Below are 237,924 nucleotides of genomic sequence, written 5' to 3'. Positions count from 1 at the left end.
TATTTCATTTTGCTATGAAGTATCTACCTATCTATATTATGCTACTAATGATTTTATTCGTGATATTTCATCGTAAATGTATGAAGTACATTTCATCGTAAAAGTTAGTCATATTGTAGAGATCTACCAACCAACCCTTTTCGCACATTTTCATCAAGGGCTTATTGGAATCGGTGATGTGTTGAGTCTTTAAGTGACCAGTGGACTGATGATTATTTATTTGAAGGTACCGCGAAAATGTTATAAGGAAAAAATACAAGTGACGAGTGATAAATATAAAAGTTAATTTTCATCGTTCATAAGAACTTTTGGAATAGATATTTTGAAACTTTTGTTTGTACTTTACCTCATGCTTGACTGGTAAAGATTCTGTAAGAAATTAGGCCGCAAATGAGTCTTTCTTTGTGCAACAAAGTTTAAATAAAATATTAGTCCAATAGGTTAATATGTTTACTCTACAATTCTTACTCGTAAATACAATTAAAGGTCACGGGCTAAGTGCGTGTCATCCAAAAAAAAATACAAAAGTGATTGTTGCCATTTTTAAATGTCAGAGACAGATCTAACGGTTCAAGAACATTATTGATACACACGAGCGTTTAGAGCTTGCAATTCGGAGCAGTAATAAATACAGTCGGGCGCATTACGGGGACTCTACATTTGCGTACCGCGAACTAGAACGCAATTCATGGTGATTTACGAGCGATCTGTATGTACAGTCGACTGCATGAATGTCATCATCATCATCATCAACAGCCCTTTACAGTCCACTGCTGGACTATGAGCCTCCTCCACTATAGTGGAGGGTTTTGCCATAATCCCCACGCTTGGCAGGCGGGTTGGAGATCGCAGTTTAAAAGATTGATGTTTTTCAGAGAGCGCTGCTGCCCGTTCTCTGTTTGATGTGTGGACCCTAAGTCGCCTCTTACGACACCCGCGGGAAGAGTAGGGGTTGGTGACAAATGTATTCTACTCTGCCGTCACCACACGCCACGAATGTCACTGTTGTTTAAATCCAAGGTGAAGCGCACTATGAAATAGATTTGTGAAGTTTTCATTTGGTAAGAAGTGTAAAATGAAAGCAATTTGAGAAAATTTGCAACATCTTTAGAGGGTGTTAATACATGTCTGTCTATGCTATGTTCTAAAGTTATGCAAATACATAAATAAATATTTGATAATTAAGCGAATTAGTAAGAAGTTGAACAATAAATAAAGCAAGTGACTAAGTTTATTGAATCTATCTATTCAATACCCAATACAGTAATACAGATACAGATGTTGGATCATAACGCTAAAATCAAAAGAAATAAAAAAAGCCGTCAATCTCAAAGCGAAGCTAAGAATCCGAGGAGATTATAAAACTTATCCCAGAGGCACGTAGCACACGTGCGAAACTTCAAAAGTCTTAAGCTCGCTGTTAAACAAAGGCTTAAAAGAAGGCAGCACACATTTTGTTGACTGTACCTCCTCTTTATGTGACAAGCAAATACCCTGCAAAAGTACGATCTGTTAGTAAATAGCCCCGACAGAGCTATTTGCGGGGTACGTGTCATTTGTTTGCTTTGATTGTTTTTTATAGAATGGTTGGAAGGGTACAATATATGAAATAAGTTTACACAAACACTTGTGTATATTTTCCTGGGAAGGAAAAAATTTAGAATCTGACCTACTTTCTACCTATTTCTATGCTCCTCAGGCCTTAATATAGAAATTATAGGGCTGAATCTAACATTTGCAAAATTTATCGACGCTCAAATGCATATGTCATGCGCTCTAAATATGAAGAGTCGTAATTTAGTGATTTATAGCACTGGTATTACACTACTTCACGATCTTCCAGGAACGGTTTGTGAAGGCCTTTGTTGATTTGGCCTTAATGATCATATTGCCATGGACTTCAATACCTACTTTTAATACTCTTCGTATCTACATGAACCTACATTGACATTTTTAACATTTGTTGCGAAAGGTGTTGTAAAAACTGTATAAAAAATAAACTTATTATAGATGAGGTATGTACCTACATAAATAAGTAACTTTCAAAGTAAAAAGGGATTAGAGAAGAAATTATGTTGGAAATTCTTGAAAGTCATAAGTATTTGAAAATAACTACCTAAATATAAATCCCTCTTCTTTCTCTAGCAAGTTAGTTCGTGGAAACTTTGCAATCAAAGTTTTTGGAGTACAACGAAACTTTTTGCAACAAAAAATAATTCCGGATAGTTTACGAACTTGAGTAGCTGGAAGCGATTCGGAGACTCAGAGTGAACCCTCAAGTTATATTTAGTATAGCAAGGGAAACATTGCAATATTTAAAGGTTTTCAAACCCTCTAAAGGCAGTCTTGGATGTTAAAAGATTACTTGAAAAGCTATCTATGTATTATTTAACGAATAGAAAAGTAAGTGAAGCTGAGTGAAACTGCCAGATTGAGATTGAGTATCGCATTTTCCTTCAGTCTCATAACACACTTTATCACAAAAGCCAGGATATTGTGTAGTTCTGGCTTCATCTATTTTTTGAAGATGCGTTCCATAAAAAATATGAATAGCCGACTTACCCAGAGATTCCGTTGAATCTTATGTTGATTCCCCTTTTGCATAGCTGAAGCATAAGGTTGAGGAAAGACCCGTTTTTGTGACGAAAATGAGACGAAGGAAAACGGTGCGATTTTGTCTGCTCAATTTTTTAAGTTCCTTTCGAGGAAATACTTAGCAGACATATTATTTTGAACTTTATGTGTGTAGAAATAAAGGCGCCATACGTGATGAGTATTGAACCAGTAATACTCGTATAAGTATGTGATGCATTGTGAGCAAAATGACGATTTGTAAGAACTATTTATTAGTCTAAACAAATAAAGAAAATTTTGACTTTGACTTTGATGAAGGCAAAATATGTTTTATACTTATTTCAAGAAGTTTATGGTTCAAGCCAAGAAACGGTTCGGTTTCCTTTATATTATTTTAACATATAAAACTTGGCTACGAATAATGGCAGCCATAAAATCTGTATTGCCGTAAATTCAGTTTATTTTTAGAAGTATGCCGTTGACACTACTTTAATTTCCTCCGAAAATTGTTCACACATAGTGTTAGTTATGATTTATATGTGCTATGCATGTTTATGATTATGATAAATAATTATTAGAATGTTGAAAATCATAATTATCTGGTCCATTTATGTATTAATAATATTCTAAGTTACAGATAACTTAAGTAGGTAAATGTTAAGTCCTGCTCGTAGCATTCGTAGTTCGTAGCACCTGCATACTACGAATTTTAAAAGAAGTTTTTTTTATTAAATCAGTTCTTCTGTCTTATGGGCTGTACCTGGTACCTATCAATTGTCGTCTCAATCCTGATGTCAGAATTTCAGCAGTCATTTATGGCATTAGACCAGTCGTTGTGGAAATGCTTAGGTTTTTCTTTCTTCAGCAGTGGACGTCATTTAGCTGAAACGAACAAACGAATGAAATGGCATCGGACCGATCGTATTGTTCAAACTTGAAATTATGTTTTTTGTGCAAGAGCCAATGCATTGCGCCTTACTTCAGCTCTAAAATAAAGTGCGTAGTCGCTGCCCGTATTAATGATAGATCGCCCGGAGTCCTGCCAGCAGGACTTAAAGTACTTCCGGTAGGACGCAAAATTAAAAGATCACAGTTTCGTAAGTATACATTGTACAAATTTCAAATTTACACGAAAAAATAGAGTGTTTCTCTCTCTTTCACCCAATAGTGCCCAAGATCGAAAAACGCGACTAACCGTTAGTCGGAGCCCGATGGCGCACGAGTATACACGGGGGCAGCGCGTTCGCGCTCGCGCGACACATTTTGACGCGCCGGGCGTGGAGTCGGCAACATTTTGGCGATAATATTATAATGAATGTGAAGTATTCCAGCCTAATCAAACATTTATAATTTATTTCTTGTTTTTGTTTTTAATTTGTAGTGTATTTGTAAGTGATAGGTGTAATTTCTAATACAAAGTGACGTACCATAGTAATTAATTTAAAGTTCCTTATTATAGTTCCTATTAGTTAAGTTGAAAGAAGATAAACAGGTTTATATATATTAAGAAAAGTAAAATACTGGTTAAACAAAATGATTCTACGACATAACTTTTTATTTAATAAACACTAACCAAGTGTTTACTACTTCTGGTGAGGATGAGTTCAAATTTGAAGGTCACCGTACTGCTGGAAGGACCAGCAAGCAAACACGTACAAATTGCGTACTGCGGGCAGGACTTGCGATAATCTTCTGGCAGGACGTTTAGAACAAAAGACCAGTCCTTCCAGAAGAGCTTCCAGCAGGACAAAGCACCGGGCGATCTATCATTAAATTTGTGCAATCAATAATTCTGGTTCCCGCATATCAGAGATTGGGTTGGATTGTGATTTATTCCTGACCTGGTAATTGATTAAGGATTCATGTTGCCGGCGCTGGCAAGTTTGGCAAATTGCTGAAGTTCCAGCATTAGCGCAGGTAATCTCGCGAACGTGGCTGAACGGTTTTAATTCAATAACTTCAAAGGGTAGAGACAGTATGAGCGTGATAATGCAATTTAACGACGCAATTTACACACACAGTTGATGCTAAAATATTTTTAATTATGCTACCTAGTGAAAAGTTAAGAAAGTACCGGTGGTTAGTCGAAAATGAAAAATCGTTCAATAGATCACGTACAGCAGACGTGTCTGTTTTCTACCCTTGGCAAGGGTTGGGAGACTTCACGTCTGGTGTACGTGATTTTATGACAATTTCCTTAAAGGCAATTCACATCGCCATACAAAATGTCAGTGCTGATCCTTTCATATTAATGTGGGAGAACGTATTGATGTGATTTCTAATTCAAATTCAAAATTTTTGGTATGTAGGCCCTTTTCAGGGCACTTATACATCCCAGATATGCTTGCTCAAGCTTTTCACATTTTACATAAGTATTTATGGCGGACAACAATGAACATATTCGTAGTATGTGTGTAAATTCCGGGCAACGGCTATTAAAATTTTAAGTTACATGATTAATTTTAATTACCTACTTACATATAAAAAAATAATAACTGCACCAGATCTAGGTTAAGACCACTTAAAAGTTTAAGGGGAAAGCATACAAAATAAAAACTCGTGTTGGCAAAACTCCATCGCCTACCCATGCGGGCAAAGCTAAACCTTGATGGAATTTGTGTTTTATTTATTTTCATGTATCACTGTGTGGGTGGGGAAATGCATATTAATAGTAGGTCGTGTATATCCGACATTACTCAAACGCAAAGTAGAAACTGTGTAGTATACGTGTGTAGCAATGCACTGGCAAAACACGGGTGCTCAATTGCTGTTGAAATAAGTTCGCAGTTGCCTCAGTAATTTGTTCAAATCCGAATGTAGGGCAACCTCGCTGGCTTAACTTAGATACGAATCAGTATGGGTTAGGGCTAAATCAGCTATTCTCAAACTTATAGATCATATAAAATAGAGAAACACGGGTCTCAACGCGATATTTAATTGAAATGGAACGCGAAAGTTTGAAATCTTATACGTAGATCACCGTAGCCCTATAACATTTTGAAGACAACAGCGAACCCTTGTAAAAAACTTGATGAGGTACGTATGTGTACATAATTATGAAAGAAATGTAGTCTCAAAAAGGAGATTATAGAAATGTGTAAAATTTATTTTTTTGTCCTGAAGCCGTAGGACTCCAATGGCGCAAGTCCATGAGGCCCTAGCAATATGGGTAATTAGTCGGGTCATATGATAAGTTAATACTTAGACTCGGCGCCGGTACGGTCCTTAATTACCGTCGAATAAATATACCGAGAGTTTTTCTGAAAATCCGAAAATTTATTTCCAAGTTTCACCACTTTGGAATTAGGTAGGTATACTTACATATTTTTTATAGGAAATATTTAGGAACATATTTATTGAAATACATCGTATGTACTGTAGTTAAGAGAGCATATGCGCCATTTTGAGAACCAATGTATGGGCTAAACTAAACAACATAAATAATGTTACCGGTAACTCCGTTGTTCGATGCGACTACGAATGAGGATTAAAGTTTGTAACTCCAAATTGCTATCAATAAGTTCTTGCTTGTCTCGGCTTAAACTTCACCATGTGGTAGTTCTATTTGATAAACTAACTAAATGACAATCTTAGTGGCGTTTTGTGAGGGCTTAGTTTGTGAATTAATTCATTAATTCAGGTGTAGTAATAATAATAAGGAGATGGTATATTTTTCTTTTAAACAAACAAAGTTACTTGATAAGTATGTAAGTAAGTAGGTCTACTTACATAATTCTTCTGTATTAAACTTACTGAGGTCTAGGGTTCCTACAGCACATACAAATGAAATAAAAAGGATAAAGGGATTTTGTAAATAGAACTCAAATCGTGTATTAATTTTACTATTATTAGACTTAAAAACAAAGTTTTGGTACAAGATTTATCTATTGCTTCGAATTCGGATGAGTTTCTTTGAAAACTGGTTCAGCTAGCAATTTGGCGAAGAGCGCAGACAATGTTTGATACTTGTCGATTGTCATTCCCAATCTACACTAATATTATAAAGAGGAAAACTTTGTTTGTTTGTTTGTTTGTTTGTTTGTTTGTTTGTTTGTTTAGTTGTAATGGATAGGCTCAAAAACTACTGGACCGATTTTAAAAATTCTTTCACCATTCGAAAGCTACATAACTCACGAGTAACATAGGCTAAATTTTATTTTAAAAAAAAATAGGGTCCCGTAAAATATTTGGGATTTTCATAAGACGTGGAAAAGCGCCATCTATCGTCATTGGTTAAAATCTTCTTGCGCCTGACAAAAATTTTTGAGGTACGTAAATATTCATGAAGGCAAAGCTGTCAAACGCCATCTATCGACATCATTAGTAAATTAGTAACTAAATATTACATGTACTATGAATAGCGCTGTTCGTAAATAATATTGAAAATTTAATAAATAAAGATATTTTATGTAACTGAACCATTCACTGTATGTACCTATTTGAATCATTCACTGTGTTTAAACGAGCAAATCAAAGTGTTAATTAGTGACTTTTTACAAACTTCCTTGCAAATTCTTACTATGTGCCGCCATCTACCGAGATGAATATTAGGGTACGGTTCAGCGGCGGACAAATGGGATGGGCGCGTGGGCGATTGTAGTTAAATAGGATAAGAATTACTGCACAGCGTGCTATGGAGAGGGCTATGCTTGGTGTTTCTTTGCGAGATCGAATCAGAAATGAGGAGATCCGTAAACGAACCAAAGTCGCTGACATAGCCCGACGGATTAGCAAGCTGAAGTGGCAATGGGCAGGGCACATAGTACGCAGAACTGATGGCCGATGGGGCAGAATGGTTCTGGAATGGAGGCTGCGTACCGGAAAACGTAGCGTGAGACTTCCACCTACAGGGTGGACCGACGACATCGTAAAGGTAGCAGGGAAGCGCTGGACGCAGGCCGCTTCCAATCGATCAACATGGAAAGCATTGGGGGAGGCCTATGTTCAGCAGTGGACGTCCTATGGCTGAAATGGTGGTGGTGGTGGTGGTACATATACTGAAAATGTATCATTAGAAATCAACTACGGGGGCTAAGGAGATAAAAGGAGGGTTGGAAGTTTATATTATGAAAGTCCTATGTGTTTAAAGTAAGAGAGTTGAAATTTTAAATGTATGCGCTATAGATGCTAAGAGCGGATTTTACGAAACTCCACCCCTAATGGAGTAAAACGAGGTCCACGCGTACGAAGTCGCGGGCGGCCGCTAGTCTGTAATAAAATAAAAGCACGATTTCTGATTCCATTCTACTCTGGGCAATTTGTAAACAGACCTTTTCTAAGGTTACTTGTGAAAATGTTGCAGTTTGTTTTAGGTTTTGCTCTTATATTTTATTTAGTAATGTTACCTACGATACAAGATTTGCAATACCCTTACAGGGTCATAAGTTGAGACTAAGTTTAAGATCACCACCTATGTACACTTATGAAGCAATAAATGATTATGATTAAATATCACAAGTATTCATCATTATTTTAGCCACAGGAACTGCTGAACAGAGGCTAATGATTTCCAGATTGTTAATTTTTAGGTAGCTATAAATAACAAGAAACGAGTTTAACATCAAAATGCAGTTACGTTCCTCTTCCATCGTCACACCATTTTTTTTCGCCAGGAAATGTATGAAATTCCATTCCACTGGCCCGGGGAACTAGTAAGTTATGTGAGGCTCTCCCTGCCAGGTGGGCAGGGCCTACTCACTAAAACCTGACGGTGTCCTTAGGCCAGTCACCTCTAGAGCCCAGGTAAAAACTAGCATTTATAATAAGTTACCTTGTTGTGATGTTAAATAACTGTGGCACAAGACACAAATCAGCCACCGTGAGCTGGTCTCCAACGCAGTAGCTCCCAGAGCTTTTCTTTAGTAGTTCTTCAAGAGTTTGCAGTCCGCGCTCACAGTGGTGTCGGGAGAACTTCAAGTACTGCTCTTCGGTATCAAATTGTGGCTTCAGTCCAAAGTTCTGAAGCGGCTGGATTCCTGACACGATAATCTGGCATAAAAACCGAAACACAGATTAGCCTAAAAACATGTCGATTTTTTAAATAATTTTTCGCCCTACCTTTCAGCTGTTGGTCATGAATTTAGAAGTTTATGTGGATCGGTTCTAAAATACCTTATTTACATATCGTGTTTTACGAATAAGGTCTTTGAAAATATTATACATCTTAAAAAGGGTATTTCATAGTTATTGCAATTACCCTACATCGTTGTATTTTATTCGTAAGCTAAAAAAAGCTATACATGTTTCAAAACCTTTATTATGTTTAAAAAATATTGCCAGTCAAAAGCAATATAAGCGAAGACAACATGCTTTATCGAATAGTATTTTCACTATCCAATACCTTTAATTATTTTTTTTAAAGACTTTATTGCACACACCTAAGAATGTTCCGTACAAAAAGGCGAGCTTAATGCCATATTAAGTCATTCTCTACCAGCTGACCTTAAGCAAAACAGAGATATTGAGTAGGCGGTGCTAAAAAGCTTCTAGATAGAAATTATCAGTTTTCTAGACGAGATGTGTCTAGCAGAGCACGGTTCATCATACCTCACATATCTCACGCATACGAGCTTTGGCGAGTGGTGATTCCGGCGTCAACTTAGGTCCTGGCCGCGTATCTTCTAAGTAATCAATAATCGCCATAGATTCCATCAAGGTTGCTCCATCTGAATGAAATAAAAAAAGGTTTTTTAGAGACAGCCGTATCCATGCCTTCGACTGAAAATGTATATGAAACTTTCAGCTTACTGGAAAGTAGGTCTAGATACTAGGGCTGGTAAAAGTAAATAAGCTGCAAACCATTAAGTAATGTGTATTCCTTTTTGCTCTATTTGCTTCTTTAGTTCTTTACCCTACTTTAGAGGTGAAAACTTCGGAAATAGCAAAGTGGTATACCTACTCTCAGAAACAATAAAGCTTATTTTTCAAACTATGTTTTTATAATAATCGTCAAAAGGTTCGAGGAAACTGCATTCAACAAAAGAGAATATGGACCTTGTTAACAACATAAGTAAGAGGGGGACGTGAAAACCCTCGATCCTATACAAACCCAACCAGACCTTACAACCACCAACATAATAATTCCTTTAATTCCTCTCCTATTTGATTTGGAGGTAAATTAACAAACAACAAAGTCCGTGTTGAAATTTAAAATTACTTAGCTTAACTGAGTGACTGATCTCATATTCGCTTTAAGGGCTCATTAAACTTCTATACTTTTGAAAAAAAAAACATTTAACCTGAAAAGTACTTACCTACTTAAAATATTCAAGTACCTACCTAGACCGAGTTAGTTTCTCTCTACAGGTAACTTTGTTTCAGTTACTTTTTAAGTTAGTTTAAATAATTAAAAAAACTCCAAAAAAGCAAAAAAAGTCCCAGATGCTCACACGATTTCGTGATAGAGTTGTTTTAATGCTTTGCAATTCGTGCGAACAGCTAATTAATAACATGTTCAATAGAATTCATTAATATCTTATTTAGGTACTTGTAACAATCTCCAAAGACCAAGCGTTATGCTGGTTTTACTTCATTATAATTAAAAGAGTGAATTTAATTGCTTTGTAGTGGGTTTGAATTTTGATTTGCGTGAGAGGTGCGGTGTGTTTGGGGCTTTGATCAGTGATCAGTGAAACGTTATCTACATTACAAGCGAATTCCATGTTTATTTCATAATTTTAATAATTTAATTTTAAATTCTACGTCGTGTGTTATAAAAATAAAATAAAAGTAAACAAAAAATCACCTGCAATGATGTCCTCGAAATTTATCACTACAAAAGCTCCTATGTTACATAGCTATTTAATAACAGAAATACCTTGAGGATGTATTAAAATAACCAATTCCTGTCGTTACGTCCGTTAATATTTCGGTTGACGACATTCAACAAAGACTCAATGACCCAAATTGTCAAGTCCGTCTTTTTCGACGTGATCTTTATTAAATGGCGACACGTTCGTTAAATAGCTATTCGTGGAGTTATTGACCCGACTATTTGGGAGTAACTATGCGTATGAGTATGATTGTTAGAGGCAATTGATTGAAATACCTACTCACAATTTAGTTTAAAATACTGTAGGTAGGTACATATAACAGAAAAGGGACAGGTCTTAGGATGAAAAATGCGTGGGCTAGTTTTAATTACACGTTGAATTTGACCCTGAAATGAGTCGTGTCTATAAAAAAAAACATACCAACCGAATTCAGAACCTCCTCCTTTTGTTGAAGTCGGTTAAAAAGCAACATAACTCACAACAGCTTTTCACTCGTAACACGTTATTCTTGTCGCTTACCTCGAGGTATTTTTCAGTTACTGTAAAATTTCTCAAAATATAACTATGTAAGTAATGATATCTTTCTTAGGCAATTTAGCCTTAGACAAAAAGGCAATACAAGCCAAATATTCTAACCTAAACCTATATTGTAGGACGCTGCACGTCTATTATAAAACACTCCTATTCATTACATGTGTCGTGTACCTACCTATAATGTAGGCAGATGATTAATCTCTTATCAATGCCTTTAACAACAATATTTGCACAAAATACAATTGACTTTGATTTTCAATTAAGGTTTGTGTGTTAAATGCGCGTTATTTTTGATAACAGCTCGGGTTTGCGATGATAAGGGTCTTTTGATAATTGAGATTTTTGAATGATTGACGGTTCATCGATGCTGTGAAAATCCTTTCGATTACTTTTACGCTTCACGGCGGCAATGTTCCAAATAATTTTATTGACATTATCTAGCTAACACTAGATTGCTTTGAAATCATGTTTTTGTCGTGAATTAGATAGCTCTATCAGTAATTTTATTATACGAAAGTTTGTGAGAATGAAAAGATGGACGATCGTTACTACTTTAGAGGCATGATTTTATCGATTATGATAAAAATGCATTTTTAACGATGTAAAAATCGTCGTTATTTGTTCCCAAAATAGTAGAGCTACGAGTAGATAATGACAAGGTAATTTACAAATACCTACGAATATTATTGAGAATTCGGTTGCAAAGTTTGGCATTCAAATGCACACTTCAAAGTGTAAAGTAAAATTGAAAATTAATTACAATGTTTCGATTGCAGAGTTGTGGGTTAACTCGTTAGAGCTCGTTAACTCTACTTTTAAAAACAAACTTTTAGCCCGGTAAATAAGCTCAAAACGTTAACTAGCATTCTGTTAGATTGTAAAGGTTGTTTTCAAATAAGTTTTGGTAGTTATAAAACCTAACGGCCGGAGTTTTACAAGCTAATTAGATGCAAAAACTGACCTTAGTCTGTTTCACTAAACAACGCTAAAAGATTAAATCGAAATCTTAGATAATCCGTCATTTAGACCAAATATCGAAATTAAAATAATCGTTTGAGTTTGATTCTAGTTTTGAGCTTCGTTCTATGATTTTTTAAAATTTTATGCAGAACAGGCCAAGTAGGTATGTGACTTTTTAATACAGACCTAAGATTGTTTCAGGACTTCACGAGTTCATCAATCAAGGCATTTGTTTCTGATTTCTATTTAAAAATGTCTATATCTTTTAATCTAGAGCTTGTATAGGCTTGTACATAAGTGACAGGTTTGGAAAATTTCCAGTCGAGTGAGGCAGCTAAAGATGTCTACTGATGTGAGAAGACGCGCGGAAAGTGCACCGGTCTCTGCGAGAGAGTCGCTGCTATATTTAGGGTGACAACAAATTTTGGGCAAAATCTTTGGGAAATTTCCTTATTTTTGCTTAAATTTTTAGAAAAGGATACCTGATATGAAAGCCACCGCTAGTCCAAGATGAGTTATTTTACCCACTATAATCTCGACTCGAATTTGCTGGCGTTGGCGTTGTTGAGTAAGTAGAGATAGTATTATATTCTTATCTTGTGCACCTTGCATTAGAAATATTGTCTGTACACAGTCTACTTTTAACGAACATAAGGTTCAATTTTCATTTATCGGCGTTTGCGAATGTAATATTATTAAATCTAGCTAATCTATTCATATAGTTGTTCATGACAGGTCGAGAGGACTTGACTGGAGTGCGCGTTGTAAACTAGAGCTGGCTACTGAGGACGCGGCGAGGGCACTTGAGCTCCACGAGAGGCGTTTGCTGCGCCTCGCTGCAATACTTAGGGTGACAACAAAATCTGTACCAAGGTATTTTTTTTTGTAAGACTGTTCTTGTTACATTGATATTGCATTAATGTAAGCCTTACAGGTGGATCTTTTTATCCCGAATAGGCTTTGTTATGTTGAGGTTCATTAACTTTATTTTTGACAAATGTAAAAAATCGTTTATTGTTTTTATAATCGTTCCTAAACTCCTTATTACAGGTATTTTGTGCACGATTACCTACTAACTTTTTAATATTTTTATTGGGATCATTCCCTTAGCTGACATTTTTATGGTAACCCTACAATACTCCCTCCATTGTTAGGCTAGGTGACATCAGCGATTATTGAACCAAATACTCGTATGCACGGTACCTATATGAAATACTAGCGGCCGCCCGCGACTTCGTACGCGTGGACCTCGTTTTACTCCATTAGGGGTGGAGTTTCGTAAAATCCGCTCTTAGCATCTATAGCGCATACATTTAAAATTTCAACTCTCTTACTTTAAACACATAGGACNACGACGGTGACGATATACTCCACTCTCCATTTAATGTAAATCAGTGCCAAATCCACGTCGAGTAAACACTAAGTTGCACGGTTCCCGTATTCACTATGCGAGCCAAACTCCTGCGACTGCCGGCCAAACAACTGTATCTAAATATTACCATAATCCAGCATTTTGTCGGAATTATTCATCGGAAAGTGCAATAGCAAAATGCAGACCCGGCTGCTGAATAAGGCTCAGATGTTTACTGACTTTGAAGTCTCAGTGTTGCCCTCATTAAATTTAATATGTTTTATCCGGAGCTCAGGTATTTTACGTCTAGCTAAAAACTGTAGCATCTTATGTAGATGGAATAAAGGATATTTTGCAGCAAAAAAGTAAAACTTTATGTGCTGGCAACTGTTCTTATAGTGGAAAACTCAAGAGGTTCCTGGAGAAATTCTTAGTAACATGGAATGTTACTTTTTCGCTTTGCTTTACCAGGCTTTGCGATTCTCAGTAAGTCTTTTAAGCAGTTGATAAAAATAGTAACTTGACATAATCTTGCAACAATATCTGATTATGGCGTCCCAAAGTTACGAGTGTGAACAGAAAATGAAATAAACTCGCATTTAATTCAATGGTTAATACATTGATAAGTTGTCTAATTAGGAACTTTCTGAGTTTGTATGAAAGCAGAGGATAATCTCCCAAAGCATTATACATTCCTAAAATACAAAGCATTATATTAAATACTAGCTTTCCGCCCGCGGCTTCGCCCGCGTGGAATTTTGTCTGTCACAGAAAAACTTTATCACGCGCGTTCTTGTTTCAAAAACCGGGATAAAAACTATCCTATGTCCTTTCCCGGGACTCAAACTATCTCTATGCCAAATTTCATCAAAATCGGTTTAGTGGTTTAGGCGTGAAAGAGGGACAGACAGACAGAGTTACTTTCGTATTTATAATATTAGTACAGATTTGAAAAGCTGAATAATAATAATGTAGGGGAGACCGAGCTGAGTTGTAACAGAGGAAAGTTGCGACATTGACGATTTTTTGGAACTTACTAACTACGAGCGGGCTCGTAGCAGTGGGCATTTTTAGTTCAAGTCTCTTGCTAACAAATGCGCACGATTGCGAGCACGCTGATAGTTAGGTTTCCTAAAATCGACAATGTCACAACTCTTCCCTATTACAAGTCACCTCGGTCTCCCCTACATAATAGTTATAATTTTACCCAGTTTTTTATAGCCGTGCGAAGTCGCAGGCAAAAGCTAGTATATTAATAAATAGAAAAACACCCAACGCCCTCGAACACGGCTGCCTACATAATTTCATTAGCGTTCTCTTGTCCAAATCATTTCCCAGCAGGCAGTGTAAAGTTAACGACACATTTCACGCGAGCGTTTGCTATACATATTAGCTATACTGAATTACGGCAGAAATTAAATGGGATTTATACTGCGCGTTTTTCGTGTGACGGCATCGAATTGTGTAAATTGGAAATTATCGGGGATTAACGGAAGAAGGTTTTCTAACAAGGATGTATTGAAGGGCTATAAAGTAAGGCTTAGTACTGTTCATTGTGAAAAAGCTAAACGTTAAAATAACGGTATCGTTATAGCCAGTGTGTGCTATCATAGTGACATTGATGTAGTAATGTCAATGTCACACTAGAAACGTCAGAATAGAGGGACGCGCACGGACGTATCCACGCGCTTATGTGCTAAGTGACTTTTCTACTACGCAGAACTTCTAAAACGCAGCGTGAGATGTCCACCCACAAGGTGGACCGACGACATCATAAAGGTAGCAGAAAGGCGCTGGACGCAGGCCGCTACCAATCGATCAACATGGAAATCATTGGGGGAGGCCTATGTTCAGCAGTGGACGTCCTATGGCTGAAATGATGATGATGATGATGATGATGATGATGATGATGATGATGATGATGATGATGATGATGATGATGATGATGATGATTTTCTTTCATCAGTAACTGGTAGACGGGCTGCTTACAAGTAACGTCCTTGACAGCTCACAAAAGTCATCAATTGACAGCTGTTAACTACCCAGTTGTTGGTTTGGTCACATTCGTATCTAATCGTAAGGTGTTCAGTGCGCTTACCATGAGTTCACTTTAGGTGTGCTCGCTAGCGACTGCTTAAAAAAATGACATTAATTGTATAACATTATTGTGCAGCGCCCCTAGTGGCTACTTTCAAGAAACAAAATCTTCATAGAGATTTTTGACGTACTCGCTAGCGAGCATACCTAACGTAAACTCATGGTAGGTACACTAGCAGATGCGTCCACCCGACCGCTCTCGGACTAGCCGTTGCATGGCGCATACATCGCCTTGCGGTCGGCCTACATTATGACCGGATGGCATGTTGGAGCAGGAAGCCCTAAGTTGAGTTTTATAGCTTAACAAGAACTATTATGTTGAAACTTTGAAGATAAGCTTTCACTGGACCCTCACTAAACATCATTTAATTAGTTCAGGTAGACGATTGGGATTTGGGAAGAATAGGTCAAAGTCAAGTAGAAGTCAAACATTTCTCTATTTCTAGGTATAGTAGAGAAGTCATCATGATCATCATCATCATCATCTCAGCCATAGGACGTCCACTGCTGCACATAAGTAGGCCTCCCCCAATGCTTTCCATGTTGCCCGGTTGGTAGCGGCCTGCGTCCAGCGCCTTCCTGCTACCTTTATGATGTCGTCGGTCCACCTTGTGGGTGGACTTCCAGAAAGAAAATCAAACTACTTGAAATGTTTTTCGCAAAATTTCAACTTGATTGCAAGCTTGATGTATCGTCGCCAGTATTTCAAAGCAGTTACGTGGAATATACGTACAAAATAAATGATTTAGGCTTTTAGGGCAATACCTATTATTTTTTCATATATTGTGTTTTATAAAGTGAGTAGATATAGATGCTAAATGAAAAAAATGTATAGTACCATTTTATCGAATGTTAGCTTCATAATTCATAATAATTAATATGCCGATCAGTCAAGACAAACATCCTTAGGCATAAAAATCAAAGTAAGCACGTGTAAGTAGTACTTTCAGCGCTAAAGTGACGGATTCTTTCTTTCCAGGAACTAATAAATCGTTTACTAAAAATAAGCCGTAAAAAATTCGCCTTCTTGCTTTATCAGTTTTCTCCCTAAAATATTCAGAAAAGTCCCGGTCCAAAAAGTATTGAATATCTAAGATCTTCCAAGAAAAACCATTAGATCTAAAAACAACACTTCAAATAGACTTATCGTTTCCTTTTTCAACCGACGAAATTTTATTCTATACAAAATCTAAGTACCTATTATACAATAATCGTAAAGAACCAGTTTATCAACAAATGATTTTTTTTTATTCCTTGCACAACATGGATTCGTTATGTGACTAAGGGTGGATTCATTCTAACAAGAGTTAATAGTAATCTTAGAATAAATATCGTCAGTTTTGACATTTTACTATACTGAAACTGTCAATTTGCCAGTTATACCTGGAGTTATTCTCGGATAAAAGTTTGGTCGAATCGGACCTAAATAGTTAATTTAGTTTGAAGTTAAATTATTCGACAGCAATAAAACTTGTTTATCTCTAAAACAAAAGCTTAATAGTTGTACAAAAGGAGTTCATAGCACCTAAACGTTTCTTTACCTCTAGTCATATACTTTACAACGCAGAGCATTAAAGTGCCCGAAAAAGGGGCGAAGAATTTCACTGTCTTGAAATTTATATCACCCCACCTGAACTCGGAAGCTCGCAGCTTCCAAAAGAAGCATCATGGAAACTTTGCAACACTATCTCGATGCAAAAGCTCTTTACTACCCTCAACTTTGTCGAAAAACTTAACACAAACTCCCTGAAGTATTTAGTGAGAAAATTAAAGACAAATTTGGGGTTGGCCTTTTTATTAAGTGGACGAGTTAATTGTCCTTGCTTAAACGTCTTTTGAAACGGGTCGCTATTCTGACAGCTACTTAAGGATCTCTTCTTGGATTCACTTTTTAATTTTAAATTCCTCTTTGTGTTCTTCAAAATAATAAGGACCATCTCAGGCTTTGCGAGAGAGAAATAGCGAATCACTTAGTATTGGCATAGTTTTATTTTTAGTTCTTGTTTTGCAATAAATGGTTGTAGAAACTGGAATCTGCGAAGATGGAATAGCGTATTTCTTAATGAATGAATTAACGATAGTTTTGTTCTGTTTTTGCTGAACTTTTGCGAATCTTAACTGTTCGTTTATTGTGCCAAGAATCTTAGGAAAAACTATATAAAACTTTTTAATTGTTTTCGTGTTCACTATCATTGTGTGCTATATTATTTTTTGGCAGTATTTCTTATAATGTAGACCAGAGAATAAACAGACATTTGTTTAAGAATCACTCTGTATAATTATATCCCTTTTAACCCATTTAGACCGATAATTATTTTTGTAAATAAAAATGGATTTTTCAGCAAAAACTTACAAAGTGAAACATAAAAATAATGAAAAAAATATTTTAAAAAAATAATCCATAAATAGGGGGCCGTGGGGAGCCCGTACCATATAGGGTACAATAGGTCTATAAGCAATCAAAATTTAGTCGTTGTTCAAAGAAGATTTCTATTTATTTTTGTATGATGTAAAATAAAAATAAAATCACATAATCCCCAGTATCACACTTGGCATACCTTGTAAGACGTTTTATGTGATAATGACCACATTTAGTTCTTTTTTCCTACCTTTTCCGAAGTAAGTGAGGATAGCTGAAGAAGATCTGGCTTCTTCTGACTTATTACGTTTAGTGCTATCCATAATCGCATTTGGCAACACGACGATGGAAATTTAGCAAATCCATTGAAGAAAACTCTGAGGGTATTATTTACATTGACACTATCTTTATCGCCTGAATCTTCATCAGTTTGATCATCATTAGCGGTCATCTGACAAGACAGCAGTAGAAAAATACAAAGATTGCTTTATTTTGCGGAAATTATTAAATTTTTCATGAGTTGTGGCAATAAAGTGAAGCATCAATAGCCTAAAACAAATAAAAATAATAAAAATTAAATTATATTTTCTCGCATGATTTGCTCATGCATAGACCTACTGTACCTTATACGGTACACCTATTTTAGACTGGAATAAACCGTATAAAAATAATCTCAATAATTTTTTTTGTAGCCATATTATCTATTGTACTCTATTTTTAAAATAAAATTGTCGGTGCACCTAGTCCCCTAGGCCTTAAGCATACTCGTACTTCTTTATAAAAATCAATTTACTAATATATAAAAGAAAACTAAAGATTTATTCTAGAAATCCCACTGAATTCGCTTTTGTGATGTGGCGTGGAAGTATAAAAATGCGTGTAATTAGAAAAAACAATTTGTAAACATCCAAAACAAATGAAGCAATTTCAAATGCCGATACAGATCTTGATGTAAAGATGGCGCCGATCGCAATGAGACTCTTTAACAACTTGCAAACTGTCACAATACCTAAAGAACCCATTAAACTTTGGTAATCCCAAACTTTTCCTATTAGGCCGTGTACACATTGCCCTTGCTCCCGGCGATTATGATCACGTGTCGAGTGACGTGATTAGATTAATTTGCCAAGTATTGATGTGCAAAAACTAAACGATCATAACTTCGGTACTTTTTTGTATTGTGTCGCTTTACAAAGTACCGTTCGTACTATGGAGTGCGTATTTGACAGTCTAGGTACCTTATTTAGCTTATATAAATTACTAAAACACATATCTTTGGGCAATAGTACCTACTGGTTATGTACATTGTTAATCGATCTTTTAGCTGTAAGATAAAGTACATAAGCCCAAAATTTTATTGATTGTTGTCTCAAATAAAGAAAGAAAGAAAACTTAAAGCTATAGGCGTTTGACATGGTTCTATAGATCCAACGGCGTCATACATTTTAAACCACGAATTTTTATTTCATACTCTGAAGTTTTCACACCTGGGAGTTTAATAATCTTCGAACAACTCTCAACACTCTGTTAAAGACACATCAAATTATCTATCAGTATTGTAACAAATGTCAGTTCCTACCAAAGCAGCTAATTGGAAATCACTTGTCACATTTATTGATAGTGTTGTCAGTTCCACCTGAGCATCGAATCCAGAACTAGACTAGACAACCTAATTCCCTGAACATTCGATACAGAAGCAACTAAGGTACTAAGGTATAGTCAAATAACTTCAAAGAAAAACTTCTATGTTCCGATGAAAACTCAACAGAATCTTTGATAAACATTAACTTAAAAGTAGGCCGGGTAAAGTTTGCAAACTTATTGATAAGTCTACAAAACCTTTTGGATAGAATTCCTTGTTACCTTAATTTCACAAAGAAACTTAGGCCACCGTAGCGTGAAAATTTGTAAAATTATATTTAGAAGAATTTTTTACGGTGCGGTGTTTTCTGTGTAGAATAAATTGTATTATTTTGAATGTGGTTTGTAAATAAAGGATGATGGGCACAAATGTATGGAAAGTGGTACCCGCTCCAATAGCCATAACCAATATATATTTCAAAAGGCCTTTAGATGTAGGAAAATGTCTGCTATGGGGCCAGTTCTAATTCACGTTTTGAAAGCAGTAATTCCACTAAGTATTATATGAAAGTATAACACAATCATCCATGTATACGAGTATGTACTATAACTACAATCTATTAATATAACTAAAATAAACATTCAAAAGGAAAGGATTGTACCTACGATGAACTACCCAAGCTATTAGCCCTTTATCCGCTTTCATCATCATCATCATGATCATTTTAGCCATAGAACGTCTAGTTGAACATAGGCCTCCTCCCCCAATGATTTCCACAATGGCCGGTTGGTAGCGGCCAAAATATTTATTTCACAACTATCCCTATCAATAATTATAGAGTTAAGGAAGGATGCTGGAGCAGTAAACACTTCATGCCTCGCACAACCTAAGTACCATACTATGGACATTGGACACATGATACTTAGGTTACATAAAAAGTATGTTTATCTTCGAACGCAACCAGATCTGAGGCTGGTGGCCATAGTAAATGTTGTTCGTCTTGGTAAGACCTTTCAAATGACACTACAAACATAACTATTGGAGCCGGGTACTATTTTGCTAAAAAGTATGTTTATCTTCGAACACAACCAGATCTGAGGCTGGTGGCCATAGTAAAAGTTGTTCGTCTTGGTAAGACCTTTCAAACGACACTAGAAGCATATCTATTGGAGCCGGGTACCATTTTGCCCATTGTCCTTTCAGACAACATGGTTTCTTTGTTGATCTTTGCAATAGCCCCGTAGGGTAACATGCAATGATTCCTTTGAATATAATTAGCAAGTAAAATTTTACGAAACTCTGTTTCTTTCGATAATGCAAATAAGTTTGTGCTCATCAGAGTTCTATAGAGTATCGATTATTTGGAATTTGCTGAGCATTGCATTAGAGGTAACAAAAAGATTTTTTATCAATATGAAAATTATAATGAAAGAGAGTACTAGATTTCTTTATGACATCATAAAATTCCTAAGATCCTACTAATATTCAAATTATAAATGCGAAAGTTTGGATGTCTGTATGTCTGGATGTTTGTTACCCTTTCACGCAAAAACTACTGAACGAATTTTGATGAAACTTTAAAGTATTATTGTTTATAACCCAGGCTAACATATTGGCTATAATTTATGACGATCTGTGACAAACAAAATTTCAGGCGGGTGAAGTCGCGGGCAAACTCATAATTTCTACGATGCTTTTGATATACTTAACATTGATTCTTTATATGTAGTTGAAATTTTACGTTTAACACTTTTACGAAAAAAACAAGTTTTTTCAATTGTTTTCGAACTTCAATACAATACAATAGCACGGTAATATTATCATACAGTATTGTAACTTCATATAAACGGAAGAAACGCGAGCTTTCCTTCGAAATTTAAATCTCGGTATGCGCTCGACATGCAAAAGTCGGGGGTGTCGCGAGTATGCCACAGTAATAAACGGACGATGTGTTTTTAAACAGTAAGCGCTCTTTTTTTTATAAATATAATTACAAGTACCTATTTATACAGGGTGTTAGGTAAATGAGTTTATATATAAGCCGACACTAGCCCATGTTAACATAAATATTAAATGGTATGGTGAAGTCAGTGATATCATCATTTTATTTTTTTTAATTTTCATACAAAATAAAATTTATAAAATCAGATTTGTACGAAAATTAAAATTATTAAAATTATGATAGCAATTTTCTGACTTCACCATACCATTTATATGCACGTGTTAACATGGGCTAGTGTCGACTTATAAACCTATTTACCTAACACCCTGTATAATAATCAAGCATTTTGTACGCCTCAGTCGAGGCGCATACATTTTACAGTCGCACAATAAGATTTGTTCCTAAATCTTAACACATTTTATATTAGTTATTTAATTTTTAGCGTTAAGAGTCGCATCTCAAACTAATTTGAAAATTATAAATAGGCAGTTCGATTTTTTCAAGTTATTTATAATTTACATTTTATATTTTTTTAATTAAATCTACTAATCACAAAACAACATGCATTTTTATCCTATTTCATTCACAAAGTATTTTGTTTGTCAACATAAAATAAAAATTTACAAACACAAAAAACATTTACAAAACTAGATAGAAATTCTAAGTAGGCAGTTGTAATGAAAATAGGGTCTGCAGGTGGGCAGCCCTATCGCATGTTGTCATACTGTGACGTTCCGCGCGGCTGTTGACATTTATTTAAAAAATATGGTCGAGTTGGAATACTGTATAGATAGTATTACCGTGACAATAGGGTGAAAATATGGTGAACCAAGGTACCTACTTACATACTACCTCATTATTTTCAATAATACCGTTTTCGATCAATCACGAAGCTTTTACAGAGATACAAGATTTTGCCTCCGCCATGTTGAGTTTTCACTAGAAAAATCGTATTTTATGTCTTGAAAATTCTATAATCCGACTGACAGGTACGGGTTAATCCGATTATGGGAATATCTGTGTGCGTTTGCACGAGTTTACGATTATAAAGCCAACAGAATTCCTTTGAATTTAAAATACCCGTTTTTATTAAAAAAAAATAATTAATAAATACTTACACGGAGTTACACGTGTACCTATTGAATAAAAAATTGTGTTATTTCCAAACAATCAGCTTTGGACAATCAAAGCTGATGACGGGACAAAATACTATTAATTTATGAGTACCGAAAAAAATATCAGAGTTATTTTTAAATAGACAGTGGATTCAATTCATTTTTTGTGAACTATTTTTGAAATTAATTAGTTTTCAATCATCATTGGGAATTATTTTCATTGAGGAAATCTTGAAACCTTAGAATGTCTTCAAAACCTAGGCTGATTTGTCTTTGATTTTTTATTTTTTTTTTAGATTTAAAAAAATTATGTATGTAATAAAAAATTCAAAGTAAGTATTAGAAGATTTCACAGTTTCTAACGAAATGAAACTATTGGAAGGTATTAGTCTTCTTTTTTTTGGACAATCCCGCGGATAGTTTTCTTTTTAATTGCCCTTTCTTAGTTGCCAGCTGTCACATCGTTAAACCACAGATTACCTCATAGTTTGTAGCCTCACTTTTAAAAGCTGTCGCGTTCTTTTCCCTTGCTTATACGAAAAATACCTTGGAGATTACCGCCTTTTCAATTCGCACCAATTAGTGAAACCACGTGGCTTATTATCATAAGATTAACACTAATTAAGGTCCTACGAGACGACCGCGGCTCAAAGTAAGTGCTTCCTTTGAAAACATTGCTACTTAATTAGAATTCACGGCGGTTCCCTTAAAATTATATTCATAAACTGTTTATTTCGTTTTCGCTTTGAGTTTGTAGTTTTAATCTAAGGCTGTACGGGATGCATTTCCTTGTTCAATGTTCAAGTGCGGTATAATTAAATTTTGAATGGAGCTCGGTGTTCTGTAATGATGAAAATTTGCGCGGTTTAAAAAAAAAATTCGCAGTTTTGAAGTGGTGCAGTTTAAAGATAGCAAAGCAAGTAGGAAAAATCGTGATAGTTCCTTAACTTGAAAAAATATTTAAAATATTAATTTGTGATAAAATATATGGATGGATTAATGTGCTGTCTTTAATGTGCGCAGGACCAACTGTTGTGGAAATCCTGGGGTGAGGCCTTTGTCCAACAGTGGACATCATTTGGCCAGAACGAAAGAACACGCTGTCTTTGTGTGAGTAAGTACCTACTTATGTAAAATTTGATCAAGTGCAAAATGGATTCTGTACCTACTTATCTTAAAGTCTGTGTTCTAATGTCGTAGCTGAAAGATGCGTTTTCCTGTCTTTCAGACCTTTTGTTGTTTTCAGCCTCTTTTTTGTCCCCAATGATTGGACTATAAGTTTGTAGCCTGATTCTTTGGCCCAGCTATTTAGTTCCTGTTTATACATTTAATAATATAAAAATGTGAAACCTTGCTACCAATATATGCAACAATAGCTGGACAAACATTTCAAACGATCATCAAACCGCCGACCGTGAAATCGAAAATACCAATCACAGTATTGAACCGTCCCAGTTTGGAATGAGTGGCGGGACTTCCCCGTTTCACTTGTCAGCGTTTGCTGTAATAATCTGATTACAGATGTAATTTCCCGTCAGTAGCCACTTCTGCCCCGCTCATTTCGGAATCGGTGTAACGCGCTGTGAATTCCCGATACAGACGGCAAATTAGGCAACATTTTTGGTGTAAAATGGATCCTATTACGTCTGCATAAGATGCCTCTGTATGAAGACAGAATCCTATAGATTTGACATCGACGTAAGGAACAAAAGATAACCTACGTACCTATCTAATTTTGCGGCAACTTTTTCATAGATGTTTCAAAAATCAAATTATTTTGTAAGTTTACATTCACACTGTGTCTCTAAATGAAGACCTTATTCAGAATAAAAGTTAAATCACTGATAACTTCAAATATGACCTTTGACCCTATGATATGATACTTTGTACTTAGGCATTAGGCTATAGGAGTTAGGCACATCTCTAACTTGCTTCTAATAAAAGTCTACACTGAAAAGACATGTCTTTAAAAATGAGCAATTTTCAGTCACTATCTGTTCCAACTCCAGCCTGTCTCATTAAACATTTTATGTATTGTCTGTTCTTTTACTCCTGTTGAAACTTGAATCTACTTATATCTTTTTCACCCTCACGTCAATGCATTGCATCGTCCACATAATCCCTTTTTTTTTTTTGTCAGGAAATGCATGAAATTGCATACCCACTGGCCCGGGGGAACCAGTGGGTTATGTAAGGCTCTCCCTGCCAAATGGGCAGGGCCTACTCACTAAAACCTGACGGTGTCCTCCCGAAGTCTTTGGGACGGTGCTGCGAGTTATTGTCCGAGCTAGATGGCCTAGACATTCTTTCGCGGCTCCGCCCCAGACTGTGGCTCGCTCTGTTTGAGCAAGCGACGACTGGCCGTCCACATAATCCCTAGCCTATGGTCATGTTACGTCACTATTGTGTTCGAAGTTCGAATATCGGTGATGTGATATTACGAATTAGGTCAGCCTGCGGTGATTTGGATTACATTGTTACAACTTTGAGGTGCGATAGGAAATTGAAGAGTGGATTAATTGGTTATTTGATGTCAACAGTATGAATTGTATGAAAATGTTGTTGGAAATGTTTAACCGGGAAAATTAAATATGATGTGAGTGGTCTACTGTGGTATCAGTCAGTCAATCAGTGCAAAATCGATTACCTACTTGACAGGTTTTTACGGTCGTTGAAATGCATTTGGGTAAGCCTGCAGAATTGTAAAAGTTGAAAGTTTTACTGCACCGGAATCCTGGTTCTGATTTCCAAATTACTAAGTAAGTAGAATAGCCTAATGACTAATAAGTATTTAAGAGCCATTTCACAAANGCCGGGTACCATTTTGCCCATTGTCCTTTGGTTAGGCTAAAAAAAGAAATTTAAGTAGAAAACTGCCCTGAGCATGAACAAAAATATTTTTCTTGATATGACCAATGATCATACCGATCACGTAATCATTGTTTTAGGAATACAATTTCTATACGACCACGAGAGTCGTTCGAGTTATGCTGTAAAAACATCTTATTTTATGAAAATAAAAAATACAATACATTCATGTTTATACATAGGTAGTAGGTACCTACCGGTAGGTACGTATTGCTAAAATTTTATATTTATATTTCTAAAAGTAGTTCTCCTGATGAAGAATTAGTCCGTATTTATAATTATTGTAGAGTGTACTTAAATATCTGTCAAAAACAAACTAAAAATCACCGCTATCTGCCTGCTAATTTCATACACGCAATTAATACGATTATTTAAGTACCTATTATCTACTTTAAGTTGTTTTTAACCCTTTCAGCGCCAGAATATTTTCTTTTTTATCTTAAGTACAAGAAAAAACATACCGGCTCTATACTAGTATACCGGGTGGCAAATAGTTGGCTAAAATAAAAGTAAACCAGCCAGGTTGCCTCGGAATGGCATACAGCCAAAGAATGTCTTTATTGCTCACAAGAATTTCCTCCAGGAATTCAATAATACGCTAGATCGAGTTAAAATATATTAATATGGATTGTTATTTGCCAACATAACCCCAATATGTATAGGCTTAACAAAGAATGTTTCGATATTGTGTTCTGGATATTCGTTACTTTAACTCTGTAGGTATTGTATGAAAATGTATTTTGTTTTATTATTATTTAAGCCCTATTTTGTCTGTCAAATCTTATCCATACATGTATTTGTACCAATACAATATTATAAAAACAGCATTTACGGCTAGTAGGTCTTTGAAACTTATCTACCTCAAAACTCGATTCAATCTCTCTAACTCCAAGTTTGTGATAATTAGGGCAAATTAAACAATTAAATCAAAGTGGCTTTGACTTGAGTGTAGATTCATACTATAGGTAATTCTTTCTCAAACAAATGATTCGCAGGTTACTTTTTGAAATACGAGTTTACAAAACGTCCACTGCTGTACAAAGACCTCCCCCAAGAATTTCCACAAAGACCGGTCCTGCGCCGCTCGCATCCAGGCACCTCCCGCGACCTTCACCAGATCGTCGGCCCACCTAGTGGGAGGCCTGTCATGCCCACATTACGTCTTCCGGCTCGTGGTCACCACTCGAGAACTTTTCTGGCTATCAGCTCTGTGAGCTATGTTTATTTATTTTCTTTATTTGGAAAACTTACAGCTTATAGTTTAATACAGTAAGATATACAAAATGAGTCTTACATAAGCCTAGAAGTTATCTAAAGTTCTAGAAAGACATTCTAGTTTTTTTTTATGCATAACAAGGCAGATATTTGCCACAATCGCACCTGATGTTAAGTTATAGAAGTTTTAACGACACTTAACTAATATATCTCGTGCACGAAACTTATAAGCTCTTCATTAGATTGATAAATCGTATACATTTCCAAGAACATACGATATAATTTAATAACAAACCTGACACATGGTGACGTCTCAAAATCGGGTGCACACCAAACTTGGCTAATGAATGACAAACTCTGATAACTTGCGACGCGCTGTAAGAGCGCTTTCACATTTAGGCGATTTAGCAGCGCGACATACGCGCGACAGACGCGCGACAGACGCGCGACAGACGCGCTGCCAAAAATGTCATACTATGTGACAGCGGATGCCTGCCTTCACATTATAAAAACGCCACTGCCGCGCTGCAGTCGCGCTACTAACGCCCTACTTCTGCTACTAATGTGAGTGTGTGCTCTAAGGGTTAACACATACGAGACAAATATTAGACGTAGAAGAACTAGCTGTTAGGTCTACCTTCAATATTAGTTTTCAAAACAAATGCGAACCACCTAAATCAGCCAGTGTTCCCAATAATAAATATGTACATGCATCGACAATAGAGATTGTGATTGTTGCACTACGTCTCTACTTAAGTTATACATTATACATATGTGTATGAAAGAGCACTGCAGCATAATATCTATACAATACAGCTACTTTTTTTTTACCTGACTGCGTTAGAAGGAGGGGTGTGTTTTTAAAACAAAATGTAAACAATACACAATTTTTCAACTAGATTCGTTAATCCAGACTGTGATTTATTCACTACGCCTCTAAATTACTGAAAAAATAGCAATTTAAAGTTATGGAAATTTCTTGAATAAATAATAGAATATTGTTTATTTATTTTAAAAGTACAGGAGTGAACCGACGATCTGGTAAAGGTCGCGGGAAGAGCCTGGATGCGGGCAGCACAGGACCGTTCATTGTGGAAAACCTTGGGGGAGGCCTTTGTCCAGCAGTGGACGTCATTTGGCTAAAACGAACGAACGAACGAACAGCATTGAACGTCATTCGGCTGAAACGAACGAGACATAAAATCTCTACCATTTTGAATTCGTTGTTGATTACCAAAGCCTCCTAGCATACGTGATCCAAACGGGACGTTTGCGATCTGCAAACGCCTTTACCCGTGTTGAGCATATACCCTTATGTCAAGCTGGCCTGCTATCTGCATAATTAAATGAATCGACATGACGTTCGTCCCGCTGTAAACGGCTATGCAAGGTTGAATTAGAAACAGAATCTTATAGATGACCCACGCTGAACTGTCCCACCAAACTCAATGACAGGGGGGCGCTACCATCGTTCAACTATATGGTTTCCAACATGGCAAAAATCGGAACCAGCGATCCGGTATTGACGGTGGCGCCCCACTGTCAATGTCATCGATAGGACAGTCCAGTATTTTGGAACTATACTAATATTTTGAGTTAAACAACAAACAAAATTGTCGATTGAATTCACTCTGCTTAGTACATACATTCGACAGGACAACAGACTGCATTTTTTTTATAATCATCATCATCTCAGCCATAGGACGTCCACTGCTAAACATAGGCCTCCCCCAATGCTTTCCATATTACCCGGTTGGTAGCGACCTGCGTCCAGCGCTTTCCTGCTACCTTTATGATGTCGTCGGTCCACTTTGTGGGTGAACGTCCCACGCTCCGTTTTCCGGTACGCGGCCTCCACTCCAGAACCTTGCTGCCCCATCGGCCGTCAGTTATGCGTACTATGTGCCCTGCCTATTGCCACTTCAGCTTGCTAATCCGTCGGGCTATGTCAGCGACTTTAGTTCGTTTACGGTTCACAGTTTTTTTGTAAACTCGATCTTATTACAACTGCATAATAGCCGCTTAATTAGCTTCAAGTGCTGTCGTCTGTTCATTGAAAAAAGTCCCGTGCATGAAAATTTTATCAATTCCTGAAGGTCTTTAAACGTGTCATGATTAATTTTATTTTTTAGAGTAATCCATCAATTAATTGTGCGATACTAATCTCAAGAACTGATAGAAACTTTTGGAGAAAACCCGAAATTGAAGCAGGCAAAGTCACGGTCAAAAGCCATAAACGAATATCTTTCGTTATTTAAATCCTCGTCATTAGATATTTCATAACTATAGCTAATCCAATTTGTCTAGCTCTGATAACAGAGGCGTATTTCAATATTATCAAGCTAGGTAACTTACCTACTTTTTAATCACTGTTACGTCTGGTACCAGTAATATTCCTAAATACATAGTCGATATTTCTATCGCTAATTTTATCTTGATTCCCTTCAATGTATCGCCAATAATTTATTCCGACTGCGAACCCGCATTTAGCACCCGATAAATTTGTCCGATGTCAAATAAAGGCACCAGATTTATACGGGCAGTGTAACTATTTGCTTGTTACACACTAGGGATGTTATGGATATACATATGTAGTTTCGGTTACGGATACGGTTACGGATATTGGAATAATATTATACCGTTTTATGTTACGTGATGGAGGACTGTTGTGGACGCCCTCTGCCCCATCTAGGGGACATAGGGCCATAAGTCAAGTAAGTCAAGACGGATATGAAATCATTTCGGACTATCCGAAAGTTTCGGATAATTTCGGTTACGGATATTAGAATTTTAAAAATGTTAAATTCAAATAGCAAGATGCTGCGCGACGCACATGGCCACTTTATGTACTATGACGTCACCTATGATAAAGGTTAAATAGGCGGGGATATTAGATGGTGCCTGGGAATGCCAGACAAGTAACAAATATGAAAAAATATTAAAATTTAGGCTTCGCCTACAGCCGAAACTATCCGAAACTTTTGAATCGGTTTCGGTTACGGTTCCGGATATCCATAACATCCCTGTTACACACCACATTTACATAATAAAGGTATGGATGATGTTAGTAATTTAGAAATAGGTTTATTCACTGTCCATGTACAAAGCTAAAAGCAGGTAGCTAATAGCTCATAAGATAGGTCCCCTTAATTGATGTTTATTCTCCGTAGTGCATAATTTTATTTCTGGTTAGAGGTTACTTAACCTTTGTTTGTCAATGGAGGGAAGTTGAACCTTAACTTCGAACTCCTCCTATGTTCTTTTGATTAATTTCGTTGCGGGTCCAATGACAGTTTAACTTTCCCCCGGGACAAACATGACTTTCACTGGTTGGGTTTTTATTGGCGGTCAAGCTGTAGATCCTGGCTACCCAGCAGTTGCAGCGATGGGAACGAGAGATAGGAATAGTCCCGTTTCCAACTACAAAAGATACCAGCAAAAGAAAAAATACTATCTGCACATTGAAATTTTTCTGTACTAAAAGTCCCCGTAGACAAAAGATTTTTATCAGCCGATAGTATTATGTATGAAAGTACTCACATTACACTGATTTGGTATCGTACGATTCCTCATACTGATTAGAAGCGGACCAAACTATCGGCCGATAAAAAGTTTGTAGTCTGCGGGAACTCTAAGTGCCAAAGCATGTGGTATAGTCACCAGACATTCTTACTTAACCAACACCAAGTTGGTACGTTAACCACAGTGCATTTTAATAATGAGTTACAGCTTAATCCTTCAACCACAGCAACGCGTGCAGATTACCATCGCCGTCGCGATCATAGGCCAATGACAGGTCGCGTGAACTGTCATGGGTCGCGCGAACTGTCATGGGTCGCGCAACCTGTCATTGGCCTATGATCGCGCTGGCGATGGCGATCTGCACTCATTCGTATGGTTGAAGCTTAACTTGGACCATAACGGGACTATTCCCACCCACCGCTGTAACTCCGGTGTAGCCAGGATCTAGGTACAGCTTGACCGCCAATAAAAACCCAACCAGTGAAGGTCAAGTTTGTTCCGGGGGAAAATTAAACTGTCATTGGACCTTAGTAGACCATTGATTGGATCAAAGTTATTGCTGTAAGAAGTACTTACTTACTCCGATGGTTCAGCGACAGAAAGTATGTCTTGGCCTCTCTATGAGATGTCGCCATTTACTTCAGTCTTGAGCGGTTTCCCACCAGTCGCCTGCTTCTAGCTCGCTGATGTGATATGGTGGACGCTCTTTAAACAGTGACTCAGTAAAAATAATAGTTATTAAAGTAAATAGATTGTTTAAGTATCTAAAATTTTAGATAAAAGCCTCCGAAAATCACCTAGAAAATCGCTCTAATTTACATAACACTAACAAACTGTCAGCCCAAATCCCTCACATAACTTACGAAGGTGAAACAGCTTCACACGAAGGGCGAGTTAGCCAGTTTTATTTATTCGCAAACAACGCTGGCGCCTACTGATACGGATTATGAAAGGTGTCGCCAAAAGCTTAATGCCTGAAATGCGAAACCTAATAAATCGTAACTAAAAACGGCTAATTAAATTTTGATAATAAAGGGTTATTTGGCAAAAGACTTACAAAGACAGGACCTACGTTTTCCCAGAGGGAACGTGGTGCCCATTTTCTTAGTTATTTATTCAACTTATCAACCGTTTACATTTTACGAATGAAATATTCAATTAAAATCTTTCTTCTCATTTATAAACTGTTGAATGTTAAAAAGTGTAAGGAGAGAGGTTTGAGCTAGGTACTTATTGCTATCATAATATCTTAGGGTGTTTTCTATTTTTGGTAAATTCCTGATTCATGCTGCTAAGATACATTAAAACATGGGAATTTACTGAATATCACTAAAGGGTGGAATGTATAGGGAATATAGGGAGATATTAATATAAAGCAAGGAATTTGGGACGCTTTGGTTAAGGGCTAGTAACCAATAACAATCATATGATTTTTCTTTGTTTTATTCCAACTAATACACCAAATATAACGTTGTTATGTCAAATAATGGTTCAACAATGTAGGCATATCTATTACATCTATCAGATAAGAAAATCACGTACATTGATTAAATCTTATCAATCATTTTACATTATGAATGTTTTATTGATACCTAATTCAAAGGTCTTCATTCAAAGATTTGCCGGTATAATACCTAATTGCCAATTTGCAAAATAACTTTTTCTCGCATTTCTTTTTACATTAGTACGAGATAAAATAAATAAAAAATACTATATGAAGAATTCATTATTTAGTGACAACACATAAATAGAACTGGAAATACTGCGAAAAAAATCACACACGCAGGCTGCACACGTTTGTTGGCTGATCCTCAACCTTCAACCACACCAACGCGTGCAGGTCACCATGGCTGGAGCGATCACAGGCCAATGACAGATCGCGCGACCCATGACAGTTCACGCGATCTGTCATTGGCCTATGATCGCGCCGTGATCACGTCGGCGATGGCGATCTGCACGCATTGGATTGGTTGAAGCCTGGAATTGCTACCTGGAATACGGTATCCTGTATTTCGACTTATTGTATGGTCACTTATTAGCTTCTCTTCCAGTGTGTTTCAGCCCTAAATCGCTCGATTATAATCCTCTATTCAGATAAACATCTCGATTGATCGATTTATATAAATTGATTTCCCTGTAGGCACTTGGTGACAGTGATTAACCAGAATGGCTTTCAAATTGTTCACTTTGTTGGCTGTTGCCGCCCTCGCTTCTCAAGGTAATTTGTTGTCACGTTGTGTTAAGACAGTGTATGCATGTGATTTCGTCAGTCAAAGCGTACCTACGGATTAGTCCTTATTACAATACGTGAGAAATGAGGAGATCCGTAAACGAACTAAAGTCGCTGACATAGCCCGACGGATTAGCAAGCTGAAGTGGCAGTGGGCAGGGCACATAGTACGCAGAACTGACGGCCGATGGGGCAGCAAGGTTCTGGAGTGGAGGTGGACTACCGGAAAACGCATCGTGGGACGTCCACCCACAAGGTGGACCGACGACATCATAAAGGTAGCAGGAAGGCGCTGGACGCAGGCCGCTACCATCCGGGCAACATGGAAAGCATTGGGGAGGCCTATGTTCAGCAGTGGACGTTCTATGGCTGAGATGATGATGATGATGATGATGACGATGACTATATGTATTATGTGAAGGTGTTAGTTAAATGCTGATCAAAATCGTGGACAAATATACTAAGTGAACCCTGAAAAACTAGAATTTTAAAAGAAAAACTAGTTATTGTGCTAACAACTGAAAAAGTACTAAGGCCTCAGCCTCGAACTTAGCGGGCAGCGGGGCGGCGGCGGCGGCGGCAGGATCTTATGCGTAAAATCAAATAGACCGGTNTAGCATCTCTCTATATTTCTATGGAACCAAGTTATCTCCAAAATAACATTCCACACCTTTTTAACATAGGTAATAATTTTAATAAAATACGAAGCACGTCATCTATCAATAGGATATATGTATATTTTAGAAGTTAATAAATTATGCATAAAATAGTTTAATTAAACTAGAAGTTTAGTTAAATCGTAGAATTTCTGAAAAACAAGTACTAAAATCGTACTGAAAAAAAAGTATTAATATGTTGTCTAATTTACTTATTAAACGTCGAATTTTATCAAAGATTTTGTACTTTATTATAGTTTTTGAAAATATTTTATAGCCTACATAGAAAAAAAAATAGGATTCTAAATCGTGAAAGAATTTTTTTTTCGGAGCTATTGCCTCCAAACAAACAAACAAACAATCAAATCTTTCCTCTTTTATTACTATAGATTTAACAACAAAGCTTCCCTCTCGAAACAAAACGCTTCTTTTTTTTCTTCACGAAATAAAACTCAAAGCGGATAAATAAATAAACAAATCTTTGAACAATTTCACAGCGCCATTTAGTCCAAAAGTAGGCAACCAATATGCTTGTGTTAAGGGTGCTAGCATAATGGATAATAATATACTTTTTTATAATTTATTTATTAAATTAAATACATGATACCTACATATTATACATAGTTACACCCAGATCCGTCAAAGAAATTAAAATTCATCATTTCAATTTCTGCTCGGCCGGCCGACTCGAAACAGCCTCTCGGCATAGTACCAAATGTATTTGGTCGCCGTACAAATCACCGCTTTTCGACACGAACGCACGTAAACGTCACGGCGGGAAAAATGACACAGGTCCTGCCTTGACGGGCGCTCGCGCCATACTAATCGATGTCGGCTTGCGCATTGTAATTTATACTGATATTCACATCAATATTTTGACAAAGTGGTTACTAATATTTAAACAATAACTGTAGAAATCAATTCTACAATAAATATCCTTTATTTTGGGATACTTTTATTGCAGTTATTGCTGTGTTTTTAAACCAAAAACCACGATCAAAATGTGACGTTAATCTTCAAATTTGCCAAATTATTTTTAGATTTTACTCAATAATGGTAATGAAATTCAAGAATCTATTTCATTAATGGACTACAAGAATATATGTCCGATGATTACTATATATTTTTAAGTTTATTATATGAGCATAAATAATAGATACAGGACTTTGAAAATGAGTCTGCGGCAATTTTTCCGTAAAATGGTTGTGGGAGATGGGGCACTGTGAATTAAGCAAAAGAATTTTAGTAAATCCGTTTCATTAATGGTCAACAGCAAGGATTGACCTATCTTTCGCAGTTATTAAATAATCTCTGGGTGTTGCTTAAGATAGTAATTCATGCTTCCAAAATCTTAGAATTTCGCACGGAAATGTAAAATGGCTCTTAATGTATGTAATAATCTAAATTTCACAATCACTAGTTGAATTTGGAATCAATCATTCGTAGGATTACCTACTTGGCAATCGTAGGTATGGTGGTAGGTAAGTAGGTATACCTACTGCCAAAGTCAAAAATGCTGTACAATACTATTGTTAGTTTTTCTTTGTATCAGTACTATCTAAATCGATAGGCTGCTGTAGATAATGGGAACTGCGAGTTTTAATCAATTATGCGTCCTCGTATAATCGGCTAATGATACTATTCCGTGACTATTTTCGTTTGCACTGGAAAATTAGGGATGTCACGTTTCGGATCAGAAGTGGTCCTAATCCGCGACGTGATGTACGTATATTCAGCTACATCCATCTCTCTCACTCATACTGAAACATTGCAGTGAGCAAAAGAGGCACATAGAGATTACGATACCGAGAAGGCCCGAGGTATTGGTTTTGAAGGGAACTTTGTAGACCTCATCCTCGGTCTAGTTTAGCGGTTAAAGATCCTTTGGATCCCGCAAGAGGCAAATGTTTGTATTAGGTCGGCTTTGTACTGGTATAAACTAGGGATGTTTATTACCCAGTATCCAGTCACCAATTAAGATTAACATGGGCCTTAAGCATCAAGTAGGTAATCAGTAGGTTCAACGAACTGAAGAAGTATCTACTTAAAACTAGGAAAGTCTGACTAATTTATGTTTGTTAGGGCAGCCAAAGGAACTGACAAAACATTATAAATCCTGAGCCAGACTACAAGATGTGGTGAATCATAAGGTAGGTTTAAGTTAAAAGAATAAGCACATAGATCGTTAAGTATTTTTAACAAATGAAAGTGTACCTAATGTGGTAACAATCCTATCCAAAAATATTTATTCAGATATTAGATAAGCAGTAAAGGTAACAAAGTGCCGTAAGGTATAATAATATAGTTTACTCTCATATGTATTTCCCCGTGTTAAATGGAACTTTCATGTTCACCGCGGTCCACACGTGATACACCGTATTTCGGGATACTGCGTGAAATTCGCGGCAAAAGTAATCGGGATGTGATTTTGCTCAAATATTTTTGTAGGCGTTTAATTTTCAGTGTCATTGTATTTATTTTTTGTGTGAGAAAATTTACAAGTAGGTATTAGGTACCGTTAATTTCTCCGGGTAAACTTTATAATTTAATAAAATAATTATGCCTTTATTAAATTTCCTATCATGATTATAATATTATTCCTATTAACTTCTTCCAGCCGGGCTAGGGTACGCACGAAGATAAAATCATATCGATGATTTAGACGACAAATGTATGGGCTTATCGTGTAAAAAACCAATAAAATGCCTTGATAAAAGTTTATCGCAGCGCGACCCGGGTATGCGGCCACATTCATGCGGCTAAATATTACATTCAATTTAAGCTCTAATACATTTGTATTGGAGCTTAAATTGAAATAGATATTATCATGATTGTTATTATTAATGTTGCATGTTTAATAGGTACATCAAAGATCATTTAATTGGGCTATTAGAAAATTGCTATGAGCAATTACAAGGAGCCGTAATCAACTCTGCTTATTGGAGTAAGCAACTGTATTAGTGCCGGTATCGATCCGTGGTTGATTGTCAATATGAACAGAGCATGCCACTGGTCCTCACCGCATACAGACGGTACCTACATCAAGTTATGTACTGCTTCTTATGCGGTTGGAATAGATGCTATATTACAACAGAAATGTTAAGTTTGATGTGCTGTCGACTGTTCATTCATCCTACCGATCTCAAATAGCAGTGAGGTACGTAGGTATTATTTACTAGCGGTAGGTGTACTACGATTGGATAAGCAGGTACTTAATTAAGTAGATATTCTTCATCATCATCATCATTTTAGCCGTAGGACGCCCACTGCTGAACATAGGCCTCCCCCAATGATCCAGTTCCACAATGGCCCGCTTCCACAATGGCCGGTTGGTGTGGTGACTTTTCCTCGTTTTAATAAGTAATTCAAAACGACACGTAATAGTTATTTAATTTTTAGCACTAAGAATTCCATCTCAAACTAATTTGGAAGGTCATGGGTTCAATTCCCGCCTTAGGCAGTTGGATTTTTTCAAGTTATTTATAAGACACGTAATAGGTAAATGGTCATCATAGTACCTACTTAAGCAGCTACCTATACAATTTTATAAATCATTATTTTGTATAACAATCTAATTAACCTATTTAATTTCAATTACGGTCTATTTTCTCCCATTAACCTACAATCTGTTTTCCTCTTCCCTAAATAAACTTATTCGTGGAAATTGTGGAAAAAATAATTAAAAACCCAACACTTCATTACCGCCAAATGGAAACTCATTTAGAGGTGCACTTCACTCCTAATAAATAAACAGTAGAAAATTATAGCTCGGAGATCACTCAGAGAAATGAATTTCATTTTATTGCGGGAACGGAGGCTTCCATTCAAATACAATTTGGCTAATGTGATTGCTACGAGGTGATTCCGTCGTATCGTTGAGTTCTGGAAGAAACACCCACTTTATGGTTGAATTTCACACAAAAAATGAGGACTTGAGTCGGGTTATGTGAGTTTATATCAGCATATACAGGGTGTTTCTTGTAAGGTGTCAAGCCGAAGGCAGGTGATAGGTGAGGATTAGACCTATCGATTTCACCCCCATGTATGTTCTACGATTTTTCGTAGTTTAGAAGTTATCGTTAATTTTGTGATTTTTTCAAATTTCATGACCTAGTGGCTTAATTTTTTTTTATCTTTTTTTTTGGGTTGACTTTTCTCAGATTTCTTTTTTTTGACAGATTCCCTATTAGTTGCAGATATTTGAAAAAAATAATCACCTTCCTATCTTTGATGCAAGATACAAAATTTTTGCTAGAAACATAAAAAATATGCTTTTAGCAGAACATTCTAAAATTTTCAACTGAAATGTATGAGAAAAAAAAAGAATTTCCATAGGTCCAAAATAATTTTAAAAACTGCGCAGTTTTCTAAACTTTCATAATAACACAAAAAAACATGTACTTAATAGGCCATTATTTTCTGTAATCGCTCTACTAAAGTAGTAAGTCGGAGATTCCGTTACATGTTTTTGACTTTCTTAGGACTAACTAATGTTTGCAATCCACTAAGTGTACGTTACGTAGAACACGTTTAGAGACAATAACTGAACAGAACATTTTTTATCCACAACGAGGAAGCTCTTGCCCTTCATCTGACCTGATGGAAAGTTGGAAACTGCTGGATGATCAGCGAGCTTCACCCGGAATCCTAAACCACAGAGGAATTGGCTGTCCTAAATAGGTAGTCTTACCACTAGACCACAGTGGTGATTGTTACTTTACGATTAAATTTGATATACCTACCTATTAGAGTGCGAAAGGAAAGAGAAAGAGTTTGTGTGTGTGTGTGTGTGTGTGTGTGTGTGTGTGTGTGTGTGTGTGTGTGTGTGTGTGTGTGTGTGTGTGTGTGTGTGTGCGCGCGCGCGTGTGTGTGTACGTGTGTGTGTGTCTGTGAGAGAGAGAGAGAGCGAGCAAAAAGGGTGTAATGATTTAATTTAAAGTAAATGTTCAAAATGTCCGTCGCTGACCTGAATGCACATTCGACAACGACGCAAAACAATTATTCGTAAATTTACAAAAGCTTCTTGCACTCTAATATGGTTTATCATCAAAATTTTCATATTCCCTTTTGTATACCACATGAAGAGCAAGAGCTTCCACGTTGTGGATAAAAAACACTTTTCAGTTATTGTCTCTAAATGTGTTCTACATAACGTAAACTTAGGGGATTGCAAATATTACTTAGTCCTAAGAAAGTAAAAAAAATAGGAGATTATGGAACCCTCGGTACACAAATAGGACTCGCACCGATGTTTTAATGGTTTCGAGTATTTTTGTGATTCGATTCATCATAAGCGTTTCTGAGAAACGGGTCCTCGTGGAAGCTTCCAGTATAAGGCAAAATGTAAATTCATAGATAAATTCATAGAATCCAAATTTTCTCGAGTTTCAGTTTCAGAGAACTTTGTTACTCGTAAGTTTATTATGTTAGGGCTCTTTAATACACAAAAGATGTTGTCTACAAAAACAGACTTGGATATTCTTGCGATGGTTCAATGTTAATGTTTAGAATCTACCTGACTGCAGAAAGGAGGGTTATGTTTTACGATTGATTATTATTACAAAAGAGAACACCTAACTGTCAACCTAACCTAACGATGCATAAGTGAAGCAGAAAATCAAACGCACAGCGTTGAATAGAGCTCTGTGATTGGTTCATATTATGTCACCCTGTGCATTCATACGCACCATACGCACTATGAGACCTCATAGTAATGTTTGTGAATACGGGCGTGAGTCTTTGGTGCATGTGATTATACATTCATTATACATTGATATACGATGATTTAAAAACAGCCTTAATATAGAGAGATGTCATACTTAGTGCCTTGCTAAAGCTTCTCTGAGTTTAATATAGACCACGATATTTAGGTTTTATTAAGCAAAGACAATTTCAATACACATTTTCCATTTCCACTACAAAATTACAACCGAAATCCTTTATATTAAAGTGTTTGCGGGTCCAATTCTAGAAACACCGAATTTCTAAATTCTCTACGTAACGTTGTACTGAAGTCAAATTCCTCTCTAAGTCAGGGCAGTTAGCGAGGTATTGTGTTCCCGTATTGCATAAAATAATTACATTAAGCAGTGAGCTCGCTACAGTAAGAGCAGGGGTGGCGAACCTTTATGTATCAACTAGCTGTATCCGCGACTTCGTACGCGTGAAAAAAGTTTGAATAATATATCCCGTTTTGTAGCATTTTTCTTTATTTCTCCGCACCTATTGGCTGTAGGGTGATGTTATATAGATAAATGGGGTATCTATCATCATCATCATTTCAGCCATAGGTCGTCCACTGCTGTTCAGCAGTGGCCTCCCCTAATGATTTCCACGTTGATCGGTTGGTAGCGGCTTGCGTCCAGCACCTTCCTGGATGATAGACCTTTATGATATCGTTGGTCCAAAATATTGTGTAACGTGCCATCATTGGCACTCGTACCATTGATTCGCCATCCCTGGTACAGACGTACTATTTCCTACGTTCCATCTAAAATTGTAATGAAGACTTGGGAAACACTCTTAATTGCGGACCTCAACCCTTAAAACAACTAGAGCAGAGTTGAAAATGGCATGTTTACAATGAGACACGGTACTAAAGCACCTATTGTACGAAACATCCTTGCATCGTACATTAATTTTCATAGATGAAGGCACTAATTCTGACTGAAATTAGAATATTTCAACTGCAATAAATTAACATCGAAAATAAAAATAAATTCATAACCAGATCGTTATATGTTAGAAGTAATGGCTACAAAGAATATATACACCCTTCTAGCCTTGTAATTCGTTCAGTGGACTACACCAGAGGTTGAGGGTTCGATCCCCGTACGATACAAATATTTGTGCATAAACTCACAAATAACTGTTAGAATAATGAATCTATTGACTCTAAATAAGGTATTTTCTATGTAATCCCATAATCGGTTACATGATTTCAATGTTTTAGAACCTTAACACAAGTTACAAATAATATGGTTACTTTATCACCAAACCCTGTTTAAGGGTTAAGACCTAAACAATAGATGAAGGAACGAACCTGTAAAAGTCAAAACCAAAATAACCAAATCCGCTGCAATTCCGTTTGTGCGAGATAATAAAATCACCCCTGACTAGGGTTGCCATCGTCTAATATCGACCCCGGAAAAAAACTACAAAAAATCTCCGACAGACTCTCTCATTATTCGTACCTACCTACTATGCCTTGATCAATGACTTGGTACTGTTATAGTAATTGAGCTCAATCAAATAAGTATTGCCAACATACACGTATTTTTTAAGTGACTTTTTATTAAAACAATGACTGACCATAGCGTAGCGATGACCATTTTTGTGAAGTCGTGATTACCTACTAGCATCAATAGATCTACTTTTGGATGCCATTTAATTGTTGTTTCTTTTCCAATTAGGTTGTGCTTAGTATCAAAAAGTGTCCGGATTGTAAAGCTTTTTATAAATCCCTGGACGCTTACCGTACGAATCCGGGGATTCCCGGACGGATGGCAGCTCTACCCAGACTAACTAAATCTGTAATTCATTGGTTCGGGGACGTCTAGATGGGCAGTCTATTATTCGCTCTCTAAATCAGTTTACGGCTAATTCCGCAGCGTTAGCCTGCGCTCGTAAAAACATTTTACGGTCTGCTTCTCCCTCTAACCCGTTTAATTCGAGCGGGACAGGTGTAATAATGTTGTCATTGGTAAATAAATTACGAGTAGAAACGAGATTGGGACTGGAATGTGACAAAGGCACTTACAAAAATTCATCACACTTATTGTTCACAGTGAGATTCAAACCTGCAGATTCTGCTGGGGTTGAAAGTAGTTTGACCACCAGGTTAGCAGGCTTTACACCGACCTTACCGCCTGCAAAATAACTTTGAACTTAAGACTTGAGACTATTTTACAAGCTTTTTATTACTTTCACATGTCTGGTGTCTGTCGTCAAATCTTGCAACTTAAAATTGACCCACTTCCCGGTTTCCTATTGAGCTGAAATTTTGCATACATGTGTAAGTCCGATGACAATGCAATATTATGGTACCATTGAGCTGGTCTGATGATGGAGTCGGGAGGTGGCCATAGGAACTCCTAAACAAAACGGCGGAAACTCATCGAGTTTGGGTTCGTTGGATTTGTCTTTTCGAGCACTTTAGTGTTAGATAACGTCCAGGGTCCTGAGATTAAGATATAACTAAAAAGTGTAAAATAAAATTATAATAAAAATAAACTTTTTTAAAAACAAGCTTTTATTCTGAATTTCGAAAGCTTGTAGCGCAAACAGAGAAAAAGAGGAATAAATTCCATGCGCGATACAAACTTTCGAAATTCAGAATAAAAGCTTGTTTTTAAAAAAGTTTATTTTTATTATAATTTTTTAGTTACTCTCAAGTCGAACCTTAATTTCGAACTCTTATGTTCTTCTGATTAATTTCGTTGCGGGTCCAATGACAGTTTAAAACTTTCCCCCGGGACAAACTTGACCTTCATTGGTTGGGTTTTTGTGGCGGTCAAGCTGTAGATCCTGGCTACATAGGAGTTGCAGTGGTGGGAACGAGAGGTGGGAATAGTCCCGTAGTTACTCTCAAGTTCACTTACGCAATATCCCACGACTTAAACACGACGTCTAACGAAAATATAATTCTTATTTTTCTTAAAACATATTCACTGTTAAACAGCGACCTGCTCAAAAATAAAAGGCATTTTCCTCGATTTCCTGTATCTTCCCGAGTGTCACCTAATACGTATCAATCGGGAGACAAACAACTCGGGAACATGTAGCGGAAGAGATAGGCCCCTTCAGGGACGGAGGGAAATGTTAAACAAAATTCAAAAATAAAACAACACGTCTTATGATGGCAGGAAGTAAATCATTGTTCTGATTCATAGAGAAGACTAGGGGCTTTAGGCACAATCTTGTTAATATCAAAAATCGAATATATCCTTATTTTTCTACCGATTTAGGCTGGTTTTAGAATCACGCTGACGCACGCTGACCGTCAGCGCTGACAGCCGAAATCTATGAAGCGTCGGCGCCGAGCGATCAGCGTCACTCAGAAACGTTCCCTTTTATTACATACATTTTGATTTGTCGGCGCCGACGATTAGCGAGCGGTCAGCGCGATTCTAAAACCAGCCTTAAAATAGATATACAGAGAAATCTGCGCTATCACTTTAGTCTTACCGTTTGTACACAAATATTATATTGCATGAATATTTCCAACTGTCACCACAACAATACAAATAACATCAACAACCCTACAAAGAAATATGGTCTCCATCTATCTCAAGCGCAATTTCTAGGCAGGAACCGCAACTCTTTTCATTGGCTACTTTAATCCGACCCTTGAAGAAAGATATTTATCATCTGTTAAATAAGAGTAATAATGCGATGACAAATGTGTTGCAGTAACGGCGCATCCAGATAAACACAGGCATCTTATATTGTTGTAATAAGGTCGACTTTGCAAGAAAAATGTGTAAGTGCAAAAGCAAACTTGGTGGGTTTGCTTGTAACAAAAGTAAGTAAAACTTATTTACTAATTTGGATAATAGATGGCGCTGTGCTTCGTTAGTTCGCGCTAACGTTTGTTTTTCCGGCCTTACATAGGTACCGTCTGCGTCTGCCATGTTCAGGCAAGAGCGTTAGTTTGCTTGATCACCTCAATAAATGAGAGTATAGCTTTTATTTTACAATATCACTTCGTTCGTAGCAGGTTGTACAGTGCCTTGCTTTGTTCTTGCTGCTGTAGTGAAGCAAACCTTCAGTTAGTTCTTAAATAATTGAAAACGATCGGGAAACAGACAGTTGTAAGGTAAATAACGATTGCACTTGTATCTTGGTAATTACTGCAAACTAAGACAAAAAGGTTTATTGTTTGTTTGGATCCCGTACAAGTCTTGAACGAAAATTTTAAGACATAAAAGAACGGAGTAAATCCGGTATCTAGTCTTTAATAAATTAAATTCAGATCCCATGTTCTGTGACCTCCATGGTGATATCCCTTTATAAAGATGAAGAAACAGCAATCATATGCAACTGTTTATTTTTAACCGACTTAAAAAAAGGGGGAGGTTCTATGTTCGGCTGTGTGTATTTTTTTTATGTTTCCACCAATTTTAACAACTTTCTATAACTACTAATCTATTTCAGTTTGAAATATACCCACAACATATTAACCACGTACTAACTCAACTCAAACGCCTATCAAAACGTTAAAACGCAAAATAATACCCAATGCCTAAACGTCACCGCGTCATACGAAAAATCACGTAAGAAGCTCACACGGCATACGTTAAGGCTCCCCTACACGCTATCGTCGCGATTTATCAGCGCACCGATAGCAACGCTAAGCCCACGATAAGGCGCCGTGACACGCAGTCCCTCGCACGACGATATGGATAAAGGTGCCTGAAACTTTTACGTTGCCTTTTTAGCATTTCAAGCGTTCAGAATAATAAAGTAAAAATATTTTTAAAGATTCGGAATAGCATCTAGGGATATAATTTTATCATCTAAAAATACTCCGAAGGTTAGGTAAATTGCTGCTTGAAATTTATTTTTGACTAAAAATATTTATTGTTAGTGAATTTTCATTTCGTTTCATCACACAGTGGAAAGCGCTTGTTTAAAAAATATAATTATTTTTTGGTAGGTGATTTTTTATAAAATACGCTGTAACTGTAAGTAATAACTGTATGTTTTGTATAAAAACAAAAAAAGCCACTTTAAAACTATTTTCCTGGGGTAGAAAAGTTCTCGAGTGGCGACCACGAGCTGGAAGACGTACCTACTCTGGGCAGATCTCCCACTAGGTGAACCGACGATCTGGTAAAGGTCGCGGGAGGTGCCTGGATGCGGGCGGCGCAGGTCCGGTCATTGTGGAAATTCTTGGGGGAGGCCTTTGTCCAGTAGTGGACGTCATTCGGCTGAAACGAACGAACACTATTTTCCAAAATCCACACTATATAATAGCGCAGTAAGCCGGTGATAAGTCGTGTGACACAGTCACAGGAGACATGCGAGGATAAAGGTGTTTACAGAAACATTCGAGAATACTGTAATTTTAAACTGCCAACAAAAAAAAGTTTGCGTAAACATTGATAATTTTAGTAGTCTAGTAGAAATCGCTTTCTAGCCCGCCCAAAATTACGACACTAGCCACAATTTTTTAAATAGGTATTTTTAATTTGGAAAATAATGTCCCTGACATTAGACTAACGGATTTTGAGATACCGAAAAACTAGGCAAGCCTCAAGTAGACAAAAAACCTTTGCTTTACCTTGGTCTTATCACACTCTGAATGAGTTAATAAACATAGCATTGATACAATGTGTATTAATCTCAACAGTCGTGAAGCAACTATGCTTCATTATTCCCCCGAAATCGACTTTATTATATCTAGGTGCTCCATTATTTCTACAAAATAACACCCCACAAAAATATTAAGGCACCTCCACACAATTGCGGAGTTATCCGCACAGATAGCGGGTAAGCCGGCGATAAGTCGACGTGACACGCAGTCGCTCGCACGTCGCGAGATATGCAAGGATAAAGGTGTTTACTAAAACGTGTTTACGTAGATTTAGTTTCGGCGAATTGCCTTTTTTGGTTTTGGAAGTGCACTTACGGAAAGTCAACCTTCGTAGTTCTTTAGCTGAAATATAGCTATTAGCTTTTAGCTGTGCTCTTACTGTCGTATTATTTACTAAGACTTATAATATTTGGTTTGGTAGAGTAACAAAGATAGTTTTGACATTAGGTACCTACATATTTTGCTATTCACTAGGTTTTTAAAATCGAACTTAGGTATAGGTTTAACGTATCTTGAAGTAGCATAAAGATATTTTTAAAATGTTTCAGCAGATAACGTCACTATTATTATGGTTGAATAAAAAGTTCAAGCTTTCTCGACCCACGAATCATCTCGACCTTCACGTGTAGGTTTTTATTTTATCTTATACTTTCTCTTACAAAAGACAAATATCGTGTTACCTAAAGACGAGATTATAATTTGCAAGATATAATGAGATGTATTAAGCTGTTCTTTTACAGAGGTTTTCTGAGAATCTTAAAAGATTTGCTATAATGTAAAAAAATCTTGCCACTTTTGTCTATTTAGTAGTACCACATCCATTCAGAAATAAGAACCCATCTAAGTACTCTAAATTATGTAAAAAACATATACCAGTGACATAGACATTAGTAATTATATCTTTATTTCAAACACGCACCTACAGTTTTATAAAAGCTCAATTACTCTTCCTTTAACAATTACAATTTGAACTGAGAGTTCATTTGATTTTAATTTGCCTTTTATCATTCAGTGGATACCAATTTATTAGAAAATTAATCTACCATTCGAATCGAAATGAAATACACGGGAATAATCAAGCTTAGTACGTTCGTTGACGCGCATAAAAATTTAATTTGTGCCGAATTCGGCTTTGCCGCTCTATTTCTGTGTTTTTAGATTTATATTTTTTTGTAAAATGACTAACTTTGCATAAAATGGAGAATTTAGATGAAGATGATGAGCCGTGTGCTTTCGGCAGAATTTAGTATGTCCTGAAAAGTGACTATGGGTTAAACTTAATACCGAACATCAGGTTTACCCAACCCGTCTCGCCAGCGTGAGGAGCGCAGACCAAATCCCCCATTTGCCCCTGGTAAATGAGAGAGGGCAAGACGCTCTCAGTCCTGTAGTGGAGTAAATGAAAGTTAGGCATAACATGGTAGGCCAATGTTTTAATATCTATCTATATTTTACCCGTATGTCAGAAAGAATATAAGAAATAAAATAATGTACCTATAATATTATCGCTAGCTAGAAATTATATTACTTGTCCCGAAATGAGCAAAGCGTGTATACTATTAGCAAACTTATATACCCTTTGTAAATAGATACCTACGTACCTATATAATATAGTACATAGAAAATATGATTTGAATTTGTACGTAATTGATGAAAACATTTTGTTATTGCGCTGAAATCGTACAATATTGTAAGCGTACAAAAGCCATGTTGAACAAAGCGGAGTTCGTACAAAGCTCGTATCAGACGGAACTACGTTTCTATTCAATTTGCGATCTTCTATCGGGGCACGCGAAATTTTTCATCGGTTTGTAATCCTGCCACAGGCTGTGGAGGACAGTAAGCTTATTTAATTTTGAGGCGATCGAAAATTTTACTGCATATTTTCGTTATTGCATGAGTATTTTATTACAAAAACTACGTTGTTAACGTTATTGTAATTTTTCGTCTCTTTCGATATTTGTGTGCTTTATTTTTCCAAGTCATTCTTAAGTTCTACAACATGTTAAAAATTACGGGTACAGATTTTTATTATTCTCAAAAACGGATACCTAATCTTACGACTAGCGTAGGCATGACAAGTCCATTGTTAATTTCATTAAATTGGTTATTATAAAAAAATATTGCTTTCAGACTACTGACTGGCTGCTTTCTCCTTGGCTGTGGCGTGCTGTCCACGCGCTGAGCCGGCCTGGATGGACAAAAGGTTTACAAGCAAATGAACACTTTTTGGTCAACTTTGAAAGAGGTAAACTGCGTACGGCCCTCTGTTGACAGAAGAGCTTTGTATGATTGTTAGACTCCAAGTTGGTTGATGTTAGACTGTCAAATAGTTAAGCCTAGTAGAGGGAGCTAAATGTATACGAGTATAGGTATGTATGTTACCGTAAAATGTTTACTCGTTTTAGCATAAACTCTTGATTCTATTTTGACAAATTCTGGTGTTAATACATAGTTTGATGAGACATTGGTAAAGAAAACCTGCAGGAGTATAGGGGGTATTTTTTTCATGGGGGTACCTTTTTACCCTATTCGCACAAGGGACAGCTTTGTATAATTATGCTTATTAATGCGTCATTCCAACCTTTGAGCGTTTTTTCGCATTGACTACCCCGTCCCTGAATGCCAGTACCATTCAGGGACTGGGTAGTCAATGCGAAAAAACGCTCAACGGTTGGAATGTGCAGGTGTCAAAATGTCCATATGGACCGGTTGTTAGTGTGGCAGAAAGTATGAACGTCAAAAAGTCCCAGTGCCAAAATGTACATTGTTACCATGGTTACAATGGTTTAGTGACAAATGGTACACATCACAAAATACAAGTACAACAAAAGGTGTGATAGATAAAATGATCAACTGATATTATTGTGCTCATGAATAAATTAATAAAATTAAATGTCAAAATGTTCAATGTTCTTGTAGTCTAGTCAATAAAGTTTTTTTGGACGTTTTTACCTTGATGCATTTAAAAACGTGTTCACGTTAGCTATTATACAATAAGACGCTTGTTCAAATAAACCCGAAGACATTTTAACTTCAGGTCATTTTAACCATTGCTCATTTCGACGTTCATACTTTTTGCCACACTAACAGCCGGTCCGTATGGACATTTTGACACCTGCACATTCCAACCTTTGAGCGTTTTTTCGCATTGACTACCCCGTCCCTGAATGACCAGTACAAGTAGATAGGAACCAGTTAAACTAAAAATGCTCATAAAATAAAAACTACTCAATCAAATCAAATAAAATGTTCATGGGACCAAATGACAGCTATTTTGCATCGATCAAAAAAATAAAAATAAACATAACAACCGAATTGAGAACCTCCTCCTTTTGTTGAAGTCGGTTAAAAAGTGTTGATTGCAGAATGACTTTGTAAATCTTCGTACCTACCAAATTACCGAACACAATTTTGTATAATATAAATAAAAAGTAAGCAAAAGTATTCATTAGCTTTATGATTATGTGGTTGGTACATTTTAAGAGTAACTTTTTACCCGGGTAATATTGTTGTAGTCATAACCCTTAAAATTTTACTATTAGAGGTGGATTGCATACTAAAAGGTATTAAAGATTTGATGAGAAGTGTAAAGAAGCCTTAAAATTTTATCTTCCTAAAATGGAATATAAAATGGAAATGATGCCGTAACTCTCACAAATTCTAATGAATCTGATTTGAGAACAAATAAATTACATTTGCGCTTAAGAGGACTTCAGTAAAAATCAATTGAGAACCAGTTCATTATGATTTCAGGTTATTGAATACAAAAAAAAGTCTTAACCTTGAAACTAATAATATCATAAGATATACTGAATTGCTAGAAAGCAAAATTACTATTTTGGACTTCCACATTTCTTTGCATAGGACCCCTAGGAGATTGCAATCAACCTATGGAGATAAGATAGGTAATTATAGGTACTAAAAGTTTTACTCGTATCTAACAGGTTTCGAATTTTACTTCCACATTTTGCGTTTGATAACGTGACCGTCTGATAATAAAAATAACTCCCAGGAGAACATGTCAAACGCCCAAGGCGAAAGACCACAAAAACAAGAAATACAAGCAGAAGTTTCCCAAGCTACAGGCCGATTGAATAAAAATGACAGCAATACAGATTTGGTTGATGGTAATCTAATCTAATTTAAAATTAATCTGCAAGATGAAAAGCCTGCCCGGGGGCCGGCCCTCGGAAATTGAGATGTTTCGGCAGTGAACGTAAATTTCATTAGGGACTATGTTACCGCTGAGAGTATTTAAAAGAAAGTATATTTTTAGGACTATTTTGTGTAGGGCCTCAGGAGTTTGTCCTTTAATGATGCTAAAGGTGATCTATTAGAGGTTAAATTACAGTTTTTAGACAAATAAACGCTGAAAATATGAGCGTTAAAATAACGTAAAGCTTAAGGCATTATTAAAATGTAATATTTCTGATACTGTAAACCGTGCGATGTGGAAGTTATTGAGGAAGGCCTATGTTCAGCAGTGGACGTCGTGTGGCTGAAATGATGATGATGATGATTTCTAATACATGTAGGTAGGTAAGTAGTTTAACTTCATATTGCCAACCAACTTACATAGTATTCATGTTAACCTCATGTTTAAAGTAAATACGATTGTAATGCCTTGGTTAAATTACAGTTTTAAGAAACAATAACGACTGAAATGGTTATTAACGACAAATAAGATGAAAACTAGACAAAATAGACTTCCTCAATCTATTAATGAAATCTCCAGAATATTATATGATTGAAAACAAAGGAAACATTTTCAATATAGGTAGCTGTTATTGGTATTGTACCTACCTACTCGTAAATTTTATTATGAATACCTGATCTAATCAAACTGCTCCAGTTCTGCATGCAGGATATTAGAACTAAGTAAACACATAGAGCCGACTGTATTACTCGAAATACAAATCTATTTTCTGTTATATTGAAATATATTTCGCAAACATGATTGTTCACTTCAATATCAGACTTGAAAGGCCGTATACAAAACAAAGCTGAAAACTAGATTCAAATTTATTTATTTATATTAACTGGCAGACAGTACTGACTGAGTTTGTTGCGGCGCTTCTTCTCAGCACTTGCCAAATGTTGGTCTCGAAGCGCTGGTAGGGTAAAAAGATTATGAGACATGTAGAGGCTTTTTAAGAGAAAAATGACGATTTGTAAGAACTATTTATTAGTCTAAACAAATAAAGAAATTTTGACTTTGACTTTGACTATGAAACCTCAATTTTAGATTCTGTCCTGATTTAGTCTAAAATATTTAAATTGAACGTTTTATGGTATAATCTGTAATACGCGCTTTTTAAACGGGACCCAAACTCACAGCCTTTTGCATGGGTTGCCCAACCGCTGGAGTCTGGAAAAATGCTTAACTGAAAAAAGTTTTATCCATCCCTCTATCATCAACGTAAGGCACTTAACTCTTTGGGTGGCACGAAACTATTTGACGTTGATTTAAGATACTTATCATACGGTACGGTACGGTTCGATATATTTGCTATTTTTCATACAAAAACTTTAAATGGCGTTCAGTCGGTGCTGTGTTGAGTGACAAAGATGGACGTGTACCTGACTGCGGGAGGCGTGAAAAGTATTAATTTATTTTAATTACTTCTTTTGTGGATTTCAATGAATTTTGTGCGTATTAATTTAAATTATATCCTTAAAAAATATAATTCGCTTTAATTTTATAAAAAAATAGATGTAACCGAGTACCAGGTACTCCTTAAGTTCTACAGCACGAGCGTGCATGTCGGGACGATGTTTGAATTTTTGGTAATGTAAGTAATGGAAACCTTTCGAATCTTTTAAAGGCGTGAACATCAGATTTACTCTAGAATAAACTCAAGAATGTCTCCGAGACACATAACCACCAAATAGTACAAATCCGCTGTAGAAAATACAGCCACCAGTGAAAATATCGAGAGGATACCAGGATTCTAGTACCAATAGATGAACCAAAATGATCCCTTTTATGAAAATATCTAACCCCATGTGTTATTGAATAATAGCCTCGACATCTGGGATTCAAAAAATATAAGTTATTACTAAAAACGAAAGCTCATGTTCAATTTTAAGATGCTACTACCCCCAAAATTCAGGTTTTGACAGGGTTCTAGGTTAGGGCCATGAGCTATTTTTGATTTTTTTTTGCAGAAATTAGTATCTAATTACGATATCATGTCTTTATGAAGAATAATAAAGCTCCTTATATCTAAAATGTCTTTTCTTAATTAGTTTAAATTGTAATTGTAATGAAATAGCTATTCATAGGTTCATGACGGATTGATATGATCGTGCGGGGGGGTTTAGGGGGGTTAAAGTCACCCCCTAAATTTTTTCTCTATTTACTAAGATCCTAAAGACACCAAAAACTAACGCGATTTTTTAGAAATACTCAAATTTTTCTCTCGTGCTGAAAGGGATATTAACAAATCTATTACAATATTCAGGGTCAAGGCATCGGGGACTTGAAAAAGCATTTCGCCAAAAAAGTTTCGGTTCAGAATTCGGCTTGAAACGAAGGGAATGTAAATATTTTTTGTGTGGACGACCATACGGTCAGCAAAAACCTTCGCAAACTCAAGAAAATATTCATAAGTATTCCATGACATTGAATAAAATTTATTTGATGCTTTTGCGACTTGATTTGTGTATCCAAAAGTTTTTATACGCTTAAACTCGGTACTACGTGATTTGAGATTTGAGATTTATATGGATATATTTCGAAGTAAAACATACGTTACCAAGTTATTCCAAGTGTTATTTTTCTAGCCTGTTTAGTATGCGAATATAAATTAAAGCATAATAGAATTGTCAAGGCATTAGGTCGTAAATTCTCTGACACAGTAAGCCGGTAATAATAACCTTGTTGATTTAACTCCGCAGTAAAATCGGATGGGGAAAACTTACCGAATATTCACATGCTGGCAATATACGGTAAGAGTGGTGATAAAGATTTATGGCTCAATAATACTTTGATTATTTCTCAGATTCAAGGAAGTTGAATTTTACGAGGCATACGGCTCTGTATTTAGGTAATAATGTCTGCTATCACCATCACTCGCTGTAAAAGTTCGATCGATATATATAAGAGATATCTACTAGAATTATTATGTTAGCCTGGTTTTTGCTGAAATGCACAAATGGAGATGTTGTTCGAATGATTGCGAATGTGAGAGTAAGAGCTACGTTTTATTGACATTAAAGATTGATTTGTTATGAATAAGGGACATTAGATGTATAAATAGGTGCTACTTATACATACAGACGTCTTTTATGCGAACTTCTTTTCACGGCTTTGCTCGCGTGAATTTTCACGAGAGTTACGAGTAAAAGAATTGAGTCGTTTTTCCGATATGTCTATTTTTAAACATAATTTGTAGTTTTTTACAATCTAGGATCAAACATTGAAGATGAATGTGTCCGACCGAACATATTATTGGAATGCACAAACAAAATTAGATTACCTAGTTACGTCACAGTTTTTGGTAGAATAAAGAAAAAAGTTGCGATGAAACGAATCGTTATGAGTTACATATTTATTTATGTGAACATATCAAGTTACTTAGTTTAATTTAGATAATCGCCCAACATATTCAATTTGCACCAACTAATCCTGCCATTGAAAGTGATTGTTGTGCAAACAGCGCATTGTGCGAGTGATAACGCGTGACGCCATTGTCTGCGTATTGCCTGCTAATGTCACTGTTATTCGATATCATAATATCGCTGGCAGTAAGTATATATTTACGCTTTGTATTGGCCTAATTCTGTTATTATTTAAAAAGTTAGTTGCGATTACGTGGAATCAAATAACAATCACGAAATTAATTAACCAAAGTTATTTTGATCATGAAGCTAAATACCTTTGGGAAATCAGGAACAGCAAAGAGAGTTTTTGTCATTTTCTAATTTATTACTTACTTTAGTTGATCTCATCATGATCATCATCATTTCAGCCATAGGACGTCCACTGTTGCACTAGACTTATTTTTCTTAAAAAAATACAATACCTACATTTATGATTGTACCTACTCGTACAACACAAATATTTGTATGCTCACTATCAATGTGTTATAGTCGCTATTTCTTATATTATTTCTCTTAATCGTAGTTGAGTTCTTTTTAATTAGGTACTTAATCAATGTATTTTTCATCTGTCTCTTTCTGCTTAGCTATTATCTGTTTTATTGCCCCATCGGCAGCGAGTCTTTGACTCTTTGACACAACTATAGATTATTTATGCAATATAATTATCTCAAAGCCCTAAAATAACTAGAAGGATGCTTCAATCTATCAATAAATCAATTTTATATTCACGGACGGACACAGTGAAAAGATTCCGTCCACTATTTACTGGAGGAACGTGATAAAGCGTTCAAATTGAATTTCGTACAAAGAGCGTTGACAGCATGAGCGATGGCGCCGTCCGATGGATCAGCCACTTGCGGGGAAATAATGCTGCGTATCATTAGGATTATTTTTATTGATTATTAGAAAATAAAATAGAATAGAATAGAAATAACTTTATTGACACAGTAATAACATTTACAATAGTAAGTAAAAGATAAAGACAATGTTATGTAATGCTGTGACAAGCTCGAAAGGGTATGTCAAGAAGCTGGTCTTCCACGGGTTTCCTAGTTGTTGGTAGGTAAAGTCCTAATACCGAATACTGAAACGCGATTTCGTAAAAGCGTCTGGTGAAAGACTAACGATTTGGCAAACTAATAAATTAACACTAGGTAGGTATACTGTATTTATGAACACTGGAATTAAATAGAAATCTTATTTTGAAAAGCCAAATTTTAGTTGATTTGTATATCATGTAAAATACTTGAGGCATACATAAAATCTATATTCTGTAGCAGTTAGTGAGACTACCATTGCAAATGATCTTGAAAAGTCGATTTAGAAAAAGTGACTTACAAACTTACCACCGTTCCTCACGTTAGGTACTTTTTCTCGGTGCCGCTGTATTACCAGTTTGCACGTTCCCTGCTTCGGAACCAATCGGCAATCTTCGATTCGTTTTGCTTGGATTCTGGAGTCGGCATGCCGAGAGCAGACTATCTAGTCGGATTTTTCATTTGTTGTTTCTTTTTATTGCAACATCTGCAGTGTCTGCATTAACTGGATTTAGATGTTTTCCTTTATTCATCAGCTATTCTTTATTGTAACTCAATTGTTTCTCTGAATAACATTATCAGATTACTAGCTGAGCCCGCGACTTCGTACGCGTGAAAATAGTTTGAATAATATTTCCCGTTTTCGCAACATTTTTCTTTACTGCTCCGCCTCTATTGGTTCTATCCAACACAAAAATAAATTTTTAAATCGGTCCAGTAGTTCCTGAGTTAAGCGCGTTTAAGTAAACAAACAAACTCTTCAGGAATTACTTGAAGGCATCCACTCATTTTTCGACGAAGACTAAAAATAATTTGCGTTAGTTTTGAGTAATTTTCTTTTAACTTGTTGATGGATAAACAATAGTAAATTGAATTTTCCTAGGCCTCATCTACCCACGCTGAAGTTGTGGAAGTCTGTTAAGCTTTTTTGTCTTGGAAATCTTCATAATGAAACTAATATTAGGGACTTCTTAGACTTCTATAATCAATCAAGAAAAGCATCCGCTATAATGATAATACAGTGTGAGTCACGTTAAAGTGTACATATGAAAATAGATGAAACTAGACCTATTTTTATCGACAAAAAAGAGGTCAATTTTTTTTTGAGATTTTTTTTAAATTTTTTATCGAATTTTTTTTCTTCCAATTACTTATTGTAAAGAAAACGTAATAACTTTTAAACTAAGCGGTATATCCTGATAAAATAAAAACAGTAATAATGCTGAATAACAGGCAATACTAAAAAAATACATAAAATACACAAAAAAGGCCAACAAATAATAAAAAATGATACTTTTTGAAAAAAATCTGCTTAAAAATTCGTGTTTTTTTGGTTATTTGATAAATTTCTCCAAAAAATGCCCCTATAACCGGTGGTTTTTATTACTTTGTATTATTCTCTATCGTATTACCTTCGTAAAACCAAAAGTCGCATGTCTCTATCCCTATCACAACGTTTGCAATTATTGTTTGAGCTATGCCTCTCCGGGCGCGCCCTTCAACGCTTCGTTAACAACGAAACTGAAAATGGCTCTAGATTTGTAATTTTGATAAAGACAAGTTAGATTTCAAATAAAAACAAAAGATTTCGAAGTAAAATAAGCATTTTAGTTAAAATTAAAATTGTCTCTACCTGTAGCGGAGAATAATGTTGTGGCAGGCCTTTGTTCAAACGATCATAGCAAATGTTGTAATAGGGATTGAGACATGCGATTTTTGGTTTTACAAAGATAATACGATAGAGAATAATACAAAGTAATAAAAACCACCTGTTATAGGGACATTTTTTTGAGAAATTTATCAAATAACCAAAAAAATACGAATATTTAAGCAGATTTTTTTCAAAAAGTCTTATTTTTTATTATTTGTTGGCATTTTCTGGGTAGTTTATGTATTTTTTCAGTATCGCCTGTTATTTAGCATTATTACTGTTTTTATTTTATCAGGATATACCGCTTAGTTTAAAAGTTATTACGTTTTCTTTACAATAAGTAATTGGAAGAAAAAAAATATGATAAAAAATTAAAAAAAAATCTCAAAAAATTTTTGACCTCTTTTTTGTCGATAAAAATAGGTCTAGTTTCATCTATTTTCATATGTACACTTTAACGTGACTCACACTGTATAATTAATATCATCCAGTCTACATGGTATCACTGATAAGGTGAAAGTTAATCTCACATTACAAACTGAAAGAAAATTCTAGAAACTGATGATATAGAATATAGATAATACATAATTCAGAGGTGACTGAAATACTGAAACATCAGTTATTTTCGTTACAGCTGAAAGCTACAGAACTAATGCCCGTTTTCACCATCAATCCCTAATTTTTAAGTGAGCCCTATGAAAACAAAATGGCTGATTATGTGTTACCATATGGGTCACTTAAAAATTTGGGATTGATGGTGAAAACGGGCATAAGCCTCTTTAATTGTTTTTATGGTATTTATTTATGGCCGAAGCCGATATAAGTAATCAAATTAAGTAACTTCTAATTTTGTTGACTATTTCATACCGTATTTATTTTTGGCAATACAATATTTATTCAGCTTCAAAATACGAGTAAAACTTCTCAGCTAATGGACAAAGCGCTTCAAGCGCTCGGCTTATCTCGGCCGCTACCACGGGCTGTAATTAGCCGCTGCTCTAGTCAATTTATTGCTGAAATTATCTTTGTTGACCCACGTGCCTTTGCTAAGGTGCTTAATTTTTACGCTCTTCGCGAGCTATTTTAGACTTCACAGGGTTTTAATTCGGTTTAAAGACTGCCTTTATAGACAAAGCTTTTAAAAAACTAATTAGTTGGAAAATTTTGTCTACGCTGTTTCGTGGGTATTGAGAATTTGAGATATTAAATTTGAAAATAATTTTGAGCATCTTTACTATCTGAACTAATATCTACCTTTGACGATATTTAAACTTTTAATTGGACCGCCTTTTCAGATTACACAAGTAAATAAATTGAAACCAATTCACTTATACCTAAAGCGTACCTTAAAACTATCAAAATTAGAAACTATTATAAACGAAAAATAATAAAGAAACTACTTAATAATTAATAATTAAGAAATCTATATATATAAAAATGAAACCCGTTTCGCGTTGTCACGGCATCACGTGTGAACGGCTGAACCGATTTCGATAATTCTTTTTTTTAAATGTTTGTGGAAGTCCAAGGATGGTTCTTACGGAAAAAAATATTAAGAAAATCTCTACGCTAAGGCGGTACGAAGTTCGCCGGGTCAGCTAGTAATTAATAATAATAAAGGACATTCATCAATCAGTGATACTTATCTGGTAAAAAAAATCTGCTAAAAAGTAAATCTTAATATTATAATTTTTTTTTTGATTTTATGTGAATATTTTTGTCTTATAAACTCACCTAACTTAGTACCGAATACTTACTGTTAAAAAATATCGCCTCAGAAAAAGACATGAAACGAATATCCCGACTTTATCTTCCAGCAAAGGCAGCTTAATGAAGCGCTAATTTGTTTTAAAATCTTTATTATACCTTCAGCTTATCGTTATCACCGGCTCCAGGTTAATAATTAGCCGGCTGCTTTTCCCAATTTATTGTTGAAATTATCTTTGTTGACCCACGCGCGGTAAGGTGGTAATTTTTTTCCCGCTCTGTCAGCGGTTTTGGAGTCTCCCCGGCTTGTGTTTATTAATTTAGTAATACCCCGCCTGGGTAAACGTAGGTATAGATGATATACTGGCTGGTTAGAAAAAGAAAAGTTTTTATTCTTCAATTTTTTTGTGGAAAATGTGAAAATGTTTTGTTTCTCGAAATAAATAGAAAGGCGAGCATACGTTGTCTGTGTCATTTCTTTCGATTTATGCATTGGTATTCTGTCGCATATTAACGTTTTTTTTACGTACGTAAATCTGTGAATTGGTGAAGCTGAGAGCATAAATTACTAGAAAAGAAAATTAACCTTATCAATGCCTTCTTATTTATAAGTTCTCATGTTAAGAATCTACTAAATAACCACTAAAACTTTTCAATGTTTAATCTAAATCCTGAATCACATTATATCTTACTTAATTCACATACCACAAATATACTTATTTACTCGTACTCGTCGTTTGTGTTTGTGTTCACAAAATATACCCGTAGTTGCTAGTGATACGTCTATGCTGAGTTTTCATTGCAGTATTTTAAAGTACACACAGCTAAAAAGCCAGCGGATGACTCGATGTAGTCCCGCATCTGCGCTTCGGGACGCCATTCGAGCACTAATGCAGCGTGCATTTTTAATTCATGTCAAGAGTCCCAAGGCGACCGCGCTACGTAAGTGCAGACGCTATATACCAGTCGCTATGGCTAACGAGTCACGTGAATAAGGACCAATTTGAAAAATACATTTAGATACTGACGACGAAAATAACAACCGGTACCTAACCTTTGATCGATTTGTAACCGATTTAAGTTACCCCAGTTACCCCATTAAAGTTTATAATTGCATTTATTTATTTATTTATTTTATTTATTTATTTATTTATTATGGCATGCGCTATCGACAGGTAAATAAGTAAAAGTAGATCACATAGCTAAAAGCCACTGTAGTCCAGTCAATAAAGCATTATAGATGGAAAACCGTGGAACACAATTTTTGACTTCGGGACTTTATTTAGGCTAGTTAGGAGGTGAACATAGCAAAAGTCCCCGCCCTTAGCCCTTGAGCCGCCGGGGAGAGGGGGGTTTAAAGGTACCACTTTTCGGTTTTTCGCTTAATCCTCGGAAACTATGCGTCCTAGTGACATGACTACTATGAACCAAAAAAAGCTTATTCAATTTGCTACAAGTGAGATAGTTGAGTTTTTCTATATTTTGTATAGTTTTCACGGCATCTGCTCTAGAAGGTCTGTAATATTGGAAATTGGATTTTTGTCTTACATGTTCCCATCAGTACAAAATCGACTAAATCAACATTGAGCTAATATTCTAGACATGCGGGAGCATGTTAAGCCCAGTTCCAGGGAGGGGACTGCACCGTGCGTATATTTAGACGATCCACTTGGAGCCACTTTTGACTCCCTCATCACTCAAAAAGTATTGTGCGTTAACACTTCAAATTTGGCTCATGTGTTGAGACTTGCAAGATAAACATCAGCTTAAAATTTCATAAATATACCTCAAACGGTTCTGTAGATATTGACGTCCAAAAATCTACATGGCTGACCTATAGACCAAATTCTAACCACTTCCAGATGACCTTGAAGGTTCAAATTTGGCATCCAGATAGGTAGTTGTGTAAATACAAAGGAACAAATAAAAAACCAGTAAATTTTAACATTTCACAGGTGATAGATAGATTTTAGTGTCCTAAATGTCGATTTTTGAACGTCAATACCTAAATAACCGTTTGAGGTATATTTATGAAATTTGAAGCTGATGTTTATCTTGCAAGTCTCAACACATAAGCTTAATTTGAAGTTTTAATGCACAGTAGTTTTTGAGTGAAGAGGACTTAAAAGTGGCTCCAAGTGGTTCGTCTTAATATACGCACGGTGCAGTCCCCTACCTGGAACTGGGCTTAATATGCTCCCGCATGTCTAAAATATTAGTTCAATGTTGATTTAGTCGATTTTCTCCAGATGGGAACATGTAAGACAAATATAAAATTTCCAATATTACAGACCTTCTAGAGCAGATGCCGCGAAAACTATACAAGATATAGAAAAACTTGACTATCTCACCTGTAGCAAATTGAATAAGCTGTTTTTGGTTCATAGTAGTTATGAGACTAGGACGCATAGTTTCCGAGGATTAAGCGAAAAACCGAAAAGTGGTACCTTTAAACACCCCTCTCCCCGCCGGCTCAAGGGCTAAGGGCGGGGACTTTTGCTATGTTCACTTCCTAACTAGTCTAAATAAAGTCCCGAGGTCAGAAATTGTGTTCCACGGATTTCTCTCTACACCGTCGTTAAAGCATTCATTGACTGGACTACTGTATGAAATCTCGCATTTGCGCTCCAGGTCGACATTCCAGCACGCAGCGTGCATTTTTAATCCATGTCAAGAGTCCCATGGCGATTGCGCCGGCTGAGTGCAGACGTCATGTCGTCAGTCGCCATTGCTTTGGACGTGTCACGCGGATAGACACAAGCCCTTTGAATGGGCTATTTTGGAATGATGGACAGCTTAATGTAACCCTTTGCATTTAGCATTAGTTAACGTTGTGGTTTAATATTTTGATGTGACTTTGTGAATTAATAAAGTGTTTTAATTAGAACATATTATATTATTATAAAGGTAATGATGTCTTATTATGGTGTCTTCAGATAGTACAATAACTAATTTTGCTGCAGGTCTTACTCTACTTTTATTTTCCGTTACATACCTACATAATTATGTGAAGCAGTTACTTACCTAGTTGTGATATTATAATAAAAAAAAATTTGATTGTGAAAATATAAAAGTTGCATCACAAAACGTATCTTAAATTCAGTCTATGTATATTTTAAGAGAAAACTGCCAACGCATTTCATTTCGCTGTCGAATAAAACTTCGTATCTTCCCCGCACAGTTGCGTATTTGCCGATCAAAAAAACATAAAACCTTTTCGGTGTTTCCATTTTTAAAAGAATATCTTTCACTCGAACCGAGGCCGTCCAATTTATACTTTTAAGAATTATTTCACAAAAGCTTTTGTTGCAGTGCGTTTTGTGTTACAACTATATTCCACTCTATAATACACATTTTTAACGTGCGCTTCACGTGAAAAATATCGTCTATAAAACGCTGAAAAGAGCGGTGTGGTGGTCGGTGAAGGGGTTAAAAATGTGGGAATAGTTATAAAATAAAAAGTCCTTGTGACTTATTTAGATTTTTTAATATAATTTCAGCCGTGTGCCAAAAGATTTTACTTCTAACGAAAATAGTTTTTAAACATGATGGAATAATAAAATTAACATTTTGAACCAAAAGACCTTACTTAGCAATCGATATCAAAATCGAATTCCCTATGACTTTAGTAATTTGAAGTATGCTTTTCAGTGCCAAAAGTTGCATAATTTTAATTACATAAAGGCATTTTCCTATAAATAAGCTTATGGGTGCGGTTTCATAACAATATCTATAGATATAGCCATCTCAACTCAAGTTGTATCGGATTACTGGTACACTCGAGTGCATTAATAGTTATAATACTCATATCTCGAGTGCGTGATGAAATTGACCCAGTTCCTTGTTTGATGGCAAATATTAGAAACATGAGCGATTGGACGGCGATCGCTGCTGGGTAGTGGAGTTGCAGCCCACTGTAAACATAAATTCATTTTTAGTTTTGGTTAATAGTGAAGTAAATTCATTTTGAGTGACAAAATAAATACTGTATGGTAAAAAATATTGGGTTATTTTTTATTTTAAATCAAGCCATTCTGGCTTCATCATCAGATTAGACCTTAGATATTATCTAAAACTAGATAATTTATCACGACAAATCTAACGAGTCTAAATTATAAAATCACTCACACATTGCAATATAAATAAAAGCTTTCTGTACTCACATGTTATTCTGTTTAATTTTTTTCGTCTAAGTAGCTGAAAATAATAATAGAACTTATGGAATGGGATGTGAAGTAGCGGCCCATTGTGCAAACGTCGCTAAACTAAAATTGCTGATGAGTGACAGAGTGAAAATACTGACTGCTAATAAAAGTTTACTTAAAAAAAAAGTGTTTGGCACTAGACTTTCCTTTTTTGTACATGTTACTACTACTCTTTACCTACTAGCTTGCCAATTAAAACACTTCAGAACACATTGACCTACTTCCCGTTGTTTGATGGCAAACATCAGAAACAAGACCGATAGGAGAGCGATGGCTGGAGGTGGAGCTGCATCGCTGTGCAAATGTCAACAGCACACTACGATGGGTTTTGAGTAACGGGTCGGACACACTGGCCGGTGAGATTCTGAATTTGAAATTTGAAAAAAGAATTAGATTTAAAAAGGGGAAGAAAACAAATTCTGTGCAAACGTTAACAGGACACTACGATGGGTTTTCAGTAACGGGTCGGACACACTGGCCGGTGAGATTCTGAATATAAATTTGAAAAAAGAATTAGATTTAAAAGTGGAAGAAAACAAATTGGTTCTGTGCATACGTTAACAAGGATGGTTTTTAAGTAACGGGTCCGTCCAACACATTGGCCGGTGAGAATTTGAAATTTGAAAAAAGAATTAGTTTCAAAAATAAGAAGAAAACAAATTCATAATGAATAAAAGTTAAAAGTCATAGTTAGTATTCTGTCTTGAGATTGGTCTAAGACAATTATTGAAATTCATTTCATGAAAACCTCACTCTATGCTTGTTTGATTCAAGTTTTGATCTTCGTCTGTAATTAAACATGAAAATTTTAGTGTTTGACAACATTTTAAAAATATTTTTAGCTTGAGCGTGATCATATTCTAATCGTGTATGAAATTTTTAGAGTATGTACATCAACTTTGGGAATTTAGCTTGAGAAATCTCATCTCCTATCAATCTTGGAACCAATTGCCCAAAAATTCCTCCGAAACAAATTCCATCTACCCTCGATTTGAGAATGTCACCGGCATAAAGAACATCTTTATCCGTGGATTCTAATATTAAAATAAAAGTCAGCGTTTGCCGCGATTGTGTCCGACCCGCAACAATGCATCACCCGCGGTCCGGGCATATCGTAGAGCGTGAGACTCCACACAAACGATGAATTATTGCGTGTCATCAATTACCGGACGGACACGATGTTCGTGGACATGGATATAGAGTGGCGCGATGAGATAAACAGCTGAGCATCTAGGGGGAAGTTTGATGCAAGGATGTGACGTAATAAACGATTAAAAATAGAAGCGCGGAAAATTAGTACGCGCGCCCGCTGAACCCAATAGCGCTAGTTGTAGTGTGATTGGACAATTCAATCATTTTATTTCACTACAGTGATGTGAACAGAAGGTAAGTGTTAATCGATTGTATTGTTTTGTAACTTGAATCTTTAATAAATCAAGGGGTAATTTTCATCAAGAAACAGAGGTAAAACCTTATCCCATCAAAAACAATACTTGTCAAAAAAACCAAGTCTCGCAACTCAGTTGTTCTACGGTAAAAAGTTGTGAGATCCATGTAATACCAAGTCCAGGCCAGGAAATCTTTAACGTTTTACATAAATTATTGACTTGGCCATCGCACTAAATAATTTAATTTACACGTGTTTTCATGCGATGGCCAAGTCAATATATTTATGTAAAACGTTAAAGATTTCCTGGCCTGGACTTGGTATTACATGGATCTCACAACTTTTTACCGTAGAACAACTGAGTTGCGAGACTTGGTTTTTTTGACAAGTATTGTTTTTGATGGGATCTCATTTCTTTTTGTATTTTGTAGACAGCAGTTATGTATCTAGAAAACTGGACCGAAATTGAAAAATTTTACTCGACTTGGCGGTTGCACTACCGTGCCCCCAAATATTTTAGTTTTTCCTTGATTCATACACCAAACACTACTTATATTCCAAATTTGAAGCTTCTAGGTCTGCTAGAAGTGCCTTAGAGTTTTGATGATCGGTGAGTCAGTGAGTGAGTCAGTGAGTCAGTCAGTGAGTCAGTGAGTGACAAAATTAAGTAACTTTGACCCGTTATAATTCTTAAACTACTGGTTCAAATTGAATGAAATTTTAAATATACCGTGTCTTTACAATGCCTGCATAGCTAATGAAAATTCAGCCTTCTAGTTTTATCCACAACGAAGTTACAGGCGGTCGAAAATGGCCTGAATTGCTTCGAGAAAAGGATGGTACGGCCGTGCCGCTTTTTTGCTCGACTTGGTGGGGGCACTGCCGTGCCCCCAGATAAGTATCTTATTGTAGACCCGGTCACGTATCGTTTGAGGGTCATCCTATGGTGACTGTTATAATCGAAATTGAGAACCCCAGAAAAGTCATGGTGCCTATCCTTTTGTAAAAGCACCAACTCATTTCTTAGTCTCCAATGTTAAAATATCATTTAACAGCCACTATAGTAAGACTACCATGGTGGCTGTTCAAATCCATTTGTGGAATAGATATTCCACAAATGGATATTCCACAAAATAATGGATTTGTTTGAAATCATCATAATTTCATCCACAGGACGTCCACTGCTGAAAATAGGCCTTCACCAATGATTTCCACATCGCCCATTGACATGCCTAGGAGTAATATTTTGAGAGAATACTTTTTTATCTCTTCCAGTTACAGATCATCTGTAATATTATCCTAAGGAACCGTTTGTATGGTCTCCCCTGGCCTGCTTATGTCGGGCCCGACACGCAAACAAATCCACACGTCAGCCTTTGTATTGGTTAAACGGCTCAGAGACGTGATAAACTTTTACATATAGCAAAACTATAGCTGGTGATCAAATAATAATCTGCAAATTATCATAAAATGGTTAATAAATAACGAATTCTGAAGATGAATAATTATGATGATTTTGACAGAAAATGGTGTTATTTTTCTTGGGTCGTGATTTAAATCTCAGACCCTAAACCATTAAAAATATCTAGGACTTTTCCATATTTCTCATGATAATTACATGGGTTTAAATTTTCACGACGATTGCTATTTAATATTATGATTGTTGTGCCATGAAATTCACATTATGTCATTCTACCTATCAGCTTTCATTTCAATTGTAGGTACGGAACGCATAAATTTATAATCCCCGCTGCCAGCCGAAAAGTAACAAATGTAATTAATTCCGTTCACTTTTTACATTGTTATGGTGCTAATTTAATACGTAACCGACGAATAGGCGTAATTAAACTTTTAATTGAAATCGTAACAAAGACTCCCTTGTTCATACGGCTTAAGTAGGTCATGAGTACTGAATATGTTAATAGCTCATTAATCTACAGTATAATACCTACTCGTATAAGGTTTGTTGTCGAGCTTAGCCTTTTTGGTTTTTTGACTCACACCACGATTTTTTCACACCAAAACTGTAGTGTGCAAGATCTCATTCTAAAAGTACTTAATATTAAGCGATTCAATCCGTGATGCAAGTTTGCCGTGTTTTTTCGCTGATACCTCGAACATGTTTTCCAGAGTAAATCCCTTCAATATCCTAACATGAAGCACCAGGAGATGTGGCTACATAGCTAGAGCACAAGCAGCAGCAGTATTGCGTTAGTGTGGCGTGCCTCGACCTGGGTGTATCAAATAGTGTGGTATACGTAAGTGCCGCATGACGAAAGTATGGCATGGTGTGAATCCAGGGTGGCGTGGTGAAAGCAGTAAGACGTGAGTGTCGCATGGCATGAGTGATAGCATGCCGTAAGTGCGAGGCATTACGATTTCATACAATTTAATTTCGCTACATTCGAGATGCTGCACTATGAACCAAAAGCCCAATCTAGCTGGACAAAAAGGGTCATCGCATATCTTTCATTCGTTTAGCAAAAACGATAGCTTAATAACCAGAGGTTACGATTCAGTCATTATTTTTAGCAACTATCCTCTGATAATTTAGTAATTTTAAGACGAACTTGAACAAGTGAGTATTTTACAGTCAAATTATTCACTTTCTTGAGGTTGATATACTTATCAGTGTCTCCTGATTAATTCTAATACAATTGTGAAATTTTTTGTTATGGATCGTGAAGTAGAAGGTACGTATTACATATTAAACCAAAAAAATGTTCCTAAAGCCTATTAATTAATTAAGATACATGTCGAAATAAAATGAAAATTCGTATTTTTTCACGTTTTTCTGTATTTGCGAGACCAGGAACTACATGGCCCCTCATGTCCCCGGGCTGGATTTTTTATATAAAGTAGCCACATATGTGAGCTTCAAAAAATAGTAGGTTGTAGACAGCACACTGAAGCACAACTTTGATTTTTTTGCAGAAAACGTAGTGGCGGTGACCAGAAGCGAGTTTTATTACGAATGGTTAAAACACACAAAAACAATACAATTTCAGGACTATTCCATTATTTCTTAGCTAGATAAGACTAAAAAGAGGTGATGGAGAGTTGTTTAAGAAACATTATAAAGAATTTAGTCAGATTAGCTCAAAATTAGGCAAAAAATGGGTTTAGTTTGGTAAAATTCGGGACGATTTTGTGACAAGGCCGATTGGTGTTGAATGGCTGAATGGTGAAAACTTCAAATTGATACACGTGTTTTGCATCCATCTACGTCATCTTCAGAAAGTCAATCTAGTAGGTACTTCAAGTCCTGGTCGCCCAAAGATTGACTTCGTCCAAACCGCGTTCAAAACAAAAAGAAGACGCAACGAGTTGACGATTTATTTAAGTCCTACAGTACCTACTGACGATTTGGTAATGGCCGCCCAAGTATTGTTATAGTTTTATTTAATTTCCATTATTTATTAACCAGCTGTGCTCGCGTCTTTGTATGCGTAAAAATAGTTTAAATAATATTTCCCGTTTTTGCAAAATTTTTCTTTACTGCTCCACCCCTATTGGCTGTAGGGTGTTATATCGACTAATGCCTTTCTTGATAAATGGGCTATCCAATACAAAAATAATTTTTCAAATCGGGCTGTAGCTTAGTTCCTGAAATTAGCGCGTTTAACCAAACAAACAAGGTCTTCAGCCTTGTAATTTTCAGTATAGAAAGCCATCTTTAAAAGTAATTAGGCTTAGGTTTAGCATTATACCTTAGTACTTTTACAGAACTAGTGCAAAGATGTTAAAATATCAAGTACCAGTATAAAAAAACAATAATTTACCTTAACTAACAAGTCCAGTTTAACTAGACCTCTATACACGTACAAAATGTTTAATAAAGAGGGTCAGCTTATGCTGGTTTTTAGTTTTATAATTTATCAAAAGCTTTCTGTTCATTTTTTTTTAACATATTATATCAAAGTAAGAGTTTTTAAAGCGTTTAGTACCTATTCCAAGCCTTAAATAATTTTGTCCAGCTAGATTGGCCTTTTGGTTCACAGTGTGCTGTAGTGATCTTCCACCGTCTTATAGTTTCTGATCCACATGGGAATGAAACTCCGAACACTGAAACCACGCGAACAAGGAATTAATTAATGTGAATTCCAGTTAATTCTAAGCATAAAACGTTACGCATATTTCTTAGAAATAACGAAATGGTGCGTACGGAACTCACGATGTGGGTATAATTGAAGAATTCTAATATTAGTACTTTCCACGTAACCTTCAGTAAATAAATAAAAATACTTACTTATATTGTAATTTACCACCTGTATTTATCATTTGACAAGCATATAAATAAATGAAATAAAATGATTAAACTTTGTAGACTCAAAAAAATTCAAAATCGCGTACGTGATGCACGCCTTCTTTCACGATTCTTTCTGTGACAGTCCTAATTTCATGCAGGCGAAGCCGCAGTCAAAAGCTAGTGGGATATGAAATACTTAACCAGATGACAGATCTTTTTGATATTGGCCTGCTAGTAAAACGGGGCATTGCCTCCGGTTCAATTTAAATTTATTTCGTCGTTAACTGGAGGGCGTGTACCTTGCGAGGCCCATCACAGTAATGTATGGGTATGTTTTGAAGTTTTTGTCGCTCATTCAAACTCACTGGAACTTAATTATTACAGCTTAACTGTAATCGATGTGGATATTTACATAATTATATGTAATTTTGAGTAAAAGTTTAGCATTATGTCATGTAGAGTTGCTAGGTGACCGATTCGGTCATTTTATTCAAACTGTTTTGGTCTTTAATGGAATATATTTTGATGTTCCTGTAGATGCTAAACCTAAATTGCAATGCGGACTGTTTTAGAGGCATTAAAATGTATAAATACTGTGAATGTCATAGTGAATGCACATTTCACAATCTTTATTTATTTATTTATTTATTTACACTTTTGCACATACAACTGTACAGTGGCGGACTTAATGCCAGGTGGCATTATCTGCCAGTCAACCACAGGTCGAGCAGAGAGACTAAGGCGGTGTAATAAATATGACGTTTAATTAATATACTTACATAGCATTAGATAAAATAAATAACATACGAATACATATTAATATAATAGACATACACCTAGATACATAAACATAATAATAATATTGGCATACACATAACACCTGTCAGAGATAAAAGAAAAAAAAAAAAAAAAAAAAAGGTTTTAGTCTTTGAAATAGTTGCGCAGAACCTTTTTGAATGTAAATTTAGAGGTTGCTTTTCGCAAACTCGCCGGAAGGCCGTTCCAGAGCCGTACTGCTGAGACTGAGAAGGAGTTAGACATGAAGCCGGTGGTGTGGCGAGGGGTGACAAGCTGAAGAGTCTGATTAGAGCGAAGATTTCTATTGTGAGTAGAATGAAGGTACTGGAACATCTCTTTTAGATAAGGTGGAGAGTCAGGATTGAAGAGAATCGAGTGAAGCATACAGAGAGAACGAATGTTTCTACGCTGTCTAATGGGAAGCCATCCAAGCTGTGAGCGAAAAGACGAGATGTGGTCAAACTTACGGAGGCCGAAAATAAATCTGATGCAGTTGTTCAGGAGGCGGTCCAACTTGTTCAAAAGTTCCTGTGAGATGTCCGTACAACATATATCACCATAATCAAGAATAGGCAGGATCAGGGACCGCACAAGCAAGGTCTTTGTGCTGGAGGGTAGAAAGTTTTTGAAGCGGTACAGTGCCCGCAGTGTGATCTTTCCGTGTTACTCGTCTACTGGTAGTAATTATTTTTAGAATTGATCAAATGTGTGTACGCCGATTGTGTTTTTTTCGGTTATTAAAGTGTTTGCTTTGACAGTAAATTTTATTATCCACTTCTAGCCTTCAATGTCAACGAAAGTTACGTCTATCATTAATAAACTAAAACCGCACGTTCTGCTAGGTATAATTGTCGTACCTGAAATACTTATAGTAAAAAGAATACATAGTGAATTTAAGTACATAATAATATTTATTATATTAAATCGTATTCAGTCGAGCGGCAACTCCAACTCCGCATACAATTTGCAGCGCAGAGCAAAATTGCCAAAATCCAACTCGTTTATTTGTCCACATAGGAATTACTTATTAATTGTGTGTGACTCGATATTTTTTTCACGCACCGGTAATCCTCCATTTTGAAATGTGCAAATATACGGCAATTACAACATTTTGTTTATTTTAAACTTCAATGTAAACATGGGGACAGTGGCCCTGTGTTTGCCACGGGTTGATTGCCTCTACCGGATTCCGTACCTATTTTCGAACATATGTAAATTTTCAACAAGCCTTTTTCGATCTGACGAACGCGTCCAATTCGCTGCTGGAATCGAACTGGAATTGGAAACACCGCTTCGAAGTAGATATGGAATGTATTTTCTTTTAGTGTTTATGAAGTAGTCAAATAATATCAACAACTATTTTGGCAGATGCAGCTTCATAAAGGGAACTCTATCTATGTAAATAGCCTATTTCGTTAGAATGGAATTCTATTTAAAGAATTGAATATTGGTTTGCATTGAAGCTAAAATTACAATGAAATTTAATTATTTTTGCTTTGCTGTAAAATTGGTTATGAAGCATAATACATTAAGCTCATTGTGGGATATTAATGAATTAAAAACTCGAGATTTAATATGAGCTTTAGGATATTGTGTCACATAATCTGTGTACCTAACAATATGAGAATACTCGAAAGCTTTGCCATCTCATCATCAGGACATTTAGTTTCCACGACAGGAGTAGAGTATGAACCTCAAAACCAAGGTGAATGAAGAATTTGGCCTACACTCTTCAAGCTGGCCAAGGATTGAGGGTGGCTAATGTTCGCAGAATTATCCATAAGTTTATGTAGGTATATAACAGCTTTCTATAAAACCCTTCTTTCTATGAATATGTGGGGATTTTATAAGTATAATATTAGTAGAGTTAGATACTCATTTTTGCTTATTAGTGATAAAATGTCAACATTAAGAGCAACTCGTAGCAATTCTCAATGAAATTTTCCGGGAATAAAACAATGTCCAATTTAGAGACACTAGTTAGTGTTGCGGCAATAAAGATGAAAAATATTTCGAGCGTTCTGTACAGGAACTACGCGGTAATGGAACAGACGGGGCTTTGTAATAAAACATCTTGGTTCTACAGTTTTAATATCTGTTTCTAAATAAATAGAGTCTGTACTATAAGTAGTTTATTGAATCTTAGACCTCTGTTCGTTCGTTCCTTCGTTAGTTCCAGCCGAAAGACGTCGACTGCTGGACAAAGGCCTCCCCCAAGGTTTTCCACAAAGACCGGTCATGCGTCGCCCGTATCCAGGCACCTCTCGCTACCTTCACCAGATCGTCGGTCCACCTAGTAAGAGGCCTGCGCACACTGCTGTCTTCCGGCTCGTGGTCACCACTCGAGAACTTTTCTGCCCTAACAACCATCAGCTCTACGAGCTAATTTCCCCGCCGACTGCCAATTGATTGTTCTTCTTCTTACATACGGTTGTTACATAAATATTATCTCTTTTGCTTATATAAGGGCCATGTATTGAGCTGTTCTGGAAATAAAATATTTCATTAATAACTTCTTCACATTAATCCATCAATAACATAGATAAAACGAAGTCCCAACAATGCAACCGTATTGAACGAACCTCAACTTCATAAAGAATTAATTAATGATATCACTATTGCATATCCAATTACAGCGGACAATTATTTGTCGGTTGCTATGTGAACATTCACAAAGCTTATTATTTGGAATATGCTCAATGAACAAATTCAATATGCATCAATTATTGAATTCCATGGAATGGTATTAATTGCGAAATATAACAATATGTCTGGAAATGTTGCGTTGGAACAATGAACGTTATTTGAATCAAAATTATGACTTTAGTCTATTGTTTGGGGTTTAAAAGTGTTTTTGAAAGATGGCGGCTGAATGATTAATTAGAGGACACAGTCATTCTTTTATTAAAACTAAGTAATAAGTACCTAAGTAGATTTTGTTGTTACTATAGCGGGTTATAACATTTTTTATGTAAAATGGTAGTGTCGTTCGTTCTTACATTGAATTGAAAATAGAAAACTTCTGTTTGGTAGCAAGGACATTTTATATTCTGACATGTAGCTTGACCCGTCTATAGCATAATATGTAGGTATAGTCTAAAATATCAACGAGAGGTCATAAAAATTGTTTACGTCATCTAAGTGTCTCACTGTAGGTATCCTAAAGTCGCCCAGTCCGTTATTTTCATAACCTTAAACGTGCTTTTTTACTAGCTAAAGGATCGATTCTAGGCTGGGACTTTTGTTAGTTCGGTTTTTAGGAGTAACTGTGTTCAAATTTAAAATTATTTATTTGTTTATAAAAGCTTACACAAAACATGGAGCCTCCTGTCCCAGGAGATAATGCCGCGCATTAACTAATATTTAGTGTAATGCGAAATTGTTCTACTTAAAAGTTACAAAATTTTGTTATACGAGTAGTACGTATTGTTTTAAAGCCATTGCAACTATTGCTGACATTACAATCATTCAAGTACTTAATATGAATATTTACATCATGTAAATTAAATCCCTAAATCCATTGTCTAAATGAAAGTTTGTTTTAAATTAATGTGCACTGTTAATCATATCACATGATCGCGGGTGGTCGACCGTTTTACGTTGTATGTAATTAATTCGAGGCTCATGAGTGCTATATTGCCAGTTCTGAAAATAAACTACAATGCTCGCCATGTGGACATAATTTCATCTGAAATAATGTGACTAAACGACGAGCTTTTACGTAATGGATCCGTGACTCTTTGTTTTTGTTGTGTGATATATCATGGAACACCCAGTAAGGTTCCGTCAGATTTGTCGCAGTTGTTGTACTTAATTGTTCTTTTTTAATTTTAAGCAGATATTATTAGAGATTTGACCTTATTTTCACTTGAAGTTTGTAAATGTAGAGTGCTCAAAAGTAAATTCAATATCAAGCCCAGATAAAGGCGTATGATTTTTTTTTATTTTTTTATCCACAACGAGGAATCTCTTGGCCAGTATCTCACCTGATGGTAAGTGACGATCAGGCCGAAGGTGGAAGCGAGCTTCACCCGGAATCCTCAACCACGGAGGAACTGGCTATCTTACCTCTAACTGCCGGAACACAATAATGCTGTTGACATTGTTGTTATGGCGACAGACTTAGGTAAGGTGATTGGTTAAATTTCAATATTTAGAACAATCACTGAGTGAGATTTTGAGAGCAGGACATTATTTTGTAATCTCAGAATACAGAACAAACCAGAAGGAGTGTTCGATAACATTTCTACGCGGCAACTTGTGTCCAAAATACTTCCCCTCCCGCGCCCCTCTACCCCCTTTAGTGTTACTAGCGCCGTGTGACACCCCCATTTTTGGGGTAAAATTATGTAATTTTTTAAAGAGATGTTAAACAAGTAAAAAATAAGTAAGTGAAATAAGTACACACGGCCACAGTGTTAACTATCCATTTCCGTTTTTGCTCTCGCTCTCATCAAATGGTGATTCCTTGCGATAGAACGAGACGACATGACTGGCCATAGGCATAGATAGTACCTACCTACCTATGAATTTAATTTTTACTCCGAAGTAAATAAGTGTAGATGATTATTTATTTCTATTAAATAGTGTAATATACTATATGTAGGTATAATATGTTATTTAAAAGTCAATTACAAAAGTCGAATATAAATTTTAGAATGCCAAGTAAAACAAAAAAGAAACTTAAGGTTCTTTATTATGTAAACATATCGACAACAAAACATTTGTTTACGGCGCAGTAGTGCTTTTAGTTTAACTTTTCTTGGAGTCAAAAACAGAATCCAAATCAAAAACATCACCAATACTTGAATTTGATTGCGAGGCAACTCTGGCTGTGTATCCTGAAAGAAAATCAGAGTAAGTATGTAAGCAATAATTAATTACTTAAAATTATTATTAAATATACAAATATTGCTGCTGCTGATCTGTTGATACCAATGCCTTACTTTTGAATAAATGGGAAAGTATGAAATTCACGATAGTAATTTATTATCTCCTCATTATTAGGGAGTAATATTATAAATTAATTCAATATATTGAAATCAAATCAAAATCAAAAATATTTATTCAGTTTAGACCACAAGTGGCACTTATAATTTAATTAATCAGGTTGTCATGTCATGGATGAAATTACACTAAAAACTAATTAAAACAAAAAGGATGGGGAAAATATTCCATTATTCTGTGGTAACGCTAACAAAATTAACGCGTGAATTTTTTATAAGTAGACAAATGTAATTCAATATAAAAAAGTAGGGTAAAATATTCCGTTGACCTGTGGCAACACTTACAAAATACAACCGTGATTTTTTTTGAAAATTATTATTTAATTAAAATGAATTGGAAATGTGCTACTTACGGATAAAACATGATCCCATGCACTTTCTTCGTAATTCCAGTAGCATTCATACATGTTGGAACGGCACAAGACGGCATAATTTAATTATAAAGTGTCAATCTGACGGATATGTAAACAATGCGCGCGCCGGCCATTGACTAATTGCTCTAAAGTCAAATTAGTGCGATTTGGAGTAATTTATATGAATACACATTTACGCCCGTTGACGGTTTCTGGTTTGTTCCGTATTCTGAGTTTGTAATAGAGACCGAAGATGATCGTCACTAAAGGTTAAGGTCGTACTGGAAAAAGTACTAAGACCCTAAAAAGGAGTGGGATAGTTAGAGCCCACAGGGAGCCCATCTAGAGGGACCTAAATGGAGCATTTTGGCCTAGACCCCACGCTGTGGCAAAGTCTGACTAAGTAAGTGTTTCCCCCATAATCGCCTCTTATGACATCCACGGGAAGAGTGGGGGCTATTCTAATTTGCCGGTTAAGTGCGTGGGACACAATAGGTACCTATATAAAAAACAACGTTAATACATGATCTAAATAAGAATACTTGTACAGCTACTTGAATAAAGTCCATCGGTTAGTCGTAAGCGACAGTAAATCAAACAGTTTCATAATAAACTGAAAGATCAAACCAGAACAGTCACTATGAAGGAAACTGACTGAATCAAGTAGAAACATCAATACGGACTTTGAAATTGTGATCAAAGCGGAGTCGTCCAATTTACTAATTTTCAATTGATATTGATGATATTTGACAAACATTTAAGATAAATAAGTTCTAGGTACCTATCTAGTATTGTTATAAATAAGTGCCAGAGTGAAATAGTCTAAATATTATAATAAAGAATTAGCTTTTTTAAATATCTATTAAATATATTAATAGTAACAAAATCTAATGTTATTAAGAGAACATAATAATTTTCCAAAGACATAGAAGAATGAGTATTGATGTTAATGTGTTGTAAGTAAAAGATCCTATCCTACTTAATCCTACTAATATCAAAAAATGCGAAAGTTTGTATGGATGTCTGAATGTTTGTTACTCTTTCACGCAAAACCTACTAAACGGATTTTCATGAAACTTTACAGTATTTTTTTAATAACCCAGAGTAACATAATATAGGCTACAATTTATGACAATATGTGACAAACTAAATTTCACGCGGGTGAAGTCGCGGCAAAAGCTAGTACATTTATAAAACATAGCAACTAGCAAACTAAATCATCCTTCAAATTTCAACGTGCACCGGCGAATAGCTCGACTTACTTGATGTATCTAGCGCATATCCATTAGTCATCTATTTTCTAAACCAGCGCTTCTACTGGGTGGCTCTCCTTGCTAATTTCCCTCGGTAATAAGGCGCGAAGAGATCGCCGCTGTCCGGATGCGTACGCGCAGTATATTAGCTGTCGTGCCGCGCTGTTGTTTTTTTGAGCGCATTTCTGCTAAAGAGTTTATCGCGGGGCTTCACATGAAGTCCATTCAAAAACATTTAGATACTTAGGTACATTTGAAACAATGTTTTGTTAATACAAGACTGTATTAAAGTAGCAACCATTTTATTAGTGTAATACATTTTAATGTTACGGTATATAACTATTACTAATATGCCGATATGTTGGGTCTCTTTGATACCCTTCACAGAATTCAGGATTTAAAAGTTCATCATAGTCATTATTTAAGAAGGTTTACTTAATATAACTCGTGAACGTAAAGAAATGATCTGAATCCGACATTGACATCCATTCATTTATGATTTATATTAAACTAGCTTTCCGCCCGCGGCTTCGCCCGCGTGGAATTTTGTCTGTCACAGAAAAACTTTATCGCGCGCGTCCCTGTTTCAAAAACCGGGATAAAAACTATCCTATGTTCTTTCCCGGGACTCAAACTATCTCTATGCCAAATTTCATCAAAATCGGTTGCGAGGTTTAAGCGGGAAAGCGTAACAGACAGACAGACAGACAGACAGACAGAGTTACTTTCGCATTTATAATATTAGTTGGGATTATGTTTTCTATAGCAACGCGGTGTGTACACACAATGTGTGGTTGCTTTACTTCAATAGGTAGGTACTAATGACTCGTGAGCAGTCACTGGGCGGGCGGCCACACCACACGCCTTGGTAGCTCCTCACTTGACTGGATATGGACTAATTTAAACTCTATAACGCTTAGCCACTTTTGTCTATCTTTGAATAAGTTAAATTGTAAAAGCATCATGTACAAGTGACTATAGACTAACAATGCTAGTGATGTGTGTCCAGTCCACTGGGCGGGCGACCAAACTAGTTGCCTCAGTCTGTCGATTCATTCCGTCGACTCATTGAAATATCACGAAGTTTAGTCATATTAATCTTTATCTATTCTTAAATAAGTTACTATTTAAAATCGTCATTGTTGTGCATGGCTTTACACCGGTCACTGGGCGGGCGGCCACACGCCTCGGCCTCTCCTCACTCGACTGACTGTGGACTCATTTGTACCGCACTCTGAAGTCACGTGCAATTTAGAATGAAATATTAATTTATTATGATCTATTTTTGTTTCGGTTTGTGTGTTCTTGGTTTTGATGAAGAGAACACGACGATTGAAAACTTTTGCCATATTATGAATTTCATAGTGTATTTTTATCAAGTTTATTGACAGATTTACTGAAGCAAAAAATAAACAACTGTAGAAACTAGAACTAGTAGCTGCGTTGGTAAATAAGTTAAGGAGTTTTATAAAGTTAAAAACTTGAAAGAACACACAATAACTTGTGTGTAGTTCGATCCAACTCACTTTTACATAGTATACAAAATTACTGAGAAAAAAACTACAAAGTACTCGTCAAAATAAGTAAACAACTACCACCCCTGTGCAGGTAGGTGCTTGTAAGTGTTCTTTAATTTCTTTAAACTACTGAAAACATTCAGACACTGGCCTTTGTTCACCTGTAGCTAAATCAGTCTCTCAATTTTAATACTGATCCGTGCACGCGAACGCTTGAACGCTTGAAAGCGTGTGTCGAAAAAGGAAGCAGTGCTGCAGCGGTCGACAGAACGAGGTCGGTGCGCCGCTCGGTAATTTGTTTACGTTTAAGACTACCAGGCTTTTAACTTTTTGAGGACAGGTTAATAGGAGAAAACTGGAAAATGACGTAGAGGAACATATGAAAAAAGTAAACTAGGTTCAGAGTACGATGGGAGAGTATAATGGTGCCGAAATTCGTTAGGACAACAACGCGGGAATCTTTACGTAAAAATAAAATACCTAAAGCAACAAACTTAAACGTAAAGGTTCGTAAGGTTAAAGGTGGCTTTTGACCGATCTTCATTACGCAATATTCGATATGTTCCCAGGGTCTTCTCTCCGTTGACAATATTATAATTATCGCCTCAACATGTAATTTTTTTAGGTATTCTGCATTCTTCACTTAAGTACTCTAATTTCGTCACCGTCGCATTCATCAGTTAACAATATTTTTTAAAGGTCCCAAAAGTAGAACAAACTGTATTACCTTGACGATCACTTCAAAATTTACAACTATAAATAAATTACTCTCAATCATGTTCTACAATCGCTATACAGCTATTAAAGATCTTCCAGCTCTTTAAAGATGCTCTTTTCTTACCTGTCCTTAATAGTGAAGCCATATAACACCCCCTGTAACCCGGAACCGGGTCGCCGGGTGACACACGACCCGCGGCGTTCAACACGTCACCTATCCGAACTCGAGGCTGCATTACGTACTTTTTAGAACAAACTCAATTTGGTACCATCCTTTTTTGGGTGTTCTTTGCTTAAATATTTACAAATGAACTGGAGTCGAGTGAATTGGTTTTTAATGGCATGATCGTCATCGTTCGTTTCAGCCAAATGACATCTACTGCTGGACAAGCTGCTGGCAACATCTTCATATTGTGTTGTAATCGTCATCGTACAATTTGTAAGTTTGTAACAGCTTAAGTCAACAACTAGTGCATGACTCTATGGGACAGTACCAGACATGACTTAATCGATGCCTTCTCGTAGCCTCTTCTAAAAGCAACCTCGACGGAAAATTTGTAAAAATATACGCAAACAATTTTTTCAATTTGCGTCACATAGATTTTACCGATCGAGAGATTAAAAGTTACATAGATTATAAGTTACTCTAATATTTATACTTAATATTAAGTTAAAATTATGTTATAAAATCATTATCAGTAACTTTTTGTTTGCCTTCTTTTACCATAGTTTACTCTTTCGCAAACTCGAGTGTTTTGTTTCAATTTTGAGTTGAAACATAAAAACAGTTGACGGCTAACAAAAACTGATTTGCTTAGATTCAGCTGACGAAAACTTGGCATCGCAATCGAAGACCAAGTTCGATGGCCAAGTTTAGCTGTTGTTGGAGTTTGTTATTGCTTTCTCTTGGCAAAGTTGCATTTACAAACGGAGTGAACTGTTTAATCATAATGTTATTTCGTAGTTTGGCTCAACTAAATATCTTTGAGATCCGAAACTAATGCAGTTCAAACAATGGAATTAGTTAACCATTAGCTAGACTTGATAACGCCTTGTTAAGCCTACATTATAATGGATGTTAAGGTATAATTAAACTGTATTTAGACCTACATTAAATCAAATCGGGTAATTGTCACTATTTTAAGAAATAATTCCAAAAACAATACTTTAGCTCTGAAAACACAATTAGTTTTCTATTACTTAACTGAAAGAATATATTCTAATTGCTTTCTATTATTAGGTAGGTAATTAATTAGTGATGTCACTGGCTTATATTGTCGTCCAAAATCTGTGGAAAAATCGTCTTTTGTCAGCTCATAAAAATGAAGTAGCAACTACAATATTGTGGCAATATGATTGTATTTTATTCGTCTGCTACAGCAATGAACTATTCGTATGTCTAGTATAATTACAACTAATAAAAAGAAACATTTTCCTAGAACAAAATGATCGTATAACTTTCCTTCGTCTAGTAATTTCGCTTTTATTGCCCTACGTAATAAACGTACGCAAAATTAACTTGTCAGTTTGAAGCACTAACTACGTTATTGTACATTCCTTCCCTCGCAAACTGCATTCAATTGTCAAATAGACTCGTTATAAATAGTACTTCGTTCGAAAAAAGCTTTTATAATACAAACTAGACAGACAAGCCCGTCGAAAACTCTACCACTTCATTTCAGGGACGTCGAAAAAACGCTGCGACTGATTCTGGTCTTTATTGTTTGGTGAATAAGCGGATTTTGTTTAAACTGGCGTTGGAAAAAGGAAAATAGTGTTGTTTGTTGTAATAGCCACCACTATTACGGGGGGTCAATAGCAGTATCCGTTGGCGATCGATAGCGGAAGCCTATGGGAAGTACGGCCGAATTTAGTTTTGACTGGAATGTTTTATTGGGCTGAGGGTATGCACGGTGCAGTGGTTTGTGGAGGGTTAAGTCCGCTATAAAAAGCGTTCGGAACTGAACATACTTTGAAGGTTTCGTTTCGCTTTCAGTCTGGGTCTGAGAAACTGAAAGGGTATTGAATTGATTTAAAGCGATATGTACCTCTGCAAAAAAAACGGTAGGTAAGTAGGTATTTCAATTACATATTTTCCTTCAGATATTTTAATGTGCGTCCGGTGTATAAAATACTAATTTAGACGGACGCGATGACTTTTAATTTTGTGTGAAAACCCTAGATCGAAAAAATTTACAACTGAACTTAGATCCAGAGATCGAGAGAGTCCAACATACTATTCAAATAAATGTTAAACTATAAATATCTGATGTATTATGTAAAACCACTCGATAGTAAAATAGTCCCAAACCCCATATCCAAATTACCGACAGCAAGATTTACGTTACGTTCACGATCCGTCGCTCACAAGAAAACTCTAGTGTGCCCGCACTTAATCACTAAATAAATCACAGCGCTGTATCACGTGACTGTAGCAATATCGGAGCAAGCGTATTTGCGGAGGGACATTCGTCGCTTTCTGTCTCCATTAGCGGGTGTTTTCTTAGAGGATCTGCTAGACTGTGGTACTCAAAGTTTAAGGAAAAGTGAGTTTCTGCGAACTTTTTTACCAGAATATTATCGCTTATCACTAGGTGTGCGTCTAATACGACCACACACATTCCACGTTTTAAACATTATTGGACTGATAAAGTACGAGTAGTATTTTTTTTCTCTCCCCGCCAACTCCCATTTTAAATACCATATTTTAGTACAAAATTTAAAATTGCCGTAATTTTGTCCAGTTGAGCTAGAATGCGCGCCGTGATGTAGTACCTACTTAGGTACACTTATCGATGATTTTAGACGTTAAATGTATGGGCAAATCGATAAAATGGCGCGAGGCGCGCATCCTATTACAACTCATAAGCTCTACCTACAGGATACTTTTATGATTATTACAATTGGGGTAACCTCTAATGTTAGAGATATGATTTTTGTTACTTAAATAAATAAATGATATCGAAATAAACAAATTAATATTTTTTTTAATTGAATAGCTTATTTGTGATATTATCTCATTCCTCCAAATGAAAAATAATTTATACCTACTCAAGAGTTTTCTTGAAATTATCTTCCTTGTGTAGAACAGTTTAAGCACCACTGGCTTAAAGGATCTCTAGACGCTACACAAACATTGGTCATGACTTCGGCGAGTCCATGTTTGGTCGTCTCCTTTAGTCGAAGTTCTGAATTGATTATCTTGGACTTAGAAGTTAATTTGACTGGGAAATGAAAAAGTAAGTAAAGCTTTTTGCGTGATCAGAAGGCAAGTTTGTTGTTCTCCATATCCTTAGTAGTAATGAGCGAATAATTAATGGGACATTCTGACAAATAGGACATAACTTTAGAGGTAGCTGTTAAAACCAAACAGAGCAAAGAATGTCACTCAGTGCTTATTCATTTGTTTATGTTATTGTGGGAATAATTAAACTTATCAATAAAAATGTATTTTCAAGTGTGTTACTTTATAGTGACATAAGATTATTTTGGGTTTAAGAGTGAAATCTCTCTTAAGAGCAGTCACAACTCACGCGAAGAAAAAAATGGCATTATTCCATTACAATGAATCAAAAAGGTCACACATGAAACACAGATTCAAAAGCTCTCATGTAATGTACCACTCCACATTCCTCATCATTCGAAAATCATTTCAGTATTTCTACTCGCATCAATTGAACGGGGAATCGTCTTGAGAGGTAAATTCCCACGTCCCCAACTCGAGCTGGGTTTCAAAGTGTGTAAGTACGCCGTTTGAATATTAAAAACCTTTGTAACTTTTTACATACGTATTAAAGACTCTTAAAAACACAGCTCTTTGGTGCTACTCATCAAAACTGGGCGTTCAAAGAGGTTTTTCGATAGCTGAAACGGCACATCCCTAATGGAAGTCCCATTTGATAATGATTTGTGCTGCTTTAATTTTAGGGTCTGTTTTAGCGTGTTAGGAGTGGGGAGATATGATTGGTATAGTAAAAACCAATGTGGGGCTAAGTGAGGGAAAATGAGGTGCGACATTTAAGAGCGAGCGGTTTGACGATACAGGCCAACGCTTGACACGAATTTTGGCACCCTCAGTCCACTTTGGCGTTATGAAACCTAATTTACTTGCGTCTTTGAGCCAGGTTTTGGCCACTGAATATGGTCATTATATTCTTAATGTTAATGCACGACATGTTTTTGTAAGTAGTGGCTTGTTATTCTCCACAAATTCTAGGCAACATGAAAGTTGTCTGAAGGTCTAGAGGTTTTTCCGGAAAATTTTCAGTTCTTTTCTTCATAAGAACATTCCTCGGATGTCACGAGTTTTGTGCTTCATTGTAGTTTATTAAATAAGTTTCTGGCAACTTTTATCATTTTAAATATGTTTTTCTGTCTTTCTATCTTCAATAGCTCCACAACAATGTCTTCAAATTCCAAGACGGTAAAAATGTACAGTCTCTCCCGCTTTAATGTCCGACGTAGCAATTTTCCATTTTATTGTAAAAATACTTTTTGTTATCCTACCCCTGTATGATAAAATATCAGCTCCATTCACTTTGTTTTTAGAACAAGCTCGCTCCTTGTGTTATCTTAGTGTGTGAATTGAAATTAATGGCGCTGTATGTAATGGAAAAATCGTAGAATCAACTCTTAAAGTTCTCTTGTAGATAGATAGGTAGATTGAACGCACTTTATTGTATACCACACAAGAAAAGAAAAGAAGAGAAATATATACAGAAAAGACTCGGCACAATTTAGGCGGACTTATGGCCATAAAGCGATCTCTTCCAGACAACCTAGAGGACAATTGTAGTCCATCTGAAAATTTAACCTAGGACTTTTTGAATATGGTGCAACTGTGAACAACGAGGCAATAAAATGACATAAAATTGGAATTTTCGGAAGAGTTTTAATTCCGATTGTCGAGTTCACCGATAAAATTATCAGTTTGTCTCGTCGAAATTAATTGCTGGGAGACTCAAGATTTATTTATCAGTATCAAGAGTGAAATGTGAAAATTTAAATTGCTTTATTCAGCTCGATATGATATCAATAATTCGTTCAATTTTTCATGTGTACCAAACACAAGGATGCATGTAGTGTCTGTTTAACATACATTTTTTAAATTATGCAAATGGGTCTATCGCCAATTTTTTTAGCATAATATGGTACTTTAATCAAAGACTCAACTTTAAAAAAGCACTGTTCATTGTAGCTTTTTAACCGAGTGCTAATAGCAAAACTGCATTGATTTTTAATTAACTTTGATATCAACTTTTCACTGATAACGTCATAGTTATAGTTTATAAAAAGTATGTCAATTGACTAGGGTTTCAAACTTTTGTCAATCTAGGACAGTGCGATTTCATTATTCGCAGTAAAATATATCTAATTGAACTTTATAATATTTTTTATACAATTTTGTTCATTTCCGCTTATTTCGTTAAAAAGTATGTCAATTGGCACAGAGTTGGCACCTGACAGATGGCGCACTTATCACTTTCGTGGGTTGGAAGTTGTCATTTTACTTGACAGTAGTCCGTTGTTTGGTTCTCGGTTGTAGCAGTGATCTTTGTAGTGTAGTGTTATAGTGAAAAGTGTTGCAATGAAAAGTGTTGTAATGAAAAGTGTTATAGTGAAAAGTTTTATACCGTGTGTGTGTTATTATGTGCAAGTGTGAATCTGCGAGAGTGTTGCAGTAGCTGAAAACAAGTAAGTGATATTTTTCATTCTTTTCTATAAATTCCATCATGTTATAGGTAGCAGGAAGGCGCTGGATGCAGGCCGTTACCAACCGTACGATGTGGAAGTCATTGGGGGAGGTTTATGTTCAGCAGTGGACGTCCTGTGGCTGATGATGATCTTGAAGACTTGAAAGAAAGTGACTAATGATTTAATATTATTAGGGTGATTATAGCACAAGTAGTTTTCGAAAATATAATATTAGTAGGATATCTGAAATGAGTTTACTAACAATGGCATTAGTTCTAATAGATATTTATTATGAAAGTTACTTGCACTATTTTTACATTCTACGTTTTATCCTTTTACCAGCCAAATCTACGAAAATAATATTCTAGACTTTAGGATTGCTCTCGCAGAGTGGCTATGAATTTCGGTAACAAGATTCTGAATTGTGTCATAACTTAGTCTAAAATAGCAAAATGAAAATGGAACCGAGCGTAAAATCATGTTAGTAGGTATGTTACATATTATTACGTTACAAACTAACTTTTGCCCGTGGTTCCGTCCGTGCTAATAAAGCCTTTTTTTTTCGGGGACAGGATAGGTTATGTGGGGCTCACCAAGTCAGAAGGACAAGGCATACCCGCTAAAACGACCCCAGTGCTCCATCATTCGCCTTAAGTGGGAAGGAACTGTGGGATTCTGGACAAAGCCTTCACTACCACAGTCCCCTTGACTAAACCTAACCTAGCTCGAGATAAAAACTACCCTACCCTTTGGTTTGACAAATTATATCCTCATGAATTATCTACCAATACTAGTGTCCGACCGAATATGGATTTTCAGCCGAAAACGGAAACGAAAACGAAGCTTCGGCTGCAGTCTCATTTTCGGCCGAAAACGAAAACGAAAACGAAAATGACCTTCAACTCTCTCAATCTGAAATAATGTAAAAACTTTGAAAACCGATAATGTTTTGACCAAAAACATAATGAAGTTTGACAGTTCATTTTGATAAGGATTGATTAAAGAAAACCGGCATTAAAACACAAAAAAATTAATCATGAATTCTTAGTAGAATATTATTTCCGGTGTATATTGAAATATTGGGAAGTGAAGAAGAAATAAAGGGTGTCCAGTGGGAATTTTCCAAATAAATTAATGATTTGTTATTATTTATTACTAATGCAAACTGGAGTTTAACAATGCGGATTTAATTTTTATAGGCAATGTCTTTTAAATTATGCCCGTTTTACTATCTTAGGCACTCTCACAGCCGGACCCTTACATTCGCAACTATGCGAGAGCAAATCGCGCTAATAATTTTCCTGCAACTTCACGGCGGATATTTTCTTACAGAACCTGAATTATTTACTTTTGACTTGAGATAACCCTACAAGAAAAAGTCGCATGGTGTGAGATCTGGTGACCGAGGCTGCTAGGGTATGTCTCTGTACTTGCTGATCACTTATTTGAAAAAAAGAAAAAATAGTCCTCAGTGTCTCCATCGAGGTACTATCCGTGTGTTGTTCTTCACACCTTCTTGCTGAAATAGAGTTACGTAGTTGACCGGGATGCAGTTGCAGTTGTGGTATCAGACATTCATCGATCATTCGACAATACATTTCAAATACTTATTGCTCAACTGCGAACGCTCTGTAGGCTCCCGACCAGTGACTCATGGCGTATTTCAAATCCGCATTACTCTATTTTGAAACAATTAAACTTAATGAAAACTCTTTGGTTTTATTGTATTCAATTTTGAACTTGGAAAATTCTCGCTGGACACCCTTTACAACGTAACCTCACTTCACAACTTCAAAAGAGTGTGACAATACCGCGTCCGTTCAAGTCTGATTGGAACCATGAGTGATATCGGAACGATAAACGTCACCATCTTATTCACGTATTTCTGATATTCGGTTTGGCCGAAGCTTCGGCTGGTTTTTGGCCGAAAACGAAAATATGGCCGAATGTCCATTTTTTGGCCGAAAATGGCCGAAAACGAAAACGAAAACGAATATTCGGTCGATCACTAACCAATACTCTATGGAACCGCATAAAAATCTGTTCAGTAGTTTTTGAGTTTATCGCAAACAGAGATAGACAGACAAACGCGAGGAGTATATTTTATTATTATGGGAATAACGTATAATGAGTACAACCAAAGTAATGAATCTTAGTTAAGTAGGTAGGTATTTAATTATCGCTAAATAAAACACTATACAAAGGCATTTCCATTATTCATAGCACATCTCGTATTTTATCAAGGTTTTACTACCATACAAGACCTAAAGAGGCTGGTATTATTCAAAGGACAAGACTGTGTTTATTTATATTACGCGGTGTGGGAAGAAATAATAATAGAAATACGAGTATAGCTACGTAATAATTTTATTGTGTACGTATTTATTATTTAAGCATTTGCTATAATGTGTAATTTATTTAACGGTTATAAATTAGAACAATAATATTAATAGCTAGATAGATAACATTACTGCCGTTTGGCAATTACATTTGTTTAGAAGGAACACAAAAAGGTTGGATGGCTTGACGAGAATACTTTGGCTGAGTTGCACCAACTAACTTTAACCGATAACGATAACCGATGCTTTTTATAAGTATGTAGTTTTAATTTATGGAGTACTAAGCTTTTGCCCGCGGCTTCACCCGCGTGAAATTTAGTTTGTCATATATCGTCATAAATTATAGTCTATGTGTTATTCTGGGTTATAAACAATAATACTGTAAAGTTTCATCAATATCCGTTCAGTATTTTTGCGTGAAAGAATAACAAACATCCGGACATCCAGACACCCAAACTTTCGCATTTATAATATTAGTAGGATAGGATTGACAGATTTTCGACGTTTGTTGAAGTTAAAGGAAGATGGTGAAATCATACCTTCAACCTTAACCGTGTTTTCAGTAGCTTTGCCTAAAATAATAACAGTTCATTCATCCATCCACCCTCACAGCACAGACTTATGATGTGCAAAATCATTCTGCTTAGTTTCATCAGAATTTGTTGTTTCACAGTTTTTTTTACATCTGAATAGAAACCTATAGAACCTATGATCCTAAAGATCTTGAGTTCAGGATGTAGGTCAGTCAATAGCTGCAGCTTAATATGATTTATGGTCAGCGAAAACTTTGACAAGTTCTCGATTTTATATGGCTTTGGCAAAATCATTTGAAAATTTGTTAATGTAATAAGAGGATTAGGTACTTACTTTATAGCTTTAGAATAAAATTCATAGTGTAGTATTCGCTTACTTTTAATAGTTACAAAAAATCGGTAGTTTTGGTTGTGCGTTGACATTTCAGTTAGAAAAAACCTTATTATTTTAAATAATTAAAGGCGGAAACGAGAGGTGGGAATTATAGTCCCGTATAGGCTTCATCTAAAGCCTATATGCAGCTATTAAGTATTATGTATGCTATTCTCAAACATCACTTGACCTGATTAGTGTAGCAAGTGATCAGTAGTACCAACACAACACTCTGTATTGTATAATGTATTCAATTAATTAGTTAATTACATGACCACATTGCATCACTTATATCTTATAAATACATTTCTATCCATCACAGCACTATAAACAGCACTATCATTTATAAACCGACTTCATCCAAATTCTTTATTATTTTTAGGCCCTTTATAGGGTTCGTAAAAGCGTGCCAAATATGGCATGCCCCACTACGACTTTGGGATAACATATCAGCTGGTGACAGAAGTAGTAGGTACACAACGTGTAATTATTTGGTTATCCTTATTTGAATCGCAAAACAGTCACTACTTATAAATTGGGTTAGAATTTGCATTGACTCCAAATTTAAAGTTGGACGGAACTGAATAGTCTAACAAACTTTCAGCCAAAAATGACGTTTCACAAAGTAACAAAAACGTGAAACGGCAAAATATTTATCCGGACTTATCTAGGTTGTAAAAATTCGATGTCTAGATGGGTGGTTTGTACGCGCTCGCCTAGGCATTAGCTGGCCCGGTGCCAGATCAAATACCAGCCCTCTGCTGGTGGAACGTGGAACGACACTTAAATTTTAGATCCCGAACTATATGGGACGAGTTTCTTTAAAATATTTCACGTTGAATTTTTGAGGTGCATTTTTGGATACGCGCGTGACTGATTGGGCACAATGCTGCAGTAATGTTTTCCAGCGAGATTTTAATTAAAACGTTTCCGAAATTACCGCATGTTATGTTCAAACAAGCTACTTTGGGACGTTGAGTTCATATAAATAAGGTATATTCCAGTCATTTAATATACGAGTTTAGATAAACAAATAAATAAGTTTCTGTAGAGTAGGTACGCCAAATATCATTCTTTTCTGAGTTATCTTATGGTGCTATCCATCAAATAACTTAATTACTTACGTTAACGTAAAATGAAATTCGTCAGCTGTAAAGCACTTTCACCTACAACCGTGCAATATTTTTAGCACAGATTTTACCAAGATCGCAATTATTTGTATTATGATCGTCAATGTTAATTTTTCTATGTAGCTTAATCACTTCTTGGTTTAGCTTTTCAGCATGTCAAATTCCTTGAACATTTTCATTACAGTGAAAATTAAAACATTTAAAAGGTTCTATCGTTATTCTCATTATATGTATCAAAATTCACATTTTTAGGCTGAGTTGCACCACCTAACTTTGACCGTAAATATGTATAACGATAACCGGTGCTTTTTGTATGAAGTTTGACAGATTTTTGACGTTTGTCAAAGTTAAAGTAAGATGGTGCAACCCAGCCCTAGGGTAGCATTATTGGATATTAAAAAAAAAATCTTAGCTCAAAGCAGTATAATATATTGACCTTTTCTGCTCTATGCTTTTTATTCTTTATTTTAGAAAGTTGGTGCGTTAATTTATTACACTTGATGAATAATATTTTCATAGTAAACCGTCTCGGCGCATCGCTTCGCAATAAAATTGGGCCCCTGTTTACATTCAACTGGCAACTATCTCCCCTACTTCCCTAGGGTGGGGGCTAGACAGATAATTTACTGGATACCGATCCGTTTTTGCTTTTAAAACGTCGCGTCTATTGCAGTTTGTTTGCGGGGTTTTTGTAAACATTCTGCAACCTTCGTGTGAGGTTGAAATGCGCTCTGATACGGAATCAGTGTATTTTTTAGACTTACGGTTATGACGTCATGAGTGGTAGAATTCTTTTCTTTTTATATCTCTTGTCAAGACTGTCAGGTTTTGCAGTTACCCAGTGTTTTTCAAATCAGAACAAGGATTTGTTTCTTTACTTGGAAAACATAGAGTTTGAATTTCATTCACATTAAAAATTGTACCATCTTTCTAATGATGTGTTATTTTTAGAAAAATTACGCTTTTGAATTATTGGCAAATGTCTCAAGATTTTGATCCATTTTGGGCGATATCTACTAATTCTACAATTAAAACTTAAATAAAAAATATCATTGAGATTAGCATTGGTAGCAGACATATCTACGAGCAGAAAAGTGAAAGTGTGATTTCCTCTAATTTCATTAAACTCCTTAATGGATCTGACACAACAAGATTAATCAAATAAAGGCTGTATAGTAGCGTGTAATTAGCGCAGAATTAAGGTTAATCCATTCGATCTAGGCAATCGATTAGGCCAGATGCTACGGCTCATTGCCGAGTGGCCGTTATAAATGAATGGCCTCTTTGACGGCGATACGTCAATGATGACAATGCCTGACACTAGGTCGTACTGTCGATGAAATTAATGAAAGTACTTATTAGATAATATGGTCATTATGTAATGTAAACCCTTATTACCTTATTATTATTACCTGCATAGGACGTTTAAGATGTTAGATGATTACGCTGCATCGACGCTGTACCTTGTCATCGAAAGTAGTTGTAATAAAGGCGATTTTCCAATAAGAAGAGAGGTAAAAGATTCGTTTCATGAGGTATAAGAAAGTATATCCATAAGACGCACGCTAACTTCAACTTCTAGAGAAACTTTTAAATACTCCTAATTATAAGTTTCTCCTAACATTTAGCCAATAGAAGATTGGAAAGCAAATGTCAAAAGTAAATTAGGTATCACAGATAAATAAATGCAAGATTTACAACACTCATAGTTTATCTCGTCTACTTGCCAATAAGGAGTCAGAATTATTATTAGTACAGCATTATCTAGTACCCTGTGGCATAGTAATCTGGAGGTCGTGGATTATTGCTTAGGTCATAAGTTGTATGAAACCTGCTGTAGGATAGTGACGTTGTAATGGTCAGTTTATTTTATCGATAAAAGTAATGCATCTTCATTTCAGTTTCATTTCATCGCATTTATCATCTAGATATAAATATTTGTCAAGACAAAGGGGAGACATAGACAGATGATTAAATGTAGCGATGCATTATTAAGTTGTTGGTTACTTACTTATTGTCTAACTAAATTAGAGCCATGAAATATACCTACTTAACTTGTCCAATTTCATAGAGACGTGCTAACTGTTTATAATGAAGTGATTGAACTTGTATTAGAAATTAAAACTGTGTGTACGTAATTATATTACTGCTATAAATAATCATGTTAATTTCGTCAATTGCCTTGAGGTGAAATTGTGTTTCAAGTTGATTCAAGATTTTTAAATAAATTCAAGATTTTCAAAATAAGTCAGACAGTCCTAGATTAATTTAGGAAATTCGTCGTTTGCAGAATACCGAGATAAATACAATTTACCAACATGTCGATAAAATTAAATAACGAAGATTATCGATGCACCTACATCACTACTGAACCGTAGTCTAGATTATTGCATGTGGTCGCAGTAATTGCGCTGCGAAATTATGATATGAATACTTTATAATTATATGACGTATTATTAAAGGGTTCCTGGTAAGAGTTATTGAAATAAGCAACTTTACCCGATAATGCCTGTGGTAATTTAGCCCGTCAGTAGTGAGAAACGTCTGTTAAAAATATGTTTTAGCGATCAATTTATGAGGAGATAGACGTAATATACACAGGTATAGTAACTTTTGGAATATTTGGTAAAATAACATTTGACACTTATCCCTAAGTGTGTGTGTAAAGAAGAATATTGTGATTTTTCTGTCTTGTAGCACGTAGTAGAAAGCAAAAATCGAATTCAAATTAGAAAACGCGTCGCCACAAGCCTTATTCTTAATCAAGAGCTTGACACTTACCTTGGGTTGCACCATTTTAGTTTAACTATAAGAAGCGTCAAAAGTCGGTCAAACTCCATAAAAACACCAGTTATAAGGTAATAGTTACGGTTAAAGATAAGGTAGTGCAACCCGTGCAACTGAGTATAGTGTATGGTAAATAAGGTCTACCTTTCAGTAAAAAGAAAGCCAGCCGATGTCGTGAATTTGTAGCTAAATAAACACAACATTATACAATAGCCGAAAGTGTGACACTTATCAAAGTGCCGCGAGTTGGCGTGTTGCCGCCGAGTGCATTGATATGGTCAGTTATTGTATCGTCAATACTGTCGTAGTGCCAAATTTCATGCAGCGTTTTATTTGGCCAAACCAAATAAAAGTTATTCGAAAGCTACCGGGAATACCCCTACCACCGACTCCTATTTCACAATCATGTGTTGCCTAAGTAATACTGAACATTGCATGATGTGTTCAGAAAGCGCTACTGAACATTTTATGTGCTCAGAAAGCGATAGGTACTGAATATTGTATGATGCGTTCAGAAATTGAGTAGGTTTCTACTGAATTTACGAAAATGACCCATGCAATTTAGGCCTTGATTCCGAGAAATTGCAGGGGAACATAATATTGTTTTATGTCACAATAGGGGACAGGGGTTCAATTCCCAATGGGGTCAATTTAGGAATAGAATTGCTTGAGCGTACAACGGCAAAATTGTATTCTGATAGCACTTTATTAGATTTATAATGTCTAAAATAGTTATGTTTTTAACTTAAACTAAAAATAAAGGCTAAGCTACCACCGAAGAGGTTTTTTACCTACCTATTTTTGTAAAAATCAGGTTAGCAACGGGACTGTACGAGTAAAAGATGTGTCGTTTTTACCGAGTCGTTCAATTATCGTATTAGGTGGAATCCCCGGTGCCTTATAATGAGAATGATATACAATTATTATCTCCCTTATATCAGAATGATTTGATATGAGTATATTTTCCGATCTGTTACCGTAATGCCGGGTCCAGACGGGTGTAACGCGTAATGTAATATTGTAATCCACCGAGTAATGTAATGGAAATAGTATGGGCAGCACTTTACATGTAATGCTTGTAGTGCCGTCCACACGTAGAATTCGTGTTACATTTACATTACACGTAATCTTACATTACACATTACACCCGCCTGGACCCAGTTAAGGCTCAGTTTTTTGATTCGTAGTTAAAATAACCAACAGTCAAATTTGATAAATGTCAAATGAGAAGTGGTTAAATATCAGAAAAAAAAAATGTTTTCGAACAATGATTAGCTTGACTGGACTTGGTGTATAGTTTCTTAAGTACCTAGTGGTTATTAATCTGTTATTGTTCTACTGTATGTTTTCCGAACAAAATAAAATAAATAAATAAACTAAGAATAAAAAAACTGGGCCTTAAGGTTCTAAATCGCGTGCTGCCGGTTAGGGAAGCGCCGAAATTTTTGTCCGCTTCTTGTCTGTTTAATTTATTGTCGAAATTCAAAATGCACGCTGGGACGCCTCCAGCCTGTGGCTTGGCGTGGCATCCGAAAGTTCTTTGTGGTCCAATTAAATTTTCATACGAGAGCTTTTCAGATTCGCCGCGATCATTACGGTGCAGTAATAGGATTCTGTCCAGCGTCAGAACGTGTGTTGCGAGGTGTGAAATAGATTTGAGACGAGACGTAACTTTGTAATTTGAGGTGTTTTTATTGAGTTCTTATGTACAATAGACAAATTAAAAATTCCAGCCCCCCTAGACAAAACGCACTTTTTGATCGAATCGAAAATCGAATCCGTCAAAACTCCATACAAAAAAGGGGCTTTTCGACCACTTTTCGACTGGTTTGCGATTATAATTTGCACTTTGTCTAGACCCACTGTAATTACAAATTAAGAACCACGGTATTAGTAAGTTTGAAGCTGTTGTCTAAGCTTAAGTAAATGTATCTTCATCGCGTCAGTAAGTTTAGCCCACAGTTTTGTGCTAAAATGTGAGTTAAACTTATTAATAGAGCGACGACAAACTTTGAAATTAAATAAATTTGATATGAGCGTTTTCTATACTTAATACAGTGTGAGTCACGTTAAAGTGTACATATGAAAATAGATGAAACTTAACCTATATTTATCGACAAAAAAGAGGTCAAAAAATGTTTGAGATTTTTTTTTAATTTTTTATAGAATTTTTTTTCTTCCAATTACTTATTGTAAAGAAAACGTAATAACTTTTAAACTAAGCGGTATATCCTGATAAAATAAAATTAGTAATAATGCTAAATAACAGGCGATACTAAAAAAATACATAAAATACACAATAAAGGCCAACAAATAATAAAAAATGATACTTTTAGAAAAAAATCTGCTTAAAAATTCGTGTTTTTTTGGTTATTTGATAAAATTCTCCAAAAAATGCCCCTATAACCGGTAGTTTTTATTACTTTGTATTATTCTCTATCGTATTACCTTCGTAAAACCAAAAATCGCATGTCTCTATCCCTATCACAACGTTTGCAATGATCGTTTGAACTAAGCCTCTCCGGGCGCGCCATTCAACGCTTCGTTAACAACAAAACTGAAAATGGCTCTAGATTTGTAATTTTGATAAAGACAAGTTAGATTTCAAATAAAAACAAAAGATTTCGAAGTAAAATAAGCATTTTAGTTAAAATTAAAATTGTCTCTACCTGTAGCGGAGAATAATGTTGTGGCAGGCCTTTGTTCAAACGATCATAGCAAATGTTGTGATAGGGATAGAGACATGCGATTTTTGGTTTTACAAAGATAATACGATAGAGAATAATAGAAAGTAATAAAAACCACCGGTTATAGGGGCATTTTTTGGAGAAATTTATCAAATAACCAAAAAAACACGAATTTTTAAGCAGATTTTTTTCAAAAAGTATCATTTTTTATTATTTGTTGGCATTTTTTGTGTATTTTATGTATTATTTTAGTATCGCTTGTTATTTAGCATTATTACTAATTTTATTTTATCAGGATATACCGCTTAGTTTAAAAGTTATTACGTTTTCTTTACAACAAGTAATTGGAAGAAAAAAAATTCTATAAAAAATTTAAAAAAAATCTCAAAAATTTTTTGACCTCTTTTTTGTCGATAAAAATAGGTCTAGTTTCATCTATTTTCATATGTACACTTTAACGTGACTCACACTGTATATCACTTCATTTCATACGTATGAGTATAAGTGCCCTGGAAATGGCTTATGTACTGAATAAACTATTTGAATTCGTCTGCGTACTTAACGCGTAGGTACGTGTACCTTACCGACATCCGTTACGGTTGCAGATTCAACTCCCGTGCCTTTGAACTTCTTAACTTTTCTTCTTTTTAGTGCTGACCTACAAAAGTCTATTAATAACTTGAAATTACAGTTTGAACATAGCTATTATTTCTCCCGGCTATCCTTCACTGAATTTAATTGCAGTCATAGTTAATTTGGTAACTCGGTTCTGTTTTGACAGTGACCGTAATTCAGTGGCCCATCTGACGCCTGCATAATAGGCAACCAATCACGGCACTAATTAGCCACGTTACTTACCAAATTATTGATTAACTAATTGCTACACTCAAACCGATTGTTAAATGAAGTGCTCGTTACGGAAGTATTGATAGCACATCTATTTGTGATTGGCTTTGGTTGAAATTTTTATAGGATGCTGTTTGAATCGTTCAACTAAAATTTATATTTGTTACAGGCTGCTCTTGTTGAGAGCAAGAGCAGAGCATCCAATCGATTAAAATGGAAAGCATTGAGGGAGGCCTATGTTCAGCAGTGCGTGGACGTCCTATGGCTGAAATGATGATGATGATGATGACAGGCTGCTCTTAATGTACTTGCTCTTATTACTGTAAAGCTGAACTACTGATGTGAACGTGACGATGATTTAAAAAAAATAAATGCTGCTTAAAATGTTGATTAGGTCACAGCGTAATTTCACTGTAAAACAAGTTAACGTTAAAATTCAAATAACATTAAATAAATGGGACAGCAACCATTTTACATTTTCTTCTAGATTGGCAAGGCACCACTTTAGCCAGCCTGAGTAGCAATTCTTGGAACCGATTAACTATGCTTTTTACTTTTATCCTCCCTTCAGTATCCAATACCTCTGAAGTACGGACGGGCTTAAAATCGAATGAGGTCAGTTGTACAGCACAACAAAGGTATTTCCTTGGCCTTATTCAAATAAGCATAAGGAACAAAGTGTTCTTTCGCCGTCTGTACCTAACACGGAATAAAACTGCCCAGAATTTAGTCGTCACGAAACAATTTTCATTAGCGCGCATTACGTGACTGCATTATTAAGGGGGTCCGCCTCCCCCTTTAAAAACTTTTCTATTATGTTCCCAAAGATTGCGTATTCACGCCGTCGCTATGCGATTTTTGAGTGACATACTGTCGAATGCTTTTAGTCGGTCGAAATTATCGTTATGAGAATCAGATAAGTACTCATTTCGATTCGTAAATATGCAAATTAAGAATGTTTGTTGAAAATTAGCTCTGTTGTCGTTGTGTTTTGCCATTTCTTATATTTTTGATGAAATTCGAAATCTTAATTTTGATTCAGAGATCAATTTTAATTACATATGAAATGGAGCTGAAACATTCTTTTTTTAATAATTCTATAGGTATATTTACTCTCAATCAATTTATTAAGCACTCTTAGGCTGGGTAGCTCCATCTTACTTTAACTTTGCTAACGTCAAAATCTGTCAAATTCCATACAAAAAAACACCGGTTATAGTTATAGTTACGGTCAAAGCTAGGTGGTGCAACCCAGCCTTAATAAACTCTGTTAAAGCTTGCTGCTAAAAATAAATAATAATTTGCGAAAACTTTGGAGCTTGACTTGTCCGCAGCCTAAATTTAAATGGACAGTTCGAATCTTAGGGCCTAATGGAACACTAAAATACTGCCCAACTTCAGCCAAAACCGGGAACGGTGGGTACTAGTGCATAAATAACAAGGAATAGAATTAGAACAGCGCTCAACAAGTTAGTGATACGCCTCTAGTCGGCGAACATAGCAACAATTAAGTCAATTTCAAAGGGCGGATTAGGAGCACATAATTACTGGTTAAGAGCTGTATACGAGTATGTATCCACCTTCTTTGTTCACAATAGAGTGTATGTCTTTAATTGTAGTATACTTACTTGTTGTCACGTAGTCTCCCAAGCTGAAAAAATGTTTGATGCTTACATCCAAATCATTTACCTTTACCAACTTAAAGCCAACCGACGTATTTATGAAATAAAACATTTTTGTTTTCATCACCAATTTTTTATTTAGAACATTTGTATTTTCATCACCAATTTTTTATTAGTACCTCTTTCTGTCAGTAATTTGTACTCTCTTCTAATTCAGAGTCTAGCCAGAATAGTTTTTTTGAGAACAGTTTTTCTTCTCTTTCTTCTGTCACTTATATTATTATTGTTTTCTTTTGTATTTTCAAAATGAAAGCTAGCTGACGTAACAGTATGTGTTAAAATTATTCGAGCACTAATAAACGTTCCATTAGATAAGCTTTCACGATTTCTAGTTAGTTTTCCCTACCGTTTATGTAACCTTTCATAGTTTAACGAGTTCTGTTATTATCTTTGATTTATATACGTTAATTACTTGGCCGGGGTTCATGTTAACAACTAATTTGGAGCATGCCAAGGTCGTTTTAGGGTTCACTGGCGCAGCTTACGTGCCGGCCGTTATTTGTGATGTGAGGTTATGACGAGATAATGTTATGTTTATTTTTTTCTTATTAACGTACCTAATTATTTTTTTACTTATGTATTATTCTTAGGCATTATACTTAATAAGTTCTTGTACATTTCGATTCTACGTACCTACCACTGTTAACACTGTTCCGTACAAACTTAGGAATAATAGAACGAAGAGATCAGAATTGATATTTTGGCCACATATCCATTTTGAAGATGTGAATCTGATTGCAATCTGTGTGCAGTCTGCTGGTAGCTGATTCGTTGAAGAAACATTATATTGAATCATTTTTTCTCTGGTAGTATGTATAATGTTGTCTAATAGTCTTCTTACCTTAGCGTAACAAAATCTTTATCGTTTCACACTATTTCAAGTAGGTACCTACTCGTACTTAAGATATTCGTCATACTTAGATAGGTACACGCTTTAGGAAGGTATGTAGGTATTATCTTCATTCTTCCACGATAAGTAGTTGGCTTGACAGTACATTACTTCCAAAATGGCTGCTAAACTTAGTATTACCGTAACTTTACGAACGTTTCTGAAACTTAATTTCAGTAATACCAGCCGTCCGTCTTCACGTCACGACTTTCCAACTATTTTTCAATTTCCCGCACATTCTTCTTATGCAGATCATGTCCGTCATACTATTATAGATTCAACGCAACGGGGTCACATAATATTATACCTACCTATTTAATTTATTTATCTTCATTCATATTATCAAATCTAATTCAAGTTTAAGGGATGTTTTTCTATCAAAAACATAGAGTATTGAGTGATTGATAAAACCCATTGAATTATACTATTGCAACTTGGTTTTGTTGTGCAAGAACTATGTATTTTCAGCTCTAACTTCATGAAGGTTTATTTCATAAGTTAGTTAGAGAGAGTTAAGAGAGCTCTTTGAGATTTTAGCTCTCTTACTTATAATGTAACAATGCATGTGAAATGAAAAAAAAAACTTAGGGTAAGTTGCACCAGCATATTTTAACCGTAATAATAACAATAACCAGTGCTTTTTGTATGGAGTTTGAAAGATTTTTGACGTTTGTCAAAGTTAAAGTAAGATGACCCACCCTTAGTCAATCCAGTTGAATCCATACGTAGCGCATTGATATTAATCTAAAGACACGTTACTTAGCCTGAAGCAATTCTAACTCAATACGAAGAATTTCTTTAGAGACTGAAATACTGCGGGATTCTAATAAATCCAAATCACAAACCCAGATACTGTCGCCGGCTATACATTCTTTCTTTGTTACCTTTCAAAGTGGCTTACGCCAGAATGGGAGGCCTAATGAAATTTTTCGACTCCTGCGTCTATCTTGAAATCCAATCGTTCTAAATTAAATCTTATTACTGTTCAAAGTTCGTACTGAAGAAACTAAAATAGACTACCAATTTAGCCCAAGATCAATTAGTTCAATTAAACTTTCGTAAATAGAGCCCATTATAAGGGTTGAGAGTTTTAACTGGCCGATAATTTATTATTTCGAAGTAAATTATTAGGACCCTTCAAATACTGATTTTCATGTTTTTCATCTAACTGAGCTGCCTTTACGTATAGGTTTTAGAGCATCTTAAGGTTAAGTAGGTACTAAGGGTACCTACCAAAATATTAATAATTGCTAATAGGACGAAATTGTAAAACAAGACGTGCTCCTCTATTTTACAGTTTAATTTAGATGAGACAAAGAGTCAAAGACTGGGTTGCACCATCTTACTTAACTTTAACGATCGTTAAAAATCTGTGAAACTCCTTAAAAACATCGGTTATGGTTTTAGTTACTCAGCCAAAGAGTGCTAATTTAACTGGAATTCTAATCCTAACCTACAACTCTTTATTAAAAAGTGGAACAATAAAACAAAATATGAATGGCACACATTTCCCTACAGTCCCAAGCAAATATGTAATTTTTAAAGTAGATAAATCCTTTTGATTTCAACAGCAGCTGTATGCTTGTCGAGGGCACGCCGACATTGAATGCTCTGTTTTTATTTTTATTGGCAATTAAACAATTAACCCTTTGAGAGGTACAAAAGACCCAATTTCTGTACTCCCCTCTGTACAAGCGAAATTTTATACTCATCGGAGGAGTATTGTGGTGAATTTAGAGCGATTGTTCTTTGCGCGAGGAGAAAGGTTTTGGCGTAGTGAATGCCAGCCCATTTACAAAATGAGGAAGTTTCACAGCTGGGTACTAAAGAGAACATTAAATTAGGTATGTTCTTTGCTTTTTCGGTTTTTGAATGAGCGCATTTCAATGAACTGCATTGCGGCTGCGATGTTCGCACGTATAGAAAATTACGTTTTATCGATTAGGCCGTTGGCGTTGAGTTAGCAGTCGATTCAGTGTAATTGACTAATTGGCAGGCCAAGGAAAAGAAACTGGTGGTTGTTATTGCAATCGTTCGAAAATGTATTTTTATTGTTAGATTAAATCAATGCTTCTCTTGTACGGACCAAAATTAAGTGATGTGACAAAAAAGCTGACTGAAATAATGTTTGTCACCCATTTCAAAAATTGCCCAACTTTGTAACAAAAGTGAGTTGAGCTCAAAACAAGATTTCATTATAACTTTTTTATGTAAGCAAGTCACTACCAAAATAAATTATTGTTCATTGTAGGTACAGTTGACAGCCTATTACAACTACACAACTTGCTACAGTATTTATCTTTCTGTGCTTTCGTTCTTAAAAAGTAAAAGAGACAAATAAAATTTTCCCATTATAATTTTATGATTTATTTAATAAAAATCTCTTTTGACTTGAACACGATCACTAAATTACAGACAGTTAAAAGAAATATTGTATTTTATAACACTGAGATTATTACGCTGTCGGATATCAGTCGGCCAGCTCAGGGATATTCAAAACCAAAGTCTCACTGACTGATTCAAAATTCAAATTTTTACATTAATTAAATCTATTTACAATAATTTTATTTGGGTCGTTTTAGCTGATAAATAAAGTCGCAGAATTATCCGGCGAATTAAGGGTTAAACGTTATAAATGATTTTTAATATGTAATATAGGCAACTAGGAATAAATACCTAGTGAATTTACAAGGAATTTATGTTGATTTTAATAGTTTATTTGAAAAGGTGAATAGAGAGCATATCAATTTACAAACATTGTTCCCTTAAAACGTTGTCACATATTACATATTCAAAAACACCCACGTCAATGATTTTTTTAAACCACTTTTTAATACACTCGCGAGCAAAAGTATGGAATCACTTACATGAAGTTGTTTCCACGCGATCTTGTGTACTAACGAATTTGTTAGTAACAAAAAAAGTGGCACCATTTTAAAGAATAAACTTTAATCTTTAAACTGATACCAAATTCATTTAAATCACACCAGTATTTAAAAAGATATCCCGGCTGATGTGAAGAAGTAACGAAAAAGACATGTATGAACTGTTTGATACGTCGCGAGTTGCGGCCTATTTACCCCTTATAAAACACGCGTTTTCGGATTTTTGCTTTCACACGTTGATTCATACACATCTCCGCTTCTTTTGACACTTTACCTGGGATTCTACACCTTCAGAAGCAGCACAAATCCTTGCACTATTGCAAGAAGGGCTCAGCCAGCGGGCTGTCGCACGTCAGCGCCACATAAGCCAGTCCTGGGTTTCGAAAGTTTCAAGACGCTTTCGGGAGACTGGTNACAGTCAAATGATGAGTTCATAGAGAGGTTGACATGAAAAAACGGTCTTCCCTCTGCGATGTGCGCCGGCGCTGTTCAGAACTTGGTGTCGGAATAAAGCCACTAGTCTCCCGAAAGCGTCTTGAAACTTTCGAAACCCAGGACTGGCTTATGTGGCGCTGACGTGCGACAGCCCGCTGGCTGAGCCTTTCTTGCAATAGTGCAACGATTTGTGCTGCTTCTGAAGGTGTAGAATCCCAGGTAAAGTGTCAAAAGAAGCGGAGATGTGTATGAATCAACGTGTGAAAGCAAAAATCTAAAAACGCGTGCTTTTACAGGGGGTAAATAGGCCGCACCTCGCGACGTATCAAACAGTTCATACATGTCTTTTTCGTTACTTCTTCACATCAGCCGGGACATCTTTTTAAATACTGGTGTGATTTAAATGAATTTGGTATCAATTTAAAGATAAAAGTTTAATCTTTAAAATGCTGCCACTTTTTTTGTTACTTACAAATTCGTTAGTACACAAGTTCGCGTGGAAACAACTTCATGTAAGTGATTCCATAGTTTTGCTCGCGAGTGTAGTTCACTTACTTACAAATTCAGTACAGTGAATTCTAAAGCAAATGTGAAAGTGACTATACATGTACCTATGTACATAAATAATAACATAAAGATAGTGCACCATGGTTTTGTAGATATTTACATAATATACAAACTATCCACTAAAAAGTATTAACAATTACGTTATCTCAAAAGAATAACATTTTAGATTTTATAAAACAATTTTTTACATGTTTACTAATAAAAAAATAATTAGGTTGGACCATTTAGAATAGCTTTTACAATTGGATTATGGTGACTAAAATACGATTTAAATATAAAATTTGGGAGACAACAAAACTGTACGGTGCCGATGTAAAAACTCTGCTAACCAATTTATAAATACAATCAATGTCAAAAGGTAGAAGAACTTATAACATCTTACATCAAACAAAGCTTAGTATGGTTGATTTGATACTCATCTTTTTACAAATCTAGGCCATCAGTTTTCTGGCTAAAGAATTTTCTCTCTCCACTTTTGAATTTAACTGTACAAGTGAGGTCAGCAGACTGTGTATGTAGGATTACTTCAATTAAATTTAATGGGGTCTATTCAATAGTCTATTAATCCACGAAGAATAAAACAGTAAAGCTGACATAGACACATATGAATATGCTTCAGTAATATTTAATACACCAGTTATAGAAAAAGTCAATATTGAACATCAAAAAAGTAGTAGGTAAGTAGAGAACGGACATTTACAAGCTAAAATGGCAGCATCATAAGTCATACAAAATCTGATTCAACTTTTTCAGCCTTTTCATGTACCTATTACCTACTAAAAATTGATTAGTAACAACAACGTAGTTATTACGTTTCTATGAAACGATCGTCATAACAATACAAATCATTAATTAGGCTATAGTATCACTTCGCTCTCCGTATACCGCCTCGTTTATAAATATCATTCGTGGTTGTTCACTGTATGTACACCTTCACCAGGTCTTTTAGACACAGGCCGATCGCATCAAAGTCTTGGAATGTTACGAAAATGTACCTTATGGCATGCGTAATAGCACATTTAAGACACAAAGTCGGACACTTTTGCGTTTATCTTTGTCCTATCGCGTCGAGGAGTCCCTCGGAGGATTTGGAAGCGGGGATGGAGAGGGGGCTGCCCCCCTCAGCTCTGTGCTAGGGAATCCAGCGGCACCACCAGTTTTCCGTTTGAGTAGCTGGAACAATGGAAAACTTACGTTAGACACGCGACATGAATCTGCTCAGACTTTCACGCTACTTCACAATAACTCAAAATGCAAAGCCATGCCTTCTACATAGATTTAAGATAAGATATTAACCTGTATGGTATAGTGGTCGTTCTGGATTTAGCTCTGCTTGGCCTACAGGCTTCATCTGCAACCAAGATATTTCAACTTAAACCATCAGAGTAAAAACAGAATCTTTGGTAAGTAAACGTTTGTCTTGGCGGATTAATCGGCAACTTTCCGCTCGTATCGCATCGAGGAGGCTTAATTAAGTGGTAGCGCATGCTATTGTCTCGGCTTTTGCGGAACAATACTTATCTCGAGTCGAAGTTTGCAGAAGTAATATCTGCAATACCTTAATGAGAGAACTTTGTATCGACTTTCTTAATCGCGCCTGACCCGACCGCGTTGCGCTGCTTGTTATCGACTCCCCTACTTTCGTCTCCCCCCCTCTTTATAATAAACAGTTGTGTTTTGTTGAGATGATGTGTTATTATGATCTTATGTTTAAAACAAAACACAATAAAAAACAAAAAAGGATCAAAAATCCTCGTAGAGGCAACAATTTTTATGGACGCGCCATGCCAATTAGTAAAAAATAAAAATAATTACTGTCAGAAAGTCAGGATTTATGTTACTTTAAGTTAAGACTGGTACTTTCTGCCAGCAAAGTGTAGTGGGACCCTTACCATAGTGCGGCTAACACCGTTGTGAGAGGCACGCATCGCATTTGACGGGCTCAGCGCGCCGCTTGCCCTGAGAGCCCTGCGAGCCGGACTTACGCCGGAAAGTGTACCTAACGAGCAGACCTGCAATGCAAAACGCCGCACCGTTAACAAAACAAACGAAGATAACTAAAAGAAAACAACAAACACAGAGCCACGCGCGCGCGTCCATCTGAAATTCGCCTATGGGCGGACGAAAGCGGGCGAAATAAAAAGGGGTGATACTCCTAGGGCTTTCACGACTGTATACGTAGCTCGAATTCATCGAGATTTTATGTGAGAATGGGACTTTATACATCGTGCAATTCTGCAGTGAAATTCTTTGTTGGCTGTGTAATGGTAGTTTATGAATGTTTAAGTAGTTTCTGGTTTTAAAACTTGCTTGAGCTAAATACAGAAGTTTAGAAGTAGATTTCTGTAAAAGCAGCGCTGGTATACTAAAAACTAATTCTCTATGTAACATGCTAAATAACCAATAAATAAATATAAATTATACACAAATAAATTATATGTAATGAGGTATTAATGATGTATTTGACTTACCAGTGAGACCAGCTTTGTTGATACTATTGGAGCTAGAAAAGCCAGATATTTTTTTCCATGCCTTTTTATTCCAAAACCCCGTGGTTTTCGCATCTCCACAGCTGGAGCTCCTTGGTGATGGCATGTCTCTCGGGCAGCGTATGCCACATTCTTCTGCGCCCAGAATGCGGACACCAGCCCCGCGAGTGCCATATGCCACAGCTGGCAAGTGAGGCACAGAACCTGTGGGTTTTCGACGCAAACTGCCAACGTAACTTGCTCCACTACTGCTGCCACTGAAGCCGCTATCTAAATCCGGAGGATTACAGCTCGCCGGCGATAGCAACTCATCCGTCGGACCCACTCGGAGCAGTTCCTCTATATTATCTCTATCTTCCGCTCGCTCCGAGTCTGGGGATTCACATTCGGGCATCAACATAGCTTCTACGCTAAGATTCAGTTCACCCAATATTCGTTTATGCCTTGATTCAACTCGACGCACTTCTTCTTCCACTACACTGCGGTCTAGAGAGACGAGTGACTGTCGAGGGGCATATCGATGTTTTGGACAAGTTCTTGAGCCATCTGTGATTTCTTCGTAAATGTTTTCTTCAGTTCCGTATCTCGTTACGTAATTATGACGCATGGATCGGTCTCTCGGGATACCACCGCGGCCGCGTTGGCGATTTGCTTTTCTAGACGACGACGGCATTGATAAGTGATGATCGTAGTAGGCATAAGAGTAATCTACAGGCTCGAAACGTTCCATGGTTGCGGCAATGTTACTCCTGTTCCACGTCTGTGGTGGCGGTTCCCTTGATAAATTGACAGCGGCCAATCTCGCTGGTAATATTTCGTCCAAGTCTCGGGCACACCTTTCGTCAAGAGATTGGGCTCCGTCATCTTCTTCTCGTCTGTGTTTCCTGTGTGGTCGTCGAGAAGTTTGCGATCGTGGATGTGGATGGTCACAGTCAGATCCTCGTCCATGATTGAAATCTGGAGTATGGCTTCGATTATAGTCAATCGGTCGGTGTTTACAGTCAAGGGTGTGGTGGTAATCTGGTGTGTGCCTTAAGCTGTAGCTGGAGTTTCCTTCATAATCGGAGCGGTCGTAAGACGGGCTATCGTCAGCGTTGCTGGTGTTGGGGTGTGGGCAGTCGGCGGCGATGCCGGACTCTGATGAGGGGTAGTCGTGGACTTCGGCCGTCGTGAGCACCCGGTCGTCGGGCCTGGCCGGTTCTGAGGCCGCATGACGGTGGTGAGGTCTGGGTCGACCCGTCTCTCTGCAGCTCGCGAACGTCCTCTGCAGAGCGGACACCGGGTAGCGTCCACAACGAGCGTCGAACACCGCCTCCCCCGGCTCGTCGGGGCTTGGCGGCGCGCTTCGTGATTCCATGGCTCATCCTCTCATGTCCAATTTGAACCTGCAAAGAACAAAAGCAACGTTAAAACAAAATGAAGGCAAATATCCAAATAATGGGACTCTTCGGTTTGTCATCGTGCAACTGCACTCAGGAGGATTTGATGAGTGCTACTGACAACGCCACTCTTGTGGCGGAGTTTTGGGCTGACACTGTGTAGGTTTGTTGTCGACACGAAAAGAAGAAGATGGGACTCTTCAGTGACGTAAGTATCACTACAACTTGTCCATTGATTTATTATGTCGGGGAGATGATCGAAAATAATTATTTTCCCGCTACAGATAAGTAGATATTTATTAATAACTGTGTGCCAGATATTTGCGAAATATATGAAATATTTTACATTTAATAAAGGTCCCCGTCGCGCGGAGCCGAGGGCAATGAATTCGAAATTACATGCTCGGTGATAAGGGTAGGGTAAGTGGCGATCAACACAGCAACCGCGACGTCGATATATCATAATCAGTCGCCGGGTAATATATCGGGCGCGGGCTTCACATCGTGTTTACATTATAATACGGGCTTTAAATGTTGTGAGCCGACCTTACGGTCTGTGACAGTAAATATTTAAAGTATAAAAATGAACGAGCCTGAAAGATTGATTGATCTTCTTTGTCACTGAAAAAAGAAAGAAATATCTTCAAGTGTGAACGTGTCGACTTCTGTATCTTTTACAGTTTCAACATTATGATTGATAACTTCTTTGTTTCATGAAAAGATGCTTTGTTTCAACTCGAGAATTGCTGGACAAACTGGCCTAAAATATTCTTCCAATGAAGGATTTTAAAGAAAATTAACATTTTCCGCACACGGTTATAACCCTAAATTTTCTTTTAACTATCCAAGTATTTGACAAAACATCTAAATAAAATAAGAGCAAAACTATATCATCCTGTACATGCAAAGAATCGCCTACTTATCTTAATTGGAGCAATAAAGAAATTGAAATACATTGTATCACTTTATTTACTATCAATGGAGTTGTATTGTAATTGAAAGAGCGTGTACTGGCGCGGCTATTTTTAACTGTTCCTGATAAATAATCTGTGGATTTGCATAAACTGGCCGTGTGAAAAATATTTTAGTAATGCTTCTTTTTCGACTTTTATTGATGGTCCAACAAAAATATATCTGTAACATTTATGTTAATGTTATACAATCATACATACTAATTGGCTGTAGGTGGGTGTAAAAGCTAAACCGTGTACTGAATTAGCACAAAAATACATTTTGTTCTGAGAATTATAGTTCCCCGGGGATAAACGGTAAGGTCACTCTCTCTCAAGCCAAATTTAGCGCGAGTGGTATCGTTCTCAAAAGTTAGTTTACAATTAAAAGTAGGTCCTAATCTACTCTAATGTTTATCAAAGTACGAAATACTTATCTTTTAAGAGTAATAATAATTCAAATCATTATGTTATCATTAATATTTTAATAATTAGCATACTATTTGTATGCTATTTTATGTTTTTGAAAGAAAAGCGAAGATGTTTTTTCCAATAAATAGTTTTAGAAGTGCTCTTGTTACTCTAAAATATTGCAATTAAAACACCTAAATCTGTACTCACAAAATCATTCTGCTGTAAAACTTTAAAAGCAATTTTAGTAAATAAACGAAACTAAATCTCATCTTTTAGTCAGATTTTCCACTTTTATTCCGATCCCAGTGAAGTTATTGCACGAATCCAGACCAATTTATTACGATAACGATAAGTGTCCGTGAACTAGAGTGTCGCAAGGGCGGCGGGCAGACCACCTATTGTATAGACTCCACTCAAATTACAACCTTCAGATAAATTCAAATAGGAAAAGATGAAAGACTTTATTTTTTATTTTATTTATACTTCAATGCCAAAAATATTAACATTAGGCGAACTTAATGCCATAAGGCATTCTCATCCAGTTTACCTTTGGGTTATGCAGAAAAATTAGTTTGGCGGTATAACAAAAAAAATAATTAAATAAAACAAAGCGACGGCAAAACAAATAAGCTACATATACACATACATAAATAATATATAAAATAATATAATAAATAAATACATACTAAGATGATAGATATAATGATGGATGACGATAAGTTAAAACAGAAACCATTCATGAAGATGATAACATTTGGAGAAAGTGGTTATGGACAGATTTTTTGAACGAAAACTTGCTAGAGGCTTGCCTGATATCTTCAGGCAGAGAATTCCAGAGCCTTATGGCCTGGAGACGGAAGGAGTCGGAGAGAAAACCAGTTCGGTGAAGAGGAGTGGAAAGGACAGACTTTTTAGAAGAACGGAGCTGACGTGAGTGCGTTGAACTGAGAAGAGTGAACTGTGACTTGAGATAAGATGGGGAATTTGGATCATTCAGGACTTTGGATCTAATAGTTTTGAATAATAGCGATAATTTAACATTACCTACTTTGTGTGTAAGTACACACAAAGTAGGTTAAAAGTCCGGGTTTTAAGGTAAAGCTTGTATAAAAATTATCACTACTGGGCTATACACATCGCGATAACATTTATACGATTGATTTGACACCGGAGCGAAGTCTTGCGACTATGCAAAAAAGCACCGAAGTATGTACGTGAATAATGGGCTATACACATTGCGTTAGCGCGAATCTTCGGGCTAGTATGTATAAGTCATCCGTAGTAAGTGAGGTATGTACAGACGACGGCAAATAAACTAATAATTATTATATTCATAAATTATGTGTGTATTGATTCTTGGACCTAAGATAATTATGTCAAGACAGTTTATAAAGGATACTTTGAGGCATCTATTCTAGCTTAACATCTATACCGGCGGGGTTCCCATCGTTGCCATGGCAACGGGGATCCCTTATCGCTGCGCTTCCCTGCATCTAAATCATCATCTGTGCCGGCGTAAGAGCATCGTAAACCGTTGACCGTCCACCGGCCACAATTTGTTACGTTCGTACAGTTTCACACATCAGACTGTACATTTTTATTGAAAAGTAGCTCCTATTACTAACACATTACGGTACTACAAGGTTGAACTTGATGTGCCGTTCGTATGGTCGCCGCAGGCCGCGATTGCGGTCGTTAGGTATCCGGAGATTTAGCAGTAAAAGAACAGCTTCATTGATAATGAAAGTCGAATGTAGGAAGCTCATGAAAAAACGATTAAACGTATAATTAGGTCATGGTCGTGTGATTTAATGAACCAATAATTCCAAAGCCTGTTTTCTGTAAAAGTTTTTGCATTGAAATTCATAATAATATTAACGTTACTTGAAATATTGGTTATAAGCTGCAGCAAATAGGTAAACCCATATTAATCAATGATTTGATTTCAAGTAAATCATAACGTAATATTAACATTTAAAATATAGGGCTGGGTTGCACCATCTTACTTTAACTTTGAAAAACATCAAATACTAACAATACAGTTTTGTAAATGGTTTTTTTCTTCAATATTAAGATGACTCCTTCGAAAATAAGTACATTATTTAAAAGTAATCATTGGGTAAAATACAAATCAGGAGTCTTTTATAGGGAGAGAGTAAGATACTAATCGGAAGGGTGCGTTATCTTATCACAAATCTCCACTATTATCCATTCACTGCTGAACCTCGCCATTATAGCTATACCGTCCATGTTGGAGTTCATAAATATCGTCGATCCAGGCACGGAACCCTAATTTGTCACGCTGTAGTTATTCCTTCGCGTTTCTATCGCTTCTCGCTTTTTGCTAGCGACATCTAGCGATAAAGCTTTTGCTAGAATCTTGATAAGCGTTGGAGGTTGGCAAAGGTTGCCTGTCACTGTGCAATAGGACTTTGTTAGAAAATGATATAAATTTGTCTTGTTATTTAAACTAAATTATTAAACTACTTTCTTAACGTTACTTAGTCTTATAAAGCTTACTGAGGAAACTTTTAATTTTGAGTTTTTCATTATTAATCGTAAATTTTTCTTGAATTCTTAAAATGTCTGTATAAATAAATATTGCAAATGTCCTTGGATGATAGCTAATTTTCATTATACTGATCATCAGTGCCTTTATTAATATTATTATTATACTACTTAACGGAATCCATCGCAATATTGTCGGAAAAATCCAAGTACAATTTTCATCAGACATTATTAACGAAGCGCTGTCCACTTAAACTTTACCCCAAATTGATGGAGTGATTTTTCCGGCTGGCAACCTTATTGCTGTATTGCCACAACCATGGCGACCAATTTGCCCGTTCCTGATTGTCCCTAGCGCGTAAGGTCGCCCGTTTCTCCTGTCTTTATACGTACAGTGGGTGACAAATCGGACTATACTTTTTTATTGCAAAATCGCATCTATTGCTACTATAATAAGATACAGGTAAGGCTTGATGTGCGTCTACGTATTGCGGCATTATCATAAAAATCTCTAAGTAATAACGGCTTTTCTCAGGTCAGGCTTGAGCGGTTTTGGAAGGCTTACCACACTAAATCCGCTTTATAAATAGCCGTTTTCTTTGTTTGCTAAAACTGAGGTTCAATGGATGTGGTATATTTGAAATAAATGGACTGAAATAGGGCTTTGTAAGGACATAGGCCTAATAAGTTAAACATAAGTCATTTTCAACTAAATATAAGTAGTTAAAGTCACGTAAGTTACTGTATTAGGTATATGGTAAAAGCAATTCAATGACGAAAGAATAACGGATGAAAAATAACGGAAAAAAAACCATTTACGCACGCATTTCCACATCCAAGCACAAAAGAAAATGTCACGTGACAAATCAATGACGAGCGTTGAAAAGCAAAAACGCCACAAATAAACGAACAAATTGTCTTATAAAAAATGTAATTCCTTATGCAGTCTCATACGGCACGTGATATCAGCAAAATATTTAGCTCCCCTTTTCACTTCCCCTCGCCTTATAGCTAACGAATGCCTCTATAATACTTTTGTTATACTGTTCCAAATACGTGTCAAAGATTCTTCTAGCTCTTATGTCGTTTGCATAAAGTATATTTTTAATAAAAAGTACTATCTAAGGGTTTTCATATTTGGATAACCTTAGGGCTGAAATCATGGAAGTTTTGTAATAGGGACATAATTGCTCTGACGTTTATTATTATTTAACCATTCCGTGACATGTAATTTGGGGAGTCGGAAAAATTGGAAGCAGCTGTTTATACTACATTAGGAGTTATTAGTCAATCTTAATGATTCTATGAATGTTTTAAACAACAGGTGCAAAGCTTTGTTTTAGAAGCAAGTTAATGGAGGACTCGCAATACGCCGCAGCTGTGTTCAGAGTTAATCATTATTTCTATGAAATCGTTAAGTAGGTACTGAAGTAAGTATGACGCGTAAAACTACTAGAACGTATTACTGGAAGAAATGGTAAGAAAAATGCTTGGTAAAAAAGTTTGGATAGGTGTGATTTGACCTTAACTTAGAAGAGAGATAGAGGCCACTACATGGCTCTAAGAAAGTGTTTACCAATGAGAAGTAGATTAAATTGTGTAACGATAATATTTTGGTTTTATTATGGATGAGCATTCATAAGTTGGCCTAATAAAGGGTAGAAAGTATTGTTATATTTTTGGTCATATTTAGCAACATCAGACACAGGCTCCTATGGAGCTTGAAAGTCTAATACTAGGGTTAGGTTGCTGTATCTGACATCAGTTTTAACTCATACGATATAACTAGATAGAATTAGAGATTACTAAACCTCTGTTTTGTTTGGGACTGATGTTGTTGAAATAATTTATCTAATCCCACCAAAAACATTCTGTAAAAAACTAGCCAAGTCTCGATGGAGCTGCTTGTTTATCTCTAAAAAGTAATGAAATCTAGACAAAGTCGTGCCAAGTCTATGGTTCCTTACTGCGATTTCTTTATTATTATAGTTAATGTTGTGTGACTTGGCCGTTGAACAATCTTTATTAAGATAATCATACATAAGTATTATTGAAATACGCAGCTTTATTAAACCTACAATTGACTGGTTATTGTTGAATCAACGTTTTCCAAGTGGCAATTTTCCATCGTCAATGGGTAGCGGTTCTGGCGACAGATTGGTGCAATGGTGTCATGGAGCACCTGGTTTTGTCACCCTTCAACGGCCAAGTCACACAACATTAACTATAATAATAAAGAAATCGCAGTAAGGAACCATAGACTTGGCACGACTTTGTCTAGATTTCATTACTTTTTAGAGATAAACAAGCAGCTCCATCGAGACTTGGCTAGTTTTTTACAGAATGTTTTTGGTGGGATTTCACTTCTTTTTGTAGAATGTGGCATAATTATTTAACGTCGTCGTCCTTTAATATTATCGTCATTTTTTTTACGATATTAAACACATCTTTAAAAAGGACAACGAATCAGAATTGATTTAATAATAACTAGAGGGGAAAAAAAATCTGGACACCGCGGTGCAGAAAATCGACGCTCAAAGTGCTAGCGCCATCTAGCGGTGAGCGGTACAGGCGAACACCACGGCGCCGGTGTGGCGCTAGTAGTATTGATTATTATGAATGTGGTGTTACTCCAGATCTTCGATTTTCCTAGTTTTTATAGTTTTCCCTTTATGTGGCCATTAAACCCTAACTCTGTACCAAATTTCAGCTCTCTGAGTTAATGGGAAGTACTAGTTCTATTTTGATGATCATCAGTGAGTGAGTGAGTGTCATAAATGCGAAACTTTGCTTTCGCTTAACTTCGGAACTAATTGACCTACAGACTTGAAATTTTGGATTTTAAGTGTGTGATTATAGCTTACTAGATGACGAAAATTTCTGCGTTCTGGTCTTATCTAAAGGTTCTCAAATAGAGGCCTGAAAATGCGGCGAAATGGTTCCAGTAAAGGATGGTACGGCAGTGTTTGCTTCGCGCTCGACTTGGCGGGGGCACTGCCGTGCCCCCAGATTTATTCAATACGGTCAACCGTAGAACTTACTCAAACTTGTTAACAAAATCTGAAATAATCTACACGCATTATAATTAAATACCGTTGCATACCATGTAGAATATTACAAGAAAATTAATTTCACGGGACCGTACCTCTAGGAATGTACCTACACCGACCCATCTATCATGAGGCGATAAAATTATTTAAGTGTTTTCATTCTCTATGCACCCTCGTTTCTATTCATTAAAAATAATAGCTTTTGTAGGGCCACGTTATGTGGTTTGCTGTAGTTTATAGAATAATGAATGTTCTGGAAGTAATTTTGTTTGTGGACAGTAGTAAAAAGATCTTTGGTCACTTAAAACTATGAAATAATGCTTTTTTGCTATAATACCACCAAAACAGCTTTTTTCATTTTGTATTTTCTTTTATATTTGTTTAAAAGTGAAAGGTCACTGACTGACTCTCTTATAACGAAATCTCAGAAACTACAAGTGCTAGGGGTCTCAAATTTTGCATGGGGTTCCTTCCTTTTAGAACGTATGTTCACTAAGACGGAATTTTGCAAAATTCAACCTCCAAGGGGGTAAAATGGGATCCACGCGTACGAAGTCGCGGGCGGCCGCTAGTAAATAATATAAAGTAGGTCTAAGATTTCTATCAACCTAAGAAACTATACATTGTTTCATATATTTATGCTGCTGTATGGCCCAAGTAACAACGGCACTTAAAGTAAAGCTTAGCCTCAACATCTTGAGTTTTATTACCACGTCACTAAAGCTGAAGACTGCGTAATAATTAATTAAGTTCTCAGTCTTCAGTGCCTTGTAATACTGATATAGGCCTTAGATCATAATGTAATGTTATAAAACCTTACATCTGGCACAGAAAAAAATTAAATTTACGTCTATCTGAAAAAAAAATCGAGTATTGAACTTTAGTTTTTAGGATATCAAACTATCTTTTTATTGCAAAATCGTCTCTTTTTTAACCGACTTCAACAAAAGGAGGAGTTTCTCAATTCGGTTGGTATAATCTACTACACAAGTTGCCAAAATCTGTTGCTTGATATACCACAAAAATATGTACTCGTACCTACTCTACTGAACAAAACTGTTACCAATTACTACATACATCTTGTATGAAAATACGATTTAAACTAATTGCTTTGAAAGTCATGTAAATTATGTAATTCATCAATTTAAGATCTTACAGCCATAACTTAGCTCATCTAAATAACTAATACAACTGCTACTTCTGACTGACATTGCTCGGATTCAAATGGGATACGGTGCGTAATCCTACTGGATTTCCATCAATGCGAAATCGAAAGAATTGGAGATCAGAGAAGATGCGTTGTAAGCAACTCTATAGATTTTTGTACATTGCGTTCCCCCTTGTTAACTAAATATTTTCCAAAACTTTTCATTCTGACGTGTAGGTATGACGTACCTACGTGCAATTGTTTTGCTCAAATGTGAACATAATTTTATCACAAATCGAACTTAGGTCTTAATTTTTGGATTGTAAAACCTTTGTTTGATACACCATATTGCTTGAACAGGTTTAACATCGTCTAATGGGCGTTATTTAATAATAACTTATAGGTGAAACCTAAAAATACAGGCACAAGGCTCTTTTGTACTTAATATTCCATTATTATTCAGTAGTTGTTTTGAAATCAAATAATTTTCTAAGCAATTTACGTTACCAAGTTGAAATTATTTGCTTTGTATAAGCTAATAGAAATTTAGTTAGCATTATTTATATTGGATGGTTCGAAGTTTGTAAATGTCATGTTTGCTTAAGATCGTGTTATTCGAATAAACTCCATCTCGTATGAATATAAAATGGGCAGAAAGTTTGTTTAATGTGTATAAATTTGCATACAAAAAGTTTTTTGTTCCCGAAAACATCGTCGACGAGTTTCGTCTTGTGAAAAACTAGAATCGGTGATATCACATAAGTTTATTCAGATCCTAAAAATAATGTATTGTATTTAGACAGCCTTACACATGATTTCATTTAAAAAAAAAACTTATTTAATGGTTCGTTTAACACAAAATTTAATGTGGTCGCGGGCTTGCATCTAGATGTGAAGATAAGGCAACGTTTAAAGGGCTACCTTTTGATTTCTTTTTAGGGTTCATAGATCTAACTTCCAGTCCACAGTCTACAGTCTACAGTCTACTGTAGGCAGTCATAAAAAAATTAAGAGCCTTTTTGACTGTATGATAGAGTCAAAACGTCATGAGTAAAACAGGTACTTTTACTTTTACTTACTTACAGGTACCAGCTAGTTTTACAACCATACATAACCCCTCGTAAATTAAGTCTACTCGTACGGGTGCGAATTTTCGCCGACGTGACGTTCAAAATTGCCCCACTGCTCCTGATCCCCAATAGAACATTTTTAAGGATTTGTCCCGGGATCATTTTATCCGAAAGGGAAAATATTTTCGTAGGTGAACGACGGAATTAGGCTTTACGAGCCTGCCTTTCATCTTTAGCTACAAACACGAGTATGTCCCCAGAAAATTACCGACATTTTTCCCCGACACGGTTACGGGTAACAGATGTGAAACGTTTTTTCTTACTTTTTCCATAATGATAATAAACGAATGTTATCATGGCCTTATGAATGTGTCTCTGGCGCGTTTAATTGCTTTCCCAAGTTTGTGAGTAACTTCTATTGTTTTGTAATTACTTTGAATGTTTTGGTACGCATACGTTTCTAGAAACAATTAGGTAGGATTGTAAGTATTGTATGAGTTTTAAGCTACGTTTTATCAACCAATTAGCATTTTGAAGTCATATTTGATACTTTTTGGAGAGTACTTTATTTTAGAGTAGGCAAATACAAATCAAGAAAAATAGTACCTACTAAACGAATTACTATTAAAGTATAGGGTGTATTCTAACATTTATTGGGCAAAAATGAAATCATCGCCATCGACACAACAAAAATAATAAGACAACGATACCGTTAGATAATTGTATGAAAAAATCCAATTCAATATCTAAACAAGTGAACATCGTCAAATTCAGAACAACGCGGTGTAAACACAATACCCCTTGCAAAAACATTCAAGACCGTTCCAATTACTAACAAATTGAGATGGAACATCCGTGGTCCGTGTAAACATCCCGTTATTATGTTTAAATGTGTTCCAATAAAACACCACTAAAATTCCTTGTATTTCTAAGTGAAAATTTGCCGTCAGCTCCGAGGAAACGAGCAGGCGAACGGCTACCAGCCTATAAAACGTAATGTCACATTCATTTGCAATTCAAGAGTCCTCAGGCTATATTATGCCTAATAAAATTTACATATTTAAATTAAACGACGAAATAACAAGACACTGAAACCATTGCCGCTTAGATTACCCGGACATTCTTACGCATATCGTTACATATAGATAATAATTAAAAGATGGCCGCTGGATCGGTTATGAGAAGCAACATGTGGGGCAAATAAGCCAATCAATGCGTAATGAAGGTGCCAATGTAGTAATATTTCCTTATTTAGCCATCTTATTAATATTCACAAAGATGTAATACGTTCCGGCTGTATTTTGAGACAAAAATATTGGGTAGAAAAAAAGAAATGTTAATATGCACCAATCGAAATAACGAAATGCATTGAGTACGCCGTCACTATGACAATTTATAAATGCAAAAAATACGACTTTAGTCTCAATTATTGGCACGGTCACGGCCATCATTTGTAAGAAACTACTGCTACTCACTACCTAAATTTCTTGTATCAATCAATACTCAAATGGTTGCATATTATGTAACAAAATAGTAATAAATACTTTTATAGGTACGTTACTTTACTTTAAAATTGATTTATCTATTGAGTCTCGAACTCTCGATTCGCGGAGCTTGAAGGTCTTTTAATGTCCATATTAATCAGCTTTAGTGGATGATTTCATTATTTAACGTAGAAAATTGTTTTGTAAGTAGAGACAACTAGCAACAAAACTCTCAAATAAAACCGTCTAAAAATAACAAGTAGGTAACTATCGCATGAAATAAAGCATTGATAAACTACAATATTGAGAGTGTTTTACATAACGTACCGTTTATTTCGGTTAATTGCTACATAGACTTAATAGTTGTTCAGTGGAGCGGGCACAATAATTAAATTAAGGAGTCCGCTCCGAATTTCTGCGTATCGACTTCCGTGCGAGTTGGAAAATGCTCGATTAAAGGTGTACGGTCGGCCATGGAAATCGGTACAAAACTTGCCATGATAGAGCGATAAATACAAGTTGAATATGATGTTTCGTTTAATTTTGAAAGGGACTGTTTTTTGACTTGAGTTCTGTGCAATATGTATTTTATAATTAAAAATGTGATGGTATAATGTGATGGCGTGTAATGAAATTCCTCAATAATTGTAGGAGTAGGCTGAGAAATACTGACAAGACAGTAGAAAAGAGCTTTTGAAACCAGTGTGGTTAATTACCTACTTGCAGATAGAATTTTCAAGGACACGGGAAAATTAAGATATTTTCCAAAAAAACATCCTCCTGAAAATACATGTTATAGTCGTATCTACTTAACCTAAGTTAATTTTCTTAGGGATTTAGATTTTCATAAAAGATTTTTTCTACTGTAAACTTTTCCACCGCAGTAGGTATCTGTTTCAGTTTATTTATCCGACTTCAACTAATGGAGGAGATTCTCATTTAAGCAACCAATATAACGACGCCCTAGAGTGAAAACCTCTTAAGTATAAACTAAGTAATTAACCCGCTTTTATATCCAGAACTGTTATATTCTATAAGGTTGACCGAAATGCAATGCATAAGTTTGAGAAAAAATGCATTCCCGAGGTTTTCACTCTGAGGCGACGATAATGCTTTTCCATACGCTACTTCATATAACATTCTGAAAACAGTTTATGTACAGATCATGCAACATTTTTCCTCCTGACAGTACGATTTAAAATCGAGAATCAATCGCGAAAAATGCGTACGCGAAAACGGCAATAATTTATACGTTCGATCTGATACGTCTATGGATAAAGGAAATATCGCGATACATAATATGACGGGTTGTTACTGACGACCTTTGAATCGCGTGCAATACGATAATGTTGGCAGTGACGAGCGATAGGGTTTGACGCGGTCGACGTATGCGCTTATGAACACAAGCGACGTGACGTCACACTGACGTGTAATTAAGAAAGTTGCAAAAAAATTATGTAATAAATTAAGAGCCTGTAAAAATGCTTAGGAACTGATGGCGTTTTGAAACCTGTTTGATAGGAAGTTATTTCCATGGTATTTATGAAAAGGTCATGGAACTTAAACACACAGACATGTTTATTGAGCTAGTACACCAAAATATCATTTGACATTGGTCGAATAAAACTTATTATAATATTTCGTTGTTATAATAATATGAATGTTTACAGATTTACTCGTATGCAAGAGTTTAGGTCAATCTCAGTTAATTGACTGAGTGAAAATTAACAGCAGTCGGCATGACATTTCAAAGCATACTTTTTTGTTTACAGTTACGTAAAATAAGCAATCTTATAAATTGTTTATCACATAATATCAAGTAAGCAGCCGTGGTAAAATGAAGATTCTGATTTTAAAATAAATAATTTGAAACGACTGTCAAGTATAGCGATACTATTCAATTTACAGGCCAATTTGTGTTGAAATACGTAGCGGGGAAGACACATTTTACAAAAGCTTTTAAAGTTTAATGCTCAATTACAGAACGGTGTGAGAGGAGGAGTTTACCGCGCTCGTTCCATTGATAAGTACAGTTTATTAGCGATCGTGTAATTGGTACAAAGCAATAATTTAAACTAAGTACGTAAATGTTGGATTCGATATGTTATTACGTTGTTAGTTATTTTGTGTGATAAGGTGAAAATATCGACGGCGAGTCAAAGTTTAAATTAGGATACAAATCTGAATTTATCTTTGGTGTCTATAGAGAAATATAATTAGGTAATAAAGCAGTTTTAACTATGATGAATAGATCCCACGTATCCGCTCTAAAAAACTTTCATTGTTCGATTTATGATGTTATTAATTAGTCAAGAATTTTTTATATCGATATACGACCTCCGACAGTTTATAGCTTTCCCGTTTTGGCCAATTTAGCAGCCATATTACTTTATAATAGTCGTAAATTCTTATAAACAAACAGAATAAACATGAGCGTTCTAATTTCAAAATGTAATTAGTCTAATGTTGTGAATCTGGTTTTGGAGGGAGGCAAAGGCGTTGGCCACGCAGCCAGGGCTGCCACTCAAATATAACAAGAAAAAGAAAAAGTTTTATTTCGTCATTGCCTGAAAAAGTTACGACGAAATTGGGTCGTATCCAAGTTTTCTGTTAAAGTCGATCGCCGTTATCTAATATGGACTTATCAGCTCCTGACCTACCAGTTTGCTTGATTACATCTTTTGAAGTATCGGCTGGAACTTTGTTTGAGTGGAGGCGTAAAAGTAAAATAGACCTTATGAGATGTAAGATAGAGTCAAGGTAAATACAACTTTTAAAGGTATAATACTCTTACATGATCTATTCATGCGAATATATTCTGGCTCCATTGAGGCACTAAGCACTGAAAATAATAATATGCTTCAGTACTTCTAAATTTAATTTACTAGCATTGAAGTATTGTGATTAATTTTTCACAGGAGTCGAATATTATTGAGGAGGATTAATAAATCATAAGCCTATCTTCGACGGTCTCGATATTTCGTGCCATATTTTTTCAAGAGTTCATGACAAACTTTTTTTTGACAAATTGAGGTGTCAATGTCAAATCACGCGCTGACAGAATGCATCTTCTGCATTCGACAGCCCTGTAAGGGAGTGACCGAGTGACGATTTCACTGTGCAAGTCACCTGTACTAATGAATCTACGTGGACGCGGACCTTTGTAAATAATTTAATCAATCCATTTATTCTGACACTTAACAAATTAAGCTTCAAAGTGCTTCAAAGTTGCCTTTCGACGTTGACAGTTGGGAGTAAACATTCCGAGAGAGGCATAATTGCGAACAAAAGGCAGCGAGATTTTAAATAATTGAGCACATAAGTGATTAAATTTGCTTGGGACAACGTCGTGTCGTGTTGTCTCATTATTAACGATGTTTATTGTGTTAATATCGTTTGCTTTATTACCAAGTGGGTACAATTTTCGACATTATATCGGAGTTAAATGTTATTTTGTTATCAAAAGCTGCTTCATAACAAAATAGTAGCATCTTATGTTGTCCAAAATTAATGGAAGCACAAATCGAAGAAATTAACTTATTTTTCCTAGACCTAATCAATCCGGGAAACTACACAACTTGTTTTTAAAATTTGCGGCCCATCTAGGTGTAGAGCCCAGGACCGCCATACTTATTGAGAGAGTTCAAATCTCTAGGCCTTTGAGCTATTTTAATAAATTATTATTTAAATGAGTAATATTTTAGTATTTTAATAAGTACTTAATTACCCATTGATTGGTTCCATTACATAAATAGAAATAGTTGGAAGAAATAAAATAGATACTGTGACTAATTTTATCAGTGTAAGAGTCATCAAGAGACGAAAGATTGATCCCGTTTCTTATGGCAAAAGGGATAGGTATCCCTTGAGCACAATCTGGAAATGAATGCAAGTCATGAAAACAATCAAATAAGGCTTGAAAGGGCGAGCATATGAACCCTTGGAAGACCAACATGATAAAATCGGCTAAAAGATTAACATGGATACGCTTAATCTATTTATCTTTTAACCTTTTTTTACCCCATTTGAAAGGGTCAGGCTTTTTACCTGAAAATATACTCGGGGAGCAACATTAAGGGATACTTGTCTGTAACAAATTCATACAAATAAAATCATGAAAAGTAGCAGTATTAGTAAAATTTTACTTTGCACATAGAAGGGTATGTTAAGTTAATAGTCCGTTAAAATTGTCAACGATTATCAACTCTATATTTGCATATAATAGAGTCGCTATTGCCATGAAGTCACTTGAAGCTCAGTTTAGCTCATGTAACATCCATTAACTTAACGTTACCTACTCATTGTGACCACAGCGCAATAAAAACAGCTAGGTTATAAATATGTGTTGACAAAGTTACAGTTCTTTTGAAACTGATCAAAAACTTTTCCTGAAAATTATCGTAGTTAAAAATAAAATACAAATAAACGGCGCTATCTTGCTCATAAAGGACATTGTCAGAAACGGCCTTAGATTCCTGGGCACAGCAGTAAAGTATCAAAATTAATCTCTTACTTTTTGAATACATAAATATTAATTAGATTGTAATGGACACTTGAGGATTAGAAAATGAAATAATAAAAGTCTTTTATATGTATTCCATAATACTATGACGACATCCGGACATTTTAGGGCGTGGCCTGCTCCATATCCTATGAAGTTCCATAATTTGTGTCGATAAAATCTATGTAAAATCGGCACAAGGCAATGCCGTACTTCATTGTTAGGAATCCACGTAATAGTGATGTTGACTGCGGTCATCATAGACAATAAGATACCGATCTTGTAAATAAAATAAATCGTCCAAATTGCTACAGTATGACTAGATTTTAATTAAAAGTTAAAAATATATTGCACGATACTACAAGAAGCTATCTAATGTGTCCAACTGGTCTAAAAGGTCATGAATAAAATAAAAAGAATTGTGATCATAATACCGATATTGACAATGACAACAATATGGGATCATCTTTAATATATCTGTAACAGTTTCAAAATCCGATGAAAAATCCAATGCCGCTTAAAGTGAGAGAAATGTCTAAAGTTCTAATAGAATTGAAAGTTTTATTCGCTCAAAATGCTTATAACAATAATTGGTAATACATTTCAAATATTAAGTACCTACCTTTATAATGTATCGATAGAACCAAAATGATGTCCTCTCAGTTTGGAAAGGGAAAACCCAGGATTGGGGGAGCGCTCCAGGCAATTTTCAGAACATTTCATAGGTGGTAGTAAATAATATTTATTTTATTATTAAAATTGAATATTTTGATATTGATAAAATTGAATATACCTTTCGATTCAAATACCGAATATTTTTCAATCGATAATAATTATCGAGAATTGTTAATAATATTCAATTAAAAGTTGTTCAATCCCTAGTCATGCATAGACTAAGACGGTAACCATGGAGATAGTTAGTTTGGTAAGTCACGTGTTAAATGTCAAGAGTGGAAAGTAAACATAGGATTCATGTTATTTATTTACGTGCAAAATGTAAGTAAGTAAATCATAAAAGTGGAACGCCGAGCTATTTCCAAAACCCGTCCAATATTATAATACAATTTGGCTGCGACAACTACAATACAGAACATCTCCCAAATCGATGTGCATACAATATTATAATACAATACTAGTAAGTAAGAGGTTATGATAACAATATTGCTATCAATAAGTTTATAGAATTGGTCCGCCAGGAATAATTGTTCTTACATAAAGATTTGTGTCATTTAGAACCTAGAAAGTATTTTTTCGGCACTGTTGATCTAACGGCGAACAATGTATGGAGAAAGAACATTGTCCTTTTCATTTGAGTCATTTATTGTAAAACCTATCGATTGGTGTAGGTATAATATTTTTTTTCCCAAAACATTTTGGTCCCACTTTACTTTTAGTTATTAAAACCGGTAACAGAAAGCAAGCGAATAAAATTGAATCTACGAGTAATTATAAAAATTAGGCAATTCTTTTTCAGTGCATAAAGTTTCTAAAGCCTAGGAAAAAGTTTCTACAAACAAATAAAAATGAACCTAATTGAGGTTGGTAGGTAGGCCTATTTTATGACGATACTTGCTTGTCTGTTCTACCTAGGCTGTGTAACACCGTAAGGTTGCAAGTCACCAAACTAATGAACGTTAGTTTTTGGGGTACCAGAGCAAGTGTAATGAACCATCCAAACGCTGTTTAACGGTTATTCTTCTGTTGTTCATTATTTACGATAGCCTATCGCAAAATTACAAAGGTTGTTAGCAAGATGTAATTAAAAAGAGATTAATGGTTCTTTAGTTTTTTTTTTCAGTTATGTATGCAGAATTTTTTGCTTTGGTGCTGGAATAGGTGTAATCCCGGCATCCTGCTGTCACAACAACCACACTGGAGAAAAACAATTTATACCTACTCGTATTAGGTAACATGAAACAAGATAAAAATACTACAATAACAACTAAAAAGAAATAGGAATAAGATTACCATGGTGCTCTAGGGAGTCTGGGGCATTAAGTCCGTCAATTACGAGTAAACTCTCTGTGTGTAATCAAGTACAAATAAATAAACAAGTCAAACCAAAATATTCCCAGATGAAAAGTTACCAAAACATTCTTAATAACACAGCGTTTCAATTTTCAAATTGGTTGCATTCCGCCAGTTTTTCGTTTTTTCGTCCGTTTCTATTTTAATTTTAGCTAACAAGACAAAGCCGGTTTTGGTCCTTTTATGTGAACGTAACTCCGTTACGACGCTGACTGACAGGACAGACGATCTGTACTGAAATAGCCGCAGATATTGTAAAATTGTTCAATTTTGGTGGGTAAGTAGATAGATAAAACACTTTACTTCATACAAAATAAGAGAAGAAAGAAATACGCAAAAAAGACGGCACAATTTAGACGGTCTTATCTTCGTAAGGAACTTCGTCCCGCCAATAAAAATTCATTTTTAAAATTATTGGAAAATGGGATGTAAAAGAGTATAACTTATGGCAGCAATTTCAATAAGCAATTGTAATAAAGCTCATTTCATTTTTCAATTAATAACTCCATCGATCGTACAAAAGAAACATAAATCAGCTGGTCAAGAACTTGTAGACAATAAAAGCAATTCCGCTCATTGAATATCATTAACCAATGAATTTGTATAGACGACAGCACATCAAGCCATATATTTTCGTTGTAAAATCGCACCTATTTATACATGCATAAGATGCCCCCATGTTAAACTTGATCCTGGCCGTTGGTAAAACCGGTAGGCATACTCACTGTTGGTACACAAGGCAAATTAACTAGAATTTATGGCTACGTGGGAAAGGAACTATCTTTCGTACGTATCGAAGTTTTACGCAGCATTCTTATCGTCAGTGAACATTCACATGTCTAAAAGAACATTTGGCACCTATAGACAGACAGTGTGTTCTGGGTTTAATACAGTAGAAATATTAATCTATTAAAAGAGTAGTTTTACAGCGTGTCTGATCGGTAGCTGTTACGATGAGAGAGAAATGATTTTGAGAGTCTGATATTTTATTTTTCTAATCAGTGATTGCAGAGATGATCTAATCACAACAGAGAGACATGGTTGCTAAACATAACACAATACATTAATAAAATTGGAAGTAAAGCAGGAGTTTCAAGAAGTAGAATAAGAAGTCTTGCACACATAGGTATAATTACTGAAATGTAACTGTATCTATTCGTTAAACACCTAGTAATTATTTACAAAAGTTTGAAGTTTCATCGCTCGGTTAGATAGTCCCAAACAAAACTAGTGAACACGAACCTTAACCTCAACAAGTTTGTGTAATTGAAAAGTTAATTCATTTTATATGCAGCTACCATGTTGCTCCCACTATCATTACGGATTTATTCAATTATTGCTTGTGCGTTACTGCCAATGGTTTTGAGAAGTGGACGAAGCAATCAATCACCCGCTCATCCACTTTATGTCAACTTCAAATTTTGATACTACGATGATGGATGACCGTTTCCACGATGTTGGTACCCCTGATCTGTGGATTATGTATGCTCTTGAGATTTGGTGGGAGAATAAATGAATTTCGAGCAAAGAGGTTGCACCATTAACATTTAAATCAAAGTCGGCGAGATGTAGTCTCTGGTTTAAGGACTTGTCACACTGGATTCTGCGATCGGCGGTCTGGGCAAAATGAACGCAGCTCGCAACATTTGTCGGCATCTGTACATTTTGTGCTTGGACACATTATGCGGTCTCCAAGGCATTGTCTGGAGAAACAAAATTATATTGGGACAAATGGAAGGCAGACGTGCTCGGGGCAGAGCACCGACGAGATGGTCAGATGGTGAGGAAGACAGTGGGCGGAAGCTTGCATCTTGCGATCCACACAGCTTTTGACCGGAGTCTGTGGAGGAACACTACATGTGGTCGCGATCCTCATCAATGAGGGACCGAAGAAGGAGAATACATTTTGAATTGATGATGTGATCTGACGAATGACGAAAACGAGCAAAGAACGCAAACCGCGCCTTGTCACGAGCGCTGAAAAATTGTCTTGGCCCTCCGCTGACCGTTGCCTTGACCGACAGATTGTTGTTCATACGTCATGATCTGGGCTGCTTTCACTTTGTCCTGACCGCAGACCGCATCCGGTGTGGAAAATCCTTTACCATTTAAATCAAAGTCGACGATGTAGTCTCTGGTTTATGATTTAAAAAAGAAAGTGCCGGCGTCGCCAGCGTTCTCGGCGTCTAGCGACAAAACGACAAAACAAGATTTCTACGCCGCAACTGGAAATACTTAAGGCTGAATTGTTTGAGAATTGAGCATTGTTGCCGTTTCTATAAATAAATTATGGCGACTTGTGAAATTCAGTGCAATTACACTTGTTTCTGAAGTCACAAGACATTTTTGTGTGTTGTGAAGGATTAATTTTATAACCTTGCAGATTATAAAATTAATATTTTGTTGCAAATTCGCTACCCTATAACAAATATGTAAGATCTCATGGTATTTACCTTGAAGTGCTGTCGTCTGTACAACTCATTGTAATACTTACACTAATTAAGTATGAGGTCATTGACTATTTAATTATTTATTTGCCAAAACTCTTTGTAAATGATTGAACTGAATACAGATATAGTTTAAAGCCAGCAGCTATTGAAAAATTAACAACTCATCCACTATTTGAACTTTTGCAAAAACAGTTTTCCTCAATAACCTCTGTCCAATATTTAAACCAAATTATTTGAACATTTCACAGCCATGATTGCAAAATATTTCGCGAGCTGAAAAATAAATTTATATTTTTCTGCTGTTGTGGCAGGCATGACCAAACGTGACAAGTGAACAAATATAGCTTTTTCATCGCGTTTTTAGGCAGTCTAGTCGCATCAAACAGGCAGTGAAGCATAAGCAATCCACTTACTAATATTATAAAGCTGAAGTGTTTGTTCGTTTGCTTAAATCTCAGGAACTAATGAACCTATTTGTTAAAATATTTTTGTGTTAGATAGCCCATTTATCGAGGAAGGTTTTAGGCTACCCTACATCCATTAGGGGCGGAGAAATAAAGAATAAAATTGCAAGTACTATATTGTTTACTATTTTCACGCATAAGATGTCGCGGGCACAGCTAGTTTTGAATAATACGTATTCAATGTCCAGAGTCAAAGCAGTTCAACAATAGCTTATTATTATAAGAATAGGCGGATCAAAATAGCCATTGTCAGGTTATCGTCGCCATCAAACACGTCTAACCATTGTCGGTTAATGAATTCTTAACATTTACGTCGCAGTAAAACGTATGCAGTCTTAAAATATTTTACGACACTACTTATTGTCATTGTAACAATTTGTGCCTGTTTCTCTACTACTCATAATTTAGAGATGTAGTGGTTTTACTTAAAACCACTTACTTACTTACTTACGTACTTACGTTTAAATAAATAAAACTAAAGATACTTATAATCCGAATTTAACAGAATCAGCGATATACAAACTGCACGAAGCCATAATGGAAACGAAAAAAAAACAAATGAGATCTAAACTGAAATAATAGAATCAATTCGAATTTTTAAATCTCAACTTAGGCGTTCTATTTTTGAAACAGTTTGATTAAATAGTGTCAAATAAATGTAACAAAAACACTTGGGTGTTTCTCACACTTTTATTTTCTTGGATAGGAAACTGCACACAAGGAACGAGTGAAACTTTTGCAATGAAGTTCTACTATCGCTTCGTTCCAGTTATTCGACACACATTATAGCAAACAATGTTCTTTATGACGGTTCAGTATTATACGTTAACAAGTTGTAATATTATTTATTATAGGTAGTACGTTTGATTTACTGGGATAGGTAGTACATACAATAATACACTTTAATTAAAAATTACTTCTAATTAAAAATATTTTTTCCACTTTATTCCAGTAATAAAAAAAAACATAAAAAGTGACAAAGCAATAAAGTATGCAGTTTTTGAACTAAAACATAAAACTTTTTATTCTATTTTTATTTTATCGAAACTGGCAACTACAGAATAAAAATATTATTATTAAATCACAGAACACACAGTGTTGTATAGAAAATGTTCATCCGAAGTTATTTTATCGAAGTTAAAAATCATTTACAATTTTGTTTATTGATGAAGTATCGTCATTAAAAAGTTGACATGGTTTCATGATAACATAAGTGGAGTTCAAACTATTTACACCAAGCTGGTGATTAGGAGAGTTTTCAATTAAAACTTATAAAAATACTTGAGTAAGTAAGTTACGTAAAGCAAAATAGTTGCTACGAAGTCTTAATAGATGTTCAAGTTAGTTTAACAGTTATTAAGTTGTACTCGAGCGAATAACTGTTGTTTCGAACCCTTTAAAACTTTTGTACTAGTTCTTTTTGGCTTGTTTCTTGTTCCATTTATGAAAAAATTTAATGCTTATGTCAATTTTTTATGTAACCTCATAATCTGTGTAGCTACCATGAGTTTACGTTAGGTGTGCTCGCTAGCGAGTACGTCAAAAATCTCTATGAAGATTTTGTTTCTTGAAAGTAGCCGCTAGGGGCGCTGCACATTATGTCATACAATTTATGTCATTTTTTTACGTAGTCGCTAGCGAGCACACCTAACGTAAACTCATGGTAAGCACACTGGTTCTCATAAAGTATTCTCAAAAGCTTTGATAATTAAAATACTGGTTTTCTGAAATTCCAAATTAGAATGTATAAAAAAAAACAGATTAAAAAAAACAGATTTCCCAGCCTGTGATTTAGTAAAGTTTCTATCAGACTATTCACAGCCTTAAATCTACAGAAATTAGACTCATAATCGAGTGTCGTCCCATAATAAGGGTCGTATCTTTAAATCCGTAGAAAAACATCGACCACACCAAGCGACAATGAGATTTAACGATCAATTACATGCGACGAAAAGCGTGTGGCGATCGCATACGCACTAGCCGACGGAAAAATGAACCTCTCATGAAATTTAATGTGGAAACGTCTTGAAACCACGCCAAACTAGTGCTGGTAAAAGGTCGATAGTTTCACTATCGATAGTTTCATATAAATAGTGTCAGTCCTCTTGTGTCGCCGTACAAGTAGATACAATTTTAACGCAGATTATCATAATACAAATGTATCACTTGGGATGGCAATTATAGCTACACAAATAATTTGTTTCTAAACATATGTTTTTTGAGAAAATATTATGTAAAAGATATTTCCAGCGTTGTCAGTGAATACTTTAAGACTTAGAGCGGCTTTATGACATTCAGGCTTTTAAAACGCATCCTAACAAAGCGTAGATACCAATTAACATTATTTGTAATATGCACTGAGCTTTCCCGAGAAAGTGACCTCACCAGCCATAACTTAAACTATCGACAACCAGACGTAAACGTACATCACTAACCCAAACCCGCGCCTGAATTATTTATGATCCGCTATTTTAATGGCGTCCCAGTTCGTTCATTACAGTAAGAGTGTTTCTTAATTTTGAATGCAAACTCTAACTCCTATTATTGCGAAATACGTTGCCCATGAAGATTAAAATGATTTATGCTGTTTTGAAACTGCAGTTGGAATACGTTCGCGGTTGGGTAAAGAGACAATGTTAGGGTTTCAGATTTACGACTTAAAATATGACGGGTGTAGGTCTGTTTTACGTTACAATAATTATGGCATAAATAATACAGTACTTTTAATTTTTTTGTATTTGCTTGTCAATTTTGTCCAACACAAGAAAGGTTTGGAAAAAAGATTCAGTTACAGTGTGAGAAAACACATTTATCGACGTTGTGAGAAGTAAACATAGATTTACCCTATCCTGCAACTATACAATGTATAAAACAATAAGAACAAAAGCTATCTTAACTGACGTATCGATAATTACAATATATCGTCTTTTACGGACATGAGAAGTTGTCCCATTTATAACAACGATGCAGGCGTGAAATTGCAAAGATCTAAATCATATTGATCATGCAACTTGATCCATAAAGTTAACCATCTAGATAGGCCTCGGGCTTCGTGGGCTTTTTTATAGGTACTAAAGGATCGTCCTGGCGTAGGATGGCTATGTTGCAGTGAGATATGTAATTTAGTGGTTTACATAAATGACTAGGATAAAAATACTAATATGAGAAAAAAGAAGGAAGATCATCTATCTACTATGTTAAAACTGAAATTAGGTATAAAAAAAACATAGCAACGACATAATGTTCCTGAGAGATGTTTAGGCTATCTGCTTTAAGTTATTATTATGTACCTAAGTATTATTTAAAAAAAAATATTATGACCTTATGGTAAAAAAAACGCAAGTTCATCGCCATTAACAAAAGAAAAAGAAGTAAAATAACAGATTTCAGAATTGACAAATATTACCAAAGTCCTTTATTATTTTACCTAGGCTACATACAATGTTGTTCGTCCTAAAATCCTTCAAGCAAAAACTGATTGTGATCAGCACCAACGACATCTAAATGTGGAGCTGGAGACGGTAAATCAATCGCCTACGCTTCGCCCGCGGCTGTACTTACCTATCATGACGTCTGCCACCACTCGTAAACATCTTTCGATGCCTGACACAGTGCACACGAAAATCAATAGTGGGGTAAGGTGATTCCTTAGCATTTTTCAGTTAGAGAATGTAAGTACATAAATTCAAACGTAATCTTTCCTGTAAGTACCTATCATGACGTTTGCCACTACTCGTATCGATGCCTGACGTAGAGCGCACATGAAAATGAATAGTGTAGTAAGACGATTGTTTAGCATTTTCCACTAAATTATGATACATAGTTCAGATAAATTCAAATATTTATCATTTTCATCTATAAATTAATTCATTATCAATAACAAATCAGCGTAGTAGGACTTAAAAATATTACTAAACAATTATTTGTACTAAATAATGCCTCTTGGTTCTGCGAATTAAAAGGGATTTTAATAAAACTTTTCAATGGCCATATTTATGATCGCACTGTCGTACCTACACAACTCAGAATGATTTATTTATTGTGTCAAAACTCAACCGCAATTATCTCAAAACAACGTTTTTGGAGTTAGCACAATGTTGTTTTTCATGTGCGACATTGTGAGGGCGTCAAACGCAATAAAATGGATTACGGTTGCGCTCGCGATGCAATGTTTGCACTGAGCCAAAGCACACCATGCGTTGCGGTGGCGTTGCGGCGCCGGAGCGGTGTCGCTGCGTCGTCTTACATAGAAATATCTGTGGCGGGCACACGAGCGATGCGGCGCCGTGCCGCGCGATACGTCAAAATCTTTGAGGTGTGGCGCCGCAACGCATCGTGTGCTTTGGCTCTTACGGTACTGGATCGGAATGGTTTTGAAATATCATTTATTTTGTCCCTGGTCTTGTTTACTCACTTTGATATAAAGTAAAAATAACTTACTGGGAGGAGAAAGGAGTGGGTGGTGTTTTGTAGCTTGTTATTAATCCTCTTAAGGAATTAGAAGGTTATATTAAAATACTTACTCTAAAATAAGTTCATAATACTTTAACAACAAGTATTATTCTTAGGTACCTAATAAAAGATTTCTTCGTTTCAAAAATCCATAGAGTAGAGAAACAAAAACTATAGCAACTGTTGGGACAAACTTATTTTAAACTAGCTCAAGACTAAACAACACTTCATCGATTATTGTAAAAAAACAAAAGACGAATAGACCCATAGAGAAGCTAGAAACATTCAACTTGTAGACAAAGACAACAAAGACGAAACAAAACAAAACACAACTAACATTAATGTGTTCTCTCAAAATAAATACAGCTAATAAATTCAGTTAGGTTCGTGGAAATATCGGCAAGTCGGAACACTGGCACGAAAATGTTATGTAAACACCAGAAGTATCTACCAGCCTGCCCTGGGGTCGTCCTTCTGAATAAATAACGCTGTAGGAAGGCAAACTCAAACAAAAGTAAATTTATTCACCAAATACGACGATTAATACACGATCTCACGACAGATTTATATTTGCGAATGTCGGTGTACATCTTGTATGGTGTGTACCCGCCCCTATACTATTTTGGTTTGTTGGTTTTTATCGACAAAATTATATGTTACTTAAATAATTAATTAATTTGCTAAAAAAAGTACTTTAAAATGTTTCAGCTTATACTTTTTTAATGTTGTACATGCTTATTCTTACAATAATTTTACTGGAATCACCTTGTTTCATAAACTAAGTGAAAACTGTTGCTTGTAATTTTCAGTTAACACATTTCATTAATTGCTACTGTAATTTATAAATTTGTAGTTAGGTTTTAAATAAATGTTAAAAATATGTTACATATTGTAGGACAAGCCAAACAGGCTCTAAAATGGCCGATCAAAAATCGTTGTGAAAACATTTCGGCCCTCGGAAACGCAAAAGGACAACACATCTTTTTACGATAGCTCCAACTGGCTTTCTGGTCGTTTTTATGCTAGTCTGTTTTATGACTTCCACCGCAACTGTACAAGCTTATTCGAACGAATCTTTAAACATCGGTATTGGACTATCACTATAAAACCCAATCTATTTAAATCTTCAAGACCTGCTAGTAGTACTAGTAGTTTAGGGCTATATTGCTAAATGTGCAGGATATAAAAAGACTGGTTGGTTGGTTGGTTCCCAGTAGGTCGTATGACTATTAAATGCAAAAAATGAATTGAGTATTAAGATCTTTCGCTGACCAGATGTCTTCGTTTCCTTTGAGCTACGTATAAGTAATATTGTTTTGTTTATAACTGGGTAAATAGGCATGTGTGTAACAAGCTGTTTAAGGCTAGAAGGCTCAGTTGGAAGAGCAGTCGCCCGGCAAGCGGAAGGTCGTGGGTTCGAGTCCCGCCTTAGGCAGTTCGATTTTTTCAAGTTGTTTATTTAAAAAATATAGAAAAGGTATCGATATGATGAAAGATCATATCGTGTACACACTGTAAAGAAAAGAAAGAAAATTCTGAATCAGATTTAAATTTCAATGCTTTTTATTCTTTCTCATTCAATGTCAAAACTTAAGTTTAAACTTCACTAATTCATCCATCTATTGTACTCTCGAGCTAAAGATTCAACTCAGCATACCTTTAGCAAAACGAACCGCAGACGCGACAATACGTCTACTTTGAACAATAAATCTAATATTAACAAGTAAAATGAACACAAAGTCACAGTCTGCCGGCAGAATAGCCAACGAATTTGCAGTAGACTGCGGAGTTGGGGTTGTACATAATTAAATAGCAGCACTAACGTAGATATCTAAGTGTAGGTACATAGCTCTGCACGAATGAGTGAGCTAAGCATATTCTCCCGATATATCTTGGGACGAGAACAGTGATATATTGTGGTAAGCATTCATAATTACCATAGAACGAAATATGTTGTCGAAAATACTAGTGGCAATTAGTTTGTATCCGATACTGAATTCGTATTTCTTCATTCGCAAACTGTATCATTGTAAGGAATATTTCAGGATCAGAATAAAGAATGGCACAGACAAGCAAATTAGTTTCAAACTACACATTTTTGTTTGCCCAGTCACATACCACAGTATTTAGCTTTATGTGCTATCAAATCATAGGTTATGTACAACGAAAATGGCAAACAAAAAAATCGACAATCGACCACATTGTTCAGTTGTCAAAATCATTAGACAAATGATATGATGACAAAGGGACCTACGAGTAACTACGAGTGCTTTCAATAACTGGGGCATAATAAAAAGCTCTTGTTATATACAAAGTAAATATCAACAAAACTATCCCTCAGTGCAAACATTCGGGGCACTTTAGTTAATCGATTTAGCATAAAATATCCGTCGATCAATCATTTTCAATTTGTTTTCAATATCACCGCGTTGGATAATAACCGTGGCTGTGTAACGGTTGGAAGTGGCCGTAATGGTGGTACATCCGGTTGCGCCCGCGCCCATAGCCACGGAACTTCAATTTCCGTCCCAAATCTGATTTTTCCCTTTATGACAGCAACACGAATCCTGTTTTTTATTTTTATTTTTTACGAAATAAGGATGCGTATTGATGAGGTTGACTTTGACGAGCTTAAATTAAGTGAGCGTTCGGGGAGGTTCACCGGAGTGTGTTATTGACTTCATTTTGAGACAGAATGAACAACAGAATGTAGATTGTGTATGAATCAACATATTTGATTTGATTTATGTGCAAGTAATTTTATTTAAAGAGAAGTAAGTATACCTGTAACAGTACATGTAATGGAGCACAAATTAACGCAACTTTCCTCCCTTGTTTCAGGCATATAATTATGTAGCGTTTTCCAACGCCCTAATATCCTCTAAAATCATCAAACTTCGTTCAGCGGTTTACAAAACAAACAAAATAACAAAGCTACTTAAATTAAATTATGTATTAGCTACAACAATAATATTTACATTAAAACTACACTATTCGAAGTAATGAACTATCAAAACTAATCAAGGTTGCATAAAGTCAAACAACCGGCGCATTTAAAGCGATTCATTGAAAATGAAACCCCATTTGGCTTTATTAAAAAGATTGATGGGATGGCTACCCAAGAACGATTTATTTAAGTTAACCGAAACCGTGTTTCGTCGAAAAACAATATGGTTTCATTTGTTCTAAATAAAACGATTTCTCACAGTAGCGAGCATCTCGAATAGTGTTGTGATTGTAGCGAAACTCGATTAAGGACTAACTGAAATCTAGTACGTATTGTAGCTCTGGAAAATGAACTAAATTGAGTTCCCATTAGTGTGTTTTCGCGCACATTCTAGGTTTTCAACAGATATTTTCTATTTGGAACTGTGAGATCGTACCTACTTACGTCGGTATATTTATTCTTAAATATTATAAGCTTACTAGCCTTTGTGCTAATGTCTGCTATTTGTTTTAGGTATAAAACTCATAAAACTCTAAATAATGTAATGGTGATGAAATCGGTCGAATAGTTTCAGAGCCTATTCAATACAAACAATCAAATCATTTCTCTTTACAATAAATCTACGCTAAGATTTATTTTTAACTTCTTCTGAACCTATCACTTACAAAAGCGCGTGGATATTTGAATCTAAATTATAATTACCTTGTTCAAATTTACTTAGTAATGGATACCCCATTACTAATTACCATCTTCTCGATTTAAAAGCAACGGCGCATCACTAATACCTTTGTTATAACAACGGCTTGAGTAAACAAATTTTAGGATCCTTTACGTGCATGTGGTGTGGTGTTACTTTCATTTGTTGTTTTAACAAAACAAAGCAAACCTTCCCTGAACACCACGTGTGACCAAAAGGTAACGACGGTTATGTGTAAGTTGTAAAGGAGAACATTATGGCTTGTTGGAGCACGCACAAGTAATTTGTGGACTGGAAATTAGAAATGAAATATGAACGTTGCTGGGATAAAGTTCTCGTGTTCTGTGATGTATTTAGGACTTGTAGGGACGTTGCGTGATCGTAATAATACGTTTTGTAAAGTAGAATCGTTTTGTCTTCTAGTTTCAAATTGGGTTACATGTAGATATAATTGCGTAAAGCATTTCATTTTCCTGTCGACACAATAATTATCTGTAACACTATTCAATTCTGATATCAGACTAAATTACCGTTCGTCTGTCCATCGGGAAAACGGACTAATTCACACAATACAGTATCACTGCTATGCTTGTGTGGTAGAGTTAAGAATCGGTCCTATTATATTCAAGTTTCCAACTCCACAATACTCAAGCGATATCAAACTCGGAATACATGGGATAATCTCTACTTAGTAACAAAGAAACAATTTAATTAATTACTCCACTTTCCGAATACCCGATGCTTGCCGGAGCAAATCAAAGTCGACTTCAAAACAAGATTCGCATAATCGCAATTGATTCCAAACGACACCCGGCTTAGTTCGAGCACCAAGTGACTTAGGCAAAAAGAAGTGGGATTATTCGGTAATCTTAGAAAGAGACGACGAGACACGCGTCTCGTCTCAGATGGGCCACATTAAACCCACATTAGCTCTCCATCGATTACCACTTGTGACAATTTTGTTTCGCCTTTGAAGACGTCTGGACATAGTACAATTTTAAAAGTAGATCTAAAGATGATCGACCTGAAATGATGATCTATCTGAAAATAAATAAATGTCTACGCCGTAAAAACCTCTAAAGGCGTGTTTAGTTTATTCTTTTGAGCAGTAAGTCTATAGACAAACCTGCCAATAGGCCAGCCTCTCAATGTCGATACACACCTTAAGGCTATCATAGCTGGATCATGGATAAGTATGATATTTTGATTATTTAAATATTCAACCGTAATAATGGTTGAAAATCTCGTGCTCATCATACCAACATTGGCCCCAACAAGAATGGAGCCGTCAACCGTAGCAGCTGACGTTGTTACCCGGTATGCGAATCACTAGGTTAGGCGACCGTCGGTTGTCACAAGTATGTTTTACTGTTGTCTTATACTGTGGCTTGTCAAAGGTCTCCGTGGCCATTTCGGCGCACGAGCTGCGAACGTATTATTTTTGCGGGTAATGATGGATGGGTAGGCGGAAATTAGTACATTGGTATTTGCGGAGCGATATTACTTTTGCTCGGCAGGTTTATGTTGGAAATAAAAGGCTTCGGTGGATAAATAGCATCCTCTGATGATGATAAATATCATGATCATGAATTGCGAGTAAATACAGCGAGTAAAAAAATTAAATACTTAAAAAGGGCGTGCCTAATCATTTTCTTGATCTAAGCTCGCATTAGATCGTGGCATTTCAACTAATTGCGTTTTTTTGGTGTACATGCAAAAAAAGCATACTCGTGTCTATTTAGATTAATGTTTACTTTGTAAAATGGAAGCATAATACCACGATAATTTTAAGTACCGAACAGCAAATAAACGTTGCTTTACACGTGCGATGTCCTACGAAAACAGATTTAGGGCGCACTTGACGGGCATCGAAACAGCTTCAGCACAAAGCCATGAAAGCGGCTTATTTCACAGAAAGGGGATTAGAGCATAATCTGCAACGGAGCGGTTGACATACGCCCGAGGCGCGCTGGCGAGTCGCTGGCAGTTTGCTGAGAGTAAATACAGTTACTGTAGTGATGGGATAGTATGTAGTATCCCAGTCGGGAGTACGTCCGAGTGAGGACTCGACTTGCAATGTATTTACAAAGACACCTCGGTTTCCATTCTAGAGTATGCTATGTGCTAGTATTCCACTTGAGAGTCTGTACCTACGTCGGAATGAGTACTCGACTTGTAGTGTATTTCTTGATCACGTTTGGTCAATGGTCTGACTAGCTTGGGGCATAAGCTAGTCTTGGGTACGTTTGAGAGACTCCAGTAGCTCAGTGAATGAGGAGAATGTCCTAGACACGTTCGTCATTTATCGAATGGTTTGATAGTGTTCCACTCACACAACACCCTTTAGCAGTTTGCTGAGAATAAATACAGTTACTGAAGTGATGGGATACTACCCCACTCGGGAGTATGTCCGAGTGAGGACTTGCAATGTATTTACAAAGACACCTCGGTCACTCGGACGGTTTCCATTCTAGAGTAGAGATGGGCTTCCAGACGGGTGCATAATTATTTGACTACGCAATTTGTAATAAAAGTATTTGCTAGACACGATAGTAACTCATCGGACGGTTACAGAGGGTTAGTGAAGTGAGAACTGAACTTTTACTTAGTGTTCCTGTTCCTTTTCCGTCCAGTAACCCGTACAGATATGGGCACCTTGGAGTTAGGTTGGAGTGAATATTCAATTTGAATTGTATTTATAATTCCTAGACACATTAGTCACTTTTTAACAGTTTGAAAAGAATATAAGCGTATATTCGAGTAGGTACATAATGTACATATTGATGGTAGGTACTGACTGATCTTAATATTCTGAACAAATCTTAATTTTCTCATTATCTCCAAATTACGATTACAAAACCTAATTCTGTCATTCTTAGCACAACACTATTATACTCTAGTAACGAGTCGAACGTACACTTGCAAACCGCTAAGTACGGTCGGACCATGAATGAAAATGTTTACTAAGCTCAAAATTATTTTACAGTCATTGTTAGTCCGGCTGAGTCGGGCTACGGCGTCATTATAGTGCTAAACAGCGCCAGTTCAAATGTTATTGTAGCCCTAGATTATATTTAAGTGTTTAAACTACGCAATAACGGTTGTTGCAAGTTATATCACGGTATAAACAGCTTTCATATTGCGACATTTACTAAAACTCTAATAACTTAGAACAGTCTGATGTCAAATTATCAATCGATTCCAAACCTTTTAAATTAGCAAATAATGCCGATTTAGGATTATCTGATAGCGATTAGATAACAACACATAAAAAAGTAACTACAATAATGGCAGTAGATCACGAAAATAGAATAAAATTTATAATCGTTTGAAAGTACTGAAATATTGTCGTCCTGTAAGATTCACCTAAAGACTAAAGATCGAATAGGTAATTATATCGTTAGTATGGGATACCATCATTGCCCGCAACCCTTTATGGTGTGTGCCTGTGATTCTGGTTACCGTACTCTACGTACTTAACTTTAACCAGTAAATATGTTTCATTAGCTTTGAACCTTATTTCTTCAACATAAAGTTTATAGTACCAGTGGCAACAATGCAGCCACTATCAAAAGGGTTAATATTGTATTGTTCCCGTTGACATATCGCCGTCGCGGTGACGACCCTTTACGCATTCAGGGGTGCCAACGCTAGAGTCACTTTAGAATGAATTCAAGGATGGCATTCATCCTAGATAATATAGAATTTAGTAGACGCACTATTCGCTGAATTTTGTCTGAATGTTGTTTAACCCTTCAAGCCCTGCGAATCGAGACACAGTAGAAATCAATTGTTACGCAGTCTTATGCAATTTCTTGGGTTAAAATGGGTTAATATTCAAGAAACTTGCAATAGCTTTGCGATAGTTAATTGTTCTAATGTCTAATTTAAGAAATTACACATTTCCAATTTTAAGTTTAATGGATATAACGTTAAGATAAAAAAAAATGGTTGAAATAGTTATCCCGTTTTAGACTTCCACGAATCTTATCGTCATTATCTTTGTAAACGACAAATGAGCTTACAATCTATTTAAAGATTATTATTTACCTTATGACATGGTTATGTTCCAGATGTTCACCAATCCTGGAAAAGGAAATACAAAGGTCAAGGATCGTATTGTTGGACATAAATTGAGGCGGTTATAAAACATGAATAGAGTCGATAAAAAAGAGATAAAAATAACGAGTGCATTCCGTCAATGTGACGAGGAAGGCATGTGTCAAGTCATTATCGGATGATTCACAGAGTCACCGACGCTCATAGGCTAAGGGATAAGGTGCAGTATTGTTAGCAGTGGTGCATTTCGTTCTTTAAAAGATATACAGAAAAGTGTCTTATTCTATTATAGGACACTAAATATAAATATTTTAGGATACTAAAGTACAAAACTTAACTAATACTTAAAATAAAAAAGGGTCTTAAGAAGATTCTGACGTAACCGTGCGTTTTAGACTTTATTTTTGGGTACAATAAATTCTGAAATCAAATAAGTAAATTACTTTTGTTAACATTTTATTCGCATTTTCACTAAGACCTAAATGGCTACAATAAAGCTAAAAAAGGTAACGAACCAAATAACTGTTGCTATTTCCAATACGTTGTAAACTTGACTGAAATATATTCTTTTATTTTTATTATTATTTATATTTATTAGTTTCTCAGACTAAACATTTCTGTACCTATCAGGTCTCGACGTTAAAAAACAATGTTTTAATAGTAGGCTTTAAAATATAATAAATGATGTTAGTTAAGTACCTAGTCCTGCGACGTTGCGCTGTTTTACAAAATGTAACCCTGTACTCTACTTCTAATGCTATTGAGCCGGACAATGGCTCTTAACCTATAAAAGCTTGACCACTGGTCAGTGCCAGAATTGGCCGATAATGGGACACCCACATGCGGGAGTATTGACTTACAATAAACGTCATATATTTCCTAATAGACCAGTATTTGAGTCCCAACTTACGACAAATCAATTTGAGTACTGCGGTTACGACATTAAAGGCGGGTCTGGGTGAGGCTCTAAAGACTCTGAAATAGCGGATTATGACAATCCAGTTTTTCGGGACATTGCAAACGGGATGTTCATGTGAACGTTAAATTAAACTACGTATACTACTAAATGAGATTCAGGGAAAAAAACAGTTCCTGCAAAAACAGGATTTTCTTTATGGAAACAAGTCTTTATACATAATAGAGCGTTAAAAAAAGAAAATTTCAATTACCTTTATAAGGAACCGATTTACGAAAAAACTGGGTTAATTTGATGTCTGAGCGACAATGACAATAGAAGTTAATCCTTAGCTGACAGCGAGCTTCGATAGAACATTAAAGTAGGTCAACAGGTAGGTAAATAAATTAAACAGAGATATAGAGACAAATTAGTTTTACAAAGTAAACAACATTACGCGTGGAAAATAAAGATGATGTTTGGTGGCTTCGGCAATTCATCCCAATTTACAGTTTAGATTTTTTTTTCAATAATATTGATTTCATGTTCCTTCAGTTCAATTTTCACTTACATCTCTTTTCTTTACAGGTAATTTATGAATACAAAAGAAGAATAATATAAAAAGAAAGAACTATTAAAGAAAAATAATAAAAAAAATAAACCTAATCTTAAAACGTAAAACGTAAAACGTATATTTCTGAAATAAAAAAAAAACATTAAAGAAATTATAATTACTTTACCCGCTACCGCGTCCGTTCTCGAGCTTGCTTGGGCCCAAAAGGGGAAAGTGGTAACTGTTTTATTATCGTGTCATTACTATAACAGGCTGACAGCGACATCGTAAATGTTATGAATTGGAGAATATTCAATAATATTCTGCTTGAGGCATGTGAACCAGACAGCGGGTTGGTATGTTTTGTTTGATATCCACAATGCAAGTGACTAGTGTAGGTAGATAGTATCGGATACTTTAGTTATAGATCATAGTAGTAACATTACAGTAGTATATATTTCATAGAATGTCAATGTGACTTTTTGACTGTAAAAATATTTCTAACATCCTATAAAATTTAAATAAAATATAATTAAAACATCTTTAATTAAAAAAATGTCGTCAAGTTTTGTTCTCAATGAGCCTTTTGTTGTCATGATTTTGTCACCTTTGTCTGCTGGTTTAAAAATAGCGACTTTTTTGTTGTGGAGGAAATGCTTGATCTATACATAGCTCTTGTTCTAAGTATACCCATAATTATTATGGTCCTATCTGCTACGAGACTGCGTGGTAGTTTAATAACTTAGTATTGTGCTGATATCTAGATGTTTTGTTACTAATTCAGTCCCTGCAACTGCTCAAACAATAAAACAATTAACTTGAAAAATGACGCCACTTAGTCGCCAAACACTTCAATCACGGTTGAATACTAGATTGCTATCGGTTTATTATTCATTTCCTCTACCTCCCAGACTCGCATTAGCATTTTAAATTACGTAATGAATTTACAAGGGATCGACGAGCCTAAAGGACGCAGCACACCTATCAACCCGAAAAGGGATCGTAACCATATGAACTTCAGGTGGTCAGTATTCTTTGTATGAAACCATACTGCAACATAAAGTGTCCGCACTGTAACGTTGGTAACGTAAACACCTCGCATTGGCTTGACAGCTCGCGAAAAGCGATGACATCTCGCGAAAAGCGATTCAGTCTTGATCCTTTTCCGACTTAATAAGTGAGCTACGTCCTTAAGCCGAACATGCGGTCGGAAAAATTAAGTATTACAAGATTTGGTTAAGTGAACATGCATATTCACTTTGTAAGCTCCCGCTTACAGATGCCGATGGGTTATGTAGGCGTGCGGGGTACAGGTAAATTGCCTTCACTTTAGCCAAGCATTTTTACAGACATTTTTTATTTGTAGCTAGTGTAACTACTTGTTAACAATAATTGGCTGAAGTATGTTTTTTATAATTAGGGACCTAAATTGTGCACTTCTGACTTTGGAATATACTTATGCAAGCTATTTGACTTTGGTTCAGTTCTGGTAGGTACTCTAAGGGCTGGGTTGTGCTATCTTACTTTAACTTTATCAAACGTCAAAAATCTGTCAAACTCCATACAAAAAGACCGATTATCGTTATAGCTACTGTTAAAGTTAGGTGGTGCAACTCAGCCTTACGTGTTTTTTCATTCAATATTGTTAGTACCAATGAGAAAGATAACTAAAATCGCACGTAATCGGTTGGTGGAATAAATCTTCTGATCTTTTTATTTTAAGAATTTGTTACATACCAAGAAGTCTAGTTTAACAGATTTTAGACGCAAGTGTCTGAGAAACAATCTTCAACTCTTGTAACTTCTTAGAGACTCTTGTATTAGTTAACTTCTTTCTACATAATTACGTACCAATATATGTAAACTCTGAGTTGCACCACCTAACTTTGACCGTATTTATAACGACAATAGTGTGCCTACCATGAGTTTACGTTAGGTGTGCTCGCTAGCGACTGCGTAAGAAATTGACATTTAAATGTATGACATATTGTGCAGCGCCCCTAGCGGCTACTTTCAAGAAATAAAATATTCATAGAATTTTTTGACGTATTCGCTAGCGAGCTCACCTAACGTAAACTCATGGTAGGCACACTGGTGTTTTTGTATGGATTTTGACAGTTAAAGTTTGTCAAAGTTAAAGCAAGATGGTGCAACCTAGCCTTAGCTTATAATCGCGATAAAAATTTACCTTTTTTCACAATAGCCTAACACTTATCTGCCAGATCCTATCTGTATGCTAATGCATACAATTACCAATATCAGATCTAGGTACCCATCAATATCTTTTTATAGTCGCTGTCAAAAGTATCACACTTTAATTTTAACCACTCAAACCATATTAGTAAAGTAATTAGTCATAGATGACGCCATCTTGGAATTTAATTATAGCATACTATTTTTTGCGGATGTCAATCATCATAGATTATATTTACATAACAATATTAACGGGATAGAGATCAATCTTTCTGTTTGATCTACAATTGTTTGCTTGTCTGTTTCTTTGTGTCATATTAGTATGAAGTTTCTTTTGAACGTCAATACCCGCCCACCTAAAGAGCTTTCATAAGATAGTACAGTGAGGAGAGAAAATAAACTGATTGTTTTAAAGTTGCGTGATTGATTTAAAGTTGATTCGATTTGCGATTACTGTAATTTGTACACTGATGTTTGTTTAGGTCTATCTTTGCGGGGATAAATGGAGTTAGTACCTACCAATTTGATTACCAAATTGAGTTCACATGAAAATGAGTATTTTTGGCTCATGTTTTATGTAGATTTTTTACAAGCTTCATCCATCATAGAGAATTTAATCAATCTAAGAAATTTAATCAAAGCCACCTAAATATACCTACAATTTTAGGGAACGGGCAATGTCTAACGTAGCAGACATTTTTTTTTTTCAAGTCAATTCCAAGTATCTCGACTATACGTCGACTGTACATCACAGTTAAGTGTTATTAAACAACCAAATAGCCACATTAATTCAAGACAATCTCGCAGCTCGACTGTACACCAAAATAGACGATAACCATCAATAAAGCGTTTGCTTAGCGACCTTAATTCGCCACCAAAAGCACGTCAGGCGGCTGACGGCACTACAATTACGTAGCGAGCCAGATAAGCTTTTTTTAATTCCAGCCAGTCGGTTTTAGAAGCCTTAGGCGTACACTTAAGACAAAATTTAATTTTGCTATAATGTTATAATTATGATCACAGTTTTGTCGAATTTTGAGGGGTGATGAAAAACTTATTATAGGATACTGAAACTGTTAGTGGTGATCGTTTTATTTCGCGGCAGGCTTAAGTTACCTATGTAGGGATACAACCACTTAGTAAAAGTGCTTTTTAAAAGCCTACTTGCAAAAAAAATAGTTTTATGAGTTTTGTGTATTCTTATAAGTACAAGAAACGGCTTAAGATTCCCTTAGGATCACCACAAAGCATGGTTGGCTCCTTTTTTATTCAGTCACCTCCAGGTATTATAATTAGGTCTTTTTTGAGGTCATGTGATCTCCATTTAAGAACCTGCTCACTCCAAGTATTCGTCTACAAAAATTGAGTTTATCAAGTTTTGACGCGTTTTACGTTTTAGTTAAAACTGGCACCACTTGGCCACACCCAAAAGTCTAGCCAAAATTTCAACCGCACACTACATTTTTGTGCTGGTACTCACTCAAGTCTGTAGCTATACTAAAGTGTGCAAAAAAATCGCTACGATTTCCAAACAAGCTCCAAACTACAGCAATTAAAACGCGCTCAACAATCTGTCTGTAGTGTATGCTTCGTGAAAATTCAAAGCGGTAAATCCGCACCCACGCACCGCCAGCCTAATCACTCATTAAGCTTAACATTACTCGGACGAATATGCATGAACTGAAGTTTATCGCTCCATTGCTTCGAATGGGATTAGCTGACGAAAGGCACGACGATGTAGCCTTACACTATACATGGATACAGTAATATTCTTGGGAAGACAGCTTAAGATTTGACCTCTTCTCTTCTTCTTAAAGATGTATTAAGTATTGCCTCTTTGATCGAGTAGTTAAGGCAAAAGACGCGCTTTTTCCCGGTTTGGTTAGATAACAGCATTGAATGAACCTGACTGTTCAAAAGTTCCCAGATTCCTCATTCCCTTTTTAAGACGAAATGTTAAGATGTTGAATTCAGGATAACCTCGTCTTACTTAGGCTCAGTTGCACCACCTGACTTTAACGGTAACTATGACGATAACCGGTGCGTTTTGTATGGAGTTTGACAGATTTTTGACGTTTGTCAAAGTTAGAGTCAGATGATGCAACCCAGCCTTACATATCCATTTATAACAGACAGAGAGTTACCCTACAGCCTTATTAATAACTTGGTACTTATTATAATAATATACCTACTCGTAACTGCTCAGTGTACCTACCATGAGTTTACGTTAGGTGTGCTCGCTAGCGAAAACGTCAAAAAATTCTATGGAGATTATGTTTCTTGAAAGTAGCCGCTAGGGGCGCTGCACAATATGTCATACAATTAATGTCATTTTTTTACGCAGTCGCTAGCGAGCACACGTAACGTAAACTCATGGTAAGCACACTGGTAACAAGCAACAGTCGTCCGTTAGGTACCGACATTTGATTTTCATTTGTTTTATTTACGAGTAAGTTACAATTGATTTTCATTTGTTTTTTTTCTGGACTGAAAAACCTGATAGTACAGCACTAAAAAAATTAATAAACAAGAGGATCTACTGTCTCACCTTTCCATTCTGTTCTTTCTACTATTAGGTACGTCATCGGACCGACTAAACTGTCGCTATAGTTCGTAAATCGGAACGTCATAAAGTTATTTATAAGCTGGGATTATACAAATAAAATTCGTTAGGAACACACGGGAGATTTTGATTTCTCATGCGGATAACATGCTCGGTTGAACGCATTAGAAATTTATTAGGTGTAGTCCGTAGCGTAGATGTATTAAAGTTATAAGCTATGCGTATCATAATTTTACTGATTATAGCTGTAGAGATACAAAACATAGTATTTAACACCAAATTACTAAACTTTAAAAAACCTAAGGTAACTAGGGACAGGTTAAAATCAGAGTATCAGAAATCGAAAATAACAAGTTTACTATAAAATCAATTACAGGTCTGGATACAGTTCTCTAGTGTCGTTTCATGATCCTGTTCGAAAAGATGTTCAAAACTCGATTCAGTCTCAGCATAGATTCTAGCTTTAATTTCGTTATGTTCTAAATCTAATATTGAACCAACACCAGGAAGTGTTGAGGTATGTTTTATTATAATAGGACCTCAGTCCCCAATTAGCAATACGGGGAATCGCTCCTTATAGAAGTTGCTTCATTACTCAACCATCTCGCCAGACATTTATTATTGCAAGTATTTGATATTCACTTCCACACGTTAATGATTCCGTGAATGTAATCCAACAGTCTTGCGTATAACTTGCGAAGTGGCAAGTTCAATATTGTTCGAATAGAACTATTAATAACCCGTCAGAATCCAAGCGAAATAATAGGAGGTATGAGTTCTCCCGAATTGAATTGTTGCCACTCATTTATCATAAAAGGATGTCAGAAGCAGATCTTCCTACAAAGGTCTAGCTACATCACGCCGAGGACAGCACAATAGAATGTTGTGGCAACTGAGAAAAACAAAATTTTGCGGTATTGAGAGTGAGACCTATCATTAAATTATTCGCATTTGTATTTTTTTTTATAAAGACCTGTTGATAGATTGCTCAGAAAGGTGAGCAAGCCACTCCATTCACATTTCTATACAATTTTATTTTTTCTTACGCAATGATCCCAAATCCCAACACTTTGTAAAGAGGGACGCGATTTTGATTATGTATTATTAATGTGACTTTTTTTTCCACAGCGAGAAAGAGGGCAAAAGAGCGTCATCGCAGCATGTGATCCAGGTATGTATTGTTATATATTTTTCATTAAAACTGTATACTTAACAAGAATGTAGATTACAATAAAATTCATGTGCAAAAACAGTCTGAAATGACGCCATATTTGAACAACCCAGAAAAAGCTCAAAATTGAGTTGACACATTGTGACGTCAGTTTAATTTATGAATCAGGGGCTTGACAATAGGCCGAGACTAACAATGTGAGCTGAATTTCACAGTTTCCTTTAGAGACATTGGCACAATAAAAGGGATTAATTGCCACTAAGTTGCTCGCTTTACTCCAACGACTTTTGTACACGAGTAGGCATGTGTCAAGTTTGTACGGAAATATATTGTTTGCTCGAGTGCCAATCTACCTCTAATAACAATGTAATCAAGAATAAAACTGTCGGGAAAATTAATATCTGTATGTAGTTGCTTACTAAATCAATGCACATTGTGTTAATAACGGATTGTCATGTAGATGGAGATTCCATTGTGATATTATGGAGGAGCATGAAAAAATTTAGCCTTACAGTAAATCAAAATAATTGATTTAATTAATAAACAAAAATAAATATTGCTTATTTATAACTGTCCCATTAATTTGCTTTTGTCTTACCTACTACTGTGTAACAACAATTGCAAGAGCAAACTATTTGTCTATTCTACATGTCTTTTGTGCCTTGTCCAGGGTGGCTAAATTATTTTTTACTAGCTTTCCACCCGCGGCTTCGCCTGAGAGACAGACAGAGTTACTTTCGTATTTATAATAATTATATTAGTATTCTATAGAAATAGATAGTATAGATTAATGTGTCGTTTGTTTGACGTATTTTGTAGTTCTAGTTACTTATGCAGCTATGTTAAAATATAAAGCTCGAACTAATTTTGTCAAAAACACAAACCACCCTGTTAATCCATCAAACTAATGCAACCTAATTACCCATTTCACCGATTAAAATTTCCACCGGTGCTTATGAATTCCGAAATATTAGGGGGTATTTATAATGCCATTATCAGGGGCTATTTACACTAACTGTGATAGCATTAGTCACATAAGTCCTTTTGGGGAACAGTAGTGGGTTTTGGTCACGTAAGTTGTTGGCTTACCTGAGTTTGGGCAGTAATTGAAATAGAGATGGCGTTAGTGACGTGTATCACGCACCAGTCATGCGTTGGGATTACGTCGTTCGCACTTTATTTCTTTATAGCTGGATACGTGATATGAAGAATAATTCGGAGCACAAGTTTGCTTAATTAATATTGTACATTACTATGGATTTATTTCGGTATTTCATAGTTGTTATCTACTGTTAAGATACAGTGTGTGAGAGATACCCTATTGCAACATCTGTCTTCTCGCTCTACCTTAATTTACTAGATTTCTTCTTATCTCTACCAGTATGAAATCTGGACTCTATATTCGTATAACTTCAATTTATCATTCAAATGAAAGAAGAAGAGCACTTGCGAAAGAGTCAATCAAGAATAAGTAATTCATGAAACTCACTTATTTTCATTTTTTTTATCATCTACCTAAATACTAGTGTCTGCTAACCCGCCGATTCCTTAACAACATGTTTCTTTGTTCCAGCGAGTCAAGTCATTATTCTAAAGTAACAAAGCTTTTAATATTCTATAAATACCTTTTTTTATAAACAGACCTTTAACCTTCAATAGATTGCCCTAATTTCAGAAATACTAAAGCTACAACTGACTTTGAGGCATTTTAATCTAAGTAATCCCTAACACAAGATTATTAATTATCACATTCCCGCTCCAGCGCCAAATTGCTAACACTTACAAAGCTTACGTAAAGCCAATATACATCTACATATACATATACAGGCCCATTCTTTGGTAACTAAACATCTTCCCGTGTACGAATAAAGCGACTTTAATCTTGGGAGCATTGCGTGACAGGAAAGTAAATGTCACTCGTTTTATTTCAATTATTTCCGTCCGAAATATGGAAATTGTTGTGTCTTAACGTTTCCTTTGGTAAGATTCAGTTACTTTATTTTTCCGTGACCCTATCTAACCCGGTTATTAAAATAAAGGAAATTCGTTCCTTTTTCATTTTTACGGTTCCGTACCTTGAAAGAGAAAGCGGAAATCGTAAGATCATTTCCTTGTCCGTCTGTTTGTTTATCTGTCAAAAACACATTTTCAGCATTGCGGAGGTATTTCGTTTACTTACATTGAAGTTAGATACGAAAGCTGAAATATTTTTTTTGGTAAAAAATGCTTTTTATCACCACAAAAAAAATACAAAAGTAAGTAAAGTTTCAAATAAAACCATACAAGCTGTAACAACGGGCGTCTGTTCATTCGTTTTACACCGTTTTCCAGTTCCAACAAAAAGTGCTTAGACGTGGCAATTTCACGGAGCAATTAAATGTGGTGGCACTTCGGCTAACGGCATCGTATCGAGTATGCATACTCGAGCCCAGATACCAAGAGCCAATACGAAATGACCTCATTTTATATCCCCTACTGCGGAGCCAGAACGAGCCAATAACAAAGTCTGAGCCGAAACTCTCCACATCGATGGCCCTCCAGCCTTTGAGCGGCCTTGCTACCGTGATGACGAAACAAAATGAAAAGCGAATTATTTTTATTTCACTACGCAGGCACTGAGAACCCACCGCCCCAGGTTAGGAGCTTTTGTCGCGGGAAAAAAACAAACAATTTGCAGGAATCACCATTGTTTATTAACCTTTGAAGATTTGCACGCAATTTTTGACGTGAATGGAAATAATAAGAACATAACGACGGATCCCGGTATCTTGTTCTCGTTTGCTTTATCATTGCCTGATGTAAAATTCATAAGCCCGACGCTAAGTGAACCCGGCGAGTTCAAATAAAAGTAGCCTATTAATATTTGGTGGACCGTGTTGAAGTAAAGCTAGTCGAATACCGAATACGTTTTTGAAGTGTGAACAGTTCCCGGTAGTCATTGACTATGCATGCCCACGGAGAATTCATTTGGATATAAATATAGTCAAATGACGACAGATTCGTGATAAAAAAATACTGTGATTCTATCACCAGTGAAGTACCGTATTTTATTAATAAGTTATTAATGCTAATCCTAACAATTTCATGTTAGTGATAATTCAAATTCGATTAACATTTTGAGCAAAAAAATTGATTCAATATTGAGATGTCGGATTAAAATAATTTATTCGTGATCAAATCACGTAACACATGTTAAATTTATGCAATGAGATGCAAAAACGTTGGCGAATGAGTAAAACGTTGGGGCGAACGTTCTCACAACATCGGGGTTTTAAAATATTCTGTAAGCTATCGGTTCTCAAGGAAAAATGTGTCTCCAATTTGTCTCCCAACTCACGTTCCTTACAATTTGGGGAATGTTAGGGACATGTAATGCGCTGGTTTCGCTCATACGTATATTGACATACCGCCCGAATAAATCCTTTTAAACTCCGAAAAAATGCTTGAAAAAGTTGGATAAAAGTTGTTATCTAAAGTGGGGATAATTCTTTTCTATTATGAGTTTATTTACGGTTTTTTTCGTTGTCTTTAAATAATTACAATTTATATTCTCCCCATCGCAAGGGACAGGGCCGTGCCTAAATCAGACAAGAAGGGTCAGCTTCTTACTTCGTTAAGGGGATTGGGGGCTTGTGAAATTTTCTAAAGAAAAAGGGCTCGGAGTCGGAATAAAGCGTGCTCTGAAATTTGGATGTGACGTAGCTTGTGGAACTAGTTTCGCTGTTCATTTGTTTTATCAAGACAGTCCAAGTTTTGTTGTTCATTTGTTTTATTAGAATTGAATCCTTTTTGAATTTTAGTTTTCATTTTTACAATTTAATCAAAGCACGTATTTGTTTCTTTTGGTTGTAACAAAAAACGGCCAGTACCTTTTATTAGATCTATCAGTCCCGACTAAAAAAGGTTTCCCGAAATTACGCTCACGGAGTCGAGTAGTTTAGGGTGCCCAAACACTATCGATCGACGTAGCGATACCGCTTCCTGCGACGACCCACTGCACAAGTTAATTATGACCCTAATGTAAGATTGAAGGCAGATAACTTATGATTAACTGCTCCTCTGTAGTTTTAGTGGTACAAAACGTTGATACAAAATACCGGCAATTTGTTATTTGTAACCTATTGCGACACGTTAGCGACATTGTTTCATTCTTCTTCATTATGTACGTGGTTGACAGGTTTCGTTTAAAGAGGCCATTTAAGTGGCTGTCGCTTTCTTTAATCATGTTAACAGATGTGGTCAGTGGTTTTAATGGGCTAAGACAGGGTTTTAAATGTTAACCGAAACTCTGATCCTGTAACTTGATCTTTTGGTTGTTGTTAAACTTATTGATTTGTTTAGTCGACTTGTGACTTGGTGGAGTAAAAGACAAAAAGAGTACAACGCCTTTTAGGTTATAGTGTTAAATAAGTGTAGGTATTGAGCTACACCCAGTCATAGAATACCTATTTATTTAAATGTAATGTATTTACTCAAGTTTTAATTTATCCCCTGTAGACGTCTCGTATTTAAGGGCAGAAAATGTTATTATTAAACTTCCTTTTTAAGTAATTTCTAGTGTAAAGATGAATTTTATTTGTATTTTTTTAATGCAAGACAAGGCAGGTATTTGACCGCAATCGCACCTGGCGTTAAGTGAGATGCAGTCTAGGATGGTACATATCTATAACATAGAGATACCCAACAAAGAATATAAATTATTAAAACCATGAGAATGCTAAACATTCTGCGAACGAAGCTAATGGTTATTACTGTAAAACCAACACCGTCAATTTCCTTAACACATGAACCAAGTTAAACGTAAGTCCATAAGAAGGTTGCATTACAGTAAATTCTCCCTAAACTAATATCCTCAGGAAGTACAAAACGAGCAGTTGGACAAATCCGTTGCATTACCCCACAAATTTATTACGGAGCTTTGACGTACGAGAAAGTACACCTTAACATGTATCGTGAAATTTATTTCGTCCTCACATTCTTTACTGGGATTATACCTTAATGTCAGTTGCCTTCTCAGCCGTTCGTCACAGTCACAATAGAACGGTAAATCAAGTTGAAGTTGACTTTGGAACGGTGTACAACTTTGTGGCGCTTGGAGTTAAACTTTGTTCATTTTATATTGTTTTGTTTTTACAAAAAAAGTCCAAGTTGAGCTTGTATTGTGTAATTGACTTAGTTATATTTTAAGATATAACTAAACCTCCCCGAACTTGTATGCAAAGTTTTAAGTGTCAAAAATATTTTAGGATTTTTTGTATCTTATTTATTTATGCATGCGTAATTTATGCATGCACACAACTATTAAATAAAATATTGTGACTGACTTTTTAAAAAACCAAAATAATTATCTAAACTACTTATAATTTTATTCAAAAGACGTAATTCAATTAGTGAAACGAAAGTGTTAATTTTAGCCAAAACATTTTAATTTTTACAATGACATGAGGTTAACATACTTTTCTTTTTACACTGTGCGTAACTTCACGAATTTGTACCCCTCAGCATTAGGGCGATGATTAATGAAGCATCCCCCAATGCCACGTCTGCCCCCCCTTTTTCGTGCATAAATAAACAGCTAAAATTACAGCGGGGCTATAATTCGATAGGCTTAATCGAATAACTTCCATTGATCGGGGTAAATCGCATTAGTTGTAAAGGTAACTCGATTTTGTGTGTAAATGATTTGTCATTTGCGTTCGCGTTGTTTAACTTGACTGGTTTTCTTGTTTAATTTTTACTGTGGTGTGAATTTTTCATTGTAAATTTTTATTTGAGTCTTTATTTATTTAAGGCCCTGTTGTTTTATTTTTAGAGATCTAGTTAGAATCTGAAAGAATATTAGCAAAACTCCCTGCCCTAGTAGAAAAATATCAATAAGGATAATATGGTAATTGTAGTAAGAACAGTTTATCAATGACAACATTTTTTTTTATGTGACAGGAGGCAAACGAGCATTTTGAAATAGCATTTTGAAACAGTTATATTTTAAACTTTAAACTAGTTGAGATAAAACCGAAACATACTTTCGAAACGGAGCTAACAAACGATCTGCAGTAGCGTATCACTTGAATACCCACATCTAGTTATCCGTCAAGATAGGTGCAGTCCACCTTAGCATATACATATATCAGAGCGCTGAACTCTGTATTGCATGATAAATTGTATTCTATTTGCCAGCTGACAGCCACCGAGGAAAGCATTTGGGTTACAAATGTTTATGCTTACAATACACGCGACGTAAATACGGCGGATATATCGCGCTAAAGAATTGTGAATGGTTTATCAAGTGGATGGTTGCCGATTGAAAACTCCGTGTATACGTTTCCGATGCTTTTTTGTTTACTGGCCAGTTAGTTTTATTGAAATTATTTTTAAAAAGCAAACAGAATAAAGTATTATTTTTTAAAATGAGTTCAATTTATGAAACAACGAAGAATCGTGTAGTAAAAATAATTATTGAGCAGTGAATAAGATGGAATATTGCATGTATAAGATTTTTCAGTCAGTACAGTGAAAAGCGAATCAAATTCTTTTCATACAATGTTGGCAAATGTTCATAAGTACGGGCAATTTGTAAAAAGGAAACAATTTTTCTCTCTGTACATTCTGAATATATCATACTTTATGAAAACTCTGCCTAATATAACGTCTCTTTATGGGTTTATTACAAATTTGAAATATGTAACAAATTTGGATTTGTCCGTTTACTTATTCAGTCATGAATATTTGAAACAATTCATAAATGTTGTAATGCTTGGTTGTATTGTTTGCTTAACAAGAATTCTCTTGAGTAACTTATTCTAACAACGTATGAAAATTTACCACATTTATTCTTACTATCTTGTATTTGGGACTGAATTTTCAAAATTTTGCCCGTCGACTTTTAGTGGAATAGGACGGCACAAACTTTGCAAACATTTAAACACACGAAATCCTTTGTTAATTTAACATAAACCGTATATTCTAGAGCAGTCGGCATTTGAAACGGGAGATATCATCAGTGGTATGTTGTGTAGTAGCGCTATATCTCAGACGGAACATTACGTTGTCTAGCAAACGAAACTTACTGCTTGTCTGCTTGAAATTAAGTTGAAGTTTCTACTGTAACTCGTTTAACGTTAAAAAGCGTATATAAAGTTCCAAACATTTAACTCTTTTTGCTGTAATATAGAGCTAGTTTGATGCGGATAGAGTAATGCAGTAATGTTTCACTCTAAAGCTAGTTTACTTGAAATGTTATTTTGTAATGTAGACAAACAAAGCCATTTTAAAATCCCAAGAGGAACTGAGAGGAATCAAGCAAGTCAAATAAGGAATAAAGTTTCCTCAAGTTAGTCAAATAAACAAGAAGATTCTTAGAGTGAGAGCAATATCCATTAAGCGATACTTATCTGTAAGATAAATCTATTAATTAAACTCAAATAAACTACACATAATTGCTTCTAATGGATGCCGACAGCGAATGTGTCAAGATCAAACAAATATCAATGTCATTTAATTGGATGAAAGTGTTTTATAGAATTGTAGTCAACAATAACGAGCCGTTAGCTACACTAGTCACTAAATGGACCATAAAATGGACTCACAAATTAAACTTAATCATGACTAATTGGAGTGACATAACGTACACTCCCAAAGTAGCCGTTAGCAGGGTGGTCCCTTACATCCCATAAACTAGCCCGCACCAAGATAGAAGCTAAAAGCTAAACAACATAAAAATTAAGATAATGCTGGAATTCACGAAGAGGATAACTAAATAGAAACGCAATAAAACTTATCAAACCCACACTTTAATGTTGGTTTCATCGTAAAACCTCAGATAATATTTTTTAATCATAATAATAGTTTGAGAATGTGGACACGTTGAACGTTACAACAATGGTGATATGGGTTTTATTAAAATTAACGTTGATGAAAAAACTTGAGTGATATTTTTTGTTTGCTTTAAATATTTTTTGTTGATAGATATCAGACTGTAAGATACTTTATCAAATACCGAAGATGATCCTGCTTATGCATAGGATTTACTCTGTTGTATCAAATGAGCACTTAACAACTAAAAAGCAGTTGATGAAAAACTTTTAAAAATAGTTCTTTAAAAACAAGATAAAAATTTGAAACCTTTAAAACAAACAAACTCAACCGACCATTTTTAATAGAATCACCAATCAGGTTGATTCGTCTAAAAGGGCCTCAATCTCGGTGCCCTTCATTAAACTTATCTGAATAGATCTAAGCCTGGATCCGTGTAGCGTAATCGATTTCGGAAGAGCAGCCGCGAAGGACAAATGCGGTCACAAATTTACATATAAATTTGGGATTATTTTAATTTAAAACGCATTTGGAAAGTTTATTTGCATATATATGAGGGGCCATTACCGTTTGTGTCGGTTAATATAGCAGTTCAGTGGTTACCGACTCAGGGGCCGTGATGTAGGCTTGTAATGATGGTAAACAAACATAGGAAAGTAAGTGTATAATGGTAGTTAATGCAGTAGCATCGGTTATGCTGCGCAAGCACAATGACATATCACTTGTTGTAATCTATGATGTTTTTAATTACATATTTATCTTCTAAATATGTATATGTCAACGTGAAATTGTGAACTCTGTCAGTTTATAATATAACGCGTTAGATTGTAAACTAACAGTGGGTTAGGTTAGGTTACATTGTAATTTAACTACGTCAGATTATAATCTGACGGAATTCACAATTTTACGGTGACATATTATATAATATAACTCAAAGGTGACTGACTGACTGACATAGTGATCTATCAACGCACAGCCCAAACCACACTGGACGGATCGAGCTGAAATTTGGCATGCAGGTAGATGTTATGACGTAGGCATCCGCTAAGAAAGGATTTTACGAAACTTCGCCCTTATGGAGGTAAAACTGGAATCCCAGCGTACGAAAAAGTAAAATTAAGACTGAAGTAACTGCTTGAAAAATGATTTATTTGAATAATATGCAATATTAATTCTTTGTTTAGGCTACTGTGTAAAAGACGGCTGATGGGCGTGCGGCGGAAATTAAAATCTTGATCAAGATCAAAAAACTTCATTTTGTCTAAAAAATGTTAAAAAATAGAATAGACAAATTATAAAAAGGTTGGTCCGCCTATCGGTTCCTTAACAACTATATTAAAATTATTTGTAAGTTATAAGCAGAATAATTATTACTTTTCATTATCGATAGACCACTTAAAATTTGCCCTTTTTACTTTGAATTTCTTCTGACAACTTTTATGTGATGCATAATAAACAATACAAGTAGGTATGTTCTTTCTTTAATTGCTTAATTGTACTTTTCACTCCGAAATCTGCAACTTCTGCAAGGTTCTACTTAAATCTTAAACATAAACTAACTGTGGATCTTTTTCGCTGTACATTATGTTACTGTATCTCTTTTTGTTGTGTTAGTAAATGTGTGCACTTAATGAAATTAAGCAATTTGTCAAGTGCACTGCACCCTACTTGCCCAGGGTGGGGCGTCGTTTACGTCGGTCATTAAAACGATTTTCATGATGGAATTGAATTATGGACTTTATTGGTTATGTTGACCATAAATTGACAAGCAACTGTTTGTCTTAGCACAAATGGTGGACCAAATTAATTAAGTAATGGTGACAAATAATATCAAACAAATTAATCTCTAAAACTCGTAAAGACAGACATGGGAAGTAGGGAAATAGCTGAGGACATTAGCTAAGATGAATGCAACGAGAAAAATTCAAAGCTAAATATCCATAAAATTTATGTGCGGAAGTTCACTATGCCAAGGAAATACACGCCATTAAGGATTATAATGCTTCGTATTCTTATTACACTGAGTTATGAACGCGCCTTAATGCATCCTGAATAATGAGACAAGCTCATGCGACATCAAAAGCTACTGAAATATCGGTTTGACGTTAATTGCTTGGGTTTAATCCTGTGCAGTATTAAATCAGTCGTTTGCTAACCCTGATCCGAGGTTGATATTTGTTCTTGTTGTCCTAATAGCTCGTAAATATTTCAGCACCACCCAGACACATGTGCGCTAAGACAGATGGTTCGGTATAAAATATACGAACGCCGTCAGCGTCACTGTGGACGCGACCATTATTCGTTACGAGGACTGAAATAACAATGCCGAGTTTTAAAATGGAGGATGTATGGACATCCATCAGTTTTGGCCAGTTGACGGAAGGCAGCTGTGTCTACATAATTTACTGTCTTTGACGCGCTCTTAAAGTATCGTAATAAATGATAATATAGTGAAGTTATCCGGATTTGTACTAATTGTTATCATTAATATCTTTCGTGTCTCTAGCCTAGTATATTCTCTCTTGTCTCTTAAATCTTAGTAGTTGGAATAGTGTTACATGTTACACACATGGTTACATTTTGGAAAAGTAGAAGCTCAGATAACAAACCATTGATAACAAACCATAATACCAATTAGGTACCTACACAGAAAAAAAAAGCTTTCTTGTATGAATCGTCCACGTATAAACAGAAATAAAATAGCAAAAAGCATACTCTTTCAACACAACTACCTAATACTGTATCAAAAAAATGAGACGTACACAATATGAAAGAGCCCCAATATATTTCCGTGCCATTCCCAAGTGGGTATAACCGCTCAACAGATTTCATGGAGTTGCTGGCTCAAGTCACATGTTATGCTACGTTACACACACTGTCACATAGGATTCTACGTGCAATATCGTACCATGAAAAATTGGCGCGAATAAACAAATAAGCAAAAACAACTGACAGCGGTGATTTGAAGGTGAATTCTGATCCTTTGAAATGCCTTTTGATTGTAGTGCAATTTCAGTTCGTTGTTTAGTTACGTTTCATTTGTTTTGTTCATTAACATAATGGTTTCAGCTTAATGATACCCTTAGTAAAACAATTTAGACTTTTGTACGAAATAAATGCGAGCTAATTTTGTTTCCAATCGAAAAAGCAATGATATGTTCAAAAGTAAGTTTAGAACATGGTTCGTAATTAGAGAACAATGAAAACAAGTTTGTTAATATAATAGCTAAGCTCCCACGTAGTCAACAAAGGGAATGTAAATTTTGATTTAAATCAGACATCTTCTATTAAATAAGATCGTTTACATCATTCATTATTCAACATTAAAGCAACTAGGGCTCACTAGAAAGGGTTCCATTTATTCCAAATTAGCCCAATTAAGTAAAGGTTACTGTGCATTTTATACGGGCTCTTTGACTGCAATTAACGGACATGAGAGCCTTTGATAAAAGAAGAATAAAACCTCCTTTTATTGTAGAAGTTTGTAGAGTTTTTAGTTTTATGTTTCAGCTTATCTGTAACCTACTTTCGTTATTCCTTTGTTTCATATTTGATAAAAAGAATTCTGTTTTTGAATTTGAATTTGGATAGTAGAATATTTTCTCAACAAAACAAAAGACAATTGCCATACTGCCGTGCATAGGTAGTGGTGATTTGGCATTTTCTTGTCAAATGTGCACAGAATAACACAGTTAATAATGCTGAATAAATACGAGAATCTCAAAATATCATACCAATGTGAAACAAACTGATGATGTCATTATCATGCCAAAGACTGTGTATGTGTTACAGTGGTACTAAAAACATCTACTAAAATCCTAAAGGCCCACAAAACCAAGGCACATACAACGGATATAATTATTATAAAACAGCCAAAGCCGGCCGAATCACGTCTCGAAGCGAGACTATGAGAAAAGTTGCATTGGTTCGGGATTTATTTGTCAACTTCGTTCCGATAAAACTTTGTTTGACGTTTGGTTCTGAGGTCATGCCCGGAGATAAGTTCCGGCCTCTTTTAGCGGAGATTAATTCTGTGGTAATAATGGCTCGGTTTCTTTATCACCTGGGCGGTATTACACTATTATCTATACTATAGAATATAGAGTCTACATACATTGGTAAAGAAATATTCGGACATGAAGTAAGTACGCATTGATAAAGAAATATTCGGACATGAACCATGTTGGTCTCAAAGGACATCATTAAGCTTTACGCTTATTGGCTTTAAAGTGGGATTTCGTTGTTATCGGTACTCGTAGTTTAGGTAATTACAGGTGATTGATACTTCCAAACAATATTGTGCACTTTGCCTTTGATGTAAAGTTAAGACTGAAATAACTTTAGCAATTACAGGATCATTTATTATACCCAATGAATTCGTTGTTCACAAAGTCGTTCAAGCTTAAACTTATCACCAAAGAACGCCTACAAACAATTTCTTTGCTACGCTTTGTTTAAATCAAAATTTTCAAACTTGTCTAATCAGGGAGAACTGAAAGTTTGTAGACAAAATTAAAACGGGAATTAGCGAAAAAAATATCGCCAGACCACCCGAAAGTTGAGCTATATTTCACAGTCGGTTAACAATCTATTTACAAGCGAGATCAGGGGACTTGTCAGCCCAAAGGAATCTCAAAGGAATGCTATAAAGGTTCGGAAGTTGACAAATAACCCGCGTTATTTTTGTACCTACTAATTAGACGTAAGGCGTGGGCGACGTCACTGTACAGCTGGATAAGGCATAGTGTTGTAAAAGACTTGAATTCAAATTTAAATTAATTTATTTGTGACAAGTCATGTTACAGCATAAATTTAAAAAATATCCAGCCGCGATCAGCCTTGTTTTTTACAGTAATAAATTTGAGCTTTGAGTCAATTTAGTACTCAAACTTGGGTCCTTTAAGTCTTTTCAGTCCCTTTTAAAATTATTTACAATAAACTCTTTCTAGTTGATTATCATTATATTTACTAACATTTAAAATAATAATAATTTGACATCGAGCGATGATCTAACCGTGTGGTAACTCTTTTGACTTGATTTCAACAAAGAACTCTGAAGATTCGGTCCAGCTTAGTTCTTTTAAAATTACTCTGTCACTGCTTCCCGAAGTCTCAAAGACTTGCTGGACTCGGACTAAAGTCTTTAAACATAACTCACTAATAAGGTTTGACATCTACTGCAGCGGTTTATGGAACAAACAAGCTATCAGACTGTCGGCATTCTATTTTTTATGTCGACTTATCTCTTTTCTTACGGCTTGCGTAAAAACAAATGGGTAATTTGAATGTTGCCAAGTAAACCGACGTGTGATTTGTATCTTACACGTATAAGCTGGTTGTTCACTAGTGTAGACTAGTGGAAGTGAAGAGACCAATCACAAACTTTTTGTTTTTAAAGTAAAATAAATTGCCAAGTAATATGCGGAGATTCCACATTGTTAAAAAAACTATTTAAGAAAGATGTAAAATGACATTTTAATTTCTCTGCATATCATTATGTATAAATTATATTATACTTTTTATTTTAATCTTTAATTATTGAAAAAAAATGTTGTATCGGTACAATTTTTTTTTTAATCTAGTGTGTAGTGTACTCAGCCTTAATTTCACCAAAAGATAAATTCATTTGTAGATGCCCGAGCACTATTAATAAAAACAAGTTCCGATAAATGCCATCATTTGTATCGAGTGTCACGCAGCAGGGAATTTATGGTGTATCGAGAAATACATATTGTGGCATGATGACGTAATTAAACTCCGTCCTTACGGCGTGTTGTGACGTCGCTGATGAGTAATTACCTGAAACAAATTGATTTAAATTAATTACATTTTATTAAAAGCTTATGAAGCAACGTTATTAAGAAAAAGACCCAGTACAATGCGATTGTTTGTTACAAAAGATCTTTAATAGGTTGTTTGTGTTTTTAGTTTTGGAATTTGTCGCAAGCGAAGTTGCGAATTAGTATTTAATAACCATACCTAATGACAATGCTATAAATGATGGAAAGAGGAAAGTTACGAATAATCATGACATTACTGAGAACTAAAATCAATTGAATCTTCAACTGAAAACGATATTTTCAAAGCAGGTACGGGATCGTTTTCACAAGCAACAATGTTAGCTCGTCTCCAATCGCAGTATTTTATTCAAACTTGTTTATTTGGCGGATTCATACATATGAATGAGAAGCGCTTTTTCTTCGTATCCCGGTGAAGACGAATAGCAGCACAAAACACTTCAATAAGACTAACCGATTCGCAATATTCTGAGAAAAGATCTGCGACCGCTATATCGTTATCCCCCACCCTCCTATTCGTCAATAGTGTCGTGACAATTGACTCGCCACAAAATATCGATAAGTTATTTTTGAAAGCATTGGAGGCATAATTTTCGTAATCAATGTCATCCTTGTACTCGTATAGCTATGGAAACAGCCTTGAGGTGGTCACTTTTAGTCACTTGGTGTATTTAACTATCTAAGTACGCTATGTTACTTACAAGTACAAAGATTAATTCTTGAAAGTTTGCGTGATATCAAACTCTTTCTCTTCTTGCATTATCCGAAACGCAAATGTATACGGTGAATGATCTCTATGTTGATACTAAACAATTTGTTAGTATATAATTTTACTTATGTATGTAGTAGGATTGATTCTTTGGACTCGGACAGCTTAAGGCTGAGTTTCACCGCACCATATTGCTTTAACTTTGTCAAACGTCAAAAATCTGTGAAACTCCATAAAAAAGCACCGGCTAGTGTTATTGTAACGTTTCAAATAAGGTGGTGCAACCTTGATGTTCTATTTCCAAAAGTGAAACTCATACTAAGTAGCACGGAATTTACTTATTTATCAAAGTTCAACTACATATATCGATAACAGCAAAACCTTTGCACATCACTACAGATCCTCGACAAATGTCCATCGCGCTTATCGCATCCGACATTGTAACTAGGAGTTGGATAACCAGATTAATTTGGGTTGTAATAGATAGCCATTCGACAGCCACCCGGAAAGATTCTGAAGGTAAGCCCTTCTGTTTTGTCGTGATCAAAGGCATTTTGAAGCCAATTACATCGGTTCTAGTTAAGAAAAGGATCCGTTGATGTTAAGGGTTCGAACTACGTAAGATCAGTTAAGTGTAGAATACAGATTCCAAGAATGGAGATGTTTAGCTAATGAACAAGACGTTGTAACTCAATATGAGAGCGCAATTAGATAGAAAGTACTCAGGTAAAATGCTGTAAGTGGAACAAAAAATTTAATATAAAATGTTTCAGAACATTATCTAGAAAGTCGTGTTAGTTACTCCACTTATAACTCAAGAACGGCCGAACCGATTGAGCTGAAAATTGTCAGGGAGGTAGTTTAGAGCCAGGAGAAGGACATAGGACACTTTTTATCCCGTTCGAAATTAAAATAAAAGTCTGCTTATTTATTGCCATTAAGGCGGAACAAAGTTCGCCGGGTCAGCTAGTAATGGATAAACAACAGTCTATTTAGATTAAATATATGATTTTTAAAACACAACGGGAGGATGCTTGGTACCCTTCACGCAAAAACGATGTAACAGATTTTAAATGAGACTTTCATAATGTAAAAACTAATATACATTATACGCATTAGTAGGTATGATTATTACAGGCATGTGTTATGCCGTGAAAAAGATTTAATATAATTCATTTTAAGGAAAACAAAATATTTAGCCAATAAACAAAGATCAATCTTTTATCGCATCAAAATTGTATCGCATCTATTATGTCAAAGTTAGAATTAAGGGTCCTGTAGGGCATGGCAATAGATCCTGTGATGGTTGGGGGTTTTCCAATTGGAATGGTTAAATTGCACAGTCAGCTAACTTTGTTAAAGTCCAAATTCCAAATAAAAGAAAAAGGACCCAACTAGAACTAGACGCTCAAGTGATTGGATGCATTGAAAATTCATGAAATTGCATCTTGGTTTTCTTTGACTTTTACAATTTCTGACGACAGCACATGAAGCTAGAAACTGTGGAATCTTATGTTACTTGTAATACTTGTATACTTGATTTTGCAACAAAAATGTGTAGTTTGTCGGCCGTTTGATATAGTGGTTCCAAACTGACTACTATTCCGGAGGTAGCGGGTTCGATTCCCGCACAGTACAAACATTTGTGTGCATGAACATATTTGTTTGTATTGGGCTGGGTGTTTTCTATGTATAATATGTATGTATTTACAAAAAAAAGTATTTATGTATGTTTATATCCGTTGTCTAGTACCCATAGTACAAGCTTTGCTTAATTTGGGACTAGAAGCGCAGTGTAAAATGTCCAAGGATATTTATATTTATTTATATATTACGCCCGTATTCACAAACATTACTATGAGGCCTCACAGTGTGAGTGGACGCACAGGGTGACACAGAGCTCTATTCAACGTGTACGATTTGCTGCTTCACTCATTATTGTACGTCACTTCTGCGAAAAGGCGCTGCTTTCGTGGAATAGAGTCCAATTTATTGTTTAAAATACCTCATTACATGATTTTTAATTATTTTCATAATTTTCTACACCAAAATTTTACTAAGCTAACATTTTGGTATAAAAAATAGTCAGTTCATAGTTAAAATAGATACCTACTTCGCAAAAATAAGGTTCTTCCCGTAAAATACTTACATTATTATCATGAAGTGTTTTACATAATGACTGTACTGTAACACAAGGTTCAGAGATTTAATTCTGAAATGATACACATTAGTAGGCATTTAGGCATAGATATTAATCTAGAAGCCACATATCTACCTAGTTCAATAGAAACTCCTCGATATCAATTCAAATTAGTACCTAATGGATTTATATTTGATTATCTGAGCAAAACTGATAGGCTTAGTCGTAATCAGAACTATTATGTCAAAGCTAGTCACTGAGTCGATATCAAATTATTGAGCCAATAGGTAGTTGCCAGCTCTTCAAGCTATTTACATAGTTTGGTCGTGAAATGGTTCTTATTGCAACCACATAAGATAGTGCTTAGCTAGAATTATCTTTTAGTTTACTTCTGAAGAAAAACCATTTGGTTTATTTTGATTACGTAATTATAAATAAGCCTAGACATTATTTGTTACGGACTCCACCATGACACTAGCACCGGCGGCTTTATTTCGAAAGAAACTAGTCGATGGTTTGTACTTTCCATGACTTTTAAACGTCTAAAGACGACGACTCATGTCGGCGGGTTTGGTGTGTAGACAGTATTAGATTTTGCATTTAAATGCCAAAGGATCTACTCCGAAATAAAGTCAAACGCCCCAGGTGGGATTTAATTCTAGGTATCACGTCCACAAATAAAACTACAGCGAAAACCTTTTAGGTATTTGAATCGCAATTTTCTAAGTAAAACATTATTTTAGTATCACTAATTTCACTAGCAAGCCTTCTGGGAAATAAGTGGATATGTTATACAAATAACAACGTTTTCATCAAAAGCCTACGCCAAAACTGTACAATGGTTTACATTTCACTTTAAAATCCGTACCTAGTTCATAAATCATGTCTGGCCAAATTTCCAAAGTTCACCGTAATTCAACACAGGTAACTTTGTTTTAACAAAGGGTAATTTCGGTTATTACGCAGGATTATGTTATGATACGAACACCCGTTTGTTTCGTATTGTTTCGGTATCTCGGCTATTATAGTAACAAGCTGCTTATTACGTGTCTATTAAAGTTCTTAATAACGAAGCAAAGCGGTAATTATCTCAGTAATAATTGTACAGCGCGTATCTTTTTAATTTATAGCGCGATGCGAGGGGTGCTGTGCTATGACATGTAAGACGGTCGATATAACACAGTTGGGCTAAAATCTACTAGGAGTATATCTACGACACATTAAGATTAAGCAGAGCTGAAGGCCGATGGGGCAGAAAAGTTCTCGAGTGGCGACCACGGGCCGGAAGATGTAGTGTGGGCAGCCCGCACTAGGTGGACCGACGATCTGGTGAAGGTCGCGGGAGATGCCTGGATGTGGGCGGCGCAGAATCGTTGTGGAAATCCTTGGAGCAGGCCTTTGTCCAGCAGTGGACGTCATTTGGCTAAAACGAACATATCCCATGAAGTTCTTAAAAGCGATTTTGCAACAAGAACGTTTAGTCTAATTTGCTTGCTGTACATTATTAACTTAAAAATTAATGAATGAAACAAAAGATTTCCGCAAAATTGACTTTGATTACACAATTTAGAAGAAAAACTCTCCTTATATCGAATTCTAACCAAAACAAAGGCTAACTAATTACATAGCTACATTTTCAAGAGATAATTGATTACGATATCCTAAATTCTCCGAATAATTGTAAGATAAAGCAAAAATACGCTGCCATGTAATTAGAACGCCGTTAAAACGTAATGAGAGTCTCAAGTTAAAAGTCTTCAATATATTAAACGAAGAAGTATAAAAGATACTCAAAGAATAATTAATTTTATCTATGAGCGCCGAGATCTGGAAGTTTTAATTAAATTTGTACGAATCCACGTTTTACATGTGTATACGTATGTACAAAATTTTGCTATGGCTTGGTATCTCTATGGTGCCCATACGGTAACCATCCTACTTAATTTATAAACGTGAAAGTTTGCGAGGATGGATGGTAAATGCTTGATTACTTTGTTTGTTACTCTTTAAGGGTTTGTTGTAAAACTTCTGAACAAATTTTGATGAAACTTTACAGTATTAGCCTAGGCGCAGACCATCGATTTTTCGTCGGCCGATAGTTTAGTCGGGTTGTTGATCAGTATGGGCATTTATGGAAGTGCGCACATTACACCGATTTAATTTGGCCGATACTATTTCTTGTTTGAACTAAAAATCGGTGGTTTGCGTCTAGTCTTAAAGATTGTACATTAGAAAAACATATAGGCCATAATTTACACAGAGTGTCCCAAAATTACGACCTTTAAGTATATTATATGTAGAATCGAGTCATTTAAAACATATTTTTTTTATTAAAAAATATATGTAGGTACTTACTTGGAACATGCTAACTCTACAAATAAAGCTTCCAAAGAATACGCCCACTCACAATTTTTTATTGCAAAATCAAACCTATTACGACTAGGTACCTAAAATCTCACAGTGCCGTGCTTGATATTCTCTAATCCCTTATTTACAAATTTAATTGTATTTTGTATCACAAGCAATGTAGAACGAGAAACGGTTAAGCCGAGAGTTATTACAATGCTTAGCGTTTGCGTAACTACGTAGTGGTAAAAAGGTACGGATAGGGTTACCAACTCTTGGAATTTATAGCTTACATAAAAATATTGGAATGCAAAATAAAAACTGCCTTTAGTGGTTGGATTAAAAGGCCATAATTTGGGCGGGAACATAAGTATTTGTGTCGATTACACTACATGAAACATCTAGTTGTGGAATCTATACAGTTTGTAATTAATTAAATTATTATTGATATTGCAACAAAAATATTATTCAAATTTACTTTATACGAATCCCTTAAACCTATGGAATTTAACCACGGACACTTATTTTTATCCTGCTATGGTAATTAATACCATAAGTTCAAAAAGTTGAGCTTTATTATTTGAGTTAGATATTTTACTCGTCCTGTTATAATTTAATGTGACAGTAGAGTTTTATTAAAAAAAAACACCTTTGTTTGTATTCTTAAATTTTTGAGTCCCGAGATTGTCCCGGATGATGGTAGCCCTATACCGGGCGAAACAAGACGCGTCCGGTTATCCGGGCTATAATGGCTTATTAACCGAATGCCCGGCCCGGCTTATTTTGTGGGTCAATTATACTAACGATTATTACATTAGTTGAAAGTCATTCATATTTTCGTTAAGCATTGAAATACGAGTGTTTCAATGAGCTTACTTAATTACTCAGTTAAATATGTTACCAGTTTTAATTAATGGCAAATAAAACTGCAAGCTTTTATGGAATAATTGCGTTATCCCCACAGGTCCACAGCTCCATTGTTTTTGAAAAAAAATACATACTTCATACTTTGATTCCCAATGAGTCCACGAAATTCATAAATACTCGGGAAAAAATAGATTATTTCTATTTTTTTTACGGAAAAAGCCATAAATCATTGTAATGGTAATGAGTATTAATAAATTCATGGAAAAATATTAAAATAACTAGACATGTTGCTTATCTTAAAAATGCGAAGCAAGTTTAAATAATATGAATTGCCACCTCATCTTTTAACATTATTTATTATTATGTTCATGACTCAGTGATAACAATTATTGTTATAATATTGAACACGGATGATGTCATCGAATCAAATGAAATGCGTAGCAAATCCTATACAATTGGCACTAAATAACTTACAACTTGCAAGTTCCACGATTCGTTACGAGCAGAAAAAGTTACGACATAAACTACGCATGATTTAGTTTCAATCGTAAATGTAATAATATCTAACGAAAGCAACTTACCGATACAAAATATAAGGTAATTGTCAATGAATAAAACTAAAAGGTTCTTCCCGCGACCTTTACCAGATCGTCTGTCCACCTAGGAGGAGGCATGCCCACGCTACGACTTCCAGCCCGTGGTCGCCAAGTCTACTAGGTGGACCGACGATCTGGTAAAGGGATGCGGGCAGCGCAGGACCGTTCATTGTGGAAAACCTTGGGGGAGGCCTTTTTCCAGCAGTGGACGTCATTTGGCTGAAACGACGAACGAACAAAAACTAAAAGAGAACAACTACTATAGTTAAAGCTTTGTCCGCGGCTTTGCCCGCGTCAAAGTTTGTCTGTCACAGAAAAACTTTATCTCGCGCATTCCTGTTTCAAAAATAAGTAAGAATTAAGCAAATTAAGGAACGAAGATCTGTCACTGTTTTAAGAATAGGTAACGAGCTTTTCCCATCCGTCTAACTAAACAAACATCTCTCAACTTCTAATTAGTAAGCTAACCTTCTAAAGATTCGGTTGCTTGTCTAAAACATTAATTGAGCGGATAATACTTATGTCTTTGCTTGGGTATGAGCTGCTCAAGTGCTCAATTACAATCACATTACGCTCAACAGTTCACCGCTAACCGGCCGAGGGGAGTCCGAAAACAAAATGGCCGCTTGACCATGCCTTGGGTATGTTTAGATATGCCTGGACAAAAATGATATAGCATTTCCATTTATTAACATGTTTTATAAAATGAGTGATGGAAAATCTCTCTAATCTCTCTCTCTCTCTAATAATGAATAAGCTCTCTCTGCAATGCGTTTTGCATTTCATAATTTTTCTAATAACAATAATTAAAACTGTATTTTTTTACAGGATGATAATATGGGACAGGAGGCAAACAAGCAAACTGGTCAGTCTGGTCACCTGATGGTAAGTGATTGCCTTTTTTAATTTTAATCACCTTTCCTAATATTCAGTACAACCACAGATAGTGTAATAAATTAAACCATTTAAAATGTACAATTTAGACATTCACGGACTCAAATAAAATCTCAAAATGGTCATATAATTATTAATGAAACATTACTACCAACCGTTAACAACAAAACAATAGCTTAAACTGTCACGTTGTCACCCTGCTAAATATTTCTATTCGTCCCCAAATGAGGGTTTTCCGGAAAAGGGCCAGACTTGACAGACAGGAACAAAGCTTTGTGAAAGAGGATGAAATTACAGGCATGGCGAGGTTATTAACAAAGATATAACATCACAGTTAAGGAGATCAAACGAAACAATATTCGTGGCTGAAGTATCTTGTGACGGTTAAAATGGAATAGACAACACTATTCGTTTTTTATCACCGGATATAATGACAACAGATTTGATATTTTTAGCAGAAAAAAGTGCAGTAAGTATAATAATTTTTTTTCAAACGTTTCAACTAATAATTAATTAATGAAAGAGTTACTACAAGGTCACTCTGTGAACTCTTTAAAAATATCTTACCTCGATTCCACCCGCAGAGCAGTCAACTCAACCTTCACAGTATCGAAAGCCACAACAAAAACCAGTAACAAAGGTAACACGATTTCATAGCTCTATGGCACAATCAGTGGAACTTATTGGTGAACATCGTCCCGAAATCGTGATCGGACCACCCACCGGCGAGGCAAATAAAATAAAACAACGATAAATAACCTCTCGCATAATTGATCACAAATTAAAACTCGCGCCGCGTCCGAATGTTAAGCGCCGACGTCGCTCCGAGCGAAATTAGTACGTGTCCACACATGACCTTACGCACACACTAACGTAGTGTTACGCACACACGCGTAACACAGGGATGGCAAACATGTTATCAAAGATATTTGGAGCGTTTTAATACTAAAAGTTGTAGTAAGCAAAGACTGAAATTGAATTATTTATTTGGCTTTTTCAGTACAAAGCCATTTAACAAATAATATAACTAAATGTCGGAAGAAATGAGCAATAAAAAATGAAAATTTTTTACACATAAATTAAGAAGATTCTGTAATATTTACTTAAATCGTTAAACTAGAAGTCATCAAACTAGGTGACCCTGCTGTCTCATTAAGTATTAGATGAAGTAAAATAAAAAATAAATAGCGGATCCAATTGAATTGAATTATCTCAATTGACGTTAAGAGCTGGTGATTTTATTATTTCGAAGAATATTTGTTTTAACAGCAACGATGACCCTACTCGCATATAAACATTAACAATTAAAGCTAATCAGTTTAAATTCTGCAATAAAAAGCAACGCCAGATGTGATTTTGCAAATGTGCAAGTATTGTAAACTGTATACTGTAATAATTTAATATGTTGGGCCAAATAAAATATTTTCTTTCTTCTTTCTTTCTTCTTTCTATTTTAAGATAAATCTGGTGATTCAGACATTTTAAAGGGCATGTATTTAAATGATCTTTTTAAATTAGCTAAAACGGCAAATAAAAAAATCTAAATGGTCATCTATTTTAATGATTGATCCTCTTTCTTTGAGACATAAAATAAATGAAATCGATCGATATTTTAATCTCTTTTGAACTACGCAAAAAAATTTTGAGATGTAAAAATTATATCTGATCGTTACTTGTTGGTCCTCAAAAATAAGAGAAATGAGCACCAAATATTCAATATTGTGATACTTTTTTAAATAATTTGATTTGTATAAATTATTTTTTTGTCTATATCAAATAATCTTTAAAATAATTATGTTATGGTACTTATTTTTATTAAATTGTCTTCAAAGGATGGAAACTATTTAAAGGCACTTGATGTTCAAAGATTTATTTTTTATTTAAAAAAGCATACTTAACACGTTCACACTACGTTATCGGGTCGAATTGACCTTAGGTGCTGCATGCTTTGGTGCGGGATGGATATATTCGGTCTTTTCAGTAGTACGAAAGATAAATATTGTTTTGCAATTGTTTCGTCAAACACAGTAAATATTTGGAAAAAAAAACTTATCAGGTCCTTACGACCCGATGTCGCACTAAAAGTAAAAAAATATCGTTTAGTGCTTTTATCGGGTCTAATCGACCCGTTGACAGATGACTCTATGGTCACTGATCACGGTCGAGATCGGTATACTTATGAGAAAATCAACCATGCGATTTGAAAAAAAAAAATAAAGAGGTAAAAATTATGATGTCAGTTTCAGGGATGCCAGAAGTATAAAATTATTTTACATAGCGCCTCTAGCTAGTCCCAAACTAAGCAAAGCTTGTAATTTAAACAAACATGGCAATGTACCATTCTGCTTGCTTATTGGCCGCTAAGCCCTTGACCAACTCAATAAACGACCAATGACGGACGATTGTCACTCAACCACAAAGTATCGAGTAAATTAAAAGATATTTTTTAATTAAAAATGTTAACCAATAATATTTTTAGTTAGATCAAATATATTTTAAAGTTAAGTTATACTTAGATCGAAATGTATTTATTAGGTGATCAATATTAAAAGGCAAACTTGATATAAAAATTATCAAATTAACAAAATTAAAGATCAATAACTAAAAAAGAGGATCAAATATTATTTTTGTTTACTAAATATTAAAAGAGTATGTTAAACATAAATATTATGTTACCTTAAATGAAGATCATTCATAATTTATCCGTAGATCAACTAATATAGACCCAATAATTAATATAAAGATAAAATATAATAAAATACATCATTTATTTTTAAAAGTGCACATATAAAAAGATCAATTAGTTTTTAGAGGATCAAATAATATTGTCCCATTTTAAAGCTGTATGTAATCAAAATAATACATGAATGCTTTAAATTCCATTTATACCAACCATCAATAGATGACTTTCAAATTCAATATTTCCAGGTAATTTCAGAAGGCATTGTTCAAATTCATAAAATAATAGTGAAATTGGTTGAAACCACTAAAAAATATCCTTTGCAAATCCCTCAGGTAGTAAAGTTAAAGGTCATTGTGTCAAAATGTTTAAAGTCCGATTAGTAAAAGATCGCACTCACACACCCACGCAGTAGGGGTGCCTCAGGGAATTATATTCGGTCCGATTAATTTAGATTCCTTTTGCAATCCAAAATTATTTCCAGACAGATTTTGTATTGTGTATTCTGTATATCAATAAATAGAAACTATATACACAAGCACTGAAGATTCTCATAGAAAGGTCATTATTTATTCTTTTTTTGGTCTACTTTTGAATTATTTTTATTGATTTATCTTCCGAAGATTTCTAGAAATTAATTAACTATTTGGTTGGTACTACTGCGAAATGAAATAGAACAACGAGATTTGATTTTTATTTTTATGGGGCAACATAAATGCTGACAGCCGCAGGCTTTTGTTTTTACTTCATTCTTTTGCTGTGGGATTTTGAACGTTCCGGCAATTAATTTTGGGAACAATATTTTATGGATACGTTGTTTATGTAGATTTTAACCCTACACATATACGTTTCCTTCTGTTTGCATGTCAAAACAATGGGTCGTATTCAGAACAATATGTCACTAAAAATATATGGGCCCGAATTAGAAGTCGCCCGAACTTTTTATTACCGAAACTTTTTGTTTGTATTTATACATTATGGATAAGCTTTGTTTATTCTTTTGTCTGCAAATAGAAACAGTTACGAAAATAGCTTTTATTACAAAGTACTTTTTAACACACGAGAAAAAAATGATATGATAACGTTTTTGTTGCCATATTTTGTAGCTACTAGAATATTCTTCTCTAAACGTACTGCTACTTTCTGCACATAACATAAGAAAAGGTGACAGGACCAAGCCCATCTTGTTAGTGAATTTGAATTGTAATCAAATTCAAACAGGAAATTGAGCTTTAAGCTCTACTGAATAAGTGGATTGAAATATCAAAGTGCTTAATCCGCGTCATATTAGAATCAGCGTTCCAAGAAAATACCTGGCAAGTCCCAAGACTTGCAAGTCGTCACACAATGCAGGGCTGGGCTCAGGAATGCATAAGGTGCACTAGATATTGTAATGCGAATGCAGCGATCGCAGTCGGGATAAGGCGGCGCAAACTTGCGGTTCTTAATGGCGGAGATATGGCGTGATAGCTTGCAAAATTTTGCAGCAGCAATATCATATTTGTTTTGGACTTGTTTGGTTAATAATACAGTATATTTATTGAAATGAAACTATCCTAATGTAGACGCAGACAAAAGAAGATAAGAAATTAAATTACTATAAAAATCAACCTCAAATTTCCATTGAGTGCAGATTACATCAAAGATAAAAATATTTTTAGGTAGGCTTTTTATATTGAAGATGCACGAAAGAAAAAAAAATAACTTTAGACAGGATTTTTCTGTAACTAACTTGGCTTGGAAAAATCCAACCTCATTATTTTAATACCCAGAAAGACAATATGATTCACTTTCTTTCAAAAACCACTATTCAAGGGTAACCTTTTCATCATTGTGGTCATCAGGAGACGTCCTCTGTGCATCGGCCCCAATTATTTCTACAGCAAGAATGGCCCACGTCTATACAATGGCTTCCCCAAGCCTAATCAGGTCGTCCATCCATCGGGCAGGTAGGTCACGCTGCGCTAGTGCAAGATGGTTGCTTGCGAACCTTTCTTCCCAATTGGCCGTTTGTACAGCATATCAGACTATATTTTTTTACTGCAACTTAGAAAAGCAGTATTTGTCTCCTCCCGCTAGTGTTAACAATCTCGACACTGACTATCACATTTTGCCTTCTAATAAATAGCGCCAATAAAGCAGTAGGTAGTTAGTAGATGAACATTTTTCTGCTCAAACAAATCATCTTCAACCTCTTAAAATTTACTACTGGCTAGGTCAACCACAAAACGCAGTAGATGACACTTCAGTATCTGTTTCAATATTTTTTACCATTTAGCTAATAACCTTGCCAAAATCTCAATAGAATCTTACAATCGATTGTAAAAGCATAATAGATAGTAGGTACCAACTAAGGAGCGGCAACACTACCGCTTCGCACACTACTAACTAGGTAATTAACGGGAAAATTCCCACCACTGCAACTCCTGTCTTTGTATCCAGGATCTACGAGCTTGATCGGCAATAAAACCCAACCAATGTGTTATAATGTATTTGCCACTTAAGTGATTATTACTTAAACTTTATTAGTTAATAGTAAGTAATGTTTGATACATCAATTTGTGCAGTGAACATTAATTATGACGACTGATGCTGACGAATGTTTAATGATATCGCGTAATTGGAGAATATTAAATTACTCGATAAATTGTGACCGCAAATAATATATTTGAGATGATGAATAATTGGAGATAACTTGATGAGATGTTGTTATTGTTATTTGCGTATCTATAGTCGACAAAACAACAGATTATATTTGTTGCAAAATAGTACCTAATTCAGCTACATAAGACACAGTTCAGCTTGATGTGCTATCGCCTGTACAGTCAGCATCAAAAAGTTCATGATGCCCAAAGTAGTCAATAAGTTCGCAACACGTCTTTGTAACACGTCTTTGTTACAGTTGGAATAAGGTTTCGTTAACTTATTGGCCACTTTGGGTGTCACGAACTATTTGACGCTGACTGTACCATACATGGCTGTAATAATAACAGGCAAAAGGTTGGACATTTTACAATCATGTAGGTCCCAGGATCGATTCTTAGGAAGAAATACTACACAGGCACAATATGGCGGAACGATGGAGCCATGTCAGACGCCTATGATGGCTAATAAAATCTAAATGAGGGTTGTGCTGTGACCTCATATTTTGTTAAAAGCCTCATAACTGAAAAAACGTATACTAATATTGATATAGGTACAGTCAGGGTCAAATATTTCGTGACAACTAAAGAGATCGAAAAGTTGATAACTCAACCTTATTTCGATTGTAACAAAGACGTGTTGTGAACTTAATGGCTATATTGGGTGTCAGGAAATGACGCCGACTGTACCAGACGCAGGTTAGCGTACCATCCCTATATTGTTGACATTCCACCAGCTCGCACTAAGCATTTCGATTCTTTTATAATGCGAACAGCTAGGGACCGGAACTCGCTGCCTGCTGCTGTTTTTCCCGAAGACTATAATCCGGGCGTTTTCAAGGCAAGAGTGAATAGGCACTTACAGGGTAGATATGTACCATCCTAGACTGCATCCTACTTAACATCAGGTGCGATTGTGGTCAAATATCTGCCTTGTTATGCATAAAAAAAGTATTTAATAAAAACTTTTTGTAGTAAAAATCTGGGGGCACGGCAGTGCCCCCGCCAAGTCGAGCGCGAAGCAAACACTGCCGTACCATCCTTTACTGGAACCATTTCGCCGCAGTTTCAGGCCTCTATTTGAGAACCTCTGGATAAGACCAGAACGCTGAAATTTTCGTCATCTAGTAAGCTATAATCACATACTTAAAATCCAAAATTTTAAGTCTGTAGGTCATTTAGTTCCGAAGTTATGCGAAAGCAAAGTTTCCCATTTACGACACTCACTCACTGATGATCATCAAAATAGAACTAGTACTTCCCATCAACTCAGAGAGCTGAAATCTGGTACAGAGTTAGGGTTTAATGACCACATAAAGGGAAAACTATAAAAACTAGGAAAATCGAAAATCTGGAGTAACACCACATTCATAATCAATACTACTAGCGCCACACCGGCACCGTGGTGTTCGCCTATACCGCTCACCGCTAGATGGCGCTAACACTTTGAGTGTCATTTTTCTGCACCGCGGTGTCCAGATTTTCCTTTCTAGATCCCCCCGTCGATTAAGTTGAATGTTGTGTAAATATTTGAATTTCGTTAATTTCGTTTATTATATGGTGAGGTTGGCTAAGGTTAAGTTATTAATACAACTTCTGCTTTGTTGTCCATTTTAAAGGTTAATCTCGTAAAAAATTGTCGATAAAGACGACGAAGTTAAATAATAATGCCACTTTCTACAAAAAGAAGTGAAATCCCACCAAAAACATTCTGTAAAAAACTAGCCAAGTCTCGATGGAGCTGCTTGTTTATCTCTAAAAAGTAATGAAATCTAGACAAAGTCGTGCCAAGTCACACAACATTAACTATAATAATAAAAAAATTGCAGTAAGGAACCATAGACTTGGCACGACTTTGTCTAGATTTCATTACTTTTTAGAGATAAACAAGCAGCTCCATCGAGACTTGGCTAGTTTTTTACAGAATGTTTTTGGTGGGATTAATAAATTAATAAATAACGTTTACAGTAAGCTCATTACATTAACTAAAACTTTGTACTAATTACCTAAAGCCTAAAAGTTATTATTTCAAAATAATATCTCGGTTTAAACGCACACAATCGGAGAGCTAACTTGATTGCTAATTGGGCAAGTTTGTTTTAATGAACATTATCTTAATCAAATATTTGTCTGGACTGCTTTATAAACCGCTGTTTTCTGAAATTGTTTTAGAGTTCGTTCCAATAGTAATCCCGCAAAACAGGACTGTCGTGTGAACATACATGCTTGTTTGAAATTCGCATTATGAATTTGAAGGGATCGGTTTTTTACGGGACTCTACAAACGGGATGTTCGTGTGAACGTTAATATTGAAACACGTATACCTACTACTTGTAATAAACGAGATCTTGCAAAAAGTTCCTGCAAAAAACGGGATTCCTCCGTGAGATCACTCCCTCACTAAGCAGAGAATGCTCGGTTTAATTCATTTTTACAGAACATTGAAACGTGGCGTGGCATTAATAATTTCAACACCAGCAAGTGAAGCGGTGTTTCGGCCATAAATAAAGCCTTAATGGCACAGTCAGCAATATTTCTTCCTTCATCTACATTACTTCTGCAAAAATAACGAAATAGTGTTCACTTAAGATTGCCGCGTGGCGATAAGTCGCTGCATAGCTGTAGTGATGTACCGACCCAGCTATCTTTTATTGTATTCCATTCGAGTAAATATTCGAATAATTTCGTCATCATCGCATAAAGAAAATTACTAATGAAGAGCATTTAAACTATAATATACCTACGATTATCAACAAATTAGATTGAACTACATTAATTGTCTCTACATTCTAAAATTTTATAAAGCAGTAGGTATACTCGTATATTTTTGATTTGTGTTACAGTAATACCCCCAACCATTAGACGTTAGTTTCAGTTCTTAATTTACACTTCCAGTTCCACTTAACTAGAAATCGAATAACTTTAAGAATCGAGTGTTCCAGCGGAACGATACTCGGCACATCTAAACGGGCCATTCCAAGCAGACTGTACCTTTTGGGTTTAAACAAAAAACGCTCGTAAGAGGTCGGTTTAAGTTTGCTTTTGAATTCGCCGCTGTTTATCTGGTAGTTCCGCAGATTCTGATTTGTGGCGGAGATAGCAAATGATGCTCTCGGCTGCCGCAAGGACAAAACTAAAATAAAACTACATTATTTCATGAGATAAGCCGCGTCCGGCCCTAGGGCTAGGGTTCGCAATTGTCCGATTGTCATCTGAAACGCCAGATTCGATTCGAACGAGAATATTCGAAACAGGGCAACAAAAAAGTTTTAAATACAAGTTACAAGGTATGTTAAGTGTGCTATAGTAATCTTTGACAAATAAATACCTTGGACAATAAAGTATTTGAGACCACCAATTAATAGACTTTTTAGAGGCGGTCATAGATTTTGTATGGCAATACAAGCTACTTTTATTACTTGATCAACTCAATTGTCAATTTTTTACAAGACAACTATGACGTCAACAAGCTAAGGTAAGGACGTAACTTTTTCGGCAACTCAGATGACTTACTGTTAATGATTTTAGAGGTACTAAAATTACAGTTGAAATCTGATTTGATTTTCAGTGTTAGATTTATTTGTTAATTCTGAGAAGCCTTTAAATTATTGGTTTATGGTCAATTTCAAAATTCTCGCAACCCTGCGAGGCTGCAGTTATTTCGATAACTCGAATATCTAGCCGTTTCTCGGTACTTTTTGTTTTTACAGCTGTTTAATGTGTTCGTGGAACCGATAATAGCCCACTTAATGCACTTTCGGGTGTAGGCGGCGTTTTATCGTCAACACTAAAGATTTCTATGCAGAAATAAAGAGGATTAACTCGAGTGTAAGCCAAATTTCTTCACCATAAAATGTTTATAACTTTTTCTTTTAACGCCCATAAAAATGGTTAACACTTCCGATGTATGTAAGCGATTATCTATCTATCTGTTAAATCACCATTGAATGGCTGTTGAAATGTTTATAGGCGGATTAAGTTTAAGATAACTTGAGAAATGATAAGCTCCTACGTTTATTCCTAGAAATTCAATAAAAGTTCTAGAGCAAGTATGGTCACCCGAGGCGAAAGCAACTATGAGGCTTAAATGACTAAAAAAAATTGGTTTTATTCTTAACCTGATGGATTTTGAACAAAGTGTCATCTGTTAAAACATAGAGCAATCATTGCTTTTTTGTGCTTGGCCCCGGGTGACCTTACCTAATTTTGATTGAGACACGGAACCCTAAAACTCGGAAAATATTGACACTAACAAATTGCGAACGTTGACAGGTTTAATCAGGTTTATTGGGAATCACTTCGCGAAACATGAGAGTCCCATTGTCTTTTATTGCGCCTTCAGCATGACAAATCCCATAAAATATTTTATTTCGCGTATTAAGACATTACTTAGTTTAATTTAATACGCTATTGTTTTCGAACGAATCACGTCAAAAGTGCAGTGGCCGTCTGTAGCTCCGTTACATATTTATAAGTTCTTATACGGAGTTAAATCGATGTAAGATTTTCGTATTCCGAGACTGAAGGGCGAGAATACTAGTCCTGTCACGTACTGCCATATTAGACAAGTTTTCAATGAATTTTAATGCGGGTGCTATTGAATATGGGGCTGACTGTACAATGATACGGTAGTCTCAACGTTGTAGTTTATAATTACGTGTCAGACTGTATATTACGAACCTCGTAACCTAGATGAGTATACTTTTTTAATGAGGTCTATTTGCTGGACTAGGGCCGTGAATAAAGCGGTAGTGTGTATGTCACATGTCTTGTGATTTAAGTGTTAGCTGAGACAAGGGTAACTTAGGGAAATCTTTCTTAAATTCAGTAACTCTATCTACGGTGATCTCGACTATATCACTATCTTTTCTCTTTGTACGACGTTCAAACCTTTTATTTAAAATAACCAAAATATTTTTATGGACTTCAGTGAAGTGTGTTGATTCAAACGCGTAGCGCAGCGTAATGATGCTACCTACTCACTCATATCTAAAGGAACAGCCTAGTCGACGGTACTTTATGCGAAACATTTTGGTAGCAAATCTAAGCTATGTAGCTTTATTAAGAGCGATTTTGAAATAAAAAGTATAGTGTAATTAGCTATTGTCTGTTTGTACAGCGGATAATAACTGAGATTAAAAAATACAATATAACCATTACTTTAGCTTAAACATCAATAATATTAGATAGTACAACTGACTTTTACAAAGTTGATAGACAACGATGTTCTAACCGAGCTTTATAAGGGTTATCTTAAGCTGTCTAAGTGGACCTTAATAAGATCTTTACATTGAGATTACTCTATCTCCTTACATTGTAGTGCTGTGATTGATCGCGGAGTTTCAATCGAGTCTCATGTAGACGCGATTTGTGTCAACTGTGTGTTTTAGTTTGTGGAAGTGTTGGTGGGAGTCGGGATTGATTACTGGTTGCGAGATAACTTTGGAACGAGTTGGTGTAACTATATTGACGTTATGCATTACTGCTACGTAGATAAACTCACTGGCACCACATGATGGCACAAAGTATCCAAAAACTGCTCTAAATTACCTGCTCCGTGGTTGAGGATCGTCACTTACCATCAGGTGAGATACAGGCCAAGAGCTTCCTCGTTGTGGATAAAAAAAAATAACAATTACCAGTTGACTAATAACATCCTGTACAATTTATTGTCATAAATTGTTAACTTGTTTAGGCACACACTACTACACATTCAGTTTTGTCCGTGTATGTTTGAAAAATTGAGAAAATAAACTACTTTATTTCATGACGGAAATATGAGACAGCTTCAAAGCTCTGCCCGATAGTAAGAAGAGTTAAAATCGATAATATCTAGGAGTGATCAGTGAATACTCACTACTTACAATATTTTTGTAATTACATATTGCTTAATAGACACAGCAAGACTCTCAGTAATGATTCCGCTCACTCTCTTCCTAAAACTACTTTGATATCCATTGTGACTAAAACGCAAAATTAGCCAAAGCAAAAAGCCGGAGATCCTGTTGGCCAGAGAATTATGGAGATTGGATGGTACAGACAGGAATCAGTTTTCCGCTTCATTTGCCCACCGTATGCATGCTAAGCGTGTTTGTCCATTACGCTGCCGGTCACATTTTAGGGGCTTAGACGGTTAGGTATTTACTCTACTTTGCTTACTTTGAAAAAGATATTCTGGGGTTTATGCCCGCAGATTTATGGCACGACTCTATTTGCCACGGAGTGGTGATGTTTATTTAGTTTGCCAATGGGTTTAGAGATGTTTTATGTTGAACCAGTAGGTAACTTACATCTGATTTTAAGTTTTAGGGTTTAGGCTGGGTTGCACCATCTTACTTTAACTTTAACAAACGTCAAAAATCTGTCAAACTCCATACAAAAAGCACCGGTTATCGTTATGGGTTATACATATTACGGTTAAAGTTAGGTGGTGCATCCTTCTATTTAGCAGCCTTTGACATAATTATAGCACATGGTACAAGATTTTTCTTAATTATTTTCTTAAAAAGCAGTTTCATTGCTAAATAACTAATTTCACTTACACCATGTGTGGGATCGGATTTACATAAGCAAGCGCTTTTACTCGTTTTTAAGCATGAACATGTTAGAAAAGTTTAAAATATTGGAATAGAATTTTTACAAAAAATAAACATGTAATGCTCTGAGGATAGCTTAATTATTTATGTTTTACCAGGAACCGAAATCACGGCTTTCAGTGGCAAAGCGAAAAGGCGACACGATGTGCATGCTACACAAATTTCAGAGAGACGTGAACGTAATACGGTATCGTCCACTCATTTGACTGGATTCATCCTTCTATTTAGCTCTAGATTAAAACCCAGTATCACAGTAATAAACTCAGATATCATCTGCAGGTTTGAATGCAGGGTTTGAGTGACCCAGATGCAAGTGAATGCAGTTGTTTGGTCGCAATGCACCGCCTAGTGTCTGTAAATCATCACGGACTAAGATCTTAGCTACAATTTGTGAGGAACGTAATGGGTAGCTGAATAGCAAATTCTTGAATTATGCATTGTTTGTATAGTGAAATGTGGGTTGATTTTATATTAAAACATTTGGCACAGCACTTACCTTAGAAAAACACTTACTTTACCCGTAAGAGAAAAGATAAATTTAAACAATAAACATAAATTTATCTATTCAGCCTCATAAAATGTTGGTTAGTTTCAGAACCTATCATCAACAGTAGCGTCTTTTTTATTAACTATCCTTCTTGATAACACAATATCCTCACTCAGTATCAAACTTTTTTCGACATGCTTTTGTTTTTCCCTCACTAACACACCCAAATATTTACTCTAAAAAACAAAACAAAATCGCTAAAATGACAAAAGTAGTACCCGCTTAATGAACGTTGCGAGCAACAAGAAAGCCCTTACAAAAGATACACCCAATCCATTTTTTCAATAACACTTCTTACAATGAACAGCCGATATTCCCATCGGCTCTGTAACAACATCCTTTGTTCGGTTACCACACTATTAGTTTTTGTCTTGAGTCCGAACAAAAACACGACAAAGGCACCGATGCCGTGGCGAACAATATGCTAGTATCATCTAGTATCAAAATATTAGCTGTACGAGTATAAGCAGCCGGTCACCTTTTGACCTAAAATACTCGACTCTAACCTGTATTGCGGTTCCAATATCAACTATATTCGTCTTTTTCGCTCATGCAAACATGTGAGACTGAACGAGAGAGACGGGTAATTGAATATCCAAATCGTATTGTATAGTAAGGCCTCAGTTTGCTCTCGCGGCGCCCGAGGCCTCTCAACGATTTATTTTATTATGTTAATAGAATCAAATTTAAAATTAATTCAGAAGATGAAAAAATGACTGCCGCGCTTGTGATGATTAAATATGCTTCACTTCCTGTATTCTTTTTAGGGTCCCGTGCTTAAAATTTGTTGTCATGGATTTATTTATTTTTTTATTTAAAAAAGAGCGTTACACCTTTTTGTGTACAGAGTCTTCACTGCTGTTACGATAAAGTGGCAAATTTTACAAAAGCTCAAAAGTTTTATCTTAAACTAGCTGACCCGGCGAACTTCGTACCGCCTTAGCGTAGAGATTTTCTTAATATTTTTTTCCGTAAGAACCATCCTTGGACTTCCACAAACATTTAAAAAAAAGAATGATCGAAATCGGTTCAGCCGTTCACACGTGATGCCGTGACAACGCGAAACGGGTTTCATTTTTATATATATAGATTCTAATAGAAAATATGGCTTTATTTTTTAAATTCATGTTACTGATTATTTAGAGCGGAACCCTCGACTACTCGTGTCCTGCGCATTGCTCGTTTTTTTTCATGTAGGTTAAAAAGCGTTCGAAACTTTCATTGAGGGGCGCCCAGCGAGTGATTTTAACGAGCTTTATTCGCCGGTTTTATTTTAAGGGGAGGTATTTTTATGAAACTAATGAATGTCAAAGATGGTTGATTTACTTTGGCGATTTGTTTTGACGGCTTAACTGTAAAGGGATGGGCGGAGCTTAATGAACGTAAGTAGAGCTTTTTAAACAAAAACGTGACTTTCAATTAATATGTAACATCGTTATTTAATTTTATCAATTTTTGGGTAGTCTAACTAGCTTGCTGCGATTATGTAATATAATTTATATGTACAACTAGTCGACCATTGTGGCTTTGAACGCACATTACGTACCTAGGTACAAATTTATTTATAGCCGGATTCTAATGATTGTTTAAGGGTGATGGGTATGTAATTAGGTATCTAGAATATTTATTATGAGTCATCCTCTAAAAAGGTTTACCTGGACTAATTGAGAGATCTTACTGATAGGTTATTACTTAGATTACTCAGAATATCATAAATTACTCGTGCTTCTATATGTATTACCTATAACTTTTCCAGATAGGTAGTCCCTCAATGGTTTTAACTAAAAAGGCACACACCACACAACGTTCCCATAGCATCATAGAGAGTGCAGCAGCGCATACCTGTAACAAAACAAGACACAGGGTTACTCACAGATATAAATCCAACTTGCACATTCGAAAGCGGTATTTTATTAAACTCCGGGCACGTTCCGTAAATTTCTTGGGTCAAACAAATCTAAAATTGATCAAAACTCAATTATAATCACATTACACCGGGGTCCTCGTGAAACGTGCGTTAAATTTAATTAAAAAGACTACCGAAAGAAAACTTGGGTTCTCAGACGAATGGCCCATTCAAATTGCTGTTAGACGGAATTGAAAAGAACTTAAATGCTGTCACCTCTATCTCGTTAGCTTAAAGATTATTTTCGAATGGATAATGCGACAGCAACGCCATCACTCGACCGCAAGAAGTATACTTATACTAGAGGCACCATAAGTTATAATGCGCGTGGGCATATTTAGTCACGGCTCCGGTCCATCCCGTCATAGCTATACTTAATAAAACTATAGTTGGGCCCGATATATCGAGCATTGATGTTATCGATGCGTTAATGTCGAATGAGCTTGGGATCGATAGAAACCGAAAGACTCAAACAAACAAAATCGATAAGTACCTAATGCCAATTATCTTTTTTGTGATGTGATTGGATACAACTAGTTCAGAGAATATAGAATACGTTGAATATTGATTGCCTTCGTTTTGTTTATTCCTAAACAATGTTTTTTATTTAAACTTTAAGTCCTTATTTTTTTCCCAAATAGGACATTACAACTGGAAACGGGCTGATAACTTTTCCCTTTTCGTCTAACACGAGTAGTCGAGGGTTCCGCTGTAAATAGTCAGTAACCTGCTAAATATTGAAATTCATCTAATTTTTGTTACCTCCTATTTTAGAGTAGATACTTTTACTTTTATCAAGAAAAACTCTAATTTTGACCTAGTAATGGATATTTTTATTGGATCCAGCTTCGAATGTAGTTTCAACAAGCTTTATAATATCGACAGTCTTGCAGCCTCACTAGCAGGTTCTCGCTCCAAACTATTCCTCTTACAACCGGTTATTATGCACTGAGCGAACCACTTAAGTGCTGGTCATTTAGTAAAAATACACCTTTCTTTGTTACATTGCAATATTCTTTTAAATAAAAAGATGTCACTAAAGCTTTGTTGTTGAGTTCCATACTTTCTCAACACTCAACTGTGAGGTTTCACTTAGTATGTCGCAAGTCCGTTGTCGTTTTAAAAGTAGGTACTATTACGTAGCGTTGGTTAAATAAATCTTTTAAACAGGGTTACTTAACCCTTCTGTTGTTTGTGACGTGGAAAACAATAGTTAGAAAAGGGAAAGGACTCATTAAATAGAGTCCTGCGTGTACAACGCACGGGAGTGCTTAGGCAACGTTGTTATAAGGTGTAGGTACAATACACAATTATACAGAGACTAGCGACCTGCCCCTACTTCGCACGGGTGCTAAGTGTACATATAAAACTTCCTCATGAATCACTCCATCTATATATTAAAAAAACGCATCAAAATCTATTGCATACTTTTAAAGAGCTAAGCATACATAAGGACAGACAGTAGAAAGCAACTTTGTTTTATACTATGTAGTGAAGCTTATGCCCGTTTTCACCATCAATCCTTAATTTTTAAGTAACCCCTTTGAAAAAAAATGCCTGTTATAAGTATAAGGGTCACTTAAAAATTAGTAATTGATGGTGAAAACGGCATCATTGGGTTATCAACTTACATATTATTATTTACAAACATTATACACTCACTATTTACTTAGCTATTACAAAATAAGTAAATGTTTACACCTTAATTGTTGTAAATCAGCATAGGTATTCAACATGACTAAACGTAAACAAAGTCATTAGTAAAGTAATAGATGAGTCGGAAGATAAGTACTGTCTGTCGCTATATTTTATTGAATTACTCTTACTTACTTTTACTCAAACATAGCTGATAGTATTTAAAATATAATTAACTTTCACAATAACATTTTGCATCGTTTAAAACACCGCAAATTATCATCATTGCGATAAATGTTAATTAACAATGAATTTTGCACACAATACAACACGGAAAAGTTTAATCGAATGTAATATTTCACTTGAAAATTTGTTTCAGCGATAATATGAAAACCTGAAAATACAGGGCATTTCAGGCAAAAATGTATCGAGCACACCACTAGGGAAATGTATCAATTTTATTTTCTCAACTTTTATTTCAATGGAAGCAAACAAACAAGAGAACAGAATGAAAAGGTTTATTTTGAAGCTTCATTCCGATGTTTTTCAGCATAATATAGAAACATTAAATTGAATACAACCACAAATAATAGTTTTTGTTTTGTTTTATTTCATTTATTTATTGAACTCACAAAATTCCACTGTCCCTACATACTCGTAAGCATATTATACCTAATTACTGTTTAACTAAAGAATAATATTTCGCCAGAAAAAATGACTGTCTTAAACATAAACATGCATTAAACTAAGTATGTTATCGTCAAAATAGTGCATTTTAAAACCAGCAACCAGAATAATGGATCTGATATGGCATATCACAAAAACCCACTTAAAACTTCCGAGTTAAGCTACAAAAACCTGAAGCTGCTGAACCGTCGTGGATGACATACCCCTGTCATCCCAAGTCACAACTCCGCGTGTGTGAGTGAGGAGTGAGGTAAAAACTCAAGATGCGGAATATGAAACAATTTTGGACAACAGACTGTCAAAATACAAGCGGCTTTTTAGGACACACAAAAAGTTCATCGGCAATTTAACGACAAAAACGATAAAAACAAGTTATGCAAAACTTAAGGTTTTAACATTTTGTAAGAGCGCGAATTCTTAAGATAAGATTGGTTGAACCAAATTGGTTTTTGAGACCGAACAAAGTTTGTTTATCAAAGGTGAAAATAGCTTGTATGTACGAGTACAGGCAGGTATAATACCTATACGTTGCATAAGTTGAACTTCGAACACATGTTTCAAACAATATATTAAGATCCAGCACAATGTGGGAATCGGTTACAAACATCAAAACATCCATTCTTCCCTCTTTTGGCAGCCATTTTTTGCCCAATGTTTTTTGAAGCACAGGTGAAGAGCTAACCCACACTTAGTCGGCGTTAACCTGTAATCTAAATTCATTTCTCGATCCGACCCACCGAGCCCATATCTCTGTTTTTATTATAGCGTTAAGGCCCATTTACAGGTTTTTTTATTCGAAACAAATTACCCATTATTCTCGTGATGGTCCGATCTTATTATCCGACGACAAACGAGTCCTTTTTTGGAGCGGTCTTACTACGAAAATATTGTATGGAGGCGATTTTAAAACGACAATCGGCAGGATCGTAAAGCATCGATTGAATCGATTTGTGTTCATTGAATCGAGTAATTGCAATGATTCCTTCGAGGAGAGTGAATTTATTTCGTTGCCGCGAGAGCGCTTCATTGTGGTTTATCAAATATGTATAAAGTTGTCGCTGATCTTCGCATCGAATTATTTCATATTATACTCCCTTGTTTTTTCTCTTACCTTTTTATTGAAACCATAAAGTTTGGTATTTACTCAGTCAACATGAAGGTATTTTGTTTCAATGCAACTTTAGCAGCAGAAGCAAAAGGCTTTTATGATTATTGAATTAAAAATTATTGATATGATTTGCAAAATTGCTGTTTGGCATAACGTTTTTATTTACTACCGGGTAATAACATAAAACGCATCATTTTACTATCAGTGGTCAAAGTTTTAATATCACGTTCGTGTCATAATGCGTTATTCACATGTTAAAACAGATAAAATCGGTTGAGGGCATCGGAATGTAATTCGATATGTTTATAGAGCAGTGAATGATAATAAATAATGAAAACAAAAGGCAGTCGTTAAATGTGAAATCTGAAAACTGACACTCCAATAAAAAAAGCTCTACGATCTTTTTATACGTTCAGAATGCAAATTCAATTAATGAAATAGTAAAAAGGTAAGATAAAATGTTCAACTAAAGACATAGGTACAAAATTACTAAAGATAATGAACTGAACTAAAAATAGGTTTCAATCGACATTTTAAAAATTAATGTTTAAATCGCCAATTCGTTGCAAAGAATAAAGCTGGCGACCAAATTATTCGGATTAACGAACAAAAAGTTCAGTTAGTGACCGAACAGAAGTTTTTAGAGGCATTAGACCCGGAAAACGCGGGCCCCGATGCGTGTCGGCGACACTCATTACGGTGCATTAGAAAAACATTTCGAAGTGAAGCTAACTACTAAAATTACGACCGACGTTTGACAATCGCTTAAGGTGAAATATCTTGAGACGCGGATAAAACGCAGCTCAAAATTTGACGCTAACTCAAGATTGAAGCTCATAATTATTAATTATTATATTTAATAGCTAACTAAGGAAATGATGTGATCGGTTGAGTTCGGACAATTTTAGGGCTAAAATCTATTTTTGATAAAGATTCATCCCTACTCGATTGTAGTTTCATTTTTTTTTATTACGAGTACCAAATACACGTGACAAAATACCACTGGATAAAATTAAATATCTTATAGAGTAATTCAATAATTTTAGAGATTTTAAGGTTTTTTTATAGGGTTACATTAATTTGTAAGTTGTGAAGCTTAGGTAGGTATTTTCACACAATTATTATAAAAATGCCTTATAAAAATGAGGCCTTTATCCAGCAGTGAACGTCATTTGGCTGAAACGAACTATGAAAAAGTACAAAATTCCAACATTTATCCATGTCTTACTCAAATAACCTCCCCTTAAATGCAGTAATAGCTGGTAAAACTATTACCATTGTACGGGAAATGGCCTACGACAGTTTTTTCATGTGTTGAAATTTGGGTGGACTTATTTAATATACTTTAATGATATATGACGGAAGACGTGTCAAGACCATTACTTTTTAGGGTTCCTTTGATAGCGAAATGTAAATCATGTGTCTACCCGTCATCGCGTCAGTCACATACCTACATACTCAGGTAAACTTAAAAACTAATACTTTAAACTAGAAAAGAACATGTCAATTGATGCCTATTCTTTAATTGATAATTTTGAAAACAAATACAAATTTATAAAATTTAACCATGTTTAAACATACATTGCATGATTCGCTGAAAATTGGGTTTGATCATTTTGACGATAACGCGTTACACGTAACATATTGAAAATGTACCTACAGAACCCTCTAGGTATGATTTAGACTTTGGCATTTTTTGTGAATAAACTAGACTGACCGCAAGATAAATGTCACCTACAAAAAAAAGCGTGGAATGTTCGACTCTTAGGTATGTCTTTTAATAAAGTTCAGATTATAAATACACCCGCTTAAATTATTGCCTACATGCAAATTAATTGGCAAAAATATATTTAGAAGGAGAAGCAATATCTAAAAATAACTCTTGTAATATTAAATTGGTATAATATCTAAAAAACCAATTGAAGTTGACAGTTGTAAGTAATTATAATTTGATTGGAATGAAGCACTTAAGTAACTTATCAGTAATAGATTTATTTCATTTGACTCAATAATTGAAATAACGTTAAAATGAGATATTCATTAAATTCAAAGTCACGACTTAATAATATTGAGATTGCGTTTGCAACAAGTTTTTTTTTTGTCGCACCAGATCTCAGGACTCTACTAAAAAAAAGAAAGAAAATAATTTTATTTGGCAACAAAGGACTCATACAAATACTATTACCCAATTAAAAAAAAAGAAGAATTATTTTTCTAGCATAACAAACGTATGGAATAACATTGATTTCAGAATAAAATTATTGAGGTAGTGCTCATTTCAATTTCTGGTTTAAGTTGAGTGTCATAAAAGTTTCGTATCCCTAATAAGTATGAGAAATGATGTGTTACCCACACAGATGTCGTGTCATCCCCTATTTCACACCTTCCAGGTTTCATCCTTTCTTGGAATTTAGGGGTTCTAAGAGAGCGTAGGTAGACGTCAAAAGATTCACTAGGGAATAAAATATTCCTAAAAGAAGTCACTGACAGTGCACGATGGAAAACCATCGTTCAATAAAGAATGAAAATACAGTGTGCGAAAAACGTTTTTAGAAAATTTATTGTGAATACCCAGAATAAAGACCAGTGTCATTGTACGAGTAATTAGTTTATCAATTTAGACGAGAAAACGTATGAAAAAACACATGACAGTAAAATTAATCTAGCATTTTATTATCTTACCTACAATTTCTATTAGTATCGAGGCATCGCCCATAAACTGTTATTAGAAGATGAATAAAGATTTAACTTCAACTAACAACAACAGGCGGTCAAACAAGAGTAATTTGTAATGCACCAATTATAAGGTCACCATTCGCGTGCAGCACGTCACTCGAACACCCACGAAATAACTGCACTAAACAGCATAAACGGTGCCGCTTCTGTTCAAAATTGTATGAGAAGATTGTATGAGCGATCTCTTCACACAATTAAGGGCGATGTGCCTTCAACTGAGCCTATAATTTGGTGTTACAGTTACTTTCCGAGTTTTTGTGGGTATAAGCTGATACAATCTTGTACGTGGATCATGTATTTATTTGAAATTAATATTCACTGTTAGTATAACAATAGCTACTTTTGTAGATATAAACCTGGAACTTGCGACTCTAGAGCGTTTACTACCTAACCACTGAACCACAGAGTCGTCGTGTCGCGTCATCGACTCGTGATCACTGGTAATGTACTGTGTAAATACCTGCCCAATATAAAATAGAAGATGTATGTGATTTCGATAAAATACCTCCCTTTAGCTGTACAAAAATGATATGTAATTTGAAAGACTTCTACGAATATTACTCACACTTTAGCTGTCTATTCCACTAGGTATGTTAATAGGGTCACCTTTAAACAAAAAGGGTAAAGATAACAAAATATAATCAATACAAGGAAAAAACTGGTTCTAATGGGGTCACCAGCGTTTTTCTTCTAAGAATTTTGCACACTAATTTGAGGGAGCGCTTACGCAGTTTGCGGTTTGAAACAAAGGAATTGCTGAACCAATCAGAACCCAGCTTTAGAGATAGGCGTGGCCTATCGCGATAAGTTTGCACGACGAAACAAAAGCACGCGTTACCATAAGAGCCAAAGCACACGATACGTTGCGGCGGCGGTGCGACGCCGGAGCGGTGTCGCTGCGTCGTCTTTTATAGAAATATCTGTGGTAGGCACACGAGCGATGCGACGCCGCGGCGAAATCGTTTCCGTGAGACGCGGCTCTAACTTTCAAAAGAAAAATAATTAACGCATTCAACTCTGGCTCTTAATTGCTTCGTGTTAAGGTCAAAGGGATTTATGAGCATGCAAACACGAACGGATTTCATACATGTGTAATTAGGACTTGCTAGGTTTTTGTCAAACCTGTCTTGCGGCTTGTAATTACGTTTTTATTTCGTACCTCCGAACTGGCTTTTGCCTGCGACTTGTCCGCATACATTTCGAAAAAAGAGACAGAGGTTAACTAGGTAATTAAAGCATAATGTGCTATTAGAGTCAAATTAAAATCCATCCAGTAGTTTTACGTGAACGCGTGGAGTTTGTCCATCTATCCCCACTAACTTTCACGTTTATAATATTAGTATTGGTCAGCAAACAGTCGACAGCATATCAGACTCTACATTGCTGTTCAAAAATAACACCTATCAGAACTACAAAAGACGCTGATATTGTGCTGTAGTCTGTACTGTACATAACACGAGTTTACGAAGTTTGTGTGCATGAACATATTTATTTGTATTGGACTGGGTGTTTTCTATGTATAATAAGTATGTATTTACAAAAAAAAAAGTATTTAAGTATGTTTATATCCGTTGTCTAGTACCCATAGTACAAGCTTTGCTTAGTTTGGGACTAGAAGCGCAGTGTAAATGTCCAAGGATATTTATTATTTTTTTTTTATTATTTTTTTATTAACTCTTTTATCCATCAGCTATCCCTTCACGCACCGCTAATCTAATGCAAGATCAACCCACATCCAGCAACTCAGAACAATGTTTTACCATGCAAATCGTCCCTGATCCGTCTGTTTATTACTTTAATAGCTACTTTGCGTTGTAATTACCACTCCCATGCACTTTAATTTAATTTCCAAGAGCAGTGAACCGACGGACAACCGGCCATTACCGTTGATATAGTCCGCTGATACAATATAAACCACCACCTTACTAAGTGCTCGAATCGTTGATTAATATTTAGCTTTTTATTACCCTTTAACTAGAAACAGCGTGTGTGGGCAAACGGTTTAAAAATCAATGTTAAATTAAATTGTTTTTGCAAATCCGGTTTACTTCGAGTCTGAAGACTATGATTATTGAAATTGCTATACATACATTGTAGAGAAAAAAATTTTGGTGATTGCGAATATGATAATGTTTTTAATAAGTAAACAAAAAATCATAATTCGAGAACGTCATCTCATTGTGTTCGTTATTCGAAGTATTGAATTATCCCGTCCCGTCTTAGTGTCTATCTACAAAAAATTGGTTCGGTCGTTGTCCGATTACTTTTAGTGCACCACCACTGCAATGCAGTGATTGACCACTCAAAAAATAGAGTAAACTTGCACTAGTTTCGTATTCACACAAGTAAAATTGACACGTGTACACCGACGAATTCTCCAATAAAACGTGTCGTCAAATATTTTGTCGTGGCAAGACATAGTGTAGCGTGAGCTTATAAATGAATTCGTTTTTTACGAGCTCGCCTACACTAGCAAGGCGTCAGCTATAGTGGTGTGTAGTTATAATAATTTAATGCGGAGGCCGGCCCATTAAAAACCATTCAACCATTTCTATATCCGAGCAGAGTGCATTAACGGGCTGAAAATATAACCACGAATAAAATAAACGTATAACGAAAGGATAATAAAGAACAAATCCTTTGTTGTGCTGTCTTTCGCCTAGTGAAGTATTGCGATGATTTTATTTTGTAACACGTGATATAATTTAATGGATGCTGCTATAAAGTACGCTTTGCGATAAATACAATAGGGATTATGAGCATTGACAATAGATTTGCGGTTGTGATATCGATGGTCCGAGTATCTCGGTTAATTGTAGAGTCGAAATACTTACCATTTCTTTACTTTTCTCTACATGATTATGTATTGCCATGGTTTTCTTTATTGTTTGACTCGGAACATTTTTTTTATATTCATGAATAGGTAATAAATATTCTCTCTCGTCGACGCCACACGGTCAAGTCATAGTGTTCAACCCCAATCGTGACTTTATGGCATTTCAAACTATGTAAGTAACAAAAATGTTATCTATATAAATATCCCCAAAAATAGTTCTAAATCTTCTCTTTAAATTGTTTTTTATATGTAAATAAACCATTACAAAAAATATCATAAGTGAAATGACGCAACAAAATTTAATTATCATATAAATTCATGGACGCCCTTTAAAAGCCATGTAGGTGGCACGGTCATATTGTTCACCCAGAATCCAATTAGTAATAAAACCTACAAAGCATGGTCTATTTTTATACGAAAGTCATTAAACAGTTGGTATTTAGCGCGCATAGTTTTCAAAAAACGGTTTTATGTTGTAATGAATTCGATTTAGTCGGAATATGATTACGGTTAATCGTGGTCCGTGGTGAGACTGACCACAAAATTAAATACCACCTGTAGCTTAGTGTTCCAACTCAGTCGATAATTACGTTACTTTCAATGGTTATGGTAACGAAATTACCTCTGTTTCATTTATTTATGTTTCGAAACTATCCACGTTAACGTCGAACGGATTGTGCGCTTTAAATTCAAATTTAGAATTTTAAGTTTCTTTTTTCGTTGTGGCTTCCATAGTATGCGCTGCCAGTTTCATTTAAAGTTAAACTTTATCGCATGATTAGCTAGCACAAAAAATATGCATTATTAAATGCCAGTTGGGGATCAATTATTTTAATTTAGAATTCATTGACCATTATGTATTTTAAAATGCACCTTATTATTAAACTCTACTCGTTAGCAAGGTCTATTGAGCAGAAAAAACATTAAAACACAAAACGTGTAACGTATCCGCTGTATGAACAAAAACCGAATTTCACGGTCGTCTAACTAAAACCATCAAGTGCATATCACTATAGTCATTAATAAAAGTTTGATAGGCAGATGGTCCCGTTTTGAACAATAGTGATAACTCTTTGAATCTAGTTAGACTGAAAAGTTGTTATACCTCTTCGCAAACATATTTCAAGAATTGAGTTGACTTTCTCACTTTAGATGTTAACAGATAGATAGGTATGTACCTGCATTTAAAACGTAAATTTAAATTAATCACGTGCTTTCTCCATAAATACTTCAAATTAAGCAACGCGATGAAACGTTTAATTCAATTAATGTGGACATCCCAAAACACTTAGCCGTTGTGCAAGCCGGTTTTAATTTTTAAAGCGAGCTCTTTCCAATTTATGCTTTTGGTGGAATTCGGTACAATGAGCAATGGGAGCGTGGACGTAAACAGCCGAACTCGAATAAATGGGGAATCCATTTTGCCTTTAACGGGCCATTGTCGGAATGTTAACGCATCATTGTCATGTCACAGTTTTAAAAAGGTTTTTAGACGGTCGGTAACTGTATGTTAATATCGTAGGGCGGTTCCGGCCGACGGAACACATGTCGTCGGCGCGGCCATTGTAAAAAACCCGAAAGTGACAAGCAACATGAATATTTTGGAGTGAACATCACGCGAGTGTTCGATGCGATATGGAAATGCGATCGGTGAGCGTGGCACGGATTGACAGAATTTATTTACGTTTGGGAACCGGCCGATGTCGGGATGCCTTGACAATCGTAATGCCACTGCAGCCCTCTTGTTTTGTTCGTTTGATCTTGATTCTCATTTGTTTTTGCTATTGTAGCTTCAGTAGGTACGATCGGCAAAAGATTTCGCTTTATCGAACAGGTTTATCGGTTCTTCAAAACGATTCAACGTAATAATATTTTATGAGCCTACATTTTTCGACAAAATTATGTATTATATTACCCCCATTAGTCAAATATCTTTAAGATAACATTTTATTTGTCTACCAAATACCAATATAAATAATCCGAACACATTTCGTTTTGTGTTACAACAAAAAAAATGTTAAACATGATCTATAAAAGCGGCACGACAAATTTTATTGACCTGGGAAGCCATAACGTTTTGTGCATTAGCCGAGATAGAATCGTGAAATGAAATTCTCGGTAGAAATGTTGAATAGCGGAGATGCTTGTGGCGAAAAGTTTGAAGCCAAAATTAATTATAAACCAAAACAAACTGCTTTCAGCTTCGGCTTTGGGGAGACGACACTTTGATAGAGGAAAAACTTGCAGCTAAGACGTTCCGAATGAAACTGCGGATTGCGGGCATTTCAGTTTCGAGGATTAAAGTCTTAGCGTGATTACATCTTCTTTATCGGCTGCAATTTGCGTTAAAGGTTGGTGCATTTAGATTGAATATACGTTAACCGTCTGTAATTTACTAAGTGAAAGTTTTTTTGTCATTTTATTGCGATAAACTATAATGAGCTTCGTTAAGTTAGGGCTTTGGATTTCATTATTTAGTTTTAGGATTATTTGAAATAAGTGATGATCATTGTTTCAAAAGAATCAAATTCAAGGTATAGTGGAGTTTATTTTGAAAGGTGTAAATAACATTAGTTCTCAAATTTTAAACGCATTCAAATTCAACTTTAACTCACCCTTTCAGCCTCACCTTTCCATTTACAAATCGGACTGCAATCCCAAAAGTCTAACCTAAAACCTTCCATTTCAGTCACAGGCGTCACTTTGAAAAAGCAAGACCACACAGCTCCGGTTGCACTGCACTTTTAACTAAATTGAAGTTGCAGCAAAGAGCACGTGACGCATCCGTCCATCTGGCAGTCTGGCCACCTTACGTGAGTGGAGTGCGCTAGTGAGATAAACATAGCGATTTGCCCGTTCGATCTTTGCGAGGGAGTTATAGGCTACGATATGTTGAACTAAATTGTCCATTTAGCTGATAAGAATATAAAAGTCCAGTACGTCGAGCTGGTACTTGTTTGGAATTTGTCTGCGCCAATAGTTATTCTGCAGCTCTCCTTGAAAGTTTAATGTATTTCTGCTATTTTCAAGTTTCTTGTTTGAGTTTGTGAACCATCTTCCTAACATAACAGTGGAATTGACAAAAATAGCAGAATCATTGAATTATTACAGTTATAATAGATAAGTATCATAACATCAAGACCTAAGATGATTCATAAAAGTGGCAATAAGTATTATGATTTTGAAAGATTTCTCTTTACAAGTTATATCAGCAGTTTCCATTCCAATTATTATAATTTAACTTAACCACACCAAGTGTTAGTATCATAAATTTCACCGCAACAGTTTTGTGGTTAGTTAAATGATACCATAATAAAATTAGAGAATTTTGTGCTGCGGTTGAGTCTTGTTCGTTCAAAGCTGATTAATATTCTGACGGTTTTCAGTATTCGTACCAAATAAACTAGCAAAATTTTAACTCGAAACTTCTTTTTGATGTTAATCAAGCGCAAAATGTTTAATAATTTCTGCATTTGTCTTTGTTACATTACTGTCATTACGAAAGTTCACATACCTTACAAACATACTTATTACCTACATTAATGCTCAAAAATTTGCTATTCCTTATTTGGGCTAGCGCTTCCCTATGGCAATTATCCTAATAACACTGGAGACTTTAGGATTCCCCGAAATTTTTTAAGGCAAAAACGTTTGCATCAAAATATGGCTGCAGCAGAACACAATAGGTATGTGCGACATTATGTACTTGAGCAACCACTTTCAACGGGTCAGTGTTGATCAGCATGCCAAGTATTAGTTAGTCATAGCATAGTATAGCCATCGTTGTATGGACGATGTGGTCCGTCTAAATCGCTTCGTGGAATGGTGACGATATTGGCAACGATCCCAAGGTTCCCTTTTGTTTATTTTGACTGTATTTTTTATAATAAATTGTTATTACACCGAAAAATGTTTTGAAGAGATATATTAGTATAGCTACCTATTCCCGTGAACCCAATATTATTTGTTTTTTAACTTCGACAATATTAAGATTTCATAATTTAAAAGCTTATTTGAAAATTATAAATAACTTGAAAAAATCGAACTGCCTAAGGCGGCAATTGAACTCGAGTAAGAGGCAACTTTGCCATTTACTATTTTCATCATTACAAACTAGAAATGAATTTCCATAATTTCTCGCACATCTCAAGTTTCGTTTTATTTGAATAAAATTTTGATTGTTCAACAAAATGTAAATTCTTTGAGGTTATTCGAAGTCTACTGAAACGTCAATAAGTTTTCTGACCTTTGGTGTTTTTAAACGATCACATTGACCTGTAAATGATACTTTTCATCCATCTTATCAATGTTAGCGTAGTTAATAGATTGGTATTGGAAGAAACTTGACCTGTCAGGGCAATTCAATGATTAGAAAAATACTAATATTCTGTAGAGAGCTATGCACAACGATGGAGGGAATTTGATCAACAAAAATAAGGTTACACTGTATTAATGTATGACCAATGGCTATGGCGCAGAATAATTAATAACAGTAGGTTCTGTACATTTTATTCCACACAGAAAATGTGCTCGTTGAATTAGGTATAAAATTTGCTGGCTTAAATAAAAAAAAAAATGGCTATGACATACGCACGGACAGACGGACAGACAGACAGACATGACGAATCTACAAGGGTTCCGTTTTCTGCCATTTGGCTACGGAACCCTAAAAAAAAACATTTAATTAATCTTCTTGGCGAGTAGGTACCTAGCTTGATGGGCAATAGGCATACCAGGACCTATGGGGATTATTATTGGAAGTAAATTGAGAGTGTTATAATAATACTGTGAAAATATAAAGTGTTAAAACGAAATAAGCAAGCAAGCGTTTTCAAAAGTAGGTAGGTACCTAGACAAGCGATACTTTTACTTGTCGTACTTCTGTCCATCTGTCTTTTTGCTTTGTGCAGACTATCTGAAATACCCAAATAGCAGTAATTGGGCTACAAAACAAATAAGTTGAGTGATTGCGCCAATAAATCGGCTTTGCTGGCCTATTACTAATTTGCTGCGTGCTTTGTGTGGATGCAAACAGCATTAGCGCTAACTAATTGTTAGATAAACCGTGAATTTTTGGTAGCTATTGTAAGTGACGTTAATTGGTAATTTCCGCTTGATTATTGTGAAACTGTATTTGAGATGAAATTTCGAACTCCTCGTGAGTTTTCAATAAACATAAATAGATGATAGAAAAAGACATTAAAAACATACTAGTATTTTCTAATTACCTACTAACTTTTGGTAAATGAAAATGTAAAGTGTAGAGGCCTCTAGGCCTTATTTACTTGTAAATTAAAGAGGGTGTGATTTTCAGTGGATACTAAACCTGATAATGATTATGCAGTATAACTGCCAAATGTTACTTAGTAATGTAGATGCCAAAGTAACATTTTAATGTCAAATAAAGAGGTTCTAGTTATTCTATGCTATCTCGAAAAGCTCTACCTTCTTTTTCAACTTCATCTTCACGAAAATCCTCCGCTCGAAATCCATTAAAACAAATTACAATCACAACGTCACGTCAATTACAACATCTGTGTTCAACTTCGCAAGACACGGAGACGTTACAGCACAAATTATTATACAAAGGCTTAATCCGTTCAGTAAGACGGGCTGTGGCAACAGGCAGGGAAATGCACGGATCCCAGCCCATGAGACTGCAAAATTAGTAGCGGCTTGTAACGTGCCACCCCCGGGGTGGCGTGCCCGACACGTGACCCACCCTAGGGCCCATCCACAGCTTACTGGCTTAATACAAAAATACCAAAACGCTATTTCAGAAAAGATATAAATAAAAAATGAGGAAGATTTTAGGATTGATTTATATTTGGATAGAGCTGAAGCTGCTATTAAAATTAATCAATGGGGATTAACGTTTTTTTACCACCACGACCACGACAGGGCTGGTTGTTTTTATAAACTTTTACTCTTATATTTTTTCGTTGGGACAGAAATGTTCTCGAGTGGCGACCACGAGCTGGAAGACGTAGCGTGGGCAGGCGGCCCCTAGGTGGACCGACGATCTGGTGAAGGTCGCTGGAGGAACCTGGATGCGGGCAGCGTAGGACCGGTCGCTATGGAAATCCTTGGGGAGGCCTTAATCCAGCAGTGGACGTCATTGGCTGAAACGAACGAAATCGGCAGCAAGATGTATTACTTTATTCTATAGATCCTGAATCTTGTGATGAAAATAATGTCGATCAATCTAAAAAAGGCTCACCTAGCTTGAACATTTTGTGCTCCATTTAGTGAATTCTGAACATAAAAGGGTAGGACCGTTTTCCAAGAGGTTTTATTCCCTACTTACAAATTTCGTTTCCAAGAATATCTCCGTTTACGTGTGAATCGCCCTTTACATGACAATGTCTGCGAAGAAACTGCCATGTTCATATACAGTTACGTAGCTCAAAACTCGACGAAAGCATTGTTACGTATGCAAATATGTGTCGTGGAAGATATCCTTGGAATTTTATCTTTGAACCTAACTTTAACAATGCATCTTGGGGTGTACGAGTGGTTCGCAACTTGGAATTTTGTGAAAAAGTCATTTCACGCCTGTCATAATGTGTCCGCATAATATAATAGGTGACGTAAAGTAAACAATTCAATTTTATACAGGAGGAACTAACACTGTTTAACAAAACATTCTTCTTAACATTTTCAGAATCTTGAGATTACTATAGAGGAGCTCCTTAAAAAATCGATTCGCATTCTATCTGATGTGAATCATGCCAGCATCACTTTATAAGCGAAAGAGTTGGATCAATACAAAAAGGCCACACACGCAAAGTTTTGTAAAACCCTTTCCAAATTAAAACACTGTATTATGACTATTAGCGACGCTTTTGCCTTCATTAAGCACTGTAATGTGGCATTTAGTGACTTTTATACAAATTTTTCTCTTAGTTTTACACGCACATAGCAATATCGTTAATAGGTGTTTGCGAATTTAAGTAAGTAAATTAGCGACGCTTTTGCCTTCATTAAGCACTGTAATGTGGCATTTAGTGACTTTTATACATATTTTTGTCTTAGTTTTACACACACATAGCAATATCGTTAATAGGTGTTTGCGAATTTAAGTAAGTAAATTATTTCCATGTAGAAATAAATAACGGAGATTCGTGAACGAAATGTCAGGGCTAATGAGAAAGCTATAGAGTAGGTTCTACATGAGATCTCGTTACTTTTTATGGGGAAAGGGTCACGCCGTTTGGCCTCGTTTTCACATGAAGTGTTTTAGATGGGAGGAATAAATGTTATTGAATGTTAAATCGCTCGTATACTCTATTTTAACGGTTGTAAATGTGACTTTTATCTTTGACAAAATACAAGTGAATTAGTATAGTATTTTAATCATTAATTCTTCAGTTTTTTATGATAAAGTGGCTTTCAAGCAGTCAAGTCACTATTTTGATTAATTTGTTCTCAGTGGAGAACAAATTATTCAAAAAGTATTTTTGATGACTTACCACTTAATCTGAATGTAGAATGTAAAGTAATTAATAATCCTCTTTGCGTCAACATACTAAAATATCAAAACAACGCCAAGAAACTGAAAACGAACCCTTCAACTGTCCAATCTAGATAGTAATTACTGAAACGAGTTGACACAAAGCAAATTGAGTCCAGTAAAATTACTGAGACACTTATATTTGTGTTTGCTTAGCGTGGGCAAACTCAAACAATCACCTCTGTTGACACTGATAATAACAATAACATTTATCAAATTACTCGCCTGATCGACTACGATACGAGGGATGGCGTCAAAGTTTCTGAACTAAGTATTAGTACTAAGAATTCAGTTAGGGAAATTACATAGATCAATTCAATTTGATATCCATTAAACACGTGCCTAAGTGGAGGTGGACTGTCTATGATTAGCTATCGATCCTTTTAGGGACCTATTTTCAATGTTTCAGGAAAATTTTATTAACCTATCACTTCTTCTTCAAAGTAAACAAGTTAAAGCCTTAAAATCAAATAGGAAGGGTGTATGTTTGTAGATGTAAATTTTGAGTAAATTGAGTAAATCAAAATATCCGTAGACCGTGTTGATCTGTGTATTTATTTAGTAATTGAATTCTTTTTGATTAGTTAATATGTTATCTATCTACTCACCAGACTTAACATTAAGTGATTTATAGGTATTTTTAATGAATTAATTGTGATTTGTGATGATAAAAAAACATCTAAGTTGAGTAGTTTGATGTATTTTAATACGAAGATAGAATGCACTAGGAAATCGATAATATTTAGAAAAAATAGATCAAGAAATGAATTTGAGACAACAAACAAACATGACCTGAATGAATGATGAATTTAGAACTGACACCGGTTCTTTGTTGCCATGCTATGAATATCTTGAGCTTTGGCGCCAGTTTACCCCTTGAAGTGGCCCAAAAACTTAATTTCTTTTTCTCTTAAAAAGTTTGGTAGCCCTGCAAGTCCAAAATGACAAAGCAAGCGGCTCTCCACCTCGCGTGCTGGGTCGTGTTTGCATCCGTAATTTGTTTGTTGGCGGCGCGCCGTATACATTAATGGATCTGCGCAGAGCACGCGAGCGCACTGAAAGCTAAAACACATGACACGATGCGATGCGGCGCCGCACCGCAAAGATTTCGCCGAATCGCGCGGCATTCATTTCTATGTAAGAGAGCTTACAGACGAGCGACATTATGCGATAGTGGTAGGCCAGTCTCCGACTCGCGCCTTTCGCTGTCATGACATATTGACACTCTCTGACTATACGTAAGTAAGTGGCTAAGTGCCTGCCCGACTTCGAGTCGCGATGCAACGGAGACTGTCGGCGACCATCAGCGGTATTCGCGATGCATCGGCGTGAGTCGTTTAATTTGAATATATGTCGTCGGCGATTATCAGCGACTGTCGCCGATCGTCGCCGACTTAAGTCGCAAGCTAACGCCGTCGATCTGTCGTTCGTTTGTGAGCTCTCTAAAGCGACGCAGCGATACCGCTCCGGCATCGCACCGCTTCGTGTGCTTTGGCTCTGAAAATGCTTTATCTGGGACGTCTTGCTTTGCAAAGTTTCGTGTTTCAAATATTGTTATGCAGTTGGAGGGACATGTTAACGTATTGTTGGATAACAATGCCGGCTTCAGTCTTTTGTTTTGCGTTGTTCTAGCTTGTTGCTTAATGCTCGTCGTGATCGTTAGAATGAACACATCGCGATTCTACTGATGATTTTTGTATTATTGTTCACTCTAGTTCGTTTCATATTTGACATTCCAAATACAATAAAGGTTAAAAGAAACAAAAACGTAACCTCAATAAATCATACCACTCATATCAGATAATTATTCCCCATAAAAAACAAACGAAACGTTCCAGACGGATCATAACCATTACACTTTACCTACGTTTACGAATTTTATACTTCTCGACAAAACTTTTATCGGGGCCGCTCACATTTTTTGCGTCGGGGGTATCATTATTACTGAAATGCGGGGTAAGCAGGTGGTAAACTTATGCCCTAACCAGACCAACATTTTGTCCCCAACCCAAGGAGGGTTATATTGATTTATGTTGTTTTATAAGTAATGCAAAATTACCACGAGCAGCTGTTCTGATGCATATTGTATGAGGTAACAATTTCGCACCGTGACACTTCTAGATTGTTCCGAAGTGCGGTTAGACGGGGGTCGATGTGCCTAAAAGTCTGTTTTGTAGCAATGGTACCTGCCTATACATAGCCGTGGAAAGTGTCAAACTGTCAATCAACAAGGGAGCTCTTCGATTTTCACGTTTTATCTTTATGTCACCGTAAAATTATGAATTCTGTCAAATTGTAATCTACGAGTATATGACTTTTACCCACTGTTAGTTTACAATCTCACGCGTTATATTATAAACTGACGGAGTTCACAATTCCACTTTACACTATTACAACCAATAGATTATTACAGTAGATAGGTATACCTCTTTTCATAACCTATATGCATGTCAATTTGTACTTAGGCTTCATTTGCAAATGATGTTATGTTTGCTAAAGTAAACAATTTCTTACAGACGATTTATGAATCGCAAAACCGCGGCGGAGACAATTGACGCTCATTTGTTTCTGCTTACGGGAATTTTGAAGACTTATTTTATGGCATTATGTCGAGGAAGCTTATTTTATCGCTATCATTATTGTTATTATACTTAACCTCGTGCTGGTACTCAGATCCTCATTATAATTTTGACATGAAGAGTTACTGTGTGATGATATAGACAGTAATTAATGAAACAAATAATAAAATTAATTGCCTCAATGCGGTCTGCAATCTAACCAACGACAAAGTTTAACAAGCCGCAAATATACTTGCATCGGTCACAGTACAGTTACGAACAAAACTCTATATTGCAAATAAGTTCTCACCACTGGTCGGTAAAGTATCTAAACTTCAAAATTAGCAACCTCACCTTTAGAAATGTTTATACGAACAATTTTGAAGCTTTCCTTCACAAATTCTGAGTCACTGTTTCTGCTGGTGACTGTACACTGTACACCTTCACCGTCTGATTCAAACTTATGCAAATTGCAATTATTCAGTCTCAGCCAACTATTGCTATTTCTCTCAAATTATCTCCCTAAAATTGTTACCTGTCTTTTCGCTTCTCGAGCGGAGCGAAAATGCTTGCTTGAATTTCTGAAACTTTGGCTATGGAATTGAATTTAGTGCTTTTGTTAATTGTAACTTGTTTATGAGTTACTTAGCGGGAGTTAAATTTGAAACACTGTTTTCCGATCACTTAAAGTTTATTAAGTAAATACGGCTAATATTTCAGTGTCTGAAAGAAGTAATTTCGTCTTGTCTTTTAGAATCACTTTATATTAAACTAGCTGACCCGGCGAACTTTGTTCCGCCTTTTTTTTAATTTCGAACGGGATAAAAAGTATCCTATGTCCTTCTCCTGGCTCTAAACTACCTCCCTGACAATTTTCAGCTAAATCGGTTCAGAAGTTCTTGAGTTATAAGTGGAGTAACTAACACGACTTTCTTTTATATATATAGATTTCTCAGAAAGTAGTTATTTTCCTGGGTTAGATGAATTCCTGGTTATTCAGGAATTGTATAGCTTCGTTATTAAACATTTTCAAGCAGAAAGCAAGTTAATAAAGTCAGAAAATTATTTTGTACTTCTCAATCCAATAATCTACAATTTTAACCACGTTCCATAAATTAATCAACTCCATACCTTTGAAGGCTAAATACGTCTTAAATGTGAAAGTCGAGCATTTTCATCGCGGAGTTCATTATGTGAACCTAATAAAGTGGGCACCTCAAGTTATACCATGTATAGCTGTTACTTAGCGCGTTATCTGCCACCCCAGCCGACGGTGGCGTGACTTGCCAATTAAACCGACTTACCTCGAACGAAAGTCCCTATAGTAACACTGGAACCACGCTTAAGATGTGTATCCACAATCCAACAACAGTCATTATGATTTTTTTATTTTGGTTTGATATAAAAGACATCTGAATCATTGAAACATTAGCCAAAGAAAAAGGTACTTCGTTAGAATGAAATGTCCTCAAAATTAAAAATATCTTTATTGACTTTCCTTCAAATTGCTCCATTTAAATGATCACTTATTTAAGACGTCACATTTAGGTTAAGTCGTTTAACCACTTAACTCTGAAGGGTCATAGAACAAATTAAACGGTATTATTATGAGTAAAATTACAAGAAACCATAGTTTTTTTACCCGAGGCAGCAGTTAGCGCATGCAGTGAGACTTAAGCCTTAGTAAGTCTAGGTGCTTTGTTACAGTCTCACACCATGATAGAAATCTAAACGTTCCATGCACTTGGACCATGTTTAACGAAATTTACAAGGTACCTACGAATTAACAGGCAGATCGCAATCGGTCATTATTAGGAAAGTCGGAGTTAATGGTCCTTCGAGCCGGATAATTCTGTGAAAAAAAGCTTTCTATTTTTCTGATGATTTCTATTTAGTGATGTAACAATATTTATTGAAACTAAATTGCTTTGAAAGTTTTATTTATTAACTACATAATTATCTGCAAATTAATCTCAAGACTGAAGTCCCAACTATATCAGTGTTATTGAGAATCAAGTGTTCAGTTAATTAAGTGCGACTTAAGTCATCTCAAGTGACACATTTGAGTGAGCTGCTTGCGAATAAATCCCACAAATGGATTACCACTTGACACAAAGTGCTTTGCGGCTGTAATGGTTGAACTTTTCAGTCACATTGAATACATTAAAATGCTAATAATAAACAATATATACCAGTGTGATAAAGTATATTTTTTAAAGATTTTCATTGACGAAAACAAACCAAAAGAAAAGAAACTTCAAAATTCTGTATGAAACATCAATTTCATGAAGTAAAATATCTCTTTATGTAATGAATCCACACGTGTTTATTTTAACGTGTTAAGTTCTTTTTTTAAAACCACTGAATTGCAACAACTGCTTTGCTGAATCTGCACCGTCAAATTTTAAATTCTTACATTATTCACAGAAACATCTCGGCGAAAAACGTTACTTTCTTATGAATATTACACCAAGTGTTGACTAGTGGGCAAAGAGCCCGAGGAGTCGGCGGCTTTATTTATTCATGTGCTACCTCCATTGCGGCTTCACGCCTTGACTGGCCTGTACATCTAGCATGAAAAACTTTGGTCTTCAAATCGTTTGTTTAATCAACCTTCTCACTAGACGAAATTCGATACTCAGCCTTCAAATTCAATGAAAACGTGACGATTTCGATTGTCAAAATTAGTTTCGTGCTACCTTTTTTCATACTAAGTTCACTTTACCTCATATTCACTCATTCGATCTCGATACGCACATAAAAGTCACAGGGTTCTTGCTATTGTTTTTAGTTCTTTGTTCATCTTTCGAACAAGCAAACGATTCGAAGACGAAAGTTTTTCGTGCTAAAGGTACCGACTGAAGTGAAACTTCACACCATGATTTAATAAGTGGGAATGCATCGGTACTTAAAGCGTTTATGGCCACTTTATGGCCGACCTTAATAACGATGACGAATATCGCGTCTCGATGCCGGGTATTAAATCGTATAAATCGATTTTAACTTTCATGCATTATCGATAAAACGACGTGACAATTGTATTTGAATGTTGCATTTGGGTATTTTCAGGAATACCAAGTAATTTATTTTATATCTACTTATAAGGAAAAAATATTTTATCTTAATTCGAAGATGTAGAGTCATTAGAAAATATTGAAAGCTTTTCAAAGTTTGTATTAGTTACTATTGTATCTCTTACAAAATATTATGATAACTAGGAGTATATCTGTAAAAGTGATAGGTCACTGACTCAATCACTCATCACGTAATTTAACTCACTAAGACGGAATTTTGCAAAATTCAACCCCTGAGGGGGTAAAATGGAAGTTTGTATGAAAGTCCTATGTTTTCCTTTGTCGCGGGCGGCCGCTAGTTACATTTAATTAGTTACATAATAAAGTGCATAATATTAATCTAAATAACACTAAATATTTCTCAAACTCCAGAAATTTACCGCTGTCCACAATACTTTTAATGAGTGAACTAAAACACCACACTACCACTAAACTTAACTACTTGCCGCTTAAAGTGACTAACAGGCAACTTAAATAGCATAACCGCAAGCACAGTGCAAACTGGTGGTTTAAATTTTGTGTGAATGAAACATTAGGGAAATGAACACCTGAAAAATAAATGCAGGTCACTCTTGTTCTAACTTACAACTTGTACTAATAAAAGAACAATGACGTTGTTATGCCATAAGTGTTTCAACGACAGTGACTAATGAATTAATTAGTATGAAAACTGATTTCTAGTTATCATAAAGAAATGCATGTTTTTTAGTCAACCGCTTGGATTGGTGGTTTTTGTGCCGGACTAGTACACCAGAGGTCACAAGTTCAGTCTCCACACCACAAAATAATGTGATAACCTACTTAGGTTAAAAAAATATCTGGTTCATAAAGTAACCACTTTTGCTTAGCCTAGAAAGATGGCGTCAGGACATATCTATCAACGTACATTTATCCAGGGCGATATCAAATAGTATGTCATTAAAGCGCTTACATCATACCACAACACATTCATATGGCATGCCAGAAATAAAATATGAGCGTGGCGGTGCAAAAGTTTCGTTCGCCCTAAATATCCCATTGTGGTGAAGTGGGAAGTGGGAACGGCATGGCATAAATCTGAGTCTAAGTCGAGGTGATTACTCAGCGGGATGTGGACGCCGTACTGGAATTCTCCAGTATACAAACACGCTGAGAATGGTACGTCAATCCATTGTATTTTAAGTAAAGGTACTCTGACATAGTAAAAAATGGAGATTACTTTAGCTTGTAATGGTCCAGAATAAATAATGTTTTGATCAAAGTTCTGACACTGAACAAAAGGAATTTATTTTGCACTAGCTTCTACCTGTGACTCCGTCTACGTGAATGTACAATGTTTTTGCCCACTTCAGTTGTTCAAAAAATAATATGAATTTTCATAGAAAATATTGCTTTTACATAAAATATTCATCGTAGTAACTCTCTAGTAGTAATATACGAATTAACATTATGCAAAATTATCGTTTATTATCACATTTACTTTAGCACTAATCGCTTTTGACAGTTTAGATATTGCTGCCTTGGCGGGAAGACTTAGTTCAGCTGCCTTTGCGGTGAGAAAGATCAGAAACTTGACTGATGTTGAAACAGCAAGGCTTGTATATTTTAGTTATTTTCATAGTATTATGTCTTATGGTCTTTTACTGTGGGGCTCAGCAGCAGACATAGAATCAATTTTCATTTTACAGAAAAGAGCTGTTCGGGCAATATACGGTCTTAAACCACGTGACTCACTTAGAGAAGTTTTTAAAGAAATCAATATATTGACTGTGGCTTCGCAATACATATTTGATAACATTATGTATGTCCGTAAACATATACATTTATTTACTAAGAAAAGTGACGTCCACTCATTTAACACGAGACATAAGAATAAACTTGCTGTTCCATCATTTAGGTTGCATAAGATAGGTAATTCATTCTTGGGGAAATGTATTACCATATTTAACAAAATACCACACAACCTTGTCGAATTGCCAATAAACAAATTTAAGATACATATAAAAAATACCCTTATGTCCAAAGGGTACTACAAGGTTCGAGACTATATTGATGACAAGGATGCGTGGTCAGTTCAGTCTGCACATATTTGATGTACTTAAATTTGACTATTCTTACCGTTAGATAATTCCTGGCAATAAGTGGTGACTGAGTTTGTTCCGGCGTTTCTTCTCAGCACTTGCCATATGTTTGTCTCGAAGCGCTGGTAGGGCCCAAAAGATAAGGAGACATGTAAAGTGCCCCATAAGGGCTACCTTTTTCTTTTTTTATTATTTTCTATTGACGTTCATAAGTGCCACTTGTGGTCTAAACTGAATAAATATTTTTTGATTTTGATTTTTGATTTTAGAGAAAACAATAAATTTGTTTCAGTATACACTCGTACACAGCACACTATAACATTTTTGTCGCAAAAATAACATTTAATGCAACTGCATAAGATTCCGCAGTATTTCTCTACTAGAGCTTTCTATACAAAGCACTCCACTTAGAAGTGTGCGCACGATTCGAATACGCCGTTATTATAATAATAGGCTTCGCATTTAGTTGGCTAACAACCTTTCAAGACTTGCTGCTATTGGTTTCATACAAACAAATGAAAATGCAATTGGAAGATGTCTAACATGGATTAAGTTCATCCATTGCTAATAGAAATACATCTAGTCAAAATTCGGGTTTTCACAACAATGGGTAAAAAAATATACCTAGGTACTTTTAGTTATGATCGAATTCGTTGGTTTCAAAACGTGGCTGCTATTGGTTCCAGACAAACAAATGAAAAAGATAAATAATAAATTACCTTCCTATTTAAGACTTGATAAGCGCTTTTAGTCATATTCAGTAACCATTGCTAATTTAATACGTAAAATCAAAGCCCAGTAAAAAAGTTTGTACTTTTTTGACATTTTGTTTTCACACAGTAAGTATTTAATACAAATTATATTTTTATTCTAGTTAACATCAGATTTACAAGTACAGCTTTACCACTTATTTAACAGAGTTGATGTTAACTGCGACGTATTTCAGTTAGTCAGCTCTAATCTGAGTTTCGTATCTTAATTGATGACTGCTTAAACACTGACTCACAAAATCCACTTACAAATTGAATCGGCCAAAAAATACCAAACAAATTGCTCTAGAAATATCTGTAAAAGTAAAAAGCTATTATTTGTCACGGGGCGCACCAAACAATGCTTTTTAGTTTCTTTCACCGGTTAAATACTTAAATACGCCATTGTGACGCAACCCGGGACACTAAATCCGTGGACTATGGCACGGCAATTATTCAGACAAGCACAGAGTTTCATTGTGCGCGCACACTTAAACATAATGCTCACTAAATTTGGATTTTCATGCCTTGTCATCTTCCAACATTCTTATGCGGTCACTGTTATTTATGTTTAATAACATGTCATAATTTAATGACACACATATTTCAATAATCGAGGCCAGCCTGCAGCTAGCTCCTTAAATTATGCGGCTGACGTTACGGATTATGCTTGTGTTTAAGTAGTTCAAGTATGATTGATTATTTTTGTGGTCACTCTTATTGTGACTCACTCTTATTGTTTTAGATCGTTCGAAACCACGAGCAGTTTATTTAACTCATAAATAAAATTAGAAGTGTTTATGATTATGTTACCTATTTTAGAATTTTTGATGTTATTTTTTTTTTAAATAAGCTCTGATATTGACGCATCTAATAATGGCTTAAAAAATAATCCAACATTGAAGAATACGTCACAAGCTCTAAAATTACAGATCCAATTGCGGTTACTTATCTTTTGTGAGTCAAGCAAAGAGAAATATTAAACGGGGATATCGGAAAAGATTTTATTAATAGAATTAGATACTTCCCCTCCGATCAGAGCACGAGATATCACCGTAACCAGAGAAACGGTACCGGTACGACTGTGTTCATGCCAATATAAAACTGAGATAATTCACAAAAAAATGAACGCAGACATCTTCTCCGAGATGTTTATCGCATTAATATAATACGGCATTAAGATTACAATGGGTCGGCTCCAGAGAGGTCCAATATAAGGAGCTCACAGGCTTCGCGTGCTTTGTTGTGAAAATAACTTTATGCCTCAGAAGGCGGGGACAGTATAAAGCAGAAACGGCTTTCAATAACGCCAATGGGCCCTCTATAATATATACTTTTGTAGTTCATATCCTTTGTGCAATAACGTTACGTCTGATATAATCCACGTTTGTTCTGGGTCTAGGTTCTGTTTATTCAAATGGAGCTATGAGAATATCCGTGGGTTTGAGGGAGTGCGTACGCTCCATTATTTCGAAGCCTAAAATGGTAGCATGCAAGCACTTGCAAATAGCTTACACGAAAGCGAGGCCCAGCGCAAACCAGATAGGCATCAAGATCAACAGCGCCGCTTCTATACCGCCGCGGAATCGCCGCTCTGCAATTACAAATGGGATATTTACAGCCAGTCCATTAGACGATATTTTAAGCTTATTCCGATCTTCGATCTATTGAATCAGGCACGCAACTGCTTGCCTTTGTTATCCACTTGGATTCCTGCATTGTTTATTGGCGCTGTCTTATACTTTTTACCATCGCAGGTTTTTTCTTCGTCTTTCTTTCTTTAGTCGTGAACGTAAATTCGTATTTTTATTACGAACAGCTAATTTAAGACACGGGCTGAGGATCACGACCGCTTCTTTGAGAGTTGCCGTGGTCTCGGAACTATGCAAATATTAACTTTGTAAATACATTCTAACCACAAAGGTTCACAGATCATCAGAAGTTTCAAAGAGTTCCATGAGTTTGTTTGTACTGATATCGAATTCCGTTTGAGTTTAATATCCAAATATTATCTCTGGCTGTGTTTATTTATTGATAGCAGAAAGTTAATCGTAGTACTACGAGTATTTACTCGGCCGAAAAGCTCGCACGGCCGGATTTGTGGCGCGATCGGTATGAAGAGACTGAATTTATTACTTCATAAGTCATGAGGGTTAAGTAATAATCGTTGACAATGGGCAATAAAGAGTTTATAGGCAGTAAAGTTCGATCCACTCGCAACGCGCCTCAGAAGTCAACTGCACGATTTCGAATTATAACTCCTTGTACACACCTCGTGAAATAGCACCTCCCTACCGTAATGGCTTTTTGATGTTCCAAAATATTTTATAAAAATAAAGTCTGTTTTTGCTGAAAGGCAATTTGGTAATAGAGCCGCTATTCTATACAATAATAAAGTGAATAGGGAACTTAATATTTACCCGTTATCTTATGTCAAGTGCAAACATATTGTAACTGAATGGTTAAAGTTAAAAAATTATGATGAAACAGAATCTCTGATGACAGGTTAAAGATACTTTAATTTTAAAAATATTGTAGGGTAACCAGACACACACACACACACTCACTCTCTCTCACACACACACACACACACACACACACACACACACACACACACACACACACACACACACACACACACACACACACACACACACACACACACACACACACACACACACACACACACACACACATACTTACTCAAAATTGTTTCGTATTAGTTATGGCACTAACGCTTTTGCTAATAGTATCATTTATTTTGTAATTTTACTATAACATAGAAGAGCGGAGCTTCCTAACACAAGCAAAACTGGTTGCTTAATGGGAAGCCCCAAATACTTGTAATGAAAAATGTGTAAAAGTTACCGAAATAAACTTTATTAAACTTTATTATTATTATAAAATAGACCTTCGTTCAATCCAAACACGAATTGATTCTTCATATCTCATATCAAAGTAAATATTGAGAAGTTATCTAAATTAAACAGTTTGAAAGTGTCAATATCTGTAAATAACGACGTATTTATCTAACTTTTCGATGGTGACGGTAATCTTTTACGATCTTTATAACGTTCAAGTAAAATTCTCAACTGAATGGTATCCCATTTTAAATATAAATTACCAAACCTTTTGCTTACCACACCGTTTTCTAATATAACCAGTCAGGAATGACTTTAAACCAGTTATTGAACCATTTGGTTAACAAGAAGATTACTTACAGTCATCGCTGGGCATTAACTTACTTAATGACAAGCCTTCACTGGCGCAATCGTCTATATTAATTGATATAAATATTTCTACTTATAATATAAAAGTATAAAATTAGAAACCAATGAATCATAAAGCGACGATAATCCATTACCAAGATTATAGTGTTTATTATCTCAAAACATTTTCTCATCCAGGTGTTTAATATGAGAATGCATCATGACTCACGGCTTACGATGAAAATAAATTAAACTGCAAAGATAAATATAGTCACGCACATACCACGATACACCGTCTCCGTCTTTCACCGAAGTTGTGAAGCGATCAATTAGGTGGTTTTGTTAGCACAAGCGATCACCATAACAGCATTGACGAAGATAATTTCAAACAATGGGTTGGGCGCTTACCAATTTGTTTACACTAATTTCTGTAAACAAACGTTTGGCGTGGAACGGGTCAGCGGTGAGGCAAAGCACACAGCTCGCGGCAACAGCATTACAAGGAAGATAATCTTGCTGCGGGTGAATGTTTAAAATAAACAGGACCGCGGCCGCCGCTTCCTATCACAACATTATTGTTTTGATTGTCCGACCATCCTCATCCTCGACGTGGCCAACCGAGAGAGCTATTATCCATGTACTCATAGCTCGAATAAATTGAGAGCCTGATATAATTTTAAATTGTTTAGATCGGGCGCATGATGAACCTCTTTCAACGCAAATAGCCGGCAAGATTAGCCGTAGAAAACTAAAACCTCATTATTTTCTCATCACTGTGCGCTCCAGGATCGGCTAACAGAACGTGTTTTCATAAGTTTCCTTAGAGTAATACGGAAGCCGCTGAAAATATTAAGCTTTAACGTAATTATGGTGCCCACAAATGAGTTGATATTGTTCACTGAGCTTTTTGAAAGTAAAGCTGACTTGCTAAATATAGATTTGAAATTCGATGTTTCCAAGGTTTAAATGATCTGAGCTGACTTGGCAAAGTGTAATGAGTAAAATAAGACGATCACAAGAATCAGACAAAACAGCTGTTTAATATCATGGAGGCTGTCTTGATGCATAAGTGCTCAATACGAAAATAGCACCAGCCTGAAATGATACAAAAGCAATTAACATAAATTGCGGTTAAACTGATATATTTTAATACCCGTGGTCAGAAAAGAAGCAGCTTTAAAATTTTTTCGTGACAACTCACGTACAGAACCGGAAAATTCCCACAGCTAGTCAGGTACAATACCAGTTGGCGTAATAACATTGATTTTATCTCTGACCACAGAAATGACACATGCTCAGACATAAACGTTTATTTGTCATGGCTGGCCCTTTCACACTTAACGCGATGGGGATCAACGAGTTTTGTAATTTGTAACCGTATTATAAAGTTATATTTGAATATTTATTCAAAGCTAGATTTTCCGATAGTTTACAGTAGAGGTACTAAATAAGTATATCATTTACATTTCAATAATGAAGCCGTAAAAGTGTCTACATAAAACGGCGAAGCTTACTCATAGATATTCGATTTTATATTCTTTTGATAATGAAGAATACATAAAAATTCTGTGTCTGAATAAAATATGTTCATATTATGAAAAATATTATCATAATACCTATTTTAGGTGATTCTGTGAATGATAAAACTACAAGTTAGATTTGCCCAATATCCCGTAAGTATTTGATTCATCTGTAAACTTTGCAGACGTATTTTGGAAATGCATTTTTTTTGGAGTGAGAGAATATGACAATATGACACCGTCATTATTTTCAGAAAATCTATCCCAAAACCCTAGACTTGTGAAGCACAAATAGCAATATGTATTTGTTCTCTGGGACATGACACTTCGTATGCAGCCGCCGCCGTGTTTGCCCAGGCCGACAGCCTGTGGAATGTTAGGAGTCCATCGATAATGACGAGCAAATACGACACGGTAATGAGACAAGCCATCCTGGAGCCGTGTGAAGAGTTCCGGAATAACACGGCCGTGTCAACAGCCCTCAAGTGGCAAGTTACTATAACTGACACTGGCACCTGCTTCAATGCTCTTTTAGCATCTGTAAATATGCCTTGCCTCACACCTCTTTAAGACACAGAGGTATTAACTAACTGAGGTAATAAGAAATCTAATGATAGGTAGGATTTTGAAATTAGATGCAATACAGCATTAAATAAACATAAGATTCTTGTCATTAAGTGTACCTAACAATACTATAAAGAAACGAAACCAAAGACCACAGACACAGTCGTATGAGCTTTCATAAATAAAACATTTTATACAGACCCCTCCCCTTCACATTTCATTGAATGCTATAATGTGTTCAAAACAGTGCGTTAACGACATATCCAGGTGTTGGAAACCAACAAAGAGTTTTTACACTTTTTATACTTTTTATTACTTTTTCTTCTAAACAAAATAAAATCAACTTCTTCACTTTGACAGCTCAAGAAAGTTGTTTTATTAATACATTTTTTATCCATATTTTAATTCAATAATTCAGTAATACAATAATTAATTTATGTCATAAGCAACATCAATTTGGTGCCGAAACCCATACATCATTCATATTGGTTTTTTTTGTGTGCTGCTGGAAAATTATCCCGAGGGCCAACGCCGGCATAGTTGCCGATTGCAGTAGGTATAATGGCTACCCAGGTTTGTGGTGACACTAACCAAAAAACCAAGCATTTACAAGGGCAGTGCAAGGCCGCTATAACACGATGTGTTACCTTTTTGAACAAGAAGACGGACCCGAGTGTTTTCGAGTTGACGAACAGAAGGAAAGCAATAGAAGAAGCGTTCGCGCGCTACCACCAGCTGGCGGACGAGGCCATTCTGCAAGGCCAGGAGGTGTTGGACGGTGAAGAGGAGTTCGAGGACCGCTATTACGATGTCCTTTCCCGGATCGACGCTCTTCTGGACCGCCGCAGCAGTGCTTCGCCGCTGGGGTTTGCGTGTGCCGTGGACGCTTCGACGCCGCTGTTCGAGACCACGAGGCTGCCTCCGATAGAAATCCAATCGTTTGACGGTAACAACGTCTGTACATACAAGCCATTCATGGAGCTTTTTATGGCATTAATAGGCAAAAACTGTAAGTTATCCAATGTACAAAAATTATATTATTTAAAGGGCTATTTAAAGGGCGAGGCTTTGAATCTTGTAAATAATCTGCCTCTCATAAACCAGTCGTACGATGATGCTATTGCTTTGTTAAATAGGAGATACGACACTAAGGGACTAATGATTAAAACGCATATTAGTGCTCTTTTAGATCTGCCTAGTATTACGCGCCAAGTCACACAACATTAACTATAATAATAAAGAAATCGCAGTAAGGAACCATAGACTTGGCACGACTTTGTCTAGATTTCATTACTTTTTAGAGATAAACAAGCAGCTCCATCGAGACTTGGCTAGTTTTTTACAGAATGTTTTTGGTGGGATTTAATCGACAGGACACCTACGAGCGAGCATTGACGCACGCACGCGTATTCTTCACCCATTTGCATCATAGGCTTGTGTAAGACTTATTATTTTTATTCTACCTGTATCCCAACTAATATTATAAATGCGAAAGTAACTCTGTCTGTCTGTCTGTCTGTCTGTCTGTCTGTCTGTTACGCTTTCCCGCTTAAACCTCGCAACCGATTTTGATGAAATTTGGCATAGAGATAGTTTGAGTCCCGGGAAAGAACATAGGATAGTTTTTATCCCGGTTTTTGAAACAGGGACGCGCGCGATAAAGTTTTTCTGTGACAGACAAAATTCCACGCGGGCGAAGCCGCGGGCGGAAAGCTAGTCATAATATAAGCTGTATGTTTTCCAAATAAAGAAAATAAAATAAAGACAATAAAGTATGTAATGTTGTATGATGGAAAGTAAAAAAAAAAACTGTGGTGTAAAAAAATTCATACTGTGCAGCATTTTAACTGCCTGAATATTAATAGAAACACGAAATCATGTATTTCCTCCGCCATTTTCCCCAGTTTGGCACCTCACATCACACATCATTTTACCGAAGTCAGCCCTATGGCATCGGCGCAGTATCGATCACTGACGTTTGTCAACAAAATGGTGCTCGACTCTTGAGACAAGCTAAATTACACCATATTATTATTGTTGACGATATTGAGCATGTATTTTTAAATACCTTCGCGAAGGAAACCTTCTGTACGCCTAGTACTTATTATTATTCTGTAAAACTAGCTTTTGATCGCGACTTCGTATGTACATGTCACCGAAACATTGAGAATTCCACCAGATTATAATCTGAAGTAGTTAAATTACAATTTAATCTAACCTAACTCACTGTTAGTTTACAATTTTACGCGTTATATTATAAAATGACAGCGGGAAAAATCGTTACCTGTTTCGAATTTTTAGCTTCTTAACTTTATTCTGTTTGAAAAAATAAAGAACACATAATTTATTGTTTTTTTTTCATCTGTTTCAGGTAAGCCATTTGATAAATAAACACTCTGCAATGACTGCCAGATAAAAGTAAGTTTTGTATAAAATTATGTATTAAATTAAGTATCAGCTCGGATGTTAAACTAATAAGGTCGCCCCCGGTCTAAAATGTAAGAAAAAGAAACTTGGTTTATTTTCGTTTATTTGTATACTTTTTTGCGGTGAAGAATAGTGGACTTCGATCTTACAATAATTTCTTTTACGTCTGTTAAGAACATTTATTTACATTTAATTATTCTCGACACGTTTCGTCGAAAAGGTATTACTTTTTTAAAATAAGTGAGTTAGTAAAAAGGTAATTATTTTGAGTGATATACCTACTTCTAACGACTTAATAAATATGCTGTGCTTACAAGAAGAAGAAGTTCTACGTGTTATTTTATTTTACGTAAAAAACAAGGTAAGTTCTCATTCAAATTACCTATTAGAAATCGTAAAACCATCCTACCCTATAATCAGATACTAAAACACGCAGACTTTAATACACCATCTTGTATTGCATGAACGAACAGCATGCTTTTAATGTTTCCATGCCCGTTACATAGCTGGCGCTGTGCTCCGTTGAATCGCGGTGGCGACTTATTCTTTGGGTCATATATAAAGCCTCCGAGACGTTTCCGTCACCACTTATTAAAGCCTAAGAGGAAACGTATGAGCTCATCTTTTCCTTTGATCTCATCTTTTCCTTATGGTTGTGAATTAGATATTAGCAACCACAAATTGTCGTTATTTTTGTAAGTGCTGCAGTAGCTTAACTACTGTAGTGCTAGTAACAAGATACAAAACCGAGTGGTTTCGGCAGAATGGAATGCCATCAAAAACAAACTTGTAAAAAACCGAGTCTCGCAACTTAGTTCTTCTACCGTAAAAAATTGTGAGATCCATATAAATACTAATGGTGGATTCGACCAAACAAGAGTAAATATTAATCTCAGAATAAATCGTCAGTTTTCACATATTTCCTTTTATACTAAAACTGTCAATAAGCTAGTTATACCAGGAGTTATTCTCGGATAAAAGTTTGGTCGAATCGGGCCTAAGTTAGTTAATTTATTCAGTCCCTACTTAAGGAACCTTCTTATGTTATTACGTAATTAGCTAACCTAAAAATATCTTAAATTGACTAATACCAATATTAAAAAATATTAAGGTAAGTTTCTATTCAAATTCTATCAGACCCCAAAACAAGGAATGCGAAATTTAATACCCCATCTTGTATTGCATGAACGAACGGCATGTTTTTAATGTTTCCATGCCCATTACATAGATGGCGCTGTGCTCCGTTGAATCGCGGTGGCGACTTATTCTTTGGGTCATATATAAAGCCTCCCGAGACTTTTCCGTCACCACTTATTAAAGCCTTAGAGGAAATGTATGAGCTCATCTTTTCCTTTGATCTCATCTTTTCCTTATGGTTGTGAATATTATATATTAGCAACCACAAATTGTCGTTATTTTTGTAAGTGCTGCAGTAGTTTTTTATGGCAATACTAGCCAGTGACGGTTCTATTTTGTCAACTCAATAAACTACTTTTTAATTACAATGCAACTAAAATCTTAATTTACAGGTAATTTCAAATTAATTAAGATTTAAGACCAGAATGAAGTGCCTATTTAAAAAAGTTGTGCTTTATTTAACGGGGAGTGGTGGCAAATACCCAATTGACCACCCCGTCTCTTCGAGTGGATGTCGTAATAGGCGAGAAATATCTGAAAATGTGTGTTGAAATTCGAACGAATCGGTTTTATGCGGGACACTGCAAACGGATATTCGTGTGAACGTTAATATACACGTATAAGTACCACTAAACGGCAGCAAAAAACAGTTCCTGTAAAAAACGGGATAGATATGACCGAAAAATACCTTGCCAAAGCCAATATGTATTAAACTAGGTGTTTTTAGTAATTATTGTGGGTAGGTTACCCACAATATGCGCGTACGATACACCTTTATCTGTTACTGTGCAGAAGAATCTAGCATCGTCAAGCAAGTAAGGTCCAAATGTCATTTGCGTAGAGTGCACATTTCCTTGACCTTAACCTTAGGTGACTTATTTTCACCAAGGAACTCGAACAGAGTTGTTAAATAATGCACCTTAAATCTACGAGATTTGGGCTCAGTTTGATCGGCACCTCCTAATGACTGTATTAATATATTATTTTACCAATTAAGAGTAGGCGCACACCGTTGATTTTTCGTCGGCCGATAGTTTAGTCGGGCAGTTGATCAGTATGGGCATGTACGGGAGTGCGCACACTACGCCGCGATTCTATTTGGCCGAATCTTTAAACAATTTTAAATCGGGCACAATAATCGGTCAACTAAAACGGTGTGCGCATACTCTAAGGGCTCTTTCCCACTGAGATGTCCCGTTTTTTGCAGGATCCCATTTAGTAGTACGTGTTTTAATATTAACGTTCACATGAACATCCCGTTTGCAGTGTCACGAAACCAATCGGTTCGAACTTGGAATTCGAATTTCAAACATGACAATGTGTTCTTACACGACATTCCAGTTTTGCAGGATCCTGCATTACTGGATTCCGCACAACTGGCTTGCCGTGGGAACGAGTCCTTAAAACTATAGATCGTTTCATCCACGAAGACGCGACCAGACGCGTCCCACCATTCTTCCGAGTCTTCCACCTTCGGCCTGGTCGTCACTTACCATCAGGTGAGATACAGGTCAAGAGCTTCCTCGATGTGGATAAAAAAAAATCCACTAATGTTTGAGTGTTATCGGTACACGCTAAATTATCCATGAGTGCACACGCACACTACAATAATGACGCTCGGATTGCTCGGATCAAACTCCCCGCACCCCGCGCTTCCCTCGACCAAAAATTGGTGGGGCGCGTCTTCGTAGATGAAACGATCTATAAAATAAAGGACAGTGTTAAGCTTCAGGTGCCGTCGTGTTTATTAAATGGTGCTGCTTGAGCCACTCAGCAGCAAGGACAAAAATTTAGATCTCAATACCATAACTTACCTCATCATCTCAGCCATAGGGCGTCCACTGCTGAACAAAGACTTTCCATGGTTGCCCGGTTGGTAGCGGCCTGCGTCCAGCGCCTGCCTGCTACCTTTATGATGTCGGTCCACCTTGTGGATAACATAACCGACCTATTTCAAACTAATTTAGCAGTAAATATCACTGGATTGTGTGTTTATTAGTATGCCCAAACAAAAATCTTATCTGCTTAAGTACTGACTTTGTAAAACTTTGCCACTGAGATGTAACTGCGCACAGTGACATCTATCGGTGATCAATGCAATCTTGAGTTAAACTGTTAAAAAATATTTAGTTTAATTAGTACTTCCTTGCAAATAAAACTGGATTCCCGTAAGAAAGGGCCTTTAAGGCATATTATTATACTAATTAGATAACAGTATAAAAGACATAGCATAAAAGTCAAAGTCAAAAGTCAAAGTCAAAATTTCTTTATTTGTTTAGACTAATAAATAGTTCTTACAAGCAAGCATAGCAAAGCAGTCACTAAATTAATCTATCACAAGTGTTACATTTTACTATTGTGTAGGTATAGTCCAGTCATTATAGTAAGTTCACCTCGGAATTCGAGATACCCAGCTGTAAGTCTGTAAATACGTGTATATTGACACCCTAAAAGTTGTCTCAAAACCTACATATGGTAGGGTGTAAGCAACTATTAAATTTCAAGGTCAACGGTCACAAAAATAGGTTTTTTGCTCTTTTTTTAGAAATATCTCATTTCCTATGGGTTTTTTGCTATTTGTATTTATTATCAATATTGTAGAATACTAAATTCTCTAGAAATTTTGTTTAAAAACTTTTTTTATACGGTGAACCGTTTTCGAGATAGAGGGCGGAGAGCGCGCGGTCACTGCATCACTTCAGGTCTACTTAAGCGGTTTAGATTTTTCATACAAAAGGATTTTCCCGCTAATTCCTGTGGGAATTTCGAGAATTCCTTGTTGTAACTAAGCTTTGAGTTTACTAAGGTAGGGGAGAGGGGGGCAGCTTTGGACAGGGGCAGCTTAGAACAAATGAATTTAAAAATCACTGGTTTAGGCTACAATGGTATAAATCATAATTTATATTGCCAGCACTGATGCGCATAGCTGTCACATCTCATTTTTAATATCTAAATGTAGGTTAACCGGCAAAAGCGGTTTTTTGTTTTTGACTGCCAATTTCGCACTTTTTTATTTTGGTTCTAAGGATTTTGTGGACGTAGTTTTATAAAATAGTGAGTGGTTTGTTTACTATATGGAAGTTTAAATAGTTTCAATGAAGATTTGATAAGAAATTGCGATATAAAAGTATGTTCCGTTATTAAATTTATGTTTTTTTCTGGAAATATACCCATGGGGCAGCTTTGAACGAAATGGTTGGGGCACCTTTGAACTTTATAAATTTTCTTTTTTAAGTGGTATTATGAAACCTTAAGTTTTCTAATACTTCGTAGAAGGTTTTTACACAAAAAATAAGCAGATTGCTTTACTGTGACAGATAAAATTTCAAGCTGGGTGAAGTCCGGGCAAAAGCTAGTTTTAGTAGTTGATTGATATTATTTAAATTATGCAGTTTTGTCTTTGATGTGTCATTAAACAGAAAGTTTATTAGTATTTAGTTAATTGATATATCTTATATTTACTTTTTTTTTAATAATATCCCTAAGTTTTGTGTTACTTTGTACAGAGTGATGTAAAATAAAATAAACATGTTAAATTGATCCCAAATGACACTGATCATTTAAAATTTTGTTTATTAATTATTTTAAAAATACATATTCATAAATATTCAGTTTTANTATTACGCTTGGCACTGCCCAGGCCATCCGTTCCTTAGTGTCACAGATTTCGCAGCAAATGAGCGCGCTACGTAGCTATGATGAGCCCGTTGATAGCTGGGACTCCATATTGGTGTGCATCATGATGAAGAAATTAGATTCACTGACTGTAAGATTGTTTAGTGCAGAGCAGGACTATCGTAACATGCCCAGTATGGAGTCGCTGGTAAGTTTCCTAGAGAGACGTGCTATCTCGCTGGAGGCTAGCTCGGCTTGTGACACGAGCCGTACAGAAAGGGCTTCGAGGTCTTTTCATATTTCCACTTGTAATACAAAACCTAATCCAGAGTGTAATAATGCAAAATCAACAATGATTCCTTGTTTGTTGTGTAAAAATGACTATCACAAATTGTACAAATGCCCTACTTTTTTATTGATGACTAATTCAGAAAGGCTTTCACATGTAAATAATTACAATTTATGTAAAATATGTTTAAATAAGCATGCACAAAAATGTAGATACCATTTTACATGTTCTTTATGCAAAGAGAATTCCCATAATTCTTTAATACATAATAATTCATTTGAACAATCAAAATCTGTACATAATATTAATACATTGCATGCATCCAACAATGTAAATAATTCATGTCAATCTGAAACTGTACATACTCATCCAAATAATAATTTGTTTCCCACTACTTATTCACACAGGCAAAATAATATGCCTCATGTCGTCAAGACTGTATTAGACTCAGGGAGTCAAGCTTCTTTTTGTAATCAGGCCTTAGTCGTCATGCCAGGTCTTCATACATATTATAATACAAAGGTATTTCATACATTGGGTCAAACTCGATGGGGGTCTTGGTGACTCTGATCCATTTATAAATATGTTTACGATGGTTTTCATTGCTTTTACATTATGATATCTTTTTATTTATACAAGTGAGGAAACTTGAACCAAGTTTATTTTTATTTACATTAATTTCAGTTATCTTTCAATATGAATGTTAAGTGTTTTGTGTTTGTTTTAATTGTTTATTATGTGTTAGATCGCATACTATTCAAAAATTTAATGTTACATCGACCGGTAGGTACATTTCCAGAGATTGCTAAGATCTAGATTTCATGATTGTTTTGATTTATACACCTGAAAATGTTATCCTTCATAATTGCATTTTAAGAGTAATTGCAAGTTCAGTTATTTTAATCATAAGCTTTTATTCATTGTTTAATACAAATAACTTAAATTCTAGTGCGTGTTGCATTTCGCGCGCGAAACTATGTTGGAAACCAACAAAGAGTTTTTACACTTTTTATACTTTTTATTACTTTTTCTTCTAAACAAAATAAAATCAACTTCTTCACTTTGACAGCTCAAGAAAGTTGTTTTATTAATACATTTTTTATCCATATTTTAATTCAATAATTCAGTAATACAATAATTAATTTATGTCATAAGCAACACCAGGAAGTAAATCATATAAGGCAAAGCAGTACGTGGCTGTGAAGCAGTAAACTTAGAACACCCGAAAAGGTCGCCACAAAATTAAATCAAACTTTTTTCTCTAAGGAATAATAGCTATATTCGTTCGACCTTAGAAAAGAAAACAAAGTTTTTATTCTTCCAAAATATTGTGAGAGAGTTGTGAATTTTCATTCCTATCAACTTATTCTTTACTCAACTGTAATAAGATGTAGAATCCCTCGTCGCATTGCACATATTTAATTTAGTAGGGATCGTAAAGATTCGCTTACCTGCTTGTTTGTTGTGTAGGAAAGGGCCCGTCGGGCGTAGAACCTTTTTTTACAATCAATTTTATGTGTGGGAATTTTAATGTGGACCAAAAATGGCACGTTCTCTTCTCCACAGATGGGCCACATTTGGAGCCGATACTTGGCAAACACGTGTCGCGTTCACTCATAAAATCTTTAGTAACGCCCGACCTTGTGTTGTACATTTTTGTGCGATGATAACGGAATGGGCATTGTTTTCGTGTTTTGTTGTTCATTTGTTATGTCGTAAAGCTGCAGCTGTGTATTTTCAATTACGCGCACGGAACAAATGATTGATGTGTAAAACAGTTTCTTTCCTCACTCGAAACGAGTTTATCGCCGCAATCGATATAGCGAGGCTACTATTAATTTTATCGTCGTGGCTGCGGCGTGATGCGAGGGTTCAGAACTGCAAGTCATGCATCTCACATTCGTCCGCACTCTTGAGCCGGTCCCATGGAATTACTCCAATCATTTAAAATAAACATGGCTTCTCCGAAGTGGCGGAGAGGTAGCTATTGGATCTATTGCGTGCCAACATAAAACCCACATTGATTTATGATATCGTTCGCGGGCCTTTATGCATCTGCCGCTTTTTTTACACGCTGCACCTTTCAAAACACATTAACCACCTTTATGAGTTTGCGCTCCTTTTTAGCACAGGTTAAATTAATTTCGAACTATTTATGACTGTGTGAAGTGATATTCTGATTGAAATTAGTATCCATTCTTTGACTCGGAGATAAAGGGTGATAAATCGCATTCAGTATCTTCGCAGTTTTTGTTTTGAATGAAATACCTTAACAATGAGAACTTGATTTATATTGTTGTAATTAAATAAATATTCTTCACTCAGCGTTTAATTTCTATTCGTAATCGACTAATAAGAAGTAACTAATGTTTGAAGCAGCTGGAATCCTAGCAAGAACCCGGTCGCGTCGCCGCGGGACGCCCCGACAATGGCAACCAAATTAAAAGGAACCGTAAACGCTTGAGCCTTGCTAAAATTTATTACACCCAGCTTTTTTCTCTTGTTTCGTCCACTAATGAGATTCGAATGCTGCAGCTGTATTTGAAATGTCGGGCGAAGATTAAAAAAATTCGCTCACCGTGGAGATATCTCACCGCAATTGAAAACGTTTTTGTTTTTGCAGCCGATTCCCTGTTTGTAAAGACGGACGAGAACCAATAATATACCTTATGCACGTATCGAGACTCGCGGGTAGCAGCTAGATTGCAGAACGCCTTATTGCAAACGATAGGTGCGATGGGAACGACTATGTTTTCGGATTTGGTGTTCTGTCTCGTCGGAGTAAAGTTGGTATTTGGCTGATAGCCGGAGGCGTCGCGGGTGGTCTGCACTATGTTGACTGTGTTGAAGTGAAGCGGGAATGCAAATTTCACTAGTGTTTCTGGTCTCCGTGCTCTTGAACTCTGTAGCGACTAGATTGAGTCTATTAACCGTAAAGATGGCAGAGGAAATTAATCGGGCAACTTATTAGTGTACGTGCAATGAATTGCTCCAGCTACTTACTTATTTGACGTAAGTAGTTTGTCTCGCAAACCACTTCGAAATTGTTTTGTTTATCAAGTTCTCTTGGGGTTAAGTTGTTGTTTTGAATGTAGCTTGGAACTATTTGTTATCATTGTTTTGTATAACATTTAGTTTATGTTTTTGCTTTTTATTACCAGCTAACTTCACAATATTATCATTCAAACTGTTAACGTTAGCAATAAAATCAAATTAATCGATGATGTATTTGCTTTTTTGCTCCTAACGCGTGACGCGAAGGGGAGACCACCGAGCGTCGGATCTGGCACAAAAAAGGGAAAACGGCGTGGAACGAATGATGCAATAAGAATTAAGCATAGCCAACTAGGCCCATGGAGAGGAGAGGGCTTTTGACGCCACGCCGGGGTCTGGGCACAATAGCCACGAGTACTGGAGCGTGGCTATCCAGTGCACGCTTCCGGCACCGTGGGAATCCGAAACTGGGCACATTTGATGATTGCCGTCAATTGGGCGTCGATGAGTTGCAAAGAGCCAATTATGCTGGAACTGTGATAATGTAAAAAGATCAATGGTGACGTGGTGAGTTAAATGTAACACAATTTGTAAACAATGCTGGATATGACGTGTCAAAAGTTATCTGTGGATATTAGCCAATGTTATTCTGGTTACAATACATAGCTTTAATGAGTGATACATAATTATTTGTGTACCTACTTGGTGACATAATCTTAATTTCTATGACTATTCAGAGCGTCAACAAATAGTCCATATTTTTCAATGATTTGGTCATTAAAAATATGGCAAGAAAACCAGTTGTTATTCATAAAAAGAAGAAGAACATTGCACATCTTTATAAAAACTTGATTTCAAATCCCCAACCAAGACCACTAAACCAAATTAAATGTAAAGCTACACATTAGGGTCCCGTTGATAGGTAAGCCATTGAAAGAATTTTAATCAAGCAAAGGAGCTCCCTTCAATAAATATTCCGACAATTTGTAATCAAAAGTTATGCCGTGACTTTTAGGGACAAAAGCTACAATTGTCGGTATAAAGGGAACGTCGCAATCTCAAAGAAGCAAAGTGCTAGAATTACGATACAGTATCAATCTTAATGGCTAAGGATAAAGATATAAGTTTGACATCAATAAACCATCATTTGACTAGATCTACTACATAGTAATAGGGTAGGGTAACTTTTTTATTACCTAAGTTAAGAACATAGATGGAAGCTTATAAAGGCTTCAAACAATTTACTTACACCTTCACTATACTTATAAGTTAACGATAAACCTTTACGGGAATAAATTCTTAAATAAACCATCGTTGAGGGTCCTCAAGTCATCCGATATTTAGGACAAAACTATTGATAGCGTACTTATAGTCCAGTCATTATAGTAAGTTCACCTCGGAATTCGAGATACCCAGCTGTAAGTCTGTAAATACGTGTATATTGACACCCTAAAAGTTGTCTCAAAACCTACATATGGTAGGGTGTAAGCAACTATTAAATTTCAAGGTCAACGGTCACAAAAATCGTTTTTTTGCGCTTTTTTTAGAAATATCTCATTTCCTATGGGTTTTTTGCTATTTGTATTTATTATCAATATTGTAGAATACTAAATTCTCTACAAATTTTGTTTAAAAACTTTTTTTATACGGTGAACCGTTTTCGAGATAGAGGGCGGAGAGCGCGCGGTCACTGCATCACTTCAGGTCTACTTAAGCGGTTTAGATTTTTCATACAAAAGGATTTTCCCGCTAATTCCTGTGGGAATTTCGGGAATTCCTTGTTGTAACTAAGCTTTGAGTTTACTAAGGTACCTACATGCCAAATTTCAAGCGTCTAACTTCCGTTAAGCGTTTAGATTTTTCATACAAAAGGATTTTCCCGCTAATTCCTGTTCCCGTGGGAATTCCTAAGTATACTATAACCTGCCCAGGTGTATGAAGAATAATTGTACCAAGTTTCGTTAAAATCCTTTTAAACAAAATTTGTAGAGAATTTAGTATTCTACAATATTGATAATAAATACAAATAGCAAAAAACCCATAGGAAATGAGATATTTCCAAAAAAAGCGCAAAATACCGATTTTTGTGACCTTTGACCTTAAAATTTAATAGTTGCTTACACCCTACCATATGTAGGTTTTGAGACAACTTTTAGGGTGTCAATATACAAGTATTTACAGACTTACAGCTGGGTATCTCGAATTCCGAGATTCTTACCTAATTTAAGCTTAAATGACTGGACTATTAAGAATAACGGAACAGACAAACGCCATTACGATAATTTATTATGGGCATAATTTTCTTCTAAGACCGCTTGAGCCCAGTTAATTATGTTTCTGCCTTGTCTTTGAAGCAAATAAAAGTATATCAAAGCTAAGTTATCACAGGCAAAAGTGCTTGGACAATATCATAAGTCAATTGGCAATAAACCTTCGGAATAATTTAATACTAAAAATGTTGATGCTATGATGAAGTAAATTATTCAAGACAAGAACGGCATGAATGCTTGCGAAAAGGGTGAAATTATTGGCACGCGATTTGGTAATATTTATAAATAATGAAACATGAAAGATATAAATAATTAAGTAATTGAAGATGTATTATTTGCCGCGGCAATCTATACTAGATTGCTATCGTATAAAGCTACCGTATCGAAACTCCCGCTCCAAAGTTGGCAGTAGATGCAGTAGATGCTAGTAAATAAATAATTGTTCCAACTATCACTTTCCCCAACATAGTGAATTTTGCTACTGACTAAATTACGGTTCTTTAGAACACCTACATTATTAAGTACTAACCATGCATGGCTATGAAAATGGATACAAAAATGTCCATGTATATCTATGCTTCATTCGAACTTGCAACCAACCACTGCTGACACAAGAAAGATTACCCAGAATTTGATTTAACTTTTTAAAATGTCTTGTCTTGTCTTGTCATAACTTGATTTCATTCAGAAGTAAGTAGCATTCCGCAAAATTTTCATCAAATGCACAAACATTAGACAAAGAAGCTTTTGATTTACTGGATGATCATGTTATGTAACAAAGTAAAATAAAAATAGAATCTTACTTTTTGGGGCTGAAATAAAACTACATGATATACTTAGACATACTCTTCAATACCTATGCGAAAGCTTAAATATCTTGTTAGATATCAGACCGTACCCAAAATTTATTTAAACTGGATGACTCTAGTGATACCCAATCCGTTTGGTATCCAATTAAAGACGAGGATTTCCGACTGAATTTCGAATAACTCGGGCAGATCGAACGCCTATTATGTGTGCTCATGGTTACGGCGTAAACAATAGTTCATCAAATGGTACAGGCACGTCATTTCACGGCTGGTCGGTCATTCGCCTATTTAGCACGTCCATTTTCTTGACGAGCAGCCGACGAGCACAAACTGCTCAATTGATTGCCTCTTTGCAGTACACTTTAGAGGGACCGTTGTGTCAATAGTGTTGCAGGATTTCGCTGGCTTGCTCTTTCTGGCCGTGTTGGGCTAAGTGATTCTGTATCGGCTTTTCTGTAGTTTTTCAAGCAAGTTAGTTGAATGATTCTAATTTGTTAACCGTTTACTTGATTATTTTCTTAGAAACATTAAAAAATGCGTTATTTTTTGTTAAAAGAAAAGGATTTACTATTTCAATATCGTCGGTATCTTTTTCATCATTTAATTTTACCATTAACCCTTTTGCTATAAGTATTGGTTACTGCAACAGAAACTATGTTTTTTTTTGTTGTAGGCATTATTAATATTATACATAGTTTTGTTTTGTCTCATTACAATTTTTAGCCACTTGTACAATTTTTAGCTACTTGTACATTCGACCGCACATTAAACTATATTTTTATGTTTCACCACACATTACAACTAAATACACGTCACAGTGTTTAGCTACATTTATCGTCACCCTAAAACGTTTTATGCCAAAACATATCATAAATAACACATTTTACAGACCAAAATGTTCCAATGACATCACTACATCGTGACCCTGGCTGCAACTCTGTAAGTCGGGATCAAGTATGACAACCGCAGAGCCCCAACAATGAACCGGGAGAGCTCCCGAGGGAAACTGAAACTCGTCTTAAAACCCGCAACGAACTTAATCAGAAGTGAAAACGGGACTTGGCGAAACATCTGCACTAATATAATAAGAATCAAGATGTTTGCTTGTCGTTAGGGGTTATATTAAAATTGAAACAAATATTTAATTAGATGACAAGTTTTTGTGTATTGGGAATCAACACAAAGCTCCACATCAAGAATCTAATTCTCAAAGAAATAAAAATGCTAAGTAAACGACTATTAAAATTAAATATGTTTAAGTATGACGAACAACATCCGCCCCATAAGTTCTTTCTATTGTATTTTAGAAGATAGAGGATCAAAAACTTCTACTCATTTATTCTAGAGGTCTGTCTGCTAAGTTTCCTTTCTAATCAGCTTCTTGAGCTTAATAAAATGATTTCATTGCATGAACTACCCTTGCCACTATTTACATAATATAAAAAATACAGTTCATGACTAAAAAGCCTCCTACTCATTCATTACATAATGATAAAGTAGAGACAACATAAAGAACTCAAACATACATTATCAGAGCTGCCAACAAGAAAATAAACAAATACCTACCTATCAAAATTTTTCGCGAAAATTCGCTTTATATCACTCGATTGCAGAATCCAGATAGAGTATCAGAAAAACTGCCAGAGGGGAGTTCCGTCGAACTAAAAGTCCCCAATCGAAATCTCCTCATAGTAGGGAAAAGACTGATTTATGGGTAAAACTTACCCCATAACTCATCTCACCATTCGTTACTTCAATAAAAAGAACGTCTTCTTGTAATTTATTGGATGTTATATGGATTTTTATTGTACTTGTCTATTTTAGAGTGCAGCTCAGTTATTAGATCGTAAATAAAAAAAATGATTTAATGGATCCTTGTGCTAAGATTTGGTAATGGAAAGGGGCAGGTTGGCCCCATCCTTTATGGCTTAGATAGGAGTTATCTTAATTGATGCACTTTGAACGTCTTATTTGGAATTTGATCGGAGCCGGTTTTAAAGTACGACAGCTGATAGGGCCAGGTGAAAAAGTTTTGAATGTTACAAGTATTTTTCAAGTGGTCGAAATGCCTTAAGTAGTGACATTTGGAGATAAACATTCGCTCTTTAATATATTCGAAAGAAATTCCATTTACATTCGTATAGCAGAGAATGTACCTAAACCAATAAAACATGAATATACATATTTAACGAAGCTAATAAATTATCTAAACGGTTTTATTATAATTTACGAAACCAATAAGTAATCGTTAATCAAAGTTAAACACGTTTTATAAAAAATTTAAAAGCTCTACCATTTTCTTTACATTTTCCTGCTACAACCCTTAGACACTTTATGTATTTTATATTCTATGTAAGCTTACAGAGAAGTTTAGTTTCACAACTAATATATAATATTCTAGTTACCATTTTCAAATTAAACTTTAACTTAGAGAAAATGTAAACAGTACCTGTTAGTCGTTGTCATGCGCTGTGGCTTGCGGAGGTCCCCTTTTGCAAAGTAACTTAAAGTTACAACTTTACAAAATTACTTGGCAAGTCTCAGGCGAGACTTTTCGACAAATGGAAAAGTAGAGAATGCGTCACTAAGGAGCCGATTCCATACATCCAGTCACTTTGGAACACAAGAAAACTTTGAAAACAACACTTCACTGTGAGTATGGCCACACAAAAGTTGCGGTTAGTTGTAAAGTATTTGAATAGCACTGCACAATTATTATGGTCACTCAACAAATAGTCTTATAGTCGGGATAAACCGGTTGTCGAAGTCGGTTCGCGCGTCGGAGCGGCACAGACGTTCGCTCGAAGGGACGGCGCGAGGCTCTCTGCCCTGTCGCGGCGAGGGGACGGATAGACGAAAATGGCTTCACAAGTTAATTTTTTTCTCTTTCCTCCTTTAATATTCCGCATATGGCGTGCGCGCGCATGCGTCCTAACCTCATGTAGGGTTGTAATGTAACCCGATGCACCCGCACTTTACATAACTTATTGGCCGTTTATCGGAGGCACTATTAATACCCTTTCCATGTAGGCCCTGCGTTGCTTCCTTGTACAGTGCGTGAATATTAATCCTGGTACTTTCATCTAGCCGAAACTATGCCATTAATCTCAATGTAACCTCGGTAGTGTTGGTTAAACTTGGTTAAATGGTGATGATGTGTGATGTTTACTTTGTGTATGAATTGACGCATTAATTTTACTTTAAAAGCCCTTTGCTCTATCTCTGTAGAGAGAGAAGCTTTAACATTCACTTTAGTATATTTTATCTTATACTCGTAATAATATTATCTAAAGTTCTTTAAAGATAAATAACTAAAATGTTAGTAATTTAAGCTTTTTTAGATATTTTTTTGTTACTGCAATATTAACTAATAGTTTTCACATAAAACGTCGCTTAATTTATTTGTCATAACTTATAGCGTGATATTTTCAACTTCAAAGTAAACTTCAAACTAAGTTATTCTCAAAAAGACAAACTTTTAAACAATTAGTAGGTAGGTACACTTGTTTGGATTGTAAGGGAATAAAACTAATAACAAAGCCTAAGAGAGCTTTTAAGAGTAAATTAACGAAAACTTTCGTACCAAGCTTTTACAATACATCAATTAGAGCTAGATCAATTTTATTGGTCTATTTCGGTGGAGCTTTTAATACTTAAATAAAAAATGAATCCGAGAACGGTGGCATAAATAATTTATTGCTTGGCACTTAGCAGGGCTATTACATTTATTTTGGATCACAAGTAACAGCTCTACAACTTGTCCGTAAGTTTATTATGAACGTGTATTTTGTTCCCTCCTCCCTCCACTATAGTAGAGGAGGCTCATAGTCCAGCAGTGGTACACAAGTAAAGGGCTGTTGATGATGATGATGATGTGTATTTGTTATGTAAAGGAACACGTTTGCTTAGGGTATTACACGTAGTTTTTAAGTATCATTAATTAGTAGAGTCAAAATTATAAAAATAAATTCGTTCGTTCGTTCGTTTCAGCCAAATGACGTCCACTGCTGTATAAAGGCCTCCCCCAAAAATTTCCATAACGACCGGTCCTATGCTGCCCACATCCAGAGGTTCTTCCCGTGACCTTTACCAGATCGTCGGTCCACCTAGTGGGAGGTCTGCCCTGCCCACGCTACGTCTATCGGTCGCCACTTAGAACCTTTCTGCCCCAACGGCCATCATCTTTACGAGCTATGTGCCCCTCCCACTGCCACTTGATTTTAGCAATTCTGCAAAAATAGGTTCATCCAATATTAATGTCACACACACAAAAAATATACACAGAGATTTTTCAGTGGGCGCTAAAATATCTTGTTCTCAAGGTTTAGTTTTGACATTTGTTATTATTAAAAGTACCTACTATTTTATGTATTTGTTACTGTAAAAGCTCGAATTGCAGTAAATCCTAAGATATTCCAGTAAAACCTAAGATCTACCAATTCCTAATGGTAAATGTCCCAAAAGGTTTGCGATTCGAACTCTTACCACCATTTCGTTGGTAAATCTTAGGATTTACATTAATGGCACGGTAAATGTTGAAAAACAAAACATGTCATGACGTTCTCAGGGCATCTCATCATCATCATCAGTTATTTTTTAGTCGATCGTTTTATAATTCCCCATTAAGAATTAGTCATTGTTTTATTCCTAAAACCAACATCTACCAGCTGACAGAGGTAAAACCTAGCATATACTGAATTCGAATGGTAAAAGCTCGAAAAAATCGTCGTATTTTCAGAAATACTTACATTTACCAACTCATGTCGGTAAATCCTAAGACTTACACTTAAATCTTAAGATTAACCGTAGTTCGAGCTTTTACAGTAACATATTCATCCTTTAACAAACGACTCTATGTTGTCTATCCTAAAAAATATGGTTTCAGCGATAACTCTATTTTTTTTTAATTATGTAGTTTTAAAATTTTAATGATTTTATTTAATTGTACCAGCCAAGTCTAGCATCAAGGATGTTTTAACAACAATCTTCGACATCACACATGCAAATTAAGCTTATTTATGGCACAGTAACAAAAAGTGAAAGCTAAAACTAGCTACTAGTTGGCAAAATTTTAATAAATTATTACCTTTAAACCTTCATTTACCTACATTCACTAGGTCAGTAAGATCTCCACTATCTTACATCCACTAACATTTCTAAGTAAGCTCTATTAGAGCTACAGAAAGTAATTCTGTATGCTGCCCTGCTTCTAGTAATACGACATTTAATTACAACTTCAGGGTGGGCGAGACGAACAAAATAAATGTAATTACTTAGTATAACAAAACTTTTCTTTCAGAATATTCACAACAATTCCCTGAAAGGGTGGAAGTTCTTGACTATTTTATGTAAACGTAATTAATAATTAATTACTGTAAGATATTACAAAACCTTTTTTATTACAAACTAAAACAATACATGTCAACAAATACCAGGAAAGAACTTTATTAAGTCAATTCCTAGAATTACACTTAAATACAAATGACGGAGATTACCAGCAATCATTACGAAATCCCTACATACATAATATTATAAAACAAAAATCTATAAAACTACGCAACGGATTTTGATGCAAGTCGCTTTTCTGTCTATCGGTCCCTATGTATGCTTAGATCTTTAAAACTACACAACGGATTTAGATGCGGATTTTTTAATAGATAGTGTTTCAAAAGAAAGGTTGTATGTATAAAACATGCATATTATAGAAGAGAAAAGCGGGGAAATTCCATTGCAACCGTGCGTAGCAGGGGCGGACGCTAGCATAGTTATAAAAACTTTAAAACCGTGAACATTTTATTGGAAGGATAATTTAATAAATCGACGTCCAGCAAAAAGTCACATGAAAGCGCTGAAGGAGCTGTATTAACGCATTACTGAGGTGTTAAAGCAAAGTTTCGATATGCACTCAGTGATGGTAGTATTGCGTGCGCGTCTGATAACAACTGCGCTATATCTGCGATAGTGTGGACATGCCTTTATCGAAGTTTGCGATAAGTCGGCATTTGTTTGACTTCAAGCTGTAAATTGGAATGTTTAGTGTCTTAGATGAGATTAGAAGATACAAAGTGGAATCTGTAAGTCTTAATTATATGAGTCGCAGATTAGATAATGAAAAGTTATTAAGGGCACGTTTAAATGAAATACAACAATGCTTGCTTGTTGCTTGCAATGAGTACTGGGAAAGTAGACTATCTCCCTACTTCTCTGTTTTTGCTCTACATCAATGTCTACAGGGTGTTAGGTAAATGGGTATATGAGCCGACACTAGCCCATGTTAATATGGGCATATAAATGGTATGGTGAAGTCAGAAAATTGATATCTTCATTTTAATTATCATACAAATCGGATTTTGTAAAATTTATTTTGTATGAAAATTAAAAAATTAAAATGATGATATGAAATTTCTGACTTCACCATCATACCATAATATTTATATGCCCATGTTAACATGGGCTAGTGTCGGCTCATATACCCATTTACCTAACACCCTGTATAATAAGGTTCGAGTAAAGATGTACTAACTGAGTAAGCGTACATCATCTATGCACCTCTATGCCTCATGATCATCATCAGGTGATATAAAGGTCGTACGTTAGTTTTAAGTAAAAAAATATCGAAAATATTATAGGAATAAAACGAATCGACGCCTCTATTGGTGTTGTGACATTTCGATCTCAAGCTTCCGCTATCATAAAATTCGATTTATGATAGTGACAAATACTTTCGGTGAAAAACGCGATTGGCATGCACCACTTTCTAAAGGACTTCCTTACTGATTTGACCTACATTTTTTTCACTATAATAAAGTATAAGTTGTCAACTTTTAGTTCAAAAACTGTTATAGTCGTAGCATTAGCACGGAATAACATTTCTGTGTGCCTACCATGAGTTTACGTTAGGTGTGCTCGCTAGCGACTGCGTAAAAAAATGACATTAATTGTATGACATATTGTGCAGCGCCCCTAGTGGCTACTTTCAAGAAACAAAATCTTCATAGAGATTTTTGACGTACTCGCTAGCGAGCACACCTAACGTAAACTCATGGTAGGTACACTGATCAGGTAGATTTATTAGTCATTGATCGTCCTTACAAACTTAGCTTTTTGAAAAATATTATATCTTTCAAAAAGTTAATATATAATTATATCCACTATCAGGTCACTTATCCCCCACTGAAAGAGCACTATCCTCTATTACACTGGGGAACAGTCATTTTGCGGCATGGTAGTTTAGAGTCAATTCTGTATGCGACTAGTGTGCTGAATACTAGAAAAATATCAGATTTGTCAAATTGACTCTAGATCTTGAGATAAATACTAATCACTATTTATATGAAAAAAAAAACAAAATAAAAATATCAATCTGTATAAAAAAATATTTACACTAAGATCCTATTTAAGAACGATATAAAAATTAAAAATATATTTGCTTTTCATCAAATAATAGAAAAAAAAACTACAAAAAGCTTTTTCTGTAAGCTGTTATGTTATGGTTTTGGTCAGGAAAATTCCATATTTATGGCAACAGTAATCAGCCATCATCTAGCGGGCCCATTGACCGTGGATATCATTCTTCCACTATCCTGATGTTCTGGTAGAACCGTTCTGCTTATTCCTCATTGGAATCACCCAGATTATGGGAGAACCTGTCCAAATGGTTATTGTAAAAAAAAAAATAATAAGTACATACTCTTATGTGTAAAATTTTTAAAACAATTTAGCAACCAATTCTGAGAAGTCTGGTGCTCTTTGACTCCCCAAATATTGTTTGACTACTAAAACAATGCTTAGCCATGCTTCAGATTCAATTTGTGTTATGTGGTTTACAAATACAGTGTCTTGTTTATGAGTACGAATTTGCGGTCAATCGAATTTATTTTTTCCGTATTCAAACGGACGTTTCAGGACGTAACGGACTCTAATTTGGCTGACTTTTGATAATTTTAGTGATTAGAAAGCTCAGTTCATATCTTTGGCCTTCCAAATTGAAGTCCTTTACGTCTAGCTTGACTCCAGTATGGCAAAGAGTCTACGCAAGGCTTGCAGACGATATTGGACCCCCAATATTTATTCTTTTATGGAAGTTTTATGCTTGGTAGGTTTTTATCACTACCTCCGTGATCTTATTTCTTTGCTTTTGTAAGTTTAGAAGCCAAATATGCACAAAAACTGTTGGGGTTGTAAATGCAAGATTTTCATAATGAACTCATATTTTTTGAGACAAAAAGCTCTTTAAAAATTAATTTAAAAGACACAAACTGATAATTTCAAGGTTTAGTAGCTGATTACTAAATTGCTGTAACTACAACTACACTAATACATGAGTAGAAAATAAAACTTATTGGGTATAATCAAATTAATATAGGTTTAGGGAGGGTCGTTTAATTTTTTTCATTGATTTCTTGCGTCTCGTTTATCTCAAGAACCAGAGTCAATCCAAAGAAAGTAAATGCACACTATTTATGTCTAATACAAGTGTTTACAAAATCCATTAACAAAATAGATGCCGCAGATTTTTTTATTTTTTTTGTTCCGCAGTGTTATTTATCAGAAGCAAATGTAGGATCTCCCAGGCTAAACGAGTTGAGAGGCCTGACGTTCGCACTTCGCTATTTCTCTCTTAGTCGCCTCTTACGACATCCACGGGAAGAGAGGTCCTATTCAAATCTGCCGTAACCACACGACTTTTTGAAATATATTACATACTAGCTTTCCGCCCGCGGCTTCGCCCGCGTGGAATTTTGCCTGTCACAGAAAACCTTTATCGCGCGCGTCCCTGTTTCAAAAACCGGGATAAAAACTATCCTATGTCCTTTCCCGGGACTCAAACTATCTCTGTGCCAAATTTCATCAAAATCGGTGCAGTGGTTTAGGCATGGAAGCGAGACAGACAGACTGAGTTACTTTCGCATTTATGATATTAGGTAGAGATATATTATTATCCTGAAACATTTCAGAAAAGTCGTATCCATCATATTCCTTCGGAATTTCCCAAGGATTTTAATTCGTCAGCGGCCGGCACGTAAACACAAAATGCCATTAACAGTTGAATGGAAGAGCTTTCATTGTTGGATTGCTTTTCCTCTTTCACTTCTATACCATTAAAATACAAAACGCAACAATATGGAGGAATTGCTGCTTATGTGTGAGGAAGCCATTTATTCACACGGCAAAATGCTACAATGGTTTTATTTCGTCTTTTATTTTAGTCCTTCCGTACTCGTAATAGTTAAAGATGAAATCTCTTACGTAATTAAAATTAACAAATCTCATTAAAGTTTGATAAATGGAAATACATAATAATCAATGCGTTACACCGTTACAATGACGTTTAGTATGGAAATGTCACTTTAAAACGGGAGTTTAACTATGGTATAACTTTAAATTAATGAGGGGGTTTGAATATAATTAACGAAATTGATAAAAAAATGGATGAAATGCGAGAGACGCCCTTCTAGACATTTTTTCCCCTGAGTTTTAGGTATGTAGCAAACAGAGGTCATAGCTCTGGTACCTGACGCGGTGCAATCGAATCAAATTAATTATTCTCCGATAAGTTGATTCGTGCCTTAATCCGAGCCAAACAAGAAGCTAGAGTTAAACAGGTAATGCAGAGAGGTAAATATTTCTCCTGAGTTCTAAAATGTGAGTGAGAAACTACAACTCTGAGTGATGCTACTTCTATTACCTTTAATAAACTTAGTCCTAGAGCAATAAGCATATTTATCGCGGCATAATTCAACTAGACTCATCCATAAATTATAATAGTACCAGTATTTAACTGTATATCTCAATTGAGTACTCACCATCATGACAGATTATCAGGTTTCTAAAGTGGATTTAATTCAGTGTTAACAAGTGCAATATTTTATGCAGTTTATTAATGGGATGGGCGTGAATGTGTCTATAAAGGTACATTCACACTGATATGTGAACGCGGGGCGTGCGACATTTCTATGAGACTCAGACGGATAGCTCAGATCGCGGTCCCATAGTGTGGTCGAAAGCCCCGGCAGCCCCGTACATAGCCCCGTTCTCGTATTAGGTATTTATAAATAACTTTCTGTTTTAATATGTATTTAGTAGATATTACGCATCTTAAGCTGGCTCTACTTACTTGAAATATTTTCTAGCGTCTTTTCAAGCGTAATTTTTCTCGCAATTAAAAAAATTATAACATTTATAGAGCATAATAAATGATTGCCATAAAAATAAAACAAAATGCGTAGCCACTATTAAGCATTTGCTTAATGAAATTGAAACCTTATTTGAATGAAAGAAAATTCATATCGTAAATTCATCTTTATTTCCTAACGCATAAATTGCTCCTTAACATTCACATAAAACCATAAGTGAGCAAGTCCTGTGAGGTGTTGGAATTAATTGCTTCATTTGATATTCCAGCAGATTGTCAACCCTAAGTACTAATAATAACGGTGGCATATCAAGGCTGTACAATCTTATGGAGTTGTAATAGAGTCTATTTCACAATAGAAATGTAAAGTTTGATATGCTGTCAACTGTGTGCTTACCATGAGTTTACGTTAGGGTTACTCGCTAGCGAGTACGTCAAAAAAATCTATGAAGATTTTATTTATTAAAAGTAGCCGCTAGGGGCGCTGCATAATATGTCATACATTTAATGTCATTTTTTTACGTAGTCGCTAGCGAGCACACCTAACGTAAACTCATGGTAAGCACACTGTAGTACTCTACTGTGATATTAAAAAGCGATCGACAGTAATTTCTTTATTTTCCGACCTATAGTTTATGATTAGTTAACGAACTCAAATGTCATTTTAACTGCGTTTTAAACCTAGTCGTAGAAATGATGTGAAAGGTTTCAGATTTGAATCAAAGTTAAGGAATTTCAAGAAACGTATTAGTAAGTCTATGGGAAACGCTTTTATCTTTTGTAAACTATCTAAAACTAAATTGTGCGTTGATGCAAATCTTAGACTACAGAGAACATAAAAATTTATGGAGTAAAAAATCTTACGAAAGTTGTTTTTAATAGTTTTATAGATTGAAGTAGAATAGTGGATCTGTAAATAACCAACATAATATCCTCCTTATCTTACTAATATATTATAAATGCGAAAGTTTGTAAGAATGTCTGGATGTCTGGATGTTAACATGTTTGTTACTCTTTCAAGCAAAAAGTACTGAACGGATTTTGATGAAACTTTACAGTATTATTGTTTAACCCAGAATAACATATAGGCTATTATATGTATATGATGATCTGTGACAACCTAAATTTCACGCGAGTGAAGCCGCGGGTAATGACTAGTTACATATAATTTTGAGCTTCCTCTCTACTCTCTAGCAAACTGTCAATAGACATAGCGGTCTGGTCTTACTAGCCATCAGCCAATTAAAATACTAGCTAAACAATACTTAGTCCCAAAATGAGCTCTACTAATCTGACATAAGGCGTAGACGTTTTACACTATAAAATATCATTTAACCACAACAATAAAACGGCTAATATTGAATCAAGGTACCTTACTGGAAGGTGGCACTGGCAGCACTATCCCCGCACTTGCCTTAACGTTGTTCATATTTACCTATAGTCGGCGGCAATAAAGCAATTTAGCTGACGTAGCGGCGGCTGAGTGGCACGAGGATCCCGCGAAGGCCGCCCCGTCATGAATATCAACAAGGAAGGGCCGCCACCGGGCCTTTATGAAGCGAAACTTGGCGCGTTGGCCGCTCGACGCCGTTATTTTGGTCCAAGTCAAAAGATGTAGAGTTTTCAAATAGATGCAAGCCACAAAGTACCTTAGTGCTAGAATCCAAGAACACGGTAAGGTCCTTGAGCTATGAAAAAGGAATGCCCTGCCACTAGGCCTTTTAGCTGACGTAGCGGCGGCTGAGTGGCAAAAGGATCCCGCGAAGGCCAAGGAAATTTCAACAAGGAAGGGCCAAAGATATAGTAAGGTTCTTTACCGGGCAACACAGGACCGGTTGTTGTGGAAATCCTCGGGAAAGGCCTTTAACCAGCAATTAACGTTATTTTGGCTGTAAAAGAAATGAACGAACGAACGTACTACAGGGCTTCTTTATTACACAAAATTAAAAAATCACCAATAGCTCATCACTTGCACCAAAATACAAAGTTGTCTTAAGGCCATGATTTCCCAAATTGTCGATANAATATTTATTTATTTATGTTATGTTATTTAAGTATTTTAATATCCCATAGTACAAGCTTTGCTTAGTTTGAGACTAGAGGCGCAGTGTTAAAATATTATGTCGAAGGATATTTAATTTTATTATTTATTTATTAACTATTTGAAGATTACGTAAACCGTCATCCAACTTACGGTTTGTTTTTACACTGTGGCGTCAACGCGTCGCGCGAGTGTCAGCGCGAGTGTCAGTGCGAGGTGTGCGGGGGCTGAGGTAAACAAATGCACGGCATCGAGGCGGTAAATCCTAGCCTTAACGTAATCTATTAAAAATTCAATAAGGACACCAATTTTCTGTGTAAATTTGATATAGTTTATTGAATTGCAAAAGTTCAGAAATCAACTGAATGAAGTATTAAATTACCGGAACGATCCCTACTGTAAAGCCATTGAACCTGCAACGTAAATTCCCATTAGGTACCTGAAAGAAAAAAAATATTTCTGTATTTTATGATTTGCAGAACAAATTATGATTTTTATCGTGCGAATTATTTTGCTGTAGCAGTGGCAATAGTAGGTACGCAGAACTTACGACCAATGGGGCAGCAGGGTTCTAGAGTAGAGGCCACGTACCGGAAAACGCAGCGTGTGACGTCCACCCACAAGGTGGACCGACGACCTCATTAAGGTAGCAGGAAGGCGCTGGATGTAGACCGCTACCAATTGGAGCGATGTGGTCTATGTTTAGCAGTCGATGTCCTAAGCTGTAGTTGAAATCATGATGAATCAGTCAACCTATGAAGGAAGCCCTTTAGTGTCTTATCAAACTATATCAAAGCATCGTACAAAAATCTGACGTCACAATTTCAACAACAAAGACGTAACTATCTTGAAAGTAAAGAACTATTTCTGTGAAGAAACACGCGCAAACATAGAAACATGCGCTTCAATGCGGAAGGCGTTTGGAACGCAAAAAAGTTTTCTACCCAACAATAGAAACATGGAAGTAGTTTAAAATGTGTTTTTCTATTTTCTCAACGGCACACGTTGGATTGTCTTTACAATGGGCCCCGCGCGGACACACCTCGAGGACTGATAGTAGGGACACCAAATCACATACTTTAAAAGGATAAAAATAGGATCAAAATCATCATCATTTCAGCCACAGGACGTCCACTGCTGAACATAGGCCTCCCCCAATGACTTCCACATCGCACGGTTGAATAAAATATTACTACCTACTTTTTTTTTATAATTTTAGTATTTTGTATTTACAAATTACTAATAGTCCCATCAACCCCTCGTGGGAAGCTAAATAAGCTTGTAATAGGAGTGGGTTCATCACACACAATAGTCGACGCGACGGCGGGGTTCGACCATCACCTTCATCAATTTGGCCATTGTCGCTTCAATTGGACAGTGGAGATCAAAATCCAATAATTCCAAGATACAAACTTTCTGAGAAAACTGATTATTCAATTGGCTGTAATAATTAGACTTTTAGCAGCTTTCAAACGTCATTGTTCCCAAATAAAATCAAGCGTTTATTTTAGTATTTATAAAAAATAGATTAAAATTTCTAGTAAAAACTTATGACGCCCTTTCTGACTGACCTTTCGAGCATAATACCTGCTATATTTTTAATAACTCCCACTCAGTCTGTTCTGCCCACTAGTCCTAGATTCCTTCGAGCGTGGTGATCCTACTCAGAACTCTTAACGAGGAAATAGTGGCCTTAAATCACGGGAAATTCGCTCTTATTGAATTTCCTTCAGCCTCTGAAAGGAAGCGCCGCCTCGCTTTTTGTTCCGGACGCTTCGATGTAAGTTTTTTGCGCCGCCTTAGGCCTACATGATGGCTGATTAAGGATTTTGAATGAACAGAAAATTCGAATTGTTAGAGGAAAAGTGAATAGGAAGAGTTGCAATCTCGTTAGCTGAAACAAATTTTCAATATCTTCGAAAACAGTAGAGAGCATGATTGTTGCTACGGAAGCTTTATCGATTTTCAAATCATTGTTTTTATCAATAGGTACGAGTATCCTATAATGTTTGCAGCATACTTTTTTTTTTTTTTTTTTTATCCACAACGAGGAAGCTCTTGGCCTGTATCTCACCTGATGGTAAGTGACGATCAGGCTGAAGGTGGAAGCGACTATTAAGTCTTTATTCGTTTCAGCCAAATGACGTCCACCGCTGGACAAAGGCCTCCCCCAAGGTTTATTAAGTCTACTTAAGGTTTATTACTATTAAGTCTTACCATTGTTTTAAGCGAAAACTGCATGCTTTTAGGCCGGGTTGCACCATCTTACTTTAACTTCAACAAACGTCAAAAATCTGTCAAATTCCATACACAAAACACTGGTTATCGTTATAGTTACGGTTAAAAGTTAGGTGGTGCTACTCAACCTTAGTATAAATAAATCCAAAATCCATACCATCTGAATTAGGTACTGACTACGTACGTATTGTTAAGAATACAATTATCATATTTTCTTTTCTTTAAAATAGGTATCCTAACTTTGGGTCATTGTGACATACAAACTTCCTGATGAATGGCAGAACAGAAAAAAACAACACCAGTTTGAATACAACTTGAACCAACTGTCACAATTCACGCTAGAGTTAGGTATGCCATTAAAACTTTTACTGGTTAAATTCAGACCAAAAATGTGCTAAAAAGTCACCTAAGTCACTAGACTCTGTCTACATAGCGTTGTTGCTTAGCATTTATTCAGCGAAAACTTTAGTTGAAACTACTTTCAACTTTGAAATTTTCATTGTTTCAGTTGTATGGACGATGGCACATCAAGCTGAATGCTGTGGCACCTTATGCCGAAGGAAAAGGGGCTATTTTGTAAGGTGTAAGTGCTCGCATCTGTACATTAAATATGACCTCTAGATTGCTGTGAAAGTTATGTAAAAGTTCTTGTATTTTGAGCATCTTTAACGAGAATCTCTAGAATCAACTATTTAGGAGAAATAAAAGCATGCAATAGAGATAGATATTAATATTAATTTCTAAATTTATTATCGATAAAAATACACGTATGCCTTTGGTAAGTATAAACGTTTTCACCATATTTTCAGCAGGACGCGTGAATAAAGTTTTTCTTGTTAGATTGGAATACATGTGCAGACTCCTGAAAATATTGATTCGATTCTAAATGTAATAAATCTGTTACAAAACACACTTCATCAGTTTCATTACTTCCATATAAACCACAAAAAGGGCCCTCTAAGTAATAATGTTATATCTTTTTTTGCACGAAAAAATATCAATATGAGAGCAATTTCATTTTTTGTGTAAGACCAACTTTCATAATTAATACGTTGTTGAGCTCGTAAAATAAAACCGATAAATGTTATTAACTTAATGTGAAATAAACGCCAATAATTTCCAAACTCAATAAACAGACAAACGTTTGTGCGGAAATGGGTGCCATGTTACCGGAATACCTATGAAAAGGACGAAATAATATCCTGTTTTATGAATATTTTACAGCTTTGACTCTATAAGTCGATCATGATATTGAAATGCTGACAATTTAATCGTTTGACTTTATCTGATATTGTTGTAACAAATGTAATAAATGACAACCTTCCAAAATAATATTATTATTCTATTAATATCTTATTGATTGATATGCCTACATAAAATTAGTAAAGGTCCTGTACCTCCAAACGTTGACAGTATGTACGAGTGTACGTTTATCTCTGCTTAATTTTGGGCTAAGTATTAAGTAAGTTTTCGAATAGTCACTATTTTCCTATGTATAGAATATTATGAAATTTCAGATAAAATACTTTTCTTGAGCTTTTGATAAAGTTTCAGTTTAGTTTTAGTTGCATACAATCATTAAATAACTAAAGAAGCCTTTGAATATTCTCGTAAACTTCTTAATCATGATAATGGGTTTATTACAATCCAATCCATCGTCGAGTCAAAGTATTTAATTACATTTGTAATTAGCTATCTCAGGAACAAAAGCTGTTTTTCGGCGATCAACTGTGCTAAAGCGATTTCGTAGCAAACGAAACTCGCAAACTTGGCCAGTTATGAAAATTTTAAGGTTTTCAGGTGGAGGCCCCTAATTACCATTCTAGAAAGTTACCCCAATCAAGCTCTTTAAGAACTTGCCTCCACTTCGGTCGCACTCGAAATTATTTTCATGCACAAAAATATTGGATTTTAGCAGAGTAACTTGATTGTAGAGCAAGATTGAATAAACGAAGAAACCATCGATAAAATCGTCGTTATCAAAATATAAAATAAAATTTTGTATTACCTTAACCCGTTAGGTGCTCGCGACTTACAGGTAAGCCATGTAGACTAAGAGCTACTGAACGCCAGACCTACGTTATTTTATAAAGGCTGAAAGTTTGTCAGCGCATGCTCCCAACATAGCTAAGAACCATGGCCAAACATGAAGTTTGGGTCATGGTGGCTTTGGCAGACAGACGGTACTAAGGGTGTGTAAAATACCAACTTAATTACGTCAAAGTATAAAGGCTGATTTTTTGATATTTCCTTCAAAATGTTATTAGAAATGACGTCATTAATTGACAGACACC

At 35.7% G+C, this 237,924-nt stretch overlaps 3 protein-coding genes across 7 annotated transcripts; 1 reads left to right on the top strand and 2 right to left on the bottom strand.

Moving 5' to 3' along the window:
* Nucleotides 1–6,375: 6,375 nt before the first annotated feature.
* On the bottom strand, nucleotides 6,376–9,253 carry GSTz2 (glutathione S-transferae zeta 2). Its single transcript, XM_028301515.1, has 3 exons — nucleotides 9,121–9,253; nucleotides 8,345–8,562; nucleotides 6,376–6,561 (listed from the first exon to the last, which is right to left on the bottom strand). The coding sequence occupies exons 1-3, from the start codon at nucleotides 9,223–9,225 to the stop codon at nucleotides 6,459–6,461; spliced, it is 426 nt and encodes a 141-aa protein (XP_028157316.1). The 5' UTR covers nucleotides 9,226–9,253; the 3' UTR covers nucleotides 6,376–6,458.
* An 89,374-nt stretch (nucleotides 9,254–98,627) lies between these two features.
* LOC114350627 (uncharacterized) lies at nucleotides 98,628–224,029 on the bottom strand. Of its 5 annotated transcripts, XR_003655713.1 has the most exons (6): nucleotides 223,666–224,029; nucleotides 134,510–134,545; nucleotides 100,901–102,303; nucleotides 100,322–100,441; nucleotides 99,726–99,780; nucleotides 98,628–99,602 (listed from the first exon to the last, which is right to left on the bottom strand). XR_003655713.1 is itself a non-coding variant. In XM_028301493.1 (5 exons), exons 3-5 carry the CDS (start codon nucleotides 102,273–102,275, stop codon nucleotides 99,551–99,553), a joined length of 1,482 nt encoding a protein of 493 aa, XP_028157294.1. In that variant the 5' UTR covers nucleotides 102,276–102,303; nucleotides 134,510–134,545; nucleotides 223,666–224,029; the 3' UTR covers nucleotides 98,628–99,550. The 5 variants fall into 5 exon arrangements, 3 of the variants coding, with proteins under 3 accessions (XP_028157294.1, XP_028157295.1, XP_028157293.1); XR_003655714.1 differs by lacking the exon at nucleotides 134,510–134,545; XM_028301493.1 differs by lacking the exon at nucleotides 100,322–100,441.
* LOC114350640 (uncharacterized) lies at nucleotides 208,237–215,707 on the top strand. Its single transcript, XM_028301508.1, has 2 exons — nucleotides 208,237–208,874; nucleotides 214,858–215,707. The coding sequence occupies exons 1-2, from the start codon at nucleotides 208,237–208,239 to the stop codon at nucleotides 215,705–215,707; spliced, it is 1,488 nt and encodes a 495-aa protein (XP_028157309.1).
* Nucleotides 224,030–237,924: the final 13,895 nt, after the last annotated feature.

This window comes from Ostrinia furnacalis, unplaced genomic scaffold (assembly GCF_004193835.3).
Source record: "Ostrinia furnacalis isolate ACB-3 unplaced genomic scaffold, ASM419383v2 OfSCF0932, whole genome shotgun sequence".
In the NCBI taxonomy this organism is placed as follows: domain Eukaryota; kingdom Metazoa; phylum Arthropoda; class Insecta; order Lepidoptera; family Crambidae; genus Ostrinia; species Ostrinia furnacalis.
The sequence above is the reverse complement of the archived record's forward strand: the minus strand, read 5'-3'. Positions and strand labels throughout refer to the sequence as shown.

Coding starts and splice junctions, on each gene's coding strand:
- GSTz2 (XM_028301515.1), bottom strand. CDS start 9,225: ATGGAATCTATGGCGATTATTGATTACTTAGAAGATACGCGGCCAGGA. Junction 8,563..9,120: donor GTATGCGTGAGATATGTGAG/GTATGATGAACC, acceptor TTTTTATGCCAG/ATTATCGTGTCAGGAATCCA. Junction 6,562..8,344: donor TTATTTAACATCACAACAAG/GTAACTTATTAT, acceptor ATATTAGTGTAG/ATTGGGAATGACAATCGACA.
- LOC114350640 (XM_028301508.1), top strand. CDS start 208,237: ATGGCTACCCAGGTTTGTGGTGACACTAACCAAAAAACCAAGCATTTA.
- LOC114350627 (XM_028301492.1), bottom strand. CDS start 102,275: ATGGAATCACGAAGCGCGCCGCCAAGCCCCGACGAGCCGGGGGAGGCG. Junction 100,442..100,900: donor CAACAAAGCTGGTCTCACTG/GTAAGTCAAATA, acceptor TTTGCATTGCAG/GTCTGCTCGTTAGGTACACT.